The sequence below is a fragment of the Plodia interpunctella genome, chromosome Z (assembly GCF_027563975.2).
Source record: "Plodia interpunctella isolate USDA-ARS_2022_Savannah chromosome Z, ilPloInte3.2, whole genome shotgun sequence".
Lineage (NCBI taxonomy): Eukaryota > Metazoa > Arthropoda > Insecta > Lepidoptera > Pyralidae > Plodia > Plodia interpunctella.
Window position 1 is genome coordinate 4,860,738 of NC_071324.2, and position 255,871 is coordinate 5,116,608.

The 255,871-nt window shown below is 34.4% G+C and overlaps 8 protein-coding genes and 2 long non-coding RNA genes across 18 annotated transcripts; 4 read left to right on the top strand and 6 right to left on the bottom strand.

The window, feature by feature from the left end:
• Nucleotides 1-11,417: 11,417 nt before the first annotated feature.
• On the bottom strand, nt 11,418-14,490 carry LOC128683008 (uncharacterized). Its single transcript, XR_008406235.1, has 4 exons — nt 14,366-14,490; nt 13,991-14,271; nt 12,949-13,273; nt 11,418-12,003 (listed from the first exon to the last, which is right to left on the bottom strand). It is a non-coding gene; the product is annotated as an uncharacterized LOC128683008 (long non-coding RNA).
• A 1,211-nt stretch (nt 14,491-15,701) lies between these two features.
• Nucleotides 15,702-19,810, top strand: LOC128683305 (uncharacterized). The gene is made up of 3 exons (XR_008406272.1): nt 15,702-15,893; nt 16,197-16,380; nt 19,015-19,810. It is a non-coding gene; the product is annotated as an uncharacterized LOC128683305 (long non-coding RNA).
• Nucleotides 19,811-21,423: 1,613 nt separating this feature from the next.
• Oseg1 (Outer segment 1) lies at nt 21,424-38,186 on the top strand. The gene is made up of 23 exons (XM_053768407.1): nt 21,424-21,865; nt 22,271-22,501; nt 22,796-23,006; nt 23,426-23,573; nt 24,086-24,240; nt 25,082-25,279; nt 26,405-26,542; nt 27,633-27,761; nt 28,451-28,615; nt 28,943-29,083; nt 29,208-29,305; nt 29,562-29,715; nt 30,009-30,167; nt 30,518-30,678; nt 30,857-30,985; nt 31,183-31,328; nt 31,750-31,903; nt 32,494-32,682; nt 33,139-33,247; nt 33,863-34,031; nt 34,705-34,886; nt 35,211-35,366; nt 35,757-38,186. Exons 1-23 carry the CDS (start codon nt 21,804-21,806, stop codon nt 35,931-35,933), a joined length of 3,561 nt encoding a protein of 1,186 aa, XP_053624382.1. The 5' UTR covers nt 21,424-21,803; the 3' UTR covers nt 35,934-38,186.
• A 13,913-nt stretch (nt 38,187-52,099) lies between these two features.
• sca (scabrous) lies at nt 52,100-81,111 on the top strand. The gene is made up of 6 exons (XM_053768419.1): nt 52,100-52,379; nt 64,503-64,668; nt 66,139-66,306; nt 76,476-76,934; nt 77,047-77,247; nt 77,523-81,111. Exons 1-6 carry the CDS (start codon nt 52,210-52,212, stop codon nt 78,237-78,239), a joined length of 1,881 nt encoding a protein of 626 aa, XP_053624394.1. The 5' UTR covers nt 52,100-52,209; the 3' UTR covers nt 78,240-81,111.
• A 704-nt stretch (nt 81,112-81,815) lies between these two features.
• On the bottom strand, nt 81,816-88,913 carry LOC128683143 (trypsin epsilon-like). Its single transcript, XM_053768420.1, has 8 exons — nt 88,885-88,913; nt 88,386-88,735; nt 88,140-88,273; nt 87,464-87,625; nt 85,821-85,914; nt 85,229-85,348; nt 83,338-83,534; nt 81,816-83,110 (listed from the first exon to the last, which is right to left on the bottom strand). The coding sequence occupies exons 2-8, from the start codon at nt 88,458-88,460 to the stop codon at nt 82,690-82,692; spliced, it is 1,203 nt and encodes a 400-aa protein (XP_053624395.1). The 5' UTR covers nt 88,461-88,735; nt 88,885-88,913; the 3' UTR covers nt 81,816-82,689.
• A 1,349-nt stretch (nt 88,914-90,262) lies between these two features.
• LOC128682874 (solute carrier family 15 member 1-like) lies at nt 90,263-114,487 on the bottom strand. 2 transcript variants are annotated; one of them, XM_053767834.1, is made up of 16 exons: nt 114,360-114,487; nt 112,525-112,666; nt 108,483-108,569; nt 107,748-107,832; nt 105,408-105,597; nt 104,836-104,918; nt 104,485-104,661; nt 103,982-104,059; nt 103,459-103,617; nt 101,913-102,158; nt 101,354-101,457; nt 98,508-98,654; nt 92,704-92,947; nt 92,121-92,228; nt 91,513-91,656; nt 90,263-90,847 (listed from the first exon to the last, which is right to left on the bottom strand). In XM_053767834.1, exons 1-16 carry the CDS (start codon nt 114,439-114,441, stop codon nt 90,659-90,661), a joined length of 2,265 nt encoding a protein of 754 aa, XP_053623809.1. In that variant the 5' UTR covers nt 114,442-114,487; the 3' UTR covers nt 90,263-90,658. The 2 variants fall into 2 exon arrangements, with proteins under 2 accessions (XP_053623809.1, XP_064293071.1); XM_064437001.1 differs by lacking the exons at nt 107,748-107,832; nt 108,483-108,569; nt 112,525-112,666; nt 114,360-114,487 and adding an exon at nt 106,943-107,029 and having other exon boundaries at nt 90,264-90,847.
• LOC128682875 (ribosome quality control complex subunit TCF25-like) lies at nt 112,895-123,992 on the bottom strand. Of its 2 annotated transcripts, XM_053767836.1 has the most exons (13): nt 123,870-123,992; nt 122,918-123,048; nt 121,373-121,516; nt 120,972-121,162; nt 120,533-120,606; nt 119,189-119,376; nt 118,340-118,450; nt 117,835-118,150; nt 117,209-117,344; nt 116,756-116,909; nt 115,928-116,044; nt 115,636-115,811; nt 112,895-115,455 (listed from the first exon to the last, which is right to left on the bottom strand). In XM_053767836.1, exons 2-13 carry the CDS (start codon nt 123,041-123,043, stop codon nt 115,239-115,241), a joined length of 1,950 nt encoding a protein of 649 aa, XP_053623811.1. In that variant the 5' UTR covers nt 123,044-123,048; nt 123,870-123,992; the 3' UTR covers nt 112,895-115,238. The 2 variants fall into 2 exon arrangements, with proteins under 2 accessions (XP_053623811.1, XP_053623812.1); XM_053767837.2 differs by lacking the exon at nt 123,870-123,992 and having other exon boundaries at nt 122,918-123,149.
• A 1,139-nt stretch (nt 123,993-125,131) lies between these two features.
• LOC128682876 (ribosome quality control complex subunit TCF25-like) lies at nt 125,132-134,009 on the bottom strand. Of its 5 annotated transcripts, none has more exons than XM_053767842.1 (14): nt 133,746-133,904; nt 133,113-133,273; nt 132,254-132,400; nt 131,639-131,832; nt 130,843-130,916; nt 130,376-130,563; nt 129,888-129,998; nt 128,960-129,275; nt 128,566-128,701; nt 128,011-128,164; nt 127,653-127,766; nt 127,198-127,367; nt 126,874-126,941; nt 125,132-125,252 (listed from the first exon to the last, which is right to left on the bottom strand). In XM_053767842.1, the coding sequence occupies exons 2-14, from the start codon at nt 133,248-133,250 to the stop codon at nt 125,245-125,247; spliced, it is 1,818 nt and encodes a 605-aa protein (XP_053623817.1). In that variant the 5' UTR covers nt 133,251-133,273; nt 133,746-133,904; the 3' UTR covers nt 125,132-125,244. The 5 variants fall into 5 exon arrangements, with proteins under 5 accessions (XP_053623817.1, XP_053623816.1, XP_053623815.1 ...); XM_053767841.1 differs by having other exon boundaries at nt 133,113-133,255; nt 133,746-133,897; XM_053767840.2 differs by having other exon boundaries at nt 125,132-126,941; nt 133,113-133,255; nt 133,860-134,009.
• A 3,563-nt stretch (nt 134,010-137,572) lies between these two features.
• Nucleotides 137,573-232,931, bottom strand: LOC128683108 (uncharacterized protein). Of its 2 annotated transcripts, none has more exons than XM_053768366.1 (17): nt 232,362-232,931; nt 199,949-200,092; nt 170,779-170,841; nt 167,864-168,000; nt 165,026-165,210; nt 162,359-162,487; nt 161,266-161,386; nt 158,613-158,897; nt 156,987-157,179; nt 155,686-155,814; nt 154,999-155,224; nt 149,946-150,119; nt 147,417-147,604; nt 145,915-146,030; nt 145,589-145,675; nt 143,982-144,146; nt 137,573-143,513 (listed from the first exon to the last, which is right to left on the bottom strand). In XM_053768366.1, the coding sequence occupies exons 1-16, from the start codon at nt 232,837-232,839 to the stop codon at nt 143,994-143,996; spliced, it is 2,808 nt and encodes a 935-aa protein (XP_053624341.1). In that variant the 5' UTR covers nt 232,840-232,931; the 3' UTR covers nt 137,573-143,513; nt 143,982-143,993. The 2 variants fall into 2 exon arrangements, with proteins under 2 accessions (XP_053624341.1, XP_053624340.1); XM_053768365.1 differs by having other exon boundaries at nt 147,417-147,616.
• Nucleotides 232,932-237,391: 4,460 nt separating this feature from the next.
• LOC128682799 (RING finger and SPRY domain-containing protein 1-like) lies at nt 237,392-248,004 on the top strand. Of its 2 annotated transcripts, none has more exons than XM_053767665.2 (12): nt 237,392-237,548; nt 238,526-238,716; nt 239,961-240,141; nt 241,280-241,450; nt 241,961-242,168; nt 242,673-242,793; nt 243,137-243,275; nt 243,959-244,176; nt 244,949-245,093; nt 245,539-245,654; nt 245,773-245,863; nt 246,164-248,004. In XM_053767665.2, exons 2-11 carry the CDS (start codon nt 238,529-238,531, stop codon nt 245,858-245,860), a joined length of 1,575 nt encoding a protein of 524 aa, XP_053623640.1. In that variant the 5' UTR covers nt 237,392-237,548; nt 238,526-238,528; the 3' UTR covers nt 245,861-245,863; nt 246,164-248,004. The 2 variants fall into 2 exon arrangements, with proteins under 2 accessions (XP_053623640.1, XP_053623641.1); XM_053767666.1 differs by lacking the exon at nt 237,392-237,548 and adding an exon at nt 237,929-238,024.
• The last annotated feature ends 7,867 nt before the right edge of the window (nt 248,005-255,871 follow it).

Here is a 255,871-nt window from a genome sequence, read left to right on the forward strand (position 1 = left end):
TGATTGTTATGTAAATACTTATTATATGTCTTATCAGCAGATCATGATTAAAAACATTGCTCTACTTACAGTAAGAAAATTCCGTGTGGTTGCACCGTTTAAACACCGAATAATTCTAATCATACTCCTCAATAAAACATGTGAGGTGAACAGGTAGCGGTTCAATTGTTGGCAATTCATGCAACAAATCGAAATGCGCAACAATGTTCAATTTGGGATGATACTGCGCCCGCATGCAAGCGGTGGCGGTGGAGCAGTCGGCAGGCAGCCGACCGCGTAATCCACCTCGCGCGTCGAGCCCCACCCTAAGGCCACACAACACAATGCACTCGCTATAATCCGCAAAAACTAACAATATCTCTATTAAGAACCACCACTACTGAAACATTTTCCAAATCAACCCTCGACACAAAAATCACATTTAAACAGAATGATCATTTTTTTACTCACCTTTGTTTACTTACAAAAACGCAACATTAAGCCATCCAATTTAATTCAATTTGTTAACAATTGAACGTATTTTTGTATTGTTGTCTTCAGGTAAAATAACGCCCAACCAAAGACCTCTTCCCTTGTCTTCTTGAACTACCGTCAGAAATCTTGCGCTCTTCTTTATTTCGCAATTTTTTATACGTTTTATAGATTAACATTTCTCATTTTATAGTAGCGTTTAAATAAGTTATGAGAACTAAATGACTACCTAATATTTATCAGTATTTGCAACTTTTTGTGCGTGTCTAAGGAAACTAAAAAAATATTAAAATCTAACCACAAATTTGTGCTTCCTCTGACATTAATGTAGATCTAGGAAAAGCAAAAACCAGTTAAGTGAATTCAAATTTCATAAGATTTTATTTCCATTTCCATATTCCGTTCCTGCATTTTAGTTTCCGTATTCCACAGAATCACTGAATATGAGATGCTTACGTATGTTTTATGGGGGATATGAAAATATAACATATTATTCGTTCACAAGTTTTACCAATGGCCATTTACATCGTTTATTGTATTTGTATTTCATGCATAATAAAAGTTACCTAAAAATCGTAAAAAAATAACCCATACTTAAGTAGGTATATTAATATGCATTCTTGAGATAAGGTCTAGACCTACCTATTACCCTCTATGTCTATGGGTACAGCTTCCCCATAAAATCTAAGCTCCAGAAAAGACTGCATCGACGGACGTCCAAGGCAATAAAATAACGCCACGCCACTGTGTCTGTCAAAAAACTTGCAAAAAAATTTAAACTGACATGTCATATTGACACCATTCATGCTGCCCGTCCGGACCCAGATTTTTTGCAACCAATATGTCACTGTCATGCTACAATGGTCTCTAAACAAAGGGGCGTAAAGTACTTTTTTGCAAATTGCATGATTAAACCGAGAAGAGTTTTTCTCAGCAATATTTCTTAATGAATCCCTCTGGCAGCCATTCATGTCATTCGTTGAGTAAACAAAGACCTTCGTCAAAAGTAATTTAATTTCGGGCAATAGCTCTCGTCGTTTACGACGGAAATAAAGGATTTAATTAGGGCTAATTGACGTAAAACTTCCGATACATGTTGCAGTAATCGTAAGCAATGAACTTTTGTATCATTTTAATCAGAGTCGCGCCAGGTTTTTTTTTATAAATAGGTTATCTTCACTTAGCTTAACTTAGTAGAAACATAACTTGAAGAAAAATATAATTATAGTTTGCATTGCACCTCATAACATTATCTATTTTACAATATCCATATAATGAATGTGAAAGTCTGACTGTCACAATAAACCGCTGGGCTGATTTTGATCAAAGGAATTGAATAATGATCCGGGGCCAAACATAAGTTACCGCGGGTGGAGCTGCAGGCAACAGCTAATAACTATTACTTGATACCTACTTGTTTCATGCGGAGGTGGTAGCGGGGGACGGGGTGGTGGGGGCGGCCTCACAAAGCGCGGATTATGGCAGGTTCGCTCGCATTGTCAGCTCGCGTTTGTTCCCATTGCGAGCGCCGCCGCACGCTCCGCCGGCGCCCCCTTATCATGCAGCACCACGCAAACACCCCTTTATACTTTATTTTCACCGCAATTTCAATACTCGGATCAGCATATTTTACACTAGCCGCTTTTGTAACGTTCAATCGAGCCCGCTATCAATAAACGAGAAAGGGATGAGCCTATTCATTTCTGAATTACTTTGAACTTCGCAACCGGACGCTGTTGATATAACCTCATTGATTATGCAATTCGTTGCTTCTTAGAAACTGATTTAATTTGCTATTCGAAGTATAAAGTGTGTCTTTTCATCAATTTAATATTGATGAATATTGTTTTTGGTGAAAACGGATGGTGCGTTTGGCAAAATAATATCATAAATGATGAATAATGGCGAGCGGAAACTGTAGATCGATTTCTTGGGTTCGTCGTCAATCTGTCATCTGGAGCGCGATCAAACGCTCTGAGCTGATCTACGGCCGCCGCTTCCTCTGAAGCTGGCCGCTTCCGATTGCCACGACACATGACTCAATCGGGATTATTACTCTGATCCTCAAGGATCCGGTTCAGTTGTGCGAATCGTGATCAAAATACTTTTAGAGTTAATTCTGCCATTATTCGACGTGCTAGAGCTAGATTAAGGAGGAACATTTTAGTAAAGAGCCAAATTACAAAATCAATCCAACTCTGTTGCTTACGTTAGTAGTTACAAAAATAAAATAACTGAACTTGATGACAGAACCCTTTATAAGTAAATAGATTCGCACTAGACCGGTTAATAAAGAGTAAGGTAGCTTCAATTCCTGACACTTCGGCGCGAAACGCTAGAGGAAGCGGCGTCGCGATTACATCCATCATTCCTTCCACGGACTTTTAATAAACTTCAAAGGTAGCCCATGATGTGCGACCATTAATTGAGGCTTCATAAAAAAAGCAGTCTAACTATACATCGTCATGCGCGATGACGCGTCCACGGTCAATTTGCCATGACACTTGCGTTTGGAGGGGACCATTTAAAGTGAACGACTCAATACAATGTTTGCGATCATTTTATCTATTTGTTATTTATTTATATATTATGTTTATAAGTGTCTACATATAATATTTTGAAGCGGAAGTTAAAACTAAAATTAACCTGGGGATTTTTATAATCTATACAAATATAATCATTGCAAATTGTACACAAAATAATGTGTGGTTTATAAGCTAAAATTGTTAGTTAAATTTGAGTTTTCTAATATAATAATCTCCGAGCTAATCCGATGACATGACGAAACTATAAGAATTTGTTTACTTAGGAACGCTAACAATGTTGCTAGGTAAAAATACGGCTGGAAGTATTGATGGCTTTTCTGAAAAACAAATTGAAATGTACCTACTCCATAAATTCAAATCAATGCTTACAGAATTCTAAACATTTTAGAATCTTTCCCAAGTCTCGATGTGGTCAGTTTGTAAAAAATTAATGTGCTAAGAAAAACTAGTGTAGGTAAGTATGTACTGTTAGCATTTAGCTATATCGTTTTTATTGTGGTAAATAAATAAATGTTACCGAACTACCTTTATGTTAATCAATTGTTTAATATTTTTTGTTTATCCAAACAAGTTATTTAACCAAACCAATACGCATGTGGTGAAAGATGACGTTGATGATCGTGATGTTTTCGCGAATCGATTGATCTTCGACTCCCTTCAACGTCCCTTTACTCTCACTTCCAGCGCCCTGTTGAGTCCACGCAGTCATCCCAAAAAGTAAACAGCTGCAATTTGGATTTATCCTCCACGCCTAATTTCGTTGGTAGACTTATTTTAACATTAAATACACACACACAAATATCCCTTGTATAAACACATCGCCCCTTAATATAGATACCGTGGAAAATAAAGGCTTATCTCTTCTTGTTGTTGTTGGATTTTCAATTTTATTGAAAAGCTAGTTAGGTGGGTTACAACAGTAAACAGTGAGAAAACTTGGTAGTAATTTCGCTTGTAGACTACCTAGTTTTATTATTCGTTACGTGAGTGAGACCTAGAACAAACAGAAGTATTTCTTGCTGAACTACAAAAGTGGATATGTTATAATCCTAAGTAGGTACAACATAGCTATTAGTACGAGTATAGGTAACAGAGATTAAACTTAAAAATCATAATGTTTTTTAATAAAATTGAATTGGTAGGTTAAACTTATTAAATGCTAAGTTAGACTTATTTTTAAATAGTTAATTTTAAGTTACCAAAGTGGGTTATTTATTTATTTATGTTAGATCTATATCACAATATCTTAGTTCGATATTTTTTGTTGCAAAACATTTATGTTTGAGATTAATTTTAAAGCACAAAATGTTGAAAATCTCAACGGTCCGTATTTGTGTTACATTACCTTTCAATACAGTGGTTCAGGGTCGTCAATGTGGCAAGCACATGGGAGCAATTCAATGTTTAACATAATGTTTGCCTCAACGAGCCCTTCTAACCACACATCGTTGGTTAGGATTATGGCGTATTAACACTCTGATAATTATCGGCCGGTAAAACGTTTGTATACGTTCATGCGTCGTGAGGGAGCCTGTCTACATCCGAAACTGAAATATATGCTACTAGATGCTTCCCGGGAATTCGTTTCCGTGGGAATTTTGAGTTAAAGGTTCTTATCTCATTGTAATTCAGATTTTTAGAATGAAACATCCATGTTTTCGCATGAGTTTTCTAGAGTGCCATCTAACGAGACAAGCATATGCTTTCTTTATAAAAATGTTTACAAATTGTCTTAATTACAAATATTCATCAATTAGTAATAAAAAGTGAGTAATTACTTATTACAGTACTTAGTACAGTAATAGTAAATGAAAAAAAAAATCGATTAAAATATGTTAAAATTAACTTCCAATGATATAAAATTACCCTCATCTTATGGCGCTTTAAGCCTATCATGATAGGTACTAACAATTTGTAAAATGTAGTGATACGGGTAGAACATTAGACAAACAGTGCGGTGTCAAGCCACTCTCGACTTCGCCTTGTGTTTATTTGTTTTTCTTTTTCGATAAAAACAATTTTATTTATTTTATGAATCCCGACTGAAGCACGGCGGCAAAATATTATCTACTTTGAAATCTTACGACTGCACTATTATTTTTCTAAGAAATATACAACCTCATCTAGTACAGTAGTTAAGCAGAAAATACAGATAGCAAAAGATAAGACTTAGGTTTACATAAGATTATAATTTTGGTAAACATTAGCGTCTTCAAATATACATCTATATCTTCTTCTATACATATAATAAAACTGTAAGTATGGGCTATGTTTGTTCGCGCAAGATGTAAAAACTATAAGTAGTTTTTGGATGATTTCTTGAGAGGTTCTAAGGGTAAGCCCTTAGAACCTCTCAAGAAATCATCGAAGTCATTCCGCCATCTCTTTCACGGTCCAGCTCTACCCCACGCGCATCTCGCACCCATAGGGTAGCCAAGCCAGCCGTGGTCTTCTCTCTGTCGGCCTGCGACAAACATGTCCAGCTCAATCCCAGTTATATCCTATATATATTTAATGTTATAAATGCGAAAGTGTGTGAGGATGTTTGTGTATGTATGTTTGTTACTCTTTCTTGCGAAATCTGCTGGACGGATTATTATGAAATTTGGTACTCGGGTAGAATATAACCTGCAATAACAGGGTACTTTTTGTCCCGAAATTCCAACTGGAGCGAAGCCTCGGGGCGTAGCTAGTATTTTATAAAATGTATTTTCAGTAAATCATGATATTTTAAGTATCAGTTTCATTTTCTTTTTTGTTTTCGTAGAAACTTTGTTACTTACATAACGTGCTCATAAATTGTAGATAATATAAAATAGAGGGTTATTTAAAATCCATCCGTGGCAACATGACGGATCGAGCTAAGCCGCGATTATAAACTTAGTGCGTACATTGTTTGCATAAGGCGAGGAGTGCGACGCAGGCGCAGGTTTTAAGTGCTACAGAGATCTGTGAAATTTGTACCAAACCGCTGTAAGTACATAATTATGAATCAATGTAGTGTTGCACGCATGATATGCATGTAAAGGTCTAATTTCTAAATTTGATTTTGACTTTAACGATCAAATCTTAATGAAATTAAGATTAAATTAAGCCTACATTTAAAAGTTACTTTTTAAGCCTGATATTTTTAGAAAGTCACACTCAATAATAAAACAGGAACACGCTCAGATGAGAGTGAGTAAGAGAGAGAGAAAAATCTTTCGCCATCTCCGCTACAGCTTGTGCCATGGGCCAGGGCAACCAAAGCTCGATGCTCAGCATAAATCAGTAATTAGCCGCGAAGACACTGCAACAACATGGCCACGTGCGCCGGCGCCGGCAACCCTTGCTCAAGATAAGTTCTTCAAACACACGCCGCATTTTTGTGGCTAATATTAATGACATTTAACACCAATGTGCGCCGGTTGGAATGCAATAAACAACCACGTCCGTTTTAGATTAAATGGGAAACAAATTATCAATCAATAACGATTTGTTTATTATTTAACGTTTATTTACACCTATTTATCACGGTTTTCTCAAGGACTGGCATGTACAATTATCTAGGTTTCCCATCCCATATCTGTTTTCCTAATGACGAAACTGACTAAAACTACAGCCGGAATAGGAAACGTGTATATGTCCCACAGCTGGGCAAAGATCTTCTAGATCGGCCCGCCAACTGGTTGTGGTGCAAATTACAAAGTATTCGGTTTTTCACTGTACAAATTGTAAAATTTTAACAACTATTGTATTACCTGTGAGTACTTTGTATGAATTAATTTGCATCAAAATGTTAGCTACTGTTAGCAGTAAGAGGTTAGCCTCTTGCAAGATAAAACAATGCAAGAAAGACATAAAATCTCTACCTTTCAAATTAAGTCCGATCAGCTGTGATTTTTATCCAGTTTCAACATCAAAAATTGCTCGTGAAAAATACCATGTACGAGTATGTGATATGTGAAGTTTGTGCAGCTACTACTTGAGTACCACCTACAACTTGAGTGGGAATCGGTATGAAGTTTATTTGATTCTAATAGATTTTATTCATAGTTTTACCCAAAATAAATTACGTAAGTATTTATTTCCCCATCGTAACTATTTTTTGAACTGTACGTTTAACTGTACGTATGACGAGTAAGTAAATAAAGCCAAAGGCAAAGTAACCGACATCACGTTCTGATATCCATTTACATATTGTCAATCCTTGTGTAAGTTATGTTAAACTTTCAGTTTTTTGCTCGAAATTATCATCTTTTAATAAGAAACGTGACTTTCTGGCCTTGCAATCGATAATCGAAGACAATTATGCGTGCATTAGAGGTGACCACGTTCAATGAATGGACGAAGAGTTATGAATTAGGACCGTGCTCATGTTTCAGGGCTGCCGATTATCTGAGCACAATGCGATGTGCAAACATTGACTACGCCAGCCTTCCTCCACAAAATAACGACAGCACAGAATTAAAAGTAATTAGACCAGTGGCGAAGGAAAATGCTCAGATGATTAGAGAGAATTAAAAACAAATAAGTAAAATAAACAATTACTTTGATTGTTAGACAATATTTGAAAGGAATCAATTCCTATGAGTTTTTTAGGCTGTACCCGAGTTGGAATTGATGACTTTCAACTGTCTCAAATACTTACTTTTAATATCGATTGTGATGAAGTAAAATAATTAGGTAGTAAAAAGGCTTTTCTATATTCGTTTCAATAAATTATTTTAAAAAATTAATTAATTAAGTACTCTCAAAATCTTAAAATATGGAACACTCAGCGACAGTAGTATTACTGTTGAAGAAAAATGTTACCTATTCACGCTTTATCTTTGCATACTTAAATAATTAAAAATGAAATAAATATTTAGTTCTCAGGCAATGTGTATACACAGTATGTATTAATCAATAATGAAACGTGAAAAACTTTTTCGTAAACCTATAATTTCTGTAACGAACTTATACTTCTTGCAGTTGCATGCATCCATTACGTGCTCGTATCCTCTTCTGGTCACTCCATAGTTGCTTCCTTCGGACCCACGTAGGTGTCGATAAGCCCACACAGATTTGTATGACGCGGGAACAATGCGCATCACTTGTCGACTACCAAATCTGGTCAGTTTTGACATGTTGTCATGTTTTTATTAACGCCCGCCGTCAATAGTTCCACAACGATTTCACGGCTCAGGACAGACCAATTTGCGACAAAGAAACGCACTTCTAATTCCTATTGTTGAGTTAGGAATTTTCAGCTCTGTGTTATTGCGACGCGCCCACAATAGGGATTAAGAATTATTTGTTCAAATGACTCGGTGTACTCGATGGGAATGGACGGCCATTCTTCCGATGTGACTTCCTCCGTAATTGTATAACGAGCTTAAGGTAGAGCTGAAAAGAATCTTTTATAAAATATCATAGTCATTTTAATTTTACGCTCTTCTACCTATTTGAGGTTTATAGTGGACATTTAACTAAATTAGGTCTAAATTCACCCCAACCGCGACTGTGGAGTTGAAGTGCATAGTAAAACGCCAGGTTTATCAAGATGCTCCGTCTAAAAACAAACGATACTTTTTAAAATTTTAGCAAAGAGTTTTTATGTCAGAAATTGGTCAACATTTTATTAATAAAGTTAACTTTAGGAGATAAAATAAATAAACATTTAATTTTTAAAATTATTTTAGACAATAAATTACAATCGTTTATCTGTAATAAAACACAAATATATTAATTTACTCTATTAGTAATACTGTAATTTGTGCCTTTATCTAAAATAATGCGAATTAAAACAACTGAAAATTATTCAGTTATCAGAGTGTGAGCTAGCCCTTTTAGGTTTAATTATTCGTTTATAAATTTCTATGTTGAAGTGAATCATTTTGGAGTCGCCGCACTCGCCAGGGTTTAATTCAAAATGTTTACACAGCCGATCAGACAGTGACTAAACGTTTTGTGACAGATTCTCGTCTACAAAACGCCTAATAAAGACCTCTATTGTATGCCTTATAAAAATAAAAAATGTTTGTTTAAGTACACTTCGGCAAATTTTGTAGGGTTGCTTTTGTAAATTGAGCTTTTTTGGTAGTGATTTAGAGCACAGTTTCGTTTAGAGGTACGAGATCAGGGCGTCATCCCTTTGTGTAGGCTTACGGGGTGATATTGTAACATTATGCGGTCGGACCCCCCGTGGCGTGCAGTCAGAAATATTTGATACTAATTTAATATATTATCTAGCAATCGGTACAAATTGTAGATTACAATTTACATCAAAATAATTCAGAAATATGAAATGTTGTTGTTATTTATTATATATTTTAATTTTAGGTACTGTACTGAGTCTGCATCTACTCGTATGTTCCAACGCCTGAACATGAACCTATTCCTAAAAACATTTTAGTACAACAACAACGCACGGTGCGTTGTTGTTACACAACGTTGGCCTACGAGCTGAGTGGTCTAATGCCTTCGAGGTATGTATGGCTACGCGTCTACGAGCCGCGTAGGCACCGCTACGACTACTAAACCCGTAGCGCGTCGCCGTAGCCGGATCGTAGGGGGTCTAAACTTAGGTTGAGATCAACACTCCATTTTTACTTATGAGTAACTAAACATAAATTCAAATGTGTATTCTAAATTAAAACAATTATTAAACATCAAAGTAATTTTCAATTTATATTGCTGTCAAATCTTAGAAGACATGGTGAAATTGTTTATGTTGTAAAACTCGAAAGAAAAAATGGAGTTTACTATTACTTGATCACAATGTTTTCTTTGACCGCCGATGACAGAAGGTGACAGAGTTTTAATTTAATAATGTGCATATTTTTAGACTCGATAGATCGAATGTATAAAGCCAAACATTAGACATGAGGTTCTAAAGCTATTATACTTGCGTGCTCTAGCTAGAACGTAACTAGAATCTTCAAGATAAATAAATATATAATCAAAATGGCGGCTGGAAGCTAAAATTTCTCTGAAAGTCAAAATGTTTACTTGGTAATTAATTTTTGCAATGTTTATTTTTAAAATAAAATTCAAAATTTTGGAAGATGTCGTTCATAGCCTATAAGGGGAAAGAATTTGGAAGAAAATCGATTTTGACGGGGTTGGAACAACCCTACTGATATTACAAATAAGAAAAAAATGAATTTTATTACTTTTGTAACGAATAAACGCAACAAATGTACCCGACCGATTTTGGTGACAGGCTCCAGAAGTAACATCGACTTCCTTTTGTCGTGGAAATCGTGGATGGAGTCGCGGACAGCCGCTGGTTTATTTATATTTTGAGGTCGAGTGATCATAGGAGCAGGGTGGGGTGCGGGCCCACGCATGCGCAATTGTAGATTCACTATCGAACCAGGCTTCTTCCCTTATCTTGAATATAATAGGGTTCACATTGTATATGTAACCGTTGTATATATGTAAAATACTTATGTGGTTGATCGATACAGCTCAGCGTGTGAAGCACTTGGAATCTAAAAATAGAAAGCTTTAACAACTTATATATTTTAAATTGTATGCTTTCACTGTTTCCTCCTCTTCTAACGCATTCCGAAGCCTGTAAAAAACAAACATATCTTCGACCAAGGTAGGCTTCAACCGACCGCCTGCCTGATGTCAACTCTTTTTAGTAGCCTGTGTAATAATATTTATTAAAGTTTAGGGGGCAAAATTAGTATTTAGCCTGCTTTTGTTATTAACTGTACTAATTGTTACTTTAACTTATAAAATGTAGCATCAGGCTATATGTAGTGTGATGGGTAGGGTGGAATTGTACCAAACGAACGTACCATCATAAAATAACATTGCCGGCTGACGAAGGTGCATTGTCAGAGAATAGACAGAATTCGAGCGAACTGACCGTCTGTCATCGTAGAGGTAGACATTCAATTAAAGAGTAAATGTAAAGTAAATACTCAACATTTATTGTCGATTTGATACGTGACATTTGTGGTGAAGTGTTACGGTAACCACGTCGGATGCAGTTGTACAAAATTGCCACTTAATGTTATATATTTAAGGCTTGATTTTGATGTTGAAGATAGCCGCTTTGTCACTCGATTGCAGCCCACGCTGCCTTTAAATTTTTGTAGTGCCTGTTAAATTTTATGGGTTTCTTTTTCACATTTAGCGTGTGGTCCATTACTAACAGTTTTTACATACCTATGTAGGGAATACAAGGAAGTACGTATATATTTTACGCAATATAGTGTATACGAAAATAGTATAAATTATGTCTATTACCGTGTTACTAGGTATATGTCGAAGATAGAATTTTTTTATGTACATAAGTATTTCGGTTTCCACACAAATCGGTTTTTTGGAGAAGGTATAGGTGACCTATATTTATAAATTCAAACAATGATACTAATTCAATTTGTTACAAAAAATAATATATTAAAAATATCATTTCTATATTAAGCTGTGCATAAATAAGTCTTCTTTAAAGAAAGCAACAAACAGAGCAATTAGGTACTTTGTAACATAAACGTAGTTTAATCCGGCCGAGGAGAAGCCGGGTATAATGATATCGCTTGATAACAAAGCAGATTCCTTGGGGCAATATCAAAGTTGGAGAACGGCGCTTCGGACCACGCCACAGTCGAGGGCTTATCGTTTCATAAATTGAAGGCGTCAATTCGTTACTACTCAATTTATTTGCAAGGTAAAAGGTAAGGTCTGGTCTGGATGGTTCTCTAGGACCCAGACCGTTCGCTAACTGTTGGTATTTCTCTAAAATAATATGCACATTCTGCGGTGAACATGTTATAGATGTGTTTTTTTTATTTTAGCAGAAAAGTTAACTAAAGGTTTTATTTTGTCTTCTATGGAGGCTGAAAGTTTTCATGAAAAGCTTCATTGTATATAGGTCGGTGGTAATACACACCAGTTTCTGAAAAGCACGGGGTAAAAAAAGTCCCGCATGCATCTCTGTACTTGAGTTAGATAAGTATGTCTTGAATCCCTGGACCTGTGATTTATGGACAGAGCGTGTGGTGGTGGTCTGTAAAGCAATGAAAACGTGTTTTCTAATTTAATATAATTATCTACCGAACTTGAATTTCTAAAGATCTTTAATAGGAATATACAGGCTATGTCTCGAAATGTTATTATATGTGAAATTACATGAGCGTCATTGAAAGAAAAAAATTAATCGTTCATAATTCTGTCATATTCAGTCTTAAAACTTGCGGGATTATCACTAATGTTTTTTTGGTATTGGGAATTTTTATTCCCAATATTAATTCGTAATTATATTAATTCGTGTAAGGATGAATTAATTTTATGAATAATACTTAATATCGAAAGAATTGCTAAGTAGGTACACACGTCTCAGATGAATGTCTCGGAAAGTAAGCATGTGTCCCATTGTTAACGACGGCTTTAATTACGTCCAGAAAAACTCCGTACCGCCCTGTGCCCATATGGCTTACAATAACAAAATTGTTAACCAAAAGTAAACCAATGTATCCTAGAGTTATTTTTTGTGACAGTCCAGAATGACATAAATTTGAATCATTGTAAATACTTTTATTTTCTTTTTAACTTGCAAATAAATATATTTTAAATAACTATTAAACTAGCACCGAATTTAATGTACAGTCTGAAGAAGTGAAAAAAAAAAGGATTTTAAAAGAATTATTTTAAATAGTAAATAAATAAATAAATAATAATAAATAAATAGGTCAAGATTGGTTATCACCCAGTATTGCTGGCCAATAGGATACAGCGCCTTAATTTATTTTTATTCCATTTCTTGACAGACTGTACCTACCTACTGATCTGCGCTAAGTAATTAAGTACTAGTACTTAGTTACTTAGCGCAGATATAGTGGCGCTATCTACTAAAAATTAACACAACGGAACTCTGCCCAATAACATCACATACTTACACAAAGCCCTAATCACTTAGATTGTACAAGTACATAGTAAAATAATTAAGGTATACCTAAGTACTTAACATTGTTTCATTCCCTTTCCGAATCAAATCCCAGCCCATCTAATTCCCCTTGCCACTGAATTCGGTTTTTCTTCAGTGATCTTCCATGTTTGAAGAATTCATAATCATCAAATCTCAAGAGACCCGGTCCTTTCTTGCCTTTTTTATTAATTGTTTTTTTTAAAGTCTTTTTCGGTCTTGTGGTTGTTGTTATAATCGTATCAATTATTTCCTTTCTGAATTTATGTGGATCATTTTCAAATATCTCAATAGCTTCTACTAGTTTGTCGATTTCGAATCCAGTGTGTACCGCTTCTATCATGAACCATTCATACTGTAATGATGATATTATTTAACGGCGCCGCAAACTATACATAAGTACGGCTATGTTGGCGTGCCGCCCAGTGGGCCGGATTAAAAAAAAACATAGGATCGAACATGAAAATTTCACTAAACAATAATTTGTTTTGCATAGAACTTTTAATGCTGATTAAAATTTGTTAAATGAAAATTTTAAAAAAATGCTAGTTCAAGTCTAAAAAATATCGAAAAATAAATGTATGGGAAAGAATATATTTTTCCCCGTTCGCAGCAATTAAACCGTGACCACGTAAGGTATGTACCTATTGTCGAACTTTTTTCGAATCCGGATCACTGTGCGCCACTTTGCGTCGGTAGATACAAATGACACGGATTGTCATTCGATAAAAACCAACCGAAAATATGAGCATACAAATGAACAAATGTTCAACAACAAATAAACTCGTAGGTAGGCCAAAAAGTCAAACGTAATTTTTTTTAATAAATCTAACTATTTATCTCTTCAATCTTATCATATACTGCCGGCAACACACATCCGCCCGAAACCGAAAGTAGGAATAATGTAGTTCGTATGCGAGAACTTGTTTATTATTATTATATTTATTATGCCGGTTCCGCATAAATTCGACAAACTGTTTAACAAAAAGTATGTACTTAAACGCATAGTCCGGATTTTCGGTTCCGTTTTATCAGTTTTATAGACTACGTGGATAAACGGCTCTGGACTTACTTGACTGGTGTTGGTCTCCTTGTAATACTCGAAAGGTTTGAAAATTCCTTTTACCATTTTTTTATGAATAATCAACATTCTTCTATACTTTCGACGTATATCGTATACCATGGCTCCGTATTCGTACCCCTTCATGTGGTGGTATGCTCTCCTAATGAAATGAACATGTTGTATTTTTGACTTCGCGTCAAAAATTAGGTCTACACACATTTTAAATAGCTTGCGTTTCATTTTTTGCACTTGGTATATTGAATACACCGCCTCACCTTCTTGATATAAACCTATAATTTAATTTTGGAATAATGCAATAAATTACACACACAAAAAGTAGGTAGATAGGATTTACTTTCAATTACATAATTTATAAAATCTTACTGGAAAATAAAATTACAGCAACAAGTGTACACCACATTTTGAAACTATCACTGTAACTATTAAATAACTAGTTAAATAAAAGTTATTAATTGGTAATTAAAATAGCTAATACCATTAAACTATTACAGCATTTTAATTTGAAAAGGTGAACCTACGTAATCGTAAGTACATACATACATAGGTAAATTAAAAAAGGTAAATTAAAAATTTTAAAACCTTATCATCTTGCACATTGGATATATTTTTTTAATTCTTCATGGAATATACTTAGTTACTGATATAGATGACGAAGATATAGTTTTGGACATTTTTGTCTGTCTGTCTGTCGGAAATTTGGTATGTAGGTACCTTATATACCTGGTTAACATCTTTCATACATTTCATCCCGGTAAATGGTCAGGTTCCCGTAGGATAATTGAAAAACTAATTGTGAATCAAAAATGCCTCAGAATCACGGGTTAAGATCTTCTAGAGAAAATGAGGGAATGTAGGAAAATTAAAATAACAATCCACGGAGCCGATTTACTTCTGATATAGATATAATGGGCGCAGTATGTATCAATATAAGAGTTTTATACTAATGTATAAAACTCTTCAGTTACTGAGTGACTGACTGATTGACTGACAGACAAAATACAGCCGAAACTGCTGGGCGGGAAGCTGAAATTTGGCATGTAGGTGAGCAATAAGAGAAGATTTTTAGAAATTCTACCCCGTAGGGGGTGAAAGGGGTGAAAAGCTGTAAATATGAAAGTTCTACACCGTTGAAGTTAGTGACTTGAAAATTTGGATTTTGGTTGTTTACAACAAAGTTATGAATACGTGTTTCAGATTTTTCTGAAAATTAACCCTCAACCCCTTCAAACGGGAGGTGAAAGATTGTATGGGACTTAATACAATTTTCAAGCTCAAAATTGGCACTTAATTTTGTAGTAAATAACAGTAAATACAAAAAAATATTTAATTTACGTTTGTGGTTAATAATAAAACGGGACGTAAAACGTCATGGAAAATGGGACGGCATGCGTTGCAGAAAGCGGGAGTGGGAGTATTAGCGGGAAATGGGAAGGAGACAGGTAGTGGAATGTTTTTTTAAACATGTTTTTTGCAATGTGTCCCGTCCTGATGGACGGGACACATTGCAAAAAACATGATGGCACAATATGTAGGAAACGGTACGGGATATCTACGTACGTACGGTATTGAGATTTTGCTATGCCCGCGTGCATTTGCACGCGGGCGAAGCCGGGGCCAAAAGCAAGTTATTTAATAAAATAGAAATTGATTAGAATGTTTATAAACGATCATCATAATATCGAGTGTGTTATTGCTAACACTGTGCGTCAGATTTAATTTCAGTCGCTTAACGGAATCTGACATGACTATTAACACTACACATTAGTGAACTAAACTGTCCACTAATTTGCAGGTTTCCTTATGATGTTTTTGATGAAAACTACTTTACATGATTGGTATACAAACTCATGTGGTACGAGTAGGATTCCAATCTGGGACTTTTCGATCACAGGTAAGGTAAAGTATAGGCACTACTAATATTATAAATGCGAAAGTTTGTGAGGATGTACGTATGTTTGATACCTTATCAAGCGAAATCTACTGGACCGATTGTTACAAAATTTGGTACACGGTTAGTACTTTTTTAAATTCCCACGGGAGCATAGCCCCGGGGTGCAGCTGGTATATTGGTATTAATATAGGGTAGAGGAAGGTGGGAAGAAATAGTTGTGAACATACGTAACAGGTACAGGATTTGCATCATCTGCATGCGCAGGATATACTTTAACCGTCTTATTATTTGAATTGTTATAAGGTGACGCATTGTATTGAGAAGCTCTCACAGTATAACATAATCCCCTGGCCAACCTGGAAGTGTTTAAACAGACTCTGGGTCGTGCTAGGACATGCCAAGAGAACCGGGAGAAGTGAGGCTTGACTAGCTACAATCTCTGCGACTGTGGTGCTTGCTGTCAAGTCAATGGCTCAACTACAGTCAGGTCAGTCAGGCTGCGGTGAATTTGTTGCGCTTCTTCTTCTTCATCTGAGCTTTCGGCGACTCGGCATCTGAGATTCGGCAGTAAACTCAATAGATGTATTTTTTTACGTCAATAAGGATACATCCTTTATCATCAATCATTCTAAATTGAAGAAATTTGAATTTGACTTAGTGTACCATGGCGGGACCTCTATAAAGCTGACGACAAAGAAATGAGAATGAGCACCAAGTCTCACAAGTGGAAACCACATTTATCTATTATTTTGTGACAATTACAAATATAACTATGATAACATTATTTTTACATACGTAATAGAAACAATTCGTTAACTTCTGTGACACACTTCTATAAAACATACCTAAGTATATATTTTACAAAGTACATAATTTCTTCTAAAAACGTTTACTCGTGATTATTACACGCCCTATAAATTTAGCGCCGAGTGGCCGGCTTGTGGAGTCTTATATGGAACTAGCGGCCCGTCCCGGCTTCACTCGTATCTCTTTCATGTGGTGAAAACCACATGAAAGCACACGATAGAGGACTGTTTTATAATATAAGTTTCCATTTACCTACTGTGTTTTATGGGACTGAAAAAATAATTAATTAATATTTAGTACCTAATAGTACAAAGTTATGGTAGATATATTCATAAGTAAGTTTCTTATATTTTGTCTTTAAATTCACGTCTCGAGTATGATGGTTTGGGGTTGAGGGTACCAACCAAGGTACTTACTTACATGCCTTATTGTCTGTCGCTGGGGGAATGGCGGCACAAGGGGAAGGCGGGGTGGGCCTCCGCCCCTTTTATCCTTTTCTGTCCTTGTCTCGCAATAACATTATTGATTAGGAATTTCCGGCATGCTTTCTTAAAAATGTGTTATAGGGTTTTCCATATAGAAATATGTGGAAATTTACGTATACATTTTATTTAAGTATAAGTGTTTTTTGTTTATGTTTATTAATAATCTTGGGCTAGACTTAGGTTTAGCCGTCATCATCATATCTAGGTGCGTCCGGTCTTTAATGGTTTTTAACTTAAGTAGGTGTAGCCAACTTATCTTTGGAAATACATAGGTTTAGAACAGCTGTTTCTGCAACTTCATTAGCGTGCGGTTTGAGATAAGTACTTATACCGAAAATCCGGGGTATCCGGGGTATACGAGCATACGAGCATCTGATCTACGTTCGATGAAGACAAAGTAAGTAATAGGAATTAATGCAACGTAATTTATTATGACTAAGTATATCACTGATAGTTACTTCTGTGGATGACATCTTTAGCGTTTTTGTTGACGTGTAAAATATAAGTGACCTCGAATATGATAAATCGACTACACTTTTTACTTCCGGGTGGAGCGCAGGCGACGGCTAAGTAGTTTGTGAAGCAGAGTTTAGAGTACGAAGTAAGGAAGTATCACGTACTTCACCAGTAATCATCGGAATTATTACTACTGTTACTAGTAGGTAAGTACTGTTTGATTTAAAAAGTTCTGCATGATAGCATGGTATATATACCATATGAGGAAGTCTGTATTCGATTATAAATTCACTCAGTACACTACTCAGTATGTAAGTAAGTACTAGTAAGTACCTAAATAAGATTGGTCCAAAAAAATAATTCTAATAATTTGAAATGTTTAATTCCCAGTAAAATAAAACGTACGATGTATAATTTAATATTGAGTTTAAAGTGGACACTTTAAATTCATAGATTCCATTGTAACTACATCAACACAGTTTAACTGAATATGTTGGTACAGAGACAATCAGTTAATCTTCGATTTAGTCCTTATTAAAGTGTGGTAAGGTTTAAATTTGAATACAGTTGGTGTACCTACCTACAATGGTGCTACTATGGTTGTGTGTGTCGTTCGCGCCGCTTGTTGCGTTATCTAGCGAGGCGAAGCTAGCGGACATTTACATTTTAATTGGACCCCGAGGGGGTAGGGACGGGAGACTGCACCGGATAATTTTCCAAATGGATTAATTGTGTTTCCCAGCCAACGTGGCGGATCAACTTAGCAACCATTTCTTGTAAAGGCGGTAAAAGTGTTTTTAGAAGCAAATTGAAAAGAGGTGTAAGAAGAGAAAAACAGTGAAATGTTTTTAAGATAATTCCACCTTAACGTTAAGCCGTGTTGGGGTTCCAAATTTCAACGGGAAAATTAAAGTCAACTTTTGTTTAGAGTCTCTAAAGTATACACCTAATATAATTAGGTATAAGTACTTATACCTAATCTTCTAGAGAGACAATAAAGTCTTTGTACTCATCTACCTACTTATATATACTAAGTATATACCTATATTATACAGGTTGTGTATTTCTTATAAATGACATTATTTTATTTGGGAAAAGAAAAATCTGCTGATCCATACATTTCCACAATTTAGGTACTTACTTAATTAATTTTGTATAGACCAGCTGTTTTTTTTTTCGCGATTTCAAAGATACTTCCATACTAAAAGTTGTTCAGAATCATGGACTGAGCATGTAGACAAAATTATGCAAATTTATAAAAACTCAACCTGTATATACGAGTACTATAGGTAAGATTCACGTGAAAACTAGTGTAGGAATGAGACAATGTATTTCTCTACAATTTATTAACTTTTATAACTTGTCTTTGCTAGCACCACCATCACTCGCTTACGTCCGGGTTTGGCGACAGGCAGTCTGCTGCGACAGCGACAACGTCAAAAAAAGTCACGAACTAATTTTTCAAACGACCTACTAATAGGACAAAGTTACTTCGGCCTTTATTTATCTAATAAACACCTTTATTTTGTTCACAACAAAGATGTTTTCAAATGTCGTGGACATTTTGTGTTGCTCCTATAAATTAATGATGTCAAGACAGCGAGGGACGGACGGTAGCGTTTCTCTCGCCCGTCATCAATTATCTTTTTTTTGAATTATTTTTTTCAGAATCTTTCAAAGACGAAGAAAAAAAGCAACAAATGTTCGGGGCACAAAGTCTACTGGCTAGTGGCTATTCTATACTCAACAGAAATAAATAAAAATATACTTACATGAGACGTTAATTTAGGTAGGTACATCCATAATATTTTAAGTTAAAATGGAACAATGGCGAGTGACATATGATACTAGGTACCTAGGCCACTTTTAGCCGCGGCCAAAGGTGTGAACGTTGTAGGAACTTTTTTAATAGCCCTAGTTGTTATAGTTAGAGTTGCTAAAGCCCTTATTTTTAGGGTTCCGTAGGTACCCCAGTAGCTACCACGCTTAAGCTACCACCGATCACTTCGATCCCGCTATATCTTCAAAGAACTTCTCTGTTTAAGTTTAAGATAGTTTATTATTATTATGCTTGCTGCCTGATAGGCTTTAGCCATGAAGCTAACAAGTAGGTAAGGATCCAGTACAGTCAAAATGATAAAAAACCTTGGACCCTTCCTAAAACTTCCACCTCTCACACTTGATTTTAATTTTTTTTTATTATTATTTATATATTTTCTTGTCATGTTTATTACATATATTTTGACATTTATTGTAAAACATATACGTGATTTGTGATCTCCAAGTGTCTGAAAGTAACATAGGTATATATTATGTTAGATTATGGAGATCGAGTATGTCATGCACATTCAAATGGTCAAACCGGTAGCGGCATCGTGGATCGGGTCGGGAGGTTCCCTCTATTGTGGTTGAGCTTCGCGATGGCTGACTCACGCGTCAACTCGTGAACGGGTGCTGCCGGGGGAACTGGTCAGCTCGATCTTTTATTAAAAGTTTTTTTTTTTGTTTGGTTAATTATACATATATATATAAGTATATATATATTTTCCTTTCATCAGCACTTGATCACGATCATAATATGTTTCAGTATACCTTTTGACCATGTACTTTATTATGTACTTAATGTTATATTACTGATAAAAAATTATACATAAATTTATATATAAAAAATGGTTAGCCCTTCTGGCATAATAGGGACCAACACTGTTTGAATGAGTTTCTTTCGGCATTTCTTCTCAGCAGTGGTCGTTCCGAAATGCTAGTAGTTTGTAGCTTTGGTAAACATCATTTAATTTAGATTATGACGTGAAAAAGTGCCTGTGAAGGCCTAATTTCTGAATAAATGATTTGATTTGATTTTGATTTTGATTCAATATTGTTGATCCTAAGCATACATGTATTGCCATCCCATATATTGGTAGCCCAACTAGCCCAACCTGCCTACCTATCCTTTTTGTGTGCTAAAAGGTAGACTATAACTATAAGGTGAGTACATCTGATACCTTTTGCTTCTAACTATATATAATGCCAACTCCACACGAACTCAGACACATGCCGACCCAAATGCGTGAACATTGCGCAGTTAGTATGAGTGCTTTTATTTACTGCAATGAAAAACCAGCAATGAATACCCTTCCGCCAAAGTTTCGCAAAATATTTGACGACATTGTGGAGCCTGCATATAAAGAAAAACTTTATTCGGCTATACACATTTAGCCGGTAATATAAAACACATATACTTCATTACAGAGATTTTTAACAGAAGCCGAAACGGTAACCGGCTCAGCTATATGCACAGCGCTGATTTTCATCTGGGCCTGTATATAAGTGAAATAAAAAGAAAGAAATAAAAAATATGTACCTAAATTAAATTTTAAAACAAAGTAAAAATAATAGTCTGTCGTGGCGACATCTACCACGCTACATTGACAACGCCGAGACGCAAAAAGCCGACTATACATATAAGACAAGCCATGTAGGTGACTCATAGCTCTATAGACAGATGGCGCTACGATCGACCAGCTTCGACCTGGATGCCAGCTGATCGAATGCTTGAATATTGCGTATTTTGTATGAGAGCTTTTATTTACCCCAATGAAAAATAAGCAATGTATACTGAACCACCAAAGTTTGGCAAACTGTATGGAGCCTGCATCCGCCTCCGGTCTTCAGTAAAGGGAGGAAGTATGAATTTGATGGTCTTACTTGTCTTGTGATGTCATTTGCATTATTTGTCAATGTCAATGTCATTTAATTTGAATTGAGAGAGATTATTAGGTAGCTGTAGGCTAGGTAGGTAGTAGTTTGTTATGCTTTTGTTGATTGTTGCGTCTGTAAGAAATGAATTAAATCAGAATCTACAAATACTTAAAATAAAAAATCTTATAATTTATATTGTACCTCATATATCCAAGTTATATCCATTTTAATAGTATTGCCCAGATATAATAACCTCAAGTTTTGTTTACATTTTGGTATCGTTGTCAACGAAAATCATCACACAATACCATGCACACTAAACTTATTTCTTAGTGGCATCGAGTTAATAGGTACCTATCTTAGTGGTCTTATACCTATATTTGATTTGAAAGCAGTATGAGATATATTTATTATTAGCTTAGGCTGTGGTTGTCTTGTTTATGAGTTTAACAGTTAGAACACAATGAGAACAGTTCCAAAGTGGGTAAATAAAATACATGAAGCCGATAAAATTGAATTTTCAAGGTAAGACTATTTTCGGGCAACCTTAGCTTATAATATGGCTTAAATTCCTACTTGTCTTCACAAACTAATACTCTCTATGTTTTGTATTTTGGCATACAAATATTGGAAGAAATAAGATGGTACAGCTTAAATTCGTTATATATTGAAATAGCGGGCCGGCCCTGCTTTGCATGGTTAAAAAGATGATAAATTATACTCCTAAAACTTCATCAGAAATCTAAACATTATATATTGGTGAAAACCATGTTTTAAAAAAATGCAGTCTAATATCTAAATAGAATAGAGATGGTTAGCAAGGGAGACAATTAAAGGTTACTAAATAAACGCAAAATAATTCATTAGAGTTGTTCATTGATACACACTGTTTTAAGTAATAATAATACAATTTTTAATGTAATTTTTCAGTGTCCACACACTATGCTTCAGCCCAGATGGCACCCAGCTAGTGGTGGGAGCTGGTGAGAAAGTAATGGTGTATGACCCTCGGGATGGTTCTTTAGTGCAGTTGCTTCAAGCTCACAAAGGTGCGGTATATGCTGTTGCCTATTGTGGTGATGGCAAGAAGTTTGCCAGTGGCAGTGCTGATAAGAATGTCATCATTTGGACCTCAAAGATGGAAGGTGTATTGAAATATTCGTAAGTATGCCATGAAATATTGTGTTTGAAATGTAAAAATATATATTTAGTATTTAATTTATTAAGTTCATGAGAAATGAAGCAAGATTTTGTACCACTACATCTCAAAGCCTTTGGGGTGATTTAATTGAGACTTAGAGCTAAGATTTTGTAGCAGTCTCAATGAAATTTAGACTATTGAATTGATGCTATAACTTAAAAAATATTACATTATCTGAAGAAGTAATTTCTGTACTATCAATAAACTTTTTATTAATAATTTACAATATATACATATTTTTCGAAATGTTACAGGCATAGTGAGGCTATTCAATGTTTAGCCTATAACCCAGTGACGATGCACCTAGCGTCATGCGCACTCTCGGATCTTGCATTTTGGTCGGCGGACGTAAAGGCAGTTCAGAAGCACCGGGTGGCCGGCCGCATCACCTCTTGTGCCTGGTCTCCTAATGGACAAAACCTTGCTATTGGATTAGCAGTTGGTGCTGTCTCTATCCGGGATAGAGTGAGTATATAATATTTGGATTTCCATTATGTTCATAATGTACTTTTTCAGCTTTTAAAGACAACTATTTACCTACTGTGTGATAGCAAATATGGTTGTTTCACTTTTGCTTTTCGTCCAAAATTTGGCTTGTTACATTTTTGCCTATGACATAAGCTTTTATTGACCCCAACAAAAATTTTTATCATTCAATGAGTGACAAAAACCTATCCTGCAGCAAAATATTGAGCAGTTTCTCACTTATTTCATTGTAAGGTATAATTAAATGTGTACACAACAGTTCAGCTCAATTGGTGGAAGATATATGTCTGCTTCAAAATTCAGTTGGTTATTCCACCCGTACAAACAGTTTACCATCGTACATACTCATGTATATTGCAAGTTAAATAAAAGCTTGTAAAAATGCATTCTGACTACAGATGGGAGACGAAGTTCAACGCATCACTCGCGAGGCAGCTGTGTGGGCTGTCACCTTTTACAAAACGACGCTGTTGGTTACCGACTGGAATGAAACCTTGTCGTTTTACAACACCCAAGGGCAACAAGTATCCAAGGATAGAGACATAGGTTGGTAAAAAAGGTCTATGTTTAAAATTACTTATATAAAGTTACTGTTCTACAGAGAACTGTCTATATCTTTACTAATATTATAAAGGATAAAGTAAGTAATACATTTATTTGTTACCACTTCATGCTTTAACTACTCATCCAAGCATGAGTACAGAGAAGGACATAGGCTACATTTTATCCTGAAAAAAAAAAACTTCCCAGGGTAAGATATAGTTGGCTATGCTGAATTTAATTTTGATAACAGTAATAATTCAATTTAATTAAATTATATATAATACAAATAAAACTCTGTTATGTGATAGCAAATAAAAATAGCTACAAATAATTGGTACCGAATAGCTTTATTTGATACAAATTTTTATCGTGAATCCACATTCTGCTAATACATTTAGTATATTTTAATACTTTTAAGTGGATCCCGGGCTCAGACGTCTGCGAGAATATTTTTTTTTTCTATGTAAAAAAAACCATAAGATTCCAGTTAGACGCATATTCCCTGTTACTGCCAGGATTGGCAGCACTTTCAGTGACGATGCTGGGGTCTCTGGTGCTAGTGGGAGGCGTGGGCAGCTGGGCCGTGCTGACCTCCGAGGGCGTGCCCATCCTGAACACGCAGCAGGAGTGGGTGTGGGCTACAGCACCTTCGCCCAACCTCAACACCTTGGTAATTCGTGAAGAACTTACAAAAAGTTCTTAAAACTAACCGCATCTACACTTCATATGGTTATGCTACTCGACTAGTGTACAAACCTGTACATCATGGCCCTGTATCGTTGTTTCCTGGTTGGGGACACCAGCGCAAGCACCAGTCGTGTGATCGGTCCCCATTCTAAGACCATTTCATCCATTTCCCCAAGACCCCCTTTTTGGAGTGTGGTAGTTACCTGTTAACCCTATGTTGACGGCGATCCGTTGAATTTTTACCTGTACCTTTGCAGAACCTAAGTAACTGCTCTAATGTTATGTCTTTAAGATCATCCTCAGATAATGCATCTGAGTCCATCTCATTTCTCTTCTTTAGCACTGCATTAAAATAAGTATTTTTAAAGGTTTATAGTGATAAACCTTTAAAAAGTTCTTTTGATGCATACAATATATCTCGTGCCATATGTTTCTCTGTAGTAAGAGTTTTAATTTAAATAAAAGAATTAATAATTTCATATGGAATTACTGGTTGATACCAATATATTAATAGGCTTTTTTAAATAAAAATAACATTTCTGATCCAAACTTTTTGGATTGCAGGGAATTGCAATCAACACGTGACTAAACAAATCAAAAAGTTCCTTGATGAACAATCAGTCATGGGTATAATAATGATGGATTATCAATCATCCAAACCAAATATGTATAAAAAGTTTTAGCTAAATAGATTGTAGAGAACTTCTTCAGAATTGAGATGTAACTTTTCATTCGAATAAACATAAATAGTTGCTTTCATACATATATACATAGCCAGTTAAAATTAAATACAAAGCTTCTAAAACTCTACTTAATCGTTATAGGCAGTGGCATGTCAAGATGGCACTTTATGGTGCTATCAAGTGGTGTTCAGCACAGTGCACGGGCTGTATCGAGAACGGTACGCGTACCGCGAGAACATGACGGACGTCATTATCCAACATTTGACGTCCGGCAACAAGGTCCGCATCAAGTGTCACGACAGGGTGCAGAAAATAGCAATATACAAGCACAGACTAGCGGTAATTATGTTTAATTTGTAACGTTTCTAAGTCCGGCTGCACACTATCGGCGAAATCAGACCTATGCCGACGCGGAAGAACGTACATTGCATTATTACCCATATTGTACGTGTATGAAGTATTGCCAGCTAGGTGTACAACATTATTTTAGCTAAAAAGGGTAATTTCCTGGTACTTTTTTAAAATGTATTTGTATCGCTATATTTGTATTGACTAACCCATTTTTAATTGCTACGACTACGAGACATCGTCTACGAATGACACTAGTTTCTTTGTTGCATAAAACTAGATTACATGAAAATACCAATCGTCTACGAGAAAATATTTTGTAGATCTTTCTACGAAAATCATAGCAAGGAGCCATCTCTTTATTTTCTAGAAAAAATTCACATAAAATGTGACTCAAATCAATCAACAAATCTCAAATCATACAAATAATCATCATGTTATTAAAACATCTCCATACTCTCAGTTTCCCTACTAGATGTCGCTGATTGTTATTAAAACTCGCTATGGTTTGTGTTTCGGCATAAACTTAAGACGCTGTGTATTTTTAGGCAGCTAAGTCTGATAGTAAAAATAAGTCTGAAATTAGGATAAGTAGGACTTTTTCACACACCACTTGTAAGAAACCAATTTTTGGCGCTTCCTCTACTTTAATAGAGGAGGTTATTAATCATGGGCATATGGTGAAGTACAAAATATATTAGCACTGCCCTACTTTTTGTCATGTTTGTTTCTAATACGTACTACTATCAGCGAAATGAAAGATGTGATGAAGTCTACAATTTATCGCGATACAGTTATATACGCGATCCCCGGTCGGGTCATGTCGTCTACGGGATGTCAAAAGAACAATTCAATTTTATGATTCATAACAAATCTTGTTATGAATCATAAAATTGAAATGTTCTTTTTTAAATGGATGTGTAACAGATTGAAGATAGATAGTTAACAGAAAAAAATGCTTGAAAGATTTAAATTGAAAAGAATGTCAGTGCCCAATCGTCCGGGGATATTTTTTCATTCATATCTACATCTATGTTACCAACACCGTAAATATTAATTTAATTTACGCAATTAAATAATGTTGAATTTGGAATGAATTTATTGACATCGACTCAGGTCCAGTTGCCGGAGCGCGTGGTGGTTTACGAACAGGGGGACGTGGACGGGATGCTGTACCGGGTGAAGCAGAAACTGCCGCAGAAGACGGAGTGCTCGCTGCTGGTGGCCACGAGCGATGCCCTACTTCTGTGCCAGGTACAGACTGCTTTCTAAACGTGGGATATTTTTGGAAAAGCTATTTAGGAAAGTTGCGATCAAGTCAAATCAGAAATTCAGAAAAAAGTGTCATTTTCCATGTGCCAAAAACGAAAATATATATGTGGTTTGTATGACAGTGGGCACACGTGACGTCACAAATATTGGTTTTAATTATACTTTAACTTTTACTTTTACAATTTAAAATTTTACTGTTTGTATAGTAAAGTAGGGTGTGACTGAAATATATTTATTCAAGTGTGACTCTTCACTTAATTATATAGTATTCGTGTATATGTACGTACATTGCTTATTAACTTAGTGTTAATATGAGTTGTCAAGGGAGCTGTGATTTAACTGAAAGAACCTTAGTTTATTTACCTACCAGCTTGCCTTAACCATGAACTAAGGAATATATAAATGTAATAGCCGCGGCTCGGGGCTTGGAAATTTCGGGATGATTATTATCTTATTCCAGATTATATTCTACTTACATACCAACATTCATAACGATCGTTCCAGTTGATTTTGCTTGAAAGAGTAACAATATAAGCTTCCAGTTACGGACAAGACATCTTTAGCCGTCCGTCTGTCATCTTAGGTCGCAGGCTTATACATATATAGGCCCATAACATATTTGTTATCATGCGACCTAAGATAACAGACGGATCGTGGAAAGGAGTAAAGGTGTGAGCACGAGGTGCATATGCACAGGATGTAGGATTTTCCCACTACCAGTGGGGCATGCTCACAAGACTGATCAGTATACTGACTGCTAAAGGTGTCTTGACCAAGTGTGAGGAATGTGTCAGACAATGAAACTCATCAAAGTTCAAAGAGGGTTTATTATAAAATTACAATGCTATATTTTAATCTAAATAATGTACATATGTGTGCTTATATAAAATTAATAATATATATTTGTGAGAATAAAGTAATCGTGCAAACGAATCTCTTCAAAAGATATAAGAGTATTTTCATTATGTACTTCTAAATTTCTAATCTAATCTTGCTACTCCAAGCACACAATATAATAACTATAGGTAAGGCAATAATCGAATTTGACTTTAATATTAATTTTTTAAATCAGGATTCAAAGTTAGTGATGGTGGGTCGGCGGCTGCCGAAGAGTTGGTCAATGCCGGCGCCCATCCGCTACGTCAAAGTTACCACGTTGTATTTTGAAGAGGTGCTGTTGTTGGGGCTTCAAAATGGACAAGTAAGCTATTTTGTATTCTTTTTTACAATTTTGTAGTGCCGTGTATAGTTAACACTTCCGCGGATAAATGATTGCTACAGCAGACGTAACAATTAAACTTCGTTCGTGTCTATCTCGTCAAGTGCCCACAAAAGTGTTTCGGCCTTGGAATTAAATTTACAAATGCCCGGAACATAATGTCGTAAAAATGACATATCCTTACATATTATAAAACAAAGTCTTCTACCGCGTCTGTCTGTCTGTTCGTGATAAATTAAAAAACTAATTAACGGATTTTCATGTGCTGTTCACCAATAGATAGAGTGATTTATTTTACATAAAAAAAACAAATAACATTAGGGTTACCACAAAGGCCGCTAATAACCTATATTTTGATATTTATAACTTTTGGTATCAATCGATATGGATCAAATGTGGATATTATATTGTTAGGATTGTATTTATCCAGCTTTAGCTAGTGAAATAAAGTTAACTATTGTGGTCTATATTTTTCTTTCTTTTCAAGTGGTTCATTGAAATAGCCTACGTCTTGCTCTTTGTCAAATCCCAATTTAAACGGGGTCGGCTTATTCAAATCGCCTAAAGGCAAAAACTTTATTTGTTCTCTTTGATATGCCTTTTCAAAAAGGTCGCGAAAATTGAAAATGGCGTTAACTATAACCAAACCCATTTGCTGTGGTTGTTTTCAGATCTGGCAAGTGGAGCCGGTGACGGGCACGTTTAAGGCGGTGCTGCAGACTCCTGCCAGCGTGCGTTGTCTGGACGTGAGCGCGTCCCGCAGCCGGCTGGCTGTTGTCGACGAGGCCTCCATCTGCAGGGTCTACAGTCTGCCCACTGGGGAACTTCTCTACACTGTGAGCTCTTTGTTACTGCCAAAGACCAAAAATACTATATACACTACAGAGTCGTGACCGATAGAAGATTCTGGCTATTTCCTGGCTATTCCGGCTATTCTCATACAAAGGGTCATGTGTAAAAAATGTCAGCGCTCTGTCTCGTTTCTTCTCATGTATCTCTTTCTTGTATGAGAGAAATTGAAGATACGACTTGGCCTGCAGCTTTCTCTGTTTACGATAATCGATCGGCCTATTTTCTTACCATTGATTTGTCGAGTTATATAATTGCTAAGTTTTATATTTTTATTGCTGTGTTCGTAAATAAATAAACAAAATGTTATTTAGGAGGAGAACGTATCGTCAGTATCGTGGAACTCGTGGTGCGATGATTTACTGAGCTTCTCCGGGGGTGGGCTGCTGTCCATCAAGGCTGGCCTGTTCCCGCCCGCCACGCAGCCGCTGCAGGGCTCTGTCGTCGGTTTCCAGGTAAAGCTTGAGCCATGAAGATGAGTATACTACTAGGAGAATATGTCGTCAGTATGCTGGAACTTACCGTGAGACGAAAGCTTGTATAATATCGAAGTTCTAAGATATGTTTTATTGTTAACAGGGTGGCCGTGTTTTTTGTTTGCAAGCTAACTCTATGCAAACGATAAATGTGCCTCTTTCACACGCAGTTCACCAGAATATCCAGCAGAAGTTGTTCAAGTAAGACCTTTTTAATGCACCAACAAATAGTAAATAATGCCCCAATACTTTATGCCCTGTAACACTGTGTTTTGAGCTTTGGTGAATTTGGTAATCTTGCATGTGTGGGTTTTGTTGGACTGTCGCGTTAAAGTCTATATAGACTACGGAATATTACTGCGATCTTATCATATGATAAGATCGCAGTAATATTCCGTATTCAGGCTGATTTATTTCCCATTCTTATAAATGTATTACCTATTCAAACTGATGTTAGTGAGGCGTACGCTGTTGCGTGTTTGGGCGTCACGGCTCTGGACTGGGAACGGCTCGGGATGGCGGCGTTGGAGGAACTGTCTTTCGAAGTCGCCAAGAAAGCATTCCAGCGCAGCGAAAATATCATATTTTTGACACTCATCGATCAATTACAGGTAATCGATTGAGTCAAAATCTACTATACCATATGTGGGTAAGTCTATTTCAGAGGTTATTTTACGGGGTAAATTAGTAAATTAAAAAGATTATAATTAATATTAATTAAAAAGATTAACAAAGTGTTTCTTGTAACTTATCAATTGTAACAAAAACCCTTTCAATTAATAATAATAATAGTTTTGAGAATTTCGGACATATTTTTGTTAATCTTGAGATGATTACTTTGTAAGGTTTTCTTATCTTTATGCTGTTGATATTTACTAATTAATTATGAAAATATAATGTTTAGGAAAGATTCGAAGCGGGTGAAAAGCGACCGGTGATTGTGGGCGAAGTGGCGGCGTATCGCGGGCGATACGCGGACGCGGCGCGGGCGTTCCACAGTGTGGGGCGCGACGAGCGGGCGCTCAACTTGTACGTCGACTTGCGGATGTTCAACAAGGCACAGGTAAGTTCAATTTAACATTAAACAAGCTGCACGCAATATATCAATTGTTAATAATCAATTTGTTTCGATCTACTTTCAGGGTCTCTCTTTTGCATGTTTCCATTAGTATTTCTTAAACTCAATAATGGTACAATAATGACTAATTTATCCTTATTATTACATATTATAAAACAAAGTCCTCTGCTGCGTTTGTCTGTCTGTTCGCGGTAAACTCAAAAACTACTTTTCGATTTTCATGTGGTTTTCATTGATAGAAGCCGCTAGAAGAAATATAAATTTCTGAATATAATAATAACACTATTTCGCTACTTTACTATGTTTTCACATATATTTGAATTAAATGTTCCCAGGAGTACGTGGGCGAGGGCGAAGGCCTAGCGGCGCTGGCGCGTCGGCGCGCGGAATGGGCGCGGCACGTGAACGAGCCCCGGGCCGCCGCCGAGATGTACCTCGCCGCCGGAGACGTCAAGCGCGCCGCGCAACTCATGGCCGAATCCGGGAAGCGGGATATGTATGTATTTAGTAAAAAAATATATCAATAACAATAAACAAAGATATAGTTTGAAAAAATAATGAAATGAAAATATTCCTGGGAATATGACCGGAAATTTTATCATCTTAAATAATTATTTTCAAAATTAGTTAAAAAGCATGTGACTCATGTGGTTATAATAATTTATTTTTTCCAGGCTGATTGAACTGGCCCGCAAGTTGGACAAGGGCTCGAGCGAGTCTCTGAGACACGTGGCGGAGGCTCTAGTTACTGCAGGGGAACCCGCCACCGCCGCTGACGTGTACCAGCGACTGGGCGACTACCGGTGAACTTATATTATGTTCTCGCATTGTGTCAGCCTGATAGAACTGGCCGATTTTGATGAAATTTGGTATAAATAATGATCAGAATTCAAACAAGGGTTACCGCTGGTGAAGCTGCGGGCAACAACTAGTTATTATTATTCCAATCCACATTTAAAATTTGAGTAGAAATAAAATTAAGTCTGATTTCTGTTTTTAGGAGAGTAGCGCAGCTGGCGGTTTCCGCGGGCGAATGGTCTCGAGCGTTCGCGTTGGCTCGCGAACATTCGGAGTGCCGCCGCGACGTGTATCTGCCGTACGCGCACCGAATGGCGCAGGAGAGCAAGTTCGTGGATGCACAGAAAGGTTTTTATGCTACCTACTTTTAATGCTTATTAATATTTATTGTAAAACTTTATCGTGTAAGTTATTATAATAAATAACTTGTTTATTATGATTAGCTTCTTCTAATGTTTTTTTTCTTTAAGGTCCAATAGGCCAAGCACGTAAATTCTTGTCGTTTAGGTAACCGTATGCTATGCAGTTCGTTAAAAATCTGTTTTCTGCTATTTATAGACAGACTACTGTACTTAATATTAATTTTATTTCAATATTATATTGTGACTACTTGAGTCCCGGCTGAGAAGGTCCGACGAACTATCTGAACGGCCTGTGACAAAGAATCACAACAACTGCCGAAGGATAGAAGTAATTGGAAGAATAAAGAAGAAAATAATAATTGGGACTAAATAAAAAATATTTTAATTAATTTATTTTATTATTCCAGCTTACCACATGGCCGGAGAGACGGCGACGGCGTTGCGAGTGTTCTCGATTCTCGTCGGCAACGCGGTCGCCGAAGAACGCTTCACGGACGCCGGCTACTTGTACCACTTGCTGGCGGCGCAGTGCCTCGACACTGCGGCTGCGTCTGGAGACAAGTAAGTCTTGTATATACAGTGTGCGTAGTGCGACTTTGCTATTTACATCTCACCAACGAGTCGATTCGCAATTAGACACAACTAGCCAATCACAGTGCGCCATTGTGATGTAACGTCAATCACACCGCAATGTGATTGGTTCGCTGCGTCACACTTCGAATCGATTCGGTAGTGAGAAGTGAAACACAAACATGTCGGTTTGTTCCCAATGTGTCACACCGCGATTTGTTACACTGTGACGCATCGGGTGAAAAATTGTTTTGAAGCAATATGTAATACAGTTACACAAAATCGCGGTGTGACTCAGTGTATAGCGGTGAGCTTATCGGCAAAATTGAGATTAGTGACAAGTTTGGTACTTTTAGCACTTTCCATTAATTGACTTTCCATTATTTTACTTGATTGAATTATGCAGCTAACACATTCTGCTAGAAAATTTTGTATCGTTTCATTTGGAAATTCTCACTTGTAAGATTATAAAATTAATAAAAACGTCAACGGCATGAAAGGTATGATAATGTAATTTAATAATGTTATATAAAAGGTCATCGATGAATATTACCACTACTTGTTTAATCATTATTCGCCAGGGAGCGTACCACGAGTCTTCAGAAGTACTTCGCGAACGAGCGTCTGGCGCGTATCTACCACGCGTATGATTCCGTACATCGCTGCGTACACGAGCCATTTTCTCTGTGTCAGCCGGATGCGTTGCTGAACGCGGCGAGATATGTGTTGGCCCTCGTTGATGGCGACCCACCCCCAGGAGTCTCCAAATTGTATCCTTTTTATGGCAAATTCGTATAATAACATTCACCCGAATGTCCCACTGCTCCGTCCAACCAGTTGGACTGACTTTCACTAGAAGATCAAAACTAAATTTAAGATCATAAAATACCAAATGACCACCGTATTACAGTTTCATTCATATACATACGTATTCATACAGTTCCATGATAATGAATGGTAGGGAATCGTTTTATACCAGCGCCTCTATCGGCGAATTCGATATTACTACCGATCAAATCTCTCTTTTAGTATCTCTATACAATGTCCTACGTAGTTTTACACGCTTGGTAAGTTTTGGAGGTATTTTCCAATAATTGCTCAATACTCTGGCGTGTAAAACATAACTCTTCTCCTATCTCAGACATTCAGCTATTTGTATCTAAGTCTTAGGAATGAAAATTCTATCAAATCGACTGATCAGACCGACCCTTAACCTAACAATTCAGCTGTTTATATCTTTGCTTGGCAAAACAGGCGAAAGCTTTGAATGCCAACGGCTTAGCTCTCCAGATGTTGGATAAAATTCTCGGACTCCTGGTTCCCCAAAAATTTCAGGTCAGTATGAAATTTTCGAAAAATACAAGTCCGCCGCAGGGTCCGCTATTTTTGAATAAAATTGCACGCACATATGCGCAAAATACTCGGATTGACATTATAATATGTGATATTATTATATGCTATATTGACATTATTATATGCTGTTTAACTTGGCTATATAAAACGTTGACTATCGCCGCCTAAACAATGCCGCAACACCAGTGCTGATTTAAAATTTTGTAGCGGATGTTTTTGGTGTTAACACGCCGGGCGTGACTGGCACAGGTTCGCAAAACGTGTAACAGTACAGTGACAGACAGTAAAAGTACTATATGAGTCAGATTTATATTCAAACTTATACAGTGGGATTCGAATTTAGGACCTGTCGGTTCACAGGCGGGCGTCTAACCGGTAGACCATCACCGCTTCAAACTTAAGAACTTCTTTCTTTCTAAACTAGCGCTAAAATATATTTCATATTTTACTATTGTTTTTTTACTATTATATTTGACATTTACTGAAAGAGACAAAACATATACTTAAACATTAGCTTAAAGTATGCCTAAACTTTATGACTAACAGAGTAACACTGGTGTCAGATTGCAGTTATAGTATTAAAATTGATGTATTTAGGAGAGCGTAGAGCTATTGATACTGAAAACACGCGCGGCGGGCGGCGGGGAGGGGCGGGACGAGGACGTGGCGCCACTGTGTTGGCGGTGTCGCCGCCACGCGCCACCACTCTGCGCCACACGCTGCCCGCATTGCCGGCACGCTTTGGCCCACTCACTGGCTACTCATGGTAACTGTCTCACTGATAGATAGGAAGATAAAACTTGTTTTTCATGATACAGTCTCACTGCTGTTGTACAGTCGGTCTATGAACAATCCATAATATGAGGATATTAATATGGATTCTTCGTAGATCGACGGTACTACAGGAGCGAGACTGTACCATGAAGGAGGCTTGATTCGTATTCCTCATGGCAGGGACGTGATCCTTAAGTGGTGCTTGATTCCACTTGACGTTTTTACCAATAAATTGTGTGATTCCTGAGGAATAATTTAGTATAGGACGGGCCGCTAGTCCTTCCTCACAAAATTCCGCATTTATTATTATAAATACTAATATAATAAATACTATAATAATAAATATTTATAATATACTAATATAATTTATAATATACTAATATTATAAATGCGGAATTTTGTGAGGATGTATGTGTGTATGTTTGACGTAAAATCTACATGACGGATTGTTATGGAATTTGGTAGACTGGTAGAATATAACCTGGTATATCACATAGGGTCTTCATCTTCACATCTTTTATCCCGAAATTTAGACGGAAGCAAAGGCCCGGTGCACAGCTAGTATATACTAAAATCCACGCTTACGAAATAGTATTATACGGTATTATAGTTTAATTCTAAGTAAATTTAAACACATATATTCTAAATATTGTATAATGTTACAGAAGTGTTGCCTCTTGTACAATTCGAGCCTTCGGAGGGAATAACAGAAGAGGAAGCGATGAGCCTGATAGAACGGTCGCCGCTCCCCGACACCGCGAGTAGAGAGGACAGCGGCGGCGCGGAAGTGTTGAGAATAGACCACATCGACGACAGTGGTGACCCCTTTCTGGATAAAGTGGACGAGGTAACTGCCCCATTGCTTCGCTGCATCGAAGCAGCGTGTTACCGCTCCGTTGTTTTCCATAGTATTTGCACAATGGAGTCAAAGTCTTAACATGAGTAGACAATAACAGGCCGTGTGCTCTTGACATAATCTAAAAAAGTAGTAGGCTACTTTTTTAGATTGGACTTCGTCTGTCTCCGTGGCAAATTTCATCAAAATCGGTCCAGTAGTGTTTAATTTTATACATTACAAACAAAAAACAAATATTTTATCTTAATAACAACAGTACGTATATAGAGTTATTATTTTCGTGACGTATTTATAGTTACGTAAACATTTTTGTAGGACGACGAGTCGGGCGTAGTGTCATGCAGCCGCGGCGCCCTGCTGCGGCTGAGTCCGGCCAGCGTGGTGGTGGTCCGGCGGCCGCTGCAGCCGCCGATGTACTACCGCAACATGCTGCCCGAATTGCCCGCTATGGCGTGCCCGCACTGCCAAAATGTCAGTACCAGTAAATTAATAAACTAATATTAAAAATAAGAATGTCCGTCTGTTTGTTCCGGTTTCACAGATAAACCACTGGTTTAATTTTGATGAAGTTCGTGTTTTAAAATCTCCGTTTAATAGATACTTTGTTTTTGAAAAATATATTTCATAATATATTTTAGGTTGACCTGGGTCCCGGCAAAAATATAGTATCGTTGAGTTAGTAAACTAAGTTACTAGTTAGTATATAAGTAATGCCAGTTAAGAGGACATGGTGCCTTCATTTATTTTCTTTAATTTCTTGACAGACTGTATGTATGATGATAAATATGATCGGGCAGAATCTTGCAACTGCCCATCACATCTGCCATTCATTAATCAATAATGGTATTTATATTTTTACAGCTATTTTACATGGAGGATTATGAGATTCAGTTAGTAACGAAAGGTCACTGTCCTTTCTGTCGACACGCTGCGGACGAATCGCGAACAGACGAAGAAAGCATCGACGATTCCCTCCTAAACGGCTCTACTACTTCGACACCGGGCAGTCCCAGCAATGGACACAATTCTTGGCGATAACTACCTTTCATAGTGTGTCTATATCAAGTAGTTTGGTGTTAATTAATGCAATTATGAAAATTGTATTGTATATGTATTATCTACATTTATAATTTTGCACATATGTGCAACGTACTTTGCACATTGAGTATACATTTTTAATTTAGGACGCCTTTTAGGAATTTCCCTCAGTGTTTACGTGAACATAATCCCCTTTAAATTTTTAATCAATGCTGGCGTTACGACATTGTTAATTTCACTTTTTTAACATTAACAAATAGTCCAAGCTTCGTAAATTCATTCAAAGAACACATGAGCTATGAGGTTGATCGTGCGCAGTGTTTGCATCAGCGGCGCCTCTTTCGCTATGTTTGTTCTCCCGTTTAGGCAATGTGTTAAGTTTTATTAACAAATAAATGATGTTGATAAAACTTCAGACTCACACATCACTCACATTACCTAGACACACTACTGGTATTACATTACTTGCAAAGTTTTATTTTATACTGTAGGCAATTAGGCATACGGCTCACCTGATGGTAACTGGTATGCCACCGCAGTCTATCTAGTGTTTAGCCACATCACCCTGTCAGTAAACTACAAGTTGCTTCAAACTAGACTAAAATTTGCTTTCCACATAATTATCATCAATGATTTGTAATATTTTATATACATTATTACTTTTCGTTAAGCTCAACACTCTTAGTCGTCTCAAAACTGTATTGTTTTACTTTTGCAGTTCTGAGGTTGAATTTAATTTAGGTTTCTTTTCCTTGACATGATAGCCCGGTCAATTCATCCGTGCTTACAGAAATAACCAGAAAGTACATAAATAAAAATATGAAATGTGAACTATTGCTTACTAGCGAAGATAGTTTAGAAACAGACAGACGTAGAAGGCGACTTTGTTTTATACTATGTAGTGATAATATACCTACTTATTAATAAAAAAGAATAATAAAATTTGTAATATTAAAATAAGGCCCACCAAAAAATTTCGACCAATCCCACTGAAATTCACAATGTATTGTAACACAAAGTAGAAAACACCATAAATTTAATTAGAATAGTAATGTAGTTGCAGCAATATGCTTCTAATTATAGGTACTCAAATATGTTTAAAATATTGAAATGATGGATTCATGTTACCTTTCTGAGATTTTACGAATAATAATAAAAATATTCGATATCATAATAGTTGTACATTTCAATGAAATGAGTAAGTATATGTTTCTGGCGAATTTTAATTTGATTAAGTATATAACTAGATATATCTAAATAGTATTTTTATATAAGTACACAGATATATGAGTATCCTGTATTAGTATTTATAGATTATATGTACATAAAATGGGTTACACTTATTAAAATATATCTATTTCAGAATACATTGTGTAAGGAAATTTAGTTCGCGCGTACAGCCACTAGGTACTTAGAAAATTAATCCGTTTTCTCGTTGTGAAAATGCAGCAAATGTATGTTATATATGTATGTTATTAATTTGTTATTTTTTTTACACAATATCTCTGGAAGAAGTGTTATGAAATTGGGCACATGGGTAGAATATAACCTGGAATAACACATATGGAACTTTTTATCCCGAAATTCCCACGGGAGTGATGCCTCGGGGCACAGTTAGTTTGCACAGTTCGTTTTTGTAAAAGTTTATAATCTGGTTTACACAAGCTTGAGTCGAATAGCACAATATACTTTTTCTTTACTAAAAGTTATATTTTAAAAATTTGCGTCCCAAATTTGTATGATCTAATCATACACATGCCTTATAGAAATGTAATTTTAATTAACGGTATTTTAGTTATTTTATAGGCTAGCGCCCTGCACGCTCCCGTGGGAATTTAGGGATAAAAAGTAGCCTATATGTTATTCCAGGTTATTTTCTATCCACAATCGGTCCAGTAGATAAAGCGCGATAACAAACAAACTTACTTTCACATATATAATATTAGTTGGGTTATGGACGGTCAAAGTACGAGAATTTTTATTCGTATTTAAATAATAATCATACAATTAGCTCTAACATTGATGTTCATTTAGGAAACTACTGAATCTGATATTTAGTTCACATGGACGAATCATTGAGCAAAGATTTTTTAGTTAATAAAACTTGAGCATACTTTAATTGCCCTGTTCGATGTATTTACCTATAAAAATATGATCTCTAAGCATTTAGAATATATATAATTATATAGCGTTATGTTATAAACATTGTAACTGATGTGATACTACCACCGTCCAATAAAAATATACACTGATACAAAATATCTGTCTATTCATAAAAATAAACTTCTTCATCATTATACCTAGAATCCTTGACTAGACTGCGCAAGAGAACCTCTTGATTTGAAATTGCCAGAACGAGACAAGGATGCCATTAGGGATGAAATTCTATTTTTATGTGGTCTATGTGGTTGTCTAGTCTTCTCCTAAATATTTTTCACATGCTTTCTGCTGAATTATTTTTATATGGTATTACCTACCTATACATAATATTTTCGACTAAATAGATGTTGCCCGAGGCTCCGCTCCCATGGGAATTTTGAGATAAAATATAGCCTATATCAATCTTGGATAATGTACATTTCTAATGGTGGAAGACTTGGTTTGGTAGTTTCGGAGATTATCCGCCTCAAACATACAAACTCACAAGCGTTTACCTCTTTATAATAGATGGGTTGTACCTATCTGTACAATAATACTAATTTACTACACCAGTAAAGCGCCTGAACTCATCTATTGGTTTGTCTATCCATGGTTTCAGTGTTTCCCATTACTGTCATTGGGCACAGCGCTCTCATAATAGGACACAATTAGGTGCGCCGAATCAATCACTTGGATACGCCCAAACCTGTGGCCCAAACGGTCAGAGCGTAAGTGATTGATTGCTCAGTAAGCCCGATTAAGTTCTAAGTATGGATGTTTCCGTATAGTACAATGTACTTACAAGTTACTGGAACAGAATCGTAGCCTCGATTTATCGATGTATACGTGCCCATACCATAATAATTATGTATTTACCTGATAATTTACTTTGGTTTTACTTGAGCGAAGCCGGGACGGGCAGCTAGTATAATATATAGTTATGCAGTATAAAACAGATTTTACTAGACAAATTATTTAAATCACAAGTACCATTAATATAAGTATTATCGATTAATCGAGGCTACGATTCTGTTCCGTTTCAGTAATTTTGTACATCTCGAAAGGATCGACAGTTTTACGCCGACCTGCCACGGAAACTATTTGCAGACAATCAAATATAGTCTATGTCCATCCTCATTCCCACGCTACTCATTGGTGAGATTTTTTGAAATCTGTTTAGTGGTTCCTTAGATTACCCCCTATATACAAACTCACCCAAAAATACAAAAAACTTATAACACTTTCCTTGTATGTTAGGTTTGTAGTTTTAATGTAAGGGGTATTCTTTATTACATTTCAAACAGATACTACTAACTATATATATATATATATATATAAATAGGGAAGTACCGTAGTCACAATAAGTAGGTATATATGACCGCCCGTTGTTATAAGACATTCTCAATTTCTCAAGTCTAGATAAGCAAGCTAATAAAATGCTTTTGATGAAAATGAGTAAGACTATAGTCATCTCATTCCTGGTTTTTAAGTATTCTTTTAGCACTTGCACTTGCTCTCTTTGAAGACAATCGTAAATTGTGTCTACGCTGTAGGAGTTTTAAACAGCTGTATTCAACGGAATTAGCACTGCACGACTTCTCAAATACGTGCAGAGATAATGCACTGATGCACTTAGTGCATTTACCAAGATATGGCGCACGTCGGACGCGGTATCCGCCGTTGAGGTCAAGAAAATAAATATTAAGTTACGAAAATAATGCGAGTTTACTCTAAAAAACCCAAGAAGTAATTTAGGCGAAGAAAAATTGTAAGAATAATCTATTATCAGTTACTGTCTGTGTTCAGTCGCTGATCTACGCAAGTACATAACTGATTTGAATTAGTGATCACCTTTTTTCTATATATGTCATAAACACTAGGCAGCGTACCTAATGTCATACATAATATTTCTATATTCAAGAAAAATAAGGAAATTTAAGTTTTAGAAAATATCTGTTGTTTACATTATGAATGCCGAAGCGAACGCGTGAACTTTGCGTGATTTGTATGAGAGCTTATATTTAATCTCGGATCCTTATGATCCACATGTTTTGACCCGGTCTTTAAAAAAGTCCTAGTTTGACCAACTTCTCTTTTTCTTGTCCTTTTTGACCCATTTACCACAATGAAAAACCAGCAATGCATACCGAATCCACCAATGTTTGGCAAACTGTTCGATGACAGTCGCGGTGCCGGCATAGTAATTGAATCAATGGTTTAAGGTGTTACTAGTTCTAATGTAAGTATAAATTAGAACTAGTATCTTACTTGAAACCATTGTCCCCGCCAACAGATCAACCACGTATTGGTCATCCACAACGTGGTTGATCGTGAGGTGGTGGTGAGGCGGGAGTGAGAGAAAGCTTATTTATGATAGCTCTTTTCTGTTCTTTCGCTAGTTGATGATCAGTAACAGAGCATCAAAGAACCTCGAGTGAAACTGTCGTTCTTACAGGTTCGTAACAGGATGACGTTTAGCATAAGTTTCGCCGCTCCTTTTTCGGCGGCGGGCCACGAGCCTGCGTTAGGGCGCAGGCAGTTCCTTGCGAGACATCAACATAGATGGCGCTGTTACTAAAGTAAAACGCGCTATGATTTGTTTTTCATTTTCGTATAAATAGTCAGAGAATTTCCTACCAACGTAGGAATTAAAAACTATCCGGTTGGATATGTAGAACGCATTGCACATGAAGCGTTCGTTCCTACTTCAATCCCCCAATTTAATTGGGACTTGAAGGGGGTGGCACGCTTGTGCGTGTCTCTAGATTTCTGTGCCCACGTTTAAAACCGTGGGCTTATAACTATCAAAAATCGCCTAGCAGAAACTAGAGCCATGTCCATGCATTATCTAAATCTTTGTCACTTGAAGTCTGTTCCCGTTTATGGCTAATGCTATAGGGGTAATAATACTTTCTATTTTATATTTTTATAAGTACTTACTTAATTTTCAAGTTCATAGTGCTGGGTCATTAGCCAAACAGTAATGAAAATGGACCAATGGTTCTTATTATGTGGTGTGTCTTCTATGTCTATATACAGGGTGGCCAAATAACAGGTACACTTTAGTTATGTAATTTTATTCCGTGATAAAATATATCAAGTATTTCTTGTTAAATATAGTATTTAGGGCCGGTAATTAAACATGGAAAAGAATGTCAAATGCCTCTAACACCACCGCAATGCGAACCCTTTTCATCGCGTTTTTCATCACATTTTCATACATTTCCTGCGAATATTTTGTTTTAATTGGTGAAAGTTCATTGGCCTGGTAGCATAGACACGTTCCTTTAGATAGCCCCACAAAAAATGTCAGGAGCTGTTAAATCGCAGTGTTCCGACCACCGCGCCCTAAAGATGATGCGTCTTTATTTCAGGAGGGTGAATTTCACGACCGTTTGATTTGAACACAGTAATGTATGTAATTATAAAATAGGATAATTACATAGATTACTTGTGTATGTGTTCAAAACGCTCGTGAAATTCACCAGGGACTCTTCGTGGTCTCTGCTCAAGCAATTCGCATACATAGGGTACCTTTCATTCCGGGGAATAAGTCCTGGACTCGAGGGGAAAAAGCTAGTTATTACAACACACTATACTAGCTAGTTATAAAAACATAAGACAATTTTCGTGTCGCTAATTTGTACACCTGTTCGCCCACATATATTCCATACGGGACGAATTAATAACTATAAGTAGGTAGAAAAAATATTTTGAAACATGTGGTCTACATACTCTTTTAATGTATTCCGTACTCGAATATATCAAATTGAGACATTTCCATCTTTTCCCATTTACGAAAGTCAGGTGCTGCGGCACCACTTCTTTCGTTTTTCATCCTCAATTCATTTTTCCATTTAGATATGTATCTATTAAACAAGACATATACTTAATGATGTGATACTTTAGCAATCCTACTAATGTACTTGAAAATGTAGGTATGTGTAATACATTTATTTATTTATTTGTGTCCGTGATTCCAACAGCACCCAATATGCCAAATGCCAAAAAAAGTTTATTATCTCTTCACGCTTTGTTTCATGTTCCCGTGGGAAATTTAGGTGATTGAAGCCGCAGGCAAGCTTGTAGTATGTGTATATTAATAGCAAAATATAAGCTAAGTATTGATATTCGTATCGACTCGGCAGGTGATCGTCGCGACTGTTCGGTTTTGGCGAATCAGGGACGGCAGGTGTGGACGCCGGCGCAGGTGACGGCGTGATCTCTGTCGATATCTGTTTATAGGTTGATCTGATCTGAATCAACGTATTAAAGACTTTATATAGCAGATCAATCGGAAATGTAAGATTATATAGGAAACCGTCATGAGGAAACCTGCACAACGGTTGACTATTTAGTTTACTTGCGTGTATGCGACTTTTTATAGTGCTAGTGGTACGAATACCGTCATTTAGTTAAAGGGTTATTAAGTACCTACCTATAGACGTAAATGTGACTTCAGTGAATTATAAATATGAAAAAGAGGATGTTTGTTACTTAGTTATGCCAATAGCGTGCATATAAAATATTCTTACATATAAAATACTTGATACTTCAAATATAAAAGCTTTGTGCCAAATTAAAAAAACACAGCTGGACGGATTTTGTCAAAGAAATATATATGATACGTCGACATCGAAAATTACTGACACCGTTTTCGAAGGTGGAGGTACTCCCACCTTATGTTTATGTGTATCATTTATCTTAATCATAATCTTAAACTCTGAAATAAGTAAATTTACTTATTATAGTGAACAACTGTTGCCGATATAGTGTAATTTTATTGGTGTGTTTGAATTCTATATCAAATAATGAAAAGATATTAGATGTTTAGGTATACCTCAACAATAATTGCTCATCAGACTGAACAATTTTTGCGAAACCACATTTCTATAGAAGTTATTGCGTAGCTTGTCTCTTTGTGTTCCACATCAGATATTGAGGTATAAAAATTGAATTCAACATTAATATATTTGTTATATATATGTAGGCTTCATGGATTTACAACAAAAAAGTTTCATTTAATTCCGTTTTAATTCCGAGATTAGTGTATACAAACAGACAGATATTTACATTTTTATTTTTACTGTATTAAGTAGGTACTGTTTCTTCATCACCCTAATTGGTTTTTTATAATTATATTAAATATATAAACTATTTTATTGTTTTATTTTAATAAAATCTGGAACAAAATGAAGACATGATCACCCTGTGCAGTGTATCGTGCGCTACTTAGTGTAGGTACCTATACTGAGATGGCCGAACAGATGCGCACGCGCAGCATGTGCCCTTGCCTCACCCTTCGCTGTGTATCTCAAACCTTACAACCTCAGCTGACAATTTCATAAGTATGTATAATTCAATGTGACGAACATGTGATGATCTTGAATTTGTATATTGGTCTAGAAACCAGAAAGAAATATTTAATTAATTTTATATAATTCATTTTTTCTACTCCTAGAACTTCGGAAATTCTTATTATTTTGATAGAAGTTAGAACTAAACGTACAATTGGTTAAAAAAAGGAAAAAAATATTTCTAAATTCGTTGCGTTTATTTTATTCTTCTTATCTTGGAGCACTTATATAATTAGCCACTTGGGCAGTTAGTACCTGGCACCTCCTACACGTCTTCATCCACGTGGTTATAATTCGGTAGGTAGATGTTCTATGTAATAAAATTGATCAACAAATAAAACATCATTATTTCGCACAATACCGGGGCTATTGGCAGGTATTAATGAATCCTCCAGATATTAGAAATGCAATTTACGTCCGACTCTTCCCGTACTTACTAATCGCCTTACCTTGAGTCTGGTCCTTAAGTACCTCGTTAAAATTAACTGAGAGATTATATTATCTTATGATGCTCTATTGAATACTATAATAATTTATTTATTTATTTATTATTATAACCCGGTAATTACGGTATGCTAAAGTGTTATAGGAAATAAACAATCTTATGTAAATCCAAATTTTTGAATTTATATATTCAGTAAACGTTAGCAGCTTTTGTTTTTTCATTTTAATTGTACTCAACAATTCATATTGGCAAAAAATGCTCTTTTAATTTTGTAAGTTTGGCACGCGTCAATGTTGTCTGTTCCGTCATCTTTATATGCGACCGTATCTTACAGCTGCCGCGCCTTAATAATACATTTGGGACCCGAAAATATCCAATGCGCGGGCGCAAGCTGGATGCCGCAGGGCCGCAGGTATCGACTAATCTTACTGCTTTCGAATTATATTCACATCTGTCGTTGTTCAACAACCCACGAAATCTAATTCGAAGACAAAATCGACTTAATTTTATAGCAGTAATTTAAATAATACAATAAATTTAAATTTACCTAATTTGAGTTTTGCGCGTCATATTCATCTCCAATATTTAACTTAGGTATCTACGAACTTGAAAAGGAAGACACAAAGCGTATTACACCATATTGTATTGAACACTCTCTATTAAATTGAGTAGAGAAATGTAAGCTTAATTGAATTATTTATTTATTAAAAAATACAATTGAATATATAAACATAAATTTGATATTTCTATAGTTCAATATAGTACTCTACTACAATATACTACTCAATATACTACTCTACAAATCAGTATTTAACAGATGTAATAGTATTTTTTGTGAAAGAATCCTCGAGAGACATATTGGTGTACTCATAAAATAAGTTGGTGTCTGTGGAGGCATGTGGCGAGACCGGTTTTTTACTTTATTATTTTCTTACAGTAAGTATAGATTATTTAGCATCCAGCATGCACCTGGAGGCCCATCTGTCTGAGGATTGAAGAGATGCTGTGGATGGTGCAACTAGACACACTGTTAGTTGTAACTGGTTTCCAGGGTGTCGATGCTACTATACAAATTATTATCTCCATTCTTATTACATATTACTATAAGGTATATCTATTGGAAAAGAAGTGGAAGATTGGAAGTTTGCTGCGCCTCGTACGTCTTATTAAGACTGTTTTAAAGAAATAGTTCTTGGTATTCACTTATTGCAGATCATGATTACTCGACAATAATGACACGTGAGTCAGATTTTTAGCTCGCATAAAATAACATATTATTCCATTTTTTTAACTTGTTGATGACTTAACAACGATAACAGTTTAATATGTCTCCCAAAAAATAAGCTACCTCATTATTGATTAATTTATGGCTATTAGTGCAGGTGTTAGGGCACTCAGATCAAATGAGGAAAATAAAATACAAGCATTTACAGTCAACAGCTTTAAACATTAGCAATTCCTATCGTACTTATTAGGTTGGAAGGTGCAGGTACTTAAGTACCTAAGTATTACAGTAGAGGTTTATATAGGGATGCAAAATACTTGAAATGTGCATACAAATAACTTATATAGTTTGTGTCAAGGCGCGAAAGTATATATAACACAAAAAATTTACTCTCCAAAATAGATTCTAAACTGAGTTGTAAATTTTTCCGGCATTTTAAGCCAACCAGTTCGGTTCACTAACTTTTAATTAAATTTTGCCTTTCAATACTAATTGAACTAGTTTTCATTGTTATTTATGTACAATACAGAATATGGAAAGAATACTTCAATATTTTTGCTGTAATATGGAAAGCAAAATTTCAGTCAGGAGAAAAATATTGCAACCTCCCTAGACTGAAGTTAAAACCGATAAAATGCGTATTTTTCTATCGTTATTTTAAATGGAGTATGTATTTCTATTGAAATTTATTTTATTTATGAATAATGTACTTTGATTTTACCTTAATGAGTCCCAATAAATTCTCATATCCATTATTTTTGTAATTTATAGTAGTGAAGGATGATGCGAGAGTGGTGGAGATTATATACTTACTTAGTAGGATGACGGGGGTGTGAGAAGAGAAAGAGAGGCAGTCTAGCAGTGGATTATCAAAGGCTGAGTTTGTCTGTTGGATCCTCTAGCTTGATATCCCAGGAGATGTCTGGAAACTCAACATCTGGAACCCATGACTGGTTGAATTATTATGAATTTGCCTGATTGATGATATTACTGACATATGCAAGTAAAGGTGAACTTGAACCACATAGTACTTTATATACATAATGAAACTTGAACATTCGATTATGTAGGTAAAACATATACTTAAAATACCTGTAAATAGTTTTTATCGGTTGATTGCTTTATTCGGGAGATAACGCCATATCAGACTTTCATAACAATAACTTCATAGTAGGTAATCCTTGTTACCACTTTCGAGATCTCTAAATATACCATTTATTTTCATGTTCAAGCATCTCTCGAGTATATGACCCATAAGTTTGCAATGAATAATTCAAAACTGAACACATTTGCAATATTTTATGGAAGTAGATTTGTGTAGTTGCACTAAATTCATGATACTGATTTACGTGCGTTTTTTAAGAGTTGTTAAGCACATAGCCGTATGGCACATATATTATGAATAAATATATTAGGACAAATCACACAAATTCGACAGTTCGAGACTTGTGTTATGGGATACTAACTCAACGATACTATATTTTGTAACAAATACATATACAGATAAACATCCAAGACCCGAGCCAATCAGAAAAATATCAATTTCCATCATGAGCCGACCGGGGAGCGAACCCGGGACCTCCCGTTTTAGCGGCGCTTTACCACTGCGCCACCGAGGTCGTTGCGATGTAATTATATGAAATTAATATTAGTATATTTCTCACAAGGCTACAAAGGATCGGGTTGCGATAGGAACCGTGAAGCACGGCTCGAGACAAAATAGTTGGTACTAAAGTAGCGTAGTACCTAGTAACTAGTAACTAGTAGTACTAAAGTACCTAGTAACAAGGTTTTTGGAATCTTCCTTTTTTTATGAAAAAAAAATCATTTAAGAAGCGCCCTCAGGTGGAAACGTCTTTAAAAGGATTCGAAGGAATGTGTAACAGAATACATTGAGCGCACACGGGCGGATAATTTCAAGGGACTCGGTGGACAAATGGTGAAAAATTTATTTGGTCGAGTATGAAACACGCGTGTCCATGGCTTCGGGTCGGCGGTGTCGTGTGACCGCCTCTACCTGACATTGTTTAAAGTTCTCCTTTATGATTAAAAACATACATCAATACTGTTACATACTTATGGATATGTATGTTTATCTATAATATAAAAAATATAGTATCGTTGAATTAGTATCACATAACACAAGTTTTCAACTTAATTTGGGGCTAGCTCAATCTGTGTGATTTATCCTAATATATTTATTTTTGTTTACCTATACATCACAAACATTTGTGATCATGAAGATTTGTGTTTTTTTTTTATTTGTTTCGCCCATTCTTTTTTTACAAATAGCTACCAACCCTCCTTGTTTATCATATAGGAACTCATATATTTTTTTTATTATTCATAGCCACTCATGCTTACATAGTAACATTGCCAATAATACTTGCTCGTGTAAACCAATTGAAAGAGTAAAAACATAACTTACCTAGGTCTAAAAATAGATAAAATCTTCTCTATTTGTATGTTGATTTAATTTGTAAAAAAAACTAAGAATACTACTGTTAAAATTTTATTATCTAAGTTATAAATTCCCATTAAAAAGGTTATATTCATCATTGTTTGATTCTGTACAAAACTATGCAGTAGACAGTTTATGGTGTCACTTTCAAAACCGATATTGATAAATTAGAATAAATGCAAACTTAATTTATTAAACTTCTTGTAATAAAAAAAAGTTCATAAATGTAAGAATAACTATTTAACTTTATTATGCAACTATTTAACATATGTAAAATTCTCCCAGTAAGGTTGAAAGATAAATACCTACTTGTAGTCAATAATTTGAACAATTTGGAGTATAACAATCTCATTTCACTTAAATGTCATGCAAGATCTAGTTCCTCAAGGAAATAATTATTTTACATTAAAGAAAAGAATTCCTTATTTTTGTTCAATGGTTGGCCCACAGATGTGACCCACGAAACAAAAAATACATTAAATAAATATTAAAACCTTTCTATTTGTATAGCATTTAAGATTAGTTTTGAAAATAATTAAATTTAACTTATTTGTTTAAAGTACATTTACATTAAAATTCAGCATTGTATACAATCTTGCTTAAGCATTGTTCTCTCTGCCTGTTTATATATAATATTTTACAAATATATCATTTGATTAACTTTTGTCAAGTCTTGGCACTTCTATTTATTAAGTCATTTTGTTTATTTTCTTTTATTAGCTCTTCTGATTCTGCAGTCAAAGCAAAATATGGTTTTGCGGAACTTATTACATATTGTGTATAATGATACAAATAAAATAAAAAAGTATTTCGTTTCCTAACAACTGCCAAGGTCCTTAGGCGTCTTGTACGACTAAGGACCTTGGTATCCACCGGAGGTTATTTAATAAGTAGTTTTTTTCTAGGGCCAAACCACAATTTCCAGCTCTCCAATTATCTTTACACAAATAACCACCTCATTGCGAAATAACATGGGACCATTTTTGACGTGAAAGAAGAACAAACAGACACTTTTACATCATCAATGAATACATATTATTATAATAAAACAGTAAAAAAAGTGTTTCTATACATTGAAGATATTTACATTTAAAAAAATTAGATCAATAGAATAAGAATTTAAAAAAATTGTTTGCCTGTTTGTTTGCACACGCTAATCTCTGGATCTACTGGACGGAATGAACCTTTTTTTGTTGTATAGCTATAAAGCCTGGTCAACATATAGGGTAAATAAATGATTTTGAAAACTGGAACACCTGATGTAGACCTATGATGGTACACCTAAACTATAGGGAATATAGAAATGACGCTCTAACAAAAGTTGTTCACTCTGATGAGTATTATCTGTTGAGGTGTAAAAATCGAAGATCTGAAGAACACCTGAAGAAGAGTCATAATAGTTGAGCTAAACTATAGAAAGTATACTTTTTCAGTCTGATTAGCATCTTCTGTATGTATAGGTATCGTTACATTTGTCTGAACAATTAAATTTCTCTAATAATGTTGACTCCTTACCAAAAATTGTTCGCCCACGCGAACGAAGTCGCTGGCATCAGCTAGTTTAATATTGGTATGGATGGAGTAGACAAAGATAAAGCTACTAGACATAACAAACAAGAATTTACTTGTGTTCGAACATTGGGATTTGAAAAACAACTTCGTATTGAATCGTAGCGGTGGCGGCGGCGCGAAGCCGTGCTACGAGTGCTACAACGTCTACAAGTCTCTGTTCGTAGATTAGATTTTAGTGTGTACCTAATGTAACGTAAGTATTTTACAAATAGATATGGTTTTTTGTATAGCTGCAATAGAGATACTTTTCTTTTTTATGTATTTCGTACTATTGCATACATTTGAGTTTGTCTTCTAATAGTTATACATATGCTTTCAGATACAAAGAGTGTTGGTTGGGTCCCTCGTGAATAGATAAATTAAAAAGGTGCTACTTATCTCAAATTTGTTATAAATTAAACATATCCGTCAACTAATCGACCTCATTGTAAAATTATAAATTATTTTATAGTCAAATCGGATGAGAACGTTAAAAATACGCTAAATTAATAATAATTAAATTTTCGAACGTCTAACCAAATTCAGAATATTCGGTGGCCTGGAAATCATTCTTGATGCATTCCACTGACTCACAGTAAACTTGTAAGCCCAACTTGGCGGGAGCACTACCGTGCCCTCAGACATTTCCTATCAAGACTGAACAAATTAATATATTTTATTTTTGAGTTTTACGAATGAGCGTGTTTCAATTATAATCCGTGATTATATCACAAAACCAGAATAGGATACATATGCATTATAATACTTATAATATGGCTAGTAGTCCTTACTAGTAGTTCTTAGCTTCTGTAGATATTATGAATAAATTAACTACTCAGTTGTTCAATTATCTTTATTATCTCCATACATAATCATTTTTCACTTTATAGACTGAAATAAGTAATTTCTGCTTTATTTTATTATTCGTCCGCGGAATTAGGAATTTTAACAATTTTTGAGAAAGTCGAGACTACCCCAAAAGTATGGAGAAGCTCGCGTCAATAACGTTTTGGACACCCATCGACCATTGTGAAAATCATTAAATCGTATACAACCGCCCAAGACATTAATCTACAAACTAAATAGCTAGATCTAAAATAAAGAATGACGGTTCCTCTAACTTTATTTTAGATCCAATTCAGGAACTATATTTTATAACTCTATGATGTTTTTAAACGCGTCTGGTATTGTGAAGTGCACTCAACCAACGAGAAATTCGACACCTACGATTCTACAGAGTTGCAAAGAGCAAGAAATGTATATTTATATATTGATGTATATTTAGTATTTTGAACTTCAGATTAGTTAGGCTCTATGTGTGTATGATATTATTGCAAAAACTGACGAGTTATTTATGTTTGGTTTTTAAAGTTTTAAGTATACTATTTATCTACTTACTACGTTTTTATCCATGTCATAACTAAAGGTTACTACCCGTATTGAAATATTTAGCTTAGCTTGCATCATCCATAACTATACCATGCCGTAAGTAGGTATTCTTGGCCAATAATTTCAAGTATATAGATTTCTGGATGATTTTTCTGTCTAAAACGTATCATCCATGTCAGTTGCTGGCGTCTACTTATACGTCCGTGTATATCTCGTTATCTTGATACACACACCCTCTCTCACACAAATCACTTTACAAGTAAGAATATTGTACCATTTTGCAACATTTTGAAGTCTACAGTAATCTTGGGATGCACATTGTTCCGAGCCCCGACACCACATAGTGACATTTTAAAGGCTTTTCTAGTTTTCTCATTTGATGCGCCTGTTCCGTTTTCCTTGTGAAAAATACACATTACGTAAAGAAAATATAAGTTTATTTTAAAATTTACGGTTTATGTTATGTTTTTCCCGATCTCTTACGAAATATGGTAAGTGTAAGTAGGTAATGCACTCAGTTTGGCTGTAAAAATGCTACGGCCAACTTAGTACTTACTCGTTTATATGTTAAAAAATGTCTTGGAAATCTTAAAGCTAATGAATGATCTGACAACTAAGGATGACGACGACTGTGAGAAGTGAAGACGAAAAAGTAGGAAAGAGACTCTGGGTTCCAACGCTCATTGACTGCGGAAGAAACTGAGATTACGATAGAGAGAGAGAGAGAGAGAAATCTTAAGGCATTTATGCCTTAAGATGCCCTTTATGCCCTGCCCTTTGAGGAATGAACACGTGAAATTATATGTGTAGGTCCTTTCCGCTATTGTCTTCATTGCGGTCCCCGCGGCTTTCCCGCTTGAAAATTGTTCCATGAGCGTCATTTAAGGACTTCGTAACAAAACGATAAAACAATTGGGTTCTTTTACATGAATATCTGTCAACCAAATCCTTTAAATTAGACCGATAATAAAGTATAATTATTTACTGTGGAGTAAATTTATTGAACACAGAATATACCTAAATAAATACTATCTCTAAGTACGATTATCAGAAATGCACTTCTTGTAAGTAATAAAATGGATGAGAATAATTGTTCGACATTGTAACGATTAGAACGTAAACTGGACTAACGCGGGAAAATATGTTTTTATTCTTTATAACAAACATACCTGTATCACATTGATACAGTAAGGCTTTACTGTTAATAATGTGAAAAGACTGACATCATTGCCAATTACCTAATAGAGCCAAGCCTGCGGCACTTCTCAAAAAAAAATTCCAAGAATTTTGTAACGGAATATTAAAAGCTACAATTTATAAGCACATCAAGCTCGTACGTAAATCACAATGTGCAAATACACTGTGTACTCCAACCGGAGAAAAATAATATTTGTACTCCTACCTATATAATTAGGACTTTCTAATTTTAGCTTCCTCTTGAACACATGGTCGTTGTCATCGCGGTTTAGGCTAAAAGTTTGCGTTTCTCCCTGGACAGTCGTTTGCCTCCGTGGCAACTGTTGAATCGCATCTGCGTTTTCTTGGAACAGCCTGCGTCCAGGATCGCCGGAGGCCGGAGCCTATATATTGGAGGAGCGGGCCGCCTCCGCGACTATACCGCACTAGTCAGTCGGCCGGGACACACGCGACTCCGCCGCGAACCGCGATACGATCGTACCGTACGAGTAACGAGTACCTCGGCCGCTAAGATGAAGTGTTTAACTTTATTTTGTGTCTTATTGACTATAAAATTTCTCACTGTGCATGCTGAGTTCAAAATCAAGAAGGAAATCCAAGAGTTGGCCGAACAAGTCGAGATCATGAAAACTTTGCATGTCACCGATGTTATGCGCATGAAGAGGGAGATCGAGGAACTCAAGTAAGTCATATTTTCAGGAATTAGCAGATGGAGACTGGACACAGAATGCAATTGTTTTTTCCAGAGTTTTTGGCAGAAGTTCTTTGAGTCTTCGTACAGCGACTTCTAAAGTTATTATGATTATTTTTCTCCACTTTATCTGATTGATATACATGTAACAAAAAAGTGTGTTATAAACAAATTTTATTTATTTATATTTTCTATTATATTGGTTACATAGGTAGTACTTACATAATACCCGTAGGTATATTGAATACAGTAATAAATTTAATATAGTCACAGAAATATTAAATTTAATTGAAACGTATGGAGAGTATATTATTATATTATGTAATCTTTCCAACTTTAATGTATTACCTATGTTCTAATATTCACTTGCTGTCAATTTACGCGATTGTATTTGCTGTGCTGTGGATGGCTTCTGCGAGTGCCAAACTTTTTCAGAAAGTTCGTCATCTCGGAAACAATTCATATTATGTAGAAATATACTAGAATACTTAATTATCATTGGTATAGTACTAGGTATTTAAACTGACAATAGACACTAACTATAAGAATTAAAATCATTTTAAACTAGACTGAGAGCATGCTGAACCTCACATACCTGGGAATGCTTGAATCTCACATACCTAGGAATATATATTTAGTCTACTTCTAAAGTAAAACAATTACAGAAGGGAAATAATAAGACAAAGCCCTTGAGCCACTTTACTCAAAGGATAAGACTGTATGTTTAATGAGTTTCTTTCAGCTTTTCTTGGCAAACTGTATCTCAGGCAATGTTAATTAACTTAAAACAACTCACCTTTTAAAAATATTACAACAAAATTTCAATTTCTTTGAAAATAAAAATTTCTCTGGTAAAAAAATGAATAAAAAAGTAGCCTTTACCTCTGAAAGTTTCATATAACAAACAATAATTATATAACAAACTGAATTATAAAGTTTATTCATTACAATCATTAAAATAAAGGAACAGAATGTAAATCTTTTCTCTTATAATAGTGGACTATTTAGAAAAACTTACATCCAAGTGACAAATATGTAGATACCTACATATTTGTCACTTGGATGTAAGTTTTTCGACTGACTCTGTTTCGTATTGCCATACGGCAATACGAAACAGAGTCAGTTAATATTCAAGAAAATATTAAAAACTAGTTACCGCAATTTCGTTTTTGTGTGGATTCAATTGCGTGGTTTAAAAAAATTATTTTACTCTGTCTCTTTGAGTTGAGACTAAACAAACTCTGCCGTTTTAATGTTTGACTACAAGGATCTTGTAACCGTAAAATCATGTGAAGAGCAATCAGTAATATATGTACTTATATAGGTTAGGTACCTACCTAAAGTAACTACTTATGTCATTTTTGAAAATCAATATATCTGAGCATTTTCTGTCTCCATTACTTGATTATTCACATTCTCCTCTGAAAGAGAGAGAGAGAAATATAGGAGAATAATTTAAAACATTGAAGTGTGTAATATCTAGTAAAGAAAATTGTTCTTTTTACTTCTTTTTATCAATAAATATTGAATTACTTGAATCAATATCTGAATTATTAGTAAAAGTAAGATACATATTCGCTGCTGAGCAATCCATGAGCAAGGGCGCTGCCCTTGGGCGTTGCCATTTTCGAGGAATTGATACTAGTATTTATTTTTAATATTTAACTTTCAGTTCAATTTTCGATTGCCAATTATAAATTGCTAATTGATGGAAAGCCAATCAACTCTGTAATGATGCACTGAATTGGCTTTCCATCAAATATATTTGCTTTTAAAACATAAAATGAAATATGTACTTAGCTATATCTTCTATGAATGCAGTAATTATCGAAATGACTAGATTTTATCAGTGACTTCTTTGTTAGATTTCGCTTTCGTTATTTTGCCACATGAAACTCACTTTCCCTGTAATATCTTTTTTCCGGGACATTTCCCGGAAAAAACTTACTTTACTTAACTACTTCTGCCTATGTCCTTTCCCTAACTACTAATAACTATACATGTATACTAATAAGAAATATGATTAGTTGATAAAACGTGAAGGGGAAATACAATTTCAACAAAATAAGTAGGTATGAGATTAATCAATCCAATTCACTGTCATCATATTGTGATTGCACTAGTTAACTTTGACGGTAAGTATAACAATAAGAAAACATCTAAATGCGCTATTTTGTCTAAACGTTAGCAACACGCAGGTTAAAATGAAAGTTAAAGTTGACTGGTGCAACTCAATGCTACGCTGCGCGACCAGGCCATTGGAAATAGACACTGTCCCTGGTTGACACACTAACTGTTAAAGACTATCTTTCAATTAATAATAACAATAATGAAAACTTTAAAAAAATCGTATAAAATGTTAAAATATTCAAAAAAGTAAAAGCAAATACAAGTAAAAGTTTTACAAAAAAAGTTATTTTTATAATAATTCGGTAAATTAAAAAGTTACAAATATATTTCTACAAAATAACAGAAACGTTTCAAATAAGTCGCAAAGCTATCGATGTTCCCAACATATTCATTCAGTATTCCTATTTTACAGAAAACATTTTATAAAATAGGAAATGTTAACAGAAAACTATGTGACGGCTGAAAACGAGAAGCGTACATTTTCTGTGGAATAAGTTAAAGCGGAATAAATACTTTATATTGTACTAATAGAATAATAAGTAAAAGGTATTTTAATGTGTTTATACGCCGACAATTCGCCTTTGTGCTGGCGTGAGAGCAGATCACAGGAGCAGGTGGCCGCCGACTCGACATGTCGCCCAACTGTGGGAATCAACACAAAGTCGCATAAGCGAATTTCGTTATCACTTTCTTTTTACACTTTATCTTACCTATTTTTTTAATTTTTTATTTCATCCACAATTCTTTTCTCTATAAATAAATAATAATAAAGTTTATTCAGCTATAGTAATAGGATATAAAATATTAAAAGTAGCAAAAATTCCTGTCACTCCAACGACTGTCGTCGTCCGCGAACGACGGCATTACTCGCCAATGCCGTTGCATCGAAGATTTTAGATTAGAATAATTATCTTTTACCTAAGTATATTTGATAGTATAAATATAAACAATGTTTCATAAGAATAATACATTTATAAAATTCAGTTGCATATGACGAAATAGTCTCAATGAGAATTAATAAAACCTTGTAATATAAGATCCAAACTACATACCTTTCACGAATACCAAAATAATATAATATTTATTTTCATTTTTCCTACAGAAAAATATATAAAATTTAGTTTCAAAATTAAAAATCAATAATTTGGATTATTAGTAAAATTGAAAACTAGTTAAAATACAAAAAACGACAAGATTTCTATAATGAACCTGTCTAAAGTCTGCAACGTTGATATCATATTGTGCTATGCTGCCACGCTCCACTGTGTTGGTAACCGGTACTTCTTTTCATTACCTTATCGAATAGGTACTTTTAACAAGAGCTTAGTGACGTCGAAGCTTACTACTAAGTAAGCTTCGACGTAGAATGCCGTTTCAATTGAGGCTTACAATAAGCCTCAATATGAGCGCTATTTGTTTTAATAGAATATTATGATGGTTACTTAATTTGATATTATAACGAATATTCTGTGATAATCAAATTAAAAGTATTAAAAATGAAATAAAGACATTGTTAAACTTATCTTAAAAACTAAAATAACTTGCAAAATAACTGTTACAAATTAAAATAGTTGTGTAAGTTTTTTTTTAATCCTTAAAGGATGATATTTCAGGTAATTAGTAATTGATATATTTATGACATAAGTACACATGATATGAGATTTCGAAATAAATGATTTGATTGCATGTAATCAAATGTAATAGATAATAATCTAAGTTTGTATGACAAAGAGCTTTTAAAAATCAAATATGTTGATTTTTGACAAGCAATTGTAACAACGTAAACAAAGAAAGCCTAGAGATTAACTAAAGTACATACTGAAGTATTTCATATTGAGCCATCATTCTGAATTCATTTCTAATTCCTTAGAATAATAAAGTACTTTACTTCACAAATCTTTTTCAAGTTGTTCAATACTTAGCGTTTCGAATCATTTTCCATTTGAAATTTGTTCGATGACCCTCGATGTCGAAATTCATCAAAAACAAGGAATAAACTCCCAGGTCAAGAGGTTCTGGATCGAGGGCCCGGCGATTGGCAACTGAATTAAAAAAGCAAACGAAAATCAAGTAGCCATTTAAAGACATTAAAGGACCCTTCATAAAAGCTTTTCTTTTTACATCTTATAAAGTGCCGCTACTTATAGGGAAACTGTACTCAGTAAAGTTAGCTACTAGGGTTTCTTGTTAGATAGGTAGTTAGATCTTGTCATGTAGCATAATGCTTTTCATTTACGTCAAAACCACTGAAACATATTACAAACACGGAGCTGCTTAAGCTGGCAGAGCTTAACTTTTTGTTTCTAATAAATGCACTTGCACGTTGTTGAGAGCTGTGAATTGTGCAAGAGGCATAAAGAGCTTTGTTGTTGTTATTATGATGTTCCATTCGGTTTCGTTAAATATGTACAAACTTTCAGAAAGGATCAGTGTAAACTGTAGCGTTAGTAAACAAACATTATGGCGATAGTGGCCCACGTTAAGGTTCTGAGGCATGGGAGACAGCCCGGGGTGCAATTGGGCGCCTTATTTTAGCCACGCATGACCGGCGCGGCGTCGACCTATCTTTGCTTTTGAAAATTACTTTTTTCAGATCTCCCAAATGTCGAATAATTGTAATATACAATACTAGCGACACCGCTCTTTAAAACTTCGGGAATACATTATCTAAATAAACCGACGCACAGGGTGATTTTATTTTAAACTATGTAGTAATGTATGCATTGTAAAATATAACTGCTACAAAAGGGCATGCGTAATACAGTTTTAGTTCGTGAGGATTTTTAGGGGGCGTCGTAAAAATTTGGCCCAGGGTAATTGCAGTGCTAAGACCGGAACTGGGGAAAACGTGCTCACGTCTCTTCCCACAACAATGGCGCTGCGCGCTGGAGCCGGGATGTTCCGCGACGGCGGCCGAGAGCCCTTCAGTCCACCCGCCAGATCGACACGATTATTCCTGCCCACTTAACCTTAATCTACAAAATGAACACAAAAGACTAGATAACATACTTCTCTAGTATCGATATATTGATTTACTGATAAAATTGCAAAAAGGAAGTTAGTTTCTGTCGGCCCTATAAACTATAACTTCTTTCATAACTTTTTAAATATCCCATGGGTATGTAATTGCAGGTACAATGATGTTAACCTTTAATTAAAATTATAGATACATACTGCATTATGTAGTATTGATTTAGTATTTGAAAATAGTACTAATTATTCATTATAATTATGGGCAATGTAATTCGTATAGGTACTTATATTCATTTTTTACTATTAAATCTCAAGCACATAATAAATTTAATTTCCGTACTTATACAGGCACTTCCGTACTTATAAAAGGTCAGAAGCGACAATACGCTACTTATTGCTCCAATAACCCAATTAAACGAACCCATTCCTACCCAACACGTCGAGGCCTTTATTATATTTACTCTCGGACAACACGAGGGAAATATATTACAGTAATTATCTACTTTCTTATGTATCTATATATTCTTACAAATCCTGCTGGTGCCCCTGGGGAACCAAAAAAGTACAGTCCGTAATTCATAATAAATGTTGGTGTGCGATAACTGCGTTTGTTTGTCCTACTTTATCATCAAAACAGAGCATTTTGGTGTGGAGATAGAGATTGGAGAGCTGGCGAGTTATACGAGCTACTTATTGTCGCGGGCGAAGCTGCTTCCAAAGTATATATCTCTGTTTTTGACTACCTTCAAAGTGACTGATGGAAAACACACGTGAGTTCTTTATTGAATGAGCATTCGTAAATACGGTAAAAATTCATATGGCGATAGTAGGCACTTAATTTGAAAGTTCTCACAAATCGAAGTAAAGATGAGGCAGCGAGATAGGAATATTTGAAGAGTTTGGGTATAATAAAACAGCGTTTAATGACGAGTCGGGAGCGTACACCTGCTCGTTCACAGCGCTCGATGCCGCTTGACCACTGCCAACTGCCGCATATGGCATAGTTCGAGAGCTGGCCTACGTAAGGTTTGGACAACACAATTCCAAATAAGTAAATAATAGTGTGCTGTGCCTGTGATTTATGGAAACACAGAAACTGCTCCACAAACCTTGTGAATTAAACTACTTGGAATATTTTAATCATTTTAGTATTAGAAATAGCAGTATATATACATCGCGTTTTTCTTTTTTATACCAATACTTTAAAACTACCGAAATTTACGATCTTTTTTCAATCAGACTTCGATGTTGTGTCAGTAATTACCGATTACGTTCCTTGAATGTGCCAGCTCTTGGGCTAGACGGTTGACCCGCGATTTAAAGCTTTATCACTTATATTTACGGTTCATTTTACAAATCCCCTTCAAGTTGCAATGGGTGCAGGCACGGCGGCCTCGTGTGCAAGATGAGTTTGCATACTTGAAATGCAACGATGCCAGCTGATAGTAGTTTTGCTTATTTTTTAACCGATTTTCATCTCAGGTTTATTTTTGTATCGCAGTAGAGCCGCTGTCGCCGCGTCCTTCGATGTAATTATAGCTGGTGTCTTTCTTGAGACTGATAAATACACGACGCCTCATGTACAATATGTACTTATGTCAAACAATTAACTCTATTTGAGAACCTGCTATTGACAATAACTTTTTTATAATTTATCCTCTTCTGGATTGTTACTAATTTTGAATTAATATATATATTTATTATTACTATTTGCCCAGCCTATTTGTATATATGTTGTTAAATCATAAACATAAAAAGTAGCTGTTTAATACTTTTCATTTTTCAGCATTCAAGCATAATTTCACAACATCTATTACGTGACAAAGGATAGAGAAGCTCAACAGCCCATAATACTGAGCTTCGTAGGTTACAAAGCTCTTTTTGTCGAGCTTTGTTACACTTCGTTACCAACTCAAAATTGGACTGAAAGTGCGTCAAGCTATATCACGGTGCTTTATTCGAAATTTCCAACGAAAGACCCTATATGTTGTATGGTTATCCCTACGCTTTATCTGTACAATTAATTTTCTATAATAATTTTTAATCCTTACCAAAAACTGTTGAACCATGCGAACGAAGTCGCGGGCATCAGCTAGTATAATATAAGTACATAATATGTATGTACATGTGTAACGCAGCTAAGGATTATCGTCATCTTGAATACCGTATCATCGCGGCTGTTTGTTTTCTACAAAATAATACCATTTTACTGCACAAATACTTCAAAGTAAATAAATATACCCATTTTAAATTAAACTCGATACCAAAATGGCTGCTTTGGTGGTTCAATCTCATTTTGCTGGATTGAAGGTTGAAGTTGACGTTAATCCTTCATCTGTCGATAATCAGAAGACAAAGAAAGTGAAAACAAACACCGCCAAAAAGCCTGAACCTGTCAAGAAAATTAAAAGCAACACTAAACAACAGTCTGCAGGAAAGAAAGAGATACCAAACAAAGCGTAGCAGCGTTACAAATATTCACAAAAATAGTTCCGTTGAGGATTTTTAATACTTATTACGTTTAAATTGTTTCATTTGTAAAACCGACATCGACCGACATGTACCTACATAATTTAAATTCTACTTACATCGGGCAGCTCTCTTGTTATTCTCATAATTGGATTTTCTCGATAACTCTCATGGTTTCCTATTCCTAATTGCTAACAAATTAATGTAGGTATGACCTGATTTACATTAGTTATAGGTACGGGTTATACATTCTGGTTTGACCCTACTTATATTATAGTATTAGCTGTTTAGCTTTTAATTTAATTTTTAATCTTGGGGGTGCGAGCTGAACGCGTTAATACAAAAATAAATATGAACTTATTTTAACTTTATAAATAATCATATTCCATATTTGTCCAATTCAATATTGTGGAGCATATTTTTTAATAAAGTATCACTTTACGGAAATCGTATATGCTATCTTAGTTATACAATTATGGTATGTGTATGGTATGGTACTGTCTCCTTTGATGATAAAAATCATCAAGAGTAAATTATTATTTGCTCCATAAGTGTATATCGCATATTATTCTCTCTTACATTGTCTATCCGTCTCTTTCTTGGCTTTCTTCCTCTTCTGTAACCAATTATCTTCATGTTCAAATGTGTAAATCAGCTCTAATTAAAATGCTATTTCACTCAGAGTAATGGATGCTTCAGCATTTCTTGACGACCGACGACGTCTCAAGTTAAACTTATTTGCCCCCCCCCCCTCCCCACTTGCCCCTGTAAATGAGGTATGAAATCAGTCGGGATCACGTGTCGAGCATGGGGGCCAACATCTGGCTCTAATGGCGTAACTTATTTATATCCCGCCGGAAGTTACGCGGCCCGGGCCTACATCCGGTCGCGGACACGCGCTCGCCAACTAACGCCAAAAAAAGGTTTCAATGGTACTCGTCCTCCTTTTACTAATATTTATTTGCTCTTTATTTCATAATCCCAGAAGATTTGCTGGACAAATTACTCACGGTTTAACGTTTTTAAAATTGTTATCTATGAAGAATATCTAGTATCGCTAGTCATTACAGCATGAAACTATTTTTGTAGGGGCAAGTCCATGGAAGTACATCTTACACTAAAATCCGCTCTGATATTTTTAGTTTATGCGCGAGTGGAAGTCCCCGTCCGTTAATATAATTTTGCAATTTGAAATAAAAAAGTGAACCTGAACAACGCACTATGCATGTAAACTTAAATACAAATAATTCTGCGAATGCTAACTATTTAGAGAAAACTGATATCTGTTTTCATTAGATAATGAAAGTGGGTTCGTTAGCAGAAATGAGTTTAGGTGCACTGCACTAACTAAATCAAGCAAATAGACGCTATTGTTCATAAACTTTGTGATAGTTTATACCTATTCGAATACAATTAAAATTTTACATTTTTATTTATCGAGATAAGTATAATTATCCCCATAACCAGAGGATCTTTTTAGTCTTAATTTATTAACAATATCTTTAATTTCGGTTGTTGTTTTACTAACAACGTATATTCAATCAGTTAATATCATATATACATAATATATTTTGCGAATAAAGAACGAATACCAAAATTAGTTTAATTAATTATTAACATGAAATAAAAAATCCATGGCTAAAATATGTTACATAATGAATTGGAAAGCTTGGCCACGCTCCGGCACGCGGCACCAGGTCATTGAAGGCTCAAGAAATTTGAAATTTTGGTAACATTTACAAAAGGGACAGGTGTTCTTCTAATGACGCCCGTTCTATTCGGAGCCATTTGGCTTGATGCATGTTTGCCAGCTGATACTTTTTTTAAGCATCTACCCCCTTTAATTACAAACTCTATCACCTACAACATAAAGTCTACTCTCTATCCTTCTAACGTATTTCAAATTCGGCTCATACCTTTTTTTTTGTTTACGATAGGCACAAAAGCACATGCCACGTTCGCATCTGCTCTTTGAGGCAACCACAAAAAGTGAAGCCTTAGAATTTGGAGGATTATAAATTGCTTTTGTTGTGTACTATACAATATCTACATACACCTAGTTGTTTGCATACGTGTATTTGTTTGAAAATTTAAGTAATTTTACTTGAATTACGGTTTTCTTCATATTTGCATGATGAACACTTTGATGAATATGATGACAGAAAAAATAACACATTGTTGTAATTTGGTATATAGCATGCTTCTCATTTATTGAGCTTTGCATACCCAAGATATTTGTTTTTTCTTTTTTTTTGTATAATTACAATTTACATAGTGAATGCATGTCTCGTTAGTGATTTGTGTCCAAACTGTGTAGGACAATCCACAATCCATGAATAAAACCTACAATTTTTTCACAATAATTCTGAGTACATGAAATACTTAGTAATATACTTACTAAGTTAAGTAAAAATAAAATAAACTTTCGACCCAATCAGTTGGTTGGTCAATTAGTACTGAAGAACGAAAACAATATTTTAAATAAATTCTTTAATTCGTCCAAACCTGCACTAACAATTTACTTACCTGTATTTTTTAAGTTCAGTAATTTTATTTAACTAATAGGAAAATGCCATGTCTATTTTCTAATGGGTTAAAAGGGCATTCCCTTCTTATCCTAAGTGATTTATTGCAATAAAATTTGTTCAAATATAGATAATACCCGCCTCAGAACAAATGTTTACTTTGAAAGATAAATAAGTTTATTTTGGTATCGCTATTACTCAGCAAAGCAAACAAGTATGAAACGATTATAAACGATACGGAATTTCATTTAAGATTAGCCCTAGTTCAGGAAAATATCAAGAGTTAGAGGTATAGCCAAGTGGAGCAGGTTATGTTCATGTTACTTAATACATTCCAGTCGAAATATTATCATAAAACATCGTATATTTACTTTGTTTCGGAGAAAGCTTTATTTGGAGATTATATTAGTACTGGCTTGTAAATCTACAAGTAAATATATATTTTCTGAACATACAATGGTTAAGTTTCATATATTCATCATCATTCATCAAATTATTAATTTTAATCCGTAGTCTGCACAGGTAAGGCTGCAATTATTTAAAATTAAAACCGCTTTATATGTGCGGTCGTAATTAATACCGGGTTTCAACGAAATCTGAAATTAAAAGCAATGCTTTTTGAATGAAATGAAATGCGATTACAGGAGAAATAATGAAAATAATGACAAATTATTAAAATATAAAATAATTCTTCTTAGTTTTAATCAAAATAAATCAATAGAAATATATAGTAAGGCGCTGACTGCGTCCTTGTTTGAAAATAAGTAAGTTAAGAAATAATCATGATTATAAATCATTAAGTTATCGAAGTAAACTTGTAAAGTAGATTCGTTATTTAAAATCGACGACTAGTGGCGTAGCTAAACGCTACCGTGCACCGGGCCAGGGAGACCAAAATTTATCTAAACAGCTACCTTTTTTCTTTTCTAACTCTTAGGTTAGAAACATATACTAAACAAAAAATAAATGAAATGAAACATATGTAAACTTAAATCGTACTAAACTGAAATAAATAAATTGTTCAGCCCGTCAAGGGCGTTATGCATACGTGCTCAAAAGGTAGGCAGCATTGCCAATTTGTACAGAATTTATTTATTTACTAACAGCTAAGTTGACTTGCACATTTTGTATACCGTGGCTCATGGATTCCTATTCATATGTTACCCGTCGTCGAAAATAACAGTCGTGCTAGGGCTCCAGATCATTTTTGCTTCCGAGCGTAAAGTTACTTAGCTACGCCCTTGAGGTTATTGGTAATTATGAGTACAAAGTGTTGGCGGAAGGCTGGTTGCGGAGACACGGTGCTGGTCGCCATCGTTGCATAACGATGTATCCTGCATCTATTATTCTTTATAAGCCCAGTTCACGGCTCAAAAGCTTCAACCCCTAACCGCTTGACGGAAAATTGATGGGTTAGGTATGGTCGATTCGCCATAGAAGTCATATTATTTATTAAAAAAAAAGTGGCAAATTGTCTGAAGAATCAAAAACAAACCTTAATTGACGGTGGCTAAAGCGATTTTTTAAAAGCAACTCTTTGTGAGTTGCTTGTTACGACAAAACATTGAAAAATACTATATCTACAAGGTTTGTTTTTAAATTCTCTGAGCTCAAACTTATTTTGATATTGTTCAGTAAGCATAAACAAGGTTCTTTGTCAGCGGATTTGTAATCGAAATTGTAACGACCGACAACAGAAATTTCATAATAGATTATACTTCTGACTATACTTCTGTATTATAATCTATTATGAAATTTAACTCAATCGTGGATTAAAATAAATATAATTAACGACAATGCTGTTTAAAGACTGTCTAAAAATATCGATAAAATTAAAAATATAGTAGGGGCAAAATATCCCAACAAATTAATTATTTTCTATATTTTAACGCACTAATACATACATCAAAGTTTGAAGTAATTTTAAATTTTAAAATCTGTCTGGGCTGATGAAAATGTACTAGTTGCAAAGGACGCGATATTCAAATAAAAATACTAAATCAGATCTTCGTTGCAGGGAACTGACCACTCTGCATTCTTCCGGCAACCACGAGCGAAATGAGAAGATGGCGCTGCAGTGGGCGAAGACGTCTATGAACGAGCTGAGGCTGGAGATGAAGGAGATCGGCAGGAGTATCAACAACTCCGCGTTGCTGCGACAGCTGCATTCCATTCGGAATGAGGTGAGAAAGAGTAGCTACTTATTCGTTATATTCGTCTTTGTTATTCCAAAGAGACTTTATTTGAAAAATATGCGACTACAGTATTTCCAATCTGGTGTTAAAACTTCATACTAAATGGAATATTGTTAATATTAAACACCAAAAGACCAAAAATAAAATATAGTCTATCTCGTCTTGCCCCTCTAGAAGTTTCAGAGAAGTCTAGAGTAGTTTTAGGCAATACGTAGAGGTTTACGACAATAGTTTATTTTCAGTAAAGTGTTTAACTTAAGTACTTAATTAGGATATTACTAGCCTCGGCAGACGCCGCAAGTATGAACCATCTCAATACTCTGACATTGCATGGGGCGTAGAACACTGTGCGATGTGAAGAAAATGGAGAAAGCCAACCCTGGGATCGGATCTCACACTAAAAAAACTCGAATAAAATTAAGTAACTGTGAAAAAGTTTGCCTAAAATTGAAAAATGAAGGTAATTGAAATCGACAAAACTGTTTTATCTATTAGTTTTGACTTAACTTAATATTCAATAGTAGGTACCTCGCGGTAGCTCAAAAAATAAAAAGTAGAAATACATCACTACAAAATGAAAAGCAAAGAATATTTATGTATAATTACAAATGTATATTAATATTAACTGTGTCAACAGCTACTTAAAAATAATTAAGTGCCTACGCCGAAATTGAAATCGATTTTTACAGGTGCTAAACAAGATTTCGCTATCTTGAAGAAGATCCAATATCTTATTATGTATCCGAATATTATTCTATTATTAAACATTACGCACAATTACTATTGTTTATTGAAAATACAAAAACTTATTTCACTATAAAAATTATTGGATTTGTATTATTTGTACCACAGGAACCCACATATATATTAAAATGAACATTCCTAGAACATAGTTCATTGATTAAATAAGAACGGGATAATAGTGGAATCTTGGCGTTTTAATGGGAAAAGCAATAAATTCATATATAATGGGCAGCGACGGGATTCCTCAGGGCGACCTCCTGGCACCCAATGAATTTTATACGATATCAATTTCTCTGAATGAGGTGAGAGATGCATTTAACAAATTGGTTTAATTTTAAAGTCCAACTTTTATATATATACAACTTTTATAACATAATATATATATATATATATATATATTTGTACAAAACCATTTATTTATGTTGCGAGTTTTTGGAAAGTATTTTGTAATATTTGATCTTGGTTAATTTCTCTCTCATGCGTTTTCCCGGTTACATCCACAACCCAGCTTCGAAGCCCAAAGTCCGGTTTGCGCCTGCATAACGTGACCATTCCAGCACAGGCAAAGATCTATTTATTTATCAGAGTTTATAAAAAATAATTTGGACACTCATAGATCTATTCATATATGCTTTATTAAACGTTCAAATTGGGTTAGTAATGTTTATAAATGTGAAAATTTCAGCAATAGTGATGAGATATTGTTGCCAACAGCTGAAGCAGGCTTTGATGGAGACCTCGGATCTGGCGAAGCTGGCGCGGACGCAGGAGGCGCGCGTGGACAAACTTGACGGGGAGGTGGGCCGCCTCCGGTACGAGGGTCAGCAAATGAGGGCCATGATCGCTGAGGTCAGGGGACACGTCGCCAAGATCACCAAAGAGGTAGGACTGTAATTACAGCTACTCAGTGTTTGCTGCGTGTGCTTAGATTAGAACCATTCTACAGGTATACCGTGGATGCCGTGGGAAGCAACATATACCCTTGGCACTTGTCAAGCAATAATAGCGTTTCCAAAGAGGGTTAAGATGACTCGTCAAGCCAGTGGTAAAGATACATCAGAATCTGCAATTTTGTGAAATTTATCATAAAACATCAATATTGAGGAGACCTTAATTACATACAAAACCTTGTTCAAAATGTTGTTTGAATAGCATTCAGAAACTTCACTGGACTGGACGAAAACTCAAAACAAACTACAGCTGCGAATTTCAAATTCACAATTTTCATTATACTATTTTTCATTCTCATAAATTTTCTCCACGCCTGTTTACAACTTTACCTTTAGCTCGTCGGTAGGTTTCTAGCTAGGATTTGCTTAATTAAGTATATGTGGTTTGCTATTGTGAGTTTTTTTCACAACATTTTTATATTTTACTATTCAAATTAACTTCACGGACTTTAGCACCCTGGGGGGATTTTGTGATTGTTTTCACTGTGTGACTTACCTAATAGATTTCTTTTATGTTTAAGTTTGGAATTAGTACCTACCATTTTCAACAGGTATAATGGCGGTTACTTCTTTGTAGTATTATATACCCTTTAAAATTTTGCGTTGTAAGTTTTGTGAGTGACAAAATTGTTGTTCTTACATTGGTATACTTACACGTGACACACTCATTATCGGAGCCCTCTGCGGAAGAAAATGTAAACGTTTTCATTCAGTAATTTTCCTATCTCTTGGTAAGGCGACCCGAGATTGGCCAATTATTTAAATTAAAGACACATTCCGTTGTAATTTGACGAAAGCCTGACTGGGTTAATTATAACCCAATAATTAATTTATAACAAAATAACCCAATTTGTTCATGATGAAAAACCATAATGAAGTTTTTGGAATTTATTTACGGTTTTTGCAATTTACTTACCTTTCACACGATATATGACGCTAATTTCGGTGTTCAAAATCCCCACCCTCAATATTATATACACAATTATACGTATTTTTTAATATGCAGGGCAAACAAAGAAAATCTCCTCATATAAACATCCATTGTTGTGGTGTCTAGTGGCGGGTCGGGGGGAGCGGAATGAAATGAAACTTTCTCGGACGGAAATGAAGGATGTGAGCAAAAGGAGACTAAGGCTAGACGCACATTCACCGCGACTGACTGCCTTATAGCGGCAATTTCCTTGGAACATTCTAAAAGGAAGGTTCCTTTTAGAAGTAACTCGTGTATAAGCTATTGCAAGGTTAGTTTGCAAGTTACAGCTTTGCCTCGTTTAGTTGCCAGATTGAGAATCGATTGAAAATTTGTGGGATTTATAAGTTTAGCGCATTGAGACCGACTTAACCGGGTCTTTTATTAATACAGCTTTCAATAGTAAAACTATATTTTACCGCAGTATACATACATCAGAAAGTTTTTATCTAATTGGAATAGGACATCGAGCAAATGAAATATTTTTTTACCGGAAATTGATAAATAGTTAGTGTAAATATCGATTTGCTAGCACTCGCTGTGCGCGGCCGCCGCTGCTCAGTTATCTGTTTGTTTGTTTTAGATACTCTTCAGTCGCCGTGCAGGTGTGTCAGTACATGTAACATTTCAGATAATTGAGTGTAAATATAAATAAATGTAGTAAATATACAAAACCTACTTGCTAATAAGCTTATGTTTAGTTTATCTAAAATCTATACTTATGGTTAAAAGTATATTTAAATAAAGACACCACAAAGTGCAAACAAAAATTGAATTGCGATATTCGTTATACCTATACTTGTCAGTTATTCTTATTGAGCCTAGAAATAGCTGGAATAGGACGTCTCTCCTCCAACCAGCCGACCCGAACTCTGATATATTATTTTTTGCCTTTATTGTATCGCCAATGGTCTAGTAGCGGTTCGTGCGCCAAATTTTTTGTAAACAACCTCATTGGTTGCGTTTGGTGCGTTTACGAATTAAGAAAAAGAAACTGTGATTACAGTAGGTAGCTTTTCGTGCGTCCAGTATTTTAATCATTTGATTAAATTGCGAGGTTGCGTTTCGTGATCTTTTTTTAAACTAGACCGATAGGTAGCGATGTTCGTGCGTCGGGAGATTTTGATAAACAACATTGTCAGTAGCGTTTCGTGCATTCAAGATATTTTGATAAGTAAAGATGCATATGTTGATACATCAGTGATGAACATGGAGTTAAAAGACTGTTAGACGTAGACAAATAATTTCACTATCATGTAGAGTTACGTTTAGTTTAATAAAACTTCCTTTTAATTTATACGTAAATATCTCTATTGAAATAATAAAAAAACAATCAGGTTTTAAAAATTGTTCAATGGAATAACAAAATAAGTACCTTTGTAGTTTAATATTGCTTTGTGTTATAAGTTAGGTACATACTTTTGTTTAAAAAAATGTACGACGTCTTTCTATAACAATATCACAGAACAGCTACCTATCGGTCTAGTTTTAAAAAAGATCACGAAACGCAACTTCGCAATTTAATTGAAATTTGATTAAAATACTGGACGCACGAACCGCTACTAGACCTCGCGACCCGTTGCCGATTTAAATTGGATTCCATTTTCATCATGTTCTGAAGTGGGCCAATAAGAAGTTTTTAAAGTAAAATTAATTCTAATGCAACAGCACAGGACTTATATTCGTCCGTTGTGGTTGTAATAACAGGTGATATCACTTCACGGTGTGTGATCGTAACCGCCGCGAAGGACCGTTGGGCCGCTTTTTACTGGACATAAGTTATATATTGTCTTTGAATGTGGAATGATTCCGGATTTAATCATTTCTTAATTTTGTAAAAAGCAGACTTTGAAAAAAAATAAACCCAAATCCAGTTCATTGAAGCTTTTGTCACAAACAAATAGGGATTTAAAGAGTGCCATAGGCAAAACCGTTCCCTTTTTTCTTTTCTATTTGTCTCTCTGTTATCTGTCTCGAACATAATTTCTTATTTACTGAATTTTAATCTGTAAGACTGACTGACTGACAGACAACGTACCTACAGCCGAAATTTTTGTTTGTCTGTACGTTTAATCGCATACCACGCAAAAACTGCTGAATGGAATTTGGTGTGATATTCATAGTTGTATAACATATGCTTAGAACTTAAAATCTGGTATAGGTTTCATCGCGATACGCTTATTGCTTATAACCCGAGATATTTTAATAAAAAGTAAAGTAAGTTATTTTAATATTAACAAATAAAAAGAAGAAGGAAAAGAAAATGAAGAGAAAGTAAACTTAGATCTGATATATATTTCTTATTTTCTAATATTTCTTTGTCCACCAAGTCTTCTCTCTTCCGTGCTTCACCGATTTTGTCAACGTTCCCATCACAGAGACTCTGACCTTGGATCTCACATCCGTTCATTTGTCCTGGATCACAACTGCATACAGACTAAATGACACGGGAATCTAACCAGTTCTTAACCTCGCGATCGCGAAGTTGAAAATAATTACACGACCATTAATATTTTTGAGCGTGAATATTATAAATGATTGGCGACCATATGTTTTTACATCATTACATTTACATATTATAAAATAAACCTCTGCCGCATCTGTCTCTCTGTTCGTGATAAACTCAAATACTATTTCTGAGGTTTAGGTGTATCTATAATTTATTACGTTTTTACCCGAGCGAAGCCGGGACGGACCACTAAAGTTTCAAATATAAACAACTGCCTGACGATTGCGAAGCGTTACTTTTACAAATCTTTGCTATATATTCAGATCTACGACTTGAATACGACTCAAACAATCGGTGAGTATGCAAGTACTTAATGATTGTACTAAAACGTATAATAGTGTCCATTTGGCGTCCCTTACATCGCGGCAGCGCGCCACCTGCTGCATTCATTTGCTGCACGCTGCATATGCATATGGCTCGCACTACACCTGGTACACTATAAAGTACCATTGTACCAGTTTTTCAACTTACTTGCCGATTTAATCAAATGCAATTTATTTTTAATTTATAGTTAAGTAGTCTTAAATTTTTATGTTTCTTACTACTTTGTGTTTGATATAATATTTGCTTTAATAACGGTGAATAACATTACCTACATTTTAAATAAGTTGGCCAAACATGTTACGTATCTCAACAACGTGTGAGTCAAATAGAAAAAATAAATATTTGTTAAATCTACCAGGTAATTACCTACCTAATAAAGATATACTACCTATTGCTAAAATATGACATAGTATGGTGAAATGAAAATAATATCGAGCAATAATAAAGCACACTGATAATCTTTAACAACAAACAAATTGTTAAATCGAAAACAGATCCATTGAGTAATACCTAAGTAGTGAGAGTCGATTGATAATATAATAGGTGGGCAAATTCAGAACTGGGAGAGGCGCGCCCGGGGGAAATCATCGCGTCTACAATCCGCAAAGAACTTATATAACGAAATGCTGAAGGAAAACACTTACCTCGCACATTCCTATGCTTTTCACAGATAGTCCTTGTGGAGATTATAATACAAATAAAATAGAAGCTGTATTTTTTGCTGAACATTGGAAGAATTAGGATGGGGAGGAAATCGCAAAATTGTATTCTGGCAAGTCGATTTCTGAGAGCCTATTTGGGACCTATAATGCTTTTCCGATCCCGCCGGTACAGCAATAAAATACCTACTAAATAGCAGCTGTAAAATGCTTTTTGAGATCGGGATTCGAATTCACATAACCAACACGCTATTTCCATCCAGTGATTGATTTTATTCCCTTACTAGCTTTGCTCGCGGCCTCGCACGCGTGTATTTCAGTTCTTAAAAGGAATCGAAGTAAATTTTCAGTTATTCTTTTATCGAATACGCGATATTGGTACAAGATTGGTAAAATTTATTTATGACTACGATTCAAATTCGTATCTTTTGTCATCTTTAGTTCAATTCCCCGTTACTTGCTACTATTTTCGCTTCGTGTATTGTTCCGAAAGTTGTCCTGTCCCCTTTTCCTGCAAATTGTCCCATGTCGTTTGCCGTGACGTGCCCAATCCATATCCCGCTACGTGTCCTTCTCCCGCTCCCCGTACCACGTGACGAACATGTCATGGACCCGGACCTCTCTTCAAAAATAATAAAGTTTTGCATAAATTTCCACCCCAACTTAATTCCCTTAGAGAAGCAATTTTCAAAGTATAGTTATTGCGTTATTATGTTTTACTAACTATATATAGTTACCAACTACAGATTACAATCAAAAATTTCATGTGACTCACTTCAAAAATGACGATGCTTCATACAACCTTGCAACCCTTATTTCAAATTAAAAACCATTAGAATGTAATTTTCGAAATCGAATTAATGTATTATTATTTTTTACAAACTACAAATGTAAATTAAAATTTCATGTGTCTCACTTCAATAATGACTAAGTTTCATACAAACCGGCAACCCCTATGTCACCCTTTTAGGAATGGCATTTCGAAATATCCTTTTTTGGCGGTCGTCTCCTAGTCACAATCTACCTTCCTGCCAAATTTCATCTTTATGGGCTCAGTAGTTTTCGAGATATCGTGATACATGAGTGTTTTTCGCTTTTATAATATACTAGAGACCCATCACTGCTTCGCTCAGACATAAACCCTAATAAATTATATATATTATTATAGGGATATAGGGACAGAGAAAGCAACTTTATTTTCATATTATGTAGTGATAGTGATAGAATATCCATTCTAGATAGATATATCGATTTATTTATATAAAAAGTCTTGTTTAAACACGTGCGCGTTTTAAAAGTCTTGATGGCGCCATCTATTATGTTTATGTTCAAAACTAAAATATAACAAAATTAAATTAAAAATTGATACCTTCTAACTATATCTATATCCGTCTTTCTTCAATAAAATAATATATTTATATTCTGTTTACACCTTTCTACAAAATTTTAAAGTAAATCGGCTCCGTGGATTGTTATTTTAATTTTCCCACAGGATCCTCATTTTTCGCGATGAAATGTCTATAAGATGTTAACCCGGTATTCTGTGGAATTTTTTGTGTTATGTACTGGCCATTCTTCAATTTTAATTTAGTTTTTTAATTATTCTAAGGGAACCTGACCATTTGTCGGGATGAAATGTATCTAAGATGTTAGCCCGGTATAGATATAAGGTACCTACGAGTACATACCAAATTTCAAGCAAATAGGTTCAGTAGATTTCGAGTGATACGTGTCCAGACAGACAGATAGACAGATAAAAAATCCAAAACTACTATATTTTCATCATCTATATCAGTAACTAAGTAGGTAGTATATTCCTTGAAAAATGGAAAAATTTTTTTTTTTTTACCTAAAAATTTGGCCTTTCTTCAATTTTGTTATATGTATTGACAATTTTATTGTATGTATTGATATTGATGATTGATGATGATATATTTTTTCTTAAAAGTATCATTCGGTGTATTGTCGAATTTTTATGTTCAGTAGTTCTCCTTCGAAGGTACGACTTTTACTTTTATTTGTCTTTAAAAGGAACTAAAGTTAACAACTAAACACACAAATATTCATAAAAGTAATGAAGATACCTATATTAGTAGACAGAAAATAAATCTCACCTAAAAAGAAGAGCTCTTCATGACCAGGGTAAAATAAAAAATAATCACTGAGAAGGGACAAATTTGCTTAATTAGCAAACGAAACGGAGTCTCGAAAAGGATTGAGACAAAGGCCTGTGTGTGCTAAATAATCCTTTAATCTGATGTATGCGGGAACCTCGTCATTCCTTTCACAGCTCCTGGGTTTAAAAGCAAGTTGTACAGCCTATCGCCCGGGAGCGACCATCGTTTATGGTGAAAACGAACAAAACAATCAGACAGGTGCCAACAAAAATTATACACACGGCACAGACATACGCCCATTTTAACATACAAATTTAAATTCGTAAGAAAAGTGATCATCTTCCAGCTGCCGCCGCGACTTGCTTTTGATTTGTTCTAAGTACATTGTTTAGGTATTTTGCAAAGATACTTTTAAATATAAATAATACTTAATAACGGTTTTCAAATTCACAAAGCTCAAATCTGACGAGTGATTACTTATGTGAAAAAAATATTACATAACATGTGCATTTGTATTTCCGTAGAAGCTTAGCTCAGTAGACTGACTATGACTGGTATGTCGACGGATTAAGTAAGGCCTAATAGATAATTATTGCTCTTGGGTTCGAATCTTGGATATTCAATGTGTACTAAACAGACATACATTTGCCTTTGATGCCTATGCAACACACCTCATCAGAGGAGAGTAGGTAACTTCGTTAGATCAATAACCGTAGTCGCTTCGGCTGTCAATCACGTGTTAGTCTTTGCCGATGATATATATATATACATATAGATCCATGCAATAATTTAGCAGGTAACTACTAGCAATGTAATTATTGCTCCGATAATATCATATGACATTTAATTAATGTATCACACCAAAACTATAATTTCTAGGAATATCTACTAAAATCAACCACAGGGGGAATTACACAAATATAAAAACATTCGTAGTTTGAATAATCATTTGTGTTGAAATGATGGCTGCCTATTTCTGGTTTACGGGAATAAAAAAAAGTTAGGGCTTATCCAAAACTAAAAAGGATAGTCGTTTACAATGAAACAATCGTTGAAAAACGTTGCGTTGTGAGATTTGTAGGATTTATTCGCTATGCCATTAAGCTTTGTTTTTATAGTGAATTTCAGTATTTAAAAATAATATTTTATTTGTTGTAAATTCGTAATACTAAATTCGCTTGTTAACTTCCAATAAATAAGAAAACAAATTGAAAATTCAGATAAAAAATAACTTAGGGATCAATAAGGAAAAACATCGTAGGTACGTTGTGTTTGAACATGATCTACTTCACTTACCTATTGTACATCTGGTTATGTATTCCGGATCCTTCGTTAAATCTGAAGAAGATATATGTCGGTAATCGACGGCTGCCTCTAGCATCTATTAATTTTGAATGAGCTTGAGATTCGTTCGACGAAGGTAAGTAGGCCTTTTCAAAGCAAAACATGACATCGTAAGCAAAATAGGAATATGATGTTCTTAATTGGCGTTTGAAATAAGGAAGATTTATTCATGAGGTATAATATCGTTGAGCTAAAATATCAATCATATCTAACTCTTGTTTGATTGGGGTCTACATTATTGTGTTATAGGAATCTTAGGGATTTATATTTCAAGTTGTTTAAAGTACAAGTCATAGTTTGTTTTAATCTGCCTAAAGTATCTTCTCAAATCCATCTTCAACACTCGGGGTAATATTAGTATAAGTATGTACACAGTGCACAGGGTGCGAAAAAATACAATTTTTTTTATACGACCACCGTGTTTGTCGTCTGATCTCTTTTATTGCGAATAATCGCTGAGCTGTGGCACAGGATGGATCGAGGCCACCGTTTGCATACAATGGAGATAACTTGTATCCACTTATTATAGCCGTGTGAACGATGAATATGACTGTTGAAGATCTTCACACCGCAGAACCTATATAAAATTGGGCACCAATTGGAATAAATCGTTTCACTATAGTCATTAAATATATGAATGTTATTTCAACAACATCTTATACACCAAGCAATTATTTTTTCTTTGCTTCCAGCAAACTTAATCTTATTCGGCTATACATATAAGCTGACGTTTAAAACGGCCAGAAATAATAAGACAACAATAGAAGTGAAAATGTGTCTGTTTGTAAATACTGCAATTGATGTTTAACATTTTCCATGTCAATAAGGCTTCGCCTCACTGACCCTGCATTATTCAGAGGCAAGCGGGCGTTTAGCGCTACTTCTGAGTTCGCATGCGAACCTTTGTGCGCGGCGCTATATGAGGACCATTAAACCGTTTATAAAGGAAGCTGCACGGCATTTTGAACTCTATTGTCTATGTCAGGAAATAAGCTCATACCATCGGTTACGCATGGATATACGCTCGGAAAAGGTTATAGACGTAATTATTCCGGCAATCGTGTCGCCATTGTGATAATTAGAATCTTCATGCAATATAGGTACCTTAATTTGGGATTACTGTAACCGTAGTAGTTTTATGCATGTCAATCAACTAAGAATTATTAATTATTAAAATATAGAAGACAAAAAATATATAATTTACGCGCCTGGCCCAATGAGCCACGAATTAAACCAGGGCAATTTACTAACATGATTTAAGTTTTCCAATAACTGCACAGTTTCCCTTCGAGACTAGGCTGGCGTAGACGATAATACAGTTAGGGATTGATTAAGGTATGCAGGCATAACTTTATTTGAGGTCAGGATGTCGTGTCACGTGGCACGTAACTCGATTTCGGTCGGGCCGGACGAGGAGAAACATAATGCCATTAGTTACTAATTAAACTTACCTAGAATATCTATTCATGTTTTAGATTGTGCTTAATTTCTTTTCATGTGGTGCTCCGACTGCGGCAGAATATGTTTTGCCTTGGTAATTCTACATGTACCTATCACAAATTTCATAAAAATTGGCCCAGTGTTTTAGCCATCCATGCGTAAAAAAACTAGAAAAGTAGACTTTCACACAGATTTTATGATAATGGTGATTATATCCGGCCGATTTCGGTCATGGCGACAACTTCAACAACTGGCGCTCGCTGGTGTGCTCGGCTCGCATGTGGCTTATAATATGACGAAATAAAGATATTATAATTGAAAAATGACAACGCTATATATTTGATAGAGCTACAAATCGAATGTATGTGACAATAACCTACTTAGTACTACTACACGTTAACTATTTATAATTTGAGTTTACTATCTCAAACTTTGTTGTTCCTTCCAAATATATTTATTTTTAATTCTTGGTAATTAAATTTTAACAAGGGAGCAATAAGGTGTAGTTTTCTAAAAAGTATTATAAGTACAAAAGTGCTTGTTATGTACAGTTTTACAATTAGTTTTCAGTTAATTTAAAAGTTTTAATCTAAAGTTTCACAAATTGTTAAGGAAAATGTGTTAGGTAAAAGTATTACACGTACCTAATGAAATATACATTTCAAAGAACATTTCACCTATAGGTGTAACACATTGTAGTCTCTTTTGACATGTATTTAACATTATTAATTGTTTCAGATGAAAACGAAACAACTCGCGGATCTGAACCCAGACTATAACGACGTGCTGGAGCCGCACGAGCAGAGAGCTGGCGAGCTGAAGCCCGAGCACAACCACAAGTATCGCCACAACAAAATGGTGCATGCGCAGATCTCGCGCCTGGCTAAGAGCCAAGACCAGCTAGATGAGTTTCAGCAGAGTCTTCAAACACAAATATTGGACGTCCAACGACGCATGGACCGCTTCGAGGAGCCCAACTGGAACCTCCTCTCGGCAAAAGTGGAATTCCTCGAGCTGGAAACTAAAGTACTCGGCGAAGAGTTGAAGAACACCTCACAAAAGATCTCGGACCTCGACAAAGTGCATACTTCCATGCTCGAGCTGAGGGAGGACGTGGAGAACATCGAAAATAAAGCCGATAAAATCATCCCTGAATTCCGCAAGGAGATATCTAAATTGGACATCAGCTTCGCCCAAGTGAGTACTCTTTATCAGTTAAGTTTTTATATGTGTAATTTTTCTACTTTTTTTTCATGTTTAGCAAGCAAGTATGGGGAAAGTATATTTATTGTTTCTATTATTTCCGTAGCTGAATGCTCAATCGTCGTACTTGAAGGAGGACCAAGAAAATTTGCGTCAATCTGTTAAGGCCATCGCTGTCAGCGTCAGCAACACTATCGACCGCGCCGAGCTCGATCGCCTCACCATGAAAAAAATCAACGAGTCTATCGCCGACTTGGAAACCAGATCCAAGCAGCATTTCTATCGCCTTAACGATCATATTCTGAAGGTGAGTGATATTATCACATGCATACATAATTTAAACCAAGAGTTGATTCAATTTGGCTCACTCACGCAAAAAGCTGAAACTTATTTATAGACTCGGGATCGTGTTAGTGCCTTGTGGGTAACTTCCATAAGTAAATATACTCTTAGATGTCAGTATGTCGCAAATTGAAATTATTTAAATTACTTCCTTTACATTTATTCAACGTGTGTCACAGGATAGATGAAATTTAAAATTTTGGTAGGTACTTATCGATGAATATGTAACCTTTTTTTCAGAGCGAAGCCAATAATGTTGATGGTAATCACACAGACATTATGCCTCTTCCCGAGTTAATTGATGAGGTCAAGGAGCTCCAACCGGTGCAGCGTGAGTATGAAGATTTGGTGAACCAACTCCCCGAAGATTGCTCAAGCATCTCGGGCCCTAATGGCGTCTACATGATTCACCCCGGTAACGGACCCATGGACACCTGGTGCTCTAATGGCAGTACACTTTTACAACGCCGCCACAATGGAACCCTGGAATTTAATAGGAAATTTGGAGAATACGTTAGAGGTTTCGGCACTCCAGCGGGCGAATATTGGGTAGGGCTGGAAACCATGCACCAGCTGACTGCTAGGAATTGTTCATCGATGCGTTTGGATATGACTGACATTTATGGAGGCTACTGGTATGCCCAATATGATCAGTTTTATGTAGGAGGCGCGGACTCTGGCTTTATTCTTGAATTAAGCGGCTTCAAAGGTAATGCAAGCGATGCTTTTGAATATCAAAACCACATGGAATTTTCTGCTATTGACCGCGACAGGGATGTTTCCAACACACATTGCGCCGGGAACTACGAAGGCGGATGGTGGTTCTCTCACTGCCAGCACGTGAATATCAACGGCAAGTACACCCTCGGCTTGACCTGGTTCGACTCTGCTCGCAACGAATGGATCGCTGTGGCCACCAGCGAGATGCGCATGTACCGCCGCCCTGGCTGCTCTTAAATTCATCACGATTCTCAATCATTCAGCATCATTCAATTTCCACTATTTATTATTATAATAAATAGCTGACTTTTATCAATCATACCAAAGATAAAACTAGTAAGCTGTCGTACTTATTGTTTTAAGTAGTAAAGGCGAATGTAATCGTATTAAATATATATATCAGTGTGTTTCTTCTACTCACGTTCTTGATGTGCCCTTCAGCTATATCCTAACAATAGCGATCTTGCCAAGATGTTTCCGGATCACTGGGATAGATTGTAATAAAAACTCTTAGTATTAACGTGCGTCTGTTGTAACTGTGCGTGCGTTTAGCGTCATTGTTTCATCCTCCTTCAAAAGCGATTATTTTTATTATAAGAAGCGGGTGTACTGAGTAAAGGATGATATCTCCGAATGATGAATATATGATCCGTGCCCTTCGACTGCTTTTAGAAGTAATCATATCATGATAGTTGATGTTAAATTTATCGATGTATTTTAGAACTTTAATCCGAATTCGTATTTGAACTTATTACCATGTGTAAGTTATAGTAATATATTTAAACAATAAAAATAAAAAAAATACCACGAAATATTGAAGGTTCATTGGGTAAAAGCTGGCTTATATCGGAAACTTATTTTAACTTATGTACATAAGTATCTATTGTATTATATATTTTTAATTTTATTTAGATTTAAGTATAGATGTGACAATGCATAAAATGCATCAAAAATATTGAGCTTGCATTTTAGTTTACTGTAATCTTTAAACATTCCACTGATTTCACATTAGGCTGATTATTTCTAGTTATAACCCTTGTACATATATATGATTATAATTATATTACTTTTAGTAAAACTTGCATATTGCAATTTTATGTTAAGGGGATTGAGTCATTGAGCCATACAAAAGGAATTTTAGTGAAATTTGATACATAAGTTGAACACAGCCGTCAATAGCAAGGTACTCTTAATATAGGTTCCAGTAGTATGGTAATCATTACTGCCGTTTGATCTACTCGTGACAAGTCAAAAACTAACGTGTTAACTGTAGATGATGAAGCAATTGTACAATTCATCGACTGTGGTTAACACAGTAATGGAGTATGTCAATCATGCAAACCGTTCAAGGAAGTTTGTTTACACGATTGGTTGGACGATATTATTACGACGATATTAAATTCCGGGACTATTCTTCGCAGAATCTATTGGATGGATTTCGATGACATAACTTTAAGTATAAAAAAAGAACACCCGGAAATACTTCACTTTTTAGCAATTTTTTCAGAAACCAAAGCGTAGCTCTTCGGCATAGACAGACTAGTCAGTAAGTAATATCTTATTGACGGACTATGTTTTATTATTAAATAATAAATAGCAATTGCGTATCATTTTCGAAACAATCTAGGCTCAATGATAAGATGTCCTTATTGTTCTTTGTCTCAGAATTTACCTATAAGACTGTTCTCGCCAAGCTATCAAAATTAAGGTTTAGATTTATAGAATTGGCATTGAAGGCAAAGATAATTTATTAGTATTTATTAAGATTTCTTCGACTTGCCTATTACCTACTCGCTAGGTAGTAAATTGTGTCATACTTATCTGTTAGGGCTGGACTAGGCGAACGAGACAGCAATATATCTGATTGAGGGTAACATGTAAACTTCAATATTTCCTGAATTTATCAGTAATCTGGTCGGTAAATAAGGTTTTCAATTTATCTATGTCGATAGTTTGCAAGATGTATTAGAATAGTGTTAAATGTTACATAATAAGTTTAGGTAGTCCAGTGCCGGCTGCACACTATCAGACAACTCGGACAGATGCCTCGAATGAATGAATATTTCGTAGTTTGTATTCGCGGCCATGAAAAGACAGTAACATGTCATGAACTATTTGTGTGTATAGTGTATAGTTGGCATAAAACCATATTGAAGCTTGAAAAACACCTGGAGATCAGTTTTAGAGTTTCACCTTGTGTGCAGCGCGGATCTTCAATATCACGTTCGAATTAACTTGCCTAGAGAATTAACGCCGAACAATGGTGGAATTGAAGAATGGAACTCCAAGGGACATTGAAAAATACACTAATAATATATTGTACTAGATTAGCATCTTCATTATATAATCAAACTAAGAAAAAATAAATATCCTAACCATTTTACTCGTCACATTAATCCAGGGTAACTGCTAATATTGATACATAATAGTGAATGCAACATCGCAGTGCTTTCACAACACTTACTGCGACACAGTTATTGTATTCCCAGCGCGAAGCATAGTTGATCAAAAATATTCATTTTAGAAAATATAGTTGAAATTATTTATTTTCAGTAATTGCAAGAAATGCGGATGTAGAATATTTTACGAGCAGTGGTTTTTGGTTGAACATGTATATACAACGCTCGCGAAATGGACATGTTTGTCAGATTAATCCGACATTCGCGGTGAGGGTTAAAGTTTAGCGTCCGACCGAAGTTTGGTTTTGCCAAATTGCCAAGACCATTGGCCGAAGTAAATGACATACAAAATACTTAATCAGAGCAAAATTAGTAAGAAGTGGTCATTTTTGTTTTCAAGTTATTAATATAAATTGTACAAAACAAGTTACATAAACATTGTATTGTATTGTTTATTTGTTTAGCCAATATTCAATTAAATTTCTTTGAGTTGTCTTTCATAGTCTTTGGCAAATACCTAGATCTTCGTCAGACAATATTCATTTTATTAAAAGTTGAGTTATTAGCAGTCGCCCGCCTTCTGAGTAAATTAAGTGTATTTAGATCAGTAATCACAATTTTGCCCAATTAAATTGGCTAAACTTGGACGTATTTCGTAAACTCGTTGTTTTTAGGGTTCCGTACCTCAAAAGTAAAAAAAAAAAGAATCCCTAAGACTATTGAATCGATTGAGTTTACATTTTGACCTATGATCCAAAGACGGACAAATAAATTTTTAATTGGGGGTATTTTTGGGGATCCATTAATGAATAATTAAAGATCTTTAACATGTAACTCGTGATATATTGATTGAAAATGATTATTTTGAAGAGTTTATCAAATTATCAGGAAAATATCATATTAGAATATGGTATTTATGTAAAATCAAGGTACGGAATCCTCTCACGCGGGTCAAACGCGCGGAAGAATCATCGCGTTGTCTGTCAATCAGACAAACATATATATAGAGGAACTATATATTCTGTCATCGACCAATATATCCATACGGATTACGACATTTCAATCAATACGGATATTTATAAATATTTTTATTTAATAAATATTAAGTTACAAGAATTGTATGCTAAATAGTTTGTCATAATAATTTGGTATATTGAAATGCCATTACCAAAATGAAAAACGAACAGAAATCAAGTTGTTTTCTTAGAATTACCTAACAATTTATTTCATCTAAAGACGTCTGATGTAATTTCTATATTATTATCGAAAATGATAACTATGATGACTACTTATTTAATTTTAAACTAAATTCGTAGATATAATATACAAGTATGTATTATTAATTTAAAACATTTTGATAATAATTAATTTACCAGTATTTCATTGACGCAAATTACAATCCACTTGATAATATTAATAATTTATTTTAAGCAATTTTATTACATATTTCATATATTTTATTACTAGTAATTATTTCTCTCATAGAAGTAAAGTAATTTGGAATTGAATTATGTCCGATAGTTCAGGTTTAGCTAATTTGATCTGCCTAGTTCAATAATTGTAAGTCTCGTTCCACATCAATATACCAATGGATTTAAACCAAATAAATGTCATAAATCACTAAAATTTATGCCGTGGCTTTTATTTATATACCTATCCGTAAGTATAATTTATCCTATACTGAATAAAAATATTTGCACCTAAGCGACTATATTTTAGACTTCCAACAAAAAATGTCGCATGTCTTCGAAGAACAGTTGTAGAATATAAAAAATTGTAAAACTTTGACATTAAATATGATTAGAACGTAATAACCATATCGTTTAAATATAGGCAAAGATTAAAAAAATCTTAGCCTGTCAAAGTTTTACAAATCGATGAAACGTGATGGTTATAAAAAAACTGAGATTTTACTTTGATTCGTTATTTAGAAGAGAATTTTACACGAGCGAATTGGGAAAAAATGGTGATACGAGGATATAATAGATCAATATCAACAATACGGGTATAATCGTAGCCCACTTTCCAAGAATCTCATTATTTTTAATGAAAAGAGAGGTTGTGAACGTACGGCTTAATCTAAGATTTAGCCTATATTATATCTACCAAAAAAAAATTGACACCAAATGTCAATATATCATCACTTACAAGTAAAAGTATCCAGCACCAGCATCATCTGACCACATTACCAACGTAATATGAGTTTTTTAAATCATGTCAATAAATAATATCCTAAAGTGAATTTTATGAAAGTAAATGTTATTTATCTTCGTTTCTCCTTCCTTAGCTTAATATTCATCGATCTCGGATATGGTACCATCATGACCTATGTGGAAGCCAAGGTTACGCATCTTATCTTTACTAAGGAACGGCAACGACTTTGATTTCGACTTTGACTTCGCAGTCGCACTGGCGGCGGTTTGAGCGTAAGACTGTTTTATTTTCGAATAAAGCCGCTGTTTTTGTTTATGGTACCGTCCATGGTATATGAAATCTCTGATGTCGTAAACCGTTCCCATTGTATTAGCTATTTGTAAATCTATGTCGTACATTTGTAGATCGTGCTCGTCGCCGTTTATAGGTTTCCTACAGTCCTGTGCCTGAGTATGATTCAAAAATTTCTGCAAGACATAAGATTTGGTGGCCAGGTAGAACATGCTTAGGTCATGTTTGGGTATATCCAATATTTCTACGTTGTGGTGTAGCCATCTGAAATTTCATACAAATGTAGATGAGGTATCACTAGTATCCACAGTATAGTGTAATTATACTGCCTCTCACTTCATATTGGGACACAAGTCACAACAATGAAAGCACTGCTGTTTGGTGGAAATATATGAGAGTACCCAAGCATACGACGTTTGTATAAAGTTAATCTACCTCTGTGAAGTCCTTATTAGATAAAAAATAAGATAAGGATACAGGTAAGTATCTACCTTCTATAGTAGAACAAGTCGACATAGACGAGGGGCATGTCAAAAGTGTAACCGCAGCCAATGCCCCAAGACAGGATGCCCGTGAGCCGGCCGTGAACCACCGTCGGAGCTCCTGGGACAGCCATGCACGAGGTCATATACTCCTCGTACCGCGAGGTGCCCATACACATCATGCCCGGCCTAAGGGGTACCTCATTCTGGAAGAATTCCAAATGATTAATACATCGGTAGTCAAGTATACAATTCTATCTCAGATATCGATGAAACCTATGTGATTTTACGAAATTTTGTAAACGTCGATGCAGGCAGAATACGTCGCAGTGTGCATTTATTGGAATTGCTTTTCCGTTTCCAAAACGTTTCCAACATCCTATAAAGTTAGATATTAGTTTAGGTATTGCGGTTTACGATTTATGACGTATAAAAAAACTACGTACTAGATCTTGTTCATACATGGTGAAAGTTTATATAGTAACGTACATCATATATTTTTTTGAGTTTTATCATTCCCTTATTTTAGAAGTTATAGGTCTCCAAAAAATATTTTGAGGTGTCCCCCACCTCAAAATATTTTTTGGAGACCTATACATACTGACTGACTCGTGACTCGTGACATACGGACGGACAGACGTACAGACAGACAAGACGAATCTATAAGGGTTACGTTTTTGCCACTTCAAAACAAACGTCCAAAACAACACTCTTTGGTCAAGACTCAAAGTTTTGATAGTTCAAATAACAGTATATGGCAAAGGAAAATCGGCAAACATTCAATAAAAAGTAGATATCAGGTTCGAACGTTTGCGGCTAACCGATCGTTAGTTCGTCTGAAATTACCGTGCATACTTTGCTACCAAATCGGCTGCAACTTGCAGGCACTGCAGCTGTATTCATCGGTGTATTTACTGCATATATGAACACGAATGGAGCTAATCCGAATATAACGACTATTATTCAACTATTTTGTAGACTAACTTATACCTATAAGGATGGAAAACGCTGAACTATATAAGTACCTCTTGAAATATTCTATTTACTATTCATTTATCTATCTATTATCACGTCAAGATAGATAGGTATCTAGTTCCATTCAAGATTTGTGGATCGAAATTTTTATCATTATACATATTTAGTATAAACAAAGTTGCTTCCCGCTCTTTGCGTGTGTATGCTGTGTCTTCAAAACTACGCAAAGGATTTTGATGCGAGATTTTTTATTGATAGTTTATTGTGGTCTTGTCCGAGAGAGGCCACAAGAGACGGCCGCTAGTAAAATAAAAAGAAATGTGTCACTAATGCTCGGACTTCAGATATGTTTTACTTTTAATAAGTTTACGAACACGATTAATGGAATTCAATTGAAATGTCTCGCGATACCGAAACAAATATATATTATTCAGCACACGGATCACAATCATAACCTTTTTTGCTACATTACATTTATATATTATTAGAAATAAATATTGTAAGAAACAATAATAGTAAGCCCTTCTGGCATGATAGGGACCAACACTGATCATATTAATTTCTTTCGGCATTTCTTCTCAGTAGTGGTCGTTCCGAAATGCCAGTAGTTTGTAGATTGTGAGAAATAACTATAAATATAAAAATTGATAAAGTGCCTGTGAAGGTCTAATTTCTGAACAAATGATTTGAATTTGAGGAACAAAATTAAGAAAAGTGTTTTAACACTAAGAATGCCAGAAAGAAAAGAAAGAAAGAAGCGTCCCTGTAAGCAACCAATAAAAACTAATAAAAAGAATATCCCTCCTCCTACTAGAAAGAAGAATCAAGCCAACTGATGTGGCTACTTACTGGTCTAAATTAATATAATCATCAGTCTGCTATTTCGACACAAATACTTAGAGAGACGAAGAATAAAAAGACTAACCGTTGAGTATTCATTACAAAATGAGTTATTTGTGATAATAAAAGTAACAGTTCTCAACATGGGGTCCTGCACTTCTCGTGGGTAGTAGTGGTTCGACCGCGGCAGGCACAACTCTCTGCCCTGACAAACAACAGCATATCAGCATACGTAAAATCATCTCGCCTGGTCCACACTATCGCGGAAAAGTTCTCGACATTTTGATGGATCTATATGCATCTATATGCATCGTCGGCGTTTGACGATAGTGTGGAGCCGGCATTACAAATATGACGTTATCAGTAGGACAAAGATGCTCTGCTGCTACTTCTAAATTGGTTCTGAATTTCGTGATTTTGTCTGCCTGATGTCAAAACTTTTTGGTACTGTTGGTTACTACCAGTTGTCAAGGTTATTTTAATCACCACATGTGGATACGCCACAACACCATCCATCACACAACATTTTCGGACCGTATTCCACGGTATCCACATCGAATTGTGACAACCTACCTAAACTGCATTTAAAATAAAACAAAGAAACTTCTGATTGTAGTATTGTTCATAAGTTTTTCTTCGAACAGAAATGCAACAGAATTTAATTACCTAATACTTACAGTGAAATCGCATCGGCCCCAGCCAGTTACGAATGCTTGGGAGCCGAGATGCGGGGCCTTCCAATTATGAAGCTTGATAGGTTTCACGTTAGTACTGAAAGTGATCAAAGGAGTACAGTTTTTAAATTAACCTGTCTGAAGGAATTTCCAATTAAGCTGTATGTGACAGTGGTACACAAAACAGTGGCTTTCTACAATGGCATTTTCCACATGTACGAGATGACATTTTAATAAAGCTTTTATGTATTTGTCTGAACATGGTAATATTTGGTATGATGAACAGTTATTTTTAAATTCATGATGAAGGTTAGTACTGTGACTGCAACCCGCAACTAAATAATTAATGCAAAATCACCGCTGTTAGAGTTTAAAAGGGTTTGTCGCGGTGACTATGTGAGATTAGTTAATTGGTCAATGCGTGTGAACTTGAAAGAATTGCAAAGAACCCGTGGGAACAAGGAAGGACTTACTAACAACTTAGATTATACTTTTTAATTTCGTGATTTAGGTAAATTTAGTTTAAAAAGCATATTTTCATTATATTATTAAAAGTGTTTAATGTTTCTTTCGGCATTTCTTCTCAGCGGCGTTTATAAAATAGGTACTATACGAGTATAATATAAAATTTGACGTTAAAACGTGGTTGGGAAGTTCTAATTAAGTACTTTCCTAAATGTTTTGACTTTGATACTTTTGAATGAGCTACAGTACAGTTTGTTTTCTTTCTTCTATATTTATGCTTTGGAACCGTATTTTTGAAGCGGTTGTGTGTGTTTCATTCCACGTAATGACCACGGCCCTCAGCCATGAGGAATACGACTATGAAGAAGAACCGTGTTTTTACAAACTTAGTTATCAGTTATATTGAACAAACGCTAATGTTCACATGTTCTGAGTTTCAATAGTTTGTGTATCGAAACTTCACCGTAGCAAACATCAAGTTAACTGGTAGGTATATCTGTTATATCAACGTCACAAATACAGAGTTAAAATTTGATTCGCAAATCCAAGCCCTAGTTACAAATTGTTAGTCAATAATATCGAATTGTATTCCAGTGATTACTTTTTGTTATATTTATATTTAACTTCATCTGGAAATATCAAGCATCACAAGTCGTCAAAGTGATGTAATTGACGACAATGTGAAGTGGAGACGAAAATGAAGGAAAGCGTGCATACGAGCCAATATGGAAACCTTTGGCTCCGTCTCTCAAAGGCTATGAGATAGATATAAAGAGCGCGCGGCCTCATTAGGTTTGAGCTGGTTCAAGCTCGGACGGCCAAGACCGGCAAGACGGCGAGGGGCCACTTATACCACCTCGTGCGGCTCGCTCTAACTATCCCGGGCTTTAACAACTACATTAACATACCTAAATACGATGTAACTAGATGGTACCTACAGAAAATAAATACTCATCCTTACATATCACAAACAAACCTACAAAAAGATTACGAATTTCTAAATTCTTTACCCAAATACTTCGAATAAAAATGTAAAATGTGACTTAGATTAACAAACGAACAAAATGTTATGCTAGACAATGACATAAAATCAACGGTTGTAGGCAAGCACTAAATCTGTATGTAATGTTTATACCTACCGAATGATGGACATACAATTAAGTAAATAAATAAGAACCTACGAGATAAAGAAATCCTCATAGGTGCGTACGATTGAGATATCGTTATTCAGCGTATAGTTGTCGAAATCCTCGTGGATGATCACCAGCACCACGGGGTTGATCGACGTGCCCCGGTCAGAGTAGTTCTCCCCGGCCACAATACCCAACTCATCCGTTGATACACTAAAAACAAAAACATTTTACCATGTTATGTAGGTAGGTACATTAGGTATGTGCGTAATGAAATTAAATTTATGAATACAAAATTAGACATAGATGCAAGATAACTTATAACGGCCTTCTGTATGTCGTCGGGGCTTAATAAAATAATTATTAAGTACGACCATAACACAAATAATTGGAGTGCTAGAACCAATTATCGAAGTTAAATAGGAACGAGCCGTGCAAACGGTGCAAAGCGTTCTCAAGTTGTGTGCGCGAAGCACTTAGATTGCAGAAACGTGTACCTACAAAGGGCGCATCGTGCGAAGTCGTCGGCAGCGAAGTATTTCCAAACTTCACCGCTGAAAACATCGAAGTTCAATTCTGTTTCCCACAACTACGCGAGTAAACTTTAACTTTGTATGTGAACTCCAGTAATTGACAGTCAGGTACGATCAATCAATGCAATTTGAAATGTAAAAATTTTGCGCGATTATTTTTTATTATATATTTATAAATATCACACAGAACTTACCGGTACAATGGATGAGCTACGGACAAGACAAGGTTATGGGAGATCAGGGTTCCCGGCATATAGTGGCTGTATAGACGGCGGATACTCACTACGTACGGGTGCTCTCGAATTGTGACGCGGGCCCCTTTGAATATCTGTGAACAGCAAAAGTCGTCTTTGCTAGGTCATACACAGGACCTGTATCTAATTTAATTACTTAATGGGTACATCAAATATGAGAATAAATATAGCTAGGTAACTACTTACTTTGCGATTTAGAATAGGTAAGTTTTTAGCTCTGGGGTAGCCGTAGTTTTGGAATATGTCCGCTTTAGGTATCATGGGCGGTTCGGTATAATTCGTCTTTTGACTTTTACTTGTTGAATCGACAGCAGCTGCGGCGGTCGTTACTTCGTTTTCATCGACGTTGTTATCAGATTCAGATTCGGCGACAAAGTTGATTTCGTCCGCGCCTTCAGTCTCTATGGTGATGTCCCCTTGGGCAATGATCTTTGTCTCATTGTCGGCAGTTGCCACTATCTTAATTTCATCCGCGCCAACAGCAATAATTTTCGTTCCATTGGCGTCTGCCGCCACAACCTTGTCAGGAATTGTTACTGAAAAATATATTAGCTACATAAAAATATAAAAAATATTAGCGCTTTAGATATCCCACTCTTTGAGGTCACAACGATGACTTTCAGTAATGCCAAAAAATTCTGCATTTTTTTATATCCTATTCTACTTACCAATAAAAGAGACTTACCAATAAAATACGCGATCAATATGATAGCAGTCATTGTTACCTCGTTAACTGGAGTCACTTCCAGAGGGTCACGTCCCGTCAACAGATCGACACAACACCATTATCTCAATAAACGCCGGGTCAAAACCTTTTTGTTAACACAGCCACGTCATCGGACCCCTATTTTTTGGTGTAGCTGAAATGTCCATTGTGTGTTCTCTGTTTACCACATAATACATAGGTATCTTGTGTAAATTTTCAAAAACTTTCGGATCAAAAAGTTGTATAACTTTTTTACGTAGCTTATCGCGAATATACCCTATATACCTAATACCCTATTAGGTATATAGGGTATTACGTATTACGTAGTATTACGTAGCTTATCGCGAATATACCCTAATACCCTATTACGATCTTTTTTCTTTTTGAAAAGTGAATTAAGTAATCGAGACTGTTCAATTACTAAACGGGATTATTAATTTTTGTTTACACTAACTTTACTAGTGCATAACAACGAATTAAAAAAAAATTGCTACGTATAAATCCCTCACTAACAGATATGTATATGTGGATACTCAACGCTGTTTGGAAGTACGTAAAAGTGCCGCAAAGTAAACACTAAAGTATTTAGAGATCATCAAATACATAGGAATGCCTTCCTTTTAACCGAAAATTTATTTATTTCATAAATTATAGTTTATTTCCTAGAAACTAAACATAAATATTCTATATGAAGAAATTTCTGCAAATAGCCTGCGATTACATACACGGCTATTGTAGGCGCCTTGAAGGCGTGTGTTCACGATCTATGAGTTAAATTTCAGCAGGCAGTAACAAAATCGGATTTCTCGTGAACCCCTTGCCAGTGCACTTAAAACCCGCTCGACTTATAAGAGATTTTGCTATCATGATTATTTTTACCGGCAGTCTGAGTGGTTTGTGTTACCAAAATTTCGAATAAAAATATATTAAGTATTTGTACCCGTAATCAAAAATATAATTTATCCACACGAAGTTATTGGGGTTCGAAATTGGCCTGAATTGCTTCGAGAAAAGGATGGTACGGCCGTGCCGCTTTTTTGCTCGACTTGACTTGTGCCCCAGATACTTTCTTGGTTTCGTGGTCATCTGTACTAGCAAGCACTACTAGCACTTCAGTTACCTAGAGATACGGCAAAGGACGTTGGATCGCGAGGCGCGTAGCGTTTTGAGTTTTTTAATTTAAATTTCAATCTTGCTTACTTTTATTTTTAGGGTTCTCTACAAAATTGAAAAAGCAGAACCTCCATAGGATCACTCGTGTGTTAATCTGTCTATCCGAAGAATTCCAATTCTAAATTGTACCATTATACCGAGCTCAACTCGCACTTGACCGGTTTTTATGATTTAGGACCTTTTACAGGAACACTAAATTACAAGTAAAGTCTTTATTTTGTAAAACTATGACAATAATTCAATCAACTATTTTCTAAACATTAAAAAAATAATGTATAAGCTTAACTCCTCTAAAACCCCATCTAGTACAACAATGAATCCAAAGGTAACTTATATAGATTACAATAAATAAGTTCTAGACTAGATCTAGACTAGAATACAGTGATAACATCTAAACAATTTTTATTTTGTCTATTTTGTCCAACTAAGTAATTATGAAAAATATCTGATCAGTCTTATTATTCATATCACAGCAATGTAATATTATTCATATATTAACTAATAGAAAAACTGAAAATTTTCTTTTAATTAAAGTAGTTTCTCTGGTGCTACTAGGAAATTGTGTAAAAATTCTTATATTTCATTTTTCTTTTGCTAATGTTGTAGCCATATTATCGCTAGAACTAGGCGTGGCGAGGTTCACGAAGGCCCTGGTGGGCCACACTGCCGGCTGTTCCGTCTCCATCAGACCCAGGAAAGAGCCTGCACTGCTGGCAAGGCAGTTGAAGCCACCACGGGTCGAAGTGGATAATGAATGTACTGATACCACCTGAAAAATAAAACATTTTAAAACAAATTTTCAATGGAAGTGTGGAACTATACTTATAATAAAACTGTAATTTAACTATGTCTGTACATAGGATATATTTACAAAAAAAATAGGAGAGTACTATTTAGGTTCAATAGAAGCCAAAACTATGTTTTTTAGAATTTTTGTCTGTCTGTCTGTATGTTTGTACGCGCATCATACAAAATCTACTAGATGGAACTGAATGAAATTCGGCACAGAGATAGATTGTGGCCTGATTAGAATATAGGCTACTTTTTATCCCGAAATTCTATTCCGAAAGGGGAAAAATAGGTAGTGTGAAACTTCGTTATATATTTTAAGTGAACAATATTGGATTGTTCTCACCCAAAACCCTCTATTTATTTGTTGATATGTTTCGTTGCCACTTATTAGTTTCGTAGGTACCTATTAAATGTTTCAAAGTAATGGTACAAAAGGCGAACTTAACATAAACTTTATGATGAAAACCTTTGTCAAGCGAGGTTGATAGCCAAAATTTTATTGTCTAAAACTTATTTCGTAGAGTATCATAAAGTAATTTTTAGTTTCAGTTTGAACATTAACTAATTAGTGTTTTACGAGTTTCTTAAACAAATTACTTGACCCACTTATAATTAATTAATCGTTTGTCCGTACTAATTTACCCGGGATTTATGAAGGAGTAAAGGTCTGCTTTCTGACGAGGAGCCGTCTCCCTCGATGCTGTGGGCCTCGTAGCCCTGAGCCATGCGGAGGAAGAGCAGCATGGCCACGCCCAACACTGCTGCGTATACGAAAAACTCTGTCGCCTACGACCAGAGGCAAGAAAATAGTTATATGTATATAAAAAAATAAATTAATACTTAACATGACTTTGTAAAAGATGGAACTTAATATAACTAACTACAAGTAGAAAAATACCTACTCGTAATTAAAATAACACAATTTTTCTCATCGACTTAGCTTTACTTTATAAATAACTAAACTAAATAATTGGAAAAAACAACCGGGAATACGCTCAGATGATAGAATGAGATACTAAACTTAGGCTCGTACTGATTGTTTTATAAGAATAGAATTGGTTGGTTTTTAATACAGCAACATATCACTGTTTATGTTAAGTCTATCACTAAACTCGCCATCGAGTTATGTAAGTGTGATTCTATTAACCCGTAAGGGACAAATATGTGGTACTGCATTTGTAATAAGGATTCGAAACTGTGCATATGAAAGAAGTAGAGGAGGTCGGAAGACCTATTTAAAGTCAACTTACCCTGGAGTGAAACACCTTAGTTTGGGCTACTAGGATCACTATAAGATTGCCAAAGGCCACCGACACGTACCAGGCTGCTATCGTGATTGTTTTCATGCTTTTTGGGGCCTGTCCAGAGTGAGAGAAAAATACATTTCACAATTCAAAAATTTAAAACTTAGATAGTTACTGTCAAAACCTGTCACTTAGCACCAGGTGACATTCTGAAGCTTTGTAGTCATTCTTTCGAAATCCCGGCGCGGGTGAGTAAGGCAAGGGGTAAATAAAAAAAAGCCAAAGGTTCAACGTGCAACCATAATGGACTCCGCTACATGTCAATAATAAAGTTTTCCATTTTGATAACTCTCGATAACATTGATAAAAAATATGTAAATAATTATTTTTCATCTTTCAATTTTATTTATGGAGTCATCCACCATATCATATCCCCCATTGCTTGTAAAAAAGTAAACTATTTGAATATTTAAAGTTGTCGATTCATTATCGATCTTTCGAAACTTCTCTAGCAATCTACTATTTCAAACAATATTCTATTATCTCTCGTGGAAACTAAGCGAAAGGGTGGAACATCACAAAAAACAACCTGTGTGAAAGAGAATTCCAGTCCAGAAACAGCAAACATGATTTCAGCAAGGGAGATGAGGAAGTACTGCGGGATGATCCAGGCAAGGTTGAGCTCATTAGGCGCGTTGGGTGCGTGCAGCACGGCTTCGTCGAGTCGGCCCAGCCGCTCGCGGAGCGTCAGCACGTACACTCCCCCCGCGCGCAAGTACCCCTCGCCGCTACCCGATATCTCCTCCGATGCACTGCTAGCTATCCAACTGAACCTATATTGAAATTTTATCTTCAAAGCACAAAGTTTTACGAAGACGTAATCACGTTCGTATGTCGTATGTCTTGTCTACGTACCTACGAGTTATCATATAGGATATGCGTTATTTTATCACTAGGGTAGGATCACTACATTTGATATATACGGTTTAATTTTAACAGTCCTACCGGTACCATAAGAATATCAGTTGGCGCATGGTAAGTCTGAAACGGATTTTGTCCTTGACAATTGATTTTTTCGCTAATATTCAAGCACCCCCTCCGTAACTACAAATGCAGCCCAGAGGCTGCATTTGTAGTTACGGATCTCTTCGTTTGTATTGTAGGGATCCATCTGTAGTGTTAGGGACTCCAGATCATCATCCCCCAACCCTAGCTTTGGCTGTGCTAATTTGGTTGACTAAAAGAAAATTTAAGGAGGAGAGGAACTTAATAGCGCAGTAGTTCATTATATTGGCGGTTAAGACGCTCTCACAATGGTCGGTCATTGGATGAGTAGATGACCAACAGAGGAACGTTTAAATTGCTGTTGATAACAAATTTAGGATCCACTACCTCATCAGTGGATCAGTCGTTATTATTTTGAAGTATCCGTACATGTAACTTCATTGTCAGTCAATCCTTCTGTCAAGACTTTTTTGTAAGGCACGCTTGGAGGTGTTAATAGGCGTAACTCAGAGCTTAAAATTCTGAGTTGTCAAGACATTTGAGATATATGGTACCTAACACAAACTTTTCTTATAAAATTAATAAAATCAAATATATTTCATGTAAATAATATTATTACCTATTTATTGATAAAAGTACAAGATAGGGTATTGAATGGGCATGTAAACAATTAATTAAACAATGTTGAGAACTGTGTCATGTTGAAAACTGTGTTAAATATTGAGGGGAAGTAAAGAGATAAGAAGTTGAAAAAGTACAGTATATAGGAAGATTGCGACGTACAGGTTATAACAAGGTAACTGAGAATACAGGGTCTCAAGCTGTCCTTGATAGGACGGGTCTCAATCGTATAATGTCCTCCTCTATTGAGGAGGCCCCAAAAATTATTATCGTGGTATCCAGGAGACTATCCCTCGGGAGGCTGCGCTGGCTGCAGGCTGCGGCTGCGGGCTGCCTCGGAGATGGTTCTCGTTTCTTGCTGACTGACGATAAATATGCAAAACCTTAAGGCTATTCGCCAGAGAGAAACCATAGCGAGTTTTAATATCAAAAAGTGCCATCTAGTTGGTAAGTTGAAAATGTGGAAAATTCGATGGCTGTCATGCAAGGGGCGGTAGCCGAAATTGGTATGTAATAATAGCATAATAATTTTCGGATGATTTCCAGTCTCAAAAATAGTATTTAGAAGTTATATCATGGCTAAAATCTTGTGGCGTGCCGATAACATTAACTACAATCGTAGACAATATGGCGTTTCCAAAATGCACATGCGCAGTGCGCCTCTGGCGATTTCCACCACAATCACCCTTAGGGAGTTTTCTAAGGGCGCCCGCTTAATATCCAAGTGCAAAACATAATATGGAGTAATCATACACAAACAATTGTTTACTCGTTAACTAGGTACCTAGAAAAAGTTCTCAGTTCTCTACCGTTTTATTATTCTTTTTATCAAGTTGGGTAACTTTGAACATTTTTGTTCGACATATTGTGATATCAAGATAAAAATTTATTGATACTGTACCTTGTTAACGGATTTATCATTATAGTATTGTAATTTTTTGAGTTAGTGGCAAGTTACTTCTACTTTTGGGTATCTATTTGAATTTTGGATAGGGAAAAGTCTTTTTATTGCCTATTTATTAAACTTGGGTAAGATAATACTCTTATTTAAAATGGTAGAAATGTTGATCTGTAAAATAAAATTTACTTGTATAGTCAACAAGGACCATTTGCTTAGGGTTACCATCTTACTACTTTGTATCTACCAAAATGTAAAAAAAGAAACGAATTAAACACAATTTTATGATATGTCAATTTTATGTAATTATTTAAGATATATTTATTGAAAATGAATTTTTCAAATTATTATTTTTTCATTTATTTAGCTTAAGAATGAGATCAATATTAAGTATCAAGTAAGAGTAACAACATAAAAAATGTATTTGATAAAATTATGTATGTATTATGTAACAATGTTTATATATGGGGTGACCCATGACCAATAAACATTTTTACATCTCTTTTGGGTACTTTGTGATCTTTTATAATATAATATAATATACTTTTTATCCCATACATTTCAAACATGGTTGCATGTTTTCTAGTACCATTACATCATAGATTGATAGGTAATTAGTTCGATAAGTGTATTCTCTATTATATGAAGTGAAAATAAGTTACTTAAAGTTGAAAACAAAGACTAAGTTTTAAAAGCGTGCTGGATAGGACAGACAGTGAAGCCGGAACATTTTTGTTGCACTGTTTGTTGTTGCTCTTTGTGCGGCTTCCCCCGCGTGAATTTCATAGTAAAATCTCGGTCATTCTTTTATCGCGTATTCCATAAGACTGGTTAACATACCTATATGATTAAAATTCGTATTTTTTCTCAACCTTAATTCAATTTCCTGTTTCCCGCTACGCAACCTGTCCAACCCGCTTCCTTTCCTGTAGGATCTCGTACAGTTTCCTACGTATTTTAGGATCTATCGTGTTTTTCACAATGTGGCAAGTAGTGGGAAACACCCACTACTTGCCTTGCCCATTTTCTACTACGTGTGACCATCCCATTCCCCTCTACGTCTCCCGCTTTCTACGACGCGTGCCGTCCTATTTTCCACGACGTATATGTCCCGTTTTTTTATTAACCACAAACGCAAATAAAACATTTTACAGGTCTCTCTTCAAAAATAATAAAGTTTCATATAAATTTTCACCTCTACATCATTCCCTAGAGATGCAATTTTCAAAAAATCGATAATAGTGCATTATTATACTTTCTTCTTCTTCCTCATATAACTAACATTTCAATTTATTTTCCCTTCAAAAATGATGAAGTATGTTTACAAATTTTCAGATTTATATGTTGAAAATTGTATAATTGTATTAAGTCCCATACAATCTATCACCCCTCTTTTGAAGGGCTTGGGTTTGGGTTAAGGGTTAATATTCAGAAAAAAAAAACACACTGAAACACGTCAATAATTTGTTGTAAACAACTAAACTCCTATTTTTCATGTCACTAACTTCAGGGTAAATTTCCAACAATCCTCCCTTAGTGCTCACCTACATTTCCCAGGAAACCTACATGCCTTCCAACGCCCAGCAGTTTCGGCGCTAGCTTTTGCCCGCGGTTTCGCCCGCGTGAATTTCTTAGTAAAATCTCGGATTATGAAGAATATATGTTCACCAATTTTCAGCTTTTTATTTTGAAATTTGTATCTTAAATCATAATTTTAACTATAACAAGTAAAATTAAGTACTTATTACGCTAAACAATATCTGCCACTTCCAGTGTACTGGCCTGTTTGAATTCCACATCAAATTATGAAAATTATCACAAAGAGCAACAACAAACAGTGCAACAAAGATGTTCCGGCTGAGGCTTCACTGTCTGTCCAATCCAGCACGCTTTTAAAACTCAACAGTAAGTGCTCATTAGACTGAACAACTTTTTCTAAGACGTCCTTTCTATATAATGTGGTCGTCCAAATCAAAAGGGACTTCATGGCAGCTACCACTTAAGTCTATATTGTCGTTGTTCGAAATAAGTGGCGGGCGCCTTTATGATTTGAATATCCAATATTGTGTGGTATATAATTGTGTTCTCTCATACTTATCAGTCTTAACTACTTGTGCTAAGGCATCATTTCAATATCTCTTACAGTAAACTATAAGAGATTAAGCCGTTAAGCCGAGTAAGCCGTTGTTTGTTCCAGTTTAAAAAAATATGTACCCTGTAGGTTTATTATACACAGGGTTCCTAACCTATACAACAAAAAAGTTTTATTCAAACCCGTCCAGTAGTTCCAGAGATTAATAAGTATATATAAACAGACAAACAGAGGCTATTTTTTAACTCTGTTGGACAGTTCTTCTTTTGCGCTGTCGATATATGAGCTTTTCTTTTTCGCGTTTTTTTCCAGCCCTGCAGCGCGGATGATTCGAATTATTTTTGTTATGAGAAGTCTCATTCAAACACAAAAAAGTATTCTCCTTTGCCATCGACGACCTTCTAATTGCAAATACATAAGTATATTAAAAAGATATATTAATAATTCGTTATTTAATTTAATAGATAATTATTTCCTAGAATTGGTCATTTTGATTTCCCTACACCAACCCCATTTGCTTCGTTAAAGCAAATAATTAAACAATTTAATTTCCCTCAAGATTCAGTCTACAAGCTCGTTTGAAACGAAATTAATAATTACCTATCTAAATTGTTACTCTAGGATTATTAACGCTCGGTTTGTTTAGATCTTATATTTACATTGGTGTTTCAAAGCTGAGATTAGTTTTTGGAGGCTGGCTATCTTTCAAAGGAACACTGCTGGCGTAATCATTTCGAATGGGTGTGTCTTGCTTGATTAAAAGTTAAGAGACTCGTCTTACGATACACTAATTTAAACTACAACGCAGTATATTGAAGAGTTCTAGGTAGTTAGGGCACGCCCTAATCCTGTTTAAAACATCTTCGCTTACATGCTTCGATCACATTCCATCAGCTGGCAACTGTAGTTGTCGGTGCCGGCTTACTAGAGTCGAGACTGCACCACGCAAATGCAAGCCACTCATATTTTCGAACGGACTGCGACTATGGCGCTGACGTACTATTCCGGTGTGAACCTAACATCTCGTTTGTTTCATATCATTTTCGCAAGTTTGTTTCAAAGTATTTCGCAAAAGTTTGTAATTAGCTATGAAAACGTATCGCCAATATTGACATCGACAAAAATGAATACGTACAAACGTTATATATGACAGCGCATATATAACGTTTGAGAAAATATTCGCAAATAGATTCAACGTATAACTAATTTTCTTTGGTCTTTCTTGCATGTAAGTACGCACATGCGACCGCATATCATAATGTTACTCTTGATGGATCTTTGCGTCGTAGTAATGGGCCGAATTTGTAAAAAAATTGAATATGTTGATGTACTTGTTTTCTGGATTGACGGATTTTTATATAGCACACCAAACTCCGCAATAAATCACTCCGTCCAAACTCAACAGCTTGTGTCTTAGCACTTTGAACTGTCAATAAAGCCCGAATAGAGTAGATATGAATTTAATATCAGAACCAAAACTTTTAATATCTGAAGTTAAACGGAAGGTCATATATAAATAAAATCTCACCTACATATAATAGAGAGATAGCTATTATTCGAGATTGGTTGGAACTGTCTCATTAATATAACATAGCTTAATATCAACCTACCCATGAATTGGTAATGATTTTGGTGGAGTGAAGGACTTCTTTAAGCATATTCTTATGTAAACTGACACAAACTGTATTTGACGAAGGTAGTAAGTTCCTGGCAAAGTTAAGTATTTATTAACTTTTGACAGTAAATACCTAACTAACTATACTTTTAAGATACGTACTTGCCAGGCTGAAGACACATGTAGGCTGATTCTCCAATGTTGTCTACCGGCGCGTTGGACACGTAGTAAATATTGCTCAATCTCTTCTCCGTCTCAATGGCGATGGTGACGTTCTTGTTAGGCCCAGTCTCCCCGATGAACACAACCCTTTAAAATATAATATCGATGTCTCGCCATGTTTATGGATATTCGGGGCGTCTTATGGCTATGCGCTATCGTCGAACTCAGGCGCAATATTAGACGAATATAGAACGATAAATAAAAGCTACGAATATTGAACGAATATTGCGTAGCTTTTATTTTCTGTATCAAAAATATATTTTCCGCATTAATATACAATAACGAAGACGACGAAGTATTGCGTGGTGATGCATAGCAGGCATTACATAAATAACGTGAAAGCTTACCCTGCGTTGATGGGCCGCGTGTCTTTAAATGAGGCATTAGAAAAGAAACAAAATTGGCGGTCACGGAAAGTTGTATGTTTAATCCAAAAATTATGGAGTGTCTAGTGGGATCAGTTCAAAACCAAACGTAGCTAACGATACAGAATTTTGTACCGGCTTCACACAGTTCGAGAAAAAATGTTCACAAAAAAATGCTGTTTGGACTTCCACCGTGAGCTTTTCCTTTTGGTAAATAAAAGCTTAGGTACATATAAACTACGCAATGTTCATTTCTATTTCTTCTTTTTGTTTAGCATTCGGGCATAGGTCTGAATTCAGCGTAGTGTAATAACCTATAGAGTATAGGTTTACCTAATAACACCGGGCTGTTGTAATTGTTCAATAACTGGTACGATGAAATTAAATGATGAATACGTATCATATCCTTAAATACTTACACGATATAATTTCAGTTGAAATTTTGTAATGTGCATAGTTTTAGACTGATGGATTAGTAATTATTTTCCTTTCCGACCTGCCTAAGAAAATGTTGCGTGCGAAATATATGAGTTCTGTTTGTTTTCTTTTGAGCTTTTCAGCAAAGCTTAAGCAGACAAACTTGGTTATAAGTTTTAAAAGAGTATGAAACTTAAACGAGTTCTATGAAATGTTATCAAGAAGTTAAACTTCACCGCATTCAGTGGACTTGCGATTTTCTTCTTCAAAGGTAAGTTATAAATTCCCGGTTAGTACCTTTGTCATTCATCCCAGGAACTTCGCAAAGGTATCCCGCGCGTTTATTGAATTAAACTTTCTAGCTCGACTTTCTTGGCTTTGATATAGTGCTAAGTTCTTTTACATCGTACAAGTATTTAGAGGGTAGGTAGGTACTTATTTTTTGTATAGTTTGTTTTTAACGAGAATACACCTCTACAGTTTCTGTTTTAACAGTAGTTGCACACAGCTCCGGGAATAAGTGTATTCCATACGAAAGTATATAATAGTATATAATTACCGTATATAATACATTATTACAATATCAGTTATTACTATATAGGTAGTGGTCATGGTCATATTTCGATCGCAATATTTTCTAATAAACAAACACGACATATGTGAGCGCGACGAGAGCTAATGTAGAAGCGGAGGATGTCAACCTAATGCACATGCGACCGACGGTAGGGCGCGGTAAGGGATTTTTTCTAGTGCCCTTTTCCCCTCTTCCTCCTTTATAGATCGTAGACAAAGATGTCACAAAGTAGACAGTTTTTATGAACAAGCTTTTTGTAGGTCGCCTACGACGCTCCAGATATAGGATGGAAATAAGTTATTTCTGCGAGCAGACTTGCATGACAGCTACTAGCTGGTGTCGTGAAGTAGCGGGTATGTCAAAGTGATAGGATGTTCTGTTTGTATAACATTCTATGAATTGCCAGTTACTGCAACAATACTAGTGTAAACAACTAGGACAAGGAAAATTTAAGACAAAGGGCTAGCGTAGTCAATTGAGATAAAAAATTTGCTACCCGGCCTATCTCATAAGAGGGATAAAAATATAATACCGCTATGTCCGTTTTTCTCGTGTATTTTTGATACGTGTTTTTCTCTTTCATGTTTGACGAAACGAATGAAGGTAGTATATATTGTCTGTCTAGACACCTGTCGCTAACTGATATGCAAGTGTGCAAGCTGAGGACTGCAATCTGTCGGTGTTTTGAACCTTTTTGTCGGATTTGTTTTTGTCAGTAGCTAAAAGTAAACAAAAAATGTGTACTTATAACAAAAATTCCGGAAAAAATTTTAGTAATTTAAATTTAAAATGTTCTTTAGCTTTTTAAATAGGTACATTTTCTAAGAGTACATTAGGTATTAAACATATTTTAAAATGATATTTCATTTTGTTGCTAAAATCTAACACTCAAATGCTTTAAACGAGCAATTCTTGTCATTTTTATCTTAAGAATTTTGGGTGATAATTTTTACTTTTACGACGACCTCGGTGGCGCAGTGGTAAAATGCTTGCCTCTGAACCGAGAGGTCCCGGGTTCGATCCCCGGTCGGGTCATGACGGAAAATGATCTTTTTCTGATTGCCCCGGGTCTTGAATGTTTATTTATATATGTATTTGTTATAAAATATAGTGTCGTTGAGTTAGTATTCCATAACCCAAGTCTCGAACTTACTTTGGGGCTAGCTCAATCTGTGTGATTTGTCCTAATATATTTATTTATTACATTTAGACCATACACTTTTGCAAGCCGAAGCAAAATATGCAAATACGATAACACTCACTACGTTTCCAATTTTTCACAAAAGGATAAACACAGACCGTTGCAAAAAGGCTTAGCATAAAAAAAATTACATGCAGGAATAAAAAGGATAGCTCGTTTGATCGTACCAATTTTAATGATAAATGAAATATTTTTCTGTAATGCTTAGGTAGATATAATTTAAACTTACTTTAGTTTGGGTTTCCCAGTCAGGGATTTGGCGAATGGGTTAGGATCCATCATATATAGCGTTAACTTGTCATCTGAGTTTTGCCCAATTATTATTGGCATGAACTGAAAATGTTTTAATTAATTAATTTTGCATAACGGTATCTACTTGTATTATAACTTCTCAGATAAATATATAACTAGATAAGTGTATGGAAGATAGCCATTTTGTTTGAAAGCTGCTTGATTTTAAAATCACGTAGGTACGAGTATACTATTATTATAAAGAGGTGAGCGTTTGTAAGTTTGTATGTTTGAGGCGGATAATGTCCGAAACTATCGTTCCGATCTCTTTTTTTTTTCACATTACACAAGAATAGACATATCAATTGGGGGTTTCACGTTTAACTGTACCAACATGTAAATGTTAATTTTTTTCTATGTACCTACTACTATAATAATTAACTGTCTCAATAAACAAACGGCCCTCTGGTCCTGGAGAGAAGCCTTTGGCCGTCTGTCAAAATTGCCTTGTCTAAATATATCTTTTCACTCTAATTTAAAAGGAAATTGCTGATTACCATTCCAGCAACGGTGCGTATATTTTCGATGACTTTTTCTCTCCGCATGGCGCGGCCGGCGCAATCTGAGGGGCAGCAAGTGGTGATGCTCAGCGCCTCGTGCGGCAGTGGCGTCATCAGCGTAGTGCCGTGCGCCTCCACCGACGCCAGCCCGATGCCGTGCACCTCGATGTCCACGGCGCACGCCAGCGTGTTCAGAAACACCAGCCCTGTTTGCTGTTGCCCCGGTACTTGCAGCGTCGAACGCTTGTGGATAGAACAGTCAATAAAATAAAAATAATTTATTTTATGCCAGTTCCGCACTGTCGTCGCCGCACTGAGAAAAATGCCGAGGCGAATGTGCGCGAACATTGGGTAGTTAATATGAGTGCTTTTTTATTAACCGTAAAGAGAAACCAGCGATGTATACTAAATCCGCCAAAGTTTGGCAAACTGGCGACAGAATGGAGCTTACAGAATGGAGCACGTTTTATGTCCATACTTTATCCTATACGCAAAAATATAAAATGAATTTAAATGAGAATTATAATCAAATTTAATTTATTAAATTGATATTAATTTTATATCTTCAGAACGTTCACCTCGTCACATGTATGACATATATAATATTTTTGCTTCAAGTAGATTGTTAGACCTCGCTCGCTTCGCTTGCTCGATAAAACAATAACATCTACGAGTAATGCCTGATCATTTCAAAATCAAAAGTTAACAAAATCACCTTAACAGGTCGTAATAAGTAAACAAAAATCAGCCTACTGAAAAGCAAATAATTAATCACTTCATTGTGAAAACGTAATGGAATGTTATTTTTAGATAGCGTATTTCACGATTTATTCTGTAAGCGAACGCACAAACATTTCTGTTCCCAAATTCTCTTTTATCTCCTCATTTCTTGAGTTGAATCATGGCTTTATTTTTTAAGCAAAGCACGGACCCCTTGTAAGTAATGGAATAAGTTAACACAAGTTCAGTGCGGAACTGTTTAATAATCTCTGCTTTATTACAAAGTCTTTTTTGCGTATATCGTTACTTTTTAACTCGTAGGCACTTATCTACATGTACATTTTAGCATTACGTGTAATGCTATGTCGTAACGATACTTACAGAATGACACCTGATTTAATTTCACCAACGAGTCTCTGCAAGAGACACCTACCTGATTAAAAAAATATTATTGAATGATGCTCGCTTATACAAAACGGTCTTATATTAAGAGCTATCCATTTTGGGAAGCGTTATTAGTCAAGTATAATTATGGACTCCTAAAGAAAAAAATATATAAAAAGTTTCACTCCGCCAGAGTCCCTTTTCGTCATTAAACGTTAAAAAAATTCAAAGAAATATTCGATCGAATCACTACAGGCCCCTCCACATATTATTACGTGTTAACTAAGGCCAATATTACGTGCTTTAACTGTCGTACCTAACTTCTAACTTCCATTGTATGTGCCATCTATCACTATTATTACACCTACAAATATAACTAGTTGTTGCAATAAAGATTGACTGGCACAGACAACAGAACCTTGTGGCTATGTGTACAAACCTCGATGCCAATCTGTAAAATGCCGGCCGAGACGAAAGCCAAAGCCGCTAACACTCCGCCAATGAACATCTTCTGCAGCGGCGGCATGTCCGGAATAATGGGCCATGCGCCCCCCGGGCACACGGGAATCATAAAAAGCACCATGGCAGGACTCATCACCTATGGATAGATGGATGTGAACCACAGACTGTGTCATTACCTACCTAAAAACCCGTTAATCAAAAATATTTCTATTTTTTATTAACCCTGTTTTCAAAAGCACTTGGAAGTTCAGTAATATTAGAGCGCTTGACTAGTTAATGTTCAATAATACGCAAAATTGTATATCTGACTGATGAACATATCGCTATTGACATTATCTACATATATCTATGTTTTAATTAAATCTCAAGTGGATGTAAAATCCGGACTCGATTGGAATTTGAACCCAACGCCATTGCCAGGGGCAACGCGTATTTTTATCATATTAATCTTTAAAATCTCTATAGTATGAATACTAAAGTACAAAAGAATTTGGGTCAACCTGTAGCTGGTCGGGCATCAGAGTCAAGCCGAACACTTCGTTTCGCAGTCTCGAAGCTTGGAAGGTCCAGCGGGAACCCTAATAATGTGAAATGAAGGTATCAATATATGTACTTACTAGCTACATCGGTGTAATTAACGACACTAGGTAGCTAATCAGCCACCTAGTGTCATTAATTAAATGAGAGAACCTACGATTTAATTATAAATCTACCTATGTATTCTACTCGAAATTTTCCAATAAACAGGAGTATAATTATAACTTCCAAAGGTTGTCAAAAATATGAAGCTTTTATTGTCCATAACCCATAACATGATGTCCGTTCTGGATAATTTCATTATTGTATGACAAGCCGCGAATTTATGAACTTCCAAGATTTGATTGCAGAAAAACAAACATCGGGACAGCTGTTGAAAGTAAGTAAATAAATGCAGTAACCTACTGCTTTTATTACTACACTATTTTTACCTGCATCTTTATTAACAAGAACATAAAAATCATACCTGTTGATCAAAAAGCGACCAGAAAATTGGGACAGGCAGGTACATGTAAAGAATGGAGAAGACGACCTTCATGTCGGAGATCAGTTTGTCGCCATATTTCTCTGCGCTGAGGTCCAGCCAATGTGTTAAATGGCCGTCTTTGGCGGCATTGTATCGGAGACGTTTTGTGAACGCATACTGAAATTGACAGCTGTTTGAATAGGGATGCAATTAGACTCGCCATAGTGTGTGTGTGTGTCGCTATCGATGTGTTCTACAGACTTTACAGTAACTAGATTTGGGGAAAACACTTACTTGTTATAAATAGTCCACAATAAAACAGAACTACCTAAATAAAGGTAGATCACTTACCCATGCACAATTTATAAACTTCAAAGTGACGTTGTGGCGTGGTTTCTTTATTCTATACCAGGGTTTTCCCAATACAAAAATAACTGAAATGAAATGCTTTAATTACAGAACTTTTGTTGATATAAACCTATATTATTGTCAGAGAGATGCATGGTGATTATGAGATATGCATTCAATGTGTGACAAAATATCGTGTCCGTGCAGTAAACCACTAAGGAGTCCCCTTATCTGAAGTTGTTCCGGTGTGAACCATCTGGCTATTCTTAACATAATAATGCATTGTCACCCAAACTACCAAAATTATCCAAACTGAACAGTAACATTGCCTACAGAACACATTCATACAGTCTTCAATTCAATTCAATTTTATGGTCAAACACCTTCAGATGAGAGAGAGAGATATTCTGGCTCGCTAACTATAAGGAAGGGACTATTCCTGGTTAGATTTCCTCAATCTACACAAGTTTTTGTAAATTATTACTGTGTTAAGTTTCCGAGATTGTTCCTAAATTTAGTTTTTATGAGCATTGAAATGAATGAGCATGTGGAGCAAGTTAATGCCTGATACCTACTTATTGATAGCAGCACCAAAAGAGAAGTGAAGCCAAAACCCAGAGCGTAACAGGCGTCGTCGCCGAAGCACATGACGCTCCTGCGCAGAACGGGGGTCACGATCATACCCACAAACCCACCAAGGTTCACCATGCAGTAGAACGTCGAGAAGAAGCGCTGAAGTTGCTGGTTTTCTTCGGGAAGGCGGAACTGTGGTGCACGAATGTGTTTTTAATGTATCAACTGAAACCACGGATCAATTGAAAATTAAATATTTTATAGAAAAAATTGAAAAACTTTTCAGTTAATATAATATAATTTCCTAGTCGCTCTCCGTTGTTTTGACATCCAGGGACAGATAAAGCAGGAACTGTATGAAGTTTCGTTCCACGTACGTCAATGCACGTTACCTATTGTCAAAACCTAAAGATAACGCGGACGTAACATATTGCGTCGTCGTAACGGAGCACGACCGATCAATGGGGTAATGGCAGTAATGCCGATTCTACACTACTCATACATTGCAGATTTTTGATTGTTGTAAATATAAACTACTCATAGAAACTACGCAATTCGCTTCGGCATCTGTCTCAGTTCGACGATACCGTGAAGCCGGCATATATAATAGATACATTTTATTTAAAACCGTGTTAAGTGAAATCTAGCGTCCAGAGTCTGAATTATGAAATAATCATACACACTGACGTGGATAAATGCTGGTTATACAATATCGGCAAAAATTTCGCCATATTTAGCGGATTCGGTATACATTGCTGGTTTTTTATTGTGGTAAATAAAAGCACTCATACTAACTACGCAATATTCATGCATTCGCGTCGGAATGTGTCAGAGTTCGACGATAATGAGTAGTCGGCAAAATACCAGTAGCAAGTGATAGACTCAATTTTATTACTTGTACTTGCCGATAGATGGATTCCGGAAATTTTCTTCACTCGGACCAGATAGATGTAGCAGCGGAGCAAAAAGGCATTTCTTTTAGACTAGCTGTTTACCCGCGGCTCTGCCCGATTAAATGCCCTTAGGAACTGAGGATAACTTTTTTATAGTATACCGATTTTGATGAAACAAACATTAAATGTTTTGCTGATTTAAAATAAATTGGTGAAAACGTAAAGTAAATCGCTTCAGTACTTTTCGAAATAAGCGAGACCATACATATAGAAAAACAGTCGAAAAAATTGTAAAGAAATATTTTGCATTTTGTTATTATTTTTATGTATTCCTTTATCTCTCAACTTCTCTCATTATTTCATAGTATTTCAGTCAAAAATTCTAAAAATACATACAAAATATTTTTACTGATTTTTTATATTATGTATAGATTTATTTGTTTCATGTCGCTGTACTTACGCAGTAAATGAACATTTCAGGGAATATCAGAAATAAGATGTCGACGCAAACGAAACGAACGAACATTGCGTAGCTTGAATGAGAGCTTTTATTTTACGCTTCCGTCAAAACAACAAAATTGACGAACTGTTTGCCGATAGTGTAAAGTTAGCATTATCTACACTAAAGTTAGATAGGTACCTACCTGATCACCTCCAAAAGCGGCCACACAAGGCTTAATACCGCCAGTGCCCGTGGCTATGAGCGCTACGCAATATTCATGCATTCGCGTCGGAATGTGTCAGAGTTCGACGATAATGAGTAGTCGGCAAAATACCAGTAGCAAGTGATAGACTCAATTTTATTACTTGTACTTGCCGATAGATGGATTCCGGAAATTTTCTTCACTCGGACCAGATAGATGTAGCAGCGGAGCAAAAAGGCATTTCTTTTAGACTAGCTGTTTACCCGCGGCTCTGCCCGATTAAATGCCCTTAGGAACTGAGGATAACTTTTTTATAGTATACCGATTTTGATGAAACAAACATTAAATGTTTTGCTGATTTAAAATAAATTGGTGAAAACGTAAAGTAAATCGCTTCAGTACTTTTCGAAATAAGCGAGACCATACATATAGAAAAACAGTCGAAAAAATTGTAAAGAAATATTTTGCATTTTGTTATTATTTTTATGTATTCCTTTATCTCTCAACTTCTCTCATTATTTCATAGTATTTCAGTCAAAAATTCTAAAAATACATACAAAATATTTTTACTGATTTTTTATATTATGTATAGATTTATTTGTTTCATGTCGCTGTACTTACGCAGTAAATGAACATTTCAGGGAATATCAGAAATAAGATGTCGACGCAAACGAAACGAACGAACATTGCGTAGCTTGAATGAGAGCTTTTATTTTACGCTTCCGTCAAAACAACAAAATTGACGAACTGTTTGCCGATAGTGTAAAGTTAGCATTATCTACACTAAAGTTAGATAGGTACCTACCTGATCACCTCCAAAAGCGGCCACACAAGGCTTAATACCGCCAGTGCCCGTGGCTATGAGCGCTAAACCCGTCATTGATGTCGCACTGTAATATACATTCAATTAAACAAGGTATTTATTTGAACACTAAACCGATACCTATAAAAATTTTTATCATAAGATTCTTTGGAATCCTAACTACCTACTTTTTTCGAGTGGATTATTGCTAACACTGGTGTCAGATTTTATTTATCGCCCACGTTTGCACGCCCAAATTTGACAAGGTAACCTAATCAATCTGGTCCTAAATTTGGGTCGTGTTCAAAGTAAATGTTACAAAAAAGTACCTTTTATTCTTCGACTCTACGGTTATACTGATGATACTGATCGACTACCTAGCAGCAAATATAGTCATTGACATAGGCATTAAAAGTTTATTGGCTACTTCTGTCTCAAAACGCTAAATAAAAAGTGTTTATATGGAATTATGATCAGTAATTTTCCACTGCTGGGGGGCATAATCCTTCCAAGAGGATATTTCTTATAAATTTTCTTGTTATAAATATGAAACTGTGTTTGCTTGTTTGACGATCTTTTATATCAAAGCAGAGCATGGGATCAATCCCATACCTACCCTAAAATATATCTAAATAAGTGAGGGATAATTGGAAAGTTGAGAGACACATAGGCTGCTTTTTGTCGGGCTACTGGTAGTTTCTCTCTTATTCTTAAAATTAAAGAAAAAAAATAACGTACGTGGCAGGTAACATAAGAGGAGGGATACTCGAACAACAAGTCAGAATGGTTCCCAATAAGTATATTATTGAAAAGTACAATATCACACTGAAAATACATCAAAGGACATTATTTGAAATACACGTATTACATTTAGTATAATACTTAATTCGGGTAAGAGTTGTAGATTGTCTAATCAAGTTACTACCATCGACATGCCCGCAAGCAAGACTGGGTGACTAGCGTCCCTGATGAGTGTACAAATCTAGTGATTTGACAGCCAGGTGAGGTTTATACAACAGAGAAGGCGGCGCATGTCTAATTTTTATGTAATATGGTATCGGTTTTTTGAAAGCTGAAAGGCGATGCGTATGGCCCCGCTAAGTGAGTCGGTTGGTAGTCTCTTTTGCATAAATCTCTCCTTACGCGCGTCCTCTTATATATGTAAAATTGGCGACACGATGCAATACGACAATGGTCACTTAGTAATTTGTTAAAGTGACTAAACAGGACCTAGAGAATTTAGTTGGTTTGATATATTCGTTTCTTAGTGCAATCGAGCTCCTTGAAGAAAAAGCGTTGCATGTGATAATAACGAACTTGAGAAGACGGAAAGGTACTTAACTCTAGCGACATATTTGAAATTGTTCAATGTTGGGGAGGTTGAAAACAATTTGTGATACCATAATGCTTTCAAAGTCCCGCCACAACGAAAAATATCAACTATGCTGTTTGCAGCATGGGAATGATATGCCTGTTTGATTTATACCAATGTTGGGCGTTTTATCAAACACCTAGTTATTGTGTCGTCATGTTATTAATAAAACTAACAATAATATACAATTTATTTATACTTATTCCCCCTAATTATTAAAAACTTTATTCTCTGATTAGCCTCGGAATAGTTATTATTTGTATTGTCTCGTTCCTTCATTGTCAAATGCTGAGAAGAGGGGATAAAACAAAGAAAAACTACTCCAAGCCTAATCGGATAATATATAGTCAGGTATGATATTAAATTTTGTTTTGAACTTGGATTGGGACGGAATTAATTTTTAATTGTTTTCACTATTGGCAATAGAGTTCCGAACACAAAGATTTTTTGTCATGTTGGAATAAAACTATTTTCATATCTTTTTCATTTCAAGAGACGCAATCTATTACACAATTTCTCGAACACAGAAACATAAGCGGCCTCTAGACGATCTTGCCCTTACCACAAACATCGCCAGAAGAGTTAAGGCTATCGCACATAGCACCGACTCATCACGAATACAATTTGGAAGTAACTAGTTTTGGCATTAGAATGTCAGTTTTTTTTTTTTTTGTAGGTTTTTTATAGCTGAGTTGGCACGGCGTTGTATTGGTTTGGCGAGTCGATGTTATGTACAGAGACTAAACGTTTTCACTTACGCTACGGTACATTCAAGATACATATATATCAATGCCGCGGCGACGAAAAAACATTTTATAAATGAAAGCAGTTTATGAAGTGGTACATAAAACAGAAACAATTTTTCACATGTCAAAGATAATAATTTACAGAGCTACAAGGATCATTTAGTGTGTGGGAGACATCATACAGGTTGGCAAAATAAACTGGTTCGGTAAGTGAGTCGCTGCTGTTGAAAAAAAAGTAAATTACATTTCAAAAATACTTGTTACTTTACGGTTGTCGTATTTATTTCTAGTTATTTAATGTTACAGCAATGGAGACGACATAATTATGTCATCCAAGAGCCGTAGATCCTTGTCGATCTGGTAAATAAATCAATTTCCTTAACAATAATAAAACTGGTCACTGGTCTTTATAGGGCTAAAAAGGTATTTTTATAGTAGTATTAGATCGTTCAATTATAATTAAACGATAATTCTATCACTAAGGGGATGAAATAGGGGTAAAAGTTTGTATGAAAATATGTCATATTTAGAAGTGGGACAGAAGACATTTTAGAATTATTTAGAAAGAAATGGTTACAAAGAAAATAGTCGATTATTTATAGGATTTTGATAATAACACCCCTGTGGGTAATATATTAGAAAGTTTATTTTTATTACAAACATGCCCTTTTTAATTTAAATTTGTGACTAGTGAATTCCTGGGCTCTCGCAGAAAGAAGAAGAAGCTAACTTCTTTTTGAAAATGGTTTCATTTTATTATTGCATCATAATATATTGTTATTTTGTAGTTTAAGATTTTTTCATTAAGTAAGTAAGTTATATTGTAATCAGCCTTCATTTGGGCATTTAGCATGAGAGTAAAAATTATATTGATATTTTTGAAATGCATTTTTTGGGAATTTCTAATTTTAATAATTTAGAATTTTCGGACTTTGTTATTGTAGGAAATAGTCTATTTCGCAACATCGTTTTGTTCAAAAGTTGTCACAGGAAGTTCTAAGGCTAAGGGGTTATAATATTATAAGTACTAGTAATTCTTGTGAGTAGGTATAGTGTTGAACAAGTATCGAATATTGTGCGCAAGAGACACTATAAGTACCTATATAATTGCCGCGGCTTATAAAGTCACTTAAGAACTATCAAAAATGGTACCAAGTACCTAAATGATTCTTATAACTACGTCGATTACATACTTAAACATACTAGGTAGGTCGTATACTTTGGACGTACCTACTTAAGGGCCGCCCATTATTTACTTGAGGCTTTAAGTGGGGGGGTTTTAAATGAGGTGAATGAAAATAACAGGCAAGTGTGTGTTGTATTCGCGTGCCGAGATTTCTGTTAACCCAACAACAATGGTTTTTACTAAAATAATATGATTTTAGGTCGAAAGGAACCTATACCTATTAAATTTTATTCCTCAGTGGAATGTCAAAACATGCAACGTAAACTCGCGTATTCGTTATGAGTCTTGATGTAGGTACAGTCTTACACAGACAGACAAAAAAGTGATTGTTTTTACCTTATAAGGTACAGAACCATAACAATGCAAATAGGAATAATAAATTCTGTTCGTAATACCTTTTAGGTGTAAAAATAATATCATATGCCTATAGGCTTGAATACAATTTTGAGACAAGTGTTATACACTCAATCACATCACCAACAAGAAAGGGATGAAATATCGCCTCGTAATAAACAGACGCCCCCTTAACAAGACTACATCTAAACACCATATAGTAGAAAGTAAGAGAAAATACTTAACTGTAGCAATAAAAGCTATATTGAGTGTCGAACGCAATAATGTCCTCGCTACTGGTGAACGCAGTGACTAAATAGGAGCAAGTTGTAAGTTGGCGACGCGTCACAGCCGAGTCCATTCTATTTCAACGACTATTTACGTGACGATTCTATCGAGCCGAGTCTATTGAGACACCGACTTTGTAGTTGGTTTTTGAGAATAAAAAATACTAAATCATATACAATAAAATCTGTTAGAGTGGTAATTAATTATCGTGTTTAATTATGTAAAAGCATTATACATTATTTATCAAAGAAATAACTCCATTGTACTTTCTATGAAACCGTATCTGGTGACTGATATGTAAAGAAATATATCGCAAGAAATACACGTCGGGCTTCTACATGTCGGGCGTTTGCAACTTGCTCCTTTATGGCCAGATATATGTACACTATCAGCGAATTCAGATAGGTACATTGCGTAGTATGTATGAGAGCTTTTATTGTTAGTTGCGATGTATCGCATATTATAAACGAACATTAAAACTCTGAAGTAAAACTCTCAGAGATAAAACATTATGAAGCATTAAAAAAAAAACTAAAAGTTATCTTTTTCAATTAAGTCTTCTAATTTATTAATAAGAAATAAGATGTTAAAATTAATTTATTTATAAAGAACAAGAAGTGAACTCTGAAATGTATTATTAGATGAAAACAAATTAGCTAGACGCCGGAGCCTCATCCACCACCTCAGAGACATATTTTTGCTTGAAAGAACATCCCATCACTGTATAGGTACTTTAAAACACTTCTAACACTAAAGTTACTTGATAAAAGATATTTATTTTATTTACCAAGGAAAAACGTCAAAATTTAGCGAACTGTTTGCCGATAGTGTATATATAGCTAGCTAAGCACGTACTTGTATCTTCCGATAAAGTTGTCCGCCAACACCGCTCCCACCAGCGGCATCATGTAGCACATCATGATGAAGTAATGGTATACCACAGTGGCCGCGTTCTCGTGGAGACAGAGGACGTTTCTCAAGTACAGAGACAATATTGCTGCGCAAAAGTTTTACTTTGTAAAGAGAAATTATGATGCTACCGTAAATAATGTTCAAAATCTAGACACGCAGCAGTGTGTCCAGCTAAAAATATATTTAAAAAAAAACTTCCAAAATCGAATAATAAAATTATTCCAAAAACAAGTTAACACATCCGCATTATCAACTTTCTACCTTTACCCTGAAATTTCTTAATTGCCTAATTCTTTTCTTCGTTATCACATCGCCCTAAATAAAATTTTACAATCTTCATAAAATTGCCTCGCCAAAATATTTAATTTATATCTTATAGTTAAATTAAACTATCAGTCAATTTCAGAAAATCTTAAATAAATAAAAATACCATAAAAATAGTCCATGACTATAAATAGCCCAAAGGTACAAAAAATCATTACACTTGATTAAATCGAACGTGTAGTTAAATATTGTCTTCAAGAAGTCATAGTATTTAAAAAACAGAGATAATGATAAAACTTTAGGCTGCCTTTACGCTGTACATTTTTCACAATTTGTAACTTCACATATTTTTTTTCAAACAAAATTTGTAAAGTATGAATAGAAGACAAGAAACCCGATGAAATATACAATGTGTTATTGTATATATTACATAAAAATACTTTATTAAACACAATTTGTTATTTTTACCTGAGTTTGTACCCCTGAATTAATTGATAAGCGACTTAACTTTATGAGAGGGCCGATTTTCTGCCATATAAAGAGGTAGGTACCATTATTAGAATGGGGCGTTTAGTTTATCTAGGGAATCAAATTGGGTAATGAAGTAATTTTTTTGCTGATGATTCCATACTCGTTATTCCATAGGTACTCGGGGCATCAAAGAGACATCGATCATTTTTCGGTTTGCTATCGGTTCAAATTTTAATCGGTTGCCTATTCTGGCCTAAAGGTAAAGGCGGCCTTATCAATATCATTATAACACAAGTTGTAAAGATATTTTAACACTTAAGAGAACTACAAGAGTACATTCTTAATACTAAATCTACATGATTATGAATCGTCCAATCATGGGTTTATTACAAATAAAATAGCATGATACTATAGCTAATCATATTTTGAGTCAACATTTCACAAAGTTTGTATCGGGGCTTGTGGGACAATCACATTAATGAGGAGAACGCGTCTAGAACCGCAGAAAAATATCAGAAGCAAGTAAATCATTTATTCGGCGGTTCCAGCATAGGGAAACAGGTCAGGCCAAATTTCAAAATTTTGTTTGGTAATTTGTATAACGACTTTTTTATATCACAAAACATAACCATGTTGATATTTTTATGACCACTGCATGAACCTGTATTTTTATTGTAAAAAATTATAATAATCGAAAATACAATTGCCACGATAGGGACAACTGACAACATAATTTTCGGCAGCAGCTTCGGTTATGAAATAAAAAACTTTGCGATATTTTCGAGATGTGACTGGACTGTGGGTTTATTTTTATGTTTGACAATCGAATATTATATCTGCACATAGTTTCATGCTATTTCCAAAGAATTTTTACCCGAATACTTACCTAATTATATATAAATGCTAGACACAAAAGAAATTTGAGACAATTAAATTATCTCTACTAGACATGTGGAAATTATATTATTTAAATTGTAAATTATATATGTTTAATTATACGAAAATAGGGTCCCAACAATTATAAATATTAAATTAGTACTTACTTCTCAATCCACAAAAAGAAAAACGTTCGCAAAACTCCATTGCAATTATACAAAATATTGACATAGAATTAGAGTGATACATTTTGATTCACAATATAGGTAACTAGGAATTAGGACAATTTGATACCAAAATATAGAAAATAAGCTAAAATTGCATATTAAAGAAAAATTAAATTCGCCGTTTCGGAAAATCTTATCAAACATGTCATACAGCAATCAAAGAGAAAATCATAAAGGAAAAGTCATAGATTTAGAACGCGCGGAGCCTAGCAGGGCCCCGTGCGGACGGGAAAAGTGGTTTAGGTTGTAAGAATGACAGCGACATTCGATAAAAATTATCGACATGGAATTAGTAGGTACTCCGAGTATAAAATCCATGATTATCGATGTAATAAAAAATCTAAGTTTGTTTTTTCAATAGCCTTACTACTTACTAATAGTGAGTCTTACAAGTTTGATAGAAAAAGCGTTGAAAAGAAATTTGGACTTTGACCCATAAATTTTAAACGTACTAATTCCATGATTTATTCATATTGATATATATCAATTTTTGAATACCAAGTAGGTACCTATTTAAAAAAGTAATGAGCATGATAATTTTGCCACAAATAAGTGGTTTTCGTACAAAGTAGAATAATTAGGCAAAAAATGACAAACAAATACAACTTAATACAATATTATACCATTCCGACTTACCGGGAAGAAAATTTTAGTTTTACCATAAATCTCTAATCTCAAATAAAAATTAAGTAGTCGAGTCTCACTCGATAGAAAAATATTGGTACTTCATAAATAGCGAGACACAGTAAGATAGTGAGACTCAGTAATGAATAGCTAGAAAGTGATTTTAGTTTCCGGTGCAACGGCTAGCCAAGTAATTCAGTTATGTTCAGGAACGACGACATCCCAACGAGCATCCCCAGCTGGAGGAATGACGTTGGGGTCCACGGTGGGGCCTCTTTGCTGCTGGACTTCATGACAAAGGGCGCCAAAAAATTCACACAAATTTATCGTATTTACGTTTTCTAAGTTTAGTTCGCTTCCTCCGGCGGCTTCATCTTGTTGCTGTTGTTCATGTTGTTGTTCAATTTGCTGCCTGAAATATGATTGGTTAATTTATTAGTTACAATTTTAAGCTAATTTCATGACGATAAGTACATGTTTTAGGGTATTTTATCACTTTCTCGTAAAATATCATATTGCAAGATAAACTGCAAGATAATTCTGCCTGACGTAATTGGCCAGTCAATTCATATTAAAGATTTTGACTACTTACACTGTAATCATTCCAGGTTGAACAGTTGTAGTTTGAATGACTTCGCCGAAGAGTCTGAAGGTGCGCCCATCGATTTTTAGGAGTGGTACGAATTGATACTTGTATCTGTTGATAACCTCGGCCGGCCAGGGTTCCGGGTTGTAGCTTGTAAAGCATGGATCCGTCGGGAACAGCACCTTAAAATTGTAGATAAAGAAAACATCCTTGCATATTATAAAATATTATGAAGACCCCCTGACGCGTACTGTCTGAGTGAACATAATAAATACATAAACTACCTACATATGCTTACCTCATCAAAAATAAAGTTATTCATGTGTTTTATAACTTGGAAGTGACGCATCAGTGCCACGTGTGGGTCTCGCAAGAATGTAATACGATGAAGTCTTGTGTTGTAATTCACGTATTTCTGCAACAAAAATCAAACGCCTTACACGATTCTTAAGTTCATTTTTTTCATACAAATCTTATCATATAAACAATATTACTTAATTTTACAGCAATATATTTCTTTTAAAGAAATTACTTTCGTGATTAATAAACGTTTTGCTTTAGAAAGTTTGAACTATTATAATATTTGACTTAATTCAACAATAAGTACAAATATTCGAGCTTCGAAATTATTTGTAAACGTGAAATGATTTGTGAACTTGAAATTATATGAAATAAATCTTCCCAAGATGAATTGTGATGAACCTTCATTAACATTTGATTACAAATATAGTAATCTCTAAAAGTGACTACTTACAGAAGATAAAGGTAGGTTTACGCCCGAACATAAATTTCACACAATCGCTATTGGTTGGTCGATAACAAAGACTAGGTAAGAAAATTATATAGACGATGCATGAGTGTAACCAAATGAGATAGAAAATTTCCATACAACTCGGCCCAATTCGGCTAATCTACAAAGTGGCAGACCGGGTCGGGCATGAGATAAGCTTCAAAAGGTGTCAGTGCTCTAGTGTTATTTCTTCTCCTATAACACGTACGCACAACTCTTTCTTGTATACCTAAGAAAAGGAAGACTTGACGGGGCCTATAGTGTTCTCTGTCTATGATGGAAAACAATACGTCTTGCAAGCAAACGAACGGTTTTGATCCGATCTATTGAACTCACCTGGGTTTCCAAATTGTCGTTATATTCTTTGGCCATCTCCACAGCATTTTTCGAGAACCATGCCCACACCTCATTTAATTGCCAATTGAATGCAGTAAAGTGCGTATAAAAATTAAGTACATCATTCCACAGGTGTTGCTTGGAAACCTCTAAGCTGTAATTAATACAACAGCATAAATCATAATGCAGTTAATCACTCTCTTCGGGGCTGTGACGTCGCGAATCCCAGAAACAGCATAAAAATAAAATAAACCGTAAATGTTTGAAGATATGATTGTATCTGTGTGATTACATCTTGCCATTATTAATGTGCCGTTATAGCGCTGCTATAACAATGCAGTTATATTTTCTAATATTTGGGTTTTATTTCACTTCGATCCAGTATTGTGAACGTGTACGAAGATGGAACAAAAGCTAAGTAATACTCTCATATTTTTATACATATATGCTTACTCATTTTTATCCTTGAACATTTCGCAGTCATCAATCCGCTGATCCTTATGATTGGTCACTTTATAGATCGCTGGCACAACGGAGGGGAAATGTTTCATCGCCAACTTTAATGCATTGTCAGCTTCGTCGGTGGGGCCTAGTATAGTATTTAATATAAATATCAGTGCCTTATTCTGTCGTGGTGTGATGGCATATTAAGGATCCATTTATGTAACCCTTACATATTATAAAACAAAGTCCTCTGCCGCGTCTGTTTGTCTGTTCGTGATAAAATCAGAAACGACTGCAGGGATTTTGGATGATACCCGGGGACAAATAATTTGTCTTCATTACTTCATAAATGACTTATTTTTTAATTTATTCCGGACATACATACGCGTATGTCTCATAATTTAATAGACAATACCTAATCAACCCTATTATAAACGGCTTAAAAAAGGCGGAGGTTCCTTTTATCAAACGGTATTGAATATACTATGTATGAATTTTTATAAGTTCTAATTTGTCAATATGTTTTATTGGTATTACAATAAAACATAACACCCGTGTGGAAATGTACAGATCACATATTTTTCTCTTGCAAATTAGTCGGTTTCAAATAAAATATTTATAAATTTGATAGTTACCAGATTTCTCTCGAATATAGTGAAATTTCGATAGGGCGCGAGAATATTGCAGATTCAATAAGAATTTGCCATCTCTGACCGACTCCCAGTACGGAACAATATCTATCACCCACTGATACTGGCGGGCGCGCAGAGCCAGCATGTCCATCAGCAGAATCATCGCCAGGGGGTCTGTGGGATCCAAATTCAGAACCACTTTGGATAACTCTAAAGCAGTGCGGTGGCAAGCACTGTTGGTCAGCACATAGATGTACTTCACAATTGATACCAGATAAACGCGATTTTCCAGTACTCTGTATTCTAACCGCACCCGTCTCTGAAATAAAAATACTTAGTATATTAATAAAAAGGCGATATAAATATTTTTACTGAATATAATAAAAATATTAGTTACAGAAAAGCGGACGGATCAATTTTCATGGACGGTATGCCAATACGAAAAATGGAAGACGAATACAAAAAAGGTGAATTAAAATCAGGATAGAGGTAGGTGCACTATATTTACATTATTCATCCGAAATGCTGGATGTGAAATGTACTGCAGGTATGCAACGATTCTCTCTATCAACTTTTTGCCTCGTCTATACTCTTCTATTACAAATAGCATATCCGCAATCTGTAAACAGAATAGATATTTCAGAGTCACAACGTAATTGAATACCTACTTAAATAATGCAAAATAGCCAGATGAGCTTAAGGTGATTATATATGAGCATACGTTGAGTTTCCATACATTTCGTTCTTTCAGAGGTTTGCGCCAGTCGTGGTTAGTGTTTCTCATGATACAATTGTTTTTTTTTTTCCAATTTCTATGGATTTATTGTACTCGCCCTAACAATCTAGGTTAGTAATTTACCTAATCGGTTTTAAAAATCACTCAGTATTTAACTTTTCTTTCAATGTCTGCGTGAATTGATGAACAATACTCTGTACGACTCTGTATACTTTGAATGTTGTTTCCGTTGAATTTAACTAGGTATTGGGCTCACTAACAATCCAATACTCGACTCACAATCATACTTTAAAAAGTCATAAATCATTTTTTTTGAACAAATTTTAATTATATATCTATCTAGATCACTGTTGGTGTACATATTTTGTACAGACTTGACTCGATATATACAACTTTTAGTCAAAATTTTATACATTTTGCCTCCTAGCTACTTAGGTACCTAATTTGTTCAGGAATGTACTAAATTTCCAACTATGATCGTCGGGTCAAGTATTTAAACCTGCAGTGTGCTAAACAATCGCCAATCATGCACACCACAAAATTAATACATTTCTTATTAACTAATTTTAAACTCTGTTCTTGTTACACAAACACATAAATATAAAAATGACAAGGACTGACCTGCAGACATTTCTCAACATGTAAGATTTCTATAGTGTCTCTTATATTTAAAATCGGTAACTCATCTTGTGATTCCTCGAGGTATGTCAAATACTCTTTGTGTTTTCTTCTATACGATCTATCGTGGTCGATTGTAAAATAATGACATCTGTCTGCATTATGAGTCGTCATCATGGACATCGAGAGTCCTACAAGAGACATTATCATAATATTTTTCGATGCCAATTGGCATAGCATTTTACACCTAATTTTATAATATTGGTTTGGTCAACAACATGTGGTCAGCAACATTTGGTCAGAAACGCTTGGCCAGCATCCAGCAGCAGCTCCGTTGGGGTCAGGTGGGTTATGTTGGGTCAATACAAAGGTCACAACCAGGAGCGCCTCCCAACAAGATAACTCCTCAAGGGTTTAATGCACGGTAATCGGAGCTATATAGCTTTTATTGACAGTGTGAGACTGTGTTGTCACAGAGTTATACCCCGTGTAGGTAGCATGCTGCGCCTTCTGTTCTTGTTTTCCTCCTGCTCCCCTGATTTCAAATAATCATTATCACCACCATATGATAATAATCACCATCATCGTCATCACCATCAACATCATCATCTTCTTCACCACCATCCTCGTTATAACCATCATCGTCATTATCAGCATAGTCTTCATCATCGCCAGCATCAACATCGTCACCATCATCAACCTATGACCAATATTGACCCAAAGACCAAATGTTGCTGCTCAAATCCTGTTGCCTAAATAATTTTGCTGACCTACTTTAATTACTGACCATCACAATTACTTGCGGAATAAGAATTATCTCCTGATCTTTTTATTGCCTACCAATTTTTATTGGCTTGCCAATAAAGCTTTTTTTGCTTACCAAATTTTAAAATGGCTTTTTCGTAATCCAATTCATTCATAATTATTACTTATTAACCACTTCAAATGTAAGATAATAGTAAATGATAATAATAAATCTTTATTGACAGTTTCATGACAAGGTTAAAATACAAGGGTAGGTAATAAATTCGTCATCACAAGCAAGCCCATTAGTCCGAGTCAATATGTATCTTAGTTAAAAAATTTCAAACTTTCACACAGTTCTTTATGCGTTATCAATGTAAATACGATAATTTAATGATCGCACCACTTTATCTGATAAGGCGTTTAAGGTTTATGGTGAAATTAAGAAACCCTTGAAAACACACATATTATTTGAGAAAAATATATTGAAAACAAATATATACTAAAAATTAACATTTTAAAATGGTCGGATCAAACAGGAGGTGATGCAGGATGCCATTGCAGTGAGCCACTCGATGGTTCTAAATAAAATAATGTTCTTACCGTTTCTTCGGAAACGTTCGGACATTGAAAGAACCAAGCCTTTTCTCTGGCCAATGTATGTACGTTCTCGAGTCCTGTATTACGAAAGTGAGTATGAAAACAAATTTAATTTATTCATATGAATATAATTACCTATTTCACTAAGTATTGTTGAAATAGGCAAGTAACATCACTAACATCAAAAATGTATGTATTGTTTAGGATTATCCAGAAACAAATCTATTGAAAACTTTTTACAGGTTCATATTTCAATCAGACAGATAAACTAACTGCTAGGTAAATCTGCCTGATTGACCTTTTATTCCTATCCAACAGTAGTGAAACAATTTTATAACGCAATATGTTCGATATGTTACATAGACTATCAAATACATAACAGCCCCTTAAAACACACATTTGATATTTCATTAGTTTGTTGTTTACATTTAATTGTACGTACCTTCTTTTGGCTCTCTCTTCCAAATCTGGTCCCAGCAATTTTTCTAGTTCATTTGGAGGATTAAGAAATTTAATATCTACGCCTAATAGAATATCATCAATACTTTTTTCAATTATAATCTCAGGCTTAGGCTCGGGAGGGGGGCCATACTTTGCGTTGATTTCTCTGAGACATTTGTCCACTTCATCCATCTAAAACACGAATGTACAAATGTAAAGTATGTTATGCAAGTTCTTTTCTTTGCGCAGATTATTCCAATATTTCCGCCACAATTATTAATTAGGCTAGTAATTGACTCTATCACAAGTTTAAAGCTAAAACATAACCAGTGTGATTTGTCTCTATAATGTACTCGATTTTATTTACGTGTTTAGTTTGCATATGTTATAACAAATACAAACCTTAATCTTTGAAGCCACAAAATGTGATGCTTTATTTCTCTTTTTTCTGTTATTCCTTTTACGGGGTTTTTTATTAATTTGTATTTCCTCGTCGGATTCTGATTTGACAAGGCTATCTGGCTCAGATTCAGAAGATTGTTTTAACTAAACAAAAAATATCAAAATTAGATTACAAATGAAGTGCAAGATAATTATTCTTTTAAATTCGCTATGCTTTGTACACAATGTTAATCGATATCATCACCATTAATACTCAATCCCCATTATTAATCAATACACATTTATACTAGTTGTTCGCCGCGAACGTAACCTCGCGAACACAATAAATTATGATGAGATTTTACAAAATTGTGAATATTTCGAAAACGACTTAACCGATTTTGATGCCCACGAACTTAAAAATTCTTGACAGATCCTAGATACCTTTTAAATTTCATCAAAATCGGACCAACAACGGTTCGAAAGTTATTGCGTTACAAACATACACACAAAAACTTATTTTTGCCCCAAGTAAAATGTTAGAATTATCGGAATTTTAATACATGATTTCAAAGAATGTACATTTAATAATTTTTACATATCAATAAATGGAGTGTTGCTTAGAAACTCCAAGGAATTCAAAGAGACCAACTTTACATCCATGTAGCCCTATGAAAAGGTAATGAGCATGGAAGGCAGAAGATAGATCTCGCGGTAGCATCCATATAAAAATATAGGTCATTAATTTTTTGTTATGGCTAAACCTCCTAAAAGAAAGTTAAAGGAATGGACCAATTAGGCCAAGCACCATGCCAGGTGGTGAAGAATAAGTAGGGAAATGGATACTGGGTTTTACGCTTGATTAAGAAACCGGGTAAACGAAAGGGAGCATGCGCATAAAGGTGGACGCGACTAGGAGCGTGTTCGTCTGGCGAGCTGGGGAAATCGATAGCATACAGGACGTCGCCGTGTCTGGGACGAATCTGCGCGTCGCTCCATTGCGCCGCCCACGTCCCCGCGCGCCCGATAATATTTGTGTGGTACTTATATTTATCTAGACTAATAGGTAATAATAGTATGGTACCTATATATTTTACTAGCTTTTGCCCGCGGCTTCGTAGTCTGACTTCCCACGGGATCAGTTATTTTTCCCTGACCATGTCCTTCTTCGCACTTCAGACTATATGTATGCAAAATTTTAAGAAGATTGATTGAAGCGTGAAGAGGTAACAAAAAAACTTACTTTCGGATTTATAATATTAGTTAGGTTTTACTTATTGCGCATAGCAGCAAGGACATAAATAAAATCACAAATCAAAATAGAAAAAAAAAAACATAATGTAATCATACTTAATGATTCAAAATATCACGAGAAACATATGCTTTTAAAATATAATATCAATAAAACAACAGTGAAGAATGAACAATCGACATTAGTAGTCACAAACTGATGATGCACAGAAACCCATGGGAGCCACAGGAAGAACGTAAAGGCATAAAATTCAGTTGCGCGAAGCCGCTTGCATAATTTGGCCGCTGTACTGATTAAATAAATAAAATACATACCCCATAAAATGGATTAAACGGTTGTTTCTTTGAGCTGGTGGATGGGGGTTCGAAATCCTCGTCGTCTGAATCTGGAGGCGGCAGCTTGTTGCCACCAACGTATTTTCGTATATTCCGCGAAGACATTTTGCCTACAACGAATTAATCACAATTCAGGAGACGGCAAACTGTTTAACTGTGTGCAGTCGAATCAATACTGCAGTTAGTTCACAGGAAATCAATAATTCAATCTTCTGTATGTAGATACATGAGATGCGCAGCGCTGCAACTCCATGTACCATTGGCGGATTTAAAAAGTTGCCACCTGTGGTATTCAGTTATCGCTGCCCCTACACGACCTCGATTTAATAGTCTGGACTAAGCAGTGAATCATTGAAACATTATTACTTTGATGAAGTTTATGATTTCTGCTGTAAAGCAAAAACTCTACATTTATTCAGCATATGATTGTGAACTGGGTATCGGTATCTAGATCTATGATATCTCCGTACTGCGGAAGGCACGTTTAGCTGTCCCAGCCGTATTTGCAGTCGTTGAAACCGACCAATCCGCATCCCAAATTATAGTAATTCTCCTTATCCATACGTAAAGAAGGACAGTCCCTAGTGGGCTGATGACAATAGACGTTTGAGTATTCCTTAAGTATCCCTAATAGTAATAACATATTATAGATTCTCAAATGTTTCAAACAAGAAAACAAATTGTTGACTATGCTTTGAAAAACCTAATGTTTAACAATGAACAGAGATTGCTTTTTTTATTTCAAGGCTGCCCGGGGCTGAAACCTACGCAGCTTTTAATAAATCCACCTGTGAAAGGACTTACTGGACCTGGACCTACTTTCAGCCAAAATAAATTATTAAATATATCTACTATTAACAGTTAGATTTTCAGAACTAATATAAAAGTAAAAATTAATTTGGTTAAAAATATAAAATTTAAAAACACTCACCTCACAACACGAGCGTCACCTGATGCTGAGCTGAGATAAAGGGATGAATTCTCTTCGCTTTTCTGAAAATTCAGACTAGTGTTGCCAAGCATTAAATGAAACAAGATATAGCCAAACAGCTACAATTTTAAAAACATACTAAAATGGTCAAAATTTTATTGTAGAATTTATTGCTGAATGCGATATTTCTGGGATAAGATTTTTCCTGCCTACTTCTATGGGTAACAGGCATGGTACGTATGGTAGATATTAATATTTTTCATACGTAAAGACCACTAGTTAAATAGGGCTGCTCCAAGAGGGCTTTATGAAAGTTAGGGATGTGAAAACATGCCTTTTAGTCCTTTGTTTGGAGTTCGACAGATTCTGAAATGAATGGATACGTATGAATATATGAACGTATGAACTGAAGGTTGCCGGAGCTTTACATACTTACCTATATCTTAGATATCTACATTTAACTATCTGTGACTTAAGTAGCCGGTATGATAAAGGCTAATCTAGCTATAGATAGCACGATGTACCTAGATGTACTAACCATCGACCGATCGGATCGGTTTTATCTTAGGTGTAATCGCATTTCCGGGTTAAGCGGTAACATATTTGTATAACATTCCAAATACGAACTTCTATTTAGACTGGGTACTTTAATTGACCTATCTATAGCAAAAACATTAACATTTCACATAAAGTTATTTATTTTTCGACTTGATAATAAAAATGAGGACATCGCGTTTGATTAAAACAAATATAGGGTCATTTTAAACATCTTTACTCTCGATATGCATAATATATAACTGTAATATAGTAACTGGTTTATTTATTTCAACAATTACATACACAAATAGCTAGGTAGTTTAAATAATAAATTGTCAATCTATCATGCGAACATAGGTTTATCATATCAAATTTCCCTTTTCGTTATTATTCCTATATTATTTATTCCTTGAAAATATTATAAAGCGAAATAAATCCTTATTCCATTTTCGATATTTTCAATGGGGAAAAATATCTTTTATCTAACAAAGGTGACGAATTTTAAGCCAAAATTCACTTTTGTTTTCTTACATGTACATATAAGTAAGTTATTCTAATTTACATGTCAGTGCTTCATCAGACGTTTACTTGACAAGCGTAAGTGTACGTCTACATAATAATTTCAATAATGAAAACTAAATAAAACAGTGCCACTAACGATAGTCGTCACAAATGGTTATACATTTCTAATAGGTCGATTCGCGAATAAAAGAAAAACAAGAAAGGATGGAACAATACATTTATTTAAATATTGAACGGGTCAACTTCATATTATGCGACTTATTATTACTACTATCTGAATAAGCGCCGATCCGTGGACGAAAACTCGTTGATGGCACTACCGCGCTGAAATTGCAAATAAATCAAATCATTAAAATACATATATTTGAAAAACAGTTCATACTAGCAGATATCATATTAAAATAAACGTCCAACGTGGTTATAACCATATTACAATACTAAATCTATGCTTATAACGCTAATTGTTAAGTATTAGTAGGAAAAACCATATCCTTATGACTGTGATGAAGCAATTTAAAAGCATAATAGGTAGGTAAATACTTACTTTAATGCGAATAGATTAATTGAAAAGCATAGCATGATATATGAAATAAATGAGGAAGGGCATGATATGGTAAAGTGAAAAGGTTTTGTGATCACACAGCGTCTCGGTGAATTTCAGAGTGTAGGAATACGTTTTATTTATTATGCAATTTCTTACTGCTAAGAAATGATCGTGTCATCCAAGACAACGCGGCCACTGTCGATTTTATAAATTTACTTTAAAGGGTCTAGTTGTACCGATTAATAGATTATATCTTGATAAAATATTTTATTGTGGCCAGGTTGTTTCAATGTTCAGAATTCATGTTCATATTCTTATTTTATCAATTATATTTACCAGTTTTTCCCATGAAATTATCGAAAAAATGTATATATGCAGAAATTTAATAACGAAAGCGAATTTTCAATACATTTGACAGTGATAGAAATTCTATGTTACAATGCATGAATTGAATTCAAAAAATGTGACTAAGGAAACGAAAGTGTTCATGAAATATATGTATATAAATCAAAACGGATTGTTTGAATCCTTGAGCGCACTTCGAATCTATCGCATAGATTTTTTTTATTCAGAGAAAAGGAATCTTACTCCTTTCTAAATAAAAAAAACCTTTAAAAATAGGAAATATTACTTTTATGTTATAACGTCAGAATGCAGCACTAGTATAAGATTTAAACCATGGAATTAGTAGGTACTCCGTAGTACTTACTAATGATACCATGATTTAAACAACGTATTTTGACATTGACCAAAACTTTCGAAGCACGTCAAATGTTTCGACTTGAGCACCATGGTAACAAATGACTTTGGTGCCGCCATCTGCGTAAAATTACAACTTCGCGTAGGTACTATTTAATATTTTCTATTAAATAAAAATCTAAATATAATTTAAAGACATAATAATTATATGGTTAATAAACTTTTGCTTGCATTTGGGGGACCAAATGTGTGTTCCAGGAACACAAGTTTAGATTTTAAAACAACACATTATATGATAATTTGCGTGATATTGACTTGGGACCGAACGAAGCGGCAAGCAAAAGTAGATTGATGCATATGAAAAGTATGCTATAAAAAATGTAAAAGACGGAATATTGCCTATTGATCTTCAAAAATAGATCTTTCTTACGCTTTATCATGCAGACGAAGTTTGTAAATATAAACTCGAAAGTATAAATGAATAATAATCTATCTGATATAAAAAAAAGTAATGAATAGTGAGACGTTTGCTGCAGTTTCCGGTGCAATTATTAGTCTAGTCGTTTCATTAGTTGTCAGGGAGGACAAAATCCCAACGATCGTCTTCCTCTGTCGGCAAAAGGTTGACGTCAACGTCGGGGCCAACAGTCTGGAGTAAATTTTGGCATATGGCGTTGTACAAGTCACCAAAAGTGTGTTCACCTTCCCCTTCGCCGTTCTCCTCGTGTCCACCTGCCGCCTCGTCCTGTTGCTCATGTATCACTTGTGGCCTGAAAATAAAATCAAATTAAGAAATATATTTTAACTTTAGGTGTTGTGTTAGTCTTCAAATTAAGTCTAATGATGCCAATAAACTTATTAGGAATTATATAAAACCCACACATTTTGAAAAATCTCACTTGTTTTGGTGACTCGAATCAAATTTAATTGAATCTCACCAGGATCGATTTTCCGTCAGAAAATTAAAAAGAAAGCCTCAAGTGGCCTATGAACTGTTAACATAAACAAGGTGGAAGAAACACTTACACTGCCACAAACTCTGGCGCGAGGGAGCGGACGAGATCACCAAAGAGACCGAAGGTGTGCTGATTCATCTGGAGCTGCGGCGTGAATCTGTATTTATATCTGTTGATGTCCTCTGTGGGCCACGGCTCCGGGTTGTAGCTGGCCACGCCCGGCCTCATTGTGAATATAACCTAGTAAATTCAAATTTAGGATGATATAAACACGTCAGTTTGATATATCAATCACTAACTGATTCAATTCCTAAATGCAAGCAATGAAACAAAGTACACCGGCAATTTTTAGCGAACTTTATTTTTTTGTCATTGTAATACCAAATGATACAATAAAAATCGTTGCGAGCTAAGAGGACAGAGCGCCCTCATTTATTACTCTTTATACATATAATATGCGCACTAACTTGACCTTCATTAATAACATCATTAGCAATTACATATAAGATAAACTCAAAATGTTACCTCGTCGAAAACGAAGTTATTCATAAATTTGATGACTTGGAAGTGTCGCACGACTTGCTGCGGCAGGCGGCGGAGGAAGGTGGCACGCTGGGACGCGAACGTTTTCACGTATTTCTACAACAAATGATTGAATATTACAATATGTCTTTCTACACACTTGCTGTGTAATGACAATAAGTGGACTACGTCTACAATCAACGGCTCATACTAAGCTTGTACCGGAAGTTCGATGAATATAAACACAGAACTGCAAACAAATATTTGTGATCGCAGGTAAAAATATTTGTGATCGCAGGTAAAAATATTTGTGTGCTATGAAGTAATGAATCCTATGTATAAGGCACCATTATAAACTCACTTGGATTTCCTCGTCGTTATCATATTGTTGAGTCATCACCACAGCATTCTTCGAGAACCAAGTCCACACCTCCGGTTCCCGCCATTTGGACGCAGTAAACAGCGTATAATATTTCAGTAAATCATTCCACAAGAGTTTCACGCTTCGCGACATACTGCAATTAATGCTAATATTATTAACCAGAAAGGGGAGGCCTTTGCCCAGCAGTAGAACACAAAATAAGCTTAATAAAATACATAATTACACGCTTTCATGGCTATAATAGAATGGACATTATTATTAATGATAAACTTCCGCAAGTGGATCTACTGTCAACTGGTCAGTCTTAAATAAACCACCAAAAGCCAACTATTCAGACGCTTATTTTGTACCAAGATAGCAAAACATTATTTTAGATTTTATTTCTACAAGGTTTTGTTATTGGACTCTACTGATATTAGACTTTAGGTTTCAAAGTTATGACTGTTAACTCAGCCCATAATTATAAGTACTAGACGCATTTACGAAGGATTCGTCAATGAATTATGCAGAAAATCAACAGGACAGGGCATTTACTTTTGTTTATCCTGGAACATTTCGCAGTTGTCAATCTGTTGGTTCTTGTTGTTGGTCACTTTGAACAGCTCTGGCACAACGGAAGGGAATCTTTTCATTGCGAAATGTAACGCAGCGTCCGCTTCGGCCATGTCACCTGGAATAAAGTATAGAAGTTTTTGAAATAAATGAATGATTGCAATTATTAAACCGAATGATTTCATTAAATGTCAAGAAACAAAAATCGAGGCGAAATCAGATAAGATGTCGAGAATAAAATGTATACAATTTTCATAATTAGACATAAGAAATCTATAGTCATACATACAACTTTCACTTTCCCATCTGATACAATTCCCTGTTTTAAGAGAGTGAGAGAGAGAGCTCCCCCGGAAACCTAGAAAAGGATAATTACCTTTTTGCTTCTTAATAACGTGGAATTTTGCAAGTGCATACGAGTATAGAAGGTTGAACATGTAATCGGCGCCTCTGGTATTCCTCCAGTATTCGACCAGATCCACCAGCCACTGATGCTCGCGAGCGCGCAGAGCCAGCATATCCACAAGCATAATCATCGCTAGAGGGTCTGTGGGATCTATGTTAAGGAGAACTTTGGATAGCTCTAGGGCAGTGCGGTGGCAGGCACTGTTGGTCAACACGTAAATATATTTCAACATAGCCACGTGGTACACACGATTCTCCAATATTTTATATTCAAGTCGCACGGATCTCTGAAAATTAAATATTCTATATTACTAGAAGGGTAGTAGCGAAGTCCCGGGACGCAGCTAGTTACTTTACAACACTTTCGTAAAAATTGACACAAAATAAACTTTATAAAATTTATATAATTTAGTTCAAACAGGTAAAATGTGAGCTGAACTGACGCATCGAGGGTTCCGTAATATTCTCTTATTTGTGTAAATATATATACTTTACATTATTTACGTTCATTATATCATTTGACCGCGCTGATTTATACCACACTAATATTATAAAAAGAAAAAGCTCGTATTTTTGTTTGTAAGGACTCCTTTTTAATGAAAATTGGCACAGATATAGAAGAAACCTTCAGAAGTGAAATGGGCTACTTTTTTATTATGTGTTTACCCGAGCGAAGCTGGGGCTGCTGATAGACAACCGACAATGAAGCCATCCTATAAGGCTTTCGTTTTTACGTTGGTATATTTTTACAAATGCAACACCAAATAAAATTTAGGGGTTGATAAACTCCCACTGGTGGCAGCAGTTGCATCTGCAGCAGTTGACACAGCGCCTTATTATTTACTTTCTACTCTTTACAAACAAATCCTTACAAATAACATACAGACAGGTATACTTACATCACACATTCGAAACAGTGGGTGTGAAATAAACAACAGGTATGCCACAACTTTTTCTATCAGCTTTTTGGCTCGATCGTACTCCTCCATAGCAAACAGGATATCCGTAATCTATAAACATATAAATACATACAAATATTTAAAATAACAAAAAAATTAATGGGACTTTATCAAACATAAAGGGGAGGCCTTAAATCAGAATATTTTCTGTTCTCACTAAAGTATATCTATTAAGGTCCGCTGTGTCATGTTTCGAACAGAACATTGTTCAAAAACATAATTTTATCATTGTAATTTATGTTTTTGAACAAAAGTTCTGTTCAAAACATGGCACAGCGACGGCACAGAGAAGTAACAATAAAATTTCTAAGAAGCGTTAACGTCAGGCTGGCGGCCGGTATTTAATTTTCTCAGACTGTTATGTTTAAAACCACGCTAATTCACAATAATTTTAAACGTTTTTTATAATAACCCTGGATTGGACTAACCTGCAATATTTTTTCGACGTGCATAAATTCTACTGCTTCATTTACATTTAAATCCGGGAAGTCATCCCTTGCTGTTACGATGATACTCAAAAACATCTTGTGGTGTTTTCTGTATGTTTCGTCGTGGTCTATGGAGAAGAAAGAACATCCATCTACTTTTTCCGCTGTTAACATTGACATCGTCAATCCTGTAAGAAAAACAGGCAAAACATTAATAGCTGAACTTCACTAAATTGTATGTACAATGTACATACGAAATAGATTTTGCCGGTGAGTTCATTCGCGTGAATGAATGGTGTAATACATTTATCATTTTTCTCATTACTCCTGACTATATGTATGTGAAGTTTCATGAATTTTGGTTCGATATATAAGGCCTAACAAACAAATAACCAGACATCACTTTTGCTTTTTTAATATTTATTGGTAAATTAAAGCTAACTGAATAAAAAAATATTAATACTTACCAACTCTTCGGAACTTTTCTTCGACTGGAATTACCAGGCCTCGTTTGTTGATAGAATAATGACGACCGCGCTTTCTGTATTGACGAAATATAAGACATTAAGACCCTCGACTCCCAAAATTGCTATCACTTTATCTGCGAAAAATGGGCTGACTTCCAAACGGCTAAACGTAAACTGTCCAAACATAGCTAACAAATAATAACAAACACTAGATAAAATCGGTCCAACCGTTTGGCTGCTACGATGCCACGCACAGACATACAGATACACGGACACATTAAACTTATAACTTCGCTTTTCCTGTCCTTCTCTTGTTCTTTCTGTTTGTAGCCGGGAGGGTTAAAAGTGATGAGAAACATCAAGTGCTAAAAGTATATAACATGTCATAAACATAATAAAAATCGTATACATCCAATTTTATAATTTTTCTTTTTGTACACATATTTTTTGCACAATAGCTTTGTGTCCAGTAGTCTATGGTTACGTTTTATAAAACGAAGTCCGCCTGTCGCGTCTGTCTGTCTGTATGAAAGAGATAAACTCAAAAACTACCAGACAATATCGCGTCTGTCGGTCTGTATGAAAGAGATAATCTCAAAAACTACCGGTATTTTGTATGTTTTCCAACAATAGATAGATAGTTTGATTCCTGGGGAAGGTTAGGTGTGGTGGTGATAATATATTATGGTTTTACCCGAGTGAAGCTGGGACGGGCTGCGGCCCGGGTAGACTAGAATACTAGCGAGTATTATATAAAACTGCAATATGTTCATGTTAAAATTTAATTAACACCTACCTATTTCTGGCTTCCTCTTCTAAGTCAGGACCTAATAGTCTTCTCAATTCATATGAAGGGTTTAAATTTTTGTAATTGATGCCAAACAATATATCTTGAATACTCTTTGCTTCCTCCACCACAGGCTCCGGCGCCGGAGGGGGAGCACCAAGTAGATCGTTGATTTCTTTTACACTTTGGTCAATTTCATCCATCTAAGACACATCAAATAAATTTATTTGTGCAACAAACATGAGCTCATACATATTTATGTAATAATAAAAAGCTTTAATATTAATTAATTTTGTAATATGTTTTTCCAGGAGTTGGTTAAACTTATAATTGTGTAAATAAATAAGATTGTTTCCAAAAATAAAGGATACTAACAACAGTGTGCATGTGTAACTATTAGAATAAAGTGATTCAATATCGAGGAGTTTGCCTCCAGATTTCTAAAAGTCCATGAATGATTGCAGATTGAAAAATAAGAATGAGACCCACTCCCAGACAAAGACCTCCCTCCCTCCAATTTTTTCATTCATTCGGGTATTGTAGCAAATGTTTTAGTCACTATTTAGTAATCCATTGTCAGAAAAATTCAACATACTTGCATTGGTTGTGTGTAGAAATACAAACCTCAAATACTTTGCTGCCCCGCATTTTCTGTTGTTTCTTTCTCTTTAAATTTTTTCTTTTTGTCTTTTTGTCAAGTTTGATTTCTTCGTCTGATTCTTCATTATCTTCGCGGCCCTTTTCTTGTTCAGAATCAGATGACGGGCATAACTAAGAAAAATATTATAAGCAATTAAAATCAAAAGCTCAAGAAATAGTAAGGTATTTTTGCATTGGGTGTCCAATGGGAAAATAAATTACCTACTATTTATTTCTTGAATGTGACATACATAATAAGAACATGTTCTTATTTTATATGTTCCAAATGTTTGGGCCCTACTCACACTCATTACCAGGTCCTCTTTGTTGTGGTCCGTGATCCTAACTCTAGACATATTGATTTCAAAAGAATAACTAGGGATGACTGGGAAGTGGAAATGAGAAAGGAGGTAAAGATCCTGGGCTCCAACCCTTAAAGACTATGGACAACAACCCTAAATGAAAATAGTCAAATGAGAGATTAAATAAATAAATATATAGGGACAAATGACACAGATTGAGTTACAAGAAACTTTCAAAAGTTTTTGTGTTACGGTATCTAACTCAATGATACTATATTCTATAACATATACATATATAGATAAATATCCAAGACCCAAGTTAATCTGAAAAAGATAATTTTTTATGTCGACCTGACCGGGATTAACCGGATTCGGACCTCCAGTGTAGCAATCTGATGACTACTGGGCCACGGTCGTCAGTAATCAGATTATAAACTGTGATTTATGGTCATTGCTAAACAATGAGAATTATTATGCAGAAATTTAGAAAGGAAACAATTTAAAGTTTTATACTTAAACAAAAGATGTTAAAACACACTTACCCCCTCAAATGGGTTGACTGTTGGATTTTTTGTTACTTTTTTAGAAGTGGCATACAGTGGCTCATAATCGGAGTCATCTGAATCTGGGGGCGGAAGCACGTTGCCACCAACAAATTTCCTAATATTTCGCGTAGACATAATGCCTAGAAATGATGAAGATACTGAAACAAATAGCATTCAACAAAGTTGTCCCATGTAAACAAATATAAAAACTGTAATTAACTTTTTTCGAACAAAGTATTGCGCTAGGTATTTTCTTCACTACGAGAATTTTAAGATTAGGAGAAATTTAATAATATAATAGAAAGATACGTGCGCTCCTGTCAGTAAATTTTTCTACCAAGTACCTACCAAGTAGGAAATCATTTAAAATTGAAATATACTTAATACAAATGTATTTATTTGTAGCAAAGTACATTTACGGGATGTATGATATGGGATATATATGATACGGGATATATGATAATGTAAAATAAGCAAAATTTGATAGTTATGTGCATTACGTAGGTGAAATAAAAATGTGCATTTAGGTTCAACCTAATCTCAATTGTATTCAAATAGATTTATTGTTTGATTTCCAGTGTGTTTAATGTTATGTGATAAAATCGACAAACCAAATAGAAAAACACTCACCAAAAATTTAATTCTTGGTTTTTATAACGTATGAAAAACACTCGTGTCGATTCAACTATTCGACTGCACGCACTGCACGCACAACACACTTTTATTTAGTAGGTACCTACTTACCTTAGTAGTCTATAGTTGGTAAGATAGTAGTTAGTAGGCAGGTATGAGGAGGACGAACATAGTGCCAGAGGCAGGGCACAAATCGATCGATTCGATAGTTTAATTTTGATTGTCAGCAATAGCAGAAATAATGATTTGGTCGATCGCCATTAATAGTTACGAAAATGACCGATTGGATGGATACTATGGATAGCTTTGCACATAGATAGTTATATAGATGGGTACCTATATTCCGAGACTCCATACTAATTATATACCATAGATATAAGAAAATAAAATAAACTACATTTCCGTACAAGAGGGAATTACGCAAAGCTTAGCACAGATGGCGCTACTGGTACTACTAGGATTAACAAATATTATTAAAGATTTACGACTAAAATACCTTCTTCGCAATCGTGATGCACTATTAAAAGAACAAAAGAAGGATTTAGTGGATTATTGACTAGGCTTCAGAACACAGTATAAAATACAAGACGTATTTGCTAAATGATTCAAGTCCATTATAAAATACAATACCTTTATTTTATTAAACACTATTGACATATATAAACACTATTTTATCTTATAGAAAACGGTTCTTCCTAATATTTCGGTACCCAAATATGTTACATTGTTGTATATTTTCACAAACGAATGCTAAAAAGGATTAATAAACTACTCTAAAATAAACGTTTTAATCGACATAGCAAAAGGCAGCAAAGCTTTTGTGTACCTAAAATACAGTGCCGTACTGGGGCGGGATAAATGTGCAATAATACTCTCATAACGATAGCAGGCAGGTGACGTCATGCGTAATACTATCGATAATATTACTGTCTATGATCTATGGATACTTTGTCGTCACTAGAGCTTACAATGCGCTAAGTTCCAATGACTAACATTGACTAAGTCTTACGTAGGTCATTTCTGTCATTTTTGACACTGACAGACTGTCAGCGAAAGTACAGTTACAATGAGGGGCCTTGAGGCTCTTGTCAACTTCACGAATTTCACTTATATATAATGGATTTAGTAAGTACTTCGTTGTACGTAGTACCTACTAATTCCATGACTTATACATTTATCAAGCAATTATGGTAGAGAACGTTACATATGTATATGTTTTTCTTTTTTTTCTATCGTGTTTTGGCATTTGACGACAAGGACAAACATATTTTGCTTACTATTGCTTATTTCCAACACCCAATTCAAAAGTAAAACTAAATAATAACATAAATTTATTTACATAAGTATTAATATTTGGTCATATTTTTGTGGTACAAACGATATTTTCATAAATTTCATGTCGTCATTTGTTTACATTCTGAAAGTGATGTACCTACTCAATCAAATGTCCCGCTTGCATCTTGAGCCACTAGTCTTCAGTGCCCAGGGTAAACTTCATTTTATACAGACATAAATAAATGGAACAAGCAGGACAGGCCTTTAATTTTATATAATAGTAAAATACTAGTTTTTATCCGCGGATCGTTCGCGTGAATGTAGTTTTTTTTTAATTTCACGAATCACATCTTAACATTTTCAGGATTTATTGTGCTCTATTTAAAATAGGATCTGCTGTAAGATTACCCCGAACAGACATAAACAGCAAAGTAATGTCCGTTTGAAAACACAGCGTAAAAGCCATCTGTATCCGCAAACATACAGATGTAGGTAGGTACTCAACGTCGTAGCGTGGCAGCCTCAACAGTAGGTACTCTGAACTCGTTATTATATTGAACCTGAAGGGCACTGATCGATCCAATTCCAATAATCAGTCCACTGATTTCGGGTGTACAGGCATAATCAGTAATAAACGGTGTAATTGGTACATAATAATCTGAGTCTGAAACGGTTCTCCAAGCTTCGTCTACGAACATTTCAACGTCGACAGAACGTTTCAACATCGGGTATTTGAACGACAGAATCATTTTAAATTCTTCATTCAAAACCATTAACTATTCTGTCGGCGAATCATTCGTAGATGAAGGGTTCTGTCGTTCAAATGCCCGATGTCGTAACATAGCGAAAACTAGTTATGGGACCTAGCCAGGTTGTCTTTTTATAGTAATCACCTATATTTCTATATAGCTGATGCCTGCGACTTCGTTCGAGTGGCCGAACAATTTTTTTGGAAGGAGTTAAAACTATTAGAGAAATTTAATTTAATTATATAGTTTAGCTGAACTATTATGACTCTTCTTCAGGTGTTCCAGATCTTCGATTTTTATATCTCAACAGAAAATGCTCAATAGGCTGAACAATTTTTGTTAAGTCCTCATTTCTATATTCCCTAGGTAGGTAGTAGTAGGTAGGTAGTTTAGCTGCACCATCATGGGCTAGGTATATCAGGTGTTCCAGATCTTCGTTTTCTCAGCAGAAAATGCTCATCAGGCGTCATTTCAATATTTCCTATAGTTTAGCTGTAAGTAGGTACCATCATTGTTCTCCATCTGGTGTTCCAGTTTTCAAAATAATTTATATACCCTGTATGTTGCCCCGGCTTAATAGCTATATAACAAAAAAAGTTTCATTCAAATCCGTCCAGTAGTTCCAAGATAGCATGTATAAACAGATATACAGACAAACAGACAGATTTTCTGTTGCTCTGACTCTATTGCCTAATTTTATTTTTATGTAAATTTATTCAATGTACAGGATTTTTTTCTACTGTTTTATTGTATGTATTGATTTCAACAAAATCCTGAACGCCGTTTTTGAAAACGCGATCTCGAATATATATAAATTAGTAGTATAAACTACTAAACGAATAATTTATATATTTCGTAAAATTTACCCTATCTTATAATAGGGTAAAATAATTTAAAAACTCGGTGAGTAAATTTTAGATACCTATCCTTCAAAATTACCAAGAGGAACTTTGTAGTCGCATCCTTAACAGTGGCAGCCATTTTAGTCGACGATTGCAGTTTAGGTATATGTACGTTTTTGTTATATTTCCATTCCAATTATTTTTCTTTAGTCATTGGTGACAACATAGACTAGCTCAGGCCGAGGCACGGACATTATTTTATAAGACTATTATTGTAATATTATTTTATTCGGCCGATGAATGCGGATGCCGGATGGAGGTAGGAAAATATTATATTATTAGGTACCTACCTATAAAAATCGCTGGCTGTATTTCACCCATAGATTAAAAAGGGCCAGAGTAGGCACTCCGAAGATTTATAAGTTCAATCCATGGGCCCGATCAATAAAAAAAAAGTAATATTTTTTTTATAAAGAAAATGAAGGTACCAATTGAATACCTCCTATAAATCGGGCATTTCAGTCAGGCAGAATAACCTCAATTTGTAGCGTAGGTACATAAACCATTTATGTTAAATGGTCTGTGCGTAGGTAGGTATTACTGCTACACTTCAATAGTATCTACCTACCTATATAACTCTAACAGTGGCATAGTCACAACTATAAATAATAATGATAAAACTTTATAAAAATCCGCCCGGAGTATAGTGGGGCCCGTAGGGTACCAGTTATTTTTGATAAAATTCTTTTTCAAATGTTTACCGGTTGCATTTGGGGTTGTGACACCGTGAATCCCGATGTCTGAAAAGTAAAGTTTCCGGTTGCGATTTTATAACCGGCCGCCTGTCTGATATCAACGCTCCTTAGCGATGCTATAGTTGCTTATCAATTGCCAAGGCGTAGTCGCTTATTATGTGTTGGCAAATCAGAGGCAATATCCGTACGTACGTAAGCATCCGTATCCGTAAGTACGAAACAAGGCATAAAGACTAGGAACAGGAACATCATCGACACCTTTGCAAAAAAAAATGTTTTTTAGTAGTCTTTTATTTGTTTACCGATCTACAAATATGTTTGTACATGGGTAACTTGAAACATTTTGGCGATATCTTGCCCTAACACTCATAATACATCTGATTTTTAAAATTCAATTATCCTATTGTTTGCCTAATAAATACTTATAAGAACATTTTTCAATTTTTCAAATTTCCTCTGGTATTCCATACCTATAACATAAAATAAATACGTGAAGTATCCTTCCCTATCGCTATTGTAAACAACAATTTAAGTGATCACAAATTGAATACAAGATAATAAATAAATGCTTCGTAATTTAACATAACAAAACAGTATTTGAACTTTTAAGTAACGTAGTATGTTGCGGCTTCTTTGTCGTTGGTTCGAATCCGCGCGGCTCTTAGGACTAGATGTTGACGACGAAAGTCTTTCTATAAAAATTAAAATATTTTGGTTATAAAAATGCAGTTTCGGTGTTATTGTTGCTGTTGCTGACGCCGTCAAAGTTAAAACTATAATGAAAGAGGCTGCAACATGTATATATTCTTTGGTTTCCTTTCGTTAGTTACGTAAATTTAAAAAAATATTTTTCTTTAAAACAAAACTTGACAACTAGCAGACACTATAATTTACAATGTGTAACTAATAATATACCTAAGTTATATCTGTAACTATAAGTATTAACAAAAATATCATAAAGCATACATAATGCGTTAAGAAGAATCACTATAAAATCAAATAATAATTTAACGCTATAACTATAACTTTTTTACGATCACAAACAAACAACAAACTTAAAAATAATTATACTATGTCTTATCATGAGATGAGACATTTAAAATTAGTAATACATTCTCACTTAGTTTTATAGATATTTCTAGATACATTATGAGATCTATTTAATTATATATCGATGTATTAAAATGCCTACTTATAATAAAGTTTAACGAGATTCTATTTTGTAGGTATCTAATATTAAATTTAAAAATATAAATGTTATATAGTCTCGAAATATGTTCAGATAAGATGGCCCTTACCTACAATTTCATGATGTTATTTGTATATATATATACATATATATATATATAACAAGTTATATAAAGTAAGTAATAGCATGACTTTTTAGGAAGTTTTAAACCTCCTAAAAAGTTTAAAACTTCCTAAAAATCGTCTGAAAAGAAATTAGAATAAAATCAACGTTTTAGAATGCAATACTTTCGAATTTTTTTCTAATGTTTTTTATGCAATGCTAAGTATGTACAAATACGGAATATATACCGATAATTAACGAAAATCTACTCTCAAAGAGTACATTTAATACTGTCCTGTAAATAGAGATGTCTTAGGTGCTAACAATATTTTATTCACATGTTTCCCGTGCATGTGGTGTCATCAAAAATTTTATCTAAGTGTCTTAAATTTTATTTACATAATACTTACGGCAACACAGTTATTATTATTTAAATTAAGTATAGGTCATATGACCTATACTTAAGGTCTCAATCACATTTGATTGTAACAACTATATAGTTGTTACAATCAAATGTGATTGAGACCCGGCATTGAACCTGATAAATAACAAGAGCGCGAATCTTCTCATTCTCCAGTAAGATCTAGAAGTAATAGTACCTTACCTAATAATGATTGACCCCTGGTAACAATTAGGAAAGTATGTACCTAGGTATTTGTATATAACTGGACAACATTGCATACAAAGAGATTCATACAATTCGTAGCTCGTTAGGTAATCATATATATATAGAGAAAAACACTTAGGTAAGTCGTATCTTTAAATTGAATCCATTAATATTATGTTATTGTACTAACAATGAAAGCTAAAATACCCAAATGGCTTTTTATAAAATGGAGAATAGACTTAGCTTACAAACAACCATCGTAGCAAGGCTCTTATCCACTGAACAAATTTATATGGAATAATTCCCACTTTTACCAAAACTCCTAACTATGTAAGTAGTAATGATATATCAATATTTTTATTCTTACATATGTAATGAAATACAATTACTTAAATCAATATGCTTGTCAAGGGCATGGTGGATTTATTTATTAAGATAAAAAAGAACTAAAAATAATAAAGTCATCTACCTACTTATCAAAATTAAATCTTGACATAAAATTAGATAAAAAACATTGATATTCATTTCTACTCATACAACGCAATACGAAATATACCTGTTATATCGTATTGTACCTACCCAGAGATTTTGTAAGGCATCGGATGTTAACCTTCTAATAACAATACGAATATACCTATTCGTGCTTATTTTCTAATAAAATTATTTATTTGATAGCTATAATTTATAGGTACATACCTATGTACCTACTTACCTAATTTAAATGAAGTCTTTGAAGTGGTAATTTAAACTAGGTACCTACCTAGTTTAAACTTACCATCAAAACAATATAACTCGCTAAAATATGTAAACAATATAACTCGCTGATTGTTTCGAAGGAAAATAAAGAAGCAATTATTATTAAAACAAAATCTAATTCGAAACATAAAAAAAATTCGACTTATGTATACGAGTATAAACTTAAATTTAAAAAAAGTGATGGTTTCGTATATGTACTGACTATATACCTAATCCATAGATAAAGGAAATGGAATCTAATGTGTGTCATAATGGCAGTTGCTGTGTAATATAAGTTACAATGGACTACATAGCTCAGTTCACACTCAGTTCAATTTGTCATTAACTTACGATGATTAAACTTCTCGATAAAATTAGAAAGTCTTTGCCTGTTGCACCACTTGGTGATAAGTATCTGATAGCCTATTTGTTATCGATCAGGTTAGCGTTAAAAATTGTATTATATTTCACATGTTGGATAGAGCTTACTTATAAATAAATCCAGGTAGTCAGATTATATACCCAAGTACAGCATTCCCCTATTAAATTATGATATTATGACTATCGTATTAAGCTTGACACCATTTTTTTTAAATACAATATTAATACAATTTTATCTACTTAGTAGGTAGATACAAATATAATTATTTACATCTACTAACAATTGTGGCATCTCCCGACACTATTCGAATACGAGTAAGGTTGTCATTAAAAATAGTTCATATCTTTGGAATGATGTTTGAAGTTTGGTCTCCCGTTTGGTCTTACAGTTGTGCGGTTAGTTTGTTATTTTCGTTTTCCTAAAATAAATTGCCTATAGAGGCACTTTGGATTGCAATCATCTTGTTATTATCTAACCCGAATTTACTTTATCTACTTCTACCAAGATTCAGGCAAATTTTCGTGAAAAATGCGAAAACGATATTTACTACAAACACCTTAGTAAATATAACAGTCTTAATAAATATGAACGCCACAAGAAAAAAACTTAAGCAAGTGTAACTATTGGAATTACAATATTGAAAATCGTGGTGTCCCTGTAACCCTAATGTATCCCACTGGGATATTTCCAATCAGAAATAATCAATAGTGTTTTTTAAACTTTCCCGTTTTGAACACGCATGTAACTTTATAAATTATATTAACGGAATAATAGTGCGTGAATTTCAACAAGTACGTAGCGCGTAGTAGTACGGAATATAGGCCGGCTTAGGAAAGTACTAAGTATAACCTCTACTGCAACAAGACAACTCTACATTTCTTAGTCGTACTTAATACTTAAATTTTGGCACTATTATTCGGAATAATATCGCAGACTTATGCCAATGAAATATATATATTACAATTTGAAAAGAAAATAATGAATATCAATGTACAACATAAAATAAAATTTTGTGTCAGTAGACCGCTCAATTCCAAAACTTTAACTTATTAGAGTGAGTTATACAAGATCAGACATAAGGTCTAGTGTAGCTAAACAAATTCGTAACGTTGTTGAGCCACGCAAGTAACATATACTACCTTAATGATAGTATAAGTAAGTATATGTACTTAAATACTTTCATGCGCTTGCGAGAAGTATGTTTATTTATTCACAGATATGGTTATGTATAACAATTAATCTAATTGTAATAGTATCTTCCAAACACAGATAATTCGAGAAGAAATTCAATGTATTTGCAAACCTACAATTTTTTTCTGGAGGGGATAACGACATACGGAACAGGGAGCTTATTATGTGTATAAAAATACGACCCAAATTGTCACCTACGACAAAACACTTTGTCATCTTATAATATTATCAACAAAGTCTTTTTTTATATGTATACCGTACCCAGTTATATTTTTGACAAACTGGGGTATTTAATACGTTAGTATATTCAACAATAGCTATTAACTTACTTTCAATTACAACTTATGTACCCATAATTCGGGTGCTACTTAAGTGTAAGAAACTTTTATTAATTAATGACAATTCTGTATAATACTCAAAATATTACCAGGTGACGTATCTTTACAAGAGAATTGAGGTAGTAATGAAAAAAATAAACGTAATTCTAGAGATAAAATCTGTACAATTTCGCTAGGTAGGTCTTTCGGAACTGTAAAATGTAAAAAAAATTAAAGCTATCATTCTGTATCGCTCCTTGGGCCTAAATGAGCTATTTTATTCACACAGAAAATACGTCACCGGTAGTAGTACCAAATATCAATATTAACATTATATTCGATTTGTACCTTAGATTCTTTATAATATAGTGACTTATGGTATACCTATTGGGAAACCACAATCGCTGGAAAACCTAAAATTCTTAGCTTCACCAAAACATTTAACGAACGAAGACCTGAGTGATTTTGTTGTCTTATTAGTCTTATAAACATTACGATAGGTATATTATTATACTGAGACACCAAAAGCAAATACTTATTTATTTACATAAAACATACTCCATATCCACAAACAATAAATTTTACAAGCATCGATTTAAATCTTTCTTCATAATAAATAAAAAAAAGCCCAACCGCAAAATGATTAATTATAACAAGAAGCTTACAAACATTGCGTCCAAAATAATAGGAAACGTAATTTTAACGAACAATATATATTTTTACTACAACGCATAAATTCATTGCTCGAAATTAGTGGTTAAACCTCCAGTGCTGTCAGACGCAAATCACTTCCATTTTATTTTATATCCTAATCCAAAAATTTAATCAATAATCAATGCTTTGCCAGCTGTCTTCTGGCCTATGTTAATTGTTTTTTATTGTTTGACCTAAATCCTAATAAAGCGAAATAAATATATATATATCTTTCTATGCGTTGATCCTAATGGAACATGGCACTCGTACCTACCACTTATTTTAGAATTTATATTATAATGTCTCTGTTTATATCTAATTTAATTTCATAGAGAAGTTGCTGCACGCGCTGGCAAAGTAACCTAAATATTCGCAAACTTTAAATCGTTGTAATAACAATAAATAGCATCTAGAAGTTAGTTAGACATTCAAGGTATTTATACGATGTTATTATAGAAATATAAAGATATTTAGTTAGAGGTCTAAAATTCTAGATACATTGAGAATTGCACAAACCTTGACATGTATTTTGCAACAATAAATAGGCTAAAGTTGTCTAACCGAAGGCAAATTCAATGAGTAGTCACGTGATGTGGCACAGTGAGATTTCATTGTAATTGGCTGTTGTCCACCGGAGTTCCCCGTGGGAAACAGGCGTTATATGCATGTATGATTGGTATTCAAATTGTCAAACAGGTATATATCGTCGGAAATTGGCGTTGCTTTGCTAAGACTAGGCAGGTTATTAACCCCGATGAACGCATAGAAAATAATCATAGATACTATCACGGGCACCTAGCATGGGATGGTATGCCTGCGACTAGGCAGGTTTCTTTAGGTCACTTGAGGCTTGTTCCCTAGGGACGGGCGTCGCTTGCGGCTGCACGCTGACACGGACCTCTCCTGTGGGACCAACCACGATTTTCACCTGAAACGTTACAATAGGCTATCACAATTTCAAAGTAATTATAATGATGATAGTGATGATGAAAAAATAGTGACCGGCGTAATATATTCAGTGTCGACCAAGTTTCGGCTTCAACCTGAATTCAACCAAAAACAACGCTCGTCGCTCGATAAGATCATTGTCGTAGACAATCGTAGATTCGTAGCACAGAGTGATAGTACAGTTACGAAAACTTTGCTACGGGTCTACGAGTGTTATAAACTTGCGCTAAAAAACAATCGCATTTCGTTAGTTGCATAGCTTATCACAGATTATGCTATGTGTGTGAGTGTGTGAGTATCAATTCATTTTTATAATTTCCACTAGTTCGATAAAGGCAAGAAGGACATATCTTATTTAAATGACACTAATGCACTATTCATACTTTAACTTCATAATAATTTTATTCATATTCAATAAATTCTTATTAATTTTAATTTCCTTACGCACCTAGTCCCCCCGTCAGACGTTCATAGCATAATACACGGGGTTAGGGGGCGCCGTCATAGGAGACGTGGCTGCGGGAACACTGACCCCCGCCGGGGCGCCCTCCGGGGCTCCTCGGGCGACCCGCGACGGCGAGCCCGGGGCTGGCTGGTACAACGGGGCCGCCACCTGGGTCACAACAATGTATGTTTTCAAATATCATAATTGTATTACGAGAAAATTATGTACCTTTTCAAACGTCACAATTATATCACGAGGAAATTGTAAATTCTTTGACTCTTATCACTTACTAACCATTCGCTATCCATCTGTTGATATCCATTCAACAATAAATAAATAAATGAACAACACTCAATGGCCTGAGCCATTTCGGTTAAAAAGTATGTCATACATACTTATATATTGGCTTTAGATGGCGGTAGGTAATCGTAGAAATAATATCACCAGTAAAAAGAAAAATTAATATTAAGTAGGTAATAGGTATTACCAGAAGAAAATATAATCGCATTATTAGCATTATCATCGCAAAAAGCTGCATGAAGCGGCCGATTCAAAAGATATATGTGAATACTTTGTAATGAGCTTTTACTGTTAGAACGGGAGAATAAAATACACATTGTGTGTTAATACATGTTGTGGCTATAAAAGCTTTTCCATAGTGATTTTACAATTTTCCACATCTAATATTTACTAAATGTTCAAAGAAGTAAGTATGTTAAAGAAAATATGGTAAACTTAAGTATTTTTAAGATCCATACTTAGTTTTTCTTTGAACCCATTTCGTCCCACTGCTGTGCAAGAGTTGCCCAAACTCCTTCTAAGCCTTTCTGTCTGATGCCAAATCCAAACATTTTGTATGATTGCGAAAGTGTGTGGTATATAGAGGAATACTTCTATTGTACTTATGTAAAAAATAAAAAATATTTTGATGGATTCCTTGTGTTCTGTTAATGCAAATAAAGTTGTTATCTATATATCAGTCTATCTATATACATAGGAAGATAGAAAGCTAGATAAATATCGCTAAGCAATAGACAATAAATATAGTCATTCGCTCATTGTTCATAATTAGGTAAGTACATACTTAAATCTACCAGCTGTGCAAACTTCGCATGTTCTCGCATGTTCGGAAGCATATGAAGTGGTCCTGTAGTCGGATGTAGTACGTCAACGTAGATTCTAGATTATTTTATATATTTTTACCTTTATGAATCATTCATAAATGGCATGAAATTTTCATATAACACCAATACTTGAAAGTTTGATTATATAACAATAACATCGTCATGAAATTAGATCGCTGTGCAAGATTTTTGAGTAAAATATCCCGAAATATAATGGCGGTGTTCTTAAAAATAGGCTACCTTTTAATGCAAAATAACATTAACTGCACGATAAAAGGTAACCTATGCTAATCCTGCCAGTCTAGTCAATCTCTGTGCAATTTTTAATCCTTCTACTCAATAGTTTCTTAGTTTATTTGTTATAAACATTAAAATAAATTTAAAAGTCAAACATATAAATTAAAAGACGATGTGTCAACTTTGCAGGTCAAGTTTGTGAAGTTAGTTGAGAAGTATAATGTAACAAATCGTTGATGAAATGATTACCTTTTCCGAATAGCATATCATCTGTTTCCCGCCCCCTGGTTGTGGAGCCGGCACTGGCCGGTACCTTGCGGGGGCTGGACAGAGAGTCTGAAAATAATGATAATATAATTATTTTGTAAACAAACGTGATGTTGTCCCTAGCTCCACCATGTTTGACCGCAAGCCTATATATTCCTAATTTAATTACAATTGGACGGAGCAGTTTAGTCTTGAAAGCGCAACAGACTTTTGTATTGTGTTTGTATTTTGACAACGTAATTTTGTTTGCAGTTTTTGTTTTCTACTACTACTGCAATTGACTAACACCGGGGCCAGAGGTGACCCACCTGTATTTGCAAGGGATAGTGCGCCCGCTGCGGTTGCGCTGCCACCGGCGCCGGTTGCGGAGTGCTGGTCCCACTGCGCGTCTGCTGTGTTTGGTAGTATGTGTGCATGCGGCTATCTGCGAGTGTAAACCAAGCTTGCGTTTTTATATTTTTTTATACATTTTAAACCAATAGCATAACAGCACAAAAGTAGTTCAACATCAACAATCTTAATCAACAATAATAACAATAATAGGTCGTCTAGCTTTTACAATGATTTAACTGCTAACGGTGACAAATAAACGCATTAAAACAAATTTAACAAAATGTTAATGTCATTTTTAGAGCTATACAGTAAACAATCTCGTGTTATCGCATTATATATATATATATATATATATATATATATATATATATATATATATATATATATATATATATATATATATATATATATATATATATATATATATATATATATATATACATATATATATATATATACATACATATATATAAATACAGACAGACACCAGACAAAAACAAGTTTACTTAGAAAGCGTATTCACGATACTATCCAGCAAAATATTCAGCAATATTAATTTTTACTTTGTACATTTTTGTCCGCCACATTCGCTTAATATAATTTTTAATTCATTTTTTCTCGCGTCACCCTGATTTTAAAATTAACTCACTAAGCAAAGCGATGAGTTGCTTCAATTTCATTTCTATAGAAAAGTTTTGAAAAATTGTATAAACTCAACATGCTGTTTTTAACGTTTAAACATTTTTAAATATTTCGTCGAGCGAAATGTTTTTGTATCTGCAAAAAATAGGTAAATTATTACGTGATTCAAAATAATTCGAGCTTTACTGGTTGAAACTCAAAGTAAATATATACGGTGTTGCAGATAAACTAATTAAGATGCGCGGTCTGAGAGTACTAGAGGTAGTGTTGTCCCTCTTAATTGTAAAGGTATTCAAAGGTTGATCGATATTCACTTAACAGATTTGCCTCACATATGCATTTCACTAAAGCTCGGATTTTTAGCCCTCGATCAAGTAAGAACCTACCTAAGATTGTTAATTTTTGACAATAATTCAGAAAAGGGATGTAGATAGGTAATTAATCAAATAAAATAAAATTGAAATTTCTACTCGACATCCAGATGTCGTACGAGGCGACTATCTAAGAAATTAACATCTTGAGCATTAGGACAACATTAGCATTCCATAACAAATTTGATTTGAAGGCGGCTGATAACTAAATCAAAGCCGTATCTTAAAAACAACCTTAAAAATAATAAAATACACATAGATGACCTCTTTATAGCAAAATTTACAGTAGAAACATAAGATTTTACAAGGTAGTGAAACATAAACGATCGCTAAGGTGATCCCCTGAGGGATCGGGCTACGGGATCCTTGTGGATGCCTTGGCAGTATTTTCTTCGCGTATCCCGTCTTTTAGGGCGAGATCGTTGAAAACGAAGAGTATGTATGTATTAGATTAGGTGACTCACAGTCGTTCGCGGTCCAATGCGCGCCGTAGTCGTGGTGTTGATAATGGTAGTGGTTGCTGTAGGGCACGTATAGTAGCTGGTGGTGGCTTCGTATGGGGGGCGGGGACTCCGGTCTCCGGCAGCGGGTCGCGTTCCGCACCGGCGACGTCTGCTCCGAGCTGGTCTGCGAGCTGTACAGCTCTTGACTACTGTCCGAACATCTAAAATAAGTATCACGGTGTCACAAAACGATCGGATGAACATATAAAGATGGAGTCGAGATTTTAGAGTTGGCAAGTTATATTTTAAATGAATTGGACCACAGAACTCTCAAAATGCCGTGGGCCAATCATTTTTAAAATTGGACAACAGCCCCTAGTAAATATACAACTAATTGGATCACTGCCCCGAAGTGGAACGAAAAATTAAAAAAATCTATTAAGCTGCAACATATCCACTAATATCAATTTTGATGTACTTATGGCAAACTCGGCATTTCAAAAATGTTTAGGTATGTAATAAATACGTAAAAAATGGTTATGTAATATTAATAATTTTTATATGTCGTCTACATGATGGTTACATAAAGCTGGCTGATGTATTGTACAAAAATCATGAATAAATCGAAGGATCTTTTCATCGAAATAAATCGAAGTAAATCCTTACGAGCAGGGAATACAATCCTTGGATTTTATATGTAGAAATTTCAGAGTACCTCTAAGCATATGCAGGGTTTTATATTGTAGATAATCGTGAACCATTGGGTTGAATATTCATTGTTGGAAATACTTATGGTATAATGTATTATAGTTTACAATTTCATGGTTGGATGGTCATTTATAACACATTTTTAATACTTGTTATCAATAATATAAAGCATGAAATACAATTAAAATTAAAGAAAATAACTTCGAGTAGGTACATACATGCGTAACTCGTATTAGGTTATGTAGCAATAGCCACAGTTCGCTCGCTTACTAAGCGAGAAAATGCGACGAGATTGAGCCTTTTAAGTATCATATTAGTAAAATAATCATCAATCAATTTTGAATAAATTTAAAAACATTGTTCTTGTCGGCGGTAAAACTAGGCTCATTACATAATTATTTACTTCAATCATTTTTTGTATTTTTATGAGGCCGCTAGTCGACCCTATTTTATAATTGCTGTAGTTTATCCAACACCTGGGAAATGCCAAATCGACTCTCTTTCCCACCTATTTCACACATATTATCTAAATTAGAAAGTATCATCAGTATATGAAAGTATGCATATATGAAAGTAAACTAAAACAAACGAAAATATAAAAATAATTTCCTTGCTAGCGTAGAATCTCGCTCAATAAATATGAATTTTTTATACGATTTTCTCTAAGAAATGTTCAAAGGTATTATATTCTCAGACTTGTTTAATCAAGTATCTTTAAGCTGTAAGGCAAATACACTTCTAGCCACCACCTGCAGCTCTACGAAAAGGAAAAAAAACATAAGTATTTTCATATTAAAACTCCATCAACTCTATCGCAGACCATTTAGGGTTGATTTAAAAAACTTATCCTAAACTTGAACCTTCATAAAAATTGGCTTAATTAGCAGCAGTAAAACTGTGTTAACATTTTCGCATTCGTGCGTCAAACTATTTTAAATAAGTATTTTAATCTGCCAAAGTAATGATAACTTCATTTATTGTGAAAAGATTATTACTATTATATCAATAATCGTAAAAATTACGTATATATTAATTAACAAGCTGAGAAAGTAATTTGAAACCAATCTCAATATACTAACGTACTAAACAATGTGAATACTGAGAAATGTTTCGCGTCAACACCGGTGTGAAGGGTCTGTCTGAAAATATTACATTCTACACTGAGAAATGAAAGTAACCTATTGTAACAATGGTGCATGTTGGCTCGCGAATATGAGTTGTAAATCGCAATTTCTTTCGAATTTATACGAGGCGGTGCTTTATACGACACCTGCCTACATGAATAATAAAAAAAACATCAAGCCTACAATATCTCAATGCCCAATATTTCATATTTTTAAAAACAATCATGTTTTCTGCCTGTCTGCATTAATAATACTTCTTTTACAAAACAATGCTCATCGCTGTCACAACAACTGTAGGTACACAGCAAGTTTCACATTTTCTTTCCGCCAGGTTATAATTTATATTATTCGCAAGAGAATAATGGCTTTTCATACGATTTTGCGGTATGTCTCCTTCCGGGTCGATTATAAATATACATAGCATAGTTTTATTATTAAGTACTGAATAATTTTAAAAACACATTAAAAAAGCCAATCACAGTTATACATGTTTTCAATTTGTATTAGCAATATTGATATAGATACTAGGGCCACATAAATAATAATGTAAAACAATTAAATGTTTTGCTTTAAAACGCTATATATATAGCCTATAAATATGAATCATTAATTAATATTAGTAAAACATAGCGACCACAAATAAAAATATTTAGTAAATATTAAAATAAAGCAAATATAGAACTGCTCTTTTCATAAGTACAAAAAAATATTTACTTACCCAACATTAGCATAAAGGGAACAGTTCCTATACATGCTGTCTTGCGACTGCCTTTGCTGGTAGTGTGCGTAGGTGGCCATGCTCTGCGCGTGCGCATAGCAGGCGTCAGTGTGTGGCTGTGGCACGGGGGTGCTACTGCACTGGCGGGCTGTCACGTAATCCGAAGACTTGGACCTGTTCATATAAATTTATGTCAATCATAAGCCAAAACTCTCCTAACATTGAGGCATAAAATAAAACACAAATAATTCGTGTTTTCCTCTTAGAGCAGATGATTAAATAAAAAATAAATAAATTAATTAATTTTATTTATTTACGTAATTATATAAATTAGAATCCCCTTATAGAACGAAACAAATATGTACCATGGGTCACAAATAGTTATCATCGTCATGGGGTGCCATCTTCAGTATACGGAAACCCTCACAACTTTGGGCCGATATTTTCAGTTGGTTGTATCTAAGTCCGATCCAATACTAACAAATAGTTACACAAGATTAAAAATCCATGGACCACAACACTTTTTGACAAGTGGTTACTTAATTTTTATATTTCTATCAATACATACAATAATACTGATCAGGGTTATTTTACAATTACTCGTAATGTAACAGGACCCATAATAGGCGAACCAAAGCATCTGGCAAAGCACCCGCAGAGCCTTTGGTGTGGCCACCCGACCGGAAGGCATCAATTCTAAGCCAACGGGTGGATCAGCTATATACATCCGGATAACTGCACTATATATACACAAATTACCTAATTGGTTACTTGGTTAAAAAATAAACTCATATTTAAATCATATCTATTAACCAATATCATAATTAAATAAACAATAATTAAATGTCACTTCAGTATCATTAATTAATTTACTTTTTTGTTCTCATTAAAGTTGTATGTTAGAAATGTATTTTGTCATACAAGAAATCATATATGAGTAAGTACCTATTGATTTCTTTTTGACATGGACTTAGTAAGTTAACTTAAGTAGGTACTTATTAAATCCATGGTTTTTTTACTAATCGGAAATTCCACCAGTATTAACGCAAGGTGCTTTAAAATGCTTATTCAAAATTTCATAGACGCGACATGACATGACATAGACATGAACTTCATACAATCAGCATTTTTAGATGTTGATGTTGATTTTTAGATGTTCAGTCACCTAATTAAATAAAACCATCATAGGTAAGTAATATTTCTATTATCTATGCAAAGAATATTTCCATAGAATTGATATCTACTAATTTTTAATTTAATAAGTAAGTACTTCACGGAGTACTTACTTATTAAATCTATGAATATTTCCAATCTCATTTGTATTCCGACATTTCAAAAAGTTTTTACTACGTATTTTTTTGCTCTATGAAAATAACAAGATAAAACTCATGTTTTATTCAAATATTTTACGATCTATTTTAAGAGAATCAAGTAATTTTTCACTTTTTTTACGTATATTAGATGTTACATAAAAATAAATTTTTGAAAAAATAAGAGTCCTTCATAATAAAGTAATTCTGTCTGGCATTTCACTATAACCAAAATTCAGAGCTCTTCAAAGTAATGTATTATTATTGAAATGAAACATATTTCAGTATTTTATCATTATCAATCAATATTTTAGTTTTAACCCAAAGTAATAAATCCATGCGATCTGTATGAATGCGATAAACTCAAAAATTACCGGAGATAATTTTGAAATACTTTTATCAATGGTTAGCACCTATTCTCGAGGAAGGTGTAGGTGTATACGGGACGAGCCACAGTATTCAATAAAACTACTTGCATTTTATCACTCGTTTTATCAAGTTTCTTTCCCATTCTTACATGACAAAAGTTATTGGCCTAAGCACCGCTCCTGTAACTTGTAGGCCTCTAACTAAGCAACGTAAAATGCGTTTTCGCGAATCCGTTGATAACAAATTGCCAGATGTAGACCTCACAAAAAACCCGAATGACCAATACAATGAGGTGTTCAATATAGTAGAAAAAGAATTCAAAAAATCTTTTCCTATCAAAACTTTCATCAAGAAAGATAAACTTAACTTTTGTGATTGGGCCTCAAACGGTATCTATATTAGTAGAAACAGACTTTATGAACTTTATGGCCAAAAACAGTACAATCTTAATGCGGAATTCATAACATATGTTAAACGCTATTCTAAAACTTTTAAAAAAGTATGTTCTGTCGCGAAATCTTTGTATTTAACTAATAAAATAAAAAATTCGAGTGATAAGATAAAGACCGCCTGGTCCATCATAAATAAAGAGACTGGTAAAATTAACACGCGCGACGTAAATTTTGTATTAAAACTTGACGGTAAAACCATAAGTGCAGATGACGAAGTTTCCAACGAATTTAATAATTTCTTTTCCAACATTTCTAAGAATATCACAGGATCCCTTTTCTCTTGCTCCTATGCGGCAGATGATCTATTAAAAAGAAATGCTCCGGACCCTAAGTCCACTTTTACATTCAGACATATTACACCAGATGAAATTATATCTGCTTTTAAAGCCCTAAATGTTAAAAACACTGAGGACCTGTGGGGGTTTTCCGTCTCAGTATTGAGCAGCATTATTGACCTGATTGCTCCTCACCTAACCATAATATTCAATAAATGTATATCTGAAGGCGTGTTCCCAGACTTAATGAAAATAAGTAAAGTAATTCCTCTATTTAAACAAGGCGTTAAACATGATCCCACAAACTATAGACCTATTTCTATATTACCCACTCTAAGTAAAATATTTGAAAAAATTATTTTCAGTCAACTTGTGTCGTATTTTAATATAAATAAAATTTTACATAATCGTCAATACGGTTTCACCAAAGGTCGTTCAACTACTGATGCAGCAGCCACTTTAGTCGAAATAATTAATGAAGCTTGGGAATCCAAGCAAGATGTCGTAGGTATTTTCTGTGACTTATCGAAAGCTTTTGACTGTGTAGATCATAATATACTCAAAAATAAACTTCAACATTATGGTGTCACTGGCGCGGCTCTTAGTGTTCTTTCGTCTTACCTAGATAATAGAACACAGAGAGTAGAAATTAACAAAACAATTTCCGATAGTGCACCTGTTCACATAGGCGTACCTCAAGGCTCCATTATCGGTCCCTTTTTATTTTTGATTTATATTAACGACCTCCCATGCCTTGCCCAACATTTATGCGAAGTAGTTCTATTTGCAGACGATACATCCTTATTATTTAAAGTCGATAGAAAAAGTGAAAACTATAACTTTATAAGTAATAGCATGTCGGTAGTGCTTAACTGGTTTACAACCAACAACTTAGCTCTAAATACAGAGAAGACAAAATGTATTAAATTTTCTCTCTTAAATAACTCGCACAATGTTATACCTTTAACAGTAAATGGTAAAGCTCTGGAATGGGTACATAGTACTAAATTCCTGGGCATTACTGTGGACGACAAATTAAAGTGGGATAAACATATTGAAATCACGGCCAAAAAACTTAGTACGGCAGCTTTTGCAGTGAGAAGGATCAGACAGTGTACGAACATAGATACAGCTAGACTTGTGTATTTCAGCTACTTTCATAGCATTATGTCCTACGGACTATTAGTTTGGGGTAATGCAGCTGACATAGGAAAAATTTTTGTATTACAGAAAAGAGCTATCCGTTTTATTTATGGGTTAAAACCTCGAGATTCTCTTCAAGAACTCTTCAAATCAATTAACATCCTCACTGTGGTATGTCAGTATATCTTTGATGTGCTTATTTTTGTCAAATCAAATTTACATTTATATAAAAAATTAAACGAAGTAAATAGTGTAAACACTAGAAATAAGCACAAACTTTGTATGAATAGATTCAGGCTTAAAAAGGTTCGGCGGTCTTTCGTGGGTCAAAGTGTAAAATTATTCAATAAACTCCCTGCAGAGGCTATTAATCTGCCAATGAAAAATTTTAAAATTTATGTTAAGAAAAATTTAATGGATAAAGCGTATTACACAATTAACGCCTATTTGACTGATAAAAACGCTTGGATCCTCCCGACAACTTTGCCACTCCACACATGATCTCCTAATTTTTATTTTACTGTTTTTTATTATTTTATTCACAATTTTGAATTTTGTTATAATAATTCGTATGGCATTTAAATTTTATTTGTAAAACATGTACGTGATTTGTGATCTTCAAGTGTCTGAATTATACTTCTATTTCGACGAATAAGAATTGTAATTATGAAGTCATGGGAATCGAGTGTGTCATGCTCACTCAAATGGTCAATCTGGTGGTGGCGTCGTGGGCCGGGTCGTGAGGTTCCCTCTATTATGGTTGAGCTACGCGATGGCTGTCCCATGCGTCAACTCGTGAACGGGTGCTGCCAGAGGGAACTGGTCATCTCGTTTCTCATATATTTTCATGTAAGTTAATTGTGTTTCACATCGATATATATATATATATATATATATATATATATATATATATATATATATATTATAATCAGCACTCGGATCACAATCATAACCTGTTTTGATATACCTTTTGACTATGTACATTATGTACTTTTATATATTATTAGAAAGAAAAGAAAAAAATTTTTTTTTGTAAGAAACAATAATGGTAAGCCGATCTGGCATGATAGGGACCAACACTGTTCAAATGAGTTTCTTTCGGCATTTCTTCTCAGCAGTGGTCGTTCCGAAATGCCAGTAGTTTCTAGCTTGTGAGAAATAACTATAAATTTAAAGATTGACGAGAAAAAGTGCCTGTGAAGGTCTAATTTCTGAATAAATGATTTGAATTTGAATTTGAATTTGAATTTGAATTTGAATTTGAATTTGGCAAGATAATTCTTTTCCCACTAAAAGTTTAAACGTTAGTGTTTAAAATTGATTATTAACACTAGGGGCCTGTATCAGTTTAGCTCAGTACAAATTTATTTTGCATTGTTATCGCATTTAGATACATTCAAAAGTAAAGTTAGACTGATACAAAGATATTAAATTTGATTCTATAACGGCTTCAATGCTCTAGCGCTACGCTATATATACGTCATTCCGTAAGAAATAAACTTACCAATTTGAGTTAGCGCTGGCTCTACTTTGAGGCCTGGAATTGAGGTTAGCCTCCGAGTAGTAAGGCCAGGAGTAGTTGGAGCTGGTGCGCTGGCAGGAGTGTGCCGGGGGCTGCACGGTCGCAGAGGATGGCTGTAGTTCGTTCTGCATCTGTTGGAGAAGCTCGTCCGACGCTCCCAACTGCTGCTTCACAGCGATGCCGCGCACCGCTGGCCGCCGGTGGAAGCCTGAGCAGTAAAATCATCAATCATCTTCAGTTCTCAAATCAAGAAGCAATTACACTTCTTATTTGCATATCGACGGTATTTGTATCATGAATATATTATGAACCATTTCTTCTCGTAGGTTTTAATTGTGCATTATTGCATTTTAAGTAGATCAGCATATTAATGTTTAAGTAGATATTGGCAGGGTAGTCATTCGGCAAATTATAATAATAGACATAAATAAAAATACATGGACAAATTAGACAGCTGAAAAAGCTAAACAAAATAAGTTCGAGATTTGTATTATGGGATACTAACTCAACGATAGTATATAGTTTTAAATATATAAATATATAGACATCTAAAACTGAGGTAAATTTGAATAAAAACAATTTTCATCATCAAGCTCTTCAAATTTTCATCGTGAAGCTCTCCAATATGATGGCCATTATGCTAAATGTGGAGATAATTAGACCAGGTACCATAATCGTCATGCTCGTCGTCACTGCTGACTGGCTGCGAGTCCTGTCCGTACCGCTGTCGGAGCCGTTCGGTGCGCGGCGCGGTGGCTCGAGCGAACGCCGCCAGCCCGTCATCGCCTTCACCAGCACCTAAGGTGAAACAAAAACCGACTACAAAACTATGATTCAGTTAAACACTCGATAAACCTGGGAAGAATGGACATTATCAGCTTTCAAAATGCTGTTACAATATTATGTACTATAGTTTAATTTTCATCACTTGACATAAAACTCTACCCTACATTTGAACGAATTAACAATATTTCACTCTATACGTAGTTTTTCGGCCAATATTTCACAAATAAATAAGCCAGGAATAATTATGATATATTTTACCAAAGCTTTCATCAATTAGCGCTTAATTTGAGGATAATATTCCACTAGGCAGCCGACAAACACGTCCTGGAATATCATGCAGATAAGCCGTCAAAGAGGCGCTCGCTAACTGTCAATCAACGCTACTTACACGCTTGGTGGAATGGAAACTCCGATAAGTGTAACGCTGCATGTTCATTAATTACATATTACGAATCATCTAATTATTTAATAATATTGCTTTTTTTCGATAGTCCATCAACATGAATATTATTTAGACACTTCTATTATCATAAACACCTATCAAAGTAATCTAAAAATGTTTCATTGTTTTCCGTAACAAGGATCTTGCAGCTTTTGTTGACAAGAATAATGTAGGATAATGAACTGAAGAAGTATGAACTTCTCAGTTGTCACTTGCTTTACAAAATTAAGTGCACTTTGCACAGTTTACATCCAGTTTTTAAAATCCTCAGTAAAGTTAAATGAGAGTATTTATATTAAACTTGAGTACTGACTTCGCAAGCTAGCTTAAGTAGTTGGCCGTTGTAATGCACTTTCACAGAAGGTAACACCAAAATAAGTCTTTGTTTATTGTAAACAAGAATGATTTTTAGATAGGAACAGATAGTAAAATTTCCATACAGTTGTAATCCGAAATGGTAAATCTAATACCTAATAATAATAAAGGTAAATTTCCCACGAGTTGTGAGAGTAAATGACAGGTTAAATTGTTGTGAAAATATCAATATAGGATCAAAAGAAAAGCAAGTAAAGCTCAAGAAGAAGACAGAAAGTTGTATGCAAACCAGGTAACTCTAGACTCAAAAGACTTTCTGACAATGGGATTATAAGTATGTTTATATTGTGGGATTCGGGAAAATTCAACGTGGGCAGTGAATTCCAAACTTAGAGAAATATCGGATTATTAGACTAATTTACAGTACCTGGAGTCCCGGCCAGCACATCAGGCGCCGGGGCATCATTGTGTTCTTGGAGGTCGATGGTGGTGGCCACCGCGGCCGAGGTCCGGTCTCCAGGAGGAACATAGTAGAAGCCCTCATGATGCACAGTGTTGCCCACACAAGCCGTCAACGGCGCCAGGGTCGACAGGAACTGCCTTCGTGGCTCTGATTTTGGCTAAAGGTGTAAATAAAAAAATAAAAAAATGCGTTATTGGTATGTAGACGCACCAGATTTTTCAGTGTCGGCCAAGTCCCATACACCATTAGGCATTTTTAGGCAGGCAAAAATACCACAACCTAATTGCTGCTTGTGAACAAGCGTATGAAACGCCTCCACTACGCTATGGATGCGACTTTTTGTCACGTGGCGCCACCATGGCGTATTTTTGTTATGATTAACACTTTCACAACTCAAATTCTGTATCTGATTGTGTAAAAGAATCGGTGATATAAGAAAAGTTGCGTTGAGAGTATACATAAATGTACTACTGATTTTCTTCACTTGACATAAAACATTTGAACAAAATAAGTATATAATATATATGTCATGACATATATAAGTAACTTAGGGTGATTAGCTAATTAAATATATAACAAACTGCTAACAATAACTACATAAGCTGCGGAACACTTACTCGCACAGTTAGTAACTACTAAAATAGTGCTATAAAATATTTTTTCGGAGACATAAGTGTAACTAAGGGCAACCAGTAACTTAACTATTATTATATGTGTTGTGTATTAGAACTGTTTAGAACACAACTGTGTGCACATTATTAGAGCGCAATCTAATATAAAACCTGAAAATTAGATCACCGTCGTAGTCTAATCGTCGACCATCAGCTGTCGGGTTAAACGTGTTGAAATATACGAGGAGCTTTAAGGCTACTTTAAGAGCCAAGGGCCGCAGGGTGCGCAGGTGTATCGCGGTAATTTATTGGCATATTAAGGTGTTTTAAATTCGTTCTTACGTCTATTGTATCCATTTCCGTTGGACTGTTATTGCAATAATAACAACAAAACTTGAATTGAGTTTTCTCGTGGGACTTTCATAAGTCACCGTCGTTTAAAGTTTGAACAACACGGTAGAGTTATAAATGCCACAAGTTTTAGTAAATGTGAATAGTTGATAAACAAGTTTTAGATCTAATTATTGTCTGAAATTATAACATGATATCGTAAGTGGTAGTATAAATACTTATATTTACTAGGTATATTATAAGGTTATAATGTCTATATGTTGCAGTTAAGCTTACACAATTTTACACAAAATTATCAAACAAGTGCTGTACAGTACGATATGAAAATATTTAAATTAATGAGCTAAGATATAGATTCTCGTCATTTAAAACGATATCATGATTACATAATTGAATATTAATGCTTCTGTTATCCCTATAGTATATAAGTATTGAATTCTACTTTCTAACCGCTCTGAGAATATATATTCAGATGTTGTAAATAAAATATTAGAAACTCGTTTATTTAATTATACCTACATTGTTAGTGTCTTCAATAAGCAAATGATTGTGTCAGAATGTTTTTACTCTAGTTCTAATTCTATGATAACATATGTTCATTGATAATTACCACCATATTACCACATACCTTTTGTGGTTCCTGATGCACATCGCCTAAGTCTGGTGGTTGTTGGCGTGTGGGTACTGGGACTGAAATCGTGGACGAAGAAGAACTGGAGGATGCACTCCCGAAAGCCTTCTCACTGTTTTTGTCGACACTGTTGTATGACTTGTCACTGGACTTGTCGCTGGACTTATCGCTGTTGGAGAATTTGTCCAGAACCCCAGAGGGCGACGACCTGTGCTCCTCTGGCTCATCTTCCACGTCACACGTGAGTAGACGGATGCGTTCGGCCAAGGATGTTGTTTCTGCCTAAATATTTATCGGGATATTAAACTAAACAATCGATTAAAGCTTATTGATATGTTGAATGACAATTATTTGCAGGTTCAGACCTCAGTGTGGTGTCTACTCAAGAGGAAAACATATTCAGTTACCGCCGGAGGAAATCGTAGTAATACATAAATAGACGTAGTTATACAAAATGGTTGAAAACAAAATACGTAGTATCTACTAGATACGTGTGGATGTAATGGTATCATAACTGAATAATTAATGGCTATAAATCTCTGACTACATCCTTTCGGTTTGGTCGACCTAAGCTACAAATAAACGTAAATCATTCCCATTGTAATTGTTGAATCCCAGTTTTACTAACAGCCACATGCCAGCAGCATACCAGTAAGTTCAAAATCGATCTCGTCAAGTTATCGCCGTGACTGAAATTGGTCGGATACAAGTCGGACATCATCATCATAAGCATTTGTAAACATAATTCCCAGTAGATCTACTAGTAATACTCCTCAGTAGGATTATCTATTGAAACGGTCGCGCTTATTGACGTCAAGATTTGAGTGCAATCAACATCACATCAATAACCTCAAGGAACATAGAACCGTGAGTATTTGTATAACCTACATGTATCTCTATGAGGCGGCAATAGAAACTAATTTTCAATGAATTACACGCAGATGGCTGTCGTGAGAACGCTAGAGGTGAGTTTCAGATGTATTCAAAATGTATTACAAAGCCATCCTTTCAAAATAGGGTGAAACCTTTTTGTACGAATTATTTTGTGTTAATTATTTTTTGCAACTTGTAGGCGACGAATCTTCAATTTGAATTTGAATCTGATCCATTTTAAGATTATTATAGAGATAACAACGTTAGGGATGAAAAGATATGCTGAATACATAAATATAGATTTTTATTTTAAAAGTTGTAAATTTAATAACAAGTAGATTAAAAAAAAATAAAAGGCAACTATAGCGAGAAAAAAAAAGAAATTGCTTTTCAATTTTGTATTTTTTAACTAGTATAGTGGCCAAACGAGCATGCAGGTCGCCAGATGGAAAGGAAACACCGCTTCTCATGGACACCGGCTACCTGCTACCAATCACCGGTGTGTTGCAGACATTTTGTGAAAGCGATAGAATATTTTATTGAAATCACCAATGTGTCTTTATTTTTCAATTAATAATTGTTACCTACCAAAAATAATGAAATAATTTACTGGATCAGTTTAGTTACGTTCTATTGTTGGATGTTGATCAGATCAATTACGTACGTAATTTACACAAATGTGATTAAGTAGGTGTACTCAGAACCTGTTAAAGCTGAATCGATCAGGTATATTTTAATAGATACCTAATTAATACCTGACTGACCAATGGTGCTAACAATGCATTCACTCAAGCGAGGGATATGTGTTGTCCCTATATAGCTCGACAATATACAGGCTGTATTAACAGCAATACCATAATGACCCCTAGAAGTAATCTAAGCGCTTTCTCGGTCATTTCCTGACCTTTGTCTGGTCTTTGTTATGTGTAATTATCAGTTGTTGCTACGAATGACGCAACGACAACATCGACCCAGCACTGTTGGGCTGTCATAGCCGCACCACTCACCTAGGAGGTTAACTCTCACCAATCTGTGGTTTGTCAGCCCACTCACATGTTGATAACTCGATGTATTGGTGAAAACGAAACGGCTATAGATTTTATGAATAGGTACGTATTTTTCAATTCTCTATATCGGTTGACCATTTTAATATCATAAAATATTTTTTTAAGATAATGTTCATATATTTTCTTAGAGTTGTAAGAAAGCTAGAAAACATTAAACATTGCAACTGAAAACTCGAACTGAGGCACACTGAAAAGCATCCAAAAACCACACGAACTTGTAAATTCACTCTAACGAATGAGGGTAGTTCCGGAAAAAGCGCAGAAGGCGGGAAAGAAGGAGGTCAAGTTGTGGGCTCCAAGCGGCGGAACTGCATCGCTAATTGGATCGCGTTGGGTTGAATGTCAATTCAAAGGTCAATAAAAATAGATTACAGTTGTTTTACTAATGAAATATAGCTGTGAAACTGCGAAAAAAAATTTTTTAAGATTACTGGTTTTATAATAATAAGTTTTTTTTTTTTCATTTTGAGGCTTAATTAGTGATTTGTTTCCTATTCTTATTTTAGTTATTTTTAATAAACGTACTGGCAAATTTCAAACAACGTACAATAACTTTTTCAAATAATCATAAAATAAGTAAAAAATTCAAGATAGAAATAGTGTATGTGTTTTTCCAGGTTATATTTTACCCGCGTACTAAATTTTATAACAATCCATTCAGTAGATAGTGCATGTAAAACTAATAAACATACACACATATAATTATTTACCTTTGGTATCTGCTTTTTTCTAGCCTCGCTCCGCAGAAGCGAGCACCGCAATGCGTTCCGCTCCGCCACCCGCCTCACCGCTGCCTCCTCTGTCTTGGGCCGCACGCCCGCATCCCATGCTCTGTAAATTAATAAAGTTTTAGTTACCTATACCTAAACTGTGATAATACGTCTAATTTCCCTAAAAATACTTTGATCTTTATGTTATGAAAATAAATATAGCTGTTTAGATTTTTTGAAAATAAATATTATTATTGACCTATCTATACCTACATAATTTATTGACCATTTCATTTCTTTGTAAAATATTTTATGGAAAATATAAATTCTGTTTTCTGGAAACAGAAATTTAATAGTTTAATTTGAGTAGAAACCTATAATTAACAAGCTTAGCTGTACAGGATGCCGAAACATTTTAATTGCAAATGTGTGGCGAATTGTGATCAAAAACGAATCGAACGTTAGTACGTCAATTTTTATAGAAATCCACGATTTGTGCCATCTAGATAAACTGGCACAAATCGGAGTCCTTGATTAGATTTGTCGTGACTGTCTGACTATCGTTATAGGTATACAAAGTTGAAATAAATAATTGTCAGCTATCCGCTTTAATATTTTTAAGCACTCAAACTGCACTTGAAAATTAAACCTATCAAAATGACAATATCGCAAACAATGGAATGTGGAAATCAATCATCGGGTTCGCGCCAAAAAAAATGTTGACCGGTTGGTACGCTACAGCAATTTGTTTAAAATAAGTAAGCTTTATCTATTTCAGTAAATATATGTTATAGTTATATATACAAAATTACATCGTTACCTCGTTATAGCAAAAGTAATACGTAAAGTTAATGGAATAAATTAGCATCCCTCGTCCTCAGGACTGACACCCATATCATTCTTGACGATATCAAGCCAGCACTCCTGTGGTTTGCCTCTACTGCCAGGGCTAGGCGGGAACGGCATAGCCAGATATTTCTTCTATATGTACCTATTTTGCTAGTCTACGCAAGACGTAGCCTTACCAGCGTAAGTATCTGACTTCGGCGAATGAGCAAGTATCACCTGGTTGAACGGCTGTATTGCTAAGTACCGTAAAGTTTCTGACGTGACGAGCTGGGGCTCGATGGCGGGCGGAGGCGGCCGTCCGCTGTTGAACAACTGCTGGACCGCTGAATTGGTCTTTGGGGCTTGGATCGTGAGGATTAGCGGTGTTTCCAGTCTACAAAAAATATCAATCTGTCGTCAGGGCAATGTAACATCACAATCATTACCAAAAACCTTTTTTTAAACCGCAAGCCCACCATAACCCTTACGGAATGATTCAAATACAGATAAATATAGGAATCACAATGAATTGCTACGAAGATAGGTATTCATAGCATTTATAGCTTAATCTAATTCTAGTTAATCTGTATTTCTATAAAGAAATTGTATTGATATGACTAAACGTAAACTAGTTAAAATATATATAAATAAAGAACAACAAAATTAAAGTTACCTTAAATTTAAATTAAAGTATAAATAAAAAAAAAACATTGACAGATTCTAAAGAAGTGTGTATTAACACCTGAAACACCCTATTATTTATTTGTCTAGTAATCAATCTTATTTGTAGATCTATTAAATTATAATTAAGTTCTTACACTATTAAGCAATGTTAGTCAAGTGGTTAACCGTCCGTCTGTATATACTTGCTATCTGACTTCATTGACTACCTCCTTCCAACACCCGGTGAAGGAAAACATCAAGAGTTTGCAATTACTTGCTGCTGGACTGGACGCGGTAGATACATGTGAAAGTCATGTCAGATGCCTTTAGGCGACTTGAATTCAATCTGACAACACGTCCCGGTCAGGTCAAGATGAATAATCTGAATGATCTTTATTAGGTTGCTAGGTTGACCTGTGTCTTGGATGTTTATCTAATATATACTTATATGTATTTGTTATAGAATATACTAGGTCATGCCCGCGGCTTCGCACGCGTGAAATTCAGGAATCGAAGTCAAATTTCAGTTATTCTTTTATCGCGTATTTTAAGACTAGTAAAATTACAAATTAAAACTAATGATTCAAATACGTATTTTTTGTCATCTTTAGTTTAATTCCCCGTTTTCCGCTAAGATTTCCGCTACCTACCTATCTAATTTCGAAACTTGTCCTGCCGCGTTTCCTACAAATTATCCCATGTTGTTTCCCGAATCCTGCCCTATCCTATTTCCCGCTACGTACGAGTATCCTACTCCCGCTTCCCAAAACGCGTGCCGAAAATTTCATGGACAAACAAATTTCAATCAAAAATTTCATGTGACTCAATTAAAAAATTACGATGCATCATACAAACTTGCAACCCCTATTTCACCCTATCTACCCCTATAGGGATGTAATTTTCAAAATCTAATTAATGCATTATTATTTTTACAAACTACAAATTTAAATTAAATATGTCATGTGTCTCACTTTAAAAATGACGATCTTTCATACAAACTTGCAACCCCTATTTCACCCTAATAGGGAAATAATTTTTAAATTCTAATTTTTTCATTATTATTTTTTACTAATTACAAATGTCATATAACATAATTCAATATACACCAATATTCGTAAGTTTCCTGTAGTATTAATATTAAGTTATGGCATCCGCGGAAGACCAGCGCAGCGCCCTGACCACGGCATATACTGAGCGGAGACCGTTTTGTCTCATGCATTACATTTGTTTTTATTTGTACTGTTCTGTATGTAATAATATGTTTGAGCAAATAAACGTTTACTTTCTTCTTTGGCAATCCCAATTTCACCCCCTTAGGGATGGAATTTCTAAATATCCTTTCTTAGCGGACGTCTCCTAATCACAGTCTACCTTCCTGCTAAATTTTTTCTTCATGAGCTCAGTAGTTTTCGAGGTTTCGTGATACGTGAGTGAGTGTTTTTCGTTTTTATATATAGAAGAAGAATATACATAGATGTGTATCGTTGATTTAGTTCCCATAACACAAGTCTTGAACTTACTTTGGCTAACTCAATCAGTGTTTCCTATTTGTACCCTAATATTTATCTATTACATCCTCATGCGGAATTGAAATAAACAAAATAGCGCACGGTTTTAGTTATATAAATTTGACAAAGCATTCATTATTCTAAATGTGAACTGGCATTTCTATTTACAATTTGAACATAATGAATGCGTTTCGCTTGTTTTCGTAATGCTTACATCGAAATAGTTTACCAATCATACACATTATAGTTATCTAAGTAGTTATAATATTCTTTTTTATTTTAACAACAGTTAATTGGGATGGGTGAGCAAAATTTAAAAACTTTTGCGTTATTACTCTTTTTAAAGCTATGAAAGTGATTACATCTCTCTACAACCTTGGAGATTAAGTCCACCTATCCTATAATGGTCCCTGGATAGCGGGACCAATATAGGATATTGGTGGCCACTTGCCATGATAAAACATTCCTGTTATATTTTAATCACAACAAAAAATATTAAAACGTGTAAATATCAGAAGAGTGATAATCCGTACTTGTTTCAAGACTCTTGTACATTTTTTCTTGTGTACAAATTTTACTTATTGGAGTCTTTTGCAGAAAATGTTCTTTAATTTTGCTGCATAAGTATATGAATAATCCTCATATAATTCCGTTTATTATACAAAAATAAATAAAATTAAAGTGACATACAATTATCGTCTTTAATTAACTAAATAAAGTTATTATTTTATTTTTAACTACGAACTCTTATACTATCTTACCTGTGTGAAGTATAAGTGCTGAATTCCTTGTGCGTGGATGTTTCGACGTCGGAAGACTGGCTCGACTGAGGATCCTCCTTGCCTTTCTGTTCGGCTTCGTTCGGCCTCTCCACGAACCGGACTGAGCGTGGGGTCACCGATCCGTCCTCGTCGCTCGCCGTGGTGTTGGAACGCTGGTCATCATTCTGGTGACGGTGGTAACCATTTTCAGAGGATAGGAAATATTATACGGAATTCGAGAAGTCAAATTCTATACAATCAATGGTGAAATTATTCATCTGTGATATGTATCTGATGTTCAAAATGTTTCTCGCGATTTCAAGGTTGCTTCCGAAAAATTGTTCAGTACCATCGACTAAGCATGTAGATAAAATAATACTAAAGTAAGATCACCCTGAATATGATGCATTACATATGGATGGATCACACATGGACAGACGATCTGGACTAGATTGCTGAAAGGAGTTATCCAAAAATTAACCATTGCCTAAAAATAACACTAACAATACAGTGTTATTTTTACCAATATCAATAGGCTAGTTGACAAATTTTTGTTTTGATGACTATTCGAAGGAACTTATATTATTAGAAATATCAATGAAAAATTCACTGTGATAATGACAATACTTTCAAAGATATGTCAAAAATAAAATCACACATTTTTTTACTCGTCTAAACGCGATTTCATTCATTCATGACACGAATTAGTGACGTCACAACGTGCGAAAATGTTCGCGAAGATAGACCCGTTTTTTCAACAGCTACGTACGTGATGACTTCTTGTTGTTAGTTTTTTATCATGATCATTTGTTTTTATAATGTCATACTTTTTGAAAATGGACATTCCGATCAAATTTAAATCTTCGAATAATTATCCAGCTGCATTGTTACAGTCTATGAATTATCATAATGATCCTAAATATATCTATTTTACCTCGATTGTACATATTTTTTACAAATCTCTGAACTTGTCAACTACCCTATTTTCGGTTAAATAAGGATAATTTTTGGGAAGTACCTAAATATTTTTAAAAGTGTAAATAAGGTCCATTGCCTTCAGATCTATTTGTACTTCTTCAGATAAATTATTGATACATTATCACAACTTATTGCCTTACGAGTGTTTTGCAACTCTACGACCTCGTCCCGCTTATTAGTGGAATTGATATTCAGTAATAGAGACAACACTACCCAATCGCCTAAACAATCTCCTTTGATAGCAACTACAATATTACTAACTACTTTTACAGTAATAAAACCCTCCAGTAAAAAATATTAGAATGGATAACGGAAAATAAAATCACGCAAAAGGAAAATATTTTCTTCCGCGCTTGGCGTCAACTTGATAGATACATAGACACCATGTCAAGAGTTGTGTTAAAAGTGAATCAGTCGAATGTAATTTTTATTGGATGTTTATCCAATACACTGGAAAATGGAAAATGCAAGCGGTAGTACTATAAAATTTTATCGAAAAAAAAGTGTTAAATTGACTTTACATGTTTAACTAGAAAAGTTGAACGCTGAATCATTTTTCTATTTACTTTTTACACCGCTAGATAGACTCGGTCATAACACAAGCGGCAAAATGTTCAAACATTTTAAAATGACTATTTGATTTTATTCGTTTTGTTTTTTAACTTGTAATGTATGTATGTATGTTTTGTTTGTTCGGGTGGAATGAAAATTTTAGAGGAAAATGTTATTTTCTACTTTTAACTACATCTAAATACCTATATCTTATAAAAATCGATCTAGCGTGTCGTTGAAAGTGTAACATACAAACTTGCATGCATAATATTAAGTAAGTGCGTATATTTGTAAATCTATTCTGTTAAATAGATAATAATCAAACTTTGCATCTTGTATGGACATATGATTTTTAGTGCGTTAGTAGTCGCAAACTTACCTAGCCTACTATTATAATAGAAATTCTATAGACCTACTTACTTCCTTTATGATTTTTGTCAACTACCACAAAAGTTATAATTATTGGCAATTTTAAAGAAACAGTTTTGTATTATTAATGGATATAAGTATCGCTTAAATTATCAGTGCTATAAATTGTGCATTAGAGATGGTAAATGCACTCAATGATAGTTTGGTGACAGGTAATCGACCTAATACACAGTCACCGCACAATGATAAATCAGGATATTGGTTGGCTTTCCGAAGCTTATCAAACGGTTCTGCGGTTACACGGTCTCAAGACGTCACTAGTTGTTACGATTTTTAAACAACTTAATTAGTAGATACCTATTGTATCTGAATACCATCGTCGACTAACTAGTTTAGCTATAAATTGAACCTATTAGCCAAAACGTTATGATTATTTCTTTATACAGAACCCTAGCTTAGAGACTTTACAGACAAATGGATCTGCACTCAGACAGTAAGAGAAAACGTATTTATGAATACAATTAAAAACACTCAAAAGCGTTAGAGGAATAAAGGCAAAAACCAGGAAAACTCTCATGTTTAAATACAAACAATAGGTTTGCTTTTATTATTTGCGTAAGTTACTCAACTGTTGCTTTTTCCAGTGGAAATAGATTTGAAGCAAAACCTCGAATATTGTATGAGAACTGACTGCCAAAAATATTTTCAGCGCAAACCACAAACGAGTGGCGGCAGCGAAGTGGCATTCCACCAATGCACACGAAGCATTCGAATAATACTGGATATAAACATTTCAAAATTCTTCCTCTATATTGACGCATTCTGTTTGATATTTTTAGATAAACTTTTTGGTATTAAAATCAGTTGTGTACCATTGAGACGGAGCAGGGAGAAGACAGCGTCCCTGCGACAGCCGCTTTCAACGTTGCAATGACATACCTGATCGGTGGTCTCCTTATCAGTGTCCAGCGACTTCCACAGCCGCCCCCCCTTGAGAATGCCGCCGCGGCGCTGGCGCAGCGGAGAGCTCTCAGCAGACAGGCGAACTTCAACCTCAGCCATGTCGCTGTCTTCGCCTGCAGGTAATTAACAATTACATTTAATGCTATTTTCTATTTTACACTATGAATGGTGTAGATTTATATGTGTGGTGTTTATAGTGAAGCTCATATATTTTTTTATTTTTTTGTTAATTTAAAGAGCTTATTACGAAGGATTTAAATAAATGTGAGCCATATTAGGATTTAGCCGTGTCGGAATTTTATTTGCGCATTCGTTACTACACGTAACGTAAACGTTAGACTTCGCTTATAAAAAATAATCATCCTCTAAAAATAAATATTAAATATAGTTAGACTTTTGATCGGTGCGCATTCGCGTGCGCATTATTGTACACAATTGTGGCTAAATTTCATATAAAACACTAAATGCGCATAGTTTACGCAGGTCGGTGAGCATTGGCCTTGTAACAATATCAACTTATTATTACGAATCCATTACGAGTTTAAATTTAATATTCTTTAATTAGTATTTTTTAAATTGAAGTGTAGTCACATAATAAGTATTTTATTAGCTCAGTTAGTTCATTGTTAATTAATCATATCATACATACATATAATTAAATTTAAGAAAGGCCAAATTTGTACATTGGATTTTTTAAAATTCTTCATGGAATATACATAATTACTGATAAAGATCACGAAAATATAGTTTTGGAAATTTTTGTCTGCCTGTCTGTATGTCTGTCTGAACGCGCGTCACTCGAAATCTACTGGACCGATTTGCTTGAAATTTGGTATGTAGGTACCTTATATACCAGGCTAACATACATAGACAAATCTATGTAGGTATGTATTGGTATCTCGATTACTTTTATTATTAAATATACTCACTTAAAAAATAACTTTAAAAATCACTTATTTCCCAACATATTATAATCAGTTAACTAATACATATGTTAAAGAGAGTGGGCGAAGTGCGGCCTAACTTTTCACTTCTCACCATCGAATAGATTCGAAATGAGACACAGCGAGTTAATCATACGTCATATGTCATACAACAACTACACTGTATATCATTGGTCCGCTGTGTCTCACTTCGAATCGATTCGATGGTGAGAAATGAAATACTAACCCGCACTAACTCTTCTGTCTGTGTCATATTAACATTACGTTAGTTTATGTAATAAAAACTTATAATTTATATGATAGAAGGATTTAAATTTCAATAATTGAAAAGTCGATAAATGAAGCCCAATTTATACCGAAAGCTGGAGTTTAATGAACATCATGCTCAATTGAAAACCAGAGATTCAAAAAAAGGAATAATTGGAAATAGCCAACAAATTAATACAGAATAACGAAAGCACATAAGCGGATTAATGTGTCGGTTAACATGTCAAAGTGAAATCGTATTTGATAGCATTGCGTTCGATGCCGCAACTGCAATATGTGTAACGTTTGATAATTGGATATGAACCTAATTTTAGCCGAACACAGAACCAATTTTCGTTAGTAAATGATAGTTTGGTGCATGGCCTAACCAAAAGCGCGGATTAAATTTAAAAAATAAAGAGAAAATCCGGCATATCCTTTTTATCGATTTGAGCTATAAAAATATTTATTTGGATTAAAATCCTCGATATTATATGCACTTTAAATTGATATATCGAACATATATATTGTGAAACTTTTAAAAATTAAACTTACCGACCAAAGTAGCGCTATAAATAAAGATGACTATTTCTAAGTCCCAATTGTTAATAGTAGTAGTAACAATTCAAGTGGTAAGTCGCTTTTAACCACAGTAAAATTTGTCCTTTCGAAAAAATTATATATGTGTTTTTTGCGCATTTGATAATATATATATATTTTTGTTAGTAACTGCGTTTGCTAAATTATAATGGCTTCGTTCAGTAAAAGTATAAATCATATATAAACTAATAATAATTATTATATAATATATGATTATATAATTATTTATTTATATACCTACTTTCTATCATCCAAAAACTCAAACAAACTTCTGATTTATCAAATTGAAGACATTATTTTGGGCTTTTATTTAAAAGAAAAGTTCACCGACCGCACGTAAACGATGTTACGGGCCCAGGGCACAATAAAAACCTTACACAAAACATGTAAACAAAAAATAACCAAGTGTTTTTTCGGTTAATTTTTTTATAACGAAAGCATTTTTTCGTTTGTTAATAACAGTTTCACGTAAGTACCCGCGGCTAGCTAGGTGGCTGCTATTAAAATTTTCGGATACGGATAATTGTATATTATTTTCTGAATGTTTTCAGTTGAATAGTATTTTATTTGACTATTGGTTAAAAGAAATTGATAAATATCTTAATGGTTATCGAATAGGGAGCGCCGGCGCGCCGCTCGAGTTGCGTGTACTGCACATTTTCCTGGAGCTGCCGTGCACCGGAATTATATGAAATTCTAGATAAAAGTTTCTATTTTTCAGTTTATTTTTTTGTATAGTTTTCTCTTTGTAATAATGAGTATTTAGAAAAGAAAACAAAATATGTAGACCGATTTGGAACTTTGCTGAATTTAATTTGAATCCGATCTTCTAAGTTTTCCTACAAACGATAGGGAAAGTTTAGACTTTAATTGATTACGGATTACGTGAACTATTTCATGAAATAGGTCGATTACTAATTTTGAGATACACACCACAGTCATACGTAGCCGAAGTTTGATGAAAAGTATTAAAAAATACTTTGTGCTGCGAGCAACCTAGACAAATGTTTATATATCCACCACACAGACAAATCAATTTTATTAGTCTCATTTTATTTTAAATAACGTGGTTTATATCTAAAGATAAAAATATTTTCTTACTTGTTAAAGGAGCAGAAGTGACTTCCGTTTGTGTTTCTTCCATACAAAGTTCCGGTTGGCAATCTGTAACAAAAATTAACGTTATTTTTTATCGCTCGTGTTATATTACTAATTTATTTTAATATTTCGGACGCGCCCGAACATTGCACGTGGTTGGTTCGACACTCAACTAGTTATTATTTCTAATGCAGCTAGAAATATTCCACGCGGACATTAATTGGTTTGGTGCCTGCGTAGCAAGTCAAGTCCAAAGAATTCATGATCATGTTGAAGGTACATGTATTATCAAATAATAAGCCAACTTCCTTCTTTATCACCTCATGCAGTTGTAGTTGCTTTTTTTCACTCATCTTCGCGTGTTTTGGATTGAATGTAATCAAGGCTGTGACGCCTGCAAACCCAGGATTCGCATAACAAAATTATATTTAAATTTTGAAGATTCAATTCCAAGTTCCAAAAGTGACAGTTTATTTTGTGTTTGCCGTATATTAGAGGAGTGTAGGCCGCAAGCCTCGGATCACGGAGATGAAATCTATGTTGCGCGATAGGAAATTTGCAGCCAAACGAAATGTTTACTCAAGTTTTCATACAAAGGTAAATTTATTCAAAAATGTATATGATGGAAGTGTAGAACTTTCTCGTGTCAATGAATATGTGAAGAGTGTTATATATTCGATGAGAACATCGATTTTGTTGCGATTCTATTATAATATTAGAATTCTAGCTCTTCCCGAATCTAGAGCGGGCAGCGAGGTCACCTAAAAATATTTATAGATATCCATGGTTACCTACAATTATGCTCTTATACCGACTTTGCTCAAATAATGTTTAATCTCATGGGACTTTTCTTTCAAGTAAATAAATACCGTGACAAAAGGTGTCAGTTGTTCCTTTATAGTGACATATCAATAGAACTATAGCTAGAAACAATATTTTCGGCGCCTTTCAGATGCTTTATCTATTGTACCTATTAGAACATACATAGGTAACCTGAAAAATAAACTAACTTCAGTAAAACTTAGAAAGGTTTTGAAATTCATGAAGAATGTTATCCGTTTTTGTTCAAATTTACATTTCACAATTCTCCAAAATTGAAGTCAAGATTTATTGGAATCAAAAAGTTTCGACTTAGAAAGTCAAAGTATGATCTCAGCCAGTTTTACAATTTTGCCAGCAATATGGAGTTCATTTAGTGGATTAAAATTTTAATTATTTCTTATAACCGTTCAGTTTGTTCTTGTCAGCTAAATTTAATTCTATATTATTTAAATGTGAATACAACAACTTATAAATAAGTAACTTGAATTTTCGACATTTCAATTTTCGATATCAGCTGACCAAATTTGTATCCTAGCGCAAAAAAAATTACAATTATTCTATGGACTTCTTGGCAACGAACCGAGACCGACGAGTTCATAACGTAAAAAAAATTGAAACCGTGAAGCAGATAGGCATATCAACTAGTTAAATAGCCAGAAAACGGTTATCAAAATCGGCGAGATTAAATTCGGTCAAGTTGAGTACCCTGTCTAACGTAGCTATATGTCTCATATCTTTCTACTACCTACCTACATTTGTATACGGTGGTTATAGCGCCAGACGGGACAAACTCGATTTAACCCGCGCCAATTGAGTTAGTCTACAATTTGTGATGCTATAACCTACAAAAACATGACATTCCAAACTTTTGTCTTTATAATTTAATTTTGACTAAAATCGATATCGCTATGGATAATTTAATACAAAAAGCCGTTTCATTTCTTTAGATTAATAAACAATTGTATTGTGTTTTTTATTTGTTACTAGAAGTATTTTTACTAATTTTATGATATCTAGCACAAGAAATAGTGTTAGTCTCATACAAACTTCCACCCCACCAAGGGGATGGGTTAGGTTGGGATTTTTTTATTTACTTTTTTGTTGTTTCTGTACTAACGTTAGCTTACAAACCAAAATAAGACTTAAAGAAGTACCTAACAATTTTGATGATCAGTTAATCAGTCAGTGAGTCAGTGACGAAATTAAGGGTATTTGGACATCTATACAATCTAAAGAATACTAGCTACGATATTCAAACTTCGCATGTTTAATTACTGTACTCATGGTATTAAATCTTGAAAATGTTAACTATCTGGCATTATCCAAACCAAAGTTACGACGGTTCAAAATACGACGAAACGTTTGGTAAGAAGGTAGGTAGTGCCCTTGCGCTTCGCTTGGCTCGTCTTGGCAAGTACACTACCGTGCCCCCATTAAAACATTCTCAAACATCAAACTTAATATTTTTGAGTTAAGACATGGTTCCTTTGACTATCGTTCCAGGATGTTCTAGTGCACTCAGTAGTGCACCAAGAACTCTTGGTAAAATTAAGAATTTTTACTGAATTACTACATAATCAAAAATATTTCGAGACAGTTGTACATATGTCATCTTACGATCACATAAAATTTATGCCAACTTGCTATCAAAAAAATCAAAATTTACCTTTCAATTTAAGCCTCGACACAGTTTACTAGTTTAATGAACAAGTGAATAAGACAAGTTAAAAATTTATGGTACTAATTGTACTAATCGTACTTTTATAAACTGTAAATATTGTATTAGCGCTCGTAGAATCAAATAAACAGTTTATTTATTTAACTATCTACCTATCTAGTATCGTATCGTATCATAGTATCCCAGTATATATTTCACTTGGTACATATTTTAAGCACTATATACTGCACTCATGTTTCGCACCAGCACCTACTTAGTAGTAAAGGCTCCAACTGAAAATCAGTGTGTTGCTCCTAGAGTAATAACATCACTGAGTTTGGCCTGTTTAGATTACTGCAGCACACACACCCATAATCACTTTTTGTACTTACCCACGTTTTGTTTTTTTTTTATCTTAATTTTCTTTTTTGGTTATTATGTGTGTGTCTGTAGTTTTTTGAATAAATTTATTTGCATTCTATTCTATTCTAATATAAGCTGTAATACAATAATACACAAGGTAGCGAAGCCCCGCCCTGAGGCGTAGCTATTTACCTACAAATTGAATCATAGGATTATTATTAACGTTAATTGATACTATCAATTTACCCAATAAATTTACACTGGTGTACGGATTACAGAGTTCCGTGAACGGACTGTGTGTAATCAATTATACATATTATAGAAACTAAAATATCAATCGTAAATTCGAACTCGAAATATCATTTTCAATGCAACACGCGTTTATTAATAACCATCGTGAACACTGTTCGCAAACCTATATCAAATTTCTCCGATAATTATATTTAGTGAATAATATAAAATTTGAAATATGTTTTTCCTAAAAATAACATATTTTGATGAAGTATGATTCTATACTAATTTATTAAATGCGAAACTATGACCCGAAAAAATTGTTATAATGACCCGAGGTGTTGCATGAGCAGGCGGATATTAGAAGCACATCTAGTTCTAAATAATAAGTACTATACTTAGGATGTAAAAAACTATACAAAAAAAAGTTTTTTACACAGGTTAACTTTTCGATATCTGCCAATTCTTTAGGAATCTATTATTTTCACCAAACAAAGCACCTATTTTAGAATAAATTAACTTTGAATATAAATATACTTTTACTCTTTTACTAGATCAAAATCATCAACAATATCTCATTCAAAAACAATACCCGATAAACCGAAAGGCGTTCAACAATACTTTTAACAAATTCCGCCTTTGTTTTGTATTCTGATAATAGTAGATACGAAAATACGCGAATGTCACAGTAAAGATCGCAAATAACGATGACAGTGGGCTCAGGGTGGTTCTAATGAACAAAACGAAACAGCACCCGAATAATAGTGATTCACAGCCAGTGTTCACAGAGCTCCATATGAAAGCTTTCCATTTGGGGTCCGAGGTTAGGATTCTTGGGTGTCAACATACACTGGTGGCTTTAAATTCGAGACGAGCTGGCAAGATGCCAAACACCTCACAACGCTTGCCTTTGCTCGGAAAGGCTTACGTAGGTGGGTTACTACATGGCATGCTTGAAATTAAATAAATTTAATATTTTATTTTACAATCATTATAATTATTGACATAAGCTTTTAATGTTTTCGGTTAAATCCCGTTAAAAAAAAATATTTAAAAAGCAGACTAGAGAGAAAATAACATATCAGTGTAAAAGAAAGAAAATAAACGGACTATATTAATATAGCGTCGTTATTTCTCACGGAACAAATGTCTTTATACATTATAATTTATCAACGCATCAGATGCTATCATAAAAAAATTACTAGGAACTCGGAGATAAAACTTCGACGGTACCGCCCCGTAAGAATCTCGATATCAGTCACCCAAACTTGTAATCTCTGAAACTTTTCATTCTACATATTTTTTTTACCAAAATGAAAGATTTTAGCTCCTTTGGTACATTACCATATCGGTATCAACGAGCAACCTTTGACAATTTAGCGGTTATCCCGGGCGATACAAAGGGCGATCATCTCGGTTCGATTTGATTCGATTAGAGACAATGGGGTGAACGACGTGGCGTTTGGTCCCACCCTAAAATATTACCTGCTACCCTATGAAGTAGTAGGTACTATTTTAGTCGTAGGGCGTCCATGGGTCCACGTACAGGAACTATATGCTATCGTTTCATATACTATTTAAAATTAATTATTTAAAAGTATTTAAAGTGAAGTGAAGAATGAGATTGAACTGGACAATGGAGTGGCTTACGAGAATAGAGGACAATGTCCTACGTGAGCGAACGCCTTTCGAATCTACTGCATTCCAAATTAAAGATTGAAATTAATTTCACAGAGAATAGGGTATTTACGAACATAAGAAATATAGAAACAAATAATCGGGTAGGATTTTTATTCAAAACAGAGTTATTAAATCCCTAGTAACAGAAATTTATTTTGCGAATAACAAATATTTTTTTTGCACAAATAATCCATTTCAACATCAGAATAAATCAATTCAGAAGACTAAATCGATTCATGTTTAAGTATAAATCGGTAATTTAATTTCAATTTAATTTTACATATTACTTATAATGAATTTACCTACTATTCAGAGCGACATCATAAGTTTCCGTGTAAATATGAATAATTGACACTTGTTAACATTGTAATAGTGAGCTGACATTAACTTTAACCTATGCGCTGTTAGTATTTAGACAGAGAAAATGACGTATTTTCGTTCTTCTGCGCTAATTACTGTTGACTGAAACTGAAACTCACAAAAACTTCTAAATGGTATGCGTCAAAATTTTAGGTAATTTAGATTTTTTGTATGAAAGAAGATAAGGAAGAACCATATAAATATTTATGCGGTATGTCAAAGTCACATGTAAAATAGCTATGTCTATACAAGGGCCGTCGGGTGCGGTAATTTTCTAAATCTGTTAAACTAAATAGGCTCAGGTCAAACGTTCAACAACTCTCGTCTGAAAGAGCTTCAGGTTGCATTTAGTCTGTCCGTGAAGCCTGACCGTTGAACATTCATTTTACGTTCTGCTGACGTCTTTATCTGTGATCATTACAAACGCTGATGTTCCATCTCAGCCCGCAGGCTTTTTATTCCTTACATCGAGTGGTCATATAAGGCGGGAACCAAACTAAGCAAAAATTAAACTTTCACGTAGTTAGGTTCCCAATCACACGAAATCATGTTGAGACAACTTCTTCATTCATTATTATTTCGCTAAACTTGTAATAAGATGTACATTTTATTCAAACAAAATAGGAATTATCTCACGGATACACGTAATTTCGTTGTCGACTCATTTGTCTAGAATAAAATTCCGTTTTGTCGGCCATACGTACAAGAGCACGAGTGTGCCAGCTTCAGTAGAGTTCAAAGCAAATAATGACGTTTTATAGAAATACTTCATACTCTGCTTTTTATGCCAGTCGTATGGAAAATAGCTGCATCTGAATTTTATTTAAAAATCAAGTTTAATACTTATTTGAAATCGACGTTTTTTGCTGATTACGAATATGTATACTCTCATTTCTTACTACTTACTCTCTACTCATTTCCGGTAAAAAAGTCAGATGCTATTTTTCACTTATTATCAAAGTAATATTTCTCCCTCCGTAATATAGCGGATAAATCCTGAAGTCTGCTGCTCACTTGAGGCTAGATATAAAAAGTATGAAAAGAATTTTCTGAAGTAAGTATTTACATTTTTTATTTAAGCTTAATTACGCTTTTATATTTAGTTGACTGTGCTGCTACGGACGGCGTTATAAAGAGTTGAAATAAAAATGAGACACTTCTTGGTAGCAAATACTCGTATTTTTTTCTGGGTATGTATACGCAGTATCTTTGGTTTGAAAAATATAGTTGTAGGTAGACAGCCACACAAGTAGTTTATCCCTGTTTTAGTTTAGATGGTACAGAGCCATTTCTTTTACTAAAGGGTGGTTCGCAGAGCGTTTGGACCGGTGCGGTCGCGCTGTCATTTCAATTTTTCAAATTTTAACAAAGACAAAAATAAGTTTTATTATTTGACTTTACATTAATTACTCTATACTGTAATAATACCAATTTTATAAATGATTGATTTTGGAAATGATTCCTCAAGAAAATAGACGGATTGTAATGACCGCGCAGCCGCAGCGGCCGAAAAGCTCTGCGAACCACCCTAAAACTTGTTTTCGTAACTTATTTATTTTATTTTATTTTTATTTATTAGGAAGAGCAACAGCCATACATATAAAATAGATACTAAATTTAAGAAACATTTGACCATTTAAAGGTATCATTTATCAACGAATGTGACTCTGATTATGGCAAAAAGGACTTTGAGATTAAAGAAAGACGCCAAGCGCGAATGACTTCTTAATTCTGAACTTATAAGTGGATGCTTTTCTAGCAAAAGATTAAAATCACTTTATTAGGAATACACGTGGATATTAAACTAAGTGATAAATCAACATGTATACATAATTGCGAAATTAAGAAAGCACGGCAATATCTTCATAATTTGAAGTACCAGTTAAGCGGAACATTGGCTCAGAGCGTCACATAGACAAGCTAAGATGAGAGAGATAAATAATTTATTTTTGCATTTTTTGTAACCACCACGTTTGTATCAAATAATGTTAAGCTATAGCCAGACAAACGCAAAACCGGCCGCAGGTTCCTCCGCCCCAATTGTCCGGGTCAAGGCCGAGCCGCGCTTCCCCGCCCCTCCACCCAGCATAAGCTCAAAACCCCCTAGGTCTCCAGCCACAACACAACGAGATTACGGATTGATGTTACTAGCCGTGTGGCCAGTTTGCTTTTTGTCGATCTCTACTTTAGCTTAATCTGCTATACCGAAGGAGCCGGGTTATATTTCTGGTCAATATAGATAAATCTTTTTCCAAAACGACACCTGTTTTCGCTATCACTCGAGAGTTTAATTTTCCACATTGCTTAATAACAATTAAATCTGATAATAAACCCAGAATGGTCACCCAACTAGTTATTCAACGGTGTACCTTTCCGCAATACATGTATATACTAATCTATTACAAATGCGGGACATTTGAAGTGTTACCTCTGCACTTATTTTATTTTGTGGCTAAAACGTGTGACCTACGGATGGAAAACTTTATTCACATCCCGTGCGTTTAGACCTTCAGATAAAAAAGATAAAATTTCACAAATGTGTTTTAGGCATAGATAATGAGTATAACACTCCCTGTTTTTTATTAAGACCCAAAATATTTTTTTGACTTTATACATATTTCAGTATCTTTGAGAACTTTTTATTTGTTAATTATTTTTGCCTAATATCGTTTATTCTGTGAATTAAAATTATACTACAATTACTTGTTAGAGATTTCATTTGTGAAGTCCTTGTTTTATGAAAAAAAAATAGAGTTTGCTATGGACCTTCTGGTTGAAAATCCACTCTGGATTTTAAACCAGAAGGTCCATAGCTTGGCTATAGCCAAGAGACATGATTTGTTGAAAACAATTGATAAAAACAATAAACTAATTAGAACTTTTATCTTACATATATGAATTACCAGGACTGTTGGCCTGCTTTCTATATATTTACAGGTTTTCTGCAAAAAAATTCAAATCGTCACTTCACTACTACGATAGAAACTTTATAATGATACATTTTTAAGCTATTGTACTTACGATGCAAGTTTCCATTAAATATCGATTAATTAATTCCATATAGTGCCTGCATAATGCAAATACATAATAGGAAAATAGCATAATGGAGACAAACAAGTAACGTCAAAATAACGTTTTATATTCATCAAAGTACCAATTGAGAAGTAGTGTTTTCAAACACCTGTAATTTTGTCAAATTTTATTTGTTACGTCCGTCCATCTGAAAGCGAAATTCTTTCGTAACAATCTTTGTATCATTGACTACAATATATTCTGGCAGTTGCTTTGCTACGAATTGTGTTTTAGCTACGACGTTCGTAGCACATACTACGAAGAATGTAGCGCTCTCTTGATTGTAGCAGATTAATCCTACCTCGCAAAAAGACCCTAGCAAATCATATTCTTTTAATTAAGAGTGTATAATATTCAAATATATGATTACGAACAAAAATGTAGCATTTTGTTTTTTTGTAGCAGAAAAATACCAAGGGAAACAATTTGCCAATTAGGCATTCCACTAACGTTGAATATTTATCAAAAAATATATATTTTGCTTTATCGTAAAATAGCAATCCTTGTGGTATTTTCCGTTATTGCGATTGATATTGACATCGATAAGCAAACTCGATCACTTTACAAGAACCGGACAATTAATTTACGTAGTAGATCTGCCAGTTTCACTCCTCGTAGTCTGAGAGCTTACTTGACGATTGTGGTTTTACATTATTATATTACCGTAGCAATTCCTGTATCTAATAGTTCTGTATTATCAGTTCGTTTTATTTAACTGATAATTTATTACATTTGTGAAAACCAATGCTCATTTATTCCCTCGTCTAGCTGATGTTCATGATGTGAGGAATCATGGAGATATCTATCGATTATGCATGCACCCGTCAAAATCTGTTTTACTCGGTAATAGCGAAGTATGTATGGCACCTAAAATTTACAACAAAATTCCAAATCAATATAAAAGCTTAAATTTAAATCTATTTAAAAAACACCTCAAGTCTTTATTAAGTGATAAATGTTATTATACTTTAAATGATTTCTTTAATGATAGACTCTGATAGAATTTAATGCTAGTATACATTTATGGATGGCATGATCTCATTGAGATTATTTTAATTTGAAATTATGCAGTGTCAAATATACTTACATACGAATTCATTGTCATAAGCCTATAAAGGATAAAATTAGGTTTGCGCTCTTATATATTACAAATTCAGGCATTGTAAAAGGGCGCTGGGCAGCGTAGATACCTGGTCTCCACTTAGAGGGTCGTGACAAAGTAATTGCTGAGCTCACACGCACTTTCTCATTTTACTTACGCAAGCTACCTGAATAATTATCTTGTTACCAGGAGAAGGCATTTTAGCAGTGAATTGTTTTATAAATGTTATCCATTCTATTTATAAAAGAAAGGTAAAATTGCGAGAATAAATACACCTAAGTACTCTCATGTAATAGTTACGATATAACGAGTCGCAGGTTGTAGATGGCTCTCATAAGGTGAACTACGGTAAGAAAACATTCTCTTCGTACTATTAGGTGGAATAAAGTGATAGAACCAGGATTCACATCATAAACGTAATTATTTTGCTTAAACCACTGCCGGACAATTGAAATAGTAGAGAATAAAAATTAATGTCATTATGGATTAAGCATACAGACAGCTAGTTACATAATAAATAATTAGAAAAGCAGATGCTAAGCGCCTCTCTATTTATGGCCTCGATTTATAGTATTCCTCCTCAGAAGATACGCCCCGTCCCCATTGTAGTCAGAGATGATATATCGGGCAGCGACGACCTTCATCACTGGATGTTACCGGCACAATTGTATATAAACGAACGAGCTTATGTATGTAAACTTCAATAATGTGTTCGTAATGTTGTATGTATATATCTTGTGGAAGCTACCCTTCACACTGAACTGATGAATCCTCTCAATTGAATTATGTTTGTTTGTTAGTTTGGAGTTGAATTTGGAGAAATATCGACCTTTGGAGTGAAAACAACGGTGGTTTTGCTTCTTCACCAGCAATGATTTGTAAGTCACACCTAATCCATATCAATTAATTTACATTATCGGAGTAATATAATAAGTATCAATAAAAAAAAAGATTTTTCATTTGCAATATTATAAACTATTGCAAGAACTGCAATCTCTCGCAATATGAAACTTGAGTATAGCACAGCTGGTTTATTCCCGGCAGAACGCTAATGGCCCAGTTGAGATTCATTTACGACTAGCGACCAGACATTGTATGACAGAAGAAGTTCTGAAAAAAGTTTTTATGCTTGGTGCGACCTATTATATAAACTTTAAATTCCAGTGATTGATTGATTGCTTCTTTATGTTTTTAGGGAACGATTTTCACATTAAATAGGTATACACATATACGGAGTCAAAGCAAAAGTCCATTCGAGAACAATCGCAGATATTGCTTATTATATTAAGAGACTTACAAGTCTGTCCAAACCAACCGGTTCACAAAGAAGATTCTGGCCACAATAAGCCTTTATCAAAGTTACGAGTAGTTCTCAACAGCATATAAGACTATTATGTACAATACAGCTGTGAGTCTTGCGTCTGTGTAGCTATGATATATGATGCTATATCGAAACGGACAATAGACGGATCTGGTTTAATAAGCATACAATGCACAAAAATGCAAAAAAAATCGTGCTTTTCTCTTGCAATAATGCAATGCTCTCTTGTATAAATTACGTTTTGTACAAATTATTTATTTAATATTAGGAACGCTTACAGTATTTACATATATAATATAGTAAGTAAATTGTGCTTGCAGTTTAATGCGTTACATAAACACTAGACAGCGAGCAAAACATTTTAGCCATTTATAATCAAACCAAACATGTGTACAAAATTTTAGCTCAATCAGTTTAATATATCTGTTTCAAAATTGAGTTGCAGGAGTCCACTCGAACATACATACGGTTATAGATATATTACAAGTAAAATAAAAGCTTATAAAAAGTAATGTTTGTATAAATTTATTTCGTTTATATACTTAATTATACATAGTCTTTTGTAAATGTAGATGACTATAATATTAGTTAGGATTACCAAAATAACTTGAAGTTGTGGTGGTATAATGGTTAAGACGCCTGTGTACCGAAAGGTTCCAGGTTGGAATCCTACTCGTGCCACGTGTGACATTCCGGAAAAAACTACTATTCCCGTAGAATATATTCTATTATAGGTGGCACTAAATGCACGTTTTATAACTTTGCAAATTAGATAACGTTGTGTCTATTTTATGGCGTACGGATATTTTATTCCAACTATCCCCATCCCATTTTAATACGAACAAAAAACTTAAGCGGGTGAAGCCGCGGTTAAATAGCTAGTTCTTACCAGTAAATCAATTATCTTAAATGGAATGAAACAAGTTTATTGGTTAAACACAAACTGCGACAAAATAGGTATGTTGTAGCTGAGGTGGATAAACGATTTAACCTATAAATTTTAAATGATTCCTATACATCAATGAATGTCGCAGTGGTTACCAATACCTTGCTCAGCAGAAAGCCACAAAGTACCTCTTTTGCGTGACAGCTTGAACAACACATGGATAAAGTACGTACAGATACACAATACTAGATGCGCACCGGGTCTTCGTTCCCGTGGGAATTTCGGGATTTAAATTACCTTATATGTTACTCCTGGTTATATATTATATTCTACCCATGGATATTTAATAACAATCCGTACAGTAGATTTGGCGTAAAAGTACATCATCACAAAACTTTCGCATTTATAACATTATATTTAGTAACTAGCTTTTTCCCGCGGCTTCGCCCGCGTGAATTTCATAGTAAAACTTTGGTCATCCTTTAAGAAAAATTATAAAGAGTATGTTTACCAATTTTCAGCCTTTTATTTTGAAATTTGTGTAGGTCTTAAGTTTGATACCATATTACACCCCCCTTTTAAAGGGGGTGGGGATAATTTTCAGTAAAATCTGAAATACTTATTCATTAATTTGTTGTAAACAAAATCCAAATTTCCAAGTCACTATCTTCAACGGTGCAGAACTTTCATATAAACGTTTTTCACCCCTTTATTAGGTAGTATGAAGTCATGGGAATCGAGTGTGTCATGCTCACTCAAATGGTCAATCTGGTGGTGGCGTCGTGGGCCGGGTCGTGAGGTTCCCTCTATTATGGTTGAGCTACGCGATGGCTGTCCCATGCGTCAACTCGTGAACGGGTGCTGCCAAAGGGAACTGGTCATCTCGTTTCTCATATATTTTCATGTAAGTGTTTCACATCGAGATATATATTATAATCAGCACTCGGATCACAATCATAACCTGTTTTGATATACCTTTTGACTATGTACATTATGTACTTTTATATATTATTAGAAAGATAGAAAGATATATATTATTAGAAATTTTTTGTAAGAAACAATAATGGTAAGCCGATCTGGCATGATAGGGACCAACACTGTTCAAATGAGTTTCTTTCGGCATTTCTTCTCAGCAGTGGTCGTTCCGAAATGCCAGTAGTTTCTAGCTTGTGAGAAATAACTATAAATTTAAAGATTGACGAGAAAAAGTGCCTGTGAAGGTCTAATTTCTGAATAAATGATTTGAATTTTGAATTTTGAATTTGTAGAATTTCCAAAAATCCTCTCTTAGTGCCCACCTACACTCTCAAGTGAACCTACATGCAAAATTTCAGCTTCCTACGCCCAGTAGTTTCGGCTGTACGTTGTCTGTCAGTCAGTCACTCAGTAATGCAAAAGTTTTATATATATAGATTCTTATTAAATTACTTATATTTAAAATAGCTTGGCCGTGGCTTCGCCCGCGTGAATTTCATAGCAAAATCTCAGTAAATTTTTTATCGCATCGACTGTATCGTACTCTGTACTCTTACAGAGTACGATACAGTCTTACATATGATTCAAATTCGCATTTTTTCTCATCTTTAGTTCAATTTCCCGCTGCGTGTCTTGTCCCGCAAACTTGTCCAATCCCCGCTTTCTGCAATGTAATGTAGATATCCGGTACCGTTTCCTACATATTGTGCCATCATGTTTTTCGCAATGTGTCCCGTCCTGTTCCCACTACGTGTCTCCTTCCCATTTCCCGCTCCCGCTTTCTGCAACGCGTGCCGTTCAATTTTGCATGACGTTTTTATTAACAACAAACGAATTAAAGCTACTGATATTTTGCGCAATTTTTCTATGAATACAACGAAAATAAATAAATTTAGACAACTGATAACAATTTTTCTATGAATACAACGAAAATAAATAAATTTAGACAACTGATAACAAATTTTCTATGAATACAACGAAAATAAATAAAATTACCTTGTACACATAAGTATCAAGTAAAAATCTTAAGATTTCGTTGCGGGCTATGACCGCGCTCTGCGTTTTACCGCGAGCCGCCGTCGCCGCGTGCAGTGTTCAACAATATAAAAGTATCTACCAACTTAAAATAATTCGGCGTACATATATAAAGGACAAAATTTATCTTCGTGAAATTCTCTTGATAATCAAATAATCTCAATACTTACTCAATACTTTTAATCATAAGGATTAATATGCTTGTGTAATAATAATTGTAAAAATGCACCTTTTAATTTACAATATCTTTTTACATATACAATGCCTTATAGATACTTAATTATAATTAAGATAGACAATATATATATAAGATCGCGTCACAATATATACTCTCACAAAACCATACTAATATTATAAAGAGATAAGCGTTTGTGAGCTTGTATGTTTGAGGAAATCTCCGGAGAATTTCTCCAGGAATTTGAGGAAATATAACAAAATTGAATTGAAAATTGACACCTTCTAATTATATCTATATCAGACTTTCATCGATAAAAACAAATTGTTTACATCTTGCTACAAAATTTTAAATAAATCGGCTCCGTGGATTGTTATTTTAATTTTCCTACAGAACCCTAGAACCCCAAGAAGTCAAGCCGGGATTCCGAGGCATTATTCAAAATAAATTCAATTATCCTACGGGAACCTGACCATTAGCCGGGATGAAATGTATCTAAGATGTTAACCCGCTATATAAGGTTACAAACCTACATACCAAATTTCAAGCAAATCGGTCCAGTAGATTTCGAGTGATGCGCGTTCATACAGACAGACAGACAAAAATTTCCAAAACTATATTTTCGCCATCTATATCAGTAACTAAGTATATTTCATGAAGAATTTAAAAAAAATATCCAATGTACAAATTTGGCCTGTTTTCAATTTTATTATATGTATTGATATTGTTGATTGATTGATGATGATATGTATTGATATTGATATTTAATAACATTGAAATATAGTTTTTGAAATTATTGTATTCGAAGAACATTATTTTATAATCCATGAAGAAAACTTGGCACATCCGTGCACAGTATTGTTTCAAGTAGATAGATTTTTATACGTCTTTTTTACTAATTACTCTGAGGACAAAGAAACTGGAAGTTTGGGCGTAAGAGAACAGATGAGTATGGAAGTAATAATGGAATAAAGGTAAAGCCTTTTCACAATTGTGGGCCAATAAATATCGTTTAAAAAACAAATTACAAACAAACAACAAACAATTGAGATTCTTTCATCTTGATACGATTATTTGTAAACACATTTGTAGATTCTTGGAAATGTATTTAATTGTTATCGAATTTTCTTCGTTTATTTTTTTTGTCCTTCGTCTTATTTATTGAGCAGTAATTAATGACAGCTTATTTATTTTCCATGCTAATCGCATTGAAACACATTTGCCGCATTTGCTGTAATATTTTTAGATCTTGATTTATTGTTTATAATTATAAGGCAAATACTTAAATATTTACTTATATTTGGACACTAATTGTTATCCGTAGCTCCGTAGACGTTAACCTATGTAGGTATGTTTTTTACCTATCAACTGTCCTGACCTGTCTGATATTTATTTCAAACTAGTTGTTGCCCGCGGCTTCGCCCGCGTGAATTTAATTTCTTAAAAGGAATCGAAGTAAAATTTCAGTTATTCTTTCATCGCGTATTCTAAGACTGGTAAAATTTATTTATTATTATGATTCAAATACGTATTTCTTGTCATCTTTAGTTCTATTCTACATTTCCCGCTACGATTTCCGCTATGTGTTTCGTTCCGAAACTTGTCCTGTCCCGTTTCCTTCAAATTGTCCCATGTCGTCTCTCGCAACGTGACCCATCCCATTTCCCGCTACGTGTCCCATTCCCACTTCCAATAACGCGTCCCGAAAATTTCATGGGTCTCTCTTACAAAAAAAATAACGTTTTGCATAAATTTCCACCCCTATATCATTCCCCTAGAGACGCAATTTTCAAAATCTAGCATTATTATTTTTGTCAACTACAAATTAAAAAAAAATCATGTGTCTCACCTTATAAATGACGAAGTTTAAACTTGCAACCTCTATTTCACCCCTGCTATATTGTAATTTTCAAAATCTAATTAATGCATTATAATTTTTGACCAATTTAAATTAAAATTTTCATGTATCATGTTCAAGTTGTACGAAACATCTTCATAAATGACGATGTTTCATACAACTTGAAACCCCTATTTCACCCCTTAGGGACGTAATTTTCAAAATCGATTTAATGCATTATTATTTTTTACCAACTACAAATTTAAATCAAAAATATCCTGTGTCTCAATTCAAAAATGACGAAGTTTCATACAACCTGGCAACCGCTATTTCACCCTCCAAGGATGGAATTTAGAAATATCCTTTCTTAGCGGACGTCTCCGAGTCACAATCTACCTTCGTGCTAGATTTCATGTTCATGGGGTCAGTAGTTTTCGAGATTTCGAGATACATGTGTGAGTGAGTATTTTTCGCTTTTATATACGAGTATAGATATTTTAATAATGCTATATTGTGAAGTTCACTTATTGTCTTAGTCATCTTATCCACGTAAAGATATGGATTGGACTCATTCTAAGGCGGAGCCACACTAGTCCAACTATTATGATTAACATTGCAAATGCGAAGTGCCTATATTCGATACACTAATAATAAATAATAGTGTCGGTAACTTTATTCCTACGGAAACGCCACAGACTCTCAGAGGCGCTATTAATATAATTAATATCAATCATTTCATGACCCCAATCAACACAAAGGAGTTTTTAGGCCTCGGTCAAAATATGAGGTACCCACTTGGCACAAAGCTTTCTATCCGCTTAATGTTCATGGATTATTTTTTCCATTTGACTCATACCAATGCCTAAACTTGTCTGAATCTGCTGATAGATCATTCTTTTATCAGTCTCTATTATATTACACTGATATTATCTTCTATGTCGCCGTAGAAGGCCGACCCTGACGCAGATTCTCGGTGAAATTGATGCGACCACGTTTAAATTCGTTAAACCAATGGTAAACAGTGGCACAAGATGGGGCTTTGTCTTAAAAGGCCAATCATCATAACTTTATTGTTGCCTTAATTGACATAGAAAGTCATAAAAAAAATTGCCAGAAAATTTTCTTGTGTTTATATAATTCATGCTGACGTGAGGAAATAATTTTGAATTTGCGGCCAAAACGTAAAACAAATGACAAATTACTGAAATTATATAGGTAGGTACTCAATGGTAAGGAGTTCTATTTTCAAAATGTATTTTTTTAATTACATTATTTACAAGTGGCCAGTTCAAAAAACTTTCAGTGTCAGCTTGGTTAGCCATACTAACCGTAACATATTACAAAGCAATAACTCGCAATTCAATCTATTCATTAGCCTCATCGCAATCCTCATCAAAACCGTTATTTTTTGGGGGCAACACGTGACTACGTAAATTATACTTTTTAACTAGGTTGAATTTATTCGGAAACAAGATTTTCACAGACACTTTTTCACGTCAAATTTTGCATTATAATATAGTAATTTCTCAAAAACTACAAACTACTATCATTTCGTAATGATAATTACTGAAGAGAAATGCAGAAATAAAGTCACTTAAACTGTGTTGATGACCCTTATCATATCAAGGGCTTGCCATTTTTGCATATTTTTTTCTAATAGTGCATAAAGCATGGTCAAAATGTATACAAAAAATCATGTTAATATTGAGAGAAAGAACAAAACACGATTAACCAAATTAATAGTTGTTATTGGATTTAGAAACAAAGGCTTCAATATACAAATAAAAAATATAATTTTAATTAGAAAATTACCGCATTGCATTTACAACTAAATTAATATATCCATCTTGAAATGCGAAAGTAGGATATGTGTGTCAGGAAGTTTGTCTAACGACAGCTGTCAATGGCATAAAATACCGCCTTTTTATTTTTTTTAAAGTAAGAAATTACTTTGATTTGACATTACACGGAGACGACGAACGAAACGAAACCAAGAGTTTATTGAATCCGAGATTTCCCCATAATCCTCACACCACATCTTTTCAAAGTTGATGCGTAAGTACGCATGAAACTTCCAATACGTCGATAATATAATACGTCCAGTAGAAGTCTACTGAGCGTATTTCGATAAAATTTGGCACTGATGTAGAATGTAGCCTGAAATAGGCAAACCAGTGGGCACTTCTTATTCCTATCTTCTTCTGGTGAAGAGTGCCCTTTGTAATTATCTGCTAATATAACGCTAATATCTAATCTGCTCCTAAACAGAGCCAATCAATACATATAATAATTGAAGAAAGGTCAAATTTGTACATTTGTACATTGGATATATTTTTTTAATTCTTCATGGAATTTACTAAGTTACTGATATAGATGACGAAAATATAGTTTTGGAAATTTTTGTCTGTCTGTCTGTCTGTCTGTCTGAACGCGCATCACTCGAAATGTACTGGACCGATTTGCTTGAAATTTGGTGTGTAAGTACCTTATATACCGGGTTAACATCTTAGATACATTTCATCCCGGTAAATGGTCAGGTTCCCGTAGGATAATTGAAAAACTAATTATGAATCAAAAATGACTCGGAATCCAGGGTTAACATCTTCTAGACATTTCATCCCGGAAAATAATAGGTTCTGTAGGGAAATTAATATAACAATCCACGGAGCCGATTTACTTTAAAATTTTGAAGAAAGGTGTAAACAGAATATAAACAAATTGTTTTTATCGATTAAAGCCTGATCAGTATAAAACTCTTCCGATACTGAAGGACTGACTGACTGACAGATAACATACACCCGAAACTGCTGGGCGGGAAGCTGAAATTTGGCATGTAGGTGAGCACTAAGAGAAGATTTTTGGAAATTCTACTCCGAAGGGGGTGAAAGGTGTGAAAAGATGTAAATATGAAAGTGCTACATCGTTGAAGTTAATTACTTGAAAATTTGGATTTTGGTTGATTACAACAAAGTTGTGAATACGTGTTTCAGATTTTTCTGAAAATTAACCCACAACCCATTCAAAAGAGGGGTGAAAGATTGTATGGGACTTAATACAAATTTCAAGATAAAAAGCTGAAAATTGGCATACTTACTTTTTGTAGTAAATAACAGTAATAAATGCAAAAAATGTTTAATTTACTTTTGTGGTTAATAAAAAACCCGGACGTAAAACATCATGAAAAAGGCGTTGCAGAAAGCGGGAGTGGGAGTAAGAGCGGGAAATGGGAAGGAGACACATGGGAGTGGGAAACAGGACGGGATACATTGCATGGTGGCACAATATGTAGAAGGAAGTGGGATTAAACTAAAGATGAGAAAAAATGCGAATTTGAGTCATATATTATTATTACCAGTGTTACAGAGTACGCGATAAAAAAATTACTGAGATTTTGCTATGAAATTCACGCGGGCGAAGCCGCGGGCAAAAGCTAGTTTAAAATAAAATGTACAAAACCAATAACAATAGGATATTTAAACAAGATTATTCTCATTATAATAAGCAAAACTTTTTCGTACAAAGGAATAAAAAAAGTAGCGACAAAGTTTGCAAAAGAAGAAAGATTTATTTGTTGATTAATCACCCGTGTAAGTACACGGGTGATTTATAAATAACATCTCTAAGAGATTGTTTTGATTTAACCTGTCAATGTATCCTAATTTATTTTGGTAAAAATCGTATTTTAACATTGTAAGTAAAGACTTATTTATCCCAAAATATTATAAATGTGAAAGTAAATATGTTTGTATGTTACCTCTTCACGTTTTATCTACTCAACCAATATTTTTGAAATTTTGCATAAATATGGTTTGAACTTATTTACTTGTAAGTGGATCTGACTGAATGCAGAGGCCAAACATAAAAACACATGGGCGTGCCTTAGGGCTCCAATATTTATCCTTTTCTATTTCTAGTTTATACAAGTAGTCTTCCTTTTCTTGCCCAACAATTGTGTGATGTAATTTTATTTGCTAACGACACGTCACTACTGTTTAAAGTTAATAGAAAAAGCAGCTTTTGCAGTGAGATCAGACAGTGTACAAACATCGAATCAGCTAGGCTCGTGTATCACAGCTACTTTCATAGCATAATGTCTTGCGGATTTTTGTTGTGGGGTAATTAATGCAGCTGATATAGGAAAAAAAATGTTTTACAGAAAAGAGCAATTCGTTTTATTTTTGGGCTATAAATAAAATTGAATTGCACGGGATTCCTTGCGTAAAATATTCAAATCGATAAATATAATAATATCATGACTGTTGCATCTCAGTACATCTTCGACGTACCTACTTATTTTTGTTAAATGTAACTTACACCTGTATAAAATATTGAGAGATGTTAACGGTGTAAATACTCGTAATAGGCATAAACTTTGTATGTTTGTACTTTGTATGAACAGATTCGGACTTAAAAAGGTTAAAATTGTTCAATAAACTCCCTGTAGAGGCCAACTTGCCAATGCCAAAATTAAAAATGCTTTGATGGCTAATGCTTATTTCACAATTAGCGACTATTTAAATGATAAAAATCTTGGACCCTTCCTAAAACTTCTACCTCTCACACTTGATCTTACCTTTTTATAATTATTTATATATTTTCTAGACGTGTTTATTGCATATATTTTGACATTTACTTGTAAAACACATACGTGATTGGTGATCTTCAAGTGTCTGAAAGTAACATAGGTATTTATTATGTTAGATTATGGAGATCGAGTATGTCATGCATACTCAAATGGTCAAACCGGTGGAGGCGTCGTGGATCGGGTCGGGAGGTTCCCTCTATTGCAATTGAGCTTCACGATGGCTGACTCACGCGTCAACTCGTGCGAAATATATTAGAAAAGAAAACCTTGGATACAACGTTTTATGGGAAAATGGGAAAATACTCAAATGAAAGACAAATTCAATTTGAAACTGTATCACAATTGGAGTGTAAAAAGCGTATAACATATTGCTTTCAATTATCGTATTTTTAAAACAAAATGTTGAGTGTTAATATAGCCTTTTAAACCCGAGCTCGCGTACAATGCGTGTCGAAGTCGATACAAATTATTTATCCTATCTTTCAGGTGCGGATCCACAGTCGTGGGCACAATAAATATCAACATGGAATTATTAGGTACTATGGACTACCTACTAATTCTATGGAATATTATTTGCCCATCATATACCGAATCTTGTTTGACATTCACAAAGTTTGAACACAAGACCTTCATAATCCTTTTTTTGGTCACACTATGATTATTAACAAAATATTATAGAAATGTTTTTTTCGAAGCATGTCGAAATAAAAACAAAGATGTTAACCGTTTTTGTGGAAAAAAAGGATACATACAAGCTTGAATGTGCAGGGTGGTGAATGTGCATTCGTGTGCAGGGTGCAATGTCTTAAAGATTTTGTCGAGAACCAAGAATGTATTAACCGCTGTGACGACAACCTTTTTTAAAGGCTGTATCCGCACCTGGTGTAATGCGATTTCCTCTAGTGCTCCAGTTCATTGTGTTTGCTAAGTGAAACTGACAACAACAGTTGTACGCCTCAGTGTTGAGTTAAATTGACCATTAAATGTTATTTTCATACAATTTACCAACAGAGAGAAATTAATCGTACAGAGTACTCCTGTTTCGCTGCTCATAATATTGAACGGTATTTATGAATGCTATTTTAAATGCAAAAGTAAGTTTATATATATGTATCCTTTTCACGATATCTACTCAAGCGATTTAAACATATACTTAATACGAAAAAAACATGGTTACCCTAAATGACCGCTCATAGTAAATATTAACTTGAACTGTATACAGGAGTTGGAAAGTCAAGACTCAAAGGAATTTAAGAAAACTTTTTTTACCTCGCTTTTAGCTGGGTTAAAGCAACGGTTAAACATCACAACTTAGTGCGAAAATTCACATGCCATTTTCGCTCTTCATATACCGACATATTATTTTATTTTCCACTTCCTGTACAATGTGTACATAAACTATAACGAATAAAACAAATTATTCCTAACTAAAAGTAAAAAAGGACAATTCAAAGTTATTATATTTATTGAATTATTTACCGATTGCCTTGAAATTTATTGTGTAGTTCGGGAACCACATTTCCCTCTCAATATTAAGCCATTCTAAAGTAGGTCCATATTTTAGCAACCAAACCCTGAAAAAGGTAAAAGAGGGACTAAATTGTCAGAACAAATGTCAGTGTTATTTTTTATCAGATTCAGACTTCATTAAGACATATATTCAAATTCTGCGTAGATATACTTTATGCATACAAACTTACAACCTATTGTAGTTAAAATAGTTAAAATGTTTGATCTAAGATAACACTTTAATAAAATTTGTTTTGCTTTTGTGAAAACGTTTTTGTGAATAAAATAATATATTGTAACTGTTGTGTCTATATTGAAAAGTATTTTTTATTTTGAATATCTTAAGCCCATATTTGCTAGCAAGTGAGATTTGTCAGGAATATTGCCAAAAAATGTTGGAATCCCTATTCTCGGCCTGTTCCTGTTTCGGACACAGGCGTCATAATATTTAAGTGTCTATATTTAGCACATATCACAGAGTATGTAGATCCGTAGGTCTGCTTGATGTTCCATGTTACATATGCTGAATGTGTGCACAAAGTAGTGCACTTTGTTTCCTTTCTGATTGAAATGCAGGACGTACATTTTTAGTTTGTGTAGTACTCTACTCAGAATTAGAACATTACGTATGTAAGGACGAGTGATGATTTGGAGTTCCCGCAAATTGACTAACACCCAAAATAACAGGGTAATTAACTGGGCATTATTGTTATGCTCGTCAATTAGTGAAAGCGGCGGCGGTGAGCGAAAAATGTGCGTGGGATCTTTGATTGTTTAGGAAACGTTGATTGTTACATACATAGTTCTTCTTTAAACCATAAAAACAAACCAACTATGAAAAGCAAACCCGAGATACTTAAATAAAATAGGTAATTTACATTTTAACAGGAACACGGCAATATTTCCAATGTCAAGGCAATGTGATAAATGAAATAGTTAAATCCATAATAGTTTATTGATTCGCCAGAAATAGCTTACTTATATTCAAAGAGCGCGAACATCACTTATTATTATAATACCTTTAGAAATCATCTGGTCCATTAGATGCCAGGGGCATTTACGTAAGTGTTGTTCGGTTTCATTCGTAGGTAACGTAATGCTCACGATGTTATATACTTCGGATAATTACTCAATATTTTTTTTTGCGTAATTAGATAGCTAATAGAAGTTTCTTATAACTAAACAGAACAATAAGGATTTTGTAAATAATATAGTATAGATCGTTCAACAACGATACAAAAAATGATAAAGGGAACAATAAATACAGTTTAAACACAATATTCCTCGTAATGTTTTCTGTAGAATCCCTTGTCTTTAGGTATATGTGAGGTACATTGTATGAATGCATGCGGCGCGCAGTGGCAAAATTGAAGACTGCTCTCCAACCATCTCGTATTTGCATAGAAGTCTTATTGCTTCCATGCATATTTGTATAGCGACTAGATAATCGGACGGACTGTCTGCCGCCTGAATAGATCCAACTTGTTGCATCTATTGCCCCTTGAATTATTTAAGTAGTAGTCAAGGGAATTCCCTTGACTACGTGCAAGTGAAATTCATATTTTTTGTACTTAATACGCTTTGATATAGTTTAAATTTCATTTACTTATTTACCTGTATTACTAATAGTTAAAAATGGACTTAAAGTCTGGGGTGGGGCATTTTCTAACAGTCAGCAATGAGTCAAGAATATTTCCAAAAGATACCAGAACTACCAATTGGCATTTGACGACCTCGGTGGCGCAGTGGTAAAGTTCTTGCCACTGAACCGAGAGGTCCCGGGTTCGATACCCGGTCGGGTCATGATGGAAAACGATCTTTTTCTGATTGGCCCGGGTCTTGGATGTTTATCTATATATGTATTCGTTATAAAATATAGTACCGTTGAGTTAGCATCCCATAACACAAGTTTCGAACTTACTTTGGGGCTAGCTCAATCTGTGTGGTTTGTCCTAATATATAAAAAAAAAAAAAAAAAATAAAATCATGTGCCAAGCACACATATGCTAAGTATTTAACTAAGCCTAAACTTTTGTATCTACCCGAGATTCCTAGAAAGTGTGAAGACAAAACTTGAGCAAGGTTTTTTACCAATTTGGAAATCATTTCATTTTAAAATAGCTTTTTAAATGCTACTGAAACAAGTTACGTTAATGTTAAGGAGCTTAGTAAATCATGTTCTATTCCATCCGTAAACCTCGACTTTGAGAATATCGAATAAGTAAGAATTTTACCGCGGATTTTATCATTTGTCGAGCTCCCAGCGTGAAGCATAGTGAATGGAAAATAAACACCTGCAACAAAAGGGATTTGCAACTCTTAAGTGCAACACTTTATAAGCAATGTTTTTGGTCGGAAAAATACGACGTTGGTGACGTTCGCGATAAAAGCTTAAAGTAGACGAAAAAATGTTGCTTTTATTTATCTAATTATACTATACTTAATTCTAAAATCACTAGCCATTGTATTTCTTGGCGACCACAATGTTTTTTATGTATGTATATTTGTTATGGGAACACTACTGGTTTATATAATACTTTTAATATTATTGTCAGAACCCATTGTCATATTGTGTCGCAATTGGGTATATTGTGTCCTAATCAGGACACAATATACCCAATTGCGTAATATCTGCCAAATCAGACTGAATTAGGGAAATAGGTATGGAATCATGTACGTGGCGGCGATCGGCCTCACCGGTTTCCAATTAATTCTGTCTTTTGATCTCTATCGCGTTTATGCTTCTTAGAATCACGGAAAATGGACTCGTTAGATAACGACGAATTTAGCTGAAATTGTAACAAACGAAAAATACACTAATGATCCTATGGATCCATGTAAATAATGACAAAATAAATACATTAATATCAATATATAATCACATTACAATACCTCCATCTAATTACTTTAAAATGATACATATTGTGTACCGTTGTATTTAGCTAAATAAATTTATAGTACCTACACCATCCACTCGAAAATATCGTACTTGAAAAAATAAATAACATAGAAGAAAGAAGAAAAATGTATAATTTGTAATAAATGTATAGTTTTACAACAATAAAATATCAAACGTTATCCTGATACCTAACACAAAAGTTTTTTAGGCATTCGTGTTAAATTAGGTAATACTACGCATCGCTTTTTTAGCTAGATAGGAAGGCATTATAACATATTTTTTGTACTGGATTTTTCAATGCTAACTTCAAAGTTAACTGTTCGCCATTCATTGTATTGGTTGTAGATGAAAAAATAAAATTCACCTGTAGCCCATGTTGCACACATACAATTGAACTACCTATTTTTGTATAACATAACGACCTCGGTGGCGCAGCGGTAAAGTGCTTGCCTCTGAAGCGAGATGTCCCGTGTTCGATCTTCGAACAGTGAAGAATGTACATAAGTGATAATTCATTGAACAAAAAAGCATTTCATAGCCTGTTTGAATCTAGTGTCCATTTGTTCCTTCCAAAGCGCACAGTTGATCCAATAACCCGATCCGATGAGTGAGTGCTTAACCCTGTTAGCTTGATTGAAACTTTGCGCCCGGCAGTTCGTCAGCAAACACGATTACTCTACTCCGACCTTCGTGTCAAAATCAAATTCCCATCAACAACTGAAAACCGCGTTAAAACCTGAACAATGAATACTCGCGGGCAGTACTTTGACTAACTAAATATTTACGTGAAACAGACAGTCCAATGGATAAATTTTCGTCCAGTATAAGAGAATTATGACACGAATTGTAGTTATACTTAATTTCATGAACATTATTAATATTACAGAGCATAAATTTAACCAGTGTATACATTTTTCGCGTGTTCAGAAACACGCAAAAAATTTATTATTGTTGCATCTTAACTGTAACATTGTGGTTCGAGAAAATAAGCATTAAGATTTGAAGATTCGAATGTGATTGAACAACCGGTCGCCTGCCGGACAACATCCTTGGGATTGTTATTGTCGCCTATCAGCTTCGAAGAGTTCCTTTAGTCGCCTTAGAATGTAATAACTCTCACTCACAAAAAAATCACATTATCTACGCAAGAATATGTAGTGGTTCTATACATGGGGGGTATACAGCTGTATATATATATATATATAAATAAACTGTCTTTAGAACTGTAATGTTTGCTTGCTGCACGTCTTCCCGAGACAAGTTTCTTGTTATGAAATTGGTCAGAATTGTTTCGCCACAAATAATCTGAGGAAAATTGAATTGCTTTATACGATGAAGTTGCAACTACTGCCACTAGGAGGAGAGTTGATTCAAGGCGCCAAAACTTCATAGGATACACTAAATCATGAATCGTAAATTTTTATTTGCCCGATATCGTAATCTTCTAAGGACCTATAAGCTATAATTAGGCATCAGTTATGATAGTCTGATAATATGAATTTCGTCGTGGTAACAAAATCAAAAAATAACTGGTGTGTGGTGTGTGGTCTATATAGTGGCTCTTTAATAGACTACTCTATATTCTCACACTTTATATTTTGAAGTGAATGTGCTGAAGCACGAAACATGGAGCTGATAAGAAACAAAAGCATTCGCATTGTTTCAAAAAAATTTAATGACTCATTGAACATAGATATACCCTGCGAGGATCCGTTTTTAGATTATACATAATGTATTAAGTACGTCTATGTCACCGGTAACGAAAAATCCAAAACACATTCGATCAGGTAACTACAACACGATACTGCTGTGTATTATATAATATGTGACAATTGGGACAATAGGTACTAAACAAGTTACTACGTAACGTAAAATTTTTTATTTGTTGCATTTTGAGCATGTCAGAACACAAATGGCGGAAGGCACTATAAGCTTTATTGCAAGCGCATCGCCACGAGGCACAGGCTGGTTCAGATTCTAAAAAAAGTGACAGGGAACTTCGAAGACGTCTAGACTGTAAAAAAGAAACAGTTTACATTTATTACAGAGAATAGTAAAAACATTGAACATATCTAAATTGCATCGTGCACCATCCGTTTGTTTTTAGGAAAATGACGTCCACAACTTTTTCCCCATACAAAAATAAATTGATCATATTCGTGCTCGAAAACTATAAATTTACTTCAAAAAATTGCAGTCAATAAAAGTAAATTGTAAAGAAAAGAGGAGTACATGAAATATATCAGTTTAAGATATTGACTTTGAGGCGAATGTGGCGGCGGCGGCGGCGGAGCAGTAGACCTATCGCTCTATTGTCAGTAGTCCCCGATCAAAGATTCAGTTTACCACCAACATCGACTTACTTTAAAGGAGCTTTTAAATTTTGTTGGGTTTTTAATATTTCCCTATTGAGATTATAGTGATCATCTTCGTATTATATAGCATCGCGACCCATGCATCCTTCACTACATATTTCTTCTCTTAGGACATATTTTGTGGAGTGGAAATACAATATTTATTTATGAATTTAAAATAGTAAGGCTTGTTTAAGTGTAACTCAATCGACTCATAATATAACAAAATGTTTGGTCTGTTTAAAAATAAGATTAATGTTTTTTACAACATAAATACAAATTTACACAAGAATAAACGATCCTATAGAAGTTAATGAAAAAGAAATTCAAACGGCAGCGAATTGCTTGCTGAAAACACCAGCTTCGAAATATCACTTTGTTACAATTCCGTTTGAGCAAACTCAGAGCGAACCATGGTCGTTCATAGAAAAAAAATCAACTTGCGTATCGAGGGATCCGTAAAATTCACTTTGTTTGTTTTATGTTCTTCAATATTTATGGTATTCAGAATTTATAAAGTACACCCTTTGTTATTTCTTGCAAAATTTTATGATTTTTATTTTATGTATTAGTTTTTATATAAAGCATTCGTGAAATCGCATATGACTTACGAGTTTGTTTTATCACAACATAAAGACATTAGTATTTTTTTAAATTAATACCTATAAACGTTCTTGAGATAATCTTGACAGACGAATAACGAAATGATGGTATAAGGGGTTTGTTTTTGCCTTTTGACATACGTAACCCTAACAGTTGAAAACCTGTCTGTATTTTCAGGGGTTAAAATACACTGGGATAAATTTATTTAAATGTTACATATTAGGAACATCAGAACATAGGGTGTATGCTTTAACATAAATAAGTATTTTTGCATTGCTCCGATTAATTGCGCTGACCGTTGTTTGCGGTAGGCTCAAATAGATCAAACAGATTTAAAATTGTGTACCTATATGGTTTTACATGAACTAAGCCGGAACGGCCACTTAGTATTAAAAATTCAAATAATACAGTTTTTATTTAAGCTCATCTCGTAAGCGCTACTAAAAATTTAGTTAAGTAACTTCACAATAGTTTGGGGCCCTACTTCTTGCTTTTTCTTTTCTTTTCCTTTTTGTTAAGTCGATGTAAGCAGGCAAGGCTTCTCGCCTCAGCTTGCAAGCTATAGTAAAAATGAAAACTTCGTTAATGTTGGAGACTCTGTATACTCAGTTTGAGATAAAAATCTTTATTATTTAAATTTAGTTAAAATAGTGATAATGTAAAAATGACTGAATGTATGTATGTATGTAAAAAAGTAAAAAACATTCACTCATTCGTCCGAAATCTCGAAAACTACTAGGCCATTGGATTTTAAACAGGAAGTCAGACTGTGACTAAGACGTGCTTTTAAAGGATTAATACCAATATAAAAATCATAATAATTATTTGTATTCTACTGTAATAATAATAACAATGTTTGAAAATAGTTAAATTGTTACCAACATGTTATTTCTGTGTTTTGTACTAAAAACTGTTTCGAGTAATACGAAAATTACAACTTTTACAGGAAACAGTTGCAATTTTAGTTGTGAAATATGAATATTGTGACTCAGCTTGTTTGTCTCTTACAGAAACATTTACGTTTTATACGCTAAATAACAAAGGAAATATTTATTTTGCACCCTGTTATATGAAATAAGTATAGGTAATTGGCGTGAAATCTATTTCGTACTTCGAAACTATAATTAGTGGTAACAAACTGCACTTCAAATTCGCCAGTAAATTAATTATTATATAATGAGATCTCTCGTAAACACAGAGGTGCTCGCGCTGACAAACGAATGTTGCATATGAAAATTTCCTAGTAAAATTCATTAATGCTGTGTTAAACCCAGCGCGAACAAAAGGAATGTCAGATTTTTGTAATAAATTCAATTAATATGAAACATTATACCTCTACAGGATTATATGCATATATTTCACGAAAATCTGATAAAAATATTTTATCTTCAACAGCTGATGGGTAACAACAGCATTCCCAAGAACAAGCATTAATTGTATGATTTAGGTGGGTTTTTATTGCATCAAATCTTCAAACGCAACCGATAAGATACGGTAATAAGAGAATCTTGTCCTGACTGTAGTGGGAGCACGCTATACGATTTGACCTTTTTTTATAAATGGAAATAATTAAAAAAAAGGAAGAGTTGTTGTCGAGATGAAGTGGCAGAGAAATCGAGATCGATTTTCATTAAATACCAATAACTGGCGTAATTGAAATATTCTTATGTACTATTTGACAACAGGTTTATTTATAGATGTACTTACCCTCGGTGGGGGTGGTCTGTTGGCTGGAATTGATCCTGGGTCGCTCCTCGCCGGCCGCGATGTGTTTGGCCGTCCGCCTTATCACTGGCCTTAGCTCACGATCTCCGTCGCTAATCTCTTCTTCTTCGTAACCATACTCCATTTCTGCAAAACAAATCAACATTTGAATATACAAATCTTAATGTCCCCATGATTGGATAGTGGCTTTCCTTTTGTATGGATAGGTTGGTTGGGCCATAACAAACCAAGCAAATCCGAAGTGGATTGGCGAGTTATAACGGCTACTGAACCTACGAAACACAAAAGTATATCCGTCCACCCATCTCATGACCCTTTGCCCTTGCCGTCACTCACTACAGACCTCCTCTGCTGTCCAAGTTAGGTATATCTAAACAAAAGACCTTTAAAATTAACAATATCAAGACGACCTCGGTGGCGCAGTGGTAAAGTTCTTGCCACTGAACCGAGAGGTCCCGGGTTCGATCCCTAGTCGGGTCATGATGGAAAATGATATTTTTCTGATTGGCCCGGGTCTTGGATGTTTATTTATATATGTATCTATTTATAAAATATAGTATCGTTGAGTTAGTATCCCATAACACAAGTCTCGAACTTACTTTGGGGCTAGCTCAAACTGTGTGATTTGTCTTAATATATTTATTTATTTATTTAATATCTCAGTTACGCCTTATTTAGTAGTTACCTACTTTATTATATATCGCAATGCTTCCTATGTGTACGTAGTACAGTCGACAGCTCATGAACCTGGACAAATTGATTGCAAATTGCGCCTATCGCGGCATAGAGTGTGCGATTGACTGTACTGTAACATTAATTTAGGCCAACTAACTCTTTTGAAATAATTACCAAGCACATGCATACATACATAGGTTACTTTAACGTACTGTGCTTTTCAGTCAGGGCAATATGCATGACAGGTATATAATAATATTATAGGATTTACTACCTCATTTCGAAACTCAAACTGGTTTTTATTAATTAAAGCGTTGAAATTGTGAAAGCATATTTAAACGTAAATTCAAAATTAATTTCGAAGCGAATATTTTAAATTCATTACCTGTACCTGTACCTATTTACTTTTAGTATAATTATTTGGTTATTGCATTTTGTTTATTTCTCTCAGACTTCAAACGAAAAGAGCTTCGTTTTTTGGAAAACTAAATTAATTTATGATCACACTGTACGATTTAATTAAAATATGAAATAACGTTTTTCAACTAAAAATATTCAGGAACGTGAACTTTTAAAGCTAAGTTTTAAAGTGTCGCTCGAGTTATTTAGCCTTGTTGAACTCGCTACATTTTGAATTTCTCTCACGGGCAAGCTCGGCAAGGGAAAAATCTATAAATTTGGATTTATGACCGAAGCGATTCCTCGTAATTGGTACCTACGTCACACAGCAATCTCGTAGGAAATACTGCAAACAATAGGATTTTATAGTACAAGCAACCTTTTAGTTTCCTCCACGTCAGGGTGTCTGCTTGTAATCAAATCTTGCAATTTAAATTGAAGCATGGCGAAGTGGTAAAGTGCTTGCCTCTCAACCGCGAGGTCCCCAGGTTCGGTCCCCGATCGGATCATGATGGAAAATGATTCTTTTTCTGATTAGCCCGGGTCTTGGATGTTTATCTATTATATATATATATATATATATATATATATATATATATATATATATATATATATATATATATATATATATATATAGTATCGTTGAGTTAGTATCCCATAACACAAGTTGCTTGTTTGTTTGTTTATTTATTTCCTTATTTTAACTAAAACATAGGCATGTTTAAAACAGACACAGTCAAAAATAATCTATCCGCAATCCGCAAAAACCTTTTGTAGATGATATTAGATATATTTTATTTGTGAAACAGTGACAGTGAGATAGTATTACGATATGAAGACGCTCAAACTTTCATTTTTCCTTTTGGAAATCAACTTAATCTAATTAAGAAGTAAACAAATCAAACTTCCTTCTTTATCTCTTCCGAGGCAGAGGAGCTCGTGGATTAAGGAAAGTTAAATAACTGCAGTATTAATTACAATGGTAGTACTTTAACCGAAGAGATTAAAACAACGTTGTTTTCTACGTAGAAGTGGCATCATGCATGTCGCAAATTGGAGACGACCTGCTGTAAAATAATACATATAATAAATCTGTGACCAAGCTATAAGAGTCGAAACTTGGAGACCATGTTGGTTTGAGTTTTTCTATGTGTTTGTCAACATAACAAGTCAGAATAACTTCTAGAAATCACAAGAGCGAACACCGTGATCGAGGTCGACGCGCGGAAACGCAGTGCAAATAATAAAATTGAAGAAAGGCCAAATTTGTACATTGGATATTTTTTTAAAATTCTTCATGTAATATACTTAGTTACTGATATAGATGACGAAAATATAGTTTAGGATTTTTTTTCTGTCTGTCTGAACGCCCATCACTCGAAATCTACTGGACCGATTGGCTTGAAATTTGGTATGTACCTTATACATCGGGTTAATATCTTAGATACATTTAATCCCGGTAAATGGTCAGGTTCCCGTAGGATAATTGAAAAACTAATTATGAATGCCTCAGAATCCCGGGTTAACATCTTATAGACATTTCACATTTGACATTTCATCCCGGAAAATGAGGGGGTCCTGAATAGTATATATATACATATATATATATATACTTCCGAAATAAATCACTAGATGGCGCTGCTAAAACTTTTAAACCTCTAAATCACGCTATGGTGTCTCTCTCACAAATCCAGGTAGGCGTTTGTAATTTTGTATGTTTGAAGCGGGTAATCTCCGAAGCTACCAAACCGATTTCAAAAATTATTTCACCATTAGAAAGCTACATTATCCGAAATTGCTATAGGCATTTCTGTTTTGAAATAAATTAGTATTCAGCCAGATCAATCAACATTTATAAAGAAATCCGAAAAAAAAGCGCTTACTAAAATCTTTACGTTCGTGCGCTGGCTCTACTATTGATTATACATGCACACAATGTACTACAAAACAATAGGCTTTTAGTAGATCCATAAAAAAGTCCGCGACACAATACTATCTATCTTTTATAATTAAGTATCTATAGGCCATTTTATATGTAAAAAGATATTGTAAATTAAAAGGTGCATTTTTACAATTATTATTACATAAGCATATTAATCCTTATAAAAGTATTAAGTTAGTATTGAGATTATTTTATCATCAAGATAATTTCACGAAGATAAATTTTGTCCTTTACAGCACATAAATTGGATTAATAGATTCTGAAATATCGTGAAATTAAAAAATACGCACACCGAATTGTTTTAAGTAGGAATAAGAATTACAAAAGTATTTATACTTTTATATTGTTGAACACGGCACGCGGGGACGGTGGCTCGCGGTAAAACGCAGAGCGCGATCATAGCCCGCAACGAAATCATAAGATTTTTACTTGCTACTTATGTGCACAAGGTAATTTTATTTATTTTCGTTGTATTCATACAAAAATTGTTATCAGTTGTCAGAACGACTTTCTCTGTTTACTTTCTTTCTTTATTTAAACTAAATTTACGATCCAAAATATATTTGTGTCCCATAAAAACAATATTAGTACAAAATAATACAATTGTGCATATTTATGGACCAATGGTGCGCCTATTGCTAAGCAATCTCTTCCTTTGGGTAGTGAGAGAGGATAACAGAAGAGGGCACATGGGAATGCACCCAGAATTGTGGGCGCAGTATGTATCAAAATATCAGTATAAAACTCTTTCGTTACTTAGTGACTGACTGACTGACTACGTACACCCGAAACTGCTGGGCGGGAAGCTGAAATTTGGCATCTAGGTGAGCACTAGGACAGGATTTTTGAAAATTCTACTCCGAAGGGAGTGAAAGGGGTGAAAAACTGTAAATATGAAAGTTTTACACCGTTGAAGTTAGTGACTTGAAAATTTGGATTTTGGTTGTTTACAATAAAGTAATGAATACATGTTTCAGATTTTTCTGATAATTAACCCTCAACCTCTTCAAAAGGGGAGTGAAATATTGTATGGGACTTAATATAATTTTCAAGATAAAAAGCTGAAAATTGGTACACTTACTTTTTGTAATATAACAGTAATAGTTAATACAAAAAATTTTTAATTTACGTTTGTGGTTAATAAAAAACCGGGACGTAAAACGTTATGGAAAATGGAACGGCAAGCGTTGCAGAAAGCGGGAGTGGGAGTAGGAGCCGGAAATGAGAAGGAGACACGTAGTGGGAAACAGGACGGGACACATTGCAAAAACATAATGGCACAATATGTAGGAAACGGTACGGGATATCTACTTTACATTACATAGCAGGAAGCGGGATTGGACAATTTGCGGGATGAGACACGCAGCGGGAAACAGAAAATTGAACTAAAGATGAGAAAAAATGCGAATTGGAATCATACACCAGTCTTACAGAGTACGCGTTAAAAAAACTGCTGAGATTTTGTTATGAAATTCACGCGGGCGAAGCCGCGGGCAAAAGCTAGTCTATTAAGTAACTTAAAATTGTTATAAGATGTACTTTCTTTTCAATCGTCTTATGGATTCAATTAAGATAATTATACCCCTAACAAAAATAAAGCACTCGTATTTTTAATTACAAGTTAAAACAAAAAAATCTTTTGATAAAGGCACTGTTCCATCTTTTCATTTATCATCAGAAAAAGTAATCTATTTTGTTACAATTAAAGCTAAATTAAACTTAACGGCAACTAATTATAAATAGAATGGTCTTAAGTAATTACGGTCTGAATATTTAACTAGTTTTGCTGAGGGCTTACACAACTCGCAGCTATTCGCTATATTGCGGGATTTACCTAAATGAATCATCGCTAGGTACTTAACTTTCGAAGCCGTCGGAAATGAAAGTGAAAAACCAGTTATTTTAATGAACATCTATCCAGGGAAAGTTTGTATCCAAAAAAAATATTAGGAGAGTAAACTTATACATATCCTACCTAATATTATAAATGCGAAAGTAAGTTTGTTTGAGAAAAACATAGGGTACGTACTTTTCATCTCAGAAAAAATAACTGTTCCCGTGGGAAAATTTACGCAGGCTACAGCTATAAAGTATAAAGCAATATGGAGAGTTTCACATAATTTATTTTATTTTTCTATTAAACCTAAATAGGTTTAACACCTAATACGTGCCAGAAATTTAGCTGATCGAGAGCTGACCAAGCCTTATCGATAGTTGAAGCTAAGGCACAAGAAAAACTAGATCACTAAGTAGTGATCTAGTTTGTCTTGTGCCTTGATCTTACTATTGTGTATCAAAACCATGGAGTGGTTTGTTGAATGTGATCGTCCAAATCCAAAGGGACCTTAAGTCATTTAGCACTTAGGTCTTTATTGCCGTTGTTTTGTATCGAGATCATTGTCGATAGTTCTATCAATTTTATGGCAAGACTAGGGCCTGAAGAAAGAATCAGTTTCACACGCGTATGGTTTGACATGTTTAGTCAAGTTGAAACATGTTTCGGGTTGCTTCACAAATTCACTTAGTGAGTGGGAATATCATTGGGCGATTTGTACATGTACGTACGTTATGTAGGTATGTATATTTACAGCATGAATTTAAATTAATTCATCTATCATTTATCAACTTTGGGAGTAAAAGTGCCTTGTCAGTTTTCGTATTTTTTATTCCTGCCCATGGCGCATGGCGGCGTGTTCGAAATGCGTTTCGACATTTTTGCGTGAAAAAGTAACCAAATTCAAACAGTCAAACATCCATTCGATTCAAAGTTTAAATATTAGTAGAACGCAAACTGAAGTTATCACAGTGTCCATTCTATGTAAATAACCCGATGTCCTAGCTGAGTTAAAGATAAATGTTTTAATTTTTGTGAACTACTAACTAATGTGAACTATAAACTAGTGCACCCTACACCATCTTAACACGAAACATGGAAGTATGACATACTTACGAACTAATAACTCAGAACGAAATAACTCAGGTTACAAAGTGGACAATTTAAGGTAATTCCCACAGACTCGCCTTTGATAATAGTCTAACTTGGAAAATGTTAAGTTAACTATACATTTGTGATAACAAATGTAGTCATTCTGTAAACTCATTGTGGAAATGGCAAAGCATTGCATAGTTTTCCTAACCGCAATTAGAACATTGGGTATTGTTCAATGGCCAAATTCTAATCCTTCGATAAGCAGTAAAGACACGTTAACGATATCGACAGCCAATTAGGTCATTATATGGGATTAATATCCTAATGAATAAAACAATTATTTGATGTCCCAACCGTTCGGCCAGGCCCTTTCGGATAGCCTTGACATGTGTCAGAAATGTGTCAGAAAACTTTACCGTTAACTTTGGCCTTCACAAACGTTCCAAAGTTAAACACATGCTAAAACAAATTGACACTGGCAGGTTGAATGAAAAAAAATAATTTAGAGAGAGCCATACATTTGTAGTCAGTCTAATTTAAACGATAACATTGTTCGCAATATCGTTAATAGGATTTACTCGGCTATTTCGGGGCGCTCTGAATATCCGAAATATAAATGCGATGTTGTATTTGGGAAATTTATTTATAGGTTCTAAAATACAGTCCAGACACCCAGGAACTATATCCACAATTGCCTAAACAGTTTTATCAATATAATCGCAGGAAAACTGACAAAGTTCTTTTCCCTAAAAATGTATAGAAACATGTGCCCGTATTTAATGTAATTTTATACAACAATTACATATGTTTATATTTCTGAACACGGACATATATATAATATGATTTAATGCAATTAGATGTAATCTCAAAATTAGATTAATTGAAATTTTGCAATATTTGGTACGTATTTGAAGTCTGCTGAATCAGCTACGAGAAAAGATACTTTTACTTCACTTCTTCGAACACGGTTCAAGTCTACGAAAACGCTACGGCCTACGAACAGTCTACGAGCATTGTATATATGGTAGCTTACAATCACAAAACTGAGAACAAGAAAAAAGTGCCAAGTGTGTGCAGAAGTCGCGCATAAAAGTTACCGCTTAAATAACACCGCACGTAAAGGTCGATGTCGATCTTTTTTGTTTTCTGTCTTTGTTTTCTATTTTTTGATCTCAAAATTGTAGATTTTTGGGTTAACACTTTTGTGTTATTGACAAAGTAATACCAAGTTTATGCGATGCTACTACAGAACAAAATTATATAATAATAACAAAAGTATGTAACCTGGCGATGAAAATAGGAGTCGCCTAAAAATATTTTGTAATGTCATCATTCGACAAAGAAAAATACAATACGAACGGTGAGGGATTCGCCCTCGACAAATAAACCGAGAATGCAAATGTTGAAATTATTACCTACTAGCTGATGCCTGCGGCTTCGTTCGCGTGGCGGTACAATTTTTGGTAAGGAGTCAAAATTATTAGAGAAATTTAATTGTACAGACAAATGTAACGATACCTATACATACAGAAGATGCTAATCAGACTGAAAAAGTATACTTTCTATAGTTTAGCTGAACTATTATGACTCTTCTTCAGGTGTTCCAGATCTTCGATTTTTACACCTCAACAGAACAATTTTTGTTAACTCGTAATTTCTATATTCCCTATAGTTTAGCTGTACTATCATAGGTTACATTAGATGTTCCAGATCTTCGGTTTTTATATATCAACAGAAAATGCTCATCAAGCTGAATAATTTTTGTTAAGGCGTCATTTCAACATTTCCTATAGTTTTGCTGTACCATCATAGTACTCCATCAGGTGTTCCAGTTTTCAAAATCGTTTATACCCTATATATTGACCAGGCTTTTTAGCTATACAACAAAAAAGTTATATTCAAATCCATCTAGTAGATCCAAAGATTAGCGTGTGAAAACAAACACACAGACATTTCAGAGACACATTCTTATTCTATTACTGATTCTCTATCGATCTCATTTTTATTTTATTTTAATATTTTCAGTGCAGAAACACTTTTTTATTATATGTATTGATTGATGATTGCGCAAATAAAGCAAGTAGAAAAATTTATATTTATTCCCTTTCTCAGACCAAATGTACGTCATATTTGAAAAATGATATATTTTTATGCTTGGAGAAGCATCAAATATAATACCCCTTCACTGAGCAATTTCCTGATCCAGAAAGCGATATCTGGTTTGGAAACTGAAACGTTGCGCTATGTTAGTCATGGAATTAGTAGATACTCCAAGTACTTACTAAATCCATGGTTATTGCTTACACTCATTATTTATTTTACCTATGCTTACACTGGTGTCAGATTTTATTCAAGCCGTCGAAAGGCATCTGACATGACTTTTACGACTAACTACGGACATCTAGTGATAAGTAAGGGTGTACACAAGCGAACTGTCAACCAGTGTACAGATTTTCACACGATGTTTTTCTTCACCGGAAGCGAGTGGTGGTCAAAAAAAACTACTGTACATGTGTCAGATTGGTATAAAAAATCATGTGGCTCAAGTAGGATTAGGTATCTAGATTCGTAACATTTCAATATCATTGATTTATCTGTTAAACCATACCAAACAATCCCATTTTAGATAATTAATTGTGCCATACCAAAACATTCTCTCCGGTTATTTGGGCGTCTAATGCGACTCACGTTTGACAACCTATCTTTTTCTAAGTGACATAAAGATCACACAGATAAATGAAAACCAAAATGTGGTAAATACATTGAACTTAAGACGAGAAAAAATGCGAATTCGAATCATATATGTTTACCAATCTTACAGAGTACGCGATAAAAAAATTACTGAGATTTTGTTATGAAATTCACGCGGGCGAAGCCGCGGGCAAAAGCTAGTGTTTTTTTTTCTATAAATCACTTCCAACAACAGTTTGAAAAATTCAAATTATTCGAATGAACGACTGAGATGTTTTGAACAACGAGTTTATTTCAACTGAGCCAAAAGCGTGTTTCGAAATAAACTGTAAATCTGCTGTTGCAAACTGCGAACAATTTGCAGTAACCAGTTTTATCAATTAGAATTGTTTGAAATGTCACCAACTTTCTAAACAACAAGTTGGTCAGTTCAGGTAATCGGAATGAAAATGCTACATTTGAAACCTAATTTTCTCTACATTTTTACATGATATTTTCAGTAAGTACTCGTAGTATAAGTACCATGAATTTTATCATTTTCTAACATGATTTAATTTTACTTTGAGATACAATGCATTTTAGGGTTTATTTGTAAGATTTAATAAAAATAAATAAATTTAGAGAAAGGTTTTTTTAAATAATCTCTTTTGTTTTCAATTATTGAAACAGAGATTTTACATTGTAAACTGTACATAAATCAAAGTAGTTTTGCGTGATGCGCTAACAAATAACCAGATAGACAACCAAAGAGACAAAAGTTCTAAAAAAATGTTTTTTTTCTATTAGACCCTCCACAATTGTTTTTTTATATCTTTTATGTACAGACATAGCACACGTACAGCTTTATGTACTTATTCGTAGATTTATTTTATATCAAAACATATTCTTGTTTGTAGTAGTTGCATGATATATTTTGTAGAGAAAAGCAACATCTTTATTTATAAACGTTTTCCTTAACAAGCTTAAGTGAACATCGCTTCACGTAGAGCGGGAATACGGGGAACTCGTACCTTCTAAGCACAATTTTAATGAATAAGCTAAATTGAGAGGAAACTACCGTAGGTACAAACGCTAAGGTTTCTTTCACATAAAATTTACTGATTGATATAACTATAGACGCACGTTTACGCAAATAGATCTTTGTCATTGTAGTTATTGTATTTGAGAAAGGAAGATAAGAAGCCCATAAATGTGCAGGCACAAGGACGAAAACTATTGAATACTAGTATTAACACATGTATAAATTTTGTGCGTGTACACGTGAGTTAAATTCATACAATCGTACTGCGTACGCATTCTACGCGCACGGGGCCTGAAACTGCATGCACTTACGGTAATTTAATATTTAATTATATGCTTAGAAAAAAATGAGAGTAAACTGAAATCAATAGGGAGAAATGTATTTCTTATTAAAATGGTAACACACCTAATTTTATGACATTTGGAACGTAAAAAGAAAATGTTTAACTAGCTGCACTCCCCGAGACTTAGCTCTTGTTTGGATTTCGGGATAAATGCACCCAATGTGTTATCCCAGGTTATATTCTACCCATGTACCAAATTTCATAATAATCGCTCCGGTAGATTTTGTATGAAAGGGTAACAAATAGAGACACACATACGAGTATTTCTCACAAACTTTCGCATATATAATATTAGTAGGATATTTTAACCATCATGTTGTGCTCCTTACAAGATCAAATACGAATGATTTCTCCAATACGAATTCTAGGAATTCGCTCGGAAATCGTGGCATTCTCGGGTAGCCGATCGATTACCAATATGAAAAGTTTTTCCGGATAACGTCGCTGCGGCGCTTGAGAAATATCGTAAAATCCTTTTCATACAAGTTTTACCTTCCATCATATAAATGTTTTATTGTAATATCATAAAACATTTATTTATTATAGAATATTTTTATTATAAAGTATTTAATATATGGAATAATTTGGATGGTTGTTCCGAATTCATCACGATACCATCAATTGTTGTTTTTCTTATTTTGGCGACTGACTAGTCTTGTAGAAATAAGGCGAAAGATAATAATATCTACTTTACTTCACTGTCAAGAAATTTAAAAAATAATTTACAATGATACATGGAATTATAAAATTCAATATTCAAATTATACTCAAATTTGACGTTGATTTTAACCGGCGCACCGCCACCGCCACTTTACAATTTCTTGCGTGCGTTAAATTTGACTACAAAGTTGACGGTGCAACCCGCCCTTAGTAGATTTAATCAATAAACGATGGTACACTCTGTCGGAAAATCCGTGTCACAAGTGTCGGGTGCGACATCAGACAATCTTAGCCTTAGCCTTGCAATAACCAGTTTATATTAACATTAGCCTCTCAATACACATGAGTCTGAATCACCCTTCACCCAGAAAGGGGTCAAACGCGCTCGATAGATCAAAGACTTTCATAGTTACTTAGATAGCTCCTATTTCTAACGCAATATTTAAAATTGGTCTACATTCTTTATCTTAACAAGCTTTAATTTTATGAGATACTACCTTTTTTCCGCGGATTCTATCGCATCAACACAAGACTTTCATAGAAACTTTCCCATTATAATCATTTGGGGGTGGATTATTGAAAAAAAAGTAGCCTGAGTTTGAATTGGGGTCTTCAACTACATGAACTACAAATTTTATCAAAATTGCACCAGCGGTTTAGCAGTGAAACTGGATAGACAGCTACAGAGGAACTGAACAGAAATTCGCATTTATTATATTATTATATAAAATTAATAATTTGATCTTTACTAACAAACCGATGATAGTTTTTAAGTTATGCAAAACTTATAAAAGACTCTAGACATCGCCCAGACGTATCTTGTACAAGTTAATTCGATGACAATAATCTATAAAAGCGTTGTCTAGTCAATCTGTCAATTCTTCTTTTCTGTGAAGAAAAAGGCATCGATCTATTAAACCGAGGCGCGAGGGACAAAGCGGTGTCGCTGTGCCGAGCAGGAATCTCCGATATTCCGAGAATACCCATAGCAGGCAAGCTTGCAAATAAACGCAGAATTGTCTTTACACAATAATATGATTTCTATTCTACAAAAAGATCTTAACTTTGTCGTAGTAAATTTACAGACGTAAATTTAAGTTCGACCACAGCTCTCAATTTAACAGAGAAATGAATACGTCAACGACAATGCTTTCTCAAATTAGACTAGGGCATGTGTTAGTCATATATTATAATTTTTATGTGAGCATTTCTTACTAGCATACATATAAAAATTAAGTTATCCTACTTAATACCCACGCAAGTTGAGCAAAAAAAAAAGCGGCACGGCCATACGATCTTTTTATCGAAGCTCTTCAGGCCAATTTCGAACCCCAATAACTTCGTTGTGGATAACACAGGAAGCCTGTAAGCCAAGCAAAGCCAAGTAACTAAGCAGGTATTGTATAAATTTCAAATTTCATTCCATTTGAACCTGTACTTCTAGCAGACTTAGAAGCTTTAATTTTGTAATACAATTAACACTAATTGTGTCTAAATTAAGGGAAAACCTAAATATTTTGGAATTTCGATCCAGTTTTCTAGATACACCAACTGTATTAATGATTTTGTAATCCCAGGAAATTACAAAGTTACATTTGCAGTTAATGAATCATTGCACCTGTATAATGGAAGTTTGTTCAGCCCTTCATGGGCTGAATTGAACAAAATTCCTTTAGGAAAATATGTTGAAATATGAAAAAGAAACTACTTTTCATACCAATTCGACTTATGACTACAAAAAGAAGTAAGATGACATCAAAAACATGCTGTTATAATAAAATATATAATAATAAAAAATAAAAACCCAAGTCTCGCAGCTCAGTTTTTCTACCATCAAAAGTTGTCAGATCCAGATATATATATATATATATATATATATATATATATATATATATATATAAGAGGTAAGCATTTGTGACTTTGTATGTTTGAGGCGGATAATCTCCGAAACTTCCGAACCCATGCAATATCTAGCATTATATTATTTGCTCGTTTCTCTCTCGTATGAACGTTTTCCCATTTTCTTCCTCAGCTGTTGAGCGTTAGAGCCCAAGGGTGTCGTATGTTATTTCAATTTTATGTCAAGGACATTCATAGACAAAAGTCAAAGATCATACTGCCATGAACTAATATTATGTACTTACCCAATAATACAGTACATATGTTCATGATTGAGAATTTGTTAATTATGGGCGCTTGTAGTTTCAAAACCATCACAAACCTATTTTACAAACAAACAACTTTTGAATACAAATTTAAATAATAATTACCTAATAATTGGCACACGACTGTGCCCTCCAAAGTAAGAAGTTTGAACCTTACTATATACGTATATTATTATTGAAATAATTTTGGCGGTCACGTAGTGTTCACGTCAAGCGCTTTGTGAATCTGTTAGGTGCTTGTTTCGTATTCATTTATTTAGGACTTTCATCCTTTGTCCAATACCATTGTATATATAAGTATTTCTATATATTAGCATAGTGTTTTCCGTACGTTGAGTTAGTAATCTCAAATATTATTATTATGGTGAGTATATCGTTGTGTTAAATATTTAAACGAAGTATTTGGTAGGTAGTCCTTTTGTGCGTGGTAACTTTAATAAATAAATAAATGCGTGTTGCCTGATGGTAAGCAAACAACGCAGCTCTTGAACTATAGCCACCGGATACCTATGGGTCACCGACTCAAACTTTCGGAGTCCTGAACCTATTATGAAACACCGCCGAGGGAAGTTTGTTCCATAGTTTACATCGAGTTAACTATAGTTACAAACTAAGAACAAAGTTACGTGAATAAAAACTAAATTAAAAGTTTATACCATTTTCATTCAAAAACATTTTCCAAACATAGTTAAGAACACTCGATTAAATTATCTTCAAATAAAAAAAATCAAAATCAAATATACACAGACACACAGACACGTTAAACTTAAACCATCATAAGCGGCATAAATGGGAGAGCGGCCTGCGGCATAGACCACTGTCTATGCCAAAAATGCAATTAGACATGAAATTGACATCGCAATACAATACATCACTATGTGGGTATTGCGTCCAATGTCGAGTCGAATTTCAATCCATGCGCTCAACGGCCTTTGTTTTTGTATAATGTCTGATTTTATTTCAATATTATATTATTGCAAATAAAAGATCGTGTGTTACTCTTCAGCATAGCTTTACATTATTATTATTTAACAACGTAGCCGTATCTTTAATTCATATAAATTGGGTGGGTTCATTATTTTCATCACAAAAAACATTTCTAGGATCCAAGAAAATTTGTTACCTATTCAATTTATTTTTAAATTAGCTAGATAATGTTAAACGTTTTATATTACTTTGAGTCAGGTACTTTTCATGTGACCAACCTCGGAGATCAAAGAGACTTCTGCCATCCCTCCATGCCCAGTCGTGTATATCCCAAACGGCTAAATATATTTCTACGAGGCATACTGTGTGTAATTTGTTTCACGACTTTACCAAATATTCCAACGTATGTATAATGTAGAAAATTGACTGGCCAGCAAGAATGTACTAGACAAACAAGTTAATACTTTTATTCTAATTTTAAATATTTTTATCTGTCAGATTATACCCTTAATAGGGGGCATATTACGCAAAGCTCAGCGTAGATGACGCTACTGGTACAACTAAGGTACACAAATATTGCCAATGGAAATTTTTCATTATTGTTGCAGATTTACGCCTAAAAATTCCTTCTACTCAATTGTGGTGCGAATTTAAAGGAAATATAATCCTTAAAATAATAATACTATTTTAGGTTATGGTCAACTGTGGTCATAAACTGATATAAACTTGATTTTGAGTGAAGATATTCTTACCTGAATGAAGTCCATATTTTAATAAGTCTTCACGTCAGATCTTCTTTTTGAACGTTTACTGGCTCGAGTTTTCGAAGTTATTTATTTTATGGAAAACGATTGTTCCCAATATTTCGGCACCCAAATTTGCTATATTGTTGTATATTTTTACAAACGAATGTTTACAAAATGAAAGGATTAATAAAGTACTCTAAAAGAAACGTTTTAATCGACATAGCAAATGGCGACATAGCTTTTGTATACCTACCTAACATACAGTGCTGTACTCTGGCGGGATAAATGTGCAGTAATTCTGTGACTCATTGTTTGTTTTTTTTTTTAAATAGGTAATAATATTTATTTATTATTGACCATAGAAATAATTCACGGAACTAGTAAAATATTTAGCAACAAAGTGGCACCAATTGTAAAATAATAATATGTATAAAGTAAAATACTTATTACGACAATGTAGTGGTTCCGCGCAGATGTCGTAGGTAGACTAAAGAATACGAGTATAAAGCCTCGACAGCTGCAGTACAATAACTAGACTAAAATAAAAATAAACCTCTTTTTAATGTTTTAATATTATCGTATATATTTATATGTATTTACATTACATTATTTTTTTTCCGCGATTAGTAGGTAAATATTGTAAATTCCTGTCAAAATAATTATTCAAGATTTTTTATTATTAAAAACTTTATTAGACCGACAACTTATGTTCTGATACTGGCGTATCTCTTCATTTTTAATCCCCGGCGCAAATGATGTTATAAGTTTGACCGCTAAGTGTGTTTGCTGTCTTTGTACGTGCCACCGTAGCTCATCAACTAATTTACCGATTTGGATGCGTTTTTTTTATTTGATAAGTATCTGCGATGGTTATTATCTTAGATATGTTTGATCAAAATCGGTTCAGCCGTTCAAAAGTTGTAGCGAAATGAATATTAAAAGATTTTTGTCTGACAAATAAACTTGTTGTTATACTTAATAGATGGACATGGAAAAATCATAAATGGAATTTACAACAAGTAACTTATAATTGATACAATAACTATTATACGTTCCTTGGGGATTAATTCGCAGACAACAGTAATAGTTATGCTCAATTGATACATCGTATTCATAACTCAATAAGAAGTATGGTTCCTGACTTTAAGCTGCTACTGATTGTAATCGGCTTTCAGGAAAAAATTCTAGCTGCTGCAGTCTTGTTATTACAGTTATGGTATTTGTTATAACAATATAATGGGCAAATAGCTGAAATAAAATAATTTTATTCTTTACTAGCGTTATGGCCCGGTTTCGCATGGAAAATAATCCCTCGGGGAGAAATTGTTGTAACAGTGAAAACTGCATTAAGATTCGTTGCGCAGTTCAAATGAAACAAGCTTAGAAACAGACAAACACGCAAAGTTTGAGAGATTATATTTTTTTACAATTTTTTTAGCCAGTTAATACTTACAAATGCCATAATTTGTTGTGTTTGTGTTGTAATATCTCCTAAAGTTTTATTTGATCCATGTACCTACCAACATAAAAAATGTGTCCAATCCAATTCAGGTGCTGTAAAGGACAAAATGTATCTTCATGAAATTATCTGGATGATGAAATAACCTTCAATGATAAGGAATAATATGCTTGTGTAATAATAATTGTCAAATTGTATAATCATGCGGTAGAGCAAGCACCAAACTATTTGATTAAAAACATACTACCGCCTCAAACATACAAACTCACCTCGCAAACACACACACGCACACATACACACACACACACACACACACACACACACACACACACACACACACACACACAGTATTTATAAGGTAGGTAAGTCAATATAAAATATATAAGAATAAATAAATACCTACATAAAACGATGGTGAAGGAAAATTATAATATTAAATACTGGAAATTTCACTGCGTAATCGGATCAAAATGGAAGCAGCAATAAAACGATTGAGTGAATAAAGTCTCAAATAAGTATTATGACGGTTTATGCTACTATTTACCTTATATTATGAACACAAAAGTTAGGATTTTAATGACTCAGTGTGTGAATATGTTTGTTACTCAAATAATTCGAATTCCAATTGTAATTGAAAAATGTTGCTACATGCGTAGAATATAAACTACGTAATAACGTAAAAAATAATACATAAACGTACTAGTTTTCTAGTTACCAAAATAAACAAATACATGTTTGTAAATAACTCGGGAGTTGACCCTGATCCAAGTTCAAGAGAGAGATCTTATATCGACGGAGAGTTGTATTTAAACGACTGCCGTAGTTTATAAGAACATGTCTTTAGAAGACTAAGTACATATAGTACGAGGAAAAAATATTGCTTAAAATGTTTTTCATCTTTTAAAATAGATCATAGTTGAATTTATATTTATCTAGAGTCCAGACTAATCGGGTACTTATGAAACTTTTCATTTAGCAAGTAGGCAGATGGAAATCCCATTTTCAGTCAAGAAAAACTCAAAGAAATTGCTTCAATCTTGATGAGGGCGGGAATTGAATTATAAAAATAGAACTGGAAGAATATTGGTAAATAAAAAAATGACTATGACTGGGGTATTACAATAACTTAGTGAGATTATAGTAAAAAAATAGTTGGGCTCTTGCATGAGTGTTGCAAATTTTAAATTAAAAAAGGGTAACATCGCGAAAAGTCGGTTAAATAAGTACTATGATACTTATTTAAATTATAGTATATTATAAATAAATTAAACTATATATCAATATAGTTACCTGTTATTGTCGTTTCCATTTGCTAAGCCTTACTAATACTTCACTTTGCAGCATAAGTTTTTAGTAATGCTAGGCCATAAAATATCTCGGTCTAACCAAAACCAAACCAACCACTAAGACGAAGATAAACAAACTGTTAGGTGCGTTAGAATTTTTTTTTACTTTATGTATGTTCATTTTGTACGTTCTTTTTAAATATTATTTAAGTATATAATATTACTTTGGCTGTAGACAGGTAATTATAAACTTAAGCCATGAAACCAACCACTAAGGCGAAGATAAACAAACTGTTAGGTGCGTTAGAATTTTTTTTTACTTTATGTATGTTCATTTTGTACGTTCTTTTTAAATATTATTTAAGTATATAATATTACTTTGGCTGTAGACAGGTAATTATAAACTTAAGCCATGAAACCAACCACTAAGGCGAAGATAAACAAACTGTTAGGTGCGTTAGAATTTTTTTTTACTTTATGTATGTTCATTTTGTACGTTCTTTTTAAATATTATTTAAGTATATAATATTACTTTGGCTGTAGACAGGTAATTATAAACTTAAGCCATGAAACAAACCACTAAGGCGAAGATAAACAAACTGTTAGGTGCGTTAGAATTTTTTTTTACTTTATGTATGTTCATTTTGTACGTTCTTTTTAAATATTATTTAAGTATATAATATTACTTTGGCTGTAGACAGGTAATTATAAACTTAAGCCATGAAACCAACCACTAAGGCGAAGATAAACAAACTGTTAGGTGCGTTAGAATTTTTTTTTACTTTATGTATGTTCATTTTGTACGTTCTTTTTAAATATTATTTAAGTATATAATATTACTTTGGCTGTAGACAGGTAATTATAAACTTAAGCCATGATAAGGCTAATAAATTGCAATATGTACTATTATAAATTAATTGGCTGTGTTGATTTTTTTCATCCGCAAATATTTAAAAAATAATATAAAATGACGGCAAGATATTCTTATGCTTTTTGGTATTTTACGATTTGAAATTAATTGTTTGTATTTACGTTTAATAATGTAGGTAAGTGAATAATTACATTGATCACCAGATACTAAAATTGGAGAAATAAGGCACAACAAGAATATTCAGCCTTTGTACAAAGCGAAAGTAGGTTAACTATACTTATTTGAAATATTATTGTTAAATTTCTTCGCGATCAAAGAAACGAAAACGAGCACGCGTACGAAAGAAAAGCGACAGTAAAGTAAAATTTTACCCTCGACGTTACTATTCACCCTCGCATATTATTTGTGAAACCTTTTTATTATAGTTCTAGGAAAAAGAATGAAAAGAAAAATAAATATTTTAAAGGTAAATATTTTTACATTTTTGCTTTTTTCCATGAAATTGTTATAATAGTAGGCACATAAATGGATTATCTTTTCTGGAAAATTTATAAATAAGCATGTCTTTTTAATATTCCTTTAAATTTTTTGCAAAAAAATATCTGTAGCCTGCGGGAACTGCTGGCCGCAAAGCCACTCTCTTCACAATTCTTTTGGAATGTTTGTTCTTTTCTAATGTTATGTGCGGATTAAATTTACCATGTTAAACTAAATAAAATGTTTCTACTTGTTCTACATAGTTAACGTTTTATACATGGGTTTATTTCAGATGAAAATGCATTATTAATATGGGTACCCAGAATCAGCTTGTAATGTGTATTTCCTTTGATTTATTTATGTATACATAGGTATATAAATCATAGGAAACTCAGAGAAGAATGGATGGATGGATGGATGGATGGATGGATGGATGTGTGTGTCTGTACTAAGCAATTATTAATGATAATTGAATATTTAGAAGTCGATAAATAAGTATGGCCGATAAAAACCTTCTCTGTAAACTTGCCGAAAGATCTATTTTTCATCCTGATAAGATCCGGATTATGATCAAAACAATGGACGCCATAATCATATTGAATCATTTAGAATCATAGCAAAAGTTAAAGGATAATCTGTAAATCGGAAATACAAACTGCAACCAATTTTACTTTGCGTAGCACCATAGCCGAAAAATGGCCATATATATATATATATATATATATATATATATATATATATATATATATATATATATATATATATATATATATATATATATATATATATATGTGCGTAAACATTCATTCATTACAATATATATATATATTGTAATGAATGAATGTGTACGAATACGTGTCTGTGCAGCGGCGCGCGGGCACATAATTGACAATTATTCAATCGCTTTACATGACACAGGGTTGATACATGTTAGTAGCGGTGGACAACAGGCAGTTAATCATTTTGATATCAAACTACAATGTTAGCTGGTATGGAATTATAGATATCTATTTTGTTTACTTTTTATGTAGTCATGCTGCGTTTATACTTAGATGCGAGTACACGCGCCCACTTGAGAGAAAAATTGTTTGTAAAATGTTATATTTTTGATAAAAAATGTTATTTTCTTTATCAAATTCAAATTATTTATTCAGAAATTAGACCTTCTCAGGCACTTATTCACGTAAATTTTTATATTAAGTAGTAACTTCTCACAAAGTACAAACTACCGAGAGGTCCCGGGTTCGATCCCCGTTTGGGTCATGATGAAAAATGATCTTTTTCTGATTGGCCCGGGTATTGGATATTTATCTATATATGTATTTGTATGTAAAATATAGTATCGTTGAGTTAGTATCCCATAACACAAGTCTCGAACTTACTTTGGGGCTAACTCAATCTGTGTGATTCGTCCAAATATTTTTTTATTTCTTTTTTCTTAATATTTTATTTATTTCTTTTTTTTTCTAATAATATAGCAAAGTACATAATGTACATTGGCATAAGTATATGAAAACAGGTTATGATTATGATCCGAGTGCTGATAAACAAAAATATAAGAGAAATGAGCTGACGAACTGGTCAGCACGTTCACAAGTTGACGCATACATATAATAAAACTGTAAGTGCGCTACTGGGAAAACATTAAGGTGAGAAAAAGAATTTTTAATTGCATCTAATAGCAGAATAAGGTTCACAACTAGGTTATAGAGAGTGATCTATTTCAGAAGCAATCTAGGTTACCCAGTCTATTTAAATTCGTGCCAGCCCTATTTCATAATTGCTCGATTAGCCCTCTAAATTCGTCTGAAGGTTAGTCGAGCTGATGCTGTGGCCTCGTATTACTGCCACTACATTCCACTATTTAGTAAAGTACTGCAGACGAAGCTGCAATTTTTACGAGGAACTAAAAAATAGAACATAGCTTGATTTGATTTTCATCATCATCATCAGCCTACCCTTATCCCACTTTAAGTGGGTCGGTACAGCGTGTCAGTCTCCTCCACTTCTCCCTGTCTGATGTTAACCGATCTGTTACTTCCTTTTTAGCCATATCCTGCCTAATGCACTCAATCCACCTCTTCTTCGGCCTGCCCCTATTTCTTGATTGGATTTTCGCCATTTTCAATTTAAGCACATTTTAAATTTCAGCTGTTTTCGGAAACCTGTATAAAAATATAGTTACGTAAAATTGTTGCAATTTCAGTAATTATTGACCGAGTGAGCAAAGCGAGCGCGGTCTATCATTCTACTTGGGGCAAAAATACATTTTTTGTATGTATGAATGTTTGTAACGTGATAAATTTCGAACCGTTGGTCCGATTTTGATGAAATTTAAAAGTTATGTAGGATCTGCCAATGGAATTTTTAAGTTCCTGGGGTTTTTGAAATATTCAAAATTATGTAACAAAATATAGTGCTCGCGAGGTGAGTTTGTATGTTTGAGGCGGGTAATCTCCGAAGCTACCAAACCGATTTCAACAAATTGATTTTGAAATAAATTAATTTTCAGACATACCAATATAAAGCAATCCGAAAAAAAAGCTCTACCGAAAATCTTTACGTGCGTGCGCTGGCCCTATTGTTGATTATACATGTATATAATGTACTACAAAAATATAGGTTTATAGTAGATCCATAAAAGTCCGCTACACTATACATCTTTTATAATTAAGTAACTATAAGGCATTTTATATGTAAAAAGATAATTAAAAGGTGCATTTTGACAATTATTACTACAAAAGCATATATTCAACCTTATGATTAAAAGTTATTTCACATCAAGATAATTTCATGACAATAAATTTTGTCCTTTACAGCATATAAACTGAATGAATAGATTCTGAAATATCGTGGGATTAAAAAATACGCACGCCAAATTATTTGTGGGTAGATATTATTGTTGAATACGGCACGCGCTGCCGCCAAAACTGTAACTTTGAAAAAGTGTTTTGAGATATTTGATTGAATGTATATTTTATTGTATCTAGAAGTTAAATAGTTATATGTGTCTTTTATGTAGCCGAGTCGATTTTAATAAAAATGGTAAACAAAATAAGAAGATACGGCTTATAACTTGTATTGTTAAAACAAAAAATAACGTAAGTGTACATTTAGGACATGGCTAAACACTAACGGACATTACAGTGTTATGTCGCACTATCAGATTTTGCCTTAACCCTGTATGGATGGATAAAGTTATGACTATTTTTCACTAAGTATATATAAAATTGTAAACGAAAAACGAGATGAAAGCATAAGTAAATGAGTTTCGAACCGTTGGTCTGACGATTGACTTACGATCAACGCAAAAATAGAAATATACAAGGATCTTAAAACATCAATCAAATAGATGTTATGTTACTTACTGCTCCGGAACCGTTCAAGAGCGAGTCCGAATCGCACTTGGCCGCTTTCATTAAATTTGCAAAGGCTGCTCTGGCGATTTCAATACGTGCCCTGATCTCCATCTCACTTTCCCATGACTCCGTCAGCCTTGAGCCACGATTTTTATATTTAGACACTCTTTAAAGGTGGTAGGTATGTGTTATGGTGCTATGATAGATACTTCAACGCATAGGGCGCGTTGAAGTTTCGTAACGAGTCTCTCGCTTTGAACACGGTCAAAGGCTCTTTCGTAGTCTACAAAGCAAAGATATACTTCTTTTCGCGTATCTCTACATTTCAGTAAGTAATAGAATAATTAGTGCAAATTGCGCCTCCCTAGTTCCGATCCCTCCTGGTCTAAACCCGAACTGGTTTTCACCGACATCTTCATCACAATTCTATCTTATATAACTTTGGGATGTGAGTCATCAGACTAATGTCGCGGAACCCAGGACATCTTCTTGCTCTGGGTACTTTTGGTAATGAATAGAGAGTTTAGGGAATTGTTTGTTATTTCATATGAGACATTGTCATCGTAATGGAAGTGCGGTTGGCACTCGCACATAACTCGTTGACCCTATAAATAAGGAAGATTGTGTGGCTAGTTTACAGCTTTACGAATGTGTAGGGAACCCTCGGTGTGCGAGTCAGTCTCGCAGTTGATCCTTTTATTATATTTTTACTTATTCTGTCTGAAAAATATAACATTTGTTTTTCTATTAGACCTTTTTAATATAATTTTAAATTGATAATGCTGTTATGATATGGAAAACGAAAAAATATAATTAGGTATATATTGTTAAAACATCGTCAGAAATAAGTTTTATCCAATTCAATATACATTCTTGCGTTTAATACAGATAAAACACCGAATTTATTGAATAAATACATTTGCGCGCCAATGTTGTTACTGATTTTTATATATTTACTATAACTTCCAGTATCGAAAGTCTATATAACGAAGTAAACAAAACGTACCACATAGCGCCCACAAAACGATTGTTGAATTTTGGCAGAGGTGCATTTAAAAGAACATCAATCAAAATAACACATTCGCCGCTTATACTACCACCACTTTCATGGAAGTTGGGCTTGACTTTCAGCTTGACTGTACTTGACTGTATCAATGTTCACCCGCATTGCTGCGGTATAAATCGATCAGCCACTTGCATTTCCAGCATTTATCCAATAGGGTCGGCCTCCGTATGGTCGAGTTTGTTGCGTAAAATACGACAGTTTAATGCTCTAGATACCGAAAATAATTATGGATCTCAAGAAGTTACGACATCCTTTGTCTTATTTTAAATTCGCTCCTAGCTCTGGCTTGGCCTCCTTATTTATTTCAAGAACATTTGTTGTGAATGAATACTCACATATATTTAGATTAATACGCGAGAAGATGTAAGTACATTTATAATAACAAAAAAATTGGCTTTCCCATACATATAATATCATATATAAGATATTTTTCAAATCATATCGTGCCTTGGATTCTGTATAAACAATCGTATTTCGTAAATTATTATACTTCCATAGATACGAAGGTCATGTTTTCACGGCTAAGCTGCTGCCGGGCCGATTTTGATGAAATGCGAAATAAATAGTATAGACAATAACCCGAGATCAAATTTAGGCTACAGTGGAAAACAGCTAACTATTAAATATATAAACAATAAAATAAATCTAAAAGGTGCTAAACTATGCCAAAAATAATAGCATTTAGCTTTAAATGTGGTAAAAACATTATGTGAAAAACCCTATGTGCACCTAAAATGAACATCCATAGAAAAACAATTTCTCATTTTCAGCGTGGCGCGCGGTGCTCTCAGTTTAGTATATCTTCTTTTATTTTTAATGCAACTAATGGACTTTATAATTTTGTAACCATAACTACCTTCAACAGACTTTTCTGCCTTTCATAAAAATTTATGAAATATTTTCAGAATTGAAATTTATTGGTTCCGAGAGGAGCAAAAACGGCAAATGAAACAAGAGATTTTTATTAATTACGAGTATGTAGTTTAACTTTTGTAGAAATATTATTCATGGCTTCACTGAAATATAACTAATAACTAATATTGCTCCATTTTTCTCAAATATTTTCCCGGTCCATACAAATTTTTGTTCTGTCATATCAATAGTAATAACAAATAAAATAACAGTAAAGCCTCTTTGTTATTTATAAATACTAAAATTTTGTTCACTTAGACATATATATTTTTTAAATTAAAGTACAGTATATAGGCCTTGTCCTTCAAAGTTTTAGTTGTATCCTTAGCTATCTCTATCTAATTCTTTCCTGCTATCTTTTTTATATTATCTGGCCATCTTCTCCTTAGTTTTCCTTTTTTTCGCTTTTCGACGCCGCCTTTTTGACGCAAGTGTTAATGTCCGGCCCGGTTCCACTTCAATTTTAGGTCTTGATGTAGGTATATAAAGAATATCGATAATATTCTTTATATACCTACACTATCTTTTTCTAATGTTTTAACGCATTATTTGTAGCTGTTACTATATTATTATAACTGCCATATAGCACCATTATGCAAATTATCTAGTTTTGCAGTAATCTAGCAGATTGTTTAGTTTTTATCAAAGATATGTTACGCGTTGGTTCTAGACAAGGTTCTAGACACAGTTGTCTAGAGCCTTGTCTAGAACTAACACGACCAACTCGAGACGTGCCTTTTAAAAAGTCTTTTATAAAGATGTTATTCACTGGCGTTTGAATGCTGTGAATAGCCCAGTATCTAACTTCCGACCGTTTGTGAATGCTCTCATAGATCCGTAACCCCTCGTTCGCATGGGCTTGAAAAAAAGACGACCTCGGTGGCGCAGTGGTAAAGAGCTTGCCTCTGAACCGAGAGGTCCCAGGTTCGATCCCCGGTCGATTGTCGATGATCTTTTTCTAATTGGCCCGGGTCTTGGATATTTATCTATATATGTATATGTTATAAAATATAGTATCGTTGAGTTAGCATCCCATAACACAAGCCTAGAATTTATTTTGGGCCTATATCAATCTGTGTAATTTCTCTATATATATATATATATATATATATATATATATAATATAATTGTATAATATACGATTAATATGAATATTATGTGTTTAATTTTAATCCATACAATTAAGGACAGTCGATAACGTTTGAAATATTGTGTTTGGTCATTTTTTTTTCTTTTGAAACGAATTCGCTTCGGTATATGTCTGAGTTCAGCGGTTGTATTTAGAAGGCATTATAATACCGACTACCCTGGGACCATTACTCCTTTGACTTCTTCGTCTGAACCTGACGGTCACCTCCCGAGGTCAACGACCCCAGGTCATGTCTCAGAGTCAACGAACGTCGGGAGTAGGGCACCTACGTCCCTATGTAACCTTTGTTCTAATTTGTCTGTCTAAAATCGACTGATAGGTCGCTGAACCCTATTGAAATGCAAACTGTACGAAAATGCTCTGTCGACTCATACGGAACACTTCCATAATTGACGTATAGGTATGACGTATTGTCAGAGCCTGAAAATTGATTTATTGAGCTTGCCCTGCAAATAAAGCTGGATTTGTATTTTTTGTTTGAGTCTTCTCATCTTTATAACTAAAGTATCTACCTAAACGAAAGTTACAGTTATGTACCTAATACAAAACGATATTGTAAATATTTATAAAGGTAGATATCCATAATACAAAAAAATGGTAGTACTTATTTAACTAATAAGTTGCAAGTACCAAAGTATCACCAAGACTTCAATTTTCACTCAATATTCCAGGTCTTTGCTAGGCGGCGTTCGCCGGTGTTGGCGGAGGTGCGGCGCGATAGGCGGCAAAATATGAATTCAGAAATATAGGTGGCTGGCTAACTTTAAACTCACTTTAAAAGTTTGTTTTAATTTTTTGAACTTAAATATAATGTGTATTGAAAGGAAGTGCAAGAACAATTTATACTTCTTTATCTATATATTTTTTATGCATTCTTTCACAAATATTAGTACGTAGACTGATATTGTAAATAATTACTAATATTAGTAAACTAATTTGAACGAGCCGGTTCTGCAACCACGAGTACAACCACAAAACAACCACTTATGTCATATATTATAATAAAGTGTGAAATGAAGATTTATTATATTTCAATTCACGGCACATAATCTTTTGAGAGGCTTGTGTGGAGACGGGGACACCAATCCAACACGTAGAACCCTTTGGAGAATTTAATGTTATTATCGTTTAAGTTACCTATGTATATACAGCGTGCTATATACGAATATAATTCAGAGTCAGAGCTCTAATGGCTAGTTCACGATAGACCCTAATTGTGTTCAGCGAGACAAGGTGGCTGGGGTGACTAAAGGACCAATTACCATCGCACATCAGAATTGCATCAGACATAGATTCGCCACGCTGAATAGGTACGACAGACGAAAATAATATAGTTAAGACTGATTGAAATTGCAGTATCTTAAAAATAGGTGCCTCGTGGAATAGAGTGTGCCACCTCTTTAAGTTCGTCCAGCGATTGAACGCTCAACGTGTTCTTTCACTTCGACTGTGTTAATTGCTAATGCTAGTGTCAGATTAAATTCGGATCGAAAAAAAGGTATCCGAGATGACTTTACCGACCACATATCGTGGCACGTAACCGCATATAGATACATTAATTAACTCAATCTGTCAACCAGTGAGCAGATTTCCTGACCGGAAGAGGAGGAGAGGAGGTCTATGAAAACTACTATACCTACCTACATGTCCAACGTACTGAGACAGATTTGAGACAAACATAAAAAAGGCTGTATAACACGAGCTTTACTAAGAACTTATAGAAACTTTGTTTTATAACTTACTAGCTGCTCCCAGAGGCTTCGCTCCCGTGTGAATTTCGTGGTAAAAGTACCCTACATGATCTTTCAGGTTATATTGTACCCGTGTACCAAATTACGTGTAAGTAACAAACATATTCACATACAATTTCGCATTTATAATATTAATAAGATAGTTATAGTTATAAAACAAAGTTTTCTGCCACATTTCTCTGTCTGTCTTTCCACAATAAACTCAAAAACTGTTGAACGGATTTGTTGGACGGACAGCTAATGTGAAGTTTATCTGGTAACTTTCATTAATAAAAAATGGGGTCTTCCATTAATAAAATCTATTTTCTACGAATATAATGTTGTTGATTTTATTCCATACCATTTCAATTCTTTTTTAACCCAGACGACAGAAGGAGGGTAATAAGTTTGACGTGTCTGTATATCTGTATGTCCGTCCGTGGCATCGTAGCAGCCAAACGGCTGAACCGATTTTGATCTAAGGAGTTTTTTTTATTATTTTATGCTATGTTCGGAAAACAAGCAAAACTGTTTTAATTCACAATAATTTTATCTAGAATCAAAACCATAAACCGCTAATCTGCCTTTGCTAAATTTACAATTTTTTATGTCCCACGATCTGGAGGACCCAATACGTTCGGTATGACGCACGGACCACAGTTATAAGATCTTGTTTGTTGTTGCGATTCTGACGACGTAACAGCAAGACTTTGTTTAAACAAATAAATAAACACAGATTGCGCTAGCCCCAAAGTAACTTCGAGACTTGGTTTAAGGGATACTAACTCAACGATACTATATTTTATAACAAATACATTCAAGATCCGGGCCAATTAGAATTCTCGACAATCCTCGGTCGGGTCATTTTTCATCATGGCCCGACCGAGGATCGAATCCGGGATCTCTCGGTTCAGGGGCAAGCACTGCGCCACCGAGGTCGTCCAAAATAGTTTAAACATCAATAAATTAATCATATTGCCATTAGGTACAGCAGAACTTATTTGGTCATAACTTTAGGATCTACCAAAGGTTTGTTCTGCGTTTGGGAACTATGTCACAATAGGCAATGCGGTTCTTGCTTTTCCGATATAGGGACAATCACATAGAAATCAGTTTGCACAGCAGCTCCTATTTTAGTCAGTTTCCAGGAAATTATATTTGAAAGTTTCAATTGAAATGCCTGGCCTTAATTCAGACTGTATTGAAATAGCTTAACTAACTCATAAATGAAACATTCTCGTAGAGTGATGTCAATATTAAATTGTGTTTGAAATGTTGTGGGTAAAATATTTACTGTTTAATTTACTACTGCGTATACATATAGGTACTAACGAACTAAACGAACAAAAGTTTTATTCATAAATAATTATCTTTTCTGACATCTAATCTAAAAAGAAAATTTATTTCAATGAACAAAAAGGAAAATGAAATTATGATTTTATTTTATATTAATATAATATTTTATTTATATCTATTTTAATTTATTAGTCCCTATACTCTACTCTACTCTATATTAATCACTTCAAAATCACTTCAAAATATCGATCTATTGATCTACACTTTATGGTGATTTCCGAAGTTTGTTAGTTACTTATCAGACCAAAGAACCGCTTGCTCCGGGTTAGTTGAGACTAGTTCTACCTAGTTCAAATACGGTTTTGCTTCATCTGCATTGCCCTTAGTTTCCGTAATTGGCATAATCCATGTTATAACAATGATCTACATACATAATATTCACGATGTGACAATACTTTGGTCGTCAAACATTAGGTACCTTAAAGATAATCAATAATTAAACAGCCTATATAATGTCATTATTCATTTAAAGTATTTTAGCCACACCTACTTATCAATACGTATTAACTTATGTGAGGAGTATAATTTCCCTTTATGTTAAATAAATAAAATTCAGAATTTCAGACATAATTAAAATATAAATTAACTATTAAGAGCCGCGGGACTTGTTGGCTTTCCTATCTCATCCGTCGAATGATGACGTAGAATTATATATGCCAACATCCACAAACATGCTCGATAAGTAGATATTGTTGTTTGGTTTATCGTTAACTAATTTTTCGAGTGTTCGGGTTAGCAGAATAACAGCGACATGTGGTCTTTAACTACTTAGGAATATTATGCCTTGTATAAAAATAATATCATTGTCACGTTTTTTTGCTACAAATAGGTTACTGATGAAGTCATCCCTGTTATGCGCGTTTTAAATCGCACTGATTAAATAGTTTCGATATAAGAAAAATCGTAATCCTATTTCGCTGCGATGGGACTCAATAAATCGTTGCTTTTCAATGTCAAGCTAAATCGAAGTTTATTTTCCTCCACTACTGATTTTCTCAAGTATATCTTTCCGCTGTTCAAGAAACTTTTAAACTTCTCTGCTGAAGCAATATTTTAAATGTCTCATTTCTAGAATTATCGACGGTGTCGCTATATCAAAAGTAAAATTATTTATAAGAAAGAGTACAAAGAGAATATTGCGTGAAAAAGGTCAACTATCTAATATAATGTTTCAGTACATTCTTCTTTCTTTTTGTGAAGATATGTTACACATTTTTCCTCGGCCATGAACGTTTAAAGACTTTAGCGTTGAGTGCTCTCACTTTAGATGAGAACAATAGATTCTCGGATGTTTTGAAACATGATGCCTTTACGTCACTGTACTAATAACGAAATAACAGTTTAATACATTGTCATGACATGTGGTGGGAGGCAAAACGTTCACTTGTTAGTAACACAGGAAAAAATAAAGGCATAATTTCGTAAAAATTAGAACCCAATGACGTGCAGTGAGTTTTGTCGTTTGAAACTATTGTCTTTCAAATGTGTATTTGAATACACATTTGAAAGACAATAGTTGTGTGTGTAAATGTAAATGTGTATTTTAGGGATAACCTTTTTACGTAAACAGATAAAAGTTATAAATACTGGTCATATGCGTGTCACGATGTTAGGGCCCCGAAGAAATATACAGAATGTAGTTACATCGAGTCCAGATTTATATGTGTATGTCAATGGGCCCACTTATTGAAATTCTATGAAATGCTTGGGATTTAATGGACATTCCAAAATAATTATGAAAGTTGGCCTGTTCTTCCAGATTGATATAAATGTGGATATAAATATATATCATAAATTGACTTTATATGTTATATGTAAGTTTTAATCCTCTTCTGCAAGGTGAAGGCCGCGCTCCTGATGAATGTCTGCTGCTATTATGAAGGGTGTATTTTCGCATGGTGTTCAAGCACTGGCTACGCTTCGCAGCTATTCAAAAGTATATGATGGAGTTATAAATCCGTTTATCTTTTTAACCTAACCGGCATTTTAAGGTCACACACAAATGACACCAGTTAGCTTCCATCATTTTCCTCGTGGTACTGGTATGCGAGATTTTAGATACCGATGTCCACTTTTGTGTAGAAAATTATTTAAATGCCATCAAAAACATGCTGTAAAAACCCAAGTCTCGCAGTACAGTTATTCTACCGTAAAAAGCTGTGAGATCCATGTAATACCAAAACGGTTAATTAATTTACATCTAGAAAACTGGACCGAACATAATTAGGTTTTCCCTTGATAGGCACTAATCACTAATTGTATTCAAAATTTGAAGCTTCTATGTCTGCTAGAAGTGCCTTGGACTTTTGATGATCGGTCAGTCAGTGAGTGAATGAGTGACAAAATTAAGAAACTTTAACAAGTTATATTCTTCGCATCGAAGGCATCGAAATACAAATCTACCGAATTAAAGGGATTTAGAAACTAAGTTGCATCGAAATGAGAAAGCTTCGGAGTTCTGTTTTATCCAACCAGTATTCTTCGAAATTCAATGTTACCACTCGTTTCACCCACAAGGGAGTTATTGGGGTTCGAAATTGACCTGAATTGCTTCGAGAAAAGGATGGTACGGCGTGCCGCTTTTTTTGACTTGCGGGGGCACGGCAGTGCCGCCAGATTGGTCCGTATATTCAAATATACGTGACGTGGTCAACCACGTCTTCGCCTTTGGTCTTAAATAGTTACACCTAGATGTATCATCCTTATTTTCGACTAGACGTACGAGTAGGTTTATCATCTCGACTAGACCCAAGTGCAGATTGGTTTATGTACCTATAAACCCTATAAGATCAGGTTAATTGACATTTGAGACCTAGAGTGCCTTCTTTTTTTGTGGATCACACTAAAAAGAAGGCTATAATCTCAAAATACTAGTGAATGCATGCGATTAATGGACCCAACGGACCTACAAACACCATCAACGTGTAACTATCAGTGACAATATTTGAAATTTATAAAGTCAAAAACCACATTCGCTCATATTTACACAGATTTATACTTAGTTCATTTGAGCTTGCTTTTTTTCTTTACTTTGGAAATCTAAAAAGTGTTTTATTTATTTATTTGATTTGATGAAATCACAGACCTATAAGCCAGAGTGCTCTGTGAATGAATAAAAGGTTCAAATATCTTTTTCGCAATATTTGTGTTACAAAGTCGATTTAATTTCAATTTATTTGTATGGTTTCTTTTGGGTCTAGAGAACGTGATTTTAATATTTTTACGGACATTATAGAATATATTATAAAATTTAATTCATAAGAATTTTATCACAGTTTTTGAAGTTGAATGTTCAGAGTTTTGGAGAAGTATAATAGTTTTGGGGATGTGATGTTAGTCTTGTGGTGTTGAGAGATCACATGACCTCTCAACAATTTCTAATCAGATGGATTAATGAGTCAAGACTATAGTCTTTTACCATGGGGTAAGGAGTGAGGACTAATATATATTTGCTGAGATTTTCTTAATTTTGCTATCAATTATATGTTTTATATGTAGGATAAGAACTACGGTTATCTTTGCTTTTTTTATGGGTGTTTTGAGTATATCGGTAGTTCTGACAGTTCAGGTTAGGCTACATATGTTGTAATTGTTTATTATTATCGTAAAAATGTAAGAAATTGTCTATTTTTCGCGGCTTTCATTGATCTATACGTTTTCTTTATGCATTTGGCTTTTAAAAACATTATTAAGTTTGATAGTACATTTTTCATAGTAAGTAAATAGTTATGTATAAAATCGCTCAAATAAGTAATACGTATTCAGTTTAGGGTTAATAAATATGTTTATAATAATAAATTATATTTATGTATACTGACATTAAGACATATAGGAAAAGAAATGATTTTGAATTAACTAACAATCATGCAGTGGATTATGAAAATAACTGTCAAACTTTGTTTTATTTTTCGCTGCAGCTTTTCATAATACTATCGCATGGCACTTGATTACATATAGTTTGACATTCGCTTTGCCTTTTTTAGTGTTGGCTTATATGAATTATTTTTGTTATCAGTTTATACAAATGTTCAGAGTAATACATCATTACATGAGAGGCGAATAAGTTGTAAGGTTTCCATTAATTTTATAGGACATGACGCTGAAACGTGTCTGCGACGTCTCGGATTAAAGATGAACAATTGCTGAATCCTGTAAGACGAGAAATATAAGATGCGGAGTGAGGCCGACAAATCTGTTCGCCCTTGACAAGAGCAGAGGTGAGATGACTCACCCAGTGGCTGGTGAAGCGCGGCGTGCGCGTCGCAGTCAGCACAGATGGCGGAGCGCAGCATTCGCTCGCGCTGCAGGCGACGCAGCAGCTGCAGGTGCTGCGGCGTGAACACCGTGCCGGACCGCTCGCCCACCAGTACCACGTCGCCGGCGTCCCACCATGCCTGCTCCCGCAGGGTGCCGTCCCGGTTGAACAGCCCCATATCTTTGTACCCCTCTGGCGGACTGAGCGCGCTCGGCTCCGGCTCTTGGTAACGTTCGCACGCTCCACATCCCGAGCATTCTTCTCCTTCTCCTTCATCAGAGTAACCACACTCGTCCCGCACCACAATAATGTAATCGGCCTCGAAAAATTCATTGGCGCTCTCATCGAAGACAACTCTGTGCTTTTTTGTCTTACTTCCTTTTTTTAAGGACGACTTTAAGTTATCGTGATCTTTATTGTGGCGCGTGTCGCGGCCGGCGCGGTCGCCGCGCATCGTCGCGTGTTGTCGCGACGCTGGCAGTCGCCTGAGTGGCAAGTGTACAGCGAGCGGCACTGTAGCGGACGACTGCAGCGCCGCGTCGCTATCGATCGCCTGCCGCCGCCTAGTTGGTGCCCGCCATCCTCACCACGCGCTCGACCTTCCAAACAAACACTGGTACGATATCATGGCCCCGCGCTCGCTCATTAATTACACACGTACAATGCTACGTCACGAATCTTTTTATTTCTTTCTATTGACATTAAACTTCGACGACGTGAATGCAAAGAGAATTAATTTTAACAAAAACTATGATTTTTTAATGCCTTTTGCATTATTATGTACGTATCTACAATTCAATTATCTGATTAATTACACCGCCTTAACACAAGTACAAATTAAAAGTAAAAATTATTTAAATTATTTAATCCTTACAACTCAGTTTCACAAATGCAACAAATTCGAATATCACGTCGCTTGACGCTTGCACCGCTACGATAATGCAGTGCAGTCAGTGCATCGGAATAGCGATAAGTAAAGACTAAACGTATGCTACAAAACAATCAAACAAAAGTCGATATAAATTAATTGTGGACTACAATAAGTACCTACCTTGTTTTTGTTTGTTGAAATTTACTTGACTATTTTTTCGTTATTAAACATTTTTTCTAACTTTTATTGCGAAATTTAAGAAAGAAAATTGCAAATATTTGTTATTTTTTTGCTCCCTTTATCGTAAGATAATTTAAGAGTACCTAAAATCCCTTGAACCTAATCTAATTCGCCGTAGGTAGCGCGTTTCAAAAAACTTTCTGAAATTATTAAGTACAAATTATATATTAATGTACGTTTCCAAAAAATGAACGATAATAGCGATCTCGCTCGGTTAGTCCAATTTTAGATTTCGTATTCGACTAAGTAATCCAAATCATTAAAAGTAAAACACAGTAAAACAAATCATTGTCAAAAAATAATTAAAGCATTATAACTGTAGAAGAGGCTTCGCTCAGGTAAATCATATATTTCTTTTATCCATGGGTAAATCCATAATAAAAAAACTGCATAATAAAAAAACTCTAGAGGGTTATGTACCAAATTTCATCAAAATTTTGTGTAATTGCCAATTTTGTGTTTATCCATTACAAACAAAAAACATAAATACAATCATACATCTTTACCATACATCTTTGCTCTTTATAATATTACTAGGGGCCCGTCCCGTATTCGCTCGGATAAAAACTTTGTAAATTATACACCTAAATCTACCTCAAGAACCACACTATATATTGGTGAAAACCGCATGAAAATCCGTACCGTAGTTTTTGAGTATATGGCGAACAGACAGACGCGGCAGAAGACTTTGTTTTATAATAGCTATGTAAATGTATGTAAGTGATAGAGATAGAGAGAAGGATAAGGTTTATAGTATTGACTAGGTATTGATAAGTAGGTAGATATATTAAAAATCTAATTCCTCCGAGACCATTTCATTTCTTTTCGGTTTTCCTTATTATTTAGCTTTGCCAATCTCGTCAGATAATAAGATGAAAACGATTACATAGGAGGTACTGATGGTACCTAACGTATTATATAATTACATACGATTAAATAGACTCAATAAGTAGACCTTTTAATGCAACACACTTATCAGATATACGAAATGTAAAACGAAGTAAAAATGCACTTAGTAAAACGGAGCATTTTAGACCAAGCGTAATTAAGGGTGACTGTCGAGTTGTATACCTAACTCTGCTTTTCACTTCGATTGCGAGGAAATTAATAACAATTTGTTTTTTACAAAAAAGTCATTTTCGATTCTGCTGTCAGAGGGATCTTAGGTATTTGCATTCAATGTGTGACATAAAAATTATGTACCTGCAGTTAACCGTTGATGAGTTCAGAGTCCTGGGTGCACCATAAAGTCATGCTTGTCGTTATAATGCATTGTCATCCAAACTAAAAGTCTGTACAAAATTTCAGTTCAGTTGTTTGAATATATCTGCTTCTTGCAATTCAATACAAGCTTCCACCCGAATAGACATAGGGACGTACGAGTTTAATCTATCTTATATATTTTTAAGCGAAAAACACTCAGTCACGCACTCTCTCACTCACGTATCACGAAATCTCGAAAACTACTGAGCCATGAAGATGAAATTTGGCAGGAAAACAGATTATGACTAGGAGACGTCCGCTAAGAAAGGATATTTCGAAATTCCGTCCATAATCTATATATAGTTGGTAATCTACATATAGTTAGTAAAATATAACTAGATTTTGAAAATTACATCTCTTGGGGAAAGATGCAATTTAGGGTGGAAATTTACGCGAAATTTTATTATTTTTCAAAAGAGGTCCTCCATGAAATGTTCGGCACGCGTTACGGGAAGCGGGAGTGAGTCTCGTAGCGGGAAATGCGATGGGGCACGTTGCGGGAAACGACATGGGACAATTTGCAGGAAACAGGACAAGTTTCGGAACGAGACACGTAATGGGAAACGGGGAATCGAACAAAAGATGACAAAAAATACGAATTTGAATCATAGTAATAAATACATTTTACCAGTCTTTGAATACGCGATAAAAGAATTGAAATTTTACTTTAATTCCTTTTAAGAACTGAAATTCACGGGTGCGAAGTCGCGGGCAAAACCTAATATATTATTAATTCTGTGGTGTCCACAGTGACACATAAAACAATAACTTGGCTACGTCTGCACATAGGACATATTAAAGAAAAATAACTACGCATGGGAATAATACACGCCAATTTAAAAAAAAATGTCGGCCTGTATGTTTGTTCGTGCATCACTCATAAGTGTAAAAATGTCATAAAATTCCATTAGATGGAAATTGAAGACGTTTTAACAGTTATATGAAATTTATGAAATGCTTAACTTAATTCCTTAGTGGTACCAGAAATAAGTTATTCCGGGAAATATTGAGAATGTATAATAAGTTATGAGCAGTAATGAAATAACGCGGGCGAAGCTGCGGGCAAAAGCTAGTATTCTTCTATAACATGAAAAATGCGCTGAATTTTTAATACAAGTTACAATTAAATATGTACCTAAGTACATAAGTAGTTCATGAACCCAAGCTTCACAAAAAGGAGCAGTTAATATAAGTTAAAGTTATGCACGACCGTCGCTAAGTAAATACTAAAAGGTACCTCGATCCCAAATCGACATTTTGGCATTAGAAAGATTCGATTTACAATCTAATCTAATTTTAAAATATAAGGGATATCAAGGAGATAAAGCCGCAGATAAAAAGTAATAGTTTCAAAAAACATCGAGATAATTCTTATACAATGTAGGTATCTAGGTAGGTAGATCAAGATTATTTATACTTCACAAGACATTGACGCGTTTATTGTCTTGAATATATACAATAATTAAAGATCGAAGCATCCAAAAAGACAGCAGACGGCTGTATGATTCATACAGCCGTGTGCATTCGTCTCTACAGACAGCATCACTGTACCGCAGCAAATGAAATGAAGTTCAATTACATGATTTTTATATGCGCGCGCATCTTTTTGAATTAGCCGCCTTAAATATGTCAATGTCAGAAGCGTTTTGTTTTCTCTTTATCTTGTGGCCCACCTATCTACTATCCACGGAGTATACCTACAATCCGAATATACCTACCTATTAATAGGGCATATTACACAAAGCTCAGCACAAATGGTTGGCGCTGAGCTTTACGTAATATGCCCTATTCTGTTAATGTAAATTCCACTTTCCTACTTTAAAAAAAGATGTATACGCATAATACATAACTTGTATGCAAAAAAGAAAAGGGCTATTTAACATTAACTAATATCTATATACTTGATTTATATGTATTTGTTCAAAATAATAAGTTATACTTTAGAAAAAAAATGGAACTCAGAGATAACCAAAGAAATTTATATAAATATGATTTGTAAGATACAAATCATTGTAAATAATTAAATGTATAAAAAGTGCCTATATTTCTGAAATAAATGTATTTAACCATTTATCTGTAAATATCAAATGTATCCAAAATAGTCACTTATTCAAACTTAAGCTTAAGGCCTGGTTATTAGACCATGTGTTTTACAATTTAGATTAATACTATAAGTATAATATTCGTACTTTACGAGAGTAAATAGGTATGTATTCCATAAATAATTATATCATGTGCAATTACTTATATCGTGTGCAAAGACAAATTACTTATAAGTTGTTCAAATAGTTTAATTTGTAAGTACTGCACGTACGATACCCAAATATAGTACATAGTATGTGTTATAAGTGTAACATAACGCTAATATTGCATGCCTGTAAGGGTAACTATTGAAACTGTATTGTGCCACCTTTACCTTGTACTACACAGTTACTGCAATAAAGAAATTTGAGTTTGAGTTTTCTGTCATCAGGAATCCTGATGCCGAAACAGAACGCATACTTCCGCGCTAATGGAACGTGTGCACGCACTGTTGCACGAATAGGTAGTAGCTTCCATAGAGTTTTGTTATTGACGTGTTATTGACATTATGACATTTCACCACAAACTAGATAGACCACGTACTTTGTTTTTAGTACACTATTGTTAGGTAGGTAGGTATCTAGATACTGCCTACATAACTCCACAGTTTTGCCTATACATATTTTGAGGAAAAAATCATTGCTACATAATGCAAGATTACTTCGTAATCCTTTATTAATTTTAGAAATTAATTGACGACACAATAAGTGAGTACCAATTAAATAACTATTTAAAATTCAAATTTATATACGGTTCAGATATATCCATTCATATTGACTAAAACCTGAAAAATCTTACAATTTATGTAAAAAATTGAAAAATATTACAAATTATAACTAAAACAATCAAAAATAGATTTTTTAAAAAGTCAGAATTGCTGAAACCCATTATATAGATGGCTGTTAATATACAATTCATGAACTTATATATAATATAACAATAGAGAGATGGTTATTATTTACATTAATTTTACCTGACTTTCACACACAAATGGTTTTTTTGCAACTACCTACAACTTTTATTTAGGTCTCATAATGATGAGACCTATTGTAGGTAGATGAACAAAATTGTGTACCTAGTAAGCTACCAAACCCACTCCATTCATGTTTAACTATATCTACCTATAAATTTCATAATAAAAAAAATACTATGAATTTGAGTTTGCTAGTTCCTAAACTATAATGTAGGTACTACATCTATTAATTATATTTTAAATGGTTGTATGGTCTGCTGTAATACAATAATAAATACTCACTTTTAAACCAAAATTAAATTTAACATGAAAATGTAAAAAATTTTTTTTTGTCTGGCCTATATTTGTGTCCCACTCACTGTGCGTCATCTGTGCAGGAAATCATCCAAATTCATCCTGACACCTCTTTTTTTGATCTTCCCCACAGCCTTCTGGCACCCATAGGGTAGCCAATTGATTTCATCTCTCTGGTGACATGCCATAAACATGTCCAAGCTTTAGGTCAATAAAGACTCCTGTGGTCCATTTCAATCCCTGTTCAGCTTAGCTAACTTGGTGCCTATGTCTACAACCCGATGCATGTTGAGTTTTGATGTTACTTATTTGGTTTGTGCAACATACACCAGTCCCTTATCGAGGCTTTCTTTGTTTTGCCTGTTGCATTCATAGTTCAAATTATAATAATTTACTTACTTATTTACTTATTTTTAGGTAATGGGACTGTGTTGTTGCAAAGAAAACAGACAAGATGGGGAAGATACATATGCTCCACCTGTGGCCTCCACTGCCGCTTCGGTGAGTTCTGTGGAGCCTCGGGGCCATATGCCAAAGGTGGTAGATTCCGTCATTGTTGACCATCTGGTGCTCGAAATGCTCACTTTGATTGCTTCATTTGTTGACAAGTAAGTACAACTAGTTTGTTCCACTACAAAAATCAGTATTTTATTAATTCATGCCCTTTATTTTGTTAATGTATTCTATAATGTCTTGTGTGAGTCACTGAGACCACATTCTTTTTTAGTGCTGTAACTACTAAATATCTGATACAATACTTTTATATTTTTATCATAGATATGTATAAAATAGCATTCTTAACTAAATTCATCTCACTATGTAACCTCCTTTGCTCTAATAAATCTATTTATAAGCATAACAAAATTGTGATTGTGATTTTTCTAGTTTTGCAAGTATGTTTTTATAAAAACAAAGTACCTATTTATTTATGTTGACCATTTTATTTTCTTTTTCTTAGTATTGATACTAGGGAATGAATACTAGCGACTAGTGGCCCGTCTTCGCAGGGGGTTATTTATATATGTATAAAACTTGGAAATAAATTGTCTAAATATCATCAAAATATGTTGCATGGTTTACAATAAAAAAGCTTAGAGCTTATTACAAATTAATTATTACTATAACTGTACTTGTGTGATTTCATGATTATGTAATATGAGAGTGCGGAGCCTTCTGGCACAAGCAAACTTACTTAACGGAAACTTCCAACATCTGAATCATTTTACCTGAAGATTTAAGATTACATTAATTCCTGTACATCCATTGTTTAGACCTGACAAAACTGGATCATGGCATTGACATTACATTTCTAAATTTAACTGATAAATATCACTTTCATCTGGTGCAGTCATTTATCTATCTGCTTATTAACATTTTGTTTACGAAAGTGGATGTTATCATTGTTTTAGAGCTGCCACTATTGTGTGAAAAGATTACAAATATTTTATTGTAATCTTTTCACACAATAGTTGACTTGTTGTTTAATTTAAACCTGATATGGAGTGAAAAAATTATTTATTATTTCCTAGTTCGACGCCAACGCATGCCCAGACGGGTTATCAATATTCAGAGACTTCCGCGAGAGCCCTTTTTAGGGTACCCTATGTTTGTGGCCACCCATCTATCTGTTCCTTTGCAGAACCCTAATTATTAATAGTTTCAAAGTAATTTCAAAAATAATATAACCTCCTATCCTAAACCATTGGATTTATTATGTTTAGCCACATGTAATTCACCGTAGTCTCAATACCATGTTTCGAATATGGTAGAAACCAGTAAGAGGGGTTTTGAATGAGTGAAATCAGTCTTCAGTCAGGTACGTAATATATTAAGATTTCGACGTGGTTTCCAGTGACGAAGAATCGCCAGTATCATTAGTGAAGCTGCACGTTATAGCAGACAAAGAGGACGGGTGGATCCAGGTGGTTTCTTCGATGGTGAACGTGATCCCGCTGGAAAACCCCTTCGGCCCGTCGGCTATCACCATTCTGTTCGATGACTGCCCGTTGCCGTCCAAAGAGTCAGTTATTAGGGTAAGACGCGACAACCAATCTTAACGTGACTGAAGAAACAAGTTTTATAAACTATTTTTTTGCCACAAACTTTTATTGTGGTCGGAGAACGTGTTCTAAAAAAATCATAACTGTGCAGTAAATTGTTGAAAAATTCCCTCGTTGGGAGCTGTTTTTAGTGCACCGTCAGGCCATGCTTACCATAATAATTAAAACTGAAGCGATGTGAAAAATTTCAACTCTGTAGGACAAAGTAGGTGAAATTTGACTTGCAGACAGATTTAATTACAGACAAAAAGCAAAGGTCAGAATAGGTGAAAATAAATAAAAGCTTTTTGGAAAAATCTTCTGTGATAAATTTATGTGACAGACAGCTAGGCTACGATTACAAATGTATTTTTATTTGTAATTCTATAAACAACTATTACAAATAATTTTTTACGTTTGGACAACTTTTTTACTTCATTAAAAGCTTATACCTAAGTGAAGAGTTGAAATAATTATTAACACTAGTTTAATGCGATTTTTGTGACGAATACAATGTACCTATTACAAGGAAATAATTAATATTGTTGTTTTTGCAAAATACAGCATTTCGCCACGATAACTTGTATTGTAACACCTGAACCGTATCGTTAAGAAATATGGAAAATATGCCTCATTAATTAACACGTCAATCTACAATTATTAACATTTTATTATTGTTTTATTTTATACTATTAAAATACTATACGTATAAAGAAATAATAACAAAATACTTTTTTGACAGTTATATGTTGATAACTATAGTAACTGACGTCAGATGTAATTTTTAACTAAGATAACAAGGTCAGAGCATTGAACAGAATATGTATAATCTATATGAAATACTCATACAATACAGATCATTATGATAATGCATTTACTATAATAATGTATCTGGATCATTATACGAAGATTGTTGGAAAGTTGTGATATTTATTTATGAATTATTATATTTCATTGAAAGCATTGTCAGCACGGCAACCATTACCATAGTATTATTTTCACTGGAGTTTCTATTTCTTAAGAGCCTTCGAATAATTATCAAAACAAAAAATTGACAACTAGCATATTGGCCCTCTATAATTGCATGCATTTTATGTAATACCCGCAGCCATTTATTGATATTCGTTGTCAGGCGACTCAATTGTTCGGGCTGTCGTCGGAGCGCGCCAACACCGGCGAGTTGAACGTCAGGGTGGAAAGAAACATCTGCGTGGTGCTCGGTTGCATCGCGGAGAAGCTGGCCGGGCCCAATAGCGTCGCCGTGCTGACGCCTCTCACCCTTGACTATCTGCTCACATTCCTGGTAAATAAAAGTATTTATACCTATACCCTCAACAGCCCATAATACTTAGTAAGGGATATGAACTTAAATTGCAAACAGTCTGAAATAAGTCGGATTTTCGTAAATCTTGATGTGTATGGCTCCCGCTTAAGAATAGGTCCTCACCATAATTTCCCGTAGATGTCGTACGAGACGACTAAGCGTTTGACAGTTAAAAGGCAAAGAGCATTCCCAATGAAGGTGGATATCAGGTAGGTGATCTGTCGTTAAATCACAGTCAAAAGTTTAAAGATTTATATATACGCGTACCTTCTGGCCTTACCTAAAAAATTAAAGCTGAATTTCTTCTATGCAAACCAAACAGGAACACGAAATAATGACTATATACATATTTTTGTAAGTCCTAAAACAATATGTTAGATATTTTATAGTCTAACTTATTTTTGACGTTAACCAATTTATGTAAAGTACGTTATATACATTTTATTTATCAACATGAAACTACCCTTTCTGAAACATATTTAATTGCAGATAACGCGTCGCGAGGCGTGCATAGTTCTGTTCGCTTTAATCGCTCTGGAGAAGTTCGCAAGCACGACGGAGAACAAGCTGACAATAAAGAACCGGTTGGAACAGGAGCCAGTGAATCCGCTGTTGGTTCTGGAGTCGTTGGCCGCAGATGAAGACCCAATGTGGCGGCAAGTCGGATTCTGTGCCAAATGGGCGCTCGACAATTTGTGTTAGTCATATTGCACAGCTTAATGCGCTTTGTACCTGCACGCTAGCGTCACCATCACATTTTTCATCAATTTTCTTTATTTCTTAGCGAAAAGTGATGTGCCACATTAAATAAAAATAAAATATTAGAGAATTATAGTGATCCATTACACAACGTAATCATAGTTGCCTAAATCGATATTAGTGGCCAGCAAAATCCGTCCGATTTCACCGATCGTGTAAAAATTCGAGTTTTTGGAAACCAAGTTTTATTTAAACGAGAAATATACCAGCAATATACATCGATAACGCCAAGTTTGGCGAACGTTGGCTGATATCCGATACAGTCGAGAATTATATTTTAGCATATGTATTAGAAATCCAAATAATGCTGCTTATTTTTTTCTTTCAATCATTTATTTATTAAATTTCCACAAATATCCACATTAAAATTCCCGAACCACGAAATCCTTGCAGGGTTTATCTGTGAAATTGTGTATAAAATGTCTATATTTATTATTTTCAGTTATTATAGAAGACAGAAAATTGTCATATGAATTAGTGGACATGTCTGGCATCAATGTCATACTAAACTCACACGACGTTAGTGAATATCTGAAGATATCCTGTAACGGTTTAGAAGCGAGGTAAGATAGGTATCTTACCTAACTAGATAGGTATCTTACCTAATTTTTTGCCTCGCTTAGGTAAGCGAGGTAAAAAATTTACGATCTTATACAGAGGTATAAGATCGTAATTTTTTTCAAAACTTGTTGTTACTGCATTTGATTTTATATAGCTTATATAATCAAATAGGCCTTCAGGCGCCCTGGCGTCTACACCAACGTCTTATAATGAAAAAGTCAGAGTGGACAGAGATCAGTCAGGTGTATCACGCATTCAATAATCTGACATTAATACAAACAAACATTTTGACCTCGTCTGACATTTCTAGAGAGCATTTGTCGACGATATCCTAAACTCTTTCAGATGTGATTCGAATTCGTTCGAGAGTGTCCGCTGCACGTTTCAAGTGGACCAGGGATGCTGGTACTACGAGTGTGTCATCGTCACGCCCGGCGTCATGCAGATCGGATGGGCCACCAAGAACAGCCACTTCCTGAATCACGTGAGTTCCTCATCTTTGTAACAATATAAATCTATATACTATTATTATAAATTTATGAGTTTTTGAGTTTATGAGTTTGTATGTTTGAGGCGGGCAATCTCCGAAACTACTGAACCGATTTCAAGAATTCTTTCACCATTAGAAAGGTACATTATCACGCGAGTTATTTGAAAGATTTTTTTTTTTAAACATGATAATTTACCTATTTATGTTATAAAAATCTGTTATTAAACAAAAATCACTAAAGACTAATAAACGAAGTCGTTTGCCGCTTGTCTGTTCTGTTTGTCTCCATGTATACAGAAATAACTTTCACTAAATTTCCTACAAGTGAGGTTCTAAACTAAAAGGTGCTAAACTAGGCCAATGATATCTTAACTAGAAAATTATAGTACGAAAAAAAATTACACTTTCTAACAAAGGTTTACGATCGATAATTGTTTCTGTCAGTCTGCATTGTATTACTTTTTTAATGAATCTCTGTAATCAAATTTTTATACAACCTGTCTAAATATAATTCGTATTCAGTGAGGATCACATTTATTTCCCCCAGGCAACAATTCGCCTTATTCCCAAGGGAATTTCAAAATTTCCAACCATCATTTTATTCATCAATCGCATACTTTTAAACATGGAATGATTCTTTTGGAGGTAGTTGTCGTACAAATAGATTTGTCCCACAGGAAGGGTACGGCATTGGGGACGATTTATACTCGTTGTCGTACGACGGTTGCCGGAAGCTGGTCTGGTACCAGGCGCGGCCGACGTCCGTCAACGAGATGGCGGCGTGGCGGCCCGGCGACGTGCTGGGCTGCCTCATCGACACCAACTGCCGGGAGGTCATCTTCTCCCTCAATGGCGTCAGGCTCCCGCCCTGCAAAGATATATTCGACACCATCAGGTAGAGTAGTAGGATAGAGTTTTTCATCACGTATAATGGGCTTTTCCTTTCTTTGGTTATTACGTGAAATGTAACACACACAACTTTCTTTGCTCTATTAATTGAGTGGTTTACCATTGCCTTCTCTGTTTCACATACAAGTTATTGTTGCACAGTGTGCAAGTTCCCTTACGATGTTTCCCTTCGCCGGAAGCAATTTGTGGTCGATGTAAACTATTATATATACATGAGTCAGATTAGTACTATACAAACACGAGTAGTATTCGAACTTGAGACTATTCAATCTATAGGCGGGCGTCTTAACCATACACCGCCACTGCTTTTAATGGGTTATTTACATTGATTAGTAAGGGATAGTTCATGCCCTCAGACACGTCTAGCTCTCTGTGATTGTAGGAAATGTAATATATGATAGAAATAAATTTTACATGTTATCTCACTCAGCTAATATTATACAAGTGAAAGTAAATTTGTTACCTCATAAATTAGTGAATTTCATGAGCGTTTGAACGCGGTGTGTAGCGTTTCATTTTTTTATTAAACATTTATAAAGTTAACATTCTACCAGTACTTATTTATGAAATAGGATAATTAAATTACTGTGTATGGTACAATTTAATAAACACTAGTTACAACCCGCGACGGAGTTCAAAACGCTGGTGAAATTTATCTAAATGATCAAATACCGGTTCTTTATGTGATGCCGCTTACTGCATAAAGTTATTAGCAAGCGGTGACAGGCTCATGAGTCGGTATTGTTTCTGTTGTGAAGGACGGGTTTCTTCGCGGCGGCGAGCTTCATGGCGTTCCAGCAGTGCCGGTTCAACTTCGGCAGCGAGCCTTTCCGGCACCCGCCCACCGACCGACAGTTCGAGGCCTTCAACGACCACGGCTTCCTCACCGACGAACAGAAAAAGGTACTTAAATATATTTTTTTGTGTCACAACAAAATGAGTTTTTATCTGCACAAATATGATAAATTTAACTAAACTCATATGTACAAGTATAGGTTTTCAGAAAACGTCGCTTTCTTTCGATGAAGAAAAACATCGTGAAGAAACCTACACACTGGTTGACAGTTTAGTTCTCTAGAGTGTTTGTAAGCGATTAGCCATTAGATATCGGTAGGTAGTCGTAAAACTCACGTCATATGCCTTTAGCTGACTTGAATACTTTTGATATCAGTGTTAAACAACCGAAATGGGTTTCGACCTTTCTTCTCAGCACTGCTCGTTCCGAAGTTAGTAATCAGTGGTTTGTAGTATTTTAAGAAATTATTAGTGAAAAAATAACTGTAATTTCTGATCAAATTATTTGAATTTTATGACAAAGAACGGATCTTAACAATATGTAACATTGCAGGTTGTGCCCCGTAGGATATACTTGGAACAACTCAGGTGTTCGAGCGTGAAGGAGGACTGTTGTACCTTATGCTTCGACGACACTGCCTGCTGTGTGCTAGAGCCCTGCGGGCACAGGTAAAACTCATGTATCATATCTATATTTCTGTGTGAAAAAATTGATATATTTTGTTTCCTGAAAAATCATAACATCATAAAATCACAAATACTGATAATATTTTTATTAACATTTCAGAGGTTTCTGTTCATTATGCACTTCGCAACTGAAAGAGTGCCCGATGTGCCGAGCGGCCATTTTGAATATCCAGCGAGAGGAAACATGACAGGTAACGCATAAAACATAGTACATGAGTTTTTATATTATTTTCTATTTTGTTAGAAATTCGCTCGCAAAACTGCATGCATTTCGAGCTGAAAATATAAGATAAAATTAAATTGTCTCTCAAAAATTATTTTCGGCTAAAGTAAAATAAGTCGCAGTCAAAGATTTATTTTAAAAATAATTTCTAAAAATCCACATTATCTTTATTCAAGTTCAATAATATACCCTGAGTCATCGCGGTTTTTCATTTTTTAACATGATTATGACGTCCGTCGTGTTTTTAAAATAAATTGAAATACAACAGGGTAGTTCTCGCTCTCAGAGCGAGTCAGCCAGCCCCAACATAACCCTGGACGAGTCCCCCACGCCCACCCGGGAGCACACCCCGTGCGCCGACGAACTCGAAGACCAGGTCCATGACCTCCGGCCGCGAGACCTCGTAACCGCCTTCAGGTATCAGCTAGGTTAGATTTCTAATAACCAGTTATTATTTTAAGTCAACAAAGTTATTATATCTTATAGCCCAGCGATCGTCAAATCAATGTAAAATAATAATTCGATTGTGTACAATTATAACGCTTTTAGTATACCTCTCGCTCAACAAATCTTCACGGCAACAAATATTCGTACGTGTGCGAGTGAACAGCAATCATTGCGCTTTCATATCAGGCAGTATATTATTATTATTATAATATTTTAAGAGAACAATATAGTACGAACATTTAAACAACTCATTTGTTTAAAAATCATCCCGTTAGAATACATTGATTTTATTCAATGAGAAAATTGTCCGATTAATTGTAAATAAATCGGTGAACGCGCTGTTTAATTATTATTTTTTTAAATTTTAGTTCTACACAACAACAAAAAATTGGTATTAAAATAATGTAGCTGTTTTGACGTTAACTATTTTAGTATTTTAAAAATAATTTTCTAAGTACAATCGTAATCAACGTAATAAGCCTCCATTTTTATAGCGTGCATCCGCCCTTAACCTGATATTTGTGTTAGCGACTAAAGATCAACTTAGATTTCGAGTATGTGACTGAGATTGTTGACAAGAGCAACATAACAAAAAAAATGTTTGCTAAATCTCGGATTCATTTGTCTGCGGTATTTAAAAATCAGAATGCCGTGGGCTATTTATGTTTTCTTAACATATTTCCAGAAATATTAGGCACTAAAAGTGGAAATACTCGAAAAATGTTATCATCTTTGGATCTGTTGCCGCTGTTGAGATCAGACTGAAATTGTACTTGTAATTCATGCATTTAGTTAGAATTTTTTAAATATTTCGTATATAAAGGCATGCAGTCCTCAATTCTAGTAACAGACAATCCGATTTTACCGAATCCCTAAAACGACGTAGGTATTCAAAAGAAGTAGGATTGCCTTTCTTTTCTATTAATTCTGTCAGTCAGCGAGAGTCTAATTGAGTCCTCTGTTACTAGTATTATATAGCGAAAATATTAATATACGAACTGTATTTACCATATTTAGGTATTTTTAGTTAAATGGGTCGATATGTTTAGAATATTATTATTAGTTAATCTTATTTTAATTGTTTTAAACAAATTTATAATTATTGTTAACTAAAAAAAGTCTAAAACTATTATGACCAGTATTATAGCTGTGTGAATAGGTCACAAATCGCCATTGGCGTGGTAGTTTTGTGATACAACGACTGGCTTCCGAGTGGTTCCAATCAGGTCCTAATTTTATTTTTGATAGATTGTAATATTAGGGGACGATGTTCATGTTATATTCGATGTTACGAGACTACGATTTAGTATTGTTGTTTATATGCTAAGTTAACTTTAAGCGTTAAGCGTGGTATTAATATAAACATTGATGTATAGATATTCAAAAAATATCCGAGAAGTCAAGCCAATACCACGTCTGCTATTACCCATAGACAACATTCAATGTTTATGGCGCCATGCTTACCAAAGGAAAATAAAAGAACTTACAAATACGGATAGTGTTGGGTTCACACCCAACACTATCCAAGTTGGTGTTTCAACCAAAATACTCAAAGCTGTAAATGAACATATATGTCATCATGTTAGTCACTTAATAAACCTTAATATAGGAGCTGGTGTTTTCCCTCAAGACTTAAAAACTACCATAATTAAACCTTTATTTTTTTTTAAATACAAAGAACTAATGCAATATTATAGATCTATACCTTTAAATGATATATTTTCAAAGGTTTATGAAAAACATTTTTCTAATCAATTGAACGTCTATTTTGAAGATAAACAAAAATTGTGTAATGAAAAAAGGGATTTTGTCATAATAAAAATATAAATATCTATGATTTTTGAAAATTGTATTAACTGAAGTTAACATCAGAAAACCCATATGCTCTATATATTGTGATATGACACAAGCTTTTGACTAGAAGCATACGAAATTAGGGGTAATGTCTTAAATTTAATAAAATCATATTTATCTAATCGTAAACCGTTAACAGAAATTTCAAAATTCAATCCTAATTAACAACATTACTTATCAACTGAACGTTCTGTATTATATGTTGTTCCACAAGGTAGTGTGCTTGGGCCCATTCTCTTCATAATGTATATTAACAATCTCCCAAACACTACCAAACATAATAATACTTTATTTGCGGACGATAGCACGGTAACAATAAAATGTAATGATGCTCTACTTTAACATCCATAATTGAATGGCTTGATAGTAATAAAGATAAATCTTGACAAAACCAATATAATGCATTTTAGTCAAAGACCGCTTCATACGGAAAGTTATAAAATGTTGATAGAACGAAATTACTATGGCTAACTATAGATTATAAATTAAATTGGAAAACCCATATAGATGGTAAACTCTCAAATGAATTAAACATAAACGAATAAGTATATAGCTTTTAAAATGCAAAAACGCTGTATTCGCGCAATGTTTAGACTCCAAAGCACTGATAGTTGTCAGCAGCTTTTTAAAGAACACAAAATTCTTACACTTACGTCACTCTTTACATACTTGAGGTAGCAACATTTGTGAAAACCAATGCTCATTTATTCCCTCGTCTAGCTGATGTTGTATTGAGGAATCATCGAGATATCTATCGATTATGCATGCACCCATCAAAAACTGCTTATTCGGTAATAGTATAGCATGTATGGCACCGAAAATTTACAATAAAATTCCAATTCAATATAAAAGCTTAAATTTAAATCTATTTAAAAAGCACCTCAAGTCTTTAAAATTATTTCTTTAATGATAAACTCCGATAGAATTTAGTGCTAGTATACATTATAATTCGTAGTGGATAGCATGCTCCTCTTTATTTATATTTGCATACCTATATTCGGTAAAACATGAAGGTTTAATTCATTTTGACACCAATTTGTATATTTGTACTCATGTTTTTGGCAAATAAATGTTTTCATTCTTTCTTTCTATAGATCTAAACCGGTAATACGCTCTGAGTTATTGTTAGCTGTGAACAAACAATGCATAAACATGTACACAATACGTTATTAATATTAGTGAAACATATAACTAAGCAATTAAGATAATCCAATTAAGATATATCCCAAAAAGGATCTAAACTCTTTGGGATATATCTTAATTGGATTATCTTAATTGTATCAAATTGTAACGTAGACTACACTACACTAGTAGTAAGACTACACTTCTCAAAAAAGAACATACCTATATAACACTTACACTTGTTCCGACAGTTTCGGCCTAGTCAGCAGAATTGGATGCCAATAGATTTAGATAATAGAATTTTCAGTTGTATCCAGATATTACAAAAATGTCTAGTATGAGTACTAGACTTTTTGTCTGACTCTCAAGATCTAAGTTCTAACTCAATGTGCTAACACCGTTGATATTGAATAAAAGGGAGATGTGGGCGAAGTGCGGGTTTGCATTTCACTTCTCACCATCGAGTGAGACGCAACGAACCAATAACATTGAAATGTGATTGTCGTTGCGTCACAATGGCGCACTGTACTCGTACATAAAAACGCCTCCAGCGGCGAATTTGCTGGCGTCAGCCTACACACTGTCGTCGAACAGTTTGCCAAACTTTGGCGGATTCGGCATACATCACTGGTTTTTCACTACGGTAAATAAAAGCACTCATAACTACGCAACGTTCACGCATTCACGTCGGCATGTGCCTAAGATCGAGTGTGGAACTGTCATTAAAGAGCCGTTTGTTTTGTCATTATTAATATTATTTATTTAGAATGTATATAATACTGAAACGTAGTCTTATACTGACCTTAACTTTTACTTTTCAAATGTCCAGCGTTCTAACGACGCTTCTTATTTGCTTTAAAGAGTGGGGCCTTCGATATTTTAGACTGTATGCGAAAAGAGAAGAAAAAAACTTTCAATGTACAGTTGTTAAACGTAGATATAACATGGTGCGGAGTCGATCGAATTTAGACCTTGCTATTGAAATGTTGATTATTGTAATTACTGTTGTAAGTAATGTTAATTTACTCTGTATTTAGCTTTAAGGCTTCAGTGGGCGGTCCTGAGAGCATTTGTGAAATGATTGTGAGTTGTAAGCAAATTGTCAATACTCAACTATATCTACTTATCTTTGTCGGAAAAGGTATTTTCGTATCGAATTTCTATAATCTATATATACGCCTATTTGAATGAGTAGATATAGACTTTAGGTACAGCATTACAACTTTGCTAATCGTCGCGAAAATGTATTTTTTTGCGTTTTGATTTCAGTACAAGAAATCAGAACAGTCAGCTCATACTTTATGTGATAAATATTGTATTAGTTACATAGTAAAATACTATTGTATAGCATTTGATTTTTAAATATAGTAGTATTATATTTTTTCCTTGTTGCACACTTTTGACTGTCCATTTACTCAGACATTTTAGCACAATTTATCTATAAGTTGATCATGGTTGTGGTCGAAACATCCGTCACCTAATCTATACTTACCGAAGTCCGTCTAAAATAATTTAATTGCCTATTAAAATACCAAACAGAGGTAAAGATAGATATACTAATACGTAGCATTTCCTTGGCAGAGAATAAAAATAATTATATGTATATAAATAATGTAGCAAAACTCATGAGTATTGGTTTGTACTTCAAAAAATCGTACGCTATTTTGATCCTACTCGAATATTACGTTGATTTGTTCATTTAAGTTAATTATATAAACGACAAAATATGACAATAATTCGCTAACGATCTATTCTATCTACGAGGAAACTCTCGAACGAAAAAATAACATTTGTTTGTATTGTACTTATCCGTTCTGTAAACCTTCTGTTGACTATTATATTTTGTATAGAACTTGTATGTTAAGTACTGGACTAGATGTTTATCATTGCTGTGTATTATAGGATCATTCTCGTATCCATACAAATGGGTAATATTGAAAAAAAAAATGTGTGTAACAAATATATCTCAAAAAATAATTGTAGAATATGATAAAACAAAAAATTTAAAAAAATAGTTGTTTTTTTTTACTGTGTAGCTTACACACAATTTTAGTTACGACTTATAAAATTAATATGTATTTATAGGTAAGTATTATTGTATCAATTTATTATTTTAGTTTATACTCATATATACGTTTAATCGGGTAGGTAATACCTAATCGATACTAGCAAAAAGTAATTTTCAAATTATATATTATTACATAGCCTTATAGGACAAAATACATTCTGTGTTGAGACATTAGCTGTATGATATGTGACAAATTGAATTGGAAATAATTTACATGAATACATATTTTATTGATCATAAGGTAGGTACATATAGTCCACGGTTATACGTTATAATTCTTGAACTGTTATTTATTATTTTACAGCTCATAACACGATATTTTTTATTTAACTTGATCAAAAAAACGCAGTATTTGTTGTTTTTATTTCAAGTCATACATAAAAACTACTATACTAATTATAATAAAATATATATGTATACCAAATGATAATAAATAAATTTATTTAAATAGATTTAAAGCTAAGTTATTTTTCACGTCATCAAATGTGATGTTCCGGTTATTTGTACCGAAAAAATTAATGCCAATCTTGTCGTTCATTGACGTCATCCTTCTTCGTTCTCATTTCAGAAAATTCTAGTTTTATAAAGGTTTGACGCGGTCTGTAAAATAAATATATACATACATTATGTGTCTTAAAAAAAGACTTCTCACATTAATTGTAAGCTACAAAATTGAAAAACTCATGATTCTGAACACTTATACGTTCACCTTATTACGGAGTTTGGTCGTTGGGGGAAAATGTTTAAGCTGAATTGTTTAAGTTATTACTAAATTCACCACAGTCAGCTGTCGTCTGTAAAATTATGAAGCCATCATAAAAGTTAGCTAAGAAACCCATACAAAAACTTTGAAACACCTGGTGACAATATCTGTTTCAAATTTACTTCAAGTTTCGAGTTAACAACCATCTACCAAACACCATATAAATTAAGTCTTCTCTCTTCGAGTGTGTTAATTGCTGTTAAGTGTGGAAAATTAATAGATTTTAGACTAAGAATATATAGTTACTTCAACTTAGCTATATCACCTGCCTCGTATACTCACTATTGAATGTTAATAAATACATATATATATATATTTTCATACGACTTTGTAGTAGTCATTAATTCTAAGAAAGAAATGGGGGATCCCATTTATGTAATACTAGCAAGACATCGTCCGCTTCTCAGTTTTTATTTTAAGAACGTTCGCGAATTAATCTGCTATTTGTGTTAGATATAGAATTACAATGTAAATCTGTGTTTATAGTCTGACAATTATAATATGGCATTCTAGTGGGCCGTAACGTAAGTTAATCATAAGAAAATTTGATAACTTCAACTTGACAACATACTTCTCTACCACGTGCCAAATTATTATTGTTAGAATTATTCTTGCTTTCTGATCCACGTTGCTGACGATCCAGAGCTTATTGACGATTCGGCTCAAATAATAGTCATAAATATAAATAAACTTAGATATTTATCAATCTCAAATATTTACTCAATTATATTCGTTGTTGTTCACGCTGTAACAAAATTACTACGCGGAATTTAAAATGTAGGATAATATAAAAAAGTAACGTGTTATGTAATAATGTTTCTTAAACCAGAAGTTGGGAAATGGGCATATGCATTCTATTGTTAGGGTCGTAACAAAATATGCAATTTATAATTTGTATTATATCTGTGTATTATTGATCATGCTAATTTATTCTCATTGAAATATTATTAGTCATATAATTATTTAAAAAATTATCTCGCTATATACCTATCCATTTCATTATAAATATATAAAAACTATTTTCTAATTTCGTGAGATTATATATCTGCAACGACCTGTACGTAATAAACGAATACTATGTTTAATTTGTTAATTATCTTTTCCTCACAAAATGTAAATATCTATCTACCCAGCAATGTTGAAGATAAAAATAGTACGTTAACCTACGTATGTAAACAAGTTGTCGGTCGTCTCGAAGATACATATCGAGAGTAAAAATATTTACACTAATATTGTGATAGTTTGAAAGTCAAAAGATAATAAAGTAAAACAAAACATGATAAATACTTATTTTATTTTTACCCTCATTTCACAATTATATCTACCAAATACACCAAATACTTATTATAAATACAATTTTCTTCATACTGAGGGCGTGCGTGCATAGAGTATAGTACAGTTTATTAGGAAAAAGTAATAAGAATAAGATCATGTTAAGAAATACAGAGGCGCTACCTGTAACATGTTTTTTTTAACAATTATTTTACAAATATATTTCCAAACGACTAATCCAATGTACTACCTAAAAACACTTGACACTAACTATTGGTTTAAGTAATATTTTTTTTACAATTGCTCATTCAATCCACACATTTTTGAAATATGGGATAGTAAATATCTAAGGAAAAGTAAACATTTCAAATTTTAGTAAAAATGTTTACTTAATATTCGTCAATAAACATATTGATATTCTTATTTACCTTACTTTATTATATTAGGAGGATAGGATATATTTATTTATTATAATAGGAGATAAGTTTATTAAGAGATAAACTGGATTCATTGTTTGTATGGATCTACTCTGAATAAGTGCCCAAATATAAATATCAATACTCAATACATATAATAAAATTGAAGAAAGGTAAAATTTGTACATTGGATTTCTTTTATATTCTTGGAATGTACTTATATGTTACTAATATAGATGACGAAAGTATAATTTTGGAAATTTTTTGGAAATTCTGTCTGAACGCGCATCACTCGAAATCTGTTGGACCGATTTGCTTGAAATTTAGTATGTGGGTTATTAACCTTACGGGCAGGTAGTTTACCTTACGGGCTAACAGGTTCCCGTAGGATAATTGAAAAACTAATAATGAATCAAAAATACCTCGGAATCCTGGATTAACATTTTATTAATTATCCCAAAAAAATATTAGAATCCTGTAGGAAAATTAAAATAACAGCCCAAGGGGTCATTTACTTCAAAAATTTTGCAGAAAGAAAAAAGGGTGAAAACTGTTAATATGAAAGTTCTACACCGTTGCACTTCAACGAATTTGTTGTAAACAATCAAATTCCAAATTTTACTTGAAAATTTGGATTTTGGTTGTTTACAACAAATTAATGAATACTTGTTTCAGATTTTTCTGATAATTAACCCTCAGCCTTCAAAAGGAGGGGTGAAAGATTGCATAGGACTTAATACAATTTTCAACATAAAAAGCTGAAAATTCTTACTGACACTTACTTTTTGTTGTAAGTAACAATAAGTAAATACAAAAAATGTTTAATTTACGTTTGTGGTTAATAAAGAACCGGGACGTAAAACGTCATGGAAAATGGGACGGCACGCGTTGCATAAAGCGATAGTGGGAGTAAATGGGAACACGTAGTGCGAAACGGGACGGCACACATTGCGAAAAACATTATGGCACAATATGTAGGAAACTACATATTGTGCCATCGTACATGGTACGGGATATCTACATTACATAGCAGGAAGCGGGATTGGACAACTTTGCGGGACGAGACACGCAGCGGGAAACAGGAAATTGAACTAAATACGAAATAAATTATACGAGAAAAAAATGCTAATTTAAATCATATATGTCTTACAGGGTACGCAATAAAAATATACTGAGATTTTGCTATGCAATTCACGCGGACGAAGCCGCGGGCAAAAGATAGTATAGAATAAAACTAAAACAGAATGTGTAAGTACGTAGTATATTTTTTACTCAGTTTACTAATTCCAAAAATTATACAATATGCCTAAAATATAACAAAAGACTTAAAACTTTTGCTAGTGGCCAGAAATATAAATTAAACTGTGCAAATATAGGAAACTGACCAAAAAATATTTTCTTAAAACATGCAACTAGGTTTTTCGATTTAAGCTCACTGGTGACATTACCCCTGCCTAACTGTGTTAATATTTAAGTGGGCCGCATTCAACGCGGTAATCAATGAGGACGATCCTTGAAGTTAACGGCAAGATATTTATAATTCAGACCTGTCCCTAAAAAGTAAAAGGCCACAATAGTTTTGTAGAAAGAAATGTTATGACTCCGTGCAAGGACATCCCTCTCCTAAAAGACTCAAGACTACCAACCCATAACCCGTTTTCTTGTCTCCCGTACCACAGCATCTGGCCTGATCGCAACTACTAATGAAGCTATGAAAATAGCAGGAATCTCTTTTTCAAGAAGTTCTAATATGATATCTTTGGTATTGTGTCAACACGCTAAAAATTAAATTACATTATATCTACCTACCCATATATATTATGAAACCGTCCTCTGTCGCGTCTGCCTATCTATTTGAGACAAACTCAAAAACTACGGCACCGATTTTCATGCGGTTTTCACCAATAGATAGAGTGGTTCCTAAGGAAGGATATGTGTATAATTTAAGTATCATATTTTTACCCGACGAAGACGAGACAGGCTGCTAATATAAGTACTATAAATATAAATGCATTTGATCCAGACAATTATAGT

Bases quoted from the DNA above. Each gene is read 5' to 3' on its own strand.
- Oseg1 (XM_053768407.1), top strand. From the start codon at position 21,804: ATGAGAACAGTTCCAAAGTGGGTAAATAAAATACATGAAGCCGATAAA. The intron at 23,007-23,425 runs GTGAGTATATAA...TTCTGACTACAG, and splicing joins CTGTCTCTATCCGGGATAGA to ATGGGAGACGAAGTTCAACG. The intron at 31,329-31,749 runs GTTTTTATGCTA...TTATTATTCCAG, and splicing joins GTTCGTGGATGCACAGAAAG to CTTACCACATGGCCGGAGAG.
- sca (XM_053768419.1), top strand. From the start codon at position 52,210: ATGAAGTGTTTAACTTTATTTTGTGTCTTATTGACTATAAAATTTCTC. The intron at 52,380-64,502 runs GTAAGTCATATT...TCTTCGTTGCAG, and splicing joins AGGGAGATCGAGGAACTCAA to GGAACTGACCACTCTGCATT. The intron at 76,935-77,046 runs GTGAGTACTCTT...TTATTTCCGTAG, and splicing joins TGGACATCAGCTTCGCCCAA to CTGAATGCTCAATCGTCGTA.
- LOC128683143 (XM_053768420.1), bottom strand. From the start codon at position 88,460: ATGATACCTAAAGCGGACATATTCCAAAACTACGGCTACCCCAGAGCT. The intron at 83,535-85,228 runs GTTAGTCTTTTT...GAATTCTTCCAG, and splicing joins TTTGTAATGAATACTCAACG to AATGAGGTACCCCTTAGGCC. The intron at 83,111-83,337 runs GTAGATACTTAC...ATGAAATTTCAG, and splicing joins GACTTGTTCTACTATAGAAG to ATGGCTACACCACAACGTAG.
- LOC128682874 (XM_053767834.1), bottom strand. From the start codon at position 114,441: ATGTATCACTCTAATTCTATGTCAATATTTTGTATAATTGCAATGGAG. The intron at 112,667-114,359 runs GTAAGTACTAAT...ACTTTTGCGCAG, and splicing joins TTCTTTTTGTGGATTGAGAA to CAATATTGTCTCTGTACTTG. The intron at 92,229-92,703 runs GTTGTTTTTTGT...CACTCTGGACAG, and splicing joins TGGAATTCTCTTTCACACAG to GCCCCAAAAAGCATGAAAAC.
- LOC128682875 (XM_053767836.1), bottom strand. From the start codon at position 123,043: ATGTCTTCGCGGAATATACGAAAATACGTTGGTGGCAACAAGCTGCCG. The intron at 120,607-120,971 runs GTACGTACAATT...TTCGTAATACAG, and splicing joins GAAGAGAGAGCCAAAAGAAG to GACTCGAGAACGTACATACA. The intron at 117,345-117,834 runs GTAACTATCAAA...ATACTATACTAG, and splicing joins CTATATTCGAGAGAAATCTG to GCCCCACCGACGAAGCTGAC.
- LOC128682876 (XM_053767840.2), bottom strand. From the start codon at position 133,250: ATGTCTACGCGAAATATTAGGAAATTTGTTGGTGGCAACGTGCTTCCG. The intron at 131,833-132,253 runs GTTTGTATTTCT...GATGTGTCTTAG, and splicing joins GGGGCAGCAAAGTATTTGAG to ATGGATGAAATTGACCAAAG. The intron at 129,276-129,887 runs GTAAGTATACCT...TTTAATTTTCAG, and splicing joins CACTGTTTCGAATGTGTGAT to AGATCCGTGCGACTTGAATA.
- LOC128683108 (XM_053768365.1), bottom strand. From the start codon at position 232,839: ATGCGCGGCGACCGCGCCGGCCGCGACACGCGCCACAATAAAGATCAC. The intron at 200,093-232,361 runs GTGAGTCATCTC...TTTGTTTTGCAG, and splicing joins CGCGCTTCACCAGCCACTGG to AAATGGAGTATGGTTACGAA. The intron at 170,842-199,948 runs GTAAGTACATCT...TTTTTGTTACAG, and splicing joins ACAGACCACCCCCACCGAGG to ATTGCCAACCGGAACTTTGT.
- LOC128682799 (XM_053767665.2), top strand. From the start codon at position 238,529: ATGGGACTGTGTTGTTGCAAAGAAAACAGACAAGATGGGGAAGATACA. The intron at 242,794-243,136 runs GTAAGATAGGTA...AAACTCTTTCAG, and splicing joins TGTAACGGTTTAGAAGCGAG to ATGTGATTCGAATTCGTTCG. The intron at 245,094-245,538 runs GTACTTAAATAT...GTAACATTGCAG, and splicing joins TCACCGACGAACAGAAAAAG to GTTGTGCCCCGTAGGATATA.